General features: G+C 45.2%; 1 protein-coding gene, 1 long non-coding RNA gene and 1 other non-coding gene across 4 annotated transcripts; 2 read left to right on the top strand and 1 right to left on the bottom strand.

Annotated features, from left to right (window-relative positions):
- Positions 1-5098: 5098 nt before the first annotated feature.
- Positions 5099-6398, top strand: LOC121453684. Its single transcript, XR_005975040.1, has 3 exons — positions 5099-5385; positions 5667-5729; positions 6276-6398. It is a non-coding gene; the product is annotated as an uncharacterized LOC121453684 (long non-coding RNA).
- LOC121453744 lies at positions 5449-5581 on the top strand. The gene has a single exon (XR_005975062.1). It is a non-coding gene; the product is annotated as a small nucleolar RNA SNORA13 (small nucleolar RNA).
- A 525-nt stretch (positions 6399-6923) lies between the features above and the next one.
- On the bottom strand, positions 6924-204966 carry LOC121453403 (band 4.1-like protein 4A). 2 transcript variants are annotated; one of them, XM_041660152.1, is made up of 24 exons: positions 204317-204966; positions 203516-203950; positions 115504-115608; positions 98473-98524; positions 92933-93011; positions 87399-87496; positions 86510-86630; positions 84382-84469; positions 81770-81858; positions 81204-81267; positions 70281-70372; positions 68328-68405; positions 63209-63330; positions 44154-44244; positions 40368-40451; positions 39749-39862; positions 36933-36980; positions 36094-36171; positions 21748-21867; positions 12808-12855; positions 11955-12023; positions 9512-9622; positions 9317-9398; positions 6924-7725 (listed from the first exon to the last, which is right to left on the bottom strand). In XM_041660152.1, the coding sequence occupies exons 2-24, from the start codon at positions 203612-203614 to the stop codon at positions 7597-7599; spliced, it is 2061 nt and encodes a 686-aa protein (XP_041516086.1). In that variant the 5' UTR covers positions 203615-203950; positions 204317-204966; the 3' UTR covers positions 6924-7596. The 2 variants fall into 2 exon arrangements, with proteins under 2 accessions (XP_041516086.1, XP_041516087.1); XM_041660153.1 differs by lacking the exons at positions 9317-9398; positions 9512-9622 and having other exon boundaries at positions 7568-7725.
- Positions 204967-244336: the final 39370 nt, after the last annotated feature.

The raw sequence follows: 244336 nt of genomic DNA, 5'->3' as shown, positions 1-244336 counted from the left end.
CCGCGTGTAATAGTTTCTTGGTACTCATTGTTATCAGCTTCTTGTCAAATTCCAAAAAAGTCAGTCCTTGCTGCTCTTTGAATATGAAATGTGCCCACAGACTCCTGTGCTAACTGCTCAGTGTGTCCTGTCCCGTTGCCATGGTGCCCCATGTCCGCCCCACATTCATGTGGTGTTCATTCACACACACACACACACACACACACATACACACACACACACACACACACACACGTCAGTGGTGTTTTTTTTTGGAGAGGTGGTGGGAACTAAAAGAGAGGGCTTAGCAGGAGGAAGTAAATAGCTGAGGACGAGGATTTGAAGGTCAAACCTGGTCTCCAACCCACTTCCTTTCTCCCTGCTACCTGTCAGGTCCACCCTGGAAAAACCTCTTCCTCCGGCACTCACTAGGGCCCCGTGATGCTCTGTCCATACAGAGCCCTCTGAAATGGTGAGCCAAAATGGGGTGGGGTGAATGTGGGGAGAGAAGGGAGGAGGGGAGGGAGAGGGAACTAGGATTGGTATGAAGCTAGGAGAGCAGTATTTTAAATTTTGCGCCAGAATTTTTACTGAAAATATAAAGGGTGTCCATATAAATTAACTAAAATTTTCATAGTTCCACCTTCCAGCTGTTTTGGTGAGCATTCTGTCACAAAAATAGGAAAATAACACAGCGGTTGGTTTTTAAGTTTCCTGTAACCTCTCTGCTACCCAACAAATGTTTTACTTGGCCTTTCTACCATTTCATATTTCTTCTCATTTTTGTTAACGAAATTAATGTTAACCAAATAACCAAGTTGATGCAGCTAATTTGTTTTCTTCAAATAAAAAAAAAAAACGAGTAACTCGTGTAATGGCAAAATACTGAAGATAAACCCTCCCAATGAAACAGAACCCCAGACCTTAGTAGGCCCCCAAACTAACTGTCTCCGTGATGGAAGTAAGGACCATTCAGGGCATAAAACTCAGCACATAGACAGCACCACCTGCCAAAATAAAGACAAAGACCTCATCCATCAAAGCCCTTAGCTCTGGGGAAATCTCTAAATATTCTAACCTTGTTTTTAGGCTTCTGTAGTTCCGCTTCTGTCTGACTGTCTTTGCTAACTGAATATGTCAACCCAGGACACGGCTTTTGTACTTATAAATCACCCTAAGCAAGGCTCGGGGCTATACTGGGATCCCCAGCACCCAATGTAGTCTCCGACCTTCTGTTAATTAAACCCAAGTACGAGCAGTCTTCTCTGGTGGACACCCACAACACTGCCTCTGCTGACTTGAAACACTTGCATTAAGACATTCTAAGATCCCAATTGGTAGGAGGTAGGTGCTAAGAAGGAGGCGTTGGAAAATAGGGGACCTTAGCTGAGGAGCCGGAGGAAGTACAGTGGGGGTGGGGTAAATAGCACTGAGGTATTTGAAAGAAGACATTAGGATGCATTGCTTTATAAGCTTACGTTCAAATGCATATATGTGTGCACACATGCATACTGGGATGTATATGTTACACCACATGGAGCGACGGTGCTCACCCCAAGAGTGAGGCACCTCTAGCAAATCCCAGTACCTGGCAGGCAGAACCTCCCCTCTGTCGGTCAGAGGGACAGGTGGGACTCCCAAGCCCTTGGTACCTCCCAGAGGTCGACAGTGAGTCCCTATTGCTGAAGACGCCACAGGCTTTGGACACAGGACACAGGAGGTGAGCTGGGACTGACCTGGAAGCCCCTTCCTGAGGACCCAGTTCTCACAGCTTCAGAAGGGAGAGCAGCTGGTAGCCCCGCCCCCGCCCCAGCTGTAAGGCCTATGAACAGGAGTGCAGACATCTTGGAGGACTGTCCTGCCTACCACACAGGGAAACTGGAGTTGTTCTGCTGTAATTAATGCTGCATGTGGCTGTGTCCTTACATGGTGCCCCAGCTCCAGGGGTCGAGGTGATTACAAACGCTCCTATCTCCTTGCGGTGTCCTTTTTTTTTTCTTTTCTTTTTTTTCGTGTGTATGTGTGTGGTTTTTCGAGACAGGGTTTCTCTACAGCTTTGGAGCCTGTCCTGGAACTCCCTCCGTAGTCCAGGCTGGCCTTGAACTCACAGAGATCCACCTGTCTCTACCTCCCCAGTTTCTTCTTGCCTGGACTTAATCCCTGGGCTTGCCCTACCAGGCTGTGTGTGCAGTTGAAGTCGTCAGAAAGATGAAGAATTTGGAAATGGCATCTGGACACCTACCGACAACCTAGTGTGGATGCTTGTGCTCTTCCTCCACCTCTCCTGGTACTCTCCAGAGTTTAGGGGGAGGAAGCGGGAAAATGTGAAGCCATGGGAAGAAAACTGGCAGCCGTCCCCCCTTCTGAGATCTTAATCCAGGAAGCTCCAATAGTCGCTCGGGGTAGAGAGGGAAATCTGAGTTCACTGGAGTCCTTTATTAGACATATTATACACCACATACAGCACGTGCACTCCACAGCCCTCTTTAACTCACGCTCATGTGTGTACATTCATAGCTGGAATAGGTACCATATATACATATAGAGTATACATCTATAAATGGCTGGTACCTGTAAATGAGGAAATTCGGGCTCTGAATGGTGGCCAATTGCCGCGCACAGCGCCCCCGTGTCTGCGCTCTGTGCGCTGGCACCCAGTTCGTGAGCTTCGGGCAAGGGGGCTGGAGGTTAAAATACACAGATGCACACAGACAGACAGCGACACGGGTCATCCTTGAATGCCCCTTTATTGTGTTCAGGGGCCGCTTAGATAGAGATAGCCACGCCCCAGCCAAACCCACCAGAAACCACTCTCCTGCCATCAGGAACTCCTGAAGGTCTCGTGCTCAGAGCAGCTGCAGGCACTCAGATAAGGGAATTACAAGAAATTCAGGATCTGGGGTCTCACTGCTCCCAACAGCCAATAACCCAGGGGAACAAGTGTCAGAGCTAGATGGAATTGGCCCAACACCAGGAAATGTCCTCACTCTCCTTCTGCCTAGCAACAAAGCAAGACTAAAATCTGTCACGATTCCCATATTGTACCATCAGTGTCTTTTTTTGGAGGGGGGGGGTCTTTTTTCCTTTTTTTTCATTTTTTTTTCAAAACAGGATTTCTCTATAGCCTTGGAGCCTGTCCTGGAACTAGCTCTTGTAGACAAGGCTGGCCTCAAACTCAGAGTTCTGCCTCTGCCTCCCTAGTGCTGGAATAAAAGGCCTGTGCCACCACCGCCCAGCTTACAGTCAGTGTCTAAATGACAATTGTGATGGTACTGGTCTCCCTGATCCGACCTTTCTGTGTCACAGTGGCTTCTCAGAGTGGGTCAGGAGTTCACATTTCATGTCTGTGGTCTTGCCCCAGACACATTGGTTCTTAGAGAAGTTCTAGAGTGAAGATAACTGATCTAGGGCCTTCTCTTCTTCTCTTCCTTTTCAAACTACTTAGGAAAAGTAGCTCGGATGCTCCAAGTTTTAATGCATGCATTAAATGAATTGACATTCATTCATTTGAAAAGCCAGGCATGGTGGTGAAGGCTGTAATCACGGTACTCCAGGAAACTGAAGCAGGGTATCCCTGTGAGTTCAAAGCCAGCCTGGGCTACATAGCAAGACCCTGTTGCAAGGTGTGAAGACAGAGTGGAAAGAAGGAGTGGAGGAAGAAGGGAGGGGGAGGAGAGGGAGGGAGGATAGGAGACACAGAACTTACTTAAAGAGAATCTTCATTGCACCATGCAGCTCGTCTCAACGCCCAACCTCTCTCTGCAAGGAGTAACGGTTTGGGTGCGAGGTGGCCAGTTCAGAACCTCTGCTTTATTTCCGAGGAGAAAATACTCTAAAATTTCATCGTGAAGTCCAGGGCCTTACCTCAGGAACCAGCCCTATAGGACTTGTTTTTGCCTGCATCTCCCCAGCGCACCCCTCCATCCGTTCCAGTCACGCAGACCACATTCTGGTACCCCCAGATCTTACAATATTCACCTGCAGCCTCCCTAGAACTACCACCATCTGCCTACCAGGCACATACAATGACCCTTTTCTGAACTGAAATTTGCTGATTTTTTTGACATTTTATGTGATTTTTAAGCATTTGAAGGAATTTTAAAAGATCAAAGCACTTTATTAAAATTTTCTCTGGATTATATTTTATGAATATTGGGTTATTATTTGAAATGTTTTATGTTTTGAAACATTGTGATTTGGTAATATGAGAATTTAAATTTACTATTGTTATCCTCACTGTGTTTCTATTGAACAATGCTTGTTTTGTTGTTTCGTTATCCCCAGCCAAGGTCTCACTTATAAAGCCCTGGCTGACCTGGAATTAAGTGAGTATAAACCAGGTTAACCTCGAACTCACAGCGATCTTCCTGCTTCTACCTGCAACTGCTGAGATTAAAGGCGTGCACCACAACCCGGCTTTCTTGACTTGGTGTGGATTGGTCTTTTGTTTTGAGACTGGGCTTATGTAGCCCAGGTTGGCCTGGACGTCACTAAATAGCACAGGCTGACCTTGAACTCCTGACCCTCCTCCCTCAACTGCCTGGTAGTACAGGCGCCGGGCGTCACCCCCTCGCTTCCTGGCTCTCAATGCTGTTTGTTTGTCGATCATCCAACACTAGACTGCAAGACAGGGCATTCACATCACGATTCCCAGACATTCCAGAACCTGGAGCACGTATGGAATTGCTACTGGTTTTGGTTTAGCTTTTTATGTTTTCGACCTTACTGTTCCTTATCTGGAGGAGGAACAACGTCCGGCGTCCCCCAGCTCTAGGTTCCTCCAGCACTACGCCCGCTGCTCCTCACTGACCAAATGCCCTGGGCCCTGGAAAGAAAGGCAGCTGGAGACACAAGTAACAAAATCTCCTTATTATTCTACTTGCGGGGTGGGGTGCGAGACAGAACCGGTCCCATAGGAACAAAGCGACCGGGTGAGCGCCGGGCTCCTGCGCCCGCTTTCTAGGAAACCCGCGCCGCAGCCTCCCGCGGTGCACTTCACCCTCCGGCCACACGGTGGCAGGCGAGCGCGCAGTAGCCATGGTACAGTCCACCCTCCCCCCCTTCCGGGGACAGTGGGCTCTTCCGGCCGTAGAAAAGCATTGTGGGATCGCTGCGCGCCCTTTCTCCGCTCTCACGTGGCGCGCAGCACGGCGGTGCTGGTGGCTTTGGCCTGGCGGGTGGTTATGGCGTGGGAATCCGAAGTGTCCGCGGCGGCTTTGCGCCGCTGCGATCCCTTCCCGGCAAGTGGGAAGACGGCGCGGAGACGGTGGCGGTGTGAGGAGCACGGCCCGCCGGACCCCATGGGAAATGGGTCGGTGTGAGCCGAGCGCCGTCTGTGATGTGGATCTTCGCCGTCCGCCCAGCCGCACCCCTGGGCGAGAGTGGAGTGGCGATCGGAGTCGAGAGGTGAGATCGAGTACCGCTTTCCAGGCTTGCAGTCGGGGTAGAGCCGGCCTGAGGCTCTGATGTAGCCTTTGTGTTGCCCGTTCACCTTTGATCACTAGTGAATGTGGTGTCAAAAAAGGCATAAATTAATGCTTGGCAAGCTTTTCTTACCCCGGAGTTTGGTATCTTGGGTAAAGGAACTGCTTAAGTAACAAAATCTACCCTAACTTGTGTGGGGGCGGGGTGAATGGGCCGCCCAAGGCCGGCAGTGTGGTTTAACTGGTTCTTTACCCATTTGGCAGGTAGGTGTTTGAAGCTGACCGACACTTGCGGAACGACACACGGGAGCGCCAAGGTGGCTCAAGGTAGGAAGGCACAAGGGTGGGGGTTTCTGAGCTGGGGTGCCGTCCGACTCAGTAGTCTTAATTGGTTCATTTGCATTGCTACTGCTTACCTGAGGATAGGCCAGAAGGCAGCTGCAGAGAAGATAGCCTCTGCATTGGCTCACTTTTCTGGGCGTTGAGCTGTATTTTCTGAATACGTAGTATTGAACAGAAGTGAATGCACGTTGCGATGGCTTTGTGAATCTCTTCTCATCTGTGCATCAGCTAGAAAAGTTTGTGTGTCACAGCTTGGGGGAGTTTTACTAATGCTAAAGATTGGTGGGGATTGGGCTGGAGAGATGGCTCAGCGGTTAAGAGCATTACCTGCTCTTCCAAAGGTCCTGAGTTCAATTCCCAGCAACCACATGGTGGCTCACAACCCTCTGTAATGAGGTCTGGTGCCTTCAGGCATACATGCAGGCAGAACTTTGTATACGTAATGAATATTTTAAAAAGAGATTGATGGGGATTTATATGACAAAATACTTAGGACAAATGAGTAAAGTGGTCTTGTTTTTTTTCCTTTAGGGTGTCCTTGATCGTTTGGAAATGTGATCTTCAGAAACATGGATGACTTGAATTTTCTAAGAGCTGTGTAAGGGCACATTTTTGTAACAAAGCTATGAATAAATATTTAATATGCTGCTCTGAGACTTGTGTGCTAAATGCCTGGCTTTCTATGTAACAGCTAAACTGGTAGTTAGATTTATGCTTGGGTTGACATTTAACTTCCCTTGGCTTAACAAGTAAGTACAGATTGGTCATCCTATTGAGCACTTAAAACACTCCCCCCCCCCCCCCCTTGGAGCTGGACTGGAAGGTCATGGGTGGAAAGCTCGCTTTGTGAGATGAATCCACGGTTTGACAGAGTGGGAAACCTGAGGAAGCAGTTGGTGGGGGTGGGTGCCACTGCAAAGCAGAGTTGGGAGAACAGCATGTGTTGTTGGCTGTTCTTCCTCTGTTCTGGTTTTAGAGCTGGGAGTGTCAGCAAGAAAGAAAGCAAGAGGGTGGTTCCAGGGAGATGGGCTGCAAAGGATGTCCTGTAGACACAGAATTACAGCAGAGAAAAGAGCGTTGAGACATCAGATATTAATTGGAAAGGAATTCTTAGATTTATTTTTTTGTGGAAATAAAGGCCTCAGTTGAGATTCCAGTGTTGGGGACAATTTGGCAAGCACTGTATCGCTGAGCTGTCTGCCTCAAGGGGTTGTGATGGACATAAGGATGCTGAATATAGTCCTCAAGGGGACAGCTTGGCAGAGTTGAGTGAACTACTGGGCTGTGGTGACTGAATGGCTACAAGAGGCAGATGAGACCCTGCATTAATGTGAAGAGGCTTAAGTCAAGGGAACAGGATTGCAAGGAGCCTTGAAATGTTCTGCAAGGGAAAAGCTGTGTTGGGGAAGGAAGGTCCAAACAGGCTTTTTTCCCCCTCAGAAAACACAAGACAAAGACACTTAAATTCAAATCAACACTTAACAGTTTTTACAATATTTGTAAATAACCATTGGGACTTAATGCCACAAAATACAATAATACAAACAGCTTTATGGGAATAAAAGTCAACAGTCTGCAGACCAGGATTCCAAAGGCTTCATGAGAAGTGTAGGTTCTGGCTGGGGTGAAGAGAAGAGTTGGATGGGTTCCAGGGAAGACTGGCATCCAGTGAGTCCATAGGATCCTTCCAGTGAAAAGGCTCCACAGCACAAGAAGGTTGTGCATGAACCGTTAAATGCTCATTTTCTTTCGCTAAAGACATGCCCACGATTGTGGATAGTTCTCTAGTTCACAGTTTCAGAAGTGCCACTGGCACAGGGATTTCCATCCCACCCTTTGTCCCTTAACTAGGTCAAGTCTCTGTCTTGAGGCGGGCAGCCTGGACAGTTTTTATTGTTTTTGCTGTATGCTTTCCAGCCAGGTTGATTGTAGACAGCTGAGATTTTTCTTCAATCAGGCTGTCTTTAGAGCCATTTCTTCTCTAGAAAAACAATTGATGGCAGAAGAAAATAATCAGGTTAAGTACTATTAGAAATACACCAGGAGCTGGGCATAGAGGTCACATTTGGATAATCCCAGGAAGAGAGCAAGGGCTACATAGTGTGGCCACCTTAAAGTTATTCATTTATGGCATTGCAAGGAAAAGTCTATTATACTGTTTTTAAAGTTTCCACTAGTTAACTACAAAATCAAGTGTGTTTACTCTCGGTCTGACAAGATTCAGTACACATTGGTTATATTCATTATTTAAAGACTTCCTTAAGGAGGCTTGCTTTTCTGAGCAAGGCCAGAGACAGCTAAAAGGCCTCTCACACTATGAGACAGTTACTGTACAGTGTAACTGTAGCTTAGAGTTCCCTGTCTTCTGGAACTCAGTGTCACTGTCAACTAGAGTGAGGAGCCTTGGAGATAAATCTGTATTATCAAGAGAGGCTAACTGCCTACCTGAGCCTGGACATCATACCAGCTCTTCCTGTGTCGGGACTTGTATACAACCCGCTAATTAGGTCAGATGGAAACCCAAGATGCCACCAACAGTGCTTCCACAGCTCTGCCCCTGCCTCAGGGATGACTGAATGGCTGTGGCTTCTCTTTCAATCCTAGGTCCAAACACCTCCCGGATGGTATTCCCTTTGCTGTGGAGGTCAGCTACAACAGGACCTAGTTCTGTCTGGCATCCATTAACAGAGCATCTGTGCCCATCACTATTTCTCCAGCTTGGAAAAATACCTTAAAGCCCCCGCCCCTCCCCACTATTTAAATCGGTGAAGCAGTTATTGTCCTCCTAGCTCCGTCTGATCACGATCTTACCCTCCCCGTGCCCAGCTGTTCGGGATCTTCCTGCACTACCTCTTCTCATTCCTAGCAGCTCTTTCGGGGCTGTGCCCATCCATGGTTTTTGGACACATCTGTCTGCTTTAGGATTTTGCATGTGGTTTTTTTGGTAAGCAAAAAATGAGAATGGAGTTAAAGACTCACTGCTAATATATCCAAAGGAATTCTGAAAGCACAGGTTTTTTCTCAAAATTCTCAGTTGCTTCCCCTGCCTGTGCACACTTCTGACCCCAGCACTCGGGAGGCAGAGGCAGGCAGATGCTGGGATTTGAGGCCAGTCTGGTCTACAGAGTTCCAGGCCAGAGAGGGCTACACTGTGAGACCCCGCCTCACAAATAAATAAACAGACAAGCAAATAAAAGTTAAAGAATGTTAAAGTGCCGGGCGGTGGTGGCGCATGCCTTTAATCCCAGCACTCAGGAGGCAGAGACAGGAAGATCTCTGTGAGTTCAAGGCCAGCCTGATCTACAAGAGCTAGTTCCAGGACAGGCTCCAAAGCTACAGAGAAACCCTGTATCAAAAAACCAAAAAAAAAAAAAATGTGTTGGGCTGGCAAGATGGCTCAATGGGTAAAAGCCAGGGCAGTTCAACCCTCATAACCTGAGTTCAAACCCCATGTAAAACATCCTCAAAGAAATTCTCTGACCACACACAGACCATGCCCACATACATCATGCACACTAAATAAAATGCCTATTTTTACAGTCATCAGTGGGACACCTTAAAACCTCACTAACCTGATGCACGGTAGAGCCACCAGACCCCTGAGCGTCTGAGGACCGGGTCACTGGAAGTGGTGGCACAAGGTCTGTTTTTGAGCTGCCAAAAAGAAAGCGTCAGAACTGGTGAACAGGACAGACCTCGGATGCTGAGCTCTGCCATGCGGAGAGCTCTGCGGGCTGCTGTGTGGAGCCTTGAGACTGGCCACTTACTTCACTTCCGAGAGAACCGACCGCTCTCCGTCTGAACACTGGGACCTGCGGTACTGCCGGTAGCTCCGGGGAGAATGTGAGTGCCTGATGCGGACTGGGTCTCCCTGAGTCCTGAGAGGACAGCAACGAAGCAAGGAAACACTCAACAGTCAGAACAGGATAATGGGCAGCTTTTCCTGAATACTGAACTATAAAAGCAACCTTCAAACTGCCTGTGGTCGCTCTTGTTTTTATTTTGCAGGTGAGTTTGTTCGATACAGGGTCTTATTAAGTGCAGGCTGGCCTCGGAATAGAACCCACTGCATAGCCGAAGATGATTTAAACTCCCATCCTCCCAGCTCCACACCCCAACTGCTGGGTTATAAGCATGTACCTCCACACCTAGCTCAGACTGTTTTTTTTTTTAAGAGAACTTGACTTTTATAGGGTGTGAAAGCCGTAGTGATTTAAATTTAACAGTATTTTATAAAAAAAAAATGTCCTACTGCTTAACCTCCATTTTCAGGGTGTGTGTGTGTGAGAGAGAGAGAGAGAGACAGAGACAGAGACAGAGAGAGAAAATTTAACCACATTTTGTTGCTGGTGTTTTAGAGACAGGGTCTCATGATGCAGTCCCGGCCTGAACTATAGACGGAAGTGGCCTAGAACTTGAACGCCCTCCTGCCTCTGCTTCAGACTCTGAGATTACAAGTGTGCTCTACTTAGCCCTGCTTAACCACTAAAACTGAAACACTTCTGGGAATTCACTTGAATTCTCTCCAGAATGTGGAAGGATAAATCTGCAGTGAAAACAGGAGAGCTTCAACTTCCCGTAAGGAAAGGTCAGTTCTAGCTGGGTCAGTCTTCACTGGGGACGTGCTGAGCTCTTCAGTGTTCTCAGCACACACAAAAATGAGATGGTAGACCTACGCCCTCCTGACGTCACAATTAACAGTGTAAGCACATACTAGACTATCACATATACCAGAAGTCTCTCAATCTGTGCATTTATTAAAAAAGAAAAAAAAAGTGGGGAAAAAAAAGCCTCAATTCTTGACCTAGAAATGATAGCAAGAGGACTGGCAAACTTGCCACCGAGCCTGACCTAAGTTAGAGTCCCAGAGAGAGCAGCGTGATGGGGGGAAAGGGCTGACTCCCACAAGATGTTGGCCTATACACATGAGTGGCACACACATAAATAAACGGTAAAAGAATATATAAAAGAGCGTGGGAAGAGGTGGGCAGTGGGAAGAGGCTGAGGAGTTTTTCTGGGTGGGAGAAACTGGGTTGTGGAGGGAAATAAAGCCGTCAAGTGTTCTCCTTCCATATTCCTAAGGAGAAGCCAAGTGAGCTCTTGGAGATGTTGAAGCTTCAGTGGTCCAGCCAGGCAAATCCCACCCGTAATCTCAGTGTCTGGGAGGCAGAGACAGGAGGGGTACCCAAGTTCTAGGCTGCTTCCGTCTAACCCAGTCCAGGCTGGACCCAGTCCAGGCCGGTTTTCTCTTGACAAGGCAGAAACAGCCAATATGTGCTCAGCAGTCTGGGCTGCAGCTGGAGATTCCCACTAAATGTCACAAAGCGTGCTCAGTTCAGTGTGGTTCTATAATGGGAACTGACTTGGGCTCATATGGCCAGGTTCTATAGTAAATATAATTCTCCTATGTTAAAATGATAGAAAAACTGACTTTGTTATCAATGAGTATCTCAGCAAAAAACTTACTTAAAATGGACATTATTCATCGTTCATTCTACCTTCTCACCCACAAACAAGCAGAGGAGAGTCATGGAATACAGAACAGGAGCAGTTTTATGGGGTGTCGTCATGGGATACAGAACAAGAGCAGTTTTATGGGGTGTCGCTTGTTTGAGACAGGGTCTCTCGCTCCAGCCCAGGCTGGCCTGAAACTCTCTAGAGACCAAGCTGACACTGAACTTGTGTCAGTCCTCCTGCCTCTGCCTCCCAAGTTCAAGGACTGGAAACCTGAGCCACCACACAGAGAGAATAGCTCTATATACCTTTTCTACCTTTTCCCTACATTAATCTTTGGTTAATGTACAAACTGAGACACTGCATGGAACATAAAGAAAGAATGAAGTATTCCCTTCTGTGGTGGTCTGAAAGGGAATGGCCCCATGGGCTCATGCTTGACTCCTCAGTACCCAGTTGGAACTGCTGGGAAGGACTAGGAGGTGTGGCCTTACTGGAGGTGTGTCACCAGGGTGGGCCATTCCCAGTGTGTCCTCTCTGCTTCCTACTGTGGATCAGGATGAGCTGTCGGCTGGTTCCTCCACCTATGATCCGCTGTCCCAGATCTAAGCTGGACCCCAAGCCTCTGAAACTGTAAGCCAAACTAAACGCTTTCTTTCTGCAAGCTTCCTTGGCCATGGTGCTTTGTCAAGGCAATGGAGATGAAGTATCCATCCACCTTCCCACTGATAAAACTGCAAAGACGGTCACACTTACTCTACTTTAGTGTATGGGATCTCCTTCAGCTGCTCTTCCGACAGTCCAGACGGGTCCACAAGTTCCTTCCTAGGAGAGAATACACAATGAGGTGAAAGCTGTCGGGCCTGCATACATGCTAATACCACTTGCTCCAATTGACAAGCTTCCCTTTCTGCCCTTGTGGGACTCATGTATGATGTGCACGAAGCTGGGAGCTAGAACACGTGCAAGGAAAACTGGGAGAACCCCACCCCTTTCCTGTAGCTCTTTCCCTCCTTTCTGTACCCCCACCTTCAGGGCCCCATCTCCCCAGTGATAAGTTTCTCTCCTGCATGGTTTTCCTTCTACATGGTTTTGCTTCTCTTTGTATTCCCTTGTAATCGACTGGCCCAGCCAAGGTACACTGACAGACAAGCTAAGTGATCCTGGAGAGGAGGAACTGATGCAGCCCGCGGGCAGCTGCTCGTGTGTGGCACTGGACACCATTGTTGGCAGCAAACAACACCAAATGAGCACAGGGACCTGCTGAGCTGCCAGACCCAGGCTCCCTGCAGTGGCACTGGTTTTCCTTACAGCCAATTCAAACCTGCAAGTATCACCCTGGACATAAGGCTCAGCAAGTAGGAGCACAGGCTGCTCTTGCAGAAGACCCAAATGTGGCACCCAGCACCTACATGGCAGCTCACAACCATCCATATTCCAGATCCAGGGAATCCGAAGCCACTAGGCATGCACACAGTGCATATCCATACATGCAAGCAAAACAGTCATGTGTGAGTGTGTGTGTGTGTGTGAGTGTGTGTCTGAGTGTGTCTGAGTGTGTGTGTGAACTATATACACACTGTACACACGGGGGAGACCCAGTACTCACTGGATGTGCTTCCACAGCTCTTCTTTTGCTTGGATATCAGGACTTCTTCTGCAAATAAACGAAACAGCATTCACCTCTGCAACATGTGTCCTTCGCAAACCTTAAGAGTTACCGGTAATAGTTCTGCGAGGCCTTACTTGCCATTTGGCTGTTGACAGGACACATGAGCAGCCAGAGCTACGACAATGACCAGTGAAAAGACAGTGGGTAATTTATTGACCAGTGCCACTCAAAAGCTCACATCTGTGTACATAAAGAAAAATGAGACATCACCAAAGTTTCATTTACGAAAGAGCCTAGAAGCCAGGATGGGTGGATAGACCTGAAATCTCACTCAGCACTGCAGAGGCAGGAGTCTCACCGCAGGTTTGACGCCAGCCTGGCCGGCCAGTGCTCCACAACGAGACCCTACACATCACAAGCAAAAAATGCACAGGAAGAAAGGAAAGAGCTTAGAACTTTTGGGGACATGTATACAGACCCTTTCTGGTTAGAGCTGGACAATGGACTGTGACCCAGGGGCTCTGGTTTCTGACCTTACTGTCTACTTTATTACATTTGTTTATGTGTGCACATGTGTGTGTCATGGTACGCTCAGGACAGTCTGCAGGAGCTGGCTCTCTGCTCTGACCAATCTGGTCCCAAGGATCTAACTCAATTCCTCGGACTAGGCAGCAGGCACCCCTAGCCTGCTTAGCCATTTCACCAGGCACCCACTTTTAAGCAGAAAGGAACTTACTTCTGTCACCCATTGTTAAGGCTCTCAGCATAGTCTGTGATGACCTAGCACAAGCAACAGCCATGGGGGGAAGACAAGCAGCCCAATAACGTCTCCCCTTTTCTATGACGTCTCAAGCTGCATTTCCGCACGGAAACTTAGGCCACAAGGGACAGGGCCATTTGTGGCTCCACTCGAGCCACCGCCTTTCCCTGAAGACCTTCTTGATAGAAATTATACCATCATGTGTAAAGTCCTAGAAGAGGAAACCTGAAGGCACCACCCGTGTTCAAACTCTCCATTGAGTCAACCGTTAATCTCCATTATAGCAAGAAAAAGTAAAATGATTTCAGCCGTTGTCACAGAATGGGACGCTTCAGTGCCCTCAGGAGAAAACAAGATCCAATAAGAGGCCCAAAGAAAGGTGCTAAGCCCTAACAAAGAGGCCAAGAGTTTAAACCACTGATAAACCCTGCCCTGTGGAATTTTACACTGAGGTTCAGTGTTGCTTCCAGCATACAATATCAATGCTTTCATTTTTCTCTCATGTGTTCCGGCAGGGTCTGCTGAATTCACAGACTACAATAAGCTATTTACTTAGCCATAGAATTTATTAAACGGTTTCTCCTTTGTGTGTGTGGACTGGGTGGGGGAAGAACAAAAACCTGCTCTTTCGGTCAAATCAAAAGGAGTGAAATGTGTTAAGGGTTGGGTTCAAAGCCTGGGTGTGTGACCACGAATGGTGCTGATTTTGTTATATAAAACTGTATGCTTTAAAAAAAAATCATTCAAATGCTTCTGGAAGGTCTCTTGAACAAAACCTGCCTTTTCTACACTTTGCCCATCTGATCCCCTGGGCAGTCTATCAGCCCTTTAAATGACACTGAGAAGGGGCAAACATTTCAGAGAACTACGCTATGCTCCCACTTCAACATGCTGCATCAGCATGCAGTTCTCACCGGAGGCCGCTCGATAGGCTAGCATAAGATACATGGACGAAGGCGCACTTCTGCTGGTAAGCTGTTCTTTCAGGAAGCTGCTGGAGAACTGGTTAGTTGTCCCCATGGTATAGTGAGGTGCTGGAGGACTAGTCAGCTGCCTTTGTTTTATAGAGAGGTGCTGGAGGACTGGTTAGTTGCCCCCATGGTATAGTGAGGTGCTGGAGGACTAGTCAGCTGCCTTTGTTTTATAGAGAGGTGCTGGAGGACTGGTTAGCTGTCTTCATGCTACCGGGAGGTGTTGGAGGACTGGTTAGCTGTCCCCATGGTATAGTGAGGTGCTGGAGGACTAGTCAGTTGTCTTCATGTTACAGGGAGGTGTTGGAGGACTGGTTAGCTGTCCCCATGGTATAGTGAGGTGCTGGAGGACTCGTTAGCTGTCTTCATGTTACAGGGAGGTGCTGGAGGACTGGTTAGCTGTCCCCATGGTATAGTGAGGTGCTGGAGAACTCGTTAGCTGTCTTCATGTTACAGGGAGGTGCTGGAGGACTGGTTAGCTGTCCCCATGGTATAGTGAGGTGCTGGAGGACTAGTCAGTTGTCTTCATGTTACAGGGAGGTGTTGGAGGACTGGTTAGCTGTCCCCATGGTATAGTGAGGTGCTGGAGGACTAGTCAGTTGTCTTCATGTTACAGGGAGGTGTTGGAGGACTGGTTAGCTGTCCCCATGGTATAGTGAGGTGCTGGAGGACTCGTTAGCTGTCTTCATGTTACAGGGAGGTGCTGGAGGACTGGTTAGCTGTCCCCATGGTATAGTGAGGTGCTGGAGGACTAGTCATTTGTCTTCATGTTACAGGGAGGTGCTGGAGGACTCGTTAGCTGTCTTCATGTTACAGGGAGGTGCTGGAGGACTGGTTAGCTGTCTTCATGCTACCGGGAGGTGTTGGAGGACTGGTTAGCTGTCCCCATGGTATAGTGAGGTGCTGGAGGACTAGTCATTTGTCTTCATGTTACAGGGAGGTGCTGGAGGACTCGTTAGCTGTCTTCATGTTACAGGGAGGTGCTGGAGGACTGGTTAGCTGTCTTCATGTTACAGGGAGGTGCTGGAGGACTCGTTAGCTGTCTTTATGGTATAGACAGGTGCTGGAGGACTGGTTAGCTGTCTTCATGCTACCGGGAGGTGTTGGAGGACTGGTTAGCTGTCCCCATGGTATAGTGAGGTGCTGGAGGACTAGTCATTTGTCTTCATGTTACAGGGAGGTGCTGGAGGACTCGTTAGCTGTCTTCATGTTACAGGGAGGTGCTGGAGGACTGGTTAGCTGTCTTCATGTTACAGGGAGGTGCTGGAGGACTAGTTAGCTGTCTTTATGGTATAGACAGGTGCTGGAGGACTGGTTAGCTGTCTTCATGTCACCATAATTTTTCACACCCTCAGCACTGCTGACATTTGAGCAATAACTCTTTGGAAGCTTCCCCGTGGTTTGTAAGATTATGTAAGTGACACCCACAGCATTTATATTAAAGAAAAAATGACTCTGGGGAGCCCAGGAGATGGCTCAGCAGGTAAAGAGCTTGCCACCTGGTGACCTGAGTTCGATCCCTTATGTGGGACTTACGTGGTGGAGACACCCAAAAAGCTGTTCTCTGGCCTCCACACACGGTAGGGCATAATTCCCACCCTGCCCCCAACACACACAAATAAATAAATAAATGTAATTAAAACTGTTACATGACTATTGACATTGCCAAGTGTCCCAGGAAGGAGGACAATATTGCCCCCACCTGAAAACTACAAATCTGAAAATAGCTAAAATTAAGTGGTAGAAGTACTTGGCCACATTATTGTAAAGATCCAGTATGTGACTGTGGAAACAATACCGACAGGAGGCAGGGGTTGGATATTTAAAACAAAAAGCAAAAAAGTGAGTGAGACCCACATCACAGTTGGCGACAGTGACGAGAGGGAGCACAAAGTGATGTCGTCTGAAAGCGTGAGCTCAAAGTTAGCGCCATTACAAAGGTTGAGGAGAAAGCAAAACCACGTGCAAAGAATACATAACCCATGGCCACCCTGCCAAAGCTAGTGGTGAGAGATGACGAGGAGGAAGATGACAGGGCGTTGCTGGAGGACTATAGCTGTCTTCATGTTACAATCTATTTTTGAAAATGAGGTGTGTGTGTACGTGCACGCGCAGGCATGTGTGTGTGCATGTGTGCAATGACTGAGCAGGTAAAAGCACTTGCTGGCAAGCTGAGTGCCGTGAGTTCCATCCCCAGGACCCAATATAGAAGGGAAGAACCAACTCTCATAGGTCATCCCCTGACTTCCACATGTTCACCACGGCATGCACATTCCAATACATGTAAATACACACACATGCACTCCAAGGAAATGCAACGCAATTTAAACACACACATCCATGCAGCTAACAACCTGTTAAAGGGGGGAATATAGCTCAATGATAAAGCCAGAGCCAAACACATGCAACAGCCTGCATTAGATCCCCAGTGCCGCATGCCCAGACACACCAAGAAACAACAAAAGCCTGACCGCAGCGAGCATTTTTACTGACTGTCGGAGCTTCGAGAAACTCTAGTTTCTTATTTATGCCTTTCTGCTTGTACTTTTTAGCCAGAAGATTTCCTTAGCTTATGATGGGGGGAAGGGGCTAAGAACTTTTTCATGTGTAAATAAGGCTTGTGATTCCATTCATGATGCCAATCATTCTGTTTCTGAAAACTCAGCAGGAAAGCTGCCTCCGCCTGGACAAGATCACCAGTCCCTCTAAGCCATAAAGTCTGGACCTAAGAAGTTCAGGCATTTAGTCTGTGTCTTTATGTCCTGAGACCCTGAAATGGCAGTATTCTGAGGAAACCGAGTTCTAATATGTCCCCTAACTTCAAAGAGCTCAGGCAGGGGTAAATTCTAAAGCTGGGGGGAAAAATTGCCAGTTTCCTGTGACTGCCAGACCACCTGAGATCTACAAACAGAAGCCACCTTAATGTTGAATATGCTGATTTATGATTATATCTGCACATATAAGGTTTACATTGCCTACAGTTCAATACAGATTTGTGGGTTTAGAAAACCATGAAATTTCAATAGCCATTCATCTGTAGCTCAATTGGGAGAGCTTCCTTAGCGTGCACAAAGCCTTGGGTTCTACACCAGCACACGTAAGACAAGGTATGGCTCCACATGCCTGTAATCTGAGCACTCAGAAGACGGCTCAGGAGAGCAAGTCCATCCTCAGCTATATGCTGAGTTCTAGGCCAGCCTGGGCTACATAAGAACCTGTCTTAAAAGAAAACTTACATAGACACTGTGTTTAAACTCTTCACTCTGATTCAAAGAAGCCCCCTGATTGTCCACTGATATAAAACACACCAATATAAACACACTCCCAGCATTGGTCCAGTATTTTTCAAAAGCATCTCTATCTATACTTATGCAATGATTCAACTTTAAATCAATTGGAGAAAATAGTTTGGACAGATTATTTTGTAATCCAAGCACTTGTGCAGCTGGGGGGGGGGGGAAGAAATGAAAGCTCCAGGCTAGTCTGGGCTACACAGTCTCAAAATAGCTATGCAATAATATATAATATACAATATTTACTTCAAATAACCAACAAGGTAGTGTCCAGCTCGATTGTTTTGTCATCTTTAAGCTAGCTGAATCTCTAAAAGACAAGTTGGAAAACTTGTACATGTAAAAATTATACTTAACTTAGAAACCTCAATCAAACACACATTTAACAAACCCTTAGTACTTCTTCTGATACTCCTTAATGGTCAGAAAAGTGGAATTAGGAAGCATCTTCTCCCCCTTCCTCCCTTCCTGTCTTGATTAGGAACATGATGTTCAGTAGCCCAGCTGTCGACGTCTGAGCAGGGGCAGCCAGAAATATCACTGAACATCCACCTAAACTGGATTTGTGTTTTTCTGGACCAATCACTTACACAGCCTCACTAATCCCATTATCAATCGTTTTCAGTCAGTAAAAATAGTACCACATGGTGGCCACCAGGGGGCGGTCAAGTCCACTAGCACACAGACTATTGTTTGAGGGCCCAGGGCATGGCCTCTTCTGCACAACCCAAGGAGTGGAGGTTTCCTCCTGTGAAGCAGTTTCAACGAGACCGAAGCTGACCCTGTTTTATGCAGATTTCACAGCAGCACACACGAATGCCATAGGAATGGAACTGAAACATATCCTAGATAACACTGAGCTTCCTAACGTTTAACAGGTAAGAGCCGGTCACGTTCATGTTTGTTTGGGGGTGGAGGGCACAAACTAATAATAATTAGTAAATAAAAAATTGTAAAAGAGAAATGGAGTTCACAATACAAAACTTCCCACAAAGAAAGATCTTGGCGAACACTCTTGAGGCAGGCAAGCAGCAGGGATAGTTTAGCCACCCAGGACTCCACTGTTTGGGCCGTGCTGTGTATATCCTCCTCCTAACTTCATGATCCTGGTTAGGACAGGAAGGGGGGAAGGACGAGTAAGATGCTCCCTGGGCAGCCTGACACCCAGAACTACATGTACTATGTGCAGACGCATGTGCGCGCACACACACATACACACACACACCTCTGAACAATGCACCCCACAAGCTGTTGGTAGCCTAGGACTCCTACCTGCATCAAGCCGCATGCACACCGGGCTCTGAACAATGGAATACCTTTCTCCTCCCTTTACCCCTCAGCAGCCCCTAAGCTGAGACAGATTCTGCTCAGTCACACTAGAGTTAGAGCTGAGTCTGTGAGCACATGGCCAGTTCAACTTGAACTAGTTAGGGATGAACGTGCCACAAAGGCCCGCGCAGCCCTCTACGTGAATTTGTAGGGGAAACCCTCGATTTTCCATCATGTGCCTATGTGTTATTTAGATGCATACATGATCCCATGCATTGTGGGAAAGAGCAAGTGCAAATCTTCCAGTCACAATAGAGAATATGTAAACACACCCCTAGCAACCAAACTCCTCCTTCCTTTAGGCAGCTTAGAGAGAGGCCCCAGGCCCTTGATCCTGGGGCCCTTGGGCACCCTCACCTGTGTGGCCCCACTGTCACTCTTGACAGTGTATCTGGCCTGCCCTATCACTCTGCTTAGAATAAAGTTACCATGCTTCTTTGCAAATCTGTGTGGGTCTTTATTGCAGTCCTCAAATATGAAGGTCAAGAATGCGTAAATACTCAGCCTGGGACCCACCAGGGGAACAATCTCAGTGAAGTATTATACAAGATATTTAAAGAAGAAATAATGCTGATTTTATATGAACTCTGAAAACAAAGAGGAACTCTTCCCAAATTATAAGTTTGTTATTAAAAAAAAAAACCTGATGGCTCACACCTTTAATCCCAGCATTTGGGAGGCTGAGGCAGGTGGATCTCAGTAAGCTCGAGGTCAGCCTGGTCTACAGAGCAAAAACTTGAAAACCACTGTGCCACATTAAAAAAAAGAAGAAGAAAAAAAAAACGGACATGATAGTATCTGCCTGTAATCCTTACTTTGGGGAGGTATTGAGGCAGAAAGATCAAAAATTCAAGTTCCTAGGCAGGATGTAAAGGTATATACATTTAATCCCAGATTTTTTTTTTGGTGGTTTTTTTTTTAAATATTTATTTATTATGTATACAATATTCTGTCTGTGTGTATGCCTGCTGGCCAGAAGAGGGCACCAGACCTTATTACAGATGGTTGTGAGCCACCATGTGGTTGCTGGGAATTGAACTCAGGACCTTTGGAAGAGCAGGCAATGCTCTTAACCTCTGAGCCATTTCTCCATCCCTTAATCCCAGAATTAAGGAGGTAGAAACAGGTGGATCTTTGTGAGTTCCAGACCAGTCTGGTTTCTATAGCAAACCCCAGGCCAGGTCTCCTAGGGCTACATAGTGAAATCCTGTCTCAAAAGAAAAGAAAAAGAAAGAAAGAAGGCAGGAGTAAGTTTAAGGCCAAAGGCTAGCAGGTGCTTGAAAGCCTTTCTCAACAACAACAAAAAGTTCTCTATCAAGTATAATGACATATGCCTTTAATCCCAACACTTGGAGTCAAAGGCAGGCAGAGTTCTAAGAGCTGAAGGCCAGCTAAGCCTATACAGCAGGTTACAGGCCAGTCAGGGCTACGTAGTGAGGCTCTGTTTTCCACTATGTGTTTTAGATGTATTTATTTTAGTGTATATGTTTTGCCAGCGTATATGTCTGTGCACCACATGTGTGGCTGATGTCAAAAGCGGTCAGAAGATGGTGCTGAGTCCCTGGAACTAGAGTTATAGATGATTGTGAACTACCTACCATGTAGGTGTCTGGAAAGAATCTAATTCCTTTGCAAGAGCAGCAAGTGCTTTTAACCACGGAGCCATCGCTCCAGCCCCATGAGACCCCAGCTAAGTATCTGTAACTGAGGAGCATCCCTTCAAATACACGGCACACGATCGATGCTGTAGCCTCCCGTGTCTCTCCTGGCCCATAAATCTAACAATGCATTCTCAGCTTTCTTCTGGCACCCTCAGAGATACCCAGCTTGTTGTTCCACCAACTTTCCACGCCCATTCCTGTTCAGACACTCCTCTCTCCTCCCAGGAGTAAGGACCCCAGCCCATTGCAGCTGGTCACCCAGGACCACGACAGGTTTTGCCGTCAGTCCCAGCTCACTTGGAACAGGCGTGTGTGGCAAGTGGAGCAGGCAGGGTGGCCTAACTCTTGATGTGCACGCTAATGAACATGCACACACACACAAGCATGTAGGCACACCACTTTATCAGCTCACAGATGATTGATCTGGGGGACAGGCAATCTCGCCATTTCGGGGTAATGTTGCTCACACATGTCATTGCCTAGCAACAGGAGGGGCAGGCAAATCTCAACATTGGGGTGTAATGAATCATTCAGTGACTACTGCTCACAAGTGGTTATTTGACAGGAAGACAGTCACATCGGGTTTGATTTCGAAGAAGACTTCGGAGAATCCTGTAGACTCAGATTGGGCGAAGCGGAGGTGTTTCACCAGCAGCCAGGCTTCTGAACAAAGGCGGCTCTGGTTATATGGTTGGATGTATCCATTTGTTGAAAAACAACATGAAACTAAAAATATGGGTTTTGATGGCCTTGTTCTGCCTGAGCTCCAACTTCTGAGCCTTCAGAAACGGTTAATGAATGGTGAGCATGTAAGAGGTTAGACGATAAACTGGCTGGTCCCCGTGAGTGGGCAGCCTGAGCATCCAACACCTGCCCCACCCAGCTCCCGGATTTGGAACGAAATTGGAACAAGAACCACATACGAGCGAGATCTGTGTCTGGATCGCCTGTTGTTAGGATCCACTTGGGTTTTTTCCTTCTGTCGCCTTAATACGGCTTCCCACTGAGGCGCTGAGTCAACCATGTCGTTCTCCTGCCGTATTCTGAAAAGACAAAGCAGGCATCTGGAGTTCACATCTATGCCAGGCATGGCGAAACTCACCTGGGGTCTCAGCACTCAGCAGGCTGAGGTGGGAAAACGAGGGGTCTGAGCCACCCTGGGCAGCAGAAAGAGACCCTGTCTCGGGGCCAATGAAGAAATGTGAAGTTAACATCCACCCATGAATGAGAAGGGAAACACAATATACCAAAATCTACGGGACACAACGAAGGCAGTCCTAGCTTCTCAGCCACTTGAACCTCGCTTCTCAGGCAAGAGAATGGCAATTCAATTACATTATAAAAGCTGGGGATCAAAACCTGGATTAATATATCCTTAAGTAGGCATATGTACCTGTAAGTATATACACATAAGTATACAGTGTTCATAGTAAGTCTATAAAACAAAGTAACTTATTTTAAAGTATAGCCTTATGGTTTTCCGTATATCCTTTGATGGTTGTAATGTCTCTTTTCATCTCTAACTGTATTGATCTGAGTCTTCTTTCTATATCTTACGGTTAATTTGGCTGAAAACTTGGCAATCTTGTTAATATTTTCACAGAACCAACTCTTCATTTCACTGATCCCTTCTACTGTCTTTATCACTTCTATCTCGTTCACCTCAGCCCCGACTTTGATTATCTCTTCCTGTTTACTATTTACGGGCGTTGTCTGTTACTGTTTTTCAAAGCTTTCCAGGGTACGATTAAGCTATTAAATCGCGCTCTCTCTGGTTTTGTTGTGTAGGTAGGTACCCATCAGCTGTCCTCTGGGGATGGCCTTCACTGTCCCACAGATGTGGGTATGTTGTGTTTCCATTTTCATCCAATTCTAGGAATTTTTCATTTCCATCCTGATTTCTTCCTTAACTCGTGTATCACCTAGATGTGTTTTACGTAGTCTCCATGAGTTAGTGTATTTTTCACAGTTTCCTGCAGAGATAATATTCAGCGTTCCTCCACGGTGGTCAGAGAGAATGAAGGACATTAGTTCACTTTCCTATGTTTGTTAAAACTTTCTCTGTCCCCTCTATGTGGCTGGTTTTGGAGGAAGTTCCATGAGTGCCGAGAAGACTGTGTATTCTTTAGTTTGGGTGAAATGCTCTGTAGATCTTGGGACCATCTGATTTCTGATGTCATTTAACTCCACTCTTCCTCTGTTTAACTTCTGTCCAGGTGACCTGTGTATTGCTGAGAATGGGGTGCTGAGGCCACCTGCCACTAACTGTTGGGCTTAATCTATAATTTTAGATCTCGTTTTACAAAGTTGGGTATGCCCACGGTTTGGTGTGTATATGTTTATGTTGTAATGTCCTTATGATGGATTGTTCTGTTGGTGAATATGAGGTGACCTTCCTTATTTCTTCTAATTTGTTTCGGGTTGAAGTCTACTTGGTCAGACATTAGGCTAACTATACCTGCTTGTTTCTTGTTCTGTTTGCTTGGAATACCTTTTCCCACCCTTTCACCCCAACGTATCTACCATTAACAGTGAAACATTTTTCTTCGAGGCACAAAAAGATGGATCCTATTCTCTAATCCTAATTGCTAGTCTGTGCCTCTTTATTGGGGAATTGCGATCATTCGTATAAAGAGCTATTATTGAAAGACGTGTATCAATTCCTGTCATTTTGTTGATTTTGCGGTATTCTGATAGGCCTCTTTTGATTTTGTGCATTGGTACTGTTTGTTTATTTCCCACGAACTCAGGTTGCTGAATCAATCGCTGTGCAGACCTTTGAGATGGGAAGGAGTGGACCTAGCTGGGGTTATAACTGAAGGAAGTCACGGGGGAGCCGCACAGGACTATGGGATGGGAAGGAGCCTAGTCATGGGAGTTTGCGCAGCTGGAAGGACCCTGTTCCATCTTCTCATTGTAGAATAAATTAGAAGTGAACATACATGCTATGGGCATTAACATTAGAAATATAACAAAGTCTATGACCTGAGGCCATCAGCCATCCTTTGAACCTAGCACTTCCATTTAACAACATCACACGGGAACATATGCTCATTTATGGTCACGTGGGCACATGTGTGTGCTCACACATTTTCATGGCCATGCCCACAGACACCCACGAGGCTTGCTGGGAGACCTGACACACTCTCAGGGCTGAGGGATCAGGGCTCAGTAGATGCTGCTGTCCAAGGGAAAGAATCAGGTCAGTAGCAGATCTGTTCTTGCCCACAGGAACTCATGCCTTGATTTCTGGGTTTAGGGTTAGACATAAAATTCTGGATGACATCACTGTACAATTCATGGGTAGGCTTAAATATCACTACATATTTCGATATGTTTATCAGGAAGTCAGGAGCTTCCGTTATCTCAAGCTCAATTCTCCTAGCAAGACTGATGTGGCTTAGTTCAGCAATACTTTCCTCTAAGAACAGACATTTACAAGGAAGACAAGTGTGTTAGGAATAATCTTAAGACGAGCCTCTCCGCTAACGCAAATAATTCCGATCAAATCAAATTAAATAAAATAAAAGATGCCCATGTTTAATAAATGCAGCCCTCCTGGGTGGCCGGGAGCATGGCGAGGAAAGTGGGGGGAACCACGCAAAACCTGAGACCACGTGTTCCTTTCCTGGGCTGCAGCCTAAATAGCCCATGGCAGTGGTCCTGACCATCCCTGGGGAGGGGTCAGAGCTTGGCGGGCTTTTCCGGAGGTGGAGTCCAGACCAAGACAACTCCCAGGAGGAGGGGGCTTCCAAAGATGGATGCCGGGTATTACAAAGTGCTGTTTGTATATTCTCATCCATTGTAGAATTCAGAAGGTTGCTGGGTGGTGGTGGTGCACGCCTTTAATCCCAGCACTCGGGAGGCAGAGGCAGGCGAATCTCTGTGAATTCGAGGCCAGCCTGGTCTACAAGAGCTAGTTCCTGGACAGGCTCCAAAGCTACAGAGAAACCCTGTCTCGAAAAAACAAAACAAAACGAAAAAAACCTAGCCAGGCATGATGGCGCTCACCTTTAATGCCAGAACTCAGAGGGCAAAAGCAGAGGCAAGTGAAGGATTGGTGGAGGATTTCTGTGAATGTGAGGCCAGCCTGGTCTACAGAGCAAATTCTAGGCCAGTCACCTACACAGTAAGAAAAACAACTTCCTAGACACACACGTGTGGATTTCCTCTACCTTGCCAGGAGAAAGGACTAAATCAAAATGAATTTCAGATTATATCACATACTTTTATTTCTCAAACTGAAAATCTCACGGAAGGCCAGTGAAGGTCTACCAGTTCCTAGCCTCATGACCCAGGCACCGTGAAAACGAATGCCCTCTACCGGTGATGCTGCTTCATAAATATTCTAACAGAGGCATTAAAAATGCAAGGCTCCGTGCAGTCCCAGGAGAAGCGGTCTTCCTGAGTGATGCTGGTGTGGACGCCCAAGTCCAGCTTGTAATGAAGTCTGAAATTACACGCTTACAAAAAGCCTCGGTTAATGATGCCTCATTACAAGAATAAAAGTGTCATTTCTTCTGCGACTGAACTGTTCCAGAAGACACAGGTGCACTCTGGGAATAAAAAAATCCTAGCACTTATAATCAAGGATATTTTATCACTCAGTCCTTAAAGGAGGGAGTTATCTAATCCCTTTTTTAAAAAAAAATCATTAGCAAATAAAGGAAATATGTATGTAAAAAAAACCTGTATCTCCTATAATGCTTTTTTTTCTTTTCTTGAGATGGTTTCATCATGCTGCCTGCACTCCTGATCCTCCTGCCTTGATCTCCCAAACGCTGAGACTATAGTAGACCTGCACCACCTCCGGGTGCGATTCTTAAGTTGTGTTTATGCACAGGTGTGGAATATGCATGTGCTTTTTGCTGCCTTCCAGCTACGCTTTAATTATGATATAAGGATTTACATCATGAGGAAGAGAAAATATTAAAAGCCCTGAACTGGCACATGGCCTTTAAAAGCAGCACAGTCAGGGAATTATCAAAGGGGGAGGGGTCCATCATCATTTACAGTACAGATCTAGTAGTTTCAAGTGCTACAAAAGATGAACCTCAAAACCCAGCACACTTCCTGCCTGTGTCTCAGTCTCTTCCCAAGCCTGTACTTGACACACGTTGTCTGTGTCCCCACCTGAAAGGAGAGTCACAAGATAGTGTGGGAAATACATCAAGGAAATGTAACAAGGCTTTTGTTTTTAAATTAATGTATGGGAGAGAAGGAGAAGGGGGAAAGAGGAGAGGGGAAGAGAGGGCAGTGGTGGCACACTCCTTCAATCCCAGCACATGGGAGGCAGAGGCAAGTGGATCTCTGGGTTCGAAGCCAGTCTTTGTCTACAGAGTGAGTGCCAGGACAGCCAAGGACTTCACAGAGAAACCCTGTCTCAAAAATGGTGGGGAGATGTGAAAGGTGGATGGGGGGAATGGGGGAGATGGGGAATTGGGGAGATGGGGGGATGGGAAGATGGGGAGATGGTGAATTGGGGAGATGGGGAATTGGGGAGATGGAGGAGATGGGGGGAATGGGGGAGATGGGAAGATGGGGAGAAAGGGAGAATGCTTTTAAACAGTCATCTTGACAGTACCACAGGGCAGAGGAAATCTAATACATTTTCTCCACTTCCCAGCAGGCCTTCCCAGTCCACCTTTCCCTAGGTTACACGCAATTTAGATTCTGACCGTGTTTGACACTTAATTAAAGCTCGCTAAGGTCGTGAAGATGAAATGCTACATCATCGCCTGATAACAAAGTGAAGATAACAGCAATTCTTATTCTTTTCTTTCTCCTCAATTAGAGCCCTGCCTCTTCCGCACAAATCTTCACATTACCGAACGAATTCTTACACAGATCTCCTGGGACCATCCTCTGTCATCTCCCTTGATCAGCTTTGGTCTTAAGGAGACCTTCTTCCTTTACACCAGCTCTTAACTCACTTCTAATTCACCAAGATTAATGCTGAACCTCAAGCCTTTCCGAGCAAATGCATAAGCCCCGCCCTCAAGTTCTGTCTCCAACCTGCTCAGGCCACAATCTGACTCAGCGGAGACTTTAGGCAAACCGGAGACTTTAGGCAAACCGTTTATCTCCTTTGGTCAGGTCTCGGTTTGCTCATGTGAAAAATTATTACAAAGATCCTTTCTATCCTTAAAACTCAATGTTCCTCTATTTGTGTTTTCTCCAAGCCAATAAGACTCTGAGGCAAAGCTCCTCTCTCTGACTGAGACGTAACACCGGAGACAATAGCTTTGTGTGGCCACTCCACTGCTAAGATTAAATCACCAACAGACTGGGGACTTGTGTTCTCATCAACTGCACTCATTTCTACCTCACCTGATGTAAAGCAATCTTCTTTTTTTATTTTGTCAGTAGCTTTTCTTCCCTAGGGAAATTTATTGGTTCCAGGCATCTGTTGCTGCATTCTCTTAAGGCCAGGAAACAGAAACTGCGTTCGCTTTCCCAGCGTTGCTCTGCCAGCAATAAATTCCTCTTGTTTGCTTCTAGAGTTGTTTTCCTTCTTCTACGTATTCCTTCTGCCCCTGCTACCACAATGGATGACCTTTGACAAGGGCAACTTTACCCCAAAACTCTCCTGCCTTCATGATCTTACACTGTTTCACCCTCAATCATGTGGCAGCTCGTCTCCAGCAAGGAAGCTTTGTTATTTCCACAGACTCTCTGGCAACTCAGATTACGCTCTGGAGCCCCGTGTCACCCATATCACAGGTCTACATCTTGGTACATCCTGGTAAAATAGAAATCAGAAGCCCTTGTGCCTGTGGCCTGGTGACCACAGTCTGTCTGCACCAAGCTGACTGTGACCCTTCATAACCACCATTTGCATCTTGTTGATGCCTTTAAATCAATAGTAGCATTAAACCAAACAAACAAAAAAAAAATCAACAGTAGCACAACAGGGGATTTGGCAAGGGAAATTACTATTTTAAGGTTTAGGGAAGGAAGCCCCAAATGGTTTTAAATATACTAACATTCTGCATGCATTTTTTCCTAGGCTTAGTGAAACAGCAGCCGTGTGTGTGTGTGTGTGTGTGTGTGTGTGTGTGTGTGTGTGTGGTGTTTGTACACATACCTGTGGAGGGTAAAAAGAACATCCAGCATTGTCTTGCTCTGGCACAGGGTCCCTCACTGAACCTGGTGGCTACCAAGCCCCTGGCTGCACCTCCCCCACCCACAGTATTAGCTGTAAGCACCCGCAGCCATGCTTGGATTTTTCCCCAGGTGCTGGGATCTGAACTCAGGCCCTCGTGTTTATGCAGCGATCTCTCTTTTTAACTGTCTGTGAGTTTGTTTCTGAGACTATTTGTTTCTTTCTATTATATAGCTCCGGCTGTCCTGAACTCACAATGGAGAGCAGGCTGGCCTCTTCTAACTCCTAAAGATCTGCCTGCTCTACCTCTACTGGGACTAAAGGCATGCCTGCACCACCACACACAGCTACAGCAAGCATTCTTACTCACTGGACAATCTCCCCAGCCATGCCTTTTAAAAAACAAACAAAAACACTCTCAAGACAAAATCTTCCCCAAGTCGTGATCTTCTGCGTTCACCCTACTTAGCAAGTCTTGTCTCTATTAGTCTCAGTACTGAATTTCTGCCACAGAAACATGCTTCTTCCTTAATTAGAAAATAATATAAAAGCTCTTATTGGATATATATAAGACTATCTTAAGCTATTCTTCAGGTCTTAATAGATATCCAGCAGAACAACAACTAGATATTAAAAGGCAAGAACCGACTCTGATAGATTCATGCCAGAATAAACTTATGTTTCAAATGCTGACTTCAGTTTTATTCGAGGGAGCCAACTCCACTTTCCATTCCCTCTGGGGCCTCGGGAGACCACGGGGGAGCTGAATATTCTCATTAGTTTAACAAACCTGCCTGTGCAGGATGCTGTCTATAGTCCCAGGTTTTCCCTGGCCTGAGTAACTCCATACTGTGTGACACGGGGTGTTTTCGGGCTGTCCTGATCTGCATGCAAATGCAGAATGGGGATGAGTCTGCACCTTAGGGACACTCAACCTCACACACAAAGCACAAATTGATGACTTCATCTTAACAACAAAGTATGCCACTCTGTGAACTATGAAGTGTATCAGGACTGTAGGAACACATCATACCAATCGTATCAAGAAAACCAGGCCCAAGAACTTACTGGAAGCATCAAATTGAGGGATAGGTTCCTAGAAATTGCTCTAGAAATGGCTACAAAGGGTGAAAAAGCTGCAGCAGAGGTCAAGGAATTTCAAGGAAGCCTGAGAAGCAGAAGCTGACAGGAAAGAAAAAACAAACAAACAAAAGCCCACTTGATTTTTGAGTGTCTACCGGCTTTACCTAGCCATTCCGCAGCGCACACGTAAGGCGGGTAGACAGCAATCGATGTTCTTGTCGTGATGTGCAATGTGTGATCTGGGAGCTAATATTAGCAATTAAGACCAGAACGAAAGAACCCGTGTCTCGACAGGCTATGGAGGAAATCAGTACTACCTAGCAAACTGCTGCCAGCGAAATCCACACAGCCTATTCACTAGGTAATAAACTCTGCCATCGAGGAAGGACACAAACGTGTTAGTCGGTTTCTGACACAATGTCCTCTTGACAATGCACCCGGAGAGCCCTGCACTACCAACGAGATCCTGTTTCCAAAAACAAAACAAAAGAATGAACTAAATATGTAAAGTTAGGACAGGTGGGAGAAGGGAAGAGGGGAGGAAATGACAAGTAGAAGAGAAGGGAAGGGAAGGAGAAAGGAGACGAGAGGGGAGGGGTGAAGGCAGCTGAAGAAACAGGGATTTCAGGCTGGGACTGGACTGGGACCTTGTACCCCAAAACACTCTCACCTCAAAGATTCCATTTGATCCGACAACAAAACACATTGTTGGGACTAATTGAGTCCTAGCCTTTAGCTGCTCTTCCCTTTCTAGAGCCTTCTAATTGAAGTTACTAGAAGCTGTGCCTTACCTAGAGGATCAGAGGATGGGATTTTCACCTGTTGGCCATTGACTGCAGGGTATTTAAGCCTCCATGGTGCTATTAAAGAAGGGCTTTTTGGTACCAGTGTTGGAAGGTCTGTGTGTCGGTCTTTCTCTGTGTGTGTATTCTCAACCTCCAGCCCCTTGCCCGAAGCTCGCGAACTGGGTTCTAGCGCTTAGAGCGCAGACGGGGCCCCGCGGTGAGCGGCAACACATATCATACATATTGCATGCCCCACGCTAAAGACCTAAGAATTGAATTGGTAAATGAGATGCCCAAATATCACCACAGCAGAGCTGACCCAAACCGTGGGTTGTCCCATCACACACCAGTGGCTTTTGTGCAAAGAAAAAATTCAGGGAAGACAGAGGAGAGGAAGGACGAATGGGGAGGAAGCTTAGAGAAGCCAAGGAAAAAAAATCATAAAACATAGAGTGAAACCAGCAGCAAGAAAATGAAGAGGAGATGATGTAACTAGAGAGACTAAGGGGAAGGATCTCATTGGCTCAGACCTGGAGCAAGAAAATTTGCCAGGGGCGGAGCCACACCTTCAATCCTTTCAATACTAGCATTTAGGAGGAAGGGGGGGGGGCTCTGAGTCTCTGAGTTCAAGGCCAGGGCCACACTGTGAGACCTTGTGGAAAGACAAACTTTTAGAACAACTTCCAGCTGGCTATAAAATGGGTGTGAAAATTTACCCTCTCAGCCTTGAGGACGGTAGGGACACTCACTGCAGCCTGAAGAATAACTGAAGTGAAGAGAAACGGGGACAGCATAAATGATGCCAGCAGGAGGGAGGGTGGGCCTTTCTGCTGTGAAGGAACCGCAGAGAAACACATCTGTAGGAAGACTGCCTACATCCCCACCTGTTCTGAACCCAAAGGGGTGCGTGTACGGATTCTAGCTCTGTGCTCTTTAATTGTAAGAAAACAACAATCCTTGCATCTAGTATTCCACTGCTGGTACTAAAAGCTTCTTCTGGATGAACTCTATTGTAAACATTATTTCTCATCACACATAAACAGGGATGTTAAAATGTTACCTACAAAACAATACAGTAGAAGTAAGCCCAGTGGGTCAAGTTTATAGAAAACCAAAAGAGCAACAACAAAAATCCCAGCATTAAGCTGGGCAGTGGTGGTGCTCGCCTTTAATCCCAGAACTCTGGAGGCAGAGGCAGGTAGATCTCTGTGAGTTCAAGGCCAGCTTGGTCTACAAGAGCTAGTTCCAGGACAGGCACCAAAAGCTACAGAGAAACCCAGTCTGGAGAAAAAAACAAAACAAAACAACAAAAACAAAAAAAACCTCCCAGCATTCCTGGAATGGCCTCGGGCCCAATAAAGACTTCCTGGCCTGGGGGTGTTGACAGAGTGCTTGCCCGGGGAATGAGGCTCTGATCTCCAGAAGGCACAGAAAGTAGCAGAATGGCGGTGCACACCTTCAATCCCAGCTGTTGAAAGGTGGGATTGAAGGTCAGCCTGTGCTACACTGCAAGCCTGAGGTCAATGGAGCTTCATGAGAGACCCCTTCTCAAATAAATAGTTGTAAAATCCAGAAAGAAGGTTTAGGAAAGTAACCAACATCTGAAGACCACACAGAATCTCCAGAAGTAAAACTGACTCTGAAGATCGACAGCCCACAGAAATTTGCACAGTGGTGTCTTGTCTCCCCAAGGCGACAACCTCCCAGCGTAAGAAGGGAGAGTGCAAAGTGTCGGGGAAAAGGAGCTGGTTTCAAAGATCAGAAAACACTTGGGAGACCCGGGGAGTGCAACAAAAACTAGCACTGTGTGAAAAAGACATAAGGAACTCTGACCTTGACAAGCTAATCAAAACATCAAACAATAATAATTTGAATGGAGGTACCTTGGGGGTTGAGGAAAGATGCTCTCGGAAGCCACAGGTCATTTATTGAACAATCCCAGAGCCAGAAGTGGGCCCATCTCCCTACAAGCTGTTAGTCAGGGAGGACCCTGAGACAACACCCCCTTACCCCCAATACTGGTAAATTGCCATTGGCTGCTCATCAGAACTGGATAGCCAGACTCTATTGCTGAAGATGCCACACACTGTGGTTGTAGGACATAGGAAATGAAAAATCAAGCTGCAGCTGGGCTGGAAGCTTCCTCCCTGCTGGCTAGCCCTCGTGGTACAGGAAGGTGCTATGCAGGTTGCCGGGGGAAAAACTGTCAGCAACCGGTGATATTCAGTTGTGGGCCCCGTGTGCAATAACACTGACATGCCAGGCAAGATGGTCCCAAGGGTGCAGTAAGGTAAGACTGACTGGAGGGTAATCAATATTGGAGGCCTTCTCTATAGGAGAGAACTCACATCTGGCACCATAACCCTGGTCAAAAGCCTGTGGTTGGGAGGGTTGTAGGCCCTGGTGGGGAGTTACGGCTGCTGTCTTGTTAGGCACGACGTGCCTTTCAAACTGCCTTCCAGACAGCCAGGTAGATGTGCACAGCGCAGTGCTAAAGTCAGCACTGCTCATGGAAGTTTCTTATCTGCAGTGGCCAGTGGTAACTCCAGAGATAAATACTAAGATAGATACTAAGGATAAATGATTACTGAAAGCTCGGCCATAAATAAAACACTCCCCGAAGGCTTCGCGACCACTGACGATCAAGAGGCAGAGTAAACAGGGGAGACATCACCGGCTTCTAGGCAGGACATGGCTGCTGTACTCTAGGCCTCACAGCCTATGCGATGACCTGCACAAGACTAGGCCTATCAATAGCTCCTCACAGAAGGGGGAGGGGCTCACGGCACCCCGGCGCTCCCCAAGGATTTAGATGCAGTTAGCATTGATTAGAGAAGGGAGCGACATTTTCTTTATTGGTCTAGAAATCAGTAAAGGGCATGTGTGCCTGAAACAACCTTAATGAAATTCATTGATCGGGTCATCATCATCATTGAAGAAAAAAAAAATCAAGATAGCAGAAGGGAGGCTACCCGAGAAGAGGAAGCAGATCAGTGAGGTTGGGGAAAGGAACAGAGAAGCAATGGGAGTGGCTATGATTGACATAGATCACACACATGAATGAAAACAGCATCATCAGACTGATCATTACATAAATGCTAATGAAAATTTAAAAATCAGTTTACCCAAAAGTTGCCCCAAAGTTAAAATTTCCCCAAGCAAGACAAAAAAGTGGGGGTGTGTCAGGGTATAGGCCCTTGCAGCAAAGACAAGGAAAGATCCAGTCCTAAGAAACAGAACATCGGCCGGCGGTGGTGGCGCACGCCTTTAATCCCAGCACTCGGGAGGCAGAGGCAGGCAAATCTCTGTGAGTTCGAGGCCAGCCTGGTCTACAGGAACCAGGACAGGAACCAAAAAGTTACGGAGAAACCCTGTCTCGAAAAATAAAAAAAAGAAAGAAAGAAAGAAAGAAAGAGAAAAAAGAAACAGAACATTGAGCTGGGCGGCCATGGTGCAGTCCCAGCACTTGGGAGGCAAAGTCAGGTGGATCTCTGTGAGTTCAAGGCCAGCTAGGTCTACAAAGTGAGTTCCAGGGCAGCCAGGGCTGTTACACAGAGAAACCCTGCCTCAAAAAACAAACAAACAAAAAGAAACAAAGAAAGAAATGGAACACCAACCAACATGTACAAGTTCTGTTTGGCTAACGGTCACCCCAAACCTTTCGTAAAAGCAAGAAGGATGTTGCTGAGCTCTTGGTAGCCCCCACAGGCAGCCAAGCCCAGGGAAGCTGCATGAGGTCAAAGGTTCAGCATCTCACCAAGGAGTCTCCTGAGCAAGCACAAAGTCAGATATGGAGAGACAGCACTCGGAAGACTTCCTGCACAGGTGCAGAGCAGCAGCTTAAATGTTCAAAGCTGATCCAAAAGCGAGGCATTCTGGTAAAAAGGTCAAAGGCTAATGCTGGGGGGGGGGGGGGGGGATTAGCCCAATACAGTGGACAGGTGGCTCCCGGAAGAAGCAACCTGTCTTTGTGCCCGCCTTCCTCGCCCACCTTTGCCTGCTGAGGCAGAACCTGCATGGATGGAGATCAGAGCTAGGGTTCCTTGGCCCGTTTCCTGCTACGCCTCATCTACTTAGGACACAGGAACTTGTGGGATCCTAGGGCAATATTACCAGAAGTGAAAATCAATTGCAAAAGCCTTTCGGATCCTTCCTGTAAAACGTGAGTGAGCACGTGCTCGGAAAGCCATTTCTCCTCACTATCCTTACAAAGCACGGTAGCACCTGAACACTCAGACGCTCAGAACTACTGCCGTGCTAACACCAAGGAAGCCAAATTAAAAAACAAACAAACAAAAAATTCTGTCCCCGTGACAGGGATATAAGCCAGCACACAACAAAACCAGCAATGGGCAATTCAAAGACCTGGTGGCAACCTTTTGATTCTCTTTCATTTTTAATAGCAAATGTCACCCCCTTAGCCCATTTAGCACCCCCCAAAGACACTGTTTTTTGTTTTGTGTTTTAAACAGATTTCTTCCATGCAGTTGAGAACAGGTCATTTAGGAGCACAGTTTGGAAGATACTAAGTAAAACAAATAGATTCTGCCTTGATGAAGAAGCACAGGCCGTTAAACAGAAAAGCCACAGCCATTTGATTCGTTTTGTACAAAACTGCTTGATTGTACCGCAGGAGGAACCTACCTAAGGGAGAGCCACCTGTCATAATTGGATTTTCACAGATAAAGAAACTGAAATTGTTTCTTCGAGGAGTGTTATAACACACGGAGCTCTTGCAGCTCTCTGGTGTAATACCAGCCTTGGAGAGGGCAGGAGGCAGAAAGACTTCCTGGGCGAGCAGCCCACGCTCACAGTGCCGACGAGGCTATCATTCTACAGGCTTTGCAGTCAGAGAGAAGAGCATCCGGTCTGTGCGGAACAAGGATCCCAAGCACTAAAGAATGACCTTGGATGCTGGTCCAACTTCTTTAATGCACAGAAGAGAAAAAGATGGCTTAGAAAGAAATGCAAGGAGGCCTGAGCTCCCAGGAGGTGAAACGGGTCTCTCTCCCTCAGCATCACGGATGTTTTGGTGCTAGATGTATCTGTGCAGCGGTGTTTGCCTTGCATGTTGGAGAATGCTTAGCATCAACTCTGGTCAGTAGCAATCTCTCCCACCCAAATGTGACAAAAATGAATGTCTGCAAACACAGCCAAACATCCTCTGAAAGGGCAGAGCCTGCCCAGTTAAGAACCACTGGCTTTAAAACTTGTGTGACCGACAATCAGACCCCTCTGAGGCCTGCCCTGATGGCGTTTCCATACCTCCTGAATGACCTTTTGTTTTTAAATAGATGGTTTGGGACTAGGGAGACATGATTAATGCAAGAAGCAAACACTAAAGCTGATTACATGTCAACTGATTAGCAAGCTCTTAAAAACAGACTCCGCAAAGGTGGCCCAAACACACCGGCCTGCTGTACCTCATGTGACCGGAAACACAGAGAAGCTAAGATTAACAGACGCTCTAAGATGATGAGTCTCATTTCAGGGCTAAATAAAATATAGAAATATAACCAGGAGGTACTTCAAGGAGAAATCGCCACACAACCAGCAAGCTCTTCCCCATCTTAGATAAATTCAACATACATTATACCCTAAATATAGAATTATCTTTAAACAAACAAGAATGTATTTAACTACCGGGTTATTTAATGACTGTACCCTAGAGATAAGAAACCAAAGAGCAGGCTTTCCTATAGTGGTTATTATTTGTGTTTAAATAAATAAAGCTTGGGGATCAGAGGGTAAAGCCACACTAGTCAGCTATACAAACCAGGGTGTGGTGCACACACCTTTAATCTCAGGACTAGGGAGACAGACAGGCAAAAGCATCTTTGGGAGTTTAAGGCCACCCTGGGCTACACAAGACTGAATCTGTCTAAAAGAGAAACAGAGCTCACATAAAGGTGATCCCAGCACTTGGGATCCCATCCCTTTAATCCCAGCAGGTGGAGGTGGAGACAGGAGAGATATGGCTGGGCGGAGAGAGGGATGGATATAAAGGGAAAGAGACAGGAACTTGGTGTGGTATGGAATTTGAGGATTCATGGAAAAAGGATCTCGTCCCATTTTGGTCTGAGGCAGAGGTAAGAGCGAGTGGCCAGCTGCTTTGCTTTTCTGATCTTCAGGTTGAACCCCAGTATCTGTCTCTGGGTTTTTATTATTTGTGATACAGTTTCCCAAACGAGCGATTCAAAGCAGTGGCCCTTGGACCATCAAGGAAGAAGGCAGGCTCATATCCTGAGGACCACCGATGATGGCGGGGCTCTAGGCACTGCAGTGTGAAGGATTACCTGTTTCTCTTCTTCCGGTGCTCTCGGTTAGAATTTTCTGACTCACTACCACTGCTTGTGTTACAACGTGAGCGGGACCTGAAGACGAAAGCAAACGGGAGACATTTTTATGACAAATTATAGAAAGGCTCATCGGGTACGCTAGAGGTGATTGTGGAGAAAAATCACTAGTCCAAACACAAAGAACCACATTATCTCTCTCCCACTAAGTGTTTCTGGACACAGTCAAACGTCTGAGTTAAACTTACAGTCCAAAGAGCGAGGCAGGAGGAAGAGGAGAACACATAAAGAGAAACATTGTATTCCCAGAAAGGACTCCTAAGACCCAGCATGCCTAACAAAACTCAACGCGGCAAAGCTAAACTCCACAGTGTGGACAAAATAGGGATGCCATCTCATCGTCTCCAACCCCTTACGGGACAGGTGGAGTTTATTCGCACTGCTTTGAATTTGTACTGATCATGTGACAGGTTTCACCAACAGAATGAGGTGTGGAGAGAGCCTGCCATTGGCTCCAAACAGGGCCATTGGCTTCTGCTTCCTTCTAGTTACCCTACAGAACACACACATGCACAATGTTGCTGCTTTAAGCCAAGTGTGGAGTGGTTTACAATATGGCAGGGCATTGCTTGAGACAGTTCCTCAGAGGCTCAAAAGGAGCAGGAAAGAATAGAGAAATGTCAGGGGTCAGGACAGAATGGAAGACTGAGATCCAGCTAAAACCCACCAACTGGTGATACAGTCATAGCAGCCGCAGAAGAGGGACAAACTCCACTCCCGCCCTGACGATGAACACCCCCATCCTTTCTCCTCCCGGACCCCTCCCGTTGCTGTCTTACCTCCTCCTCTGCTTCAGATCTGAGTCTTCGCCACTGTTATGAGCTTTCCTGAGGAAAACAAAAGAGAGCAGTCTGGTCAGCCGCTAAGAAGGCACAGATTTCACATCGGTGACTCCAGATGCCTTTGGTATTGGCTCACTTGCCACACATTTATGTCATGTGTATAATTCAGCCCTGTGACAGGTCCCAGAAACGCAGCACACCACCAGCTGGCCTCAGGAACCCAGTCATCTAGAGCAAGGCTGTGGTGTATGTGTAATGCCCGGGTTGGATAAGCTCCGCTCACCCAGCAATAGGGATGGCTGTGGTGTCTAGGAATGTAATCCGCTAGGTCAACTCTCAGCTGATTCCAGCTCTCACTGGGGCTCACTCTCTGCGTCCTGGCCGTGAATTCCTCATTTCTTCTATAATAACCTCATCTGCAACAATTTGCCAGCCTACGTCTTCCTTAGACTTTGGCTTTTATTATCACTGACCATCTCCAGACACGGTGCTCTCTCGCCACACCGCCCCCTACTTCCTGTTTACCTTTAAGCACTTCTAGTAGGGCATCTTGTTAAAATATGCAGGCACTGAAGCCAGACCGTGTGAACAGGAATCCCACCTCCAGCACTGAAGCCAGATTGCATGAGCAGGAATCCCACCTCCCTCACTGAAGCCAGACCGCGTGAACAGGAATCCTACCTCCCACACGGAAGCCAGATCATGTGAACAAGGAATTCCACTTCCAGCACTGAAGCCAGACCTCGTGAACAGGAATCCCACCTCCCTCACTGAAGAGCTTTGTGACTCAAGCTATTCCTCCGAGTGGCTTGGTGTTTCATGTTTTAATTTTTATTTTAGATGTAAGGATGTTTGGCCTGCATGTACGTCTGCATACTATGTATGTGCCTGGTGCCCTCAAAAGTCAGAGACACTGTCAAATCCTCTAGAGCTGGAGGTACAGATGACTATGAGCTGCTATTTGGGTGCTAGGAATCCAAGCGGGGTCCTGGAAGAAGAACCAGTGCTCTTAATCACTGAGCCATCTCTCCAGCCTGAGGTGCCTCAGTTTTAATAGAACCCCCAATAAACAGCTGTGAAGAGTAAAAAACCGGGACTGGAGAGATGCTGCAGCAGGTATACAAGAGCATGTATTGCTCTTGCAGAGGACCTGGGTTCAGTTTATAGGGCAGCTCACAATGATCCTGTAACTCCAGCTTCTGGGGACTGAGCACTGCAGGCACCTGCACTCATGTGCACTGCCCTCATACACACACAAACACACATGCACATATACACAATTTAAAAATAAGAAAAATAAATCCTCAAAGTAATACATTCCAAGTGACTAGGACATGAGTCAGTGTAAGCTGTCACTATTACTGTTTACTCCCCTAACGTCATCCTACCCTTTATCTGACCCATGAGCTCTGCTTATTGTGTCCTTACTCAACTTAGGGTTCACTCGGTAACCTCCATGCCAGTTCTCGGTCCTATCCCTAACTCGGCTTTTTAGCTCATCATCTTGGCATCCGGGACTGAACCAGAGTAGGCTTGGTACAGCGTCAATCTGCTTTCTAACCGTGTTTCAGTTATTCAACAGTTGGACACCTGTCTCTGACCTAAGTACTGTCCCTGCAGAGTTCTGCCAACATCTCCTTTGGTGGCCTTCGGCTAAGGGGCTTCTGCATTAGCTTGTCTCTTTTCTCCTCCCAAAGGGAAAGGTGGCATCAAATGGAGCTCCTCCATCTTCCCTCCACCTGAAATAAACACTTACCATCTCCCCATTACTTACACAACTGTCTTGACAACAAAGGTTAGCCCCTCCCCCTGCTACCTCTATATGCAACACGAGTCCTGAACACTTCTCTAAATCATCTTGGTGCACTCCCTGCTGACCTCACATATATGCAACTTTCCCTGTCAAAAGCCTTTTGTAGATTTTAATATTATCAACTTTTTCTTTACACTATTCATTTATTTATCTATTTATTTGTGTTTGCGAGCAGTCAGAGGACAGCTTGAAGGAGCTGGTTCTTTCCTTCCACCATATGGCTCCCAGGATTGAACTCAGGTCACCAGATTTGGCAGCAAGCACCTTTGCTTCCTGAGCCATACATCGGCCCTTAACATTGACTCTGACTCTAGACGGCTCCTCTTCTCCCACCTGTCCCTCCTCTTGTTCAAAGCCAAACTTCCTCAGACATGTCTAAAGATTCTGCTCCATCTCCTTCCCATATGTCATCCAACCCTCAAAAGAGTAGACACATCTCTTCAACACCACCCCCAGGCCTTCTGTCTTCCCTCTGCCTCTAACTACTTAAACCATATAAGACACACCGATACACAACCCCTGCCCTTAGGCTAATTTGGGGGCAATTAGGCATCCACACAAGCCAAGTCACATGTGCGGTTCCACCCATAAAAGACTGCAGGTTCACACTCTGCTTTTGCCGATGCTTACACAGCAATATCACTTTGGAGGACAGAGTCCCCTGGCTGTAAGCGTCATTCTAGTTCCCAATGTAGTAACATTTAATATGTATTACTGATACCCTGCAAGGCACATTATATAGCTAGCATATCATCCATGTTTTTAAATTAGTCATTTTAATACAGAAAGCATGTGACTATCACTATTTATAAAAATGTTCTCTAACACTATTTCACATAAAGACTTCAGCACCCCTGCTTGCTTTATTTTGAAAAGAACAGGCTTCTCCCATTATCCTGAGGAGACACACAGCAGTGGCTTTCTGAGCATCATGGTATCGCAGCATGCCCGGGACCCGAAGCTTCTGGTCCCACTGGCATGAGAACCCTGTTCCGCTCACCTTCTCCGCATGGGCTGCGCAGACTCGTTGTCACTGCCGCAGGACAGGTTACGCTGGCGGGTACAGGGGAACTTTGGTGACTTGGTGCGATCACTGGGTGAGTTGTAGAGCCCACTGGAGTGGAAGAGAAAGCTCAGGGTCGGACTCAGGAGTTTTCACAGGACCGAGTGTGGAGTACAAGCATTAACGTCATTCGGACTTTTTTTCAGAACTGTACCCTGACTATAGATCAATGGTTCTCAGCCTTCCTAATACTCCAACCTTTTAATACCGTTCCTTATGTTGCAGTGACCCCAATCATAAAATTGTATGATTCATAACTTCATAACTGTTATGAATCATAATGTTAATGTCTGCTATGAGAACCTCAAGGGGGTTGCAACCCACAGGTTGAGAGCCACTGCTCTGACCCATCATGAGGGCCTTGTGGGTGACTTCTTTATACACACTGGCTTTCCTTCTTGTCCTTCTCAAAGGTTTCACAGTAGGAAACACGCTACTGACACCCACGTCAGCACTTCCTGAAGCCACAGGGCAGTTAGTGTCCTCAACTGGGTAGGCCGGGACAGATGTGCCACCCTCTGCTGCCCTTCTCTCCAGGGACAGTGGGCGTGCTTACCTCTGGGGTCCATTTTCTTCCCACGGCGCATGAGATTTGCTTCTTTGGATATCAGGGCTGTTTTCATTCTTTGCTTTCTTAAAACTTGAATAATAAAGAATGGAAAATAAGTTGAGCAAAAACAAATGATGTTAGTCCACACTGATTTACTCAGAAGACTTATTTAACGGACATTAAGATGCATATGTGCACACATTTACTTGTTTATAGCTGCGACTCATTCCAAAAGGAACCTATGATGGCTGCTTAATAAGTATCTTTTTTTCCAGTAAGCATGTTTGTGCCTCCTCCCTGAGCCTAGTTGCATTGCTTTAGGTGAGGAGAAGTCCAGCCGACCAACTGTTAAAAACTCTCTAAAGAGTCCATTCTAGTGGCCAAGAGGAGATGGTGGGAACTGGATGAGCCAAAACTAAGGAGCGTGGGAAAGCCTTTGCAAAATCACTACTTAGGAAGTTAATTAAAAATATATAATTTAAATTGAAATATGGTGGCAAATGCATTTAATCCCTGCACTTGGAGGGCAGAGTCAAATGGGCTTCTCAACCCAAGGCCAGGCTGGTGTACATAGGGTGTGCCTGTATATTATATGTTTACATAAATATATGTTATATTATATATGTGTGTGATATATATTATTTTTAAGGCGTTTATATGGAGTATTCTGCATGGATGGCAGTACTTTCCCCAGAAGCCATGGGTAATTAGATGAAAATCTCACTATCAGGCATGGTATCAGTATCATCTCAGTTTTGTCAGAGAGGCCCCAGAGGTACCCAAAATAACAGAGGCTATAACCATTGCTCTTGCTTGCCCACCATAACTAGACAATGAGACCCCATTGTTGAAGACAACAACACAAGTCAGTTGCAGGACATACATAAATCAAGCTAGAACTGATCCGGAAGCTTTCTCCCTCCTGGCCGGCTTTCATCGTGCTGAAAGCTGCTATGCAGGTCATCGGGACTTACTCAGGAGTGGTGTGTGCTCTGCGATCCTGACCTGCCACGCAGCTTATGCCACAGGCATAATAATGGAATGACTGCTAACAGGGATAGCCAACTGCTTTCTGACTGATTCTGAGGCCTGCTCCACAAGAGACAATACTTGCCTGATAAGAGGGAGGTTGGGAGAGAAAGGGAGAGAGGGAAGGAGCAGGGGAGGAAAGGACGGAGACGCCTTCCCAGGAAAAGAGGAAATAAGAACTACAAAGTAGACAAAGGCAGCAAGATGAAAAGGGAGAGATGCTGAGTGCAGCGGTTTGGATGAGAATGGCCACCACAGACACTGTGTTTGGATGCTTGGTCCCCAGCTAGAACAGTTTGGGAAGGATTAGGAGGTGTGGCCTTGTTGGAAGAAGTGTGTCACTGGTGCTATGCCCAGTTCGTTCTCTCTGCTTCCTGCTTATGGACCAGATGCAACCTCTCAGCTTCTGCTCCAGTGCCATGCCTGCCACCGTGCTTTCTGCCTCGTTGACTGCCATGAACTCTAATCCTCTGGAATCACGAGCCCCAAATGAAATACTTTCTTTGTGAGCCAAGTTACCTTGGTCATGGTGTTTTGTCATGGCAATAGAAAAGTAACTAAGATACTGGGGCATCCACTGACATGAGGCTGGCATTCTTCAGCAGAGGCCAGACGCCCTGGCTCCAGCTTGGGCTCTGAAAGCTAACTCTGGGCAGGATCAGGCTACCCTATCTGACCTCTGCCCAGCTTCCAGATATCCTGGCTCCATCCTTCCGGATCAGAATGACTTCTGAATGCCATTTCCTGACCTAGTATCGTCTTTCTGCCCTAAGAAAGTAAATATAACTGTTGTTGTTGTTACTCAAGCCCAACAAATTGTTTTAGATCACCCAGACGAACAGAGGGAGGGATCAGCAGAAGGGCATGGGGCCACAGCTCACTTCCTCTGGAGTCTTAGCTTGCCGAGAAAAAGAGACTTAGCTGCTAATCTACTTTTAATCCTGGCCTTTTGAGGGATCTGGATAGATGTTACAGAATACGGCTGTGGCGGAATTCTTAGTAATAGCAACCAAGAGGAGAAAGGGGAAAGAGACAAGGATGCTGTAAAAACAGAACAAACGAACTTCTGCCTTAGGACACTGTATTCACACAGGAATAGTGCACACCTAATAGAAGACACATCCAACAAGGTCACACACATCAAAGGTTTAGTACATAGCAGGCATGTTTTACATAGGTCCGATATATTACTTAACAATGACTTAAAACCACAGTTTCAAAGAACAAATTCCCAGAGTAAATGCTTCCCTTCTGAAATAAGAAAAAGTAAAACATACAGCAGAGATTCACTACAGTAGTACAGAGTGTGTGCTTACTAAGTCAGAGAGAAAAGGTGAAGAGAAAAGAAGGGAGGTAGGGAAGGAGAGAGATGAACAAGGAATTGCAAATGAATGAATGACAGCGAATAACGAAATCCCAGTGGCAAGGTGACTGTGCTCCTTCCCCAAGGTCCTTCTCACTCTGCAGCCTGTGGGGGAGCCTGTCACTCTTCTGTTTTCAAGACTGTGAGCAGCAATGAGTTGCAAAGCTGACTGAATGATTTCTAAGGGGCTTGGGATCTGAATATCATGGGAGATTACTGTTCTAATATTGGATCTATCACAAGCACGCCTTGTACGTGCTGACAAAGCAGCCTCTACCCAGGACTGTGAGGCCAGCTAGGGAAATGCAGTCTTCACTAAAGATAAAGATTGCATCATTCTAAAAGGTTGATCTGTAAGAAGACTGCCCCAGAACTAAAGAAAAGAAAACAGGCTGGGCAGTAGTAGTGCACGCCTTTAATCTCAGCACTCTGGGAGGCAGAGGCAGGTGGATCTCTATGAGTTCAAGGCCAGCCTGTCTACAAAGCAAGTTCCAGGACAGGTTCCAAAGCTACAGAGAAACCCTGTCTTGAAAAATCAAAAAGAAGCAAGCAAGAAAGAAAGAACCAAGAACTGTAGGGGAGACAGCACAGCTCTGGAGAACACTGTACTCCTCAAAGCCACCACAGTCCAGCTGAGTGAAGGGGCCATTATTTACTAAGAAAAGATGGAGTGGAGGATGACCTAAGGCATCTTTGCGGGTCACACATCTCTGACTTCTGGGACTTCTCCATGATGTAAGTGGTGCAGGCTCTATAGGGAAAGTGAGCTCGTGAAAGCTACTCATTGTGTGCTGATGATGATGCTCCTTGTGCATAATCAGAGACAGGAAAATGACTCCAAAAGTCCCTTAGCAGAGAACAGAGCTGACCTTTCAGGAACCAACCCATGTAGTGTACTAAGACGAGGTTTTCCCAGTGGGAACGCTGTTGGGAAAACGGATACCAAGGGCAATGACAGAGCTTTGTACGTATGCAACCTCTGAATTCTGAGGCTCTGAGCTCTCTAAAGTTATAAACCTCTTCCCGGGGCCACAGCGCAGTGCACCAATGTAAGGAATACAGTACATTAAACAAAAACATCACCCCCTTTACTTCCCCACTTCCTTTGAGTTAGTCCATTGTATCGTGCCTTTAAAAACCACATGGGATTCTTAGCATGCTGCGGAGGGTTGCAGACCATGCACAGTCTGTGACTTCACAATGCTGTGACAGCAAGGGCACATCAATGAGGGGCAGGTTCCAGTGTCTGGATTTTGCTGGCATAGTAACGCATCCTTTGGGTACTACCCACTGAAGCCCCCAGGTTAAAAGTACTACTCAGTTACCAAAGCAAGAAGATCCGCGACCTTGCCGTCAAGGGGAAGAACTAGTATAGTGCACATAACTGCACACACACTGACCTTTTCACTGGTGAAGGTGCGATTATTTTAGTTGTTCCTTCATTCTCCCCATTTTCCATGCTTGCGATTACCCGATTTATGTTGTTTGATCCTAGTAATGAAACAAAAGCAAAGATGGAAGACAGAAGGAGAGCATGAGGAGGGAAACACAAAGACACAGGAGAATGATTTGTAAGTGCAATTTTAGGGGGCTGGGGCAATGGCTCTGTCAGTAGAACTGGTACCGTGCAAGCATGGAGACCAGGGTTGGGTTCCCAGAACCCATGCCAAAAAGCCAAGCATAATGGCGGGTACTGGGGAGGTAGAGACTGACAGGTCCTGTCCTAGAGGCTCAGCAGCCACCCAGCCTCAACTAGGTCTAGTCCCAAGTCCCCGTGAGAGACTATGTCCCCCAAAACAGGTGCACCGCTCTCAAGGAACAACACTCAAGGTTGTCCTCCAGCCTCCACAAACACGCCCACACTCTCACACAAAATTCAGTAAGTAAAATATAATTTGGGGTAATTTGTGACACATTTTATTGATAGATTATGACTCCAAATAAATGATCAGCCACTCAATAAACCTGAAATAGCCGGGCGGTGGTGGCGCACGCCTGTAATCCCAGCACTCGGGAGGCAGAGGCAGGCGGATCTCTGTGAGTTCGAGACCAGCCTGGTCTACAGAGCTAGTTCCAGGACAGGCTCCAAAACCACAGAGAAACCTTGTCTCAAAAAAACCAAATAAATAAATAAATAAATAAATAAACCTGAAATATACTTGCTGACACATCAAACCCTCAGCACAGTACTGCCCCAGGGGTCTAAGCTTTGACTTTTGAAAAATAGTAGTGAGTCCCATACAATGGATCTAAAAATAAAAATAAAAACAAAAACTCAGACTCTGAAAATAAGATTCTCGGATACTTGTTACCATCTTGGAATATGAACCCTTATCAGTTCTTAAGAACAAAGCAGTGAAGTTTTCCAACATGTCCTAACTGCTCCCATCTGAAATCCCATGAACTCCCCAAGACTGAAATCCGTGAGAACATCCCAACTCAAAATGCAAATCGCAAAAAGAATAATATACATATATACATGTGATATGTACATTCTCTCTCTCTCTCTCTCTCTCTCTCTCTCTCTCTCTCACACACACACACACACACACACACACACACACAGACTCCCAAATGCACCTTTTACAAAACATGCCTCAAAACCTACAGCTGAATGTTTTGAGTTTATTCCACTGCAGAGTTGCACACAGGCACGGCGGGCCAGCAGAGGGCACCCCCAGCAGACACTTCTCAGGGTTCCCTGGTGAAGAATCTGGGTCCTGATCTCAGGACAGAGACCGGCAGACAGGAATGACATCAGTGGCTCCAGTGGTGACTCTTCTCACTCAGAGGAGGCTGTCTGGACGGGAGGGGCAACCAGCCAACGCATGCAGCAGGCAGAAGTGTCTTCTGCAGGGCTGTTTCTAGAGGGTATCTCCTCCACAGGCAGAGACCCACATCCACTCACTGCATGCTAAGTATTGGAGTCACGGGGATCACTGGGAGACTAGCGAACACCAATATTTACTGAGGGCTCACTGTGTGTCAGGCACTGTTCTACGTGGTCTGTATGTATTTACTCATGTGATCCCCAAAATACCCTTGTGAAGTAGACACTGACATCACTTCATTGTAAAGATACAAATACAAGTCTTTGGGCCTGGAGAGAGGGCTCAGTGGTGAAGTACACTCACTGCTCTTGCAGGACTTAGGTTTGGTTCCCAGCACCCCACATAGTGGCTCACTGACCATCTCTAACTCCAGTTCCAGGGAACCTAACACCCTCTTATGACCTCCATGGGCACATGGAACACATATATACAGGCAGGCAAAATACTCGCACATGTAAAATAAATGTCTAACAAAACTGAGTCTTTCACCCTCTAGCTCCCCAGTCAACCAGCTTTGAGATGTGTCAGCTCAGTCACAAAGATTTAATTTGCCCCCACAAAGCACCCTTGTTTTCTCTCTGCATCTAAATGTTGCCACCTACAAACAGTGTGAGTCCATCGAAATTAAAGGTCAACTGGGGGAGAGGGAAGAGGTCTACCTGGTTATTAAATCTGAGGCGAAATGATTAGAAGGAACTAGATGAAAAAGATTAAGTAAACTGACTTTCCCCCAAACAACTGGCTTTCAGACGAAGAAAAGATTTGGTGAGCCTGAGAGATGAGAACTGGAGCAAGCCTGGGCTAAGCTGGGAACACAGCTTTGTTCAGCAGACTCAGCTGGTCCTACTGGCAATAGGTGCTTGGTACGTGACCCTCTCCTTCAGTTCAGAAGGAGCAGCTGCCAGAAGCGGGGACAGACAGTTCTTTAGTCATCTTGATGATAAGCACACATGCATTTTAAATGACAAAAACACATTTATTTTACTACTAAAGAACTGTACACAATTCACAACTTTGACATAGGAAGTCCTTCTGTATATGTGTTGCTTTTATTAGTTAATAAATAAAGAAGCTGTTTTGGTCAGTGGCTTAGCAGAATAGAGCCGGAAGTGGAAGAGGGGAGCGGGATGGACTAAACTGAATGCTGGGAGAAAGAAGGCAGAGTCAGTGAGAAGCCATGTAGCCCTGCTGGAGACAGACGCCAAAGACAGAACTTTACCCGGTAAGCCACAGCCACATGGTGATACACAGATTAATGGAGATGGGTTAGTTTAGAATATAAGAGCCAGAAATACACTTGAGCTATTGGCCAAACAGTATTGCAAATAATACAGTTTCTGTGTGATCGTTTCAGGGCTGAGTAGCCAGGAATGAACAAGCTGGCTCCTACAACATAACTTGACACTTGTCATGTTACACAAACAGCCCCACTACTATTCACTTACAGCTGGACTGGGTGAGCACATGACATTAAAATGAAAAAACAAAAGTCACGCTTGGCAATTGAGAAAAACTAATAGGGAAAGTAAAAGGAAAGAGTGGATCTGAGTAAAGGATATTTTTCCATATTAATAATTTCTTTTAAATACCTTCAATTATCAATTTATAAACTTAAATATATTTATCTTATATTCTATGTCTGACTATTTTGCCTGAATCCATATATGTGCACTGTGTACATGACTGCTACCTGCAGAAGCAGAAAAAGAGAATCATATCCCCTGAACTTGGAGTTCTGGATAATTGTGAGTTACCGCATGAGTGCGCAAAACTAACCCTGTGTCCTCTGCAGAGCTCTTTAATTGCTGAGACATCTCTCCGGCACACACGCACGCGCGCACACATACACATACACACACACACACACACACACACACACACAAATTTATAAATCTTTATGTTCAATTTTATTTTTCTTAATCATATTTTATCTTTTCCCTAAACTTTAATTTAAAACAAACAAACAAAAACAACTACATCTAATACTTAAGACAAAAAGTCAGGAAACATTATGGCCATCCCCAAAACAAGAAATCTGAGAGCTTTAGTAAATCAGCTATCCCAACACAATTTATCAGAAGAAACATTGTATTCAGGAAGAGAACCTAGCTTGTGTTGGAACAGTTTCCATTTTCTTTCCATACTGGCAGTACATACTCAGCTTGCCTTAGCTGCACCAGCTTTTCACTATGTATCATGGATAAAATAGATAATGATAATAATAGATAATAATAAAATATCAAAGGAGAATAAACCAGTAAAAGATGCCTTTTCTACTTCCACTGATTACGGTCAAACACACAAATGCTCAAAAAGAAAATTCTCTTCTATCACCAAGAAGATATTCATTTGCCAGAACATAGACTTACTAAACTATAAAACAAAAGCAAGTTTTCAAACACGTGCTCTGGAAACTAGAAATGTTCCTGCATCTGATGGCCAATTACTTAAAGTTCAAATTCCTGATGTCAGCTCATCCAGACAAAGGGGTCCCTACCGTTCTGAAGAGTTTCTGGCTTCAGAGTCCCAAGACAGCAAAGTAAGTGAATACACCTCCTCCCTGTAGACACACAGACTTCCCAGCATCGATTTGCTACATGTCAACTGCAAGATCAAACAAGGCCTCTACTAACACGCTAGAGGGTAGATTAAAAGGACGGGAGCTAGAGGGTAGATTAAAAGGACGGGAGCGGCGCGGAAAGCTACGGGAAGCTACGTCAATGCACAAAGGAATCTTCCGCAGTTCATCTGCTTGCAGTTTCCTGTCCCTAGCACAGCGCTGCCCAACACTCCCATCTTCACCGGTACAATCAACTTGGAGATGTGAGGTAGATGGGCCCAAAGGTACCTCTCTCCCAGTCCTTCACCACAGCTACAGATGCACACATACTGGGAGACAGGCAGCCAGAGACATCCTTCTTCTCTACAGCTCAGAATGCCCGGTTCATAAACAAAAGAGACAGTAGGGAGCCTCGCTGACTCGGGAGGCTTGAAAGTTTGACTATCTGAAGACGGGGAAAGCACACCACCATTGGAGAGCCTGCTAGCAAGGGTGGAGCACCCTTCCCTCAACCTTCGGGGGCCAATGACAGCCCTCATCTCTGAATGGCTGGATGGAATCAGGAAGTATAGGAAGTATCTCAAGTTCCCGGATACCAATTATTCTTTCCCATGGTTTGAGGACAGATTGCGCCACAGGAAGCTGGTAGCTGAGTTTCTCAAGGCACTGGCTATTCCCCCAAAGACCAAGGGGACCCTACACCTTGGAGGAACAGAGAGCAAGCCTTCCCTCTCTCAAACCCACAACTAATGTTCTCCTGGTCTAGGGTGGAGGGGTCATTGCCCCTGCTTCAGTGAAGGATACTTGGCTACTCACTGATTTATAGTACACAACGCACATATATGAGGATTACTTTTAAAAATTATCCTATGTATGACTATTTGGCCTGCACGGATATACATATACCACGTGTGTTCAGTGCCCACATAGGCCAAAAGATGGTGTCAGAGACCCTGTAAGTAGAGTTAGAGACAATTGTGAGCTTGCCATGTGGGAGCTGGGAATTGAACCCAGGTCCTGAGGAAGAGCAGCCAGTGTTACTAACCACTGAGCCATCTCTCCAGCCCCAAAGGTTACTTTTAAAAGGCTTAGTTGAAAGGAAGTTGGAAATTGTCTTTTACAATATATATTTCCATGTCTGAGCTCCTTTTTGTGAGGCTGTAACCCAGCAGTATTTAATTTTTTCACGCAAAGAATTTTTTGGCCGGGCGGTGGTGGCGCATGCCTTTAATCCCAGCACTCGGGAGGCAGAGGCAGGTGGATCTCTGTGAGTTCGAGGATAGCCTGGTCTACAAGAGCTAGTTCCAGGACAGGCTCCAAAGCCACAGAGAAAGACTGTCTCTGGGAGAAAAAAAGAATTAAAAGCTACGCATCTCAATGCGTGCATACAAGATAGAAAGTTGCACTTTTTCCTGGAAAGTTTTCTGGTTTGGTTATTAGGACAGTGCTAGCCTCCTCTGTGTGTGGATGAGTTCCTTCATCTCCTATTACTGAACACCAAAGAGAACTGATGTTTGATGTTTCGTAGTACAGGGCAACGAAACCAGCTGGTATTGGGCTGTTCTTTGACGACAGACTTTTTGTTACTGATTCATCTTTTATCAGTCTATCATTTTTATCTGTGACAAAATACAGACATGAAATAAAATTCCCTAGATGATAAAATTACCTTCTGGGGCTGGGGAGAACAGGGGCTGTGCAAACAAGAGCACCTGAGTCTGACGCCCAGCACCCATGTAAAAAGCGAGTGTGTCTGTAACTTACATGACCTGTGACCCTAGTGTGGGAGCGGGTGGGGTGGATGCAGAAACTAGATCTCTGGGGCTGCCTGGCTGCCAGTATCCTATTGCTGAAATGGTGAGCTCCAGGTTCAGAAAGAGTCCATCTTTTAGAGAAATACGGTAGAGAGGAACAAGCAGGAGACCTGACACCCTCCTCTGGCCTTCACACCCTTATGCACAGACACACACACCACATGCACATATGTACACCACATGTATATCACACACAGAGGCACACAAAAATAACTTCTGAATCTGTATTACATTTAGTAGTAATATTAACATGCTAGAGTAATGCCAATGATGACAAAATATTAAATACAGAAAGTAAATTGTACTAGAAAGTAGTTTTTTAAATGTTTATTAATTATTTGTGTATGTGTGCGCCTGCACGCGTTTATGTGCGCTACCTGTATGCAGGTATCCAGAAGGCACTGGATCCCCTGAAACAGTAGTTACGGAAGTTTGGAATCACCGGATATGGGTTCTGGGAACTGAACCTGTGTCCTCTGCAAGAGCAGTAAGCACTCTCTCAACAGCCAGGTATCTCTCTAGTTCCTAAAGTCCTGCCAGTGAGATAAACGGGTCTAGTTTCCCTAATGGTTACATGGATAGAACCAACTGGGAACTTTACTTTCGAGCCAGTGGTGGCACATCCTCCTTTAACCCCAGCATCCAAGCAGCAGGGGCAGGTAGTTCTCTTTTAGTGTGAGGATAGCCTGATCTACACAGCAAGCTCAGGCTAGCCAAGGCTCCATTGTGAGACCATCGAAACAGAACAAACAAATGGAGTAAACTGTACTTTGGGGAAACTGGACAGGTTGATCACCAGTTGGGAGCACTCGTTTCTTTTTAGGGGACTAGAGTTTGGCTCTCACCACACATCGGTGGCTCACAATTGCCTGTAACTTCAGCTCCAGAGTATCTGATGCCTTTATCTGGTTTCTACAGTCACCTTCATATGCACATCTGTGCACGTGCACACATAAACCAATAGCAAAATGTCTATTTCTTTTAAATTTTACTGTTGGCTGGATGTGGTAGCGCACACCTTTAATCCCAGTACACAGGAGAGAAACGTCAGCAGGCAGACTTCTGTGAGTGTTTAGGGACAGCCCTGATCAACAAAGCATTCCAGGACTATGAAGGCTACACAGTGTGACCTTCTCTTTAAAAAAGGAAGAAAAAAAATACAAGGCTACACAAGAAAATCTTCTCTTAAATAGCAAAGCCAAACAAAAGAAAGAATTACCTATTGCTAGACTGGAACAGTTTAACAAAAGAGACTCATTACCATTTTTATTCTTTGCGTGTGTGTGTGTGCTGAGACATTTTAGGCACAAAAACAAAAACAAGTAGAAAGAAAAAGTACTGCTAAGGGGTCACATGACACCCCAAGCTCCTCCAGGAATTCCGCACCTCCTCCGGACACAGCGTCAGCAATGATCCTGAATATCTGTCAGGTCACAGGTCCTTCCGTTTTGTAGTGAGTGAAAATGAGAAAACAGCTCAGAAAAGCGGATGCTACTTGACAATTAGAATCATTTACTTCCCAGCACCAGCCAAGGAGGTTTAAAGACACAGATACAATAGATTTCAGCTGGAGGAGAGCTCTATTTGCCTCTGTAAAATGAGGGAAGGTTCACTGCAAAAGGCACAGTGGAGAAAAAGCCAGCATGCCTACTACAGACAGATTTCTTTCAGTAAAAAAGAAAAACAACAACAACAACTAGTAATCAATCCAAACCACTGAACTATTTGTGTCCTAGAAAGCCACCATGATGTCCCACTCTTAGGAATCGGGTCACATGACCTCTTTGGAGTTGGAGAAAACAACAGAAGCAAGGTATCAACACGCTAATAGAGAGGGACTATGGGGGGGGGGGGGGCAAAGGGAGGGAAGAGAAGGAGATAGAGACAAAGACAGACAGAGAGTGGGGGTAGTAAAAAGTCTAAAAAAAAGGCCACATGCTTTGCCTTCCAAACTGCATTTTATTATATATTCCTCAGCTACAAACGTAGGGATGGATGAAAAATGCCAGCTAGACATGTCCTTCAAAAATGGCTCCCTTCACAGTATCGCCATAGGCTACCTCTAGCCACAATCAAATTACCCTCCTCACTTTCCCCAAGGGTTTTCCTTGGAGGTGTTTATTTGCTTGTTGAGAGTAGCCATAGTTGGCCTTGAACTCAAAGAGATCCACCAGCCTCTGCTGGAATCAAAGGTGTGACCATCATGCCTGGCTTTTGCCATTGTTGATAAAGACCATTTTATCTATTTTATTCTAATTTTAGTGTGTCTGAGTAGATATAGCCACTGAGGCCAGAGGCAGCTTCAGATCCCTTGTGAGCCACCTCACGCGGGTGCTAGGCTCCCAGTTCCTGCCCTCTGATAGAGCAAGGGCTCTTAGCCACTGAGGCATCTCTCCAGCCGCCTTCTGTCTTTCCTGCGGTGCCCCACAGACACAGGGCACATGCCCCCCCCCCCCCCCCCCCGCCAGAACCACATCTTTCGTATCTCTCGGTTGTACGGATTCAAACTTAAAGAACATATCTGTTCCTCATCTTTGCCAGTTTACTCACTAGCAGCTGATCTGGTGACCCTGGGTCTCTGTTCTCTCATTTGCAAAATGGGGTACCACCAACCATTTACACAGTGAATGAGAGGGTTAAATTTGACAATTTATACAGAGTCCTTGGCATAGCACTGACAAGCGTTAACTAGTTGCCTTGTGCTTGTACGTCTGAACCTGTACACACACATTAGTGACCATGCTTATTTATTTATTTTCCTTCATGTAAGAGGGTCTCATGCCACAGAGGTGATTAATAAATTCTTGCTAAATAAGAAGGAGAAGCAAAACCTTTATGGTAATTTCACCAAAGTTAAGGTTTCAATGTGAACATATATATAGTAAGTTTTTAGCTTTCCTTGCTTTTCCAATTTGAGTAGCTATGCTTGGAATGCCAAGTACTCATAGAAAGGGGCACACACTAGTTTCTTAGAATATATTCAATCAGACTGGCCGTACATTAATACACCTTTTACACAGTGCAAACAAGCATCAGCTTCAAGGTGGGACAGAAAGGGAAACAGCCTTGAACAAACCCTTGCCTCTACTCAGTGCTCACCCCCAGAACTGAGATCATTTCTTTTAGAAATGGGTCAGCAGTCCAATCACACCTCTGTAAGCCTGGCACTCTAGAATCCAGTTCAGGACCAGCCTGGACTTCTACAAATGGACTTCCAGCCGACTGACTTGCTGTTCCCTCACAAAGCAACAGCGTATCTGCTACGAGCTGGCAAGATGGCTCAGCGGGTACAAAAGCCTGCTGCCAAGTCTCCTAACCCAAGTTCAGTCCCTGGAATCCACATGGTGGAGGAAGGGGCCTGATTCCCACATTTTGTCTTCTGACCTCCACATACACACATACTACGTGCATGTGCGCGCACACACACACACACACACACACACACACACACACACAAATCTCTTCAAATCTTTGAAGCAAGTTATATCTGCTGAAGTAAGAAATCACACGACAGGAGGAAAAGCAATTGTGCATTTTCAAATAATTCTAGACATTTTACTTTTTAAAGTTTACACTGACTTTTTTTTCAGTTATGTTCCCTGGAATTCTAAAGACCTGGATTCAAATCCTCGTCTGCTGCTGGTGTTTGCTCAACCTTGAATGACTGCCTCGTGCTGCTTAACAATTGTTTTGGTTTCCTCACTAATTAAAAAGAAAAAGAAGAAAATCCTAAAAACCTATTTCCCTTAGCGTCACTAAAACTGTCCAGTGATGAAGCCGGCTCTGATTAAAGAGATCGAAGGGGACAACCTTAAAGGTCTCACAGGCTGGAATCCATTGATACAGAGTCTCCCTTACCCTCTGTGCTCAAAGCAGCGTGGTTCCTCAGTGTTTCTCACACTGAAGTCAGCTCCACTTCTGCTTCTCCGCAAACCAGTTGCCCACAGCAGTACAAGGGACAGCAATGCAGCCCCAAATGTTTGGCTGCGCCGAGCCTAGCAACCCATCTGCTGCATTCTGGGTGAGCTTCTTTGGGAGCTTGATTTGAGAGGTCCTCAGATGCCCCATCCTTACCACAGATTAGCCCACACTTGCAGAGGGCAAACTCATCTGCCCTATCTGCCCTCTCGTCAGAAACCCCATAGAGCAAAGAACTCCATATGCTAAGCAGGTCACTTCAGGCAGCAGTGAATGGAGCTCTTTCCTCTCCAGCCTCCCTCCAGGGCATATCTGCCTCTCACCCTCCCTGGTCTCCCACCCACCTGCCAGGGGACCTGCCAGGGACACACCGCCATGAATTTTTCACCCTCCCCACACCGACTATAGCTACCCTAAACTCAGAGAACCCCAACATTTTCCATATTGAAATCAATATCTAAGGCAAACAGAGCCATGCAAATCCATCCACTCCAGACTTCAGAGTCCAAAGAAAATAAGAGCCGTCTTAAATCTTAGCTGTGTAAATCTTAGGTACCGTCTGCTCCAGAATACCTATGCCCCCAACAGAATTTCAAACAGCTCAAAAATATCCTTTAACTGCTGCTTGGGGAAGAAAAATGGGGCACGCAGGGTACGTATTTAACTAACACAGCATTTTCCCAACTTTGGAATCAAGGCACCGTATTATGAACCTTGATAACAAGCAAGGGCCCAAGCAGAGTCAATCCCACCCACCACTGGCTTCCACAAGCAGGTTCACATTAGCCCACAGCTGTGTGAACACAGCTGTCAAAGTCAAACACAAACTATACAAGCCTCCCAGAAGAGATGGTCATCTCTCCCTGGTTCTCACCAGGTGAACAGTACTCATTTGTAACTAGGAGCTAACCAAAAGAGGTGAAAATGTCAGCCATCTGGTCAATTTTAACTACAAGAATAGTTTAAAAGTGGTATCAGAGCAAAGGTTGTTACAATTGATAATATTCAACTTGGCAATAAGGATTTCATTTAACCTTTGCTAAAATGTTTTTTGAAATATGAAATGTGATGTATTTCCAATAACAAAAACATATTTAAAGTATTTGAAATTATTTCATGTACATGAATGTTTGCCTGCACGAATGTGCACCACACATGTGCCCGATGAGGACAGAAGAAGGTCATCTGGTCCCTTAGACTGGAGTTATTCAGGGTTGTGAGCAACCATGTTGGGGCTGAGAACAGAACCTGGGTCCTCTGCAAGAGTAGCCAGTGCTCTTAACCACTGAGCCACCTCTCCAGTCCCACAAAGACACCATTTACAATTTGGGATGACAGTCTTCACAGATCCATGAGGCTTCTGAAGCAGCAACGATCGAGCACACAGTGGTGTTTCCCCTGAAGTCTTTTCTATCTTTTCTGTATTTGATCCTTCCAACTCTGAGCCAGGCAAGCCAGAGAACATAAGGGAACACTAGCACTTCAGGGAGAAGAAGGGTTCTAAATGTTTACACATCCCATCCCTCTGTTCTATAGCGAATGGGACCACAGCGGATGCTGTGAGGTCTTCTGCAGTCAGCGGGGATTATTTACAACCTTCGCCTCTCTCCCTGCTCCTTTTCCTTTACTTCGCCGGCCGCTGTGGGCTTTCCCAATGGAAGAGCTTGCATAACCAGGAGAGAGCAACCTAGATTCTCCTCAAGCATTCTTACAGTCCACACGAAGACAATGCCGAGACCCAGATTTGGACATTGTCTCAGTAGATTATCTAATTCTAATCTGTGGCACTGAAAAAGAAAAGCCAAATCACATTGTGTCCAAAACAAAGTTAGCACTGTGTTAATTTTTCTAGAAACTGTCTCTACATCCACCACGCAGCAGATTGTATTCAGAATGCTTTGTTCTAATGCCCTGGGAAACGAGCTAACACTAATTTCTTCCTTTTCCTGTCCTTGGCTGACTGGAGAAAATAGACACGAACGAGCATGCAATGCCCGACAGGTGTGAAGGCTATCATGTCCGCATCTCTTTCCAGTCTCCGTCTTCTCACTTTTTCCAGTCCCTTGCCCCAAGTGATCTCGATCCAGAGAGCCTCCAAGCTAAAGAAAGAACCAGTTACTCTTAGTGACCAGCTAATCACTTCACCTCCCCTGGTCTTGGTTCCTTACCTGCCATGCAAGGCACCTGCGCCACTTCCGCTCCTGCAAGGACTGTGCATGCTCAAGACCCTTCCTTCTCCAGTGTCAAGCCCGTGCTCCGTGAGGCACCATCTGGGCAAACACCCTAACGTCTCTAATGCGGCTACTGTGCACAGCACCGGAGCGCCTCACTCCAGCCTCTGAACACTCAGTTCTGCTCGTGTTGTAGAGGAACATTGTTAAGATTGTTACCTGAGGGGACTTGTGGATCCCTGAATCCAGAGTCCTGAGTCCTCCTTGCTCAATGACTGCCTCTCCTTTCTGAGCCCAAAGGGCTTTGTCCTTCTTTGTCCTCTCTCTTTCCATTGGTGTCTTGACACTGGGGACATTCCTGACACTTGAGTTTTCTAAGGTTGGTCTGGCATGTCTCGTCACTTGCTCTACGAATCACACTGTATACTTTCTAGAATACTAACATCAGAGTCCAGCTTAGAGCCATTCGAGACTATCTCTATTGGGGAAAAAAAAATGAATGTATCTTTGAAACCATTTTCCCATCATAATGCATTCCTGACAATTATCTACTAGGCTTTTTAAAATTACAACATGGGGGGGGGAAATCAAATAAAATAGATCTTCCCCCATTCTTGATTTGCTTAGAAACACTTCCCCTTTAAAGGTCGCTACCATTACTAGCGTGTAATACACCCTGCCTGCACGTGTATCTGTGCACATATACCCCACCCAGGATTTTTTCTATGTCTTTTTATACAATGGGAGCATGAGTCACTACCGGGGCCCCGGCTGCTTTCTTCCCTCCCCGTTTCTCGCTTACGCTCTAGTCTAGAGATCATTCTACACTTATTACAGCCATGTTTGCTCTGTGGCTCCCACTTTCTAACCTAAACACGCATGGTCACCACATCTTCTAAAGAACTGAGTGGGACACCATCTGGAGAGATCAAGAGTGGAACCAAGCACACAGAACGCCTAATAAACGTTACTTATTAACATTCTCTTCCCCTGATGGACCCTTGTGAGCCTGGCCTTTCATGGCAAGTATCCCAGGGCTGTGGAATCGCACAGATTTCTCTTGACAGATACATGGTACTGGTCACAGTGTCCATTCCCAGGGCACTTCCCAACTACCGGACAGATAGGTAGTTATGGTGTACCTACAACACAGCCTGCTCATATTAGACAGGTGAAGTTGGTGAGCTTACTAAGAATTCCTTGATCCAGAACCCCGGTATCCCTATGTTGTTTGTTTGTTCAACAATATCGTGGCCCCTCTCCGCAGCCTCTGTCTTCTCTTTGTTCTCTTTCTACTGTCTACTTGATGTGACATGCACCCAGTAGGCCTGGCAACTCACTTTCCACTTCAGTCACAGGAAATCCCGAGGGGAAGAGAACAATGCGCACTTGAAGGGGGGTAAAAGAGAAAGCAGAAAGGCAGTTGGCAGTAGGGAGTGTTTAATGAGAGCAAAGTTTCAGTGCTACAAGAGAAAACCATTCTAGAGAATTTCTCCAACACGGTGTTTGGTATTGCTGAACTTAGGAAGGTTATAAACTTAATAGTATGTGTTTTCTTACCATGATTCAAAGGAATCAGCTTGGACTAAAGGCTACTCTAGAAGGCAGGAAGCCAATAAGGAGGCTGAGGCCTAACCATGTTCAAGGTAGCACTCGGGAGGCCAAGGCAAGAAGATCATGAGGAAATGGCCACCCTGGAACCCTCTCACAAAACAAAGGGGAAAAGCTAAACAGAGCGTACAGAACGGCTCTCTTCCTTCATATTCTGTTAACACTGAATTTTGTTTGGTGACATGAAAGTCCCCCATTTCCTACTCTATCCCCATCCATCATACTTCAGTGGCCTCTCCTCACCCCCTCTCCACTGCCCACCATCCCATAACAGCCTTATTACCCTTTGTATGACAGCATCATATGCAAAATTCATACACTGATGGGTGGATTTCAGAAAAAAACTAAAGTGTACCAAGCCCCCACTAAAGCACAGTAAGATGTTCAACTTGATTGAAACACCATCTCCAGGGCAGTAACCCAGGAGGCAGAGTTAATATCCGCACCTGCCAGATGAAGAAACTGAGGCTCAAGGTGGTTCTGTGCTTTTAAAACACTACACATTTAATAATATGGACTTCTAAAGCCAAACTCAGATTTCCTGGGTCCGGCTTCCTATATTTCACTAGATCCACAATGCGTTGGGCTGATGATACACCTTGGATTGATGAATACCCTACTCACAGCTTCCTTTTTTCTCCGTCTCACCATAAAAGACCTGATGAACGTTCGTTATGCTGGGCTTCTGCTGATTCACATCGAACACTCTGCGCAGTTAGAGCAAGTGTCCCAATAAATGCCTCTTTCCTGACAGGCCTCTTCAGTAGCCCAGAGCAACACTGCAGTAGGTGAAACTGTTCCTCACTCCATCAATGCTTCCTGCATATCTACTGCCTTGACTGGGCCTACCTCAGGTCCAGACATGCCAATCAGCTACCCACAGGTAAATCATTTGCCGTGGTCCAGAGCTGTGGCAACATCTCTCCCTATAGTGGGTTGACCAACCTACTAAGAACAAAGTGTTCATGCCAAGGGTGATGGATGAGTGTTGGGAGGAAATGTGATTCTCCCAGGGGTCACTAAAGGAGGCCACTGGGAACCCCAAGACAGACAGGTGAAGGCATCTCGTGACCATGTAGGAAGTCAACCATCTGCCCTAACTCTTCCAACCAGGGATCCTAAGGAGGCAGTCTACAGACCAAATCTGTCGCTCAGATTTAGCACATACTTTTTCTAAATGAAATCAATTACTACTATCTTGAATTCTGAATGGCACACATAAATACCCAGGTTTTGTGCTTCCTACAATACTAGAAGAATCAGGACTAAATCATGAGTCTATTCTGCAGCCATGGCCGAGGTCTGCCCGCACACTCAGCCCAGCGATCCTCCCTCAAAAGTCTTTCTCTCATCCTTCTGGTCACGGTGTCCACGGCTCCTCCCACAGAGCCTGAAGACTAATGACATTGTCTTGCTTTAATGAATATTTGCCTACATGTATGTGTGTGTACCATGAGCATGCAGGTGGCCACAGAGACCGGAAGAGGGCATTGGGTCCCCTGCAAGTGGAATTATAGGTAGGTTATAAATTTCAGAGCGGGCACAGGAAACCAAAGCCCACTCCCTGGAAGAGCAGCAAGTACTCCTAACCGCCACCTTGCTTTTCTGTGATCCAGATGATACTGCACCTCCTGTGTCTCTCAGTGGCATGTTCCTAAGGAATCAAATGCCTCCCTGGGGAATCACAGCACTGCTGGCGGTGTTACTATTTCCTTTACAGCTAATTCTGGGCTGTACTTAAATATTCTGTCTTTACTGCCTACCTACAGCAGACGCTTCTCACAAGAACCCACCTTCCCGAGTTGCCAAGACCTTATCAGAGAAAGGGCTGTACAAATATGCATGTTTCCTGCCCGCCACCTCCCTTCCTCTTCACACACTGGGGCTCTAGCCGCAGAGGCAGCTCTGGTTTTTGGAATGCGCTGGCCGCCTGCCCTGGCACTGGGCTCACCTGGGTGGGGCAGCCGGCTGCGGGGTGTAGAATCTTGACTCTGGAATGCACTTCCTCACAGAGGTGCCAAGGCCTTTGCTTGGCAGATTCAAAACACAATGACCTTTAAGCTACCAGACGTTTGTTATTCCTGACTCGTGAGAGCTGGGGTGCAGGTTAATCGGAGCAAGCCATCTACTGAGATCAGACTGTTTTCTCTTCCAACGGAATAAAGGAGTGTCTTCTAAAGTAAAAAGTGCTGCATGTAACCTAGAGACACAAACTAGCAACAACCAGCTCCAGTCAATTACAAAAACATAGGAAACGAGAGGTGAGAATATATAGTTCCAAAAACTGTAGTGCTAACACTTTATTTGGTGATCTTATTAAAAGGATTCAGTCTATAAAAATAATAGTTGGCCTTATTAGAATAAAAAAATAACCTACTTCTTCTTTAAACTATAACTCCACTTCTGCCAAATACAGGGCAAATGCTAAGAACAAAAAACAAACAACAACAACAACAAAAATCCCATAGTCTCTATTTTAAAAATTTATCAAGCTTGTACTCAAGGTTACCACTGACAATTTATCAAGACCCTGTCCCAAAACAAAAACACAATTTTATTTTTATTGTTCTGTGTTTTAATTCTATGTAGATATTTGCATGTGGCCCTGGAGCTGGAGTTACAAGTGATCACGAGCCACCTGACATGGGTGCTGGAAACCACATTCGGGTCCTCTGGAAGAGCAGCAAGTTACTCTTACCTGCTAAGCCATCTCTCCAGTCTCCCAAAATAAAAACTGAAAACAAACAAACCTGGAGATATAGTTCAGTGGTAATGCATGTGGTGCTAGCTTCAATACTGCAAAAATAATCAGCCTCTGCCATTTTTATGATCAAAATTTTCAAATACTTTAAATAACTATAGCAAGGTTATTCATTAAGGTAATAATTTGTTTCTTTTAGCCAGTAAAATTTGGGCTTTTTTTCCCCCTTCTTCCAGTTCTAGGGATAAAATCCAGGGCCTGATATACTTTAAACTGCACTACATCCCCAGCCTAGTTTAAAAAGCAAGCCTTAATGAATGGGAACTGCTGCTTCTTCCTTGGGCTGTTAGCAATGACTGTGTCCTAGCAACAGAGACTTGAGTGAAGGACCCTGCTGGAGAAACCAGCATGGGAGGAGAGCACGGGCTGGGAGGTGGACTCTCTGGGCAGCCGGGACCTAGGAGCCCTTATTGTAGACCCCACAGTCTTGGTCTCTCTCAGTGCAGCTTTGCAAGGATGCCCCTCCTCCACAGGGCAGGAGGTGTGCAGAGGAAAGCTCACAGCGATCAAGGAGGGAGGACTAGAGGGCTCTCTTCACTTCAACTTAGGACCCCCCACCACCACTCCCCTTTCACAGGAGTGCGGCCACTGGAAAGCTACCCCTGCTGGGGGTGGGGGTGAACCCACATCTCCCTGCGTACGAGCAGCATTAATTAGACTCTGTGAGTTAAAAAAAAAAAAAAAAAAAAAAAAAAAAAAACACGAAAGGAGGACATGATGCTGTGTGATATTTTGATTGTATTCTGACAAAGCTCGCTTGGGAGTCAGAGGGCGGAGCTAGCCACTAGTTGACCACAGAGGTTTGGAGGACTGTAAGCAGAGAGGAGACAGGAAGTGTTAAGGTGGGGTAGAGAGAGGATCTCTCAGCCCTGATGGGCTGAGGAATGAGAGAGGTCGGAGGCTACTGATGGCTGCTCCCTGTTCTCTGATCTTTCAGGTTCTTACCCCAATATTAGACTCCTGATTTTTTTGTTGATAAAATTAATTAGTTTAACGCTTCAACATGATGATGGGAAGGAGGTAGTGTTTATTATTTTTCAGAAGTACAATAGAGTGGGAAGTTTGCTTATTAATCTTTAGCATGGGATGGTAGCCCAATGGGATTTCATATTGCTCACATAAAAAGATAGTACAGTATGCTGAAGTAAAACTTAAGACCAGCCGTTAGAAGACTAGAAGCGTATGCCTAAGACTCTGACTTAACTTAGTTACTATGTGATTGCAGAAGCACTCGGGGTGACCTTAGACTTACCTAAGTCTCCCTGGCTGCACTTTTTCAAACTAATTGTGAAGTGTGTGGGAAATGTCATGTACTAAGTTAGGAAGTGTCCGACACACCCAGCCCTTATTCTTGTGCCTCCCAAGGAAGGTGACATCCTGAGTTAGAAAGGTCCTTCTCAGGACACCCTGGGCCTTCCTCCTCTTCCTTGCATGTTGGATGCTTGTCAAAGCTTTAGCCCAGCGCCTCATATGACCATCTGAGTACAGAATACAGAGCTGGATTGCCTTTGCAGTCCCTCAGGTATGGCAGAAATAAGACAAACTCAGCTAAGATTCTACCTGCCTTACGAAGCATTGCTAAGCCCCAAGAGACCAGCTCACAGGGGATTCTAGGCTTCTGATTATTTGAAACTTTCCAGAGTCAAACTAAAAATTCTAGCATTAAAAACAAGGAGCCAGGGGGATGCCCAGAACACCAAAGCATCTATGTACAAGTATGAGGATCTGCGTTCAAAACCCCTGGTCCCAAGTAAACACAGCTGGGTGTGAGCATGTACCTGCAATCACAGTGTTCCTACAGTAACATGGGAGGCAGAGTCAGGATAGTCCCCATAAGTTCACAGATCTGCTCTCCTGGTATACACAGCCATGAAAAACCAAAAAGAGACCCTGTCTCAAACAAGATAGAAAGTGACACCCAACACCCAAGGTTAACCCAACCTCCACGTGTGCAGCGGCCTGTGTGCAAGCATGTTCACATACACAAATGTTAGCATGTACACACACATGTTCACATACACAGATGTTAGCGTGTACACACACATGTTCACATACACAGATGTTAGCATGTACACACACATGTTCACATATACAAATGTTAGCATGTACACACATATTCACATACACAGATGTTCACATACGCAAATGTTAGCATGTACACACACATGTTCACATACACAGATGTTAGCGCGTGCACACACATGTTCACATACACAAATGTTAGCATGTACACACATGTTCACATACACAGATGTTAGCATGTACACACATGTTCACATACACAGATGTTAGCATGTACACACACATCTTCACATACACAGATGTTAGCATGTACACAGATGTTAGCATGTACACACACATGTTCACATACACAGATGTTAGCATGTACACACACATCTTCACATACACAGATGTTAGCATGTACACAGATGTTAGCATGTACACACACATGTTCACATACACAGATGTTAGCATGTACACACACATGTTCACATACACAGATGTTAGCATGTACACACATGTTCACATACACAAATGTTAGCATGTACACACATGTTCACACACAGATGTTAGCATGTACACACATGTTTACATACACAGATGTTAGCATGTACACACATGTTCACATACACAGATGTTAGCATATACACACACATGTTCACTTGCACATCATGCACTCAAGATAAAATAAAAAGTTTACATTACTGTAGTCGCCACCTCGCATGTCTTATACACCAGCCTAAAAGAAACTGCTAGATCATTTGAACGCACTGGGGTTGACTACTTACCAGCTGGCTGTGTTTGCGCTACCCTCTTGGGGTAAGTCTTGCTTCGACTTCTCGCCACAGTCTGATTGGGCCGGGGAAGTTGGATAGAAAGATCTCGGCTCATTTGCAGAGCTGTCCTGCCACTGGAAAACGTGACACTTGGATTAGCAGGAGTAAAACCATATGGCCAGAGTTAAATGACAATCCGATCAGAGTACCTTGTAAACAAGACAGGGAAGAAAAGCACAGACACAGTGGAACATAGGTGTGCCGAGGTTCTTAACTGATGCCCGTGATCCTACTGACCAAGAAAGGAGCATTAACCTCAGGGAGGGGCTTATGTCAGATAAAAAGAAGAGCTTGCTGAGGGACCAGCAGGAAGGGAAGATTTATCAAAGGTTAGGTTTATGTTCAAGGCAGGACAGGCTAGAAATCAAGGTTGCTGATGGCCTTGAGGCACACAGCTAAACACTGGAAAAGTCATGGTGGGTTAGCTATGCAACGGTAGTAATTCTGCTAGCCTGTCCTGGGCTGTGCTCACTCAGCAAGCCGTAAGGCACCCCTGCAACAGAGCAGTGTGATTTTGTTTCTGAGCCCTGGCACAATCGGTCATTTATTATATCCCCTCACTTAACAAACCATGTGTCTGGAAAGAGAGAAAACAGACCTAGAAGCCTACACACGGGGCTTCCTTCCCTAGAGATCATGGGAGGAGGATGTGGAGTCTCAGCTTCCTTCCCTAGGCTGGCATACTGGTTTAAATCTCCCTCCCTCCCTCCCTCCCTCCCTCCCTCTCTCTCTCTCTCTCTCACACACACACACACACACACACACACACACACACACATTTTATATATTGAAGGTTTGGCTCCTGTCAGTAGCCAAAATGAGAGGTGACTAGGTTGTGAAGTTAATAATTTCAGCAATGGGTTAAGCCATTGGTCAGTTTATAGCCCAATAGACTGCTAGAAGGCGGGGCCTATTTGGAGGAAGTAGGTCATTGAGGTGTGCCTTCCAAGTGAATATGTACAACATATGTGGACTGAGACCTGTCTGTCTCCTCTCTCCCTTCTTCCTGACCCTCACCCTCTTTAGCAAGCATGAGATCATCAGTCTCTCCTACCACACACTTCCACTGCCATGAGGTTCTGCCTCACCAGGGACCCAATACAATAGACCCAGCTAACCTTCAGCTGAAGTCTCTGAAACTGTAAACCAAAATACACCTGTCCTCTAGCTTAGAGGCCTCTATGAGCAGAGGCTCTTTTTCTGAAAAGCTTCAAAAAATCCCATGAACAGACAAGATTCCATTATTATATATGGTTCAGAGCATGAAGATCAGGTCTACCTTCTCCAGACTTTCTCCAACATCAAAAAGGCTTGGATAGTGTGTACCTCACTTCACAGAGGATGAAACATTCGTCATAAAAACATAACTAAATGTGCAGACCTCTGGGACATTTTATAATGAAATTTTACTTTATTATTCAATTTTTCTTCATGATTCCTCTCTCAGGAACCAAGTAATAAGAAAATAATTTTGCAAGATTAATAAGACTAAGGTCTAGAAATATCAACTAATCTACTACAGGCTACACAAGATCCAGGCCTAGAACGGTTCAGACTCTCCACCTGGTCAGTACAGAGCAGACTGTAGACAAGCAGGAACATAACACTTCATTGTTTAATTTGAAATTCCAAGCCTTGAGGAAAACTCAGATCTGCCTTTTCCTAGCCATGTGGTCTCTGAGGCTTTTTTGTTTGTTTCTTTTTAGAGATCTCTGCAGCCCCCATTCATCCTTGCTATTACAGTGCACCCCTTCTTACAATATGCTTTTTCTCTCTGGTGTCAAATAATGGGCATTAAGTACAAGAGTCCCCACTTCCATGCCCGTTCACACCCTGGCACGAGCAGCGTCTCTACTCTGGTTGGCAAAGCCACCGTACTTGAGCATCACAGTGAAGGAGAGGGAAATAACAGGGAAAGTTGCTTGGCTTCAGTTAGAAGATTTGCTGCTTACGGGTCCTTAGCTTAATGACTTCCCCAGGGGAGGGCTCCGGTTTCTCTCCTATAATTGAGGACATGATACCTCTTTGGTGGGCCGCTGTGCAGATCAAATCAGCAGTGCTTGGGAAAGCACCTGACACCAAGGAGGAGACCCTGAGAACTGGGTCTCCTCCATGCTTCATGAAATTCGAGCGCTCCTATGGTTCAATCCTACAGAGAGGATGCCTGTGTCTCAGTACTCCTACAAAGTTCGAGCAACTCATTCTTTCAAGGAGCTTAACAACAGTTAAGAGGGAAGGCTAATTTTCAAGGGACTCTAATAAGGAAATATCAATATGTAACAAAATACTTAATCAAAGATTTAATCAGTCTCCATTTCAGATCTCGGGTCTCTCAAAATAAAAACAAGAGAATCAAAACTTCAGACTTCAGTTCAGCCTTCTTCCCAATTTAATTTTGAAATATGATTATCACACATCATTTAAAATCTTTGATTTTTCTCCCCTTCTTAAACCATAACTAGTTTCCCTAAAAGATGCAAGAATCACCCTGGCATTCTGCGAGCCTTAAGACAGAAAAGAGAAAGACTAGAAAGCTGTATTCCTCTCCTTACACACACAGCACAAGAGTCCCTGCAAACCACACACACCCATGCACGCACTCATGCATGCATGCACACATATACAGGCATAAACACACAATCACACAATGCACAAATACACAATTGTGTACACATGCACACACACGCGCGCACACACACACAAGCACACACACTCATATATACATACACACATAAACACACAATCATACATGTACAAATACACAATCGTGCATGTGCGTGCGCGCCCACACATACGCATGCACACATACATGCACACACACACATACACATGCACACGCACACACACACATATCCACATCCACACACTGCAGCCTGGGACACAGCTCCTTTGCCGCCTTATCTCACATCCTGCAGGAGGTGATGATTACTGTGCGCCAGAACTATTTCATTTTGGGGTATCTCTAGATTACTTTAACAAAGAGACAAGCATGTGATCCTGGTTAAAAGAATGTTAGCTTACCAACTCTTATCACCAAACAGTCTACATTAGTGACCATGCAGCAATCAGAGACCTGTCCTGCCTGACCTCTGACCAGACAGATGAAATACCTCTCTCCCACTAGTGGCATGAAGTTAGTGCTCCTTACACACAAACAGAAATAGATTTGTGTTTCATTAAGATTTGCCAGGCAGTTAACATTAGTCATGAAATCAGGGCAGATTTAGCAGAACGTCCAATTCTGCAAAGGTTACCTTTAATTGCTTTCTTGGAAAAAAAAGTATTTAATATGCAAAATCCAGTAAGAATAATTTCTAATAATAATTCCCAGTAGCCACAGTATTTGCATTTCAATAAACTTGAGAAATCAGGTATGGTTATATTTGCAGAAGCCAACTAATTCCAGCATATGTTAAACAGCATGATTATAATTTTAATCATCTAAACACTAAGAAAACAGATGTCTTCCCATTAGCTGCAGACCGTTGACAAGGAGACAGATTCAAGCATTTTCTCTCTAGCCTTGGCAATACCATGATTAGGAAACAGCACAAACACTGGTGCTGCCTGTTCTTCTCAGTGTAAAAGTTATACTATCTTCTTAAATATTTCATAATTCTATTCTCGTCTAAGGAAGAACTCTGAAAACCTGAAGGCTAAATATTTACACACTGAAAGAAAACCTTCACACAAAATCAAAAGCACCTAGAATAAATAACACTTTTCTTCTTGTCATCAAATGAGCAAACGCTCTGCTAGATACCTATTCACTGGAAACACTGGGTATCTGCTGTTGGTCACCCTTAATGATTGACTCTTGTCTTAGATTTAAGACTTCCAAGTGGGTCACTAAAAGAGAGGAATTAAAACCTGGCTGCAGGCATGACTTTTTCAATCTCTTATGCAAGCGGTTCATCCAGTGATGTCCCTAGTCAGCTGACGGAGTAGTCTCCCATCTCCTCGGCAGCATTTCTGCACCCTGCTTGGCTTCACTAAGCCTGGAAACCTGCTTCTCTGCCTAAGAAATACTGCATCTCTTGGACAGCAGAGTGGTTTGGGCTGTGGCCCTAACAGCATTCCTGAAACATCACAGCTCTCCACTGAACAGAAGGAACTGAAACAAGACAAATGTTTCTTCAGAATGCAGCACTCACTCCCACTTTTAAAGCAAGTGTTAAAGAAAGAGTTAGGCACCTGGCTGCACGACTGTCAAGTTTTCTCTCCACAGGCTGAGTCTGTCTCATAGTCAAGAGCACAGGCCATGGAGTCATGGGTCCCACGGCACTGCTTCCTAGCTAGGCTATGTGCAAAGTCCCTTGGCATCCCTAAGCCTCAGTTTCTTCAACGTTGATAACATTACAGATGACTGTGGTGGTTAACTGAAGTAATAGAGAGATGGCTCAGAGGTTAAGAGCACTGGCTGTTCTTCCAGAGGTCCTGAGTTCAATTCCCAGCAACCACATGGTGACTCACAACCATCTATAATAAAATCTGGTACCCCTTCATTTGTAATAAAATCTGGTACCCTCTTCTGGTGTGCCAGCAGAACACTGTATACATAGTAAATAAATAAATCTTAAAAAAAAAGAAAGTATTAAAACAATAAAGACCAAATGCTCAACAAATTGATACAGAGTAAGCATTACTATAAGCAGGTTTATGCATATGTAAATTATATATGTAGAAGCATGTTTGATGTAGAATATTAATTGTTCAATATGGGATCAACCGAATATTCTAACATCACAACCAGTCAGTTATATTCCAGAATATCTGCTTTGTTCCATAATCACAGAACATAATTGGAAATAACTGATAATTACAGCAAAATGAAATCCTGAATATAACAAATTCTACTGTGCTCTAAAAGCCCATAACTTTACATAGCTAATGGAGAGGCTAGATGCATTTACAACTGGAAAGCCATTTCTGTCAAAAAAGATTTATTTACAGTAAACTGGCATGGCTGGCAGCGGCGGGTGGGGGGACCCACATATGTGTAGGTAACTGAATTAATACCTTATCAACACGCTCAAGTCCCAAGATGTGGGGGAGGGGAGACGCCACTTACCTGGGCCGATGCTTAGAACTTAGGGACCCAAATTTGCTGAGTTTTCTTGACAGTGAATTCGACTCTGTTTCTGGCATTCTAAGTTAATTTTGAAAAGAAAACCAAAGACTTTTAAATACAAATATTTATATAACATTTGAGCACAGAGCTATACAAAAAACTATTTAGTAGAGATAGCTAAAATATTTTACTTATTCTGCATACTAGGAGGAAATAACAGTCAGCTATTATTTTAAAGATGTATTTTTACGTGAGTGCAGGTGCTCATGGAGGCCAGAAGAGGGTGTCACATACCCTGGATATGGAGTTAAAGATGGTTGTGAGCTGCCTGACATGAGTTCTGGGAACTGAACTTGGGCTCTCTGCTAGGACAGCAGACTCACTGAACAACTGAACCATCTGTCCAGCCCAATCACCATACCCAGTTACTTTAAGTTAAGCCTGAACTCCGACTTCCTCATATTTCTGAAATTCTCTAGGAAACGGTAATGGTGGCTCACATATTCATCCTTATGTCATGTCATCCTGGGAATTTGTCACCATTCTGATTTATTCGTATGAAGGTTGAATGGCAGCCAATCACATCACACGTAGTGCTGGTTCACTCTTTATATACAATATGTTCCAGCATTTCCCATTTCAGGGTACTTCCAACAGACAACACCATGAAGAGATCATGGGCCCAGTGTCACTGGCTGTGGGGAAAGTTTTGGCCGTCTGGGTCACCTCTTTCCCCTAATAGACCAGCAAAAACTGTACTAAGGGTTCTTCTTTTCTTTTGAGACTAGGCTTCACTATGTAGCCCTGGCTGGCCTGGAACTTGCTACATAGATCAGATTGGCCTGTAACTCATGGAGATCTGCTTGCCTCTGCCTCCCATTCTGGGATTAAAGGCAGCGTGTACCTGACAGGATTAACAGTCATTTTGTAATACCCAATATAAACAGTATGGGAATAAAGGGAAGAATTCAATCTCGAGTCAATAAACAATGTATAAACAGTTTTGTTGTTTTGTTTTGATCTTTACAACAAAAAGACATGAAACAATAAAGTGTACCTACAGAGCTGAGTGCAATAGCACATGCCTGTCCCAGCACATGGGAGGCGGAGGCAGGAGGATTACTCAGCTCCACTGAGATACCTTACAGGCACTTTAACTGCTGTTATGTTCACAGAGAAACACCAAATTTCCACCCCATCACATAGCTGCTAGGTAATTCTGAGCTTTTTCCACAAAGCTTTTAACAGTTATCCCTGAATTGTTCTTACAGCGTGAGCAAAGAATATCAGTCTGAACATAAGTACATATGTAGATTACCACACGTGTGTGTATATATATATGTGCATATCAATCTGAACATAAGTACATATGCAGATGTACCACACATGTGTGTATATATGTGCATACCAATCTGAACATAAGTACATATGTAGATGTACCACACATGTGTGTATATATGTGCATACCAATCTGAACATAAGTACATATGTAGATGTACCACACATGTGTGTATATATGTGCATATCAATCTGAACATAAGTACATATGTAGATGTACCACACATGTGTGTATATATGTGCATATCTATCTGAACATAAGTACATATGTAGATATACCACACATGTGTATATATGTGCATATCAATCTGAACATAAGTACATATGTAGATGTACCACACATGTGTGTATATATGTGCATATCAATCTGAACATAAGTACATATGTAGATATACCACACATGTGTATATATGTGCATATCAATCTGAACATAAGTACATATGTAGATATACCACACATATGTGTATATATATGCATATCAATCTGAACATAAGTACATATGTAGATATACCACACATATGTGTATATATATATGCATACCAATACTTGTCATGAACATGGAAGGGCACCTTCATTTACTGTACCGGGGACAAAGCACTCACTCTACTGACATACCTAAAAAATGTATGATGCTCCACACTGCACTTCCAGAGGTGTTTGCAGGCAGTTTTGCTTCGAGCTTCGAAGAAGAACGAGGTTTCGTTACACTGCGAGAGACGGGGAGAGAACACCGGTTACTGGCTGTGACGTTCTCCGGAGGGCAGCCCTCCTCAAGGGAGCAGAAATCCGGAAGAGCAGAGGCTAACACCTAAAGAAAAGCTATTTTTGGAAGGTTGCAGTAAAAATTACTTTCCACTGTCTACAATTATGAAACATAACTTCCATTTAAATCTCAGTGCAGTCACCTTTATTAACTCCTTCTATGCCGTCTCATGACTATGGATCATCCAGGCAATGGAACGGGAATCCTGCAAGTCTGTTCATTGTAAGTGAACACTGTATACAGCAAACTCTGATTGCGGAATTCACTCCTAACAAAGACAGGGATGCCCATACGTACAGTCCTTAACCCTACTGCTTTCAGAGACGGAGAAATCATACTTAGATCCTGTCTGGAGCATCTCAGGAGAAGCAGTGAGGGGGCTGCCTCCACTACACTGAACTATTAGGTGCATAAAATTAAGTTCTATGGTAGATGCAGTATGCATGCAATAGGCAAACGAAAATCTGATGGCCATTTTAACCTAGTGGTTATCTGATATATAAGAAACTAAGAACCCATTAAGGTAACTCTGTTGTATGTGTGTGAAATATTATTTTCAATGACCAAATAGAAAGCAAAACAGAATAAGCATGAGAAGCTCTATGAAGTTATACATTGATAATTTAGCTTCAAATTTCAAAATCAAATACTAGCCTTAAACGCAGCAATTATTGTGGAATGAGTTTCCTGTGAACTCATAAACACAATGTTGGCAGTGCGCAGGAGTAACTGGGATATCTGTCCACCATTTAACACGAACACATGAAGTTCCTCCCAAGCCCAACCAGAATAACACTGCCTAACTTAGGAATGTGTTTGTAAAATGTGGGATAGAGCAGAAGAATGGCCACACGTTCACGCTGCAGCAAAACCAGCCCACTACCAAGATCTTACAAGGTAAAGGAGGAAACGTAGGGAGATTCTCAGGGATTCAGTCTAGGTGTTACTGTGAGTAGACAGCAAGCGGGAAGAACTGGAGATAATGACAGTAAGGCCCAGTCAACTTATTAAAATGAAACGTCCACAGAATGCCAAACGGGCCAGTAAGCACAGAGGAGCCCCAAGCGAAAGAGAGGGCACATCTCCTGGAGCAGTACTGTCTCCTGAGAATGCCTAAGATGGTCAGAAGAGAGGGCAGGGGTTAAAGGGGAATCACAGGACAACGCTCGCTCGTGAGGTGGGTCAAAGTGAGCAGGAGACAAGGGTGTCAGCCAGGCTGGGGAGAGAGAGCACATGTCTCAAAGGCCACAGAAAGGCCAGGGGGCTCCAAGGGCAGTTTCTGTTTTCCGTAGTGAGACTATCTGGGGACCTTTGTGTGAGACGTAGGACTCTAACAAGAGACGAGGGAGAAGTTCCGTGACTTCAGAACCCCTTTTTCCTGATAGCGAAAGAAACTGAGGCTGGAGAGGAGCGGAGACAGGCAGGGTAAGAAAGCTCAGGCTCCCGCGAGGACACAGGAGTGCCAAGAGGGCAAGCTCTCTCCTTCCAGGTTTCTTCTCAAAAGCACAGGCACCCAAGATGGATTCGCAGTAACAATTTGATCCTCCCTCACTACCACTGTCCTGACTTCCCCTCTCCAGACCTGGCCACCATTGGATTATCCTCACTACAATGCCCAGGTCACATTTCAAAGTTTGCCTGTGAGTGTGTCCTGCAGGGGTAAGTCACTAAGGAACCGCGAATGCCGGGGCAGGCGGCCTCTCCCTACGCCACACGGGGACAAGGCCATCTCCTGTGCTTCTCAACAAGGGGAGCCCAGATGTGACAATGCGCACTGGGCCTCGTCATGGATGCCAAACAGGAGCTGAAGCCGGTCTCTAGCACACTCACATCTTAGCAGAAACATCCGTCAAGAAGATATATAAGTACCTGAGTCAAATTCTCAAAAATGTTGATTACATAGAACCTGTATTTCCATAAGCACAGAGGAAATTTAAAATTATCCAGTCTTTAAACTCCATTTCCTCCTCATTTCAAAATTTCCTCAGATTGTTTTCCACTTCATCCTCCACATGTCTGTATTATTTTGCTTTTCTTATTGAAAGCCAGTTAAGAAGTATCTAATTTTTTTCCCAGTTCTCACTCCCTCCCCTCCTCCCACTCCCCCCAACTACCCCAGAGTATCTAGTTCTTAATATGTATTTTAATCTATCATCACTTAATGAAAGATAAAAGTTACTTCAAATCCACCTGGAACTTGGGTTTTCTCGAGTTTTCTTGGGCACAGACAGAGGGGCAGGGGAGTCTCCCACAGGCCTCCTAATTACCCCTGCCATGAACGAACGCAAGTATGAACTCATTCCCCGTGTGCAGAAGGCTTCAGAGAAGCTGCCTGTTTTCTGTGGCGTTACTGACAGCGTGAGTCAAATAGCAAAGGAAGATTAATGCTAAGCCGGGAGCCAGGTACTCTTGAGGAAACTCTGTGGACTTCTGTCATGTGCTGCTGGCACCAAGGAGCTGACAGAGCACTTGGGGACCATTTGGAAACAGACGTGGCCACGCACACATTTCCATTCAGCCCACGGGGCAGCTTATCTGAAGACTGAGAGCTATCCTGACTAAGAGCTAAAATCCCCTGCCCAGCATCCAAAGTGTGCTGCGTTACTCAGACACCTTCAGAGCTTCGGTCATTCACGTGGCAAGCCATGCTACTGTCTGGATCCGTCCTTTTTGGCTGATGAGTTAACTAAGCTTATGTCGTTTGTATCTAAGACAGAATGTGGACAACACTGTCCCTTGGGTCTCTAAGGAGACTCAATGGAGCAAACCCTTGATTGCATTATTGGAACCCAGAAGCTGTATTATTATCCGCAAATGCCCAGCTGGGCACCTTTCCTCTTCTTGGTCTCTCTGCTCATCTTTGCTGCTGTCTCTCTTTGAGAGCCTAAAGTGGGGGAGGGAGGGGAATATTTGCTTCTGTTCCTTGCTATCACTCTTGACTGGATCATGGCCGTGGTTTACAATGCCAAGGCACGGCTGGGCTGCTTAAGGCATCTTGGGCCACTCCATTTCCCGGGTCTCTCAAGTCTGTGCTCTTGACACAAGAGCCTGTGTTACAGAGTCCTGTGTTCAACCAGCTTCTCCTTGTTTCTATGGAGACAGTCACAGGTGGGGATCCCGCCTTTCCTCAGTCCCCTGGAATTATAGGAATGAGCACATTCACAATTCTACAAAGACTTCCAACATCCAAGGTCACCAGATGTAACTCAAGATGTATGGGGGAGGGGGGACAATGAGATCGTGGGGAAAGGCAGAGGACCTGACATCAATCCCTGGGACCCACATGATGGAAGGAGAGAACAGACCCCCACAAGCTGTCCTCTGACCTCCACATGTGTCCCCCTAGTACATACACAAACACTCACAGATAGATACACTGCACGGGCCACTGGCAAGCAAAAGAGATTCTAAAGATGGTAAGATAAAGCCATTCTGCAAATACGGAGGCCTGTGGCAGAGGCACTTCCTACCCAGGCCTCGCTGGAGAACCAGGAGAGGCTCGAGAGAAATGTAACATTTGAAATCTATAGGTATTTTTGCATTCAATCTAAACAGGAGTTTGCACTCTTAAACTTACTTTAGCATGAAGAGAGAAACGAAAAGAAGAAGAACCATGACAACAATCTACTGAAATAACTTCCTTCTCAGCTGCTCAGAAAGCAAAGGCAAGCAGTGAAATTAGAAAACAGACCTGCTCTTCAGACGGAAACTCACACTAGAGACACAGAATGTTAAGTAGATGCGGGAATTCATCTTTCCAATGGCGAGACTGGCTGGGTGCTGTTTGAAGCGCTGAATTATGCTGGCGTACCCGAGACGCTGGGTCTCTCTCAACGGCTTTATCATCTTTCATTACTCTTTCCTCAAGTTCAAACCTGATTTTTTAAAATGCCGCTTTTGTTATTACTTGAAAAGGGGAGTTGGAAAGAAATGTTAAAACCCTGAGTAGACCTCAGCTTGTTCTCCCAAGATAAGCTTCCATAACAACCCCCCTAAAAGGGCAATTCTCACAATGCTAGTGCCTTAAGGTATTTACATACAGAAGTCTATGGGATGCCAAGTAAGTGTGGGGCATGCTGGGTAATCACACAGTTTAATGTGGTTATGTGCACTGTCAATGTCCACTAGGCAAGGTACTGGGGTGTTTACCTAGTTAATTTAGACAAAGAACTGTCTGTGTCTTAAGAAAATATATTTTACGTACCCCAGTATCAAAAAATACAAATACAAATGCTCCTCTATACACATGCAGCATGTATCGTATGCGCGTAAGCTCACGTCAGCTCAAACACTTTTGAGATGTACAGCATAGCTTTGTTTGGTTTGGGTGTTTGTTGTTATTTGGTTTTTGGACTCACTATGTCACCCTGGTTGACATTTCTGCACAAAGAACTAAACCAAGGGCTGGGGAGGCAGCTGGGTGGGCAACATGCTTGCCACACAGGACGAGGGCCTGGGAACTGTTACTAGGAAACAGCTTAACAGCACGGCTGTGTTGTTGGCATGAAGGTACAGGAATCTGGGAAAATGTTCTGAGCTTCTAAAGGATCAATTCCTTTATTACATTTAATGGTAATTGACAGTCTTCACTCTAAAATTTTCAACCCTTTTGAAAAAAATGGCTTAATCTATTTTAATCATGAAGAACGTTGGTAAACGAATTAAAAGATGAGGCAGAGGCAGAACCGTTGTCTTACAGATGTAGCCTTCCCTGCAGCCTGGCCCAGGCTACCCAAAGGCAAGAGTGGCTGGTACAAGGTGATCTCATAGGGGTTACAGCAGGGGCCCAATTGAGAAGCACAGACCGGGTGCTCATCTGCGAGCAATGGGCTAGGCACTTTCAGTCTCCCAAGGCTTCTACAGGTAGATATTCTCTATCCCCCTCCCATCTGTCCCCACCTCCATTCCCCGCTGGTGAGGAACACAAGTGAGACAATAACAGCGAACTCTGCAAAGTTAGCTGTGCGTGGGAGCCTTGAGCTTACATGTTACCCAGCAGTTCATTCTGAGGTCAGAAAACTCAAAACAAAAACGCTACATGGCATCAGGGTCCAAATATTACTGAGGGCCACACTTCATAATCTATATTTCAGGTACTTTCATACCGTGGATAGAAATGCAGAATTGTCTACCTCTCAGCTGGGGGGAACATACGGAAATGTCAAACAAAAACCCACATACGCGCTTACCCTTCGGCTGAGCAAGCCTACTCCAAAGAACAGATGACACACATCCAAACCCCAAACACACAGATGGACAGTTACGGAGGGAAGGAACACAGAGTATTTCAAAGCTACCTAAACATTGGGCACAAACAGTGGGCTGTACACACTGTGGGACTCGCACCCACCGGAATCTGTAAGAATGAGGGGAAAAGTGAAGCTCAGTACAGGAGAGCCCATGAAGCACACACAAGGCCCTGGACTCCACCCCAGCACCACAAAAGAAAAACAAAAGAAAAGAACTAGAAAGTTCCTGATGAACTGATACAGAGTTATTCCTGGATGAAAAATAAGGAGAAACATACAAATACTTTTGTACCATGCTACCTTCTAGTTAAGAAAGAATAATCCAAGGGCATCTGTGCACACACTCTATCACACACATGCTTTTCTTTAAACAAACAAACAAACCAACCATGGGAAAAAGGACCTAGAAAGCAGTGAAATTCAATAGCTTCAAGGAAGGTAAGAAACAACTTAAAAGAGTTCGGGAATTTGTGATGTGCCTCCGTGGGTATCTTTCTGTAGTTTCAACCTTTAGAAGAATGTTAGTTTTCTGCATATTTAAAACATAGACTTAAACAAGCAGGAATGTAAGGCAGAGGGAACCATAACTGGAAATAAATAAACCTAATTAGATTTTGAGGGTATATACAACCACAGCAGTGAAGAAGGAAGAAAGGAATGAAGGGGGAGGGGAGGAGCCAAGTAAACTGTGAACAGAAGACAGTATAGGTCCTTGGTCCACACTTGTTGGTAAAGAACTGTAACTTCAGTGTTTTGAACAAAGCAACTCTGAAACTATTTGATATGTACTTTAGGATTAAGCAAATGACTAAATGTGTAGCTACTGGAAACAAAGGTTCTCGTGGCCAAAGAAAGGACATAAAACATGGAATGAGAAAGGCAAGAGAGAGAGGCCTGGATGAAGCAAACTCATAATCTCTACACTATATATGAACGTGCACACACTTAAATGCACGTGTACAATTGTAACTTTGCACTTCATATAGGTGTGTTTTGGGCAGTGTTTGTGTATCTACATGCAAAGATTCTCTACTTCTGTCCACTGAAAGGCTTGGAAAAGTCACTGAGGAGTAATAATCACCTTCTAGCCAAGAACTGGACCATCGCCCACTGCTAGGAACCAGCGACCTTTAGAGATGTGGCAGATACTGAGCTAGGGACAAAACAAACACAAGATGGATCTAAACATCAGAGTACACTAAAGGAAAACAGTACCACAATGACGATGGGACAAGGATGATGGAAACAGGTCCGAAAAGCACGGAGGTCAGGCTGGGGGACAAGGATGATAGGAACAGATCCGAGGAGCAGGGAAGTCGGGCTGGGGTACTTCTTCTATTCAGAGCTAGGAATTCTTAACCATCAAAATCTCTAGGTACTGGACTATATCAAAAATCATTGAGGGGGAAAAGGTTAATAAGTCTATGTAAAAAACAGATGAATAAATGAAAGGGAGAGAGGGCAGGGCTCCTGCCTACAGTGGAATACAGGGGTCTGAAGATAAATGTGAAGGGGAATGGGAGAACTAAAGAACCAACATTTCCCATTATCGTAAAAGCCTAGATTGGGTAAAAGTGCCGAGTGAATGCTACATACACAGGAAAATCCCGACAAGGAAAGAAGTGCTTGTGCTGGTTTACTGTGTCTACCTGTAGGCTACTTACTGTCTAGCTTGGGGGATGGGTACCCACAATAGGAATTAGACAATGAAGAAATTAGGAGATATCACAGCCAGCAGCTCAGACTTCAGAGACAAAGGTCACCATGTTCCTCCAGCGGTGACACCACGAGACAGACACCACCTCACCACTGTGACTACAGAGCCGGGAATGCATGATACACTCTAACCACAACCCACCAGAAAAGCATGAAAGGAAGACTCAACTACAGTAGGGTACGGTTGTGTTTTAAACATCCGGGTCATAAAAGACAAAGGAATGCTAGAAAAATACTCCAGACTGAAGGGCGCTAGCTGCTTTGACTTGGCGGAGACATAGAGCATGGGGGATATTATCAGGTCATGCAACAAGATAAGAGGATTTACAGCAATTTGGCAGCAGTGATGTTTCATGTGCAAGGACCCCCATATTATGTAAACCAACCTGCTGGGTTGACCAACAGTGACCAACCACTCCTGGCCACCATCACTTCCTGTGGACACTCCCAAAGCTCTCCCAGGTTCTGCCAGTAGGTCTAATTATTCCCAGCTGCGTTGCCAGGAACCTTTCGGCCTCGCATCCTGTGACACTAAGCTTAGCTGAGTTTAGTATCATGATGCATCGTACACGCAAGTACTCCCGATATCGTTTACAAATATGCTTCCTACAGGCCAGGACCCAGGCTTGGTGTTGGGGCTTGCACCCTCCCACTGGGGAAAGCTAGAGATGGTTTAGCATTGCTTTGAGTTCAGCTCTCAGCGGCCATGTTGGACGGCTCACACCTTCTGTAAGTCCAGCTCCATGGAGATCCAGTGCCCTCTTCTGCATCTCACCAACAGCTGCACTCAAGTGTGCACATACACACATACAACCATACACAAACACAGGCATTCAAAATAAAACACACAGAAAGAAAGCATACCAGTGGGAGCTGGCACACTCCTTTAATCCCAGCACTCAGGAGGCAAATGCAGGTCAATCTCTGAGAGTTTGAGACCAGCTTGGCCTACAAAGTGAGTTCCAGGACAGGCTGGTACAAAGAGAAACCTTGCCTTGAAAAAGCGTACATTTGCAACGCAATAATAAGAAACAGTAAAACACATGAAAATAGAACTTACAAAACTCGAAGCAGGCACCTACATACAAATATAACAAGAAGGCAAATCTTCATGATATAATATTAAGTACAAAGGCACACACATGCTGAGCATGGTGTCTTGTCTGTCATTCCCGCACTTCAGAAGTAGAGGCAAGAAGACTCATGATCCCAAGACCAAATGGCCGACAGAGTAAGACTCTATCTCAAAATCAACTAAAAATAAAAAGATGTACACAACCTTACAGAGATAATATCTCTATGTATGCACATATAAACACATAATACATTTACACTAATGAGGCCAAAAAATCAATACACAGTCATACCAAACTGTTAATAATAATTATCTCTAAACTCTAAGGTAATGGGAAATGCTGATTTTCTTCCTTGCATTCTACTTTCCATACCGTCTACCATTTGTTATGTGAAACCTTTATTCAGAGTTTATATTTCCTGTGAGGTGCAATTTAAGCCACAGTGCACTTTGAAGCGTACACCATGCATGAAAGTATCTCTGAACTTGGCCTCAAAGCACCCAGCACACACGCGGAGTTAAGTCTCTTTAACCAGACCAGTCGACCAGAAAATCAGCAGACTAAGCATTTCAGCCATTTCTCAAGCTGAATGAGATTACTGTTCCAGGTGATGGGTTTTAAGGGGCATTTTAATTCAATCTGTGATTACAGTTAGGCCTCTGTAATAATCAACTTAATTCTACCATTATGCAAATCACCGCTTCACAGAGAGGAACCCTGATGGAGAAAGGGGGGGGGGGCACCTGCAAGCAAGAACACTCAGGAAATAGAATGTTTTGGTTAAATTAATGTACCTATTTAATAACAAATTTAGGACGAGGCGTGGTGTTGAACACCTGAGATCCCATCAATTGGAAAGAAGAGGTGGACAATCAGGACTTCCAGGTTATAGCCAGCCTAGGCTATAAAAAGGAAAGGATCTGCAGTCACTGACCAGCTTCGGCACCTAATTTAAAGGTCACTTATAACTGCAGGCGGTCAGGACCCAGGACAGTGGGAATGGGACACTCAGGCTCCTCCCAACATCCACTCTATCTCAGAGCTGGGAAGAGTCCCGGGCTGAGCAGAATGCCTAGGAACCAGCTGCTATCTGGAGATGGTGCCACAGAGACTGCCACTGGGGAGTGATGCAATGTCGTCAACAGTGCTGCCCTTAGCTGAAAGTTCAGGGTACTGGCGACCTTGCCATTTCCTCTCCTGAGACAAGAGAAGAAACAGTAAAGCTCTGTGGTGATAACACAGGCAGAGCTGGAGAGAGAGAAGAAAGGGAACTCACAGAAGGAATCTAGGCCTAGGGGAAGGGTGTCCTAAACAACAGGGACACTTCCATGGGGTCCTAGCACCGTGCCAGCCCCCCTGCCAAGCGTCATTTTTAACGCATTTAGTAGATGGGATTCTTTGCATTAAATCACGTGAACCCGGTGGCAAGACAGGTAGAAAATTGCAAAATCTGACTAGCTAGCTTTTCTACTTCTCAAATCTACTCATACCTTAGTGCATGTTTTAAGACTGACATATCTAATTAGGAATTAAAAAACAAAATTAATTTCCATCCCCCGCCAAAAAAAAATAACTATACAATTAAGAGCTTCCATGTGCTTTGGGAGCACCACTGTCTGAGAAGTTGAGACTCTCTCATTCTCACAAGTTCAAATTCACCTCGAAACCCGATTTCAATTTTATTAATAATAACAGCACTTTTTTTTCTTCCTAGAGGAAGAACAGACAGCATCAGAGTTTGTGTCTTTGAACATCTCAAAAATCAGTTCATTAGCCACTTCACAGATGTCACAGAGGACTCTCTAAACAGGAGACCCTCTGCTAAAAACCATGTTCCCAACCTGTGGGGATGCTACGCTGTGCCGACATCTCCTCAAGTGGCCACAGAAGCACTGGTTTGTACCTAAAATCTTTCTAGCACCAAAAGAAAAAAAAAATGGTCAACTCAAAACTTGCTGTGGTAGCACACTCCTGTAACCCCAGCACTTGGGAGGCTGAGGCAGGAGGACTGTGGTGAGTTCAAGTCTATGCTGGGATACACAGCAAGTAAGAGGCCAAATAAGAAAACATACCAAGATCCTGTCTTAAAAAGACTTATGAAGAGTCAAAGAAGCCAGTTCACTTCCACACTGGGCTTCACTGTGTGTGAAGAGAACAGGAGACAGAGGAATGGGTTCCTCCTATAGCTCTATCCTGCACGGGCTGCACTAGCAGCACAAAAGGCAGCCTGACCTTCACAGGCAGATCAAAAGGGATCCTTCTCACCCTTGCCATCTTTGACCAGCTTCTCAAAGCTGCCTGTGAAGGCATGAAAGCTCAGCCAGGCACAGACACACTGCCAGGATGCCTCGCCCTCGACTCCCCATCTCCCTTGAAAGCAGAATTCCCACACCCAGTTAGTGTGTCGTCCTCAGCAGGTTAAGAACAGATGTGTGGTACTCAGCGGGTTGTTTTGTTTACTCTGGAGCAAAACAAAGATGCACTTCTGCAGTTCCACACAGTCCACACCTCTGAGATTAAATGAGTCCCACCTTCGCAGGCAGGACGGAAACGACATTTTCCCCATCCCCATTTCCCTTTCTCGTCCGCGAGAAATTTGTGTGTGACATGGTTAGCCTGGTTCCACATGGCCGCAGCTAAGGAAAGGGTGGTAACTTCACGATGCCTTTTAAGTTACGAATGAGCAGGCGAGACCTGCTCTTCACAGGAGAGCCACGTGCCCACGAAAACTTACATCTTTCCCCAAGACTCTGAGTTCAAACTGGGTCTCCTTGAAGTGCACCTTTGTAATCCGGGGCCTGAAAAACAAAGCAGACAGCACTGGGGTTGTTGTTTTCAGAACTCTTTCAGAATTCAGAAGGGTATCCAGCAGGAAAAGATTGAGTAATGCAGGCTCTTTTATGTACTGTTGAGGACACTGCAGAACATCCCTGCATGTCCTCTGCTCTGGACATCATCCCTATGCTTCTCCAAAAGTACACAACCAAGCTTGGAATCCCCATTCACTGAGGGTACCAGTTCCCCAATCCCTCCATTCCTTCCCCAGTTAGAGCTAAAACTCCAATAAGTTCTGGATCCATGGGCCACCAGCACACATGAGGATGGCTGGGAAATCCTACTATAGAGCTTCCATGGACAAGAGAGTCCAGAACAACCACAAATGAAACTACCTTGAAGATACATACATTCACAACCACTTCCATCCAGTTACCTGCTCACTACTGAGACCCATTGGCACACAAGTTCCCAAACCTGATGTATACAGTACACAACTTTAACTCACCCCCAAGCTATACTTACCAGAAATACTTCCCCACTTGCTTTTTATTCTTATAGACAACAACACCCACTGGAGTTAATCCTAAAAAATACTCAGACTTGTTTTCTCCCTGGGGGGGAAAAAAGAAGCAAACACATATATGCTGTGGGATAATGCTTTTGTACACTGTAAAGACCTGTCATTTGTAATCGATTAATAAAATGCTGACTGGTCAGTAGCCAGGCAGGAAGTACAGGCGGAGCAACCAGAGTAGGAGAATTCTGGGAAGAGGAAAGGCAGGGACGCAGTCACCAGCCAGATGCAGAGGAAACAAGATGAGAATGCCTCACTGAGAAAAGGCACCAAGTCACGTGGCTAAACATAGACAAGAATTATGGGTTAATTTAAGTTGTAAGAGCTAGTTAATAATAAGCCTAAGCTAGGAGGCCAAAAAGTTTATAATTAACATAAGCCTCTGCGTGTTTCTTTGGGACTGAACAGATGCAGGACAGGGCAGGACAGAAACTTCCATCTACACATATATTCCCAGGACCATGACTTATTCATAAAGAAGATCCTAGTAAAACTATAATTGGCCATACAAACACATTTGTTATAATGGTTATATAATTATCAATTTATATAACTAAGATATAATTAAAATTGGATTCAAGTTTTGAAAGACATCAAGCAAAAAAACCTAGCTAAACTGTAATAGCAACTAATTTGATGCTCTGCCCCACCCCCAATCTTAGCATCAATCTATGCTTCTGACTTCAGTTCATCAAAGAAGCACAGAATGACAACCAGTTCAAGGCTGCATATGCAATGGTGCTTATGCCCAGGTGGAATCACCATGCAGCTTAAAATACTGATGAGGACAAGCCACCAAATCAGTTACTCCACAATCTCCAGTGACGGAGGCCGAGTGTGAGAACACATGGGGTTTCGAATAATTCCATAGCCACAGCCTGAGACCCACTGACTTCTACTAGTGGTGCTTTCAAGTGACTTGTCTTGGTTTTTCTCTCTACTGTGGATAGAGCTGGGCCCAGTTTACCAGTACCAGTACCACGAGTCTCATGAGTAATTTTAGGCAGCTGCCTGCAGAGAGAGAGACTTCGATTTCCTGAGGTCTACCATGGTCCTTCCCACCTCCACTTGTAACTTTAAAAACTGAGAAGTGCAATCCCTTCTCATAAATCCTGGAGAACATTCACTTTCCAGGCTGTGACAAACCTCAAAAAACAGGGCCCTGTGACAGAGCCACAGGCCGGGTGGGTACCAGGAACATGCACAGAGCTGTCTGCTGAACGGCCTGCAAGCAGAAGACAACCAAGACAACGGCTCTGGAAAAACCCCGTCGTTGCCAACCTCCACCTTTAGAGGGATGGAGGACATACCAGATCTGGGCCATTACCCATAGATCCTTACCAGTACCTTCCAAAGCCAGAAGACCTGATTAGGAACTAAGATAGGCATTATAGAATCAAAGCATTTTGCAGAAGCCTCTATACATTTCCAAGGGGGCTGTATTTTTTAAACACCCCCAAACCTACCAAGAGGCCAACAGAGGAGAAGACAACGACTTCATGGAGTTTTAAAGATACCTTCCTTCCTTCTCTCCTTCCTTCTTTCATTTCTTACTACATGGTCCAGGCTGGTCTCAAGCGTGAGACTGTCTGGCCTCCACCTGAGATTACAGGACCGTGCTACCCAGATCTTAGAGGCAGCATTCCATCCTCTAACGAGACCAGCATCTATTATCAGGGAACTTTTAGATCCTCCGAGTCTGTAACTTCCATTATCACAATGAATGCGTACTCACGGGTGCTGCTCACTGTAAAAGTAATATGAACCAGGAACAATAAATAGCAGATGCACAGAATCCCAGCACTCCTCAGGTAAAGACAAGAAGAATTCAAACCAGTCTGGGCTACACAGCAAGACCCTGCCTGACTGAATGAATGAGTAAGAAGTTTGGTTTCTTGTCTCAGACAACACCAGTGAGCTAAAGACAGGCTACAAAATGAATGCAGGAGTGGAAATATGGAAGAGATAGTCAAAGGGAAAGGTCTGAGAGGGTGGGGCCTGGCTCTAGACCGCTCATGCAGATCTGATGCATGCTCGCTGACAACAGCTGGCAGTTTCCATAGCTACTGAAGGAAACTGGCAGACGTATCTATCCATGCAATACTCTCCTGTTGACAGGACACTGTCCACTTAGCCTGGATCCACCAGCCACTGCACCAGGACAGTTCCCCAACACCTACTTCACCTGGCAAAGAGCTTTATGTTTTTCTGCCACAAAAATCTATTTTTAGAAAATCCTCCCGTTTTCTGTCTTGCATCAATTATAGACCGATTTTAAACTGCTTTGGCATTTAGCTAAGCCCTTTGGAACTCTTATCCAGATTGTGTTTGCAAGCCCAGTTAATTGTTTTCTACACGTGGAAATACAATCACAGACTTTTATGCAAAACTCATTAGGGTTTAATCCAGGTAAGAGCGGCTTTGAGTTCTAGGACCACAGGAGGAAGTATCATCTACTTGCTAAACAAGAGGCCGGTGGCTTCCCTCAGGGAGTTCCTCTGACTTTTCAACAAAAATGTCATCAGCTTAAAATATTTTGTGTTAATTAAATGTTACTCACATAGACAGGATGGAGGTCAACGCCATACATCTCCAGGGATTTGGCAGTCCTCAAGTAATTCAGCTCCGCTTCAGAAGGAGCCTGACCCCTGCACCCAGAATAAAACAAAGACATTTTAACTCATAGCTACCCCACTTAGAGAGAGAAGGACACTTCACTGTGCTTATTAGCAAAACAAGGAAGATTCTGCACTAATGCAAAAACTTTAAAAAGGCTTAAAAAGCTTTTAAGCTTTTAAGAAAGAATGAAGAAGAAGAGGAGGAGGAGAAGGAGGAGGAAGAGGAAGAAGAGGAAGGAAGGAAGGAAGGAAGGAAGGAAGGAAGGAAAGGAAGGAAGGAAGGAAGGAAGGAAGGAAACAAGCTAGGCTTTATCCTCAAAGAAGAACTTGGCCTTCTGGGTGACAAGAAGTTAATATTTATATTAAGTTAATTTCATTTACCAAACCGATTTCTGCTCATTATGGTCTATTCCCAAATTCTCACTATGTATTAAAAACCCTCAGTTTCAAAAGCTCCCAAGGAGATTATTGAGAATATAAGCATTCAAATTAAAAAGCAGCCACTTCCCGAGGAGCAAATTGTTGCCACGCACCAGCACCAGCAGCTGTGCGTCGGAAGCAACAGGAGCTGGCACCACACCAGGCAAGGAGCGGAAGGCCCCGCTAGCCAGCGGGGGTCGTGCCAACAGCTCCTGAGCACAGGTGTGGTGAGGAAGCACATTTGCAACACGCAGGAGCCCTGCAGTGCTTGTCATTTCATCACTGGGTGCAGAAATCTTCCTAAGGCCTTCAGTGGTGGCAGTATCCAGTGACCACCATTTGCTCTTAATGAGGGTGAGCATCTGCCAGAAATCTCCATGGATGAATGGGGGTGGGGTAGTGTGTGGGGGCTGATGGCTCACAAATGATAAAAGCTGCTAAGAATATCTAAAACTTGATATTCTCACGCTCTCCATCACTTCAGCCACCACACGCTCAGATGAAAGCCTGGATGAGTGTTCTTCATAAACTGGTCAGAAGAAAACTACCAAGTTTTGATCATGCTTTATTCCTAGAAAAAGATAACTGGCTGCACTATCACATAAAACATGAACGAGGGCCTTTATCCAAAGCCCTATCATTTCAAAATATAGCTGTTCTTTGAAACTCCTAATAGAATTAGCATTCGCAGACCGCACCAATCACGCCGCCCTTTATAATGTGTAACAAGCTCGCTCTTGTTAGCATCCACTTCAGCCAAGCCTTAAAACGAAGGATTCTATTTTCAGGCCACAGAGCATCCTGGGTGCATGCTAATCCAAGATGGAGAGCTGGCCCCCTCTGACTCCTGTTCAGCAATCGACTTCTGCCTCTACCCACTGAGGCAGAGCCATTCCGCGAACACTTCGGTTGAGCAAATTAATTCTATATTTTCTTTCTTAACTATAATAGATCTGAAACCAAGTATATTCAAAGGGGACTGTTATATAAGAAGCCAAAAAGGCAAAGTTAATCAGTATAGAGGATTTAACCAAAATAAGTATAATTAAATTATAACTTCAGTGCTCTGGGCTATTAACTACGAATCTTCCCAGAGGCGCATGGGAACTCTCGGGGTGCATCATGGCTGGCACAATGACTGGGGAAGCTCCACGCCACTGTCCTCATGAGCATGGACTCGTTGCTATGGCCTAGACAGGATGTTTTTGCTTCTAATTCTAAAGATTTACCTACTTACCACGGGGCAAATCTCAAATGCACAAAGGGATGTTTAGCTATTTTCCTATAGTTAAAAGTAATATTTATACATTATAGGATTGCACATGATAGTAGGAATGGGGGAAAAAGTACCAAACCCAGCTCTTATGAAATGACTCTGCTTATGTAAAACCACAATACAAAAATCTAAACAAAACCAATTTTCAGAGAGGAGAAGTCAGAGGTCATCAACCAAAACTGTGGTATCTTTAGGTACTGGGTTTACCGCGGCCTTTATATTATTTAGATAGAGGAATTTTCGATGAGCATTTATTGTTATAAAAGAAGCAATGGAAATGAGCATTGGGGCACAGGCGAACTTGTCGCTGGAAGCACTTATGACTGTCCCAGCTGACTGATGCTGACGGCTGACAACATGAAGCATGATCCTACATTAGAGTCTTGTGAATCCGTTCGATGGCTTCTTCCAGCTCCTCCTTCTGGTCAGGAACAAAGCGGTACTCTGACACATACCCTGCAGTGTGCTTATAGGGGTCGTGGTCTCCAAGTTCAGCTGGAACACAAGTGGAATTTTATTCATATATAGTTTTTCTCCTAACTATCACAGGTAAGGGTATTTTAGGAAAATGCTTCTAAAAATAAAGGAATGGAATTTTCCTATCACACTCAAACATTTTTTTCATCAAATGCCTTATCAATTTATTGATGTAGCTAACTACTAAATAACTCTGCTAAAACATTACTAAAAAAAAACTTCACCAAAGACGTGTGTGTGGTACAAACAAATCAGGATTTAGAAAATAAAAGTCTACATTTTTTGCTTTCCCACAGAGCCTATCATCATTTTATTTCAATTATTTTTATCAGTACATATGAAATCCAATGAATATGCACATTTTGAATAACATAGCTACTAGAGATTAGGGCATGCATTCTAGGAACATTGGAGATGATCCCAATACATCCTCTCAGATGATAAACCAAGAGCAAGCATGACATTCCAAACAACCGCGCTGCAGGTGATGCTGGAGGAAACGTACCAGGAGTACCGGGTCCATCCTTCACCATTGGCACCCGGAGTAGAGCCAAACCAGGAAGTTCTGGTCAGCTTCTTCTTCCTGTAATAATCTCACTTCCCAGGCCAACCCAGTTCATCCAGCTGACATTCTGTCTGGGATATTTATTCTCTCTAATGTCTAGTCTACTAGTGTCTCAAGAACGAAGACCAGACTATCTCATTTCTCCCACACCAAATTTGAAATATGCCCAAATATCTTCTCCCCAAGCGTTTCGGAAGCAAACATACTTAAGTGGAACGTACCCTGGATGGCGTATGCTCCAAGTTGAGCAGCAATGTTGACAGGGCAGGGCAGCCGGCCCTGAAGGGCATCTTGCTTCACCTGTAAGAAAAACTGATATCTAAAAGAGAAATGGAAAAAAGGAGATTAACAATCTCTGATGCTGCTCAGACTTGAAGCTCCAGGCCCTGACCAGCAAGGGAAAACCCAATCATCCTTAGTTTTTTTTTTTTTGTTTGTTTGTTTGTTTTTTAAAAAAGCAAGCCACTCCCACGGCTCTGTGAGGTGTCTCCTGAACAAGCAGGGATGAGGCCAGCCGGAAGTACTGGCGGCCTCACTAGGTTGCTGAACTCTCAGGGCAGACTGCAGGGCTTGCACAGCGGCTCTGCTGCTCACTGCATCTGTAGCCTTTTGATGTTACTCAGTTTCCCTAAGGGCCAGTTGCCTCTCGGGAATGGGAAAGGACAGTATCAATTCATGGTGTCAAGGAGAAGATGAAATGTAATGTCCACCATCACCGGCTGCCGCCGTCAGTACTTCAACAAACGCAGTTCCCAAGAAGGAGACATTACAAGGGCCCCACCTCTATGACATGCGTCATCTACAAGGCTCAAAATCATGTGCACTAGACAAGACTAACACTGCAGTGTGTTTCCCTGCCTCTTCCCACCTGCTTATGGTTTCAACTTTGCTTATTCTGGGATACCTTTAAAAATCATAGCACCAAGAAGTGGTCTCAAAACTGTAAAAAATGTGACGCTATCTAAGAAGTTTACATACAATAAGCTAGAAAAATGAGGCCAGCACTGTTATCTTCTTTCTGTAGATGAGGAAACTGCCCAAGATCTCACGGCTAGTTAGTCTGCAGAAACAGAACTACAGCCTGAGCAATTGGATCCTAGAACCTTCACAATCAAGAGACTCTACATGAGCTGGGGGATGGCTCTGTTGGTAACATGCTCACTGTACAAGCAGAAGAACCAGAGTTTGATCCCAAGAAAGCTATATTTAAAAAAACAAAAACAAAAACAGACACAGTGGTATGCTTCTAACCCCAGCTTTCAGGAGACAGAGACAAGCAAATTCCTGGAGTTCCCCAGCAATTAGCTTAGCCTAATTGATGAATTCCAGGCTAGTGAGAGAGCCTGTCTCTAGATTAAAGGTGGACAGTGCCTGAGGAGTGATAACCAGGGCTAATCTCTGGTCTACACGTGTGCACACACATATACACACAAACACATATACACACAAACACGTACACACATGCATATACCGACACACACAAACATGCACACGCATACCCACACGCATACACACATGTGCACACACACATCCATACATGCAGACACACAAACAAGCACACGAGGGGTTCTGCGACTCTGATTCGACCATCTAGGCTTCCTTCCCCTGGGATGAGAAAAGGCAGTGGTTTAGGAGGCAGCATCACACACCAGCACACTATCCACATCCAGCTGCCATCACTAACACGCCCCACATACCCACATCCTTCAGGATGCCCTGGAAACCCCTTCCTTTGTAAGGTGACGCTTACACAGGGAGAGACAAAGACAAGAAAATTAAATGGATGCTGAAAATCATCTCTGATAAATCTCTTCTCCAGCTGCTTGCAGCTACAGCCCTATGAGAAACCCCAAATGTTAGAGGTCGCACTGGTAATCCCCAGAAGACTGCTATCAAACTGGAGAGCAGCTGCAGGCTTGGGGCTAGACCTCCTCACCTGGCTGCTTCAGGGCTGGCACACTAGTCACAGGTGCACACGTGAGTGAAACCCAGGAGCGCTGGTTTCTCCCTGACATCCCTGAATCCACAATCAATCACAAACATGTGGGAGTGTGACAGTAACACACCCTCTACACCCCTAACCTACGACCTCGCACGCTTAAACCTGGTCTGCCACCACCCACATTTCCCCTCCTCCTTCCAGGCTGCTTGAGGGAAGGAGTGCGTTCCAGAGGCAAAGAGGATGGTCCCCCTTCCTTAAAGCTCAAAGAAAAATCACTACATAGTTAGAAGTATAAAAATGTTCTTTTCAAACCTAGACAACAATGAGGACCCTAAGAGAGATCTAATCTACATGGGAAGTAGGAAAAGACAAGATCTCCTGAGTAAACTGGGAGCATGGGGACCATGGGAGAGGGTTGAAGGGGAGGGAAGAGGCAGGGAGGGGAGCAGAGAAAAATGTAGAGCTCAATAAAATTAATAAAAATATAAAAAATGTTCTCTCCAAGTGATGGAAACCAGACCTTTCCTTGATCACACGGTCACATGGAGCAGGACGTTCCATGCAGCTCCTGAATGAAGAATGAGCCAGTGACATATCCAGTCTTCATATACAGATTCCACAAATGCCGGCTACAGAGCTATGGTGGGTGACTCAGAGCTAAATAAACACATATGCCCGGAAAGTTCTGATTAATAGCTTGATAAAGCCTTGATAAGCCATCTCAGGGCTCCACACTGGTCTTTAGCCATCATTTGGCCCCACTTCAGCTGCCCTAACCAATCTACTGAGCAGTTCCGCTGTTTGTGCAGGAGTCAGCCGCCTGCATGCATTAACTCACGACATTCTTCCAGCCATCTCCCTGCAGAAATGCTGAGACATTTTTACCAGAAGCGAACTGGCTAAACGGTAAGAGAGGTTCAAGCAAGATATATGAAATAGTATAATTTTTTAAAAAATCTACTTACATGCAAAACCTGTAATTCTGTATGTAGACAGAAAACTGAGGTTAGATGGAAGATTATACACATAAAAGTTTATCTTACATTTCATATAAAATTAAGGAAAACTTAAAAACCAACACAGAGTAAATTGGAACAATGTTCCAAAGAACAGAATCAAGATAATCAATCACTCTATTTGGGACTTCTGCTTGTTTGCTTTCTGGCCCTTAACTCATGGCAATCCTCCTGCCTCAGCTTCCCAGGTGCTAGAATTACAAGCACGAGACACAAAGCCCAGCTGAACTTAAAGTTGAAAACACTGAAATTTAGCTTGTAAATACAGGCCACAGAAAAGTTTTCCTTTAATGGCATATGAGGGAATTTCACTCTTGGGGTTCAGTTTTACCTCTCAGCCAGGGAAATGGCTCAGCGTGTAAATGTGCTTGCTGAGCAAAACCCTGGTGACTTGAGTTTCATCCCTAGAACCCACATAAGCGACTAATGTGGTACCATGTATTTATAACCCCAGAATTACTACTGTAAAATGGGAGTCAGATACAGAGAAATATGCTAGGAGTTCGTGGGCCAGTCTAGTCCGGAGTGTGCCGCACAGTAGCCCAAGCAAGAGATATGCTGGCTCAGAAAGAGAAAGAAGAATGACTCCTGAAGAGATGCCCCGACCTCCACACACATGCCATGACACATGCTCCGCACTCAGACTCTCTTCCACATACACACATGCATGCACACACATGTGCACACACACACACATGCAAGCATGCACACACGTACACACACATTATACACATTTACAATCATACATAAACAATCAAACTCACACATGCATCACTCACATTTACAATCGCACATAGACAACAAAAGTTATTTTATGTAATTGGTCCACTTTTTCATGTCTGCTGTATTACAAACCTGTCTTTGGAGCAATGTATTCATGTGAGCCAATGGCGTCATCCTCAGTGTATCCCATACCGGTCACATATTAAATGTGCATTTAGTTTACCCACATTTTACTATGATTTAGACCAAGCAGAAAAGAAGTCATGATCACCGCCTATAAGCCAATTACACCATCTGGTTCTTTCCAACCTGGTGAGATACCTGAGGGGAAATGGCTACCCTGAGAAGCTCTGAGGCACAAGCATCAGTGGATTCTGAAGAAAAATTTCTGTTTCCTATTAATCCAAGTTAAACATGGGTAAAGAAATGTACTGTAAACCTTTGGTCTTAGCACAACATTTTCTGAAGCTAACTCTACGTCAGTGTAACTGCACTACACTGTCATGGCAAACACAGGGCGGGCTACTAAGAATCCACATGATCAAGCACATACCACTCAAGCCCATGTACCATGCTACCCAACACTTACAAAGTCCTCCGAGACACACACTGAGGCAGAGCCCATGGAAATGATGGACTTGCACCATTTTTAAACAAAATGTCCCTTTGCCCTTCTCTAATGCGTTGTAGATAGAACATTTTTACACCTGTTAGACTTGGTCCTCACCCCTCCCCGTGAAAATCTCATATACACACCTCTCCTCTCAGAACAACTCCCTTCCTTCAGAAAGGTGTGTACTAGGAAGATGTGTGCACTGGCTCTTCAGAGTGCTCAGAAGCAAACCGAGGTGGGTGATGTGGAGGCAGACGTCACATGGTTCTAGAGATGAGGCCTACAAGTGGCAGGTCAGAGTGGGATGGGAAACCCCAAAGAGTCCAAAATAAAGAGGAAAGAAAGTCTGGGCTGACAGACAGAAGAAGGCAACGGGGGCTAGGGAAGTGGCTAGCCCACCGCGGTGCCTGCAGAGCAAGCATGAAGGCACCGTCACAGGCGAGGTACAGGGGTGCGTTCCTATAACCCCACCCTGGGCCACAGAGGCAGACACTGCCCTGGGACTTACTAGCCAGCCAGTCTAGCCAATGAATGAGCTTCATGTTCAGTAAGAGTCCTCGTCACAAAGATGAAGGGGGGTGATGGAGGAAGACACCTGACCTCTGGCCTCCACACATGCATCCCCACACACATGCTCATGCGTACACAAAAGGATGGAACAGGAAGGAAAAAAAAAGCCAGGTCGCCTTTGTTGCTATGGTGTCCAGGATTTCACATAAATGTATAAAGTTTTCCTTTAGTCTATAATAAAAGTTCACTGGAAAACTAACTGTCTGAGTTATGACAAGTGCTTTTTGCTTTCCAGTCAGTTCACTGGCAAAGTAAAGTCCAGCAGGACGTTGCTGTCCCCCTCTCTTTAGAAGGCATTTTCAAATGCTGGTAAGGACTATTTTGGCAATCTGTCTACTCAATACCCATGAGCAAATCTGTCTTTACTAAAATATAGTTTTTGGAGATAAAGGTGAAGAAATACATTATAATACTGATACTTTCTCTCCCTTTTTAATACAGAAAATAGTAATCTTTTCATTTCCTGCAAAGATAAATGAAATATCTAAACAGTTGATATTTCAACTACAACTAATTAAAGGAAAATAACTGGCCTTCCAAACAGATATTCATATGCATAAACCCAGCACATCAAAACGCCCTCCCTTGGCAGATCAAATGACTGCTCTTACACAGATACAAAGGCCAAAGGCACTGAACAATGACAGAGAATATCCTGCCCCAGCAGATGCAAATCTGTCATCATGTCACCCAGGCTCCTGTCGCTTCCCACACACATCTATCATCGGACACTGATCTGCCTCGCGCAAGGCGAAAATTTAATCCTCATAGCAGGTGCGCCATGAGCCACAGCTCGACACGCATTCAGGTGTGTAAACCCCACTTTTAATCCACGTTCAATACAGCCTTTCATGTATAGCACATTATCCAAAGATAAAGTTAATACTGTACCTGGTTATTTCTTCTTTTAGCTTACATGGATCTTCAGCATAGAATTTAATACCAAAGTACAAAGTATATGGAGGTCCAGCTTTAAGAAAAAGCAAAAACTAATTACATTTCACATTATAATCAAAGTTGCATTGTACTATGTAACAATTAGGAATTATATTCACATATGGAGAATATATTAAATATGAAAAACATCTATTTCAAGCAATTGACAGTTCATTTACATACAAATTCTATTATAAGATTTACCCTCTCACATCAATAATAATAGTAGTTCAAGAGGATCTGAGTTCAAATCCCAATTTCAGTGTAAAAATCTAGGTGTGGCGGCGCACACTCCTGTAGCCTCAGTACTGTGCAGGGCTGACAGAGGTGTTTCTGGAGCTTTCTGAACACCAGTCTAGCTCCTGGTTCCATGCAGGGTCCTGTCTCAAGGGAATAAGGCAGGGATGACAGAGTAGGACGCCTGACATCTTCTAGTCTCTGCATATAGGTGTATGTACCATGTGTACACACACACACACACACACACACACACACGCTAGTGCACACATACAAGCACGTGCACACACCCTTGTGTACACATACATGCATATGCACAAACAAAATTACCTTTATAAAATATTTCTAAAGACACAAGAACACAAAATGGAAAAGGCATGGTTCAAGACTAGTGAAGGCAGGACATTAATGCTAAGTGCATGTTTGTTCACACATAAACACAGAAAACACTTAAGGCCCAAAATACCACAAGGCTACTGGTTCTTGTATCTGGTTGGACTGCCTATGCACAATTTTTATTAATTTCTATTTTCCTGCTATTCATTACTGAAGGAAGGAGGTAAACAGGAGAGGGTCTTCTCATCATCGAGAATTCATTGACAAATGATTTTTTAAAGTCATCCTCTTATCACATCAACTATCAAGAAAAAGTTTTTCTAAACTTCTCTGCAAAAGGCTGCAAACAATGTTGTCATTGAGTCACAGGGACCCCATTAGTGTGCCAAAGTCACAGGTACCCCGCCAGTGAGCCACGGCTACAGGGACGGGAGCCACAGCCATGGTGACCCTGTCAGTGAGCCACAGCCACGGGGACCCCGTCACTGACCCACAGCCACGGGGACCCCGACAGTGAGCCGCAGCCACAGGGACCCCGTCACTGACCCACAGCCACGGGGACCCCATCAGTGAGCCACAGCCACAGGACAGTGGCCCAGCCCTAGCAGAAGCAAACAGGTGGAGATCATATGTGCTGGTGTAGAGAGGGTTGACAGTCTACAGTCCCAACACCTCATACGGGAAAAAAGTTAATATGTGAAGTTTGTCCCAGGAAAAAATACAAGTGGAAGTATAAGCTGTGTCAAATGCTGGGAAGAGGAAGTAGCAGTGCGCTGCAAATTAACTACCTAATATTTTCATAATCACATATATTTCTTAAAAATAATAATCAGAGTAGCCATGTAATAGCACAATATCTGCTACATTCTTAAACAATTCTAATTTTTTAATTTATTTATTTTATGTGTGTGAGTATTTGCCTGAATATACATAGGCACACCATAGGCATGTCTGTCACTCTCAGAGGTCAGAAGAAGGTCAGATCCCTGGAACTGGAAGTACAGATTGTTGTGATCTGCCAGACAGGTGCAGGGAATTAAACCAGAGTCCTCTGTAAGAACAGCCACTGCTCTTAACCACTGAGACATCTCTCCAGCCCTGTTAACTATTCTAAATAGAAAAATATATCCTCACATTGGTAAAAAAGATACTTCTTAATCATTTACCACACACAGAAGAACTAAAACTGTAGACAACTAAAACAAAATTTAAAAATTCAGAAACAAAGCCTGGAATTGCACATGCGTGGGTAAATATAAAAGTCAACACACTGTGCAGTGTGCAGTTCCCTTGGGTACCGCTATATTGTAGTTTGCCATTTCTAGAAATAGTTACTTCCGGGTGGATGGGTGTAATCTGCACTGTTTCCAAAAATGCTGAACTTCCAGGCTCGCAGTAATTATTAATGTCTAATATACTTTTTAAAAATCTTTATCTATTTATTTATTATTTATTTTGAGGCAGGATCTCACGCTGCTCGCACTGGCCTCCACCTCTACACAGCTGAGGCTGATCTGGAGTTCTGGTCCTCGGGTCCCCACCTCCCAACCGCCACGTCCTTTGTTTTAGAAAGGGCTCCAAGCAACTGTCAGTGCTGCAATCGATTTCACCGAAGGCTCTCTGCCCCACAAACGCGGACCTGGTGGAAACAGCTGACACCATGTAATCGATACAAAGAAACCCTAATCTACTTTCAGTTTTAGTTAAATTAATGAAGTCATAACTTAAGCGCCAGGTGAAAGAAACAAATTAGATCAAGTAATAAAAATAAAGTCAATTTATACTATTCGAACCATGTTATTGCTTTTATCCCATGCTCACACATGTTTTTGTCCTCTCCCAAAGCCCTGTTAACTGCATATACAGGACAGCAGGAGCAGGCCCATGCCTCTCCCTTCATCTCTGCCTTCCTTCATGAGTTACTTCCTACACTTAGGGATTTTTCTTAAATCTACATTTTAAAGCCTTTATCTAATTTCCTAACTAATCCATATATTGAGTTTTTTATGTATATTCAATCACTTTATTTATGACAAACACTCCCCTCAACACAGACACTAGGGAGGCAAGATTATTAAATATTTAGAAGAGGCAGGAAGTCCACTGACAGCTGATGATCTGTGTCAATCAAGCCCTGCTCCTGAGCAGATGGGTCCGCCTGTGCCCGCAGGCAGCTGGGCTTTCACCTAGGGTGGGCAGGGAGGCGTGCAGGCCGCTAAGAAGCGCACAAAGGGAAGAGGCATTCTATAGACTCCAGAGCGACTTTCATTCTGTGAACGTGACAGATGACCCTATTCACCCATCACAGGCATTTCATCTGTGTCCAGTCATGGGCAGCTAAGCAGAAACTTGAAAAATGCACAATGAATAACACTCAACTTGAGTTCATTTTCTTTAAAGGTTTTGGCCTTTTCCACTGGCACACAGAGGGGGTTTGTGTCACTTCGTATTGCCCAGTGTGTGGCGCACGCAGTTAATCCCAGCACTCAGGAGGCAGAGACAGGCGCATCTCTGTGAGTTCAAGACCAGTCTGCTACACAGTAAGTCCCACGTCAGCTAGGGATACATAGTGAGACATTGTCTCAAACAACAACAACAAATTTCATGAGTATTTCTTGGCCACAGCCTGGAAATCACCAGAAAGCAGGTGAAGCTCTGAAGAGTTGAGCAACTTTCCTGAAACCACAGGATGAGAATAAAGCTCATGCACACCTAGTATGTGGTGCTGTGTGGGCACTGCCTTCTACAGACTGGGAAAGCAGGCCTTGGCTCAAACTCTTGTGGGAGCACCTGGTAGAGAATCTATGGCCCCAGAAATGGTCATTTATATGCAAGAATATTCCTAGCCAGATATTTTCTAATTAACTACAAAAATGAGATGCTGATGAGGCAAGTCACTAACTTAGCAGTATCTGAAATCCGTCTAGTCTATGGCATCAACGTTAAGAAACCCTTAAAGTGAAGCTAAGATCATTTTGTTTTACCCAAAAACCATGGAGGAGGCAGACACTGGGAAGTCTCCAAACTACATTTTATAGTGCCTTAATGATAATAGGAATTTCCACTTAGTTTAGGGCAAGCAAATCCAGATTTACCTATGAGAATCTTGACTACTAGCAGTGGCCTACCATTTGGATGGCTGTTCATACTCACTGTGCTATTTGCCTTCACTATCAAAACACTTGATGAAATAAAAAGTCTTCTATGACCTGTTTCTTCAGGTGAGATTCTGTTTTATACATATGATATATCAAATATTTAACATTACTGAATATGAAAAAATATTGCTTCTTACAATGATGTTTAAGTAGAATACCTTAATAAATTGAGGAAAACTTTGGCATGCTTTAAAACCCATCTTAAAATTTTGAAAGACTTACGTCTTTTTATGTGCCTGGGTGTTTTGTTTGCATGTGTATTTGTACACCACAGGTATGTCTGCTCTCCAGGAAAGCCAGAAGATATTATTAAATCCCCTGGAACCAGGGTTACATAGGCTATGAGCTATCGTGCAGCTGGGAATCAAACCTGGGTCCTCTGGAAGAGCAGACTGTGTATTTGCTTGTTTTTGAAACAAGAACTTACTAATTAGTCCGGTTAGCCTGGAACCACTATACAGCCCAAGCTGCCCTCCACTTGTGGCAATTCCCCTGCCCCAGCCTCTAGGATTACAGGCACGAACATCTGTGGGCCACTAAAATGTTGACCATTTATTTATTTATTTATTTATTTATTTTGGTTTTTCGAGACAGGGTTTCTCTGTGGTTTTGGAGCCTGTCCTGGAACTAGTTCTTGCAGACCAGGCTGGTCTCGAACTCACAGAGATCCGCCTGCCTCTGCCTCCCGAGTGCTGGAATTAAAGGCGTGCGCCACCACCGCCCGGCTATTTTATGTTTTTTTTTTATTTTAAAATAGTTATTCTTGAAATTTTTCTGAGTTTCTGATAGTTGTTTCTTTAATGAGTCAAGTGGGCCCAAGCTGTAATTTATAAACTTTGGTGGTCTCTACAGAGGTAGAAAGCTGGAGACAATGATGCCGATGTTGAGGGAATTTACACTTGTTCCTGGGGGCCCTGCATTTCCAGGTTTCCAGTTCCTTGCTGTGGCTGCATTCCTGTGCTGAGATCCATCAACGCTCATCAAGCCAATGTGACCACAGAGAAAGGGCAGGCAGTCATGGGAGCAATGGGACCCAGAGGCAGAAGGGCCCACTAGGTTCTGATTGGCAGTCAGTGACAATTTGAACAAAAAGATTCATTGGTGATAGAGGTCAGTCCAGGATAATGAAAAATTATGCAGACGGTGATAGTTACAGCAACATGAATTATTTCATGTCAGTGAATTACACACACAATGTTTCAAATTTTTAACTTATGTAATTTTAACACAAAATTTGTAATTGATTATTCTTTTGCATACTTAAGTTTAGACATGTGTTTATAAATAAAACCTTGGGTATGGATACTGAGATTAAAGAATATATATTCAATTACACCAACTCCCCTAATAATTTATTTTTATCATTCTAAAAACCAGCCCCTGACAAGGAATGACCTCTCCCCAAAGTCACAGAAACTCTTCATGTCACAGGCCCTGTGGCATGATAACAAAACACTCCATAGCCCAAGAACAAACACTTTCCTCTCTCTTCCTTTTTGCTTTTTAAGGTCGAGTTTTAAAGACAAACACATAGAAAAGTCAGAGATAAAAATCATGAAAGGGTGTATCCCTAGGACACATTCGCTACAGTCACAGGCTCCGCTGAGTAGCTGATGAGATTAACTGCCCCAGTCTGGAGAATCTCACAGTGCACAGCCCCATCACGACTCCCGGTCCTACTGTTCCCTCACCAGCACTAAACGAATCACAGACATTTTACCAAGCCCAAGCCACCCGCTCACAAAATGAAAATGAAATACCTACTGTTGATTAGCTCCTTGTGTTCTGCAAGAGTTTTTGCTGGGTCCAGCCAATACTGTGAAACAGAAAGAGGCAAGGATAAAGTTAGATGCTTCCGTCCACCTTCGCATCCAGAGCATTTCTGAAGTATTACTCAAAAGCCATTTAAATATCAGACAGGCAAGCAACTGTGCATCATATCACATCCACAAACACACCATGGAGCGTTCTGTGGCTAGAATATTACAGAGAGGGAAAGGTGCTCGCAGCTGGCATCCAGAGAGGCAGGGCAGCAATGAGCCTCAGCTGGGCTGTACTCACTGAAGGGTGGGTGGCAGTTAGACATTTACAAATGAGTTGTATTACTCGGAAATCCGTGGCCACGAAGAATACCCTCTAAGTGTCTTTCCAAAGTCCTCCTTCATAGCCCCCTGAGTCGTGCCTCTCCATAAAATGTCCCCAACCTCCTCACTAGCTGTCCCATGCCCTGTAACAACTGTTCCTCGGTACTAGGAAGAAAACAATTACATTAGCTCACACAGTCATTCAGGATCCAAGAGGGGAGGTCAGCTCAGCTGAGGACCTGAATCCTGGAGCACAGCCGTGGGGGTTTCTAGCTGGATCTCCCTGCCATCACCATGCAACACGGGCAAAGGACTGAAAAACTCTGCATGTCCCCACAGGGTCTCCATGCAGCTCACACACAGGACCTCCCACAAAGTCTTCAGCACTGGCTCACCCCAAGCTAGGCAACACACAGTCATCACTAAGGGGGGACGCTCACTCTTGGTAACTGGCTTTAGACCATGTAAGGTATTTGCTCATTAATGCAGATTAACCTTTAACAAACAGAATTGCAGGCAGGGATAGGGAGGGAATTCTTGGCCCTACAGATGGGCTTTCCTTTTCTTCCTGAGAAACAAAAATCACTGAAAGGAGCAAGTCTCCAGCCTCGGCTCTCCATCTGCAAGAGGAGCAGGGAGAAGCCGCAGCTGCACAGGGGAGGCTCGGGGTCTCACGGGAGGCACTGAAGGGTCGGTGGGGACAAACAAATGGAGCCTGTCCATCATTTACCCTAGACAAATACAGAGGACCCCCACACACCCAGGAGCCATCTACATTTGCCTAAATGTCCTTCCTCATTAACCCTAATGAGATCACACTTCCCCCACCCCCAACACTCAGGACAGAATCAGGGGCTACAGACAAAGGCCAGGAGAACCTACCTACCAGTGTTCTCTTTCCTTCCCTTGGGTGAACCGTTATTATAAACAGTGGTACTAATATGTTATGCGATCCCCTTACCTTCTATTTCAAATGCTATATGCCAGGCGTTCATACTAAGTGCCCCATTAAGACATACTACTGAAGCACTAGCCTCAATTCATCTGCACCCAATGGCCACTGTCTCTCAAGGCAGGTCTACTTCCGCAAGAAGTTTACAAAGCAGCTAACAAACACAAGTTCACCAACTTAAAACAGAAGAGTTATCTGAAGCAGAGGCCGTAACAAGGGAAGTACTGTGGTGTCCACAATGACCAAAGATGCTGCTTTGGCGCCAAAACCCTGGTTCCGAGGGAGATGCTGGCACACCGTGGAGAGCAACATCAAGCCACTTGTTGCTCTGTGCTTTGGACTCATTCTTCTACAAAACTAAGGATTCTTCCCATGAGATGGAAACATAATGTACGGACTATTCCTGTCCTTTGGTGTGAGGTAAGAAAGTTCGAAGCCGAGGAGATGGCACAAAGGAGAACTTGGCGCTGTTTGTGCAACTGCTGTGCCGGCCCGGCAGCCTGAGTGTGACCCGTGCAACAGGGCACACGACCATACTCACATACACATACCATACTCATGCTTGCAAGTGCATACACATGGGGGTACATAAGACTTAGTTCTTAAAAGATTTAAATATGCCTACGTATTTCAGAAGGAAACCCAAAGAAACACAAACACCCACTTAACAGCTGATTCGGTCTCTACTGCTACATAACAAATTGCCACCAAAAAAAGTGAGGCTTAAAACAACCCCCATTTATTATCTCAGTTCTGCAGGTCAGTGGCTCTCTTCTCTCTGGGTATCTGGGTTCAAGACTCATCAATGCTGGTACCATCCACAGAGCCCGTAGAGTCCTGGAGGCAGATGCGCCCTAGAGGCTCTTGCCATGTTCCCCAGAGGTCAAAGCTGGTCCAAACACTGGGTTTTAATTTTAGGACTTACATCACACACAAGAGGATTCAAAGTGTGCCAAAAGAGGAATGGGTGGGATGGGAAGGAAGACTGAAACCATAAGGAGCCAATGAGAGCAAAGCTTCTAAATGTTCTCTTCTAAAATGATTACAAAGTGTCAAATTTTATAGACTCTTCAGTTCAAGGCATTTTGGGTAGTAAACTGCCTTCTAGTGTTTATTTTTGGCTGGCACAGAAGAAGATAAAAGTGGTCTATGTTAATGGTGTGCCATGGAGCTCAGCCTGTGTATACACTGCATCATTTTCCATTTTTCTGTCTCCAATGTTTTTTCAAACACTGAAAAGGCCATGAAAAGAAAACAGGGAGGAAGCTTTTATCTCAAAGGGATAGGAAAGATGCTTGGTGCATCAGATAAAGCATATTAATGACAATCTTTCCATGAGAATGATTAAATTTTTATGTAAAAAAGCACGATAAAGTAGGATCCTTCCAAAGCTACAGAGAAACCCTGTCTCAAAAAACCAAAAAAAAAAAAAAAGTAGGATCCTAAGATGAGACAGAAATTGCAATTTTCACAAAGCAAAACAAGATCCATCAGAGGTCATTCCATCAACTCCCCGCACATAAGATATGCTAACTACACATCCATCCAGCTTGCCAGGCACAAATCTCATTTTATCAAAATGGAAGGCTGAGGTGATGGAGGTCAGACAATGATAAATGCTCCTAACGTAAATAATAAACATAATCAACCAGGTTCCACAGGCCAGGATCCTGAAATGCAAAATCCACTTATGTTCAACCAAGGGAAAGATATGACCTTGGAAACAAAGCAGCCACAGTATAACCCCACTGCCACTGCTCGCCATCAGCAAGCAATCAAACACAGCACATGCCTGTTCACACCGAACACACCAGGCTGCTGCTCACACTCAAGAGGAAAAGGATGCATAACTTTGCTACTGAGTGCAATACCCCAATCTGAGGTTCTGAAGGTGGGCTTTACACCATTTAGCACGCACAGAACACCCTCTGTTGATACCTTTCTATGTCACCAGGCACTGACCTGGGAAGTAAGATGGGCCTCTAGCCTCAAGGAACTTAAAGCACAGCTAGGTACGTACCTAGAATTATAATGCAGACCATAAAAAAGTGCACAAAATGAGTGCATACGTGACAAACTTACACACAAGGAACACTGCAAGGGAAATGCAAATGACTATACTAAGAAAAAAAAACAGTGAACAAACGTTCATGATAAAAATCCTCAAGATTTATGTATGGAGGGGCAAAGAACCTTATACTGTTATAAAATACATGTCAATTGTCTCAATGTCTCTGTGTGTGTGTATGTGGTGCACGTGTTTATGTGGATGCGTGTGGAGTACGAAGTTCCGTATCTGATGTCTTTCTCAATTGTTTCTCCTGGTTTTCATATATTTGGTATATAATATTTTCATTGAGAATTTCACACATGAATACTATGTATTTTGTTCATATTCCTTCCCAACTCCTTCCCCTCCTCCCAATTTTGTGTTCCACCTTGTGTTTTGAGACAGGGTCTCTCACTGGACCTGAAAGTCCTTAACTTGGCTTGGCTAGCTGACCAATGAACTCCAGAGATGCGCTTATCTCCGCCCCACAGCCTGGAGTCACAGGCAAGCCTCACCTGCCCAGCATGTACATAAATGCTGGGATCCCAACTCGGGTCCTCCTGCTTACACGTCAGGGCCCTCTACCCACGGAACTATCTCCCCAGCCCTCCTCCACGGATGAGCACATCAGCGACGACGCAGCCTTCGCAAGGGAGCACTGTATTGAAACTGGGGCTGCCCAATGGCTAAGACATCCACATTCACGGAGCATGCTGTGGCTTGGATGCCATTTGTCCTTTCCCAACACTCATGATGAAATTCAGTCCCCAGTGAAGCGGTGCCGAGAGAGTGACCTTTAAGAATTTATATGCACTTCATATACTTCATACAAAATCCTTGACAGTATAAACAGTGGCTTGTAGTGGTATACTGAAAAGCAATGTGTTTATGTGTTTACTGTACGTAGGAGTAAAGAGCAGCCGAGAATGCTGCAGACACATATTGTGTCCCCATGTACTCAAAACATTCACTTTCTACCTCTCAAATAGTCCCCTCTCTGGTTCTCCTCTTTCTTCACTGACCACATAATCCCTCTGCTGGTTGCTTCTTAGGTTCCCAGCCAAGAAACACCAAAATGCCTGAGGCTAACACTTCCTGACTAGAATCCCTCTTCATGTTTCTGCCAATATTACATCTCCACTTGGATGCTCATTAGAGTCTGAGTATCAAAAAAAAGAAAGTTTCTACTTGAGCAAACACACACACACACACACACACACACACGCATACATGCACATATGTGCACATAAAGATGAACGCCATCTTCCAAGCTCCATAAATGGTTCAAGACTTTGTGACACTCTGTTCATTCTTTATCTTCTACACATCTGCAAATCCTTTTGGCTTCTATATTCTAAACAGAAACAAATATGAAGGTTCATCCACATTCTCAGGTCTAAGTGGCATCACGCTTACCTGGATTCCTTAAAGAGCTGCTTTTATGACACCCTGCTCCCTGTGCCCCATTAATCCCCACCTTGGGAGTTAGGAAGAGAAACTTACTGGAAGCATAGGTCAGAGAAGTTCAGTCTTCTGGAGGGAGAGCACTCTCCCTCCAGCAGTTTCCCTTTGGATGGCCACTCAAGCCAAAGTCCTTATGGAAACAGAATGGCCTCTCCAATCCCAGTCCTGCTGCCTCCACCTCCCCCTTGACTTTGCAGGTAGAGCAGCAAGAAGCACCTTACATAAGAGTGTGGTGGGAGTCAGAAGACTTGAAGGCTGTTCCCAGAGCATGGAGGAGAAAGCAAAGAGGAAGCCCTTGGACGCAGAAGAGAGGAACCTAATTATACAGGGTCAGGGGCTTAGCAATGCTGTTGCCTGTGGAAACACAAAAAATTTTAATAAGGTGCCTAATGAACTGTATGATCCAGAGAGGGAGATTTCCAGGCAGACTGGAGAAAGCGCCAATGGCTTCACTTTGCTGCCTACAATGAAATTCAAGGAGAGGGAGAGAGATAAGGGGGAAAAAAAGTTGAAGGATAAAGGAGAGCCAGGACTTAGAGTTCAGAAATAAAACTTTCTCATTCCCTGTCTTATCAGAAGGCAGCCAGTGCTACAACTAAGAAACGGCTTCCAGGCAAAGACTGAATCCAGAAGCTGTCAGGAAAACAAGATGTAATTGTAAAATCCTTATTAAGTCCTCAAAAAGACTTCATATGAGGCTTCATGGACCCTTTCCAAATGACAGAAGTTTCCTGAGGAATCCTGAGGGTGTTCTTCAACAGCCTTGCAAGGATGGAAAGAATGGACTTACGTGTGGATACCAGAACAGCAGGTTAGTGAGGCCTTTGTCTGAGAAAGCTGATTAAAAATGAACTTGAAGCAAATCTGCAAAGACAGTTTTCTGTTTGTTTTATAATTATGCCAAATGAACGTGGTAGCACAGCCTGTAATTCCAGCCAGTACTGGGGAGACAGAGGAAGGAGGAAACCAAGTTTAAGGCCCGCCTAGACCTCACAGGGATACCTGTCTGTCTCCAGCATGAGTGGAGTAGCAAGGGGAAAAATATGTCTGTATTTTCAGGCTTCATCAGGCAGACTGAAATGCCGCTCAGCTGCAAACATGTATTACTTATCTATGGAGCAGAAAGAAAATCCAGAGAACAGACCACACAGCCAATCCAGCGCGGCCACCAACACCATGGACAACTCCCAGGGACTTAAGACCAAGAAAGAGCTACATGCGCCAGGCCAGGCTGGATTTCAATATGTCGTACTGAGTCCTGTAAGTGTATACAAATATTGTCTCTGAATTTTAAAAACAAAATGTAAAGACTAGAAACTAAAAACTGTATGGGTTAGTAATTGCCTCCTGTTTCTCTCTTTTCTACATTTTTGTGGTTTTCTTTACTGCCGCCCTGCTTCTAAATGGACATGTTCAGGCCCTGCTTGGTGGCTCACATCTGTAATCCCAGGACTTGAGAGGCTGACAGGCAGGACTGTCATGAGTTTGAAGCCAGCCCAGGCTACAGAGTAAGACTTGGTCTCTATTAATAAAAAGTATTTATTATTATTATTATTTTAAATAAAATAAATAAATGGAAATTGTGAAAATCTGAGTAATAAATGTTCCTTGTATCTTGGACACCTGAATACTTGGTCCTCAGTTGGCAGTACGATTTGGGTAGGTTTGGGAAGTGTGGCCTGAATGGAGGAAGTATGTTGCTAGGAGCGGGCTTTGGGAATTTAAAGCCATTCTAGTTTGTTCTCTTGTCCTTCTGGACCCATGAGCCAGATAAACCCTTCTTTCTATGAGCTGACCACTCTGCTCTATCCCAGCAGTGGAAGAGGAGCTAATACGGAAGTTGGTGCCACTGACAACACACACCGTTACACAACTGAACGATGGCAGGGATTCACCTCCTTGCTTATCACCTAGATTCAGATGGAGGCCCTGAACTGCGGTGGGGCATGATGCTCAATGCTGTTGTATTTCTTCACATACTCAAGGAGGAAAATCTGAAGAAAACTGCCCAGAATCGAATCTCATGAGACTCTGAACTTGAAGCCTGAATCTTCTATCATAGTAAATGAGAATCTAGAGAAGCCAGGCAGAATACATATATCTTTATTTAGGGGAAAAAAATACAATTTTTGAATAAAGAATAAAATCTAATGTTTAAAAACGTGTCTTTAAAAGCTGGAGAGATGGCTCAGAAGTTAAGACACGTACTGGTTTTGAAGAGGACTGGGGTCAGTTCCTGGCACCCACATGGAGGCTCACAACCACCTATGACTTCTGCTTCAAGGGATCCAATGGTCTCATCTGGTCTCCAGGGACACCAGGCACATGATGCAGATACATGCATACACACAAATCTCTACAAAACTGTCCGTAAAATTCACCAACACTATCATCAAGGGCTGTCTGGTTTCTTCTCGTAAAAACACTGGTCGGCCTCTTCAAATGAATAGACTATGGCAGAAGTCATCCCTCTGTGGTCGCATCCAGTCCTCGTTCCCTCTGTTCTTTTGGAGTCTGGGCCCTGGATGCTATGATATGAGGAAGCCAAGTAACACTGGGGGAAACCAACCAGCTTTCAAACTGCAGGAATTTAGCAAGCACAGGTCTTTAAGGCGGGGTTTGTCCCAACTCTGTCCTAGCACCTGAAAGCTGATGCAGTTCAGTTGGCCGAGTAACTGACCACAGAGGAACCAGATCCAGCCTGGGGTGGGCTGAGAAGTCACCCTGGCCTTGGGGCCCCTGCTTAGAACTACACTGCCCAGTTGTGTCAAATGAGAGCGCCGAGCTGCACAGTTATCCCAGCGGCGCACGGCAGCCGCGCTTCCGCTCTTTCGCATTTACTCTCTCTCTGTGATTCCAGCCCATGCCCTAGCGTGACTGGACTTGGAAGTCAAGACATTTGAAATCTGTATACCCCAAATGAAACTACTAACTCCCTCCTCCTCAACCAACCTGTCCACCAGATCGTATCCTTTTCTCCCTCATTTTGCACTCCCACCGCCTGCCCAACATCCAGCCTGCACAGGCTGTAGGGTATACGCACACATATGATGAGCCGGCTTTGGCATTACCCCCTCTTAGCTTCAGCAGCCCTTCAGTGGCCCTTTCTAGGGCCAATGTTCCGCTCTCTCCGTCCACCACAGCTCTCCCACTCTTATCACCCCAAAGACGACTCTTCGGCGTGGCCAGCAGCAGATTCCCAGCCACTGTGAGGTGCCAACCCGAAAGTTCTCAGCACCGCCTGCTTGAACATCGACTAGCTCTTCTGGAAATAAACTCCTTGGAACCAGGGGCCTTGTCCCTTGCTCCCTACCATCATACACAGTAGAGACACAGTAGCTGCCAAGGAAATATTTGCTGCTTTATTGAACAGAGGTGAGAAATAGCAAGTATAGTACCAGGCCACACATATGGTCAGAGTAAGCCTATAGCACGTCAGAATTTTAAGAAAGAAGTTTCCTAAGTAAATATCCACTAGAGAGCATCCTGACCCCCAAAAGAAACCTGAGTGTCTCTTACAAGGAAAAACAAACAAACAAAAAACTAAACGTAAATCATCATCTTTAGTTCACGCAGCAATGCCAAGCTTTACAGTTCCTAAAGGCAGGCAGGCATTAGCTACTCTCGGCCATCTGTGCAATAATATGCCCAACCTTAAACGGTTCCTTCAGAGCTTAGGACTGGGATAGATTCTACAGATGGGTCAGCATTTAGTGCCTGTAAATTAAAGACAAAATAACATTGGAAATATTGCAGAAAGCATACAATAGAAGGCTTGATTGTCATACCTCAATCTACCCATTTATTATGTTCATGAAGGACATAACATTCATGGAGGTCATGGAGTATACAATCCTCTTATGATTCAGAACAAAGGTAAATCAAGGCTAATTTGTCAGATTTATGTCATGATTCTATGCATTAAAAGAAGTCTCCCATGATAATCAAATGTGTAGGCCAAGTGTGGTGGTGTGTATACTTAGGCAGGCTTATCAAGTTAGAGGTCAGCCAAGGCTACACAGAGAGACCACATATAGTTAAAAGAGGAAAAGAGGGAGGGAGGGAGGGAGGGAAGGAGGGGGGAGGGAAGGAAGGAGGGGAGAGGGAGGGAGGAAGGGAGGGAGGGGGGAGGGAGGGGGAAGGAAGGGAGGGAGGGGGGAGGGAGGGCGGAGGGAGGGAAGGAGGGGGGAAGGAGGGAGGGAGGGAGGGACTAGAATGATTAACTCTTAAAGCACTGCTTCCACATATACCACCATCAAACACCTGAAATTCTATCTTTATAACTCACACTGATTTAACTAGGAAGGAATGAGTCTAACTTAATAAAAATGCTCACTAAAAAAAAAAACTGGCAATGTCCCTTTTATGTAATTAATAAAGTATAAATTAAAGAAATTTCTCAAATGTCTGTTTCATTGGTAGAAGAATGTTTATCACACTTCCATACCTTGCTTTTTATCTACATTCTCTCTCTCTCTCTCTCTCTCTCTCTCTCTCTCTCTCACACACACACACACACACACACACACACACACAGTTGAATATTTCTGTATATACTGATGTTTCAATTAGTTCTGATAGCTCTTCTTTGATCTTGTATCACTTTGACTGTTTCTTTTATTCTAGTTTGAGTTTATAAAAAAATGAGAGCATTGCATGTCATTAATAAAGAAATTTCAGGAATTCAGTCCCTCCTTTTCCCTAAACCTGGAAAGCAACACCGGATAGGCACAGGATGATCCTGCATGCCCCGCAGAAGACACACTGGCGCCCACTGTGATCAGCCATCTGAGAATTGACAGCAAATACAATAAACCAAGAACCAGGAAATGGATGCAAGCTATGCCACAGACCAAGCAATGTATCACTTTAGACCAAGCTATGTCACAGAAGAGATTCCAGACCTAGTATGTCATAGAACACACTCTAGACCAAGTTAGGTCACAGAACAGACTCTAGACCAAGCAATGTCACAGAACAGTCTCTAGGCCAAGCAATGTCACAGAACAGTCTCTAGGCCAAGTGAACTATGTCACAGAAGAGACTCTAGACCAGCGAAACCTCTCCCACACATTTAGAAAGTTCCGTCAACACCAACACATGAAGAAACTCAGGATCAATCAAACCACCTCTGCTGTCCCGGGAGCTACAGGGAGGAACGCATGACGCCCACCAGGTAGCTCCGCCACAGCATCTCCCAGGGATCTTCCACACACGTTAGCTCCCAAACTCCTACTGTAAGACTGCTCAGGGGAGATAAGACCCTCTCCAAGCAGGAAGCACTCCAGAAAAATACCACCTGTTCCTGTTTTATTAAACACTGTTTAGGGACTTACAGAGGAATAGAAATTTTATTATAAGCAATATTATAAGCATTTTCTAAGAAAATCAAGGTCCAAAGTCATTACGGCTACAGATGGCCCTGACCCACACAAGTCCTCATATGCCACGCCTTCTTCTATTACACATTACACAATCGTGTACTTGTCGCTAGACAAGAACTGCTGAGCAGCGCCCAGTAGCTACCAGAACATAGTAAGCATCACGCATATGGCACGCCTTGTAATTCCATAAATTTCTAAGCTAACTGTCCAATCTCTCGGTGAAGCCATTTCTTTCTTAAGGTGAAACATGTTTTAACTGAGAATATGTTTTAAGTGAAAGAAGCAAGGTGAAGAACACAAAGAATTACGGGCAGCATGAAGACACAGAAGGAAGAGTGGGCCTTCCCTCCACCAGGCCTGCACTCGGTATCTGGTGGGAGGGGAGGAGCCTCCATTCTAAAGGAGCTTAGAAGGCTTACCCTGCAGCAACAGCTGGTGATAACCAACCTCAGGATGTTTGCAAACAAGACACTGTTAATACCTGAGATAAAAAGACTTAAGGCATTCCTGGACAGTGGAGGAAAGTTTCAAGAAAAAAAGTCAGAGACTTGGGTGGTAAGAGAAAAGGGCTTAACTGGGTGAAAACAGAGAAGAGCGCATAGGTGGTCAGGCAGGGAGGCAGCGCATTAGCCTGAGGCATGCTGGGACAGGTAAGGGGCTGCAGAGGAGCAACAGGCTCGTGCACCTGGAACTAGGGCCTGGATGGCGCACTACAGGCTCACACTGTGAGCCAGGGGGCTCAAGAGTAACTCAGGGCTGTGCCTCTTGGAGGACCTTGTGGACCATGGTTTAAGAGTAGAGACCTTCTCTTAGGGATTCCAGTGAAGAATTAGAAGCCACAGTGAGACACCATGGAAGTTCCTTTCCTGAAAGAAAACTGCAACCAAGAGTGGGAAAATGTAAAGACTGAAGACAAGAAGTCCACTCAAAATTTGCACAGGAGTCCAGACTAATCTACTAGTACCTAAAGTTTTGTATTGTGTGTGCGTGTGTGTGTGTGTGTGTGTGTGATCTGTGTGAGGACGCACCAGCCATGGAGCCCATGTAGTGGTAGGAACACGGCTGTGCAGAGTTGATTATTCACCTTTATGTGGGTTCCAGAGATTGAGGGTTCGTGCAGCAGGCGCCTTGCCAGCATTCTGATGGCGCGTGAGACAGAGGTGAAAAATAGCACTAGAGAGCCTAACGGACCACAGGTCCTGCTATTTCAGTTATCCCGGGTTAGTTATTAACGGCAGTCCCTTTTACTCTCAGGAGCACCCGAGTTTGCAGGGTGGTATTAAGATAGAGAACTGTCCAGGTGAGCTGGCCCTGAGGGTGTTGAGAGTGGGAAAGCTGGCCCCACCCTCCTCGTCTGCCCACGTGGTGGTGAGGGTGAGACGTCCTTCCCCTCCCCTGGCCCCACCTGTGGCAGGAGAGAGAGCTAACTTACCAGCGGCAGCGCACAGGAAAGAGGGCCCTACACCTCGCCTGGGCAACACTGTCGAGCTGAACCTGGTAGTGTGGATGTGGGTGAGCTGGACCTGAGGGTGTGAAAGCAGAGCCTGCTCTACCCCTGCCTACTGCTGCATAGGGTGAGCTAGCCAGGGTAATGCTGGAGCGCTCACCTTGGTGGGGAGTTGGGGGAGAGCTGGCAGGCTGACCAACCTAGCAACACCCAGGCCCAAAACCAGGGCTGTGAGTTGGCCCATCCCAACATCCACCCCATCTACGATCTGCCAGAGCATGTGAAGGGGCTGGTCCTGCAGATCCAAAGCTGCAGGATCTCCACAACACAGGGCAGCAACAGGATATCCAAGAGGAGTCCCAGTGAGGCTTTAGTATTGATATGATAGTGTAGCAGAAGCCAGAGGCCTTGAACCAGACCAGCGACTCTTTGACACCTGCAAGTAAAGATGTAGGAGCTAAAAAAATCTGGCTTATAATAAATGTTTTTATATTCTTCTTAAAGAGAGAAGAAAAAGTACAATGCAATTGTACTTTTAATTAAATATAAATTCACTGATTTCATTAAGAGCGATTTGACAGACTTTACAATGTCAGTATTTATGGCAAACCAAGATTTGCAACTGCACAGGTAAGATTTTTTTTTTAAGTAGTTGAAAAAACTCACTGCCTTCAGAATCACGAAAGAACAAAGACCTCAGGGAGAGGACGAGGCGTGTCTAGTTTGAAGGCACACTGGGTGCCTGAAGGCCATCCAGGCGATGAATAAGAAGGGCTAACAATTTAACCACCAGCCTCGGCACTCATAGAGATGCCCTCAGTGATCACTGCCACCCTGGGGAGCCAGTACTATCAGCTCACCACTATACAAATGGAGAAAAGAAGCAGAAGTGAGGGAGTGTCGCCAACGCCACACAGCTCTCTGGGGAGCAGAGTGCAGTTTAAAGCCAGACAGCCCCGACCTTCAACAGTCTTTGCACATGATGATATCTCTGGGGATACCTGAGCTCGAGACACTAATTAGGGGAAGGGATCACCTGTCTTTAGACAATAATGTGTCTCAGGAACAGACGCACTACCCAGGAAGAACACCTATTTACCCTTGGGGAAATGAGCACTCCACAGCCCTATGAGGATGTTCCTCTCCTTCCCTTAAAGGGAAACGTAGTCTTCCACGGCTTCTTTCCCAGGCACCCTTTATCCGCTGACATCACTCTCCCCAGGCCACTACACGGCTTACATGCTGCTCCTCACAAAGTCAGAGGGATCCCTGAACAGACTTTCCTACTTCATCCTTGTCCTCTGTTCCCCTATCAGGTTCCAAAAGATGCCCCCGAACAGGAAAGTCCATGTGTAGCAAGTGTGACAATCTTCTTTCCTTCCCAATATTATCAGTCCTTATAGGGATTTCCCAAAATATACAGCAGGGGAAAGCTCACATACACTGTAAAATACATAATCTGGATGCAACACAGAGCATAGTGTCATTACTCAGGGCAGAGTGCACTCGGTGGACAAGATCACATTCAACATGAGAACGTCTGGAGGTAGCATTGCATGCAGGAGCCTCTGCAGCATTCAGACATGGGGAATCGAGGATAAAATCTTGATGAATGACAACATTTGGGGCTGAGGCAGAGTAGAGTACTTGCCTATTACATATAAGGCCCACATATAAAACAAGTACCCCCCCCAAAAAAAAAACAAACAAGAAAGACAAACTCAATGCTTCATGGAACAGAAAAAGGAAGAGAGGCCATAAGAATCATCAAAAGAAAGTCTGAAAAGAGAAAAACAAGGAATCTGTGCTCTCATTACAACAAAATATTTCAAGAAAGAATAAGTCACTGTGGCCAATGAAGCAGAAAGGCGTGGTTCTTTGTAAGGCTAAGAATGCCTCTGGCAGCTCCACAGCAAAGATGTAACAAAAAATAACTATGTTAAGTTAACTAAGAGAAGTTAAGGAACACGTGAGATCTCAGAAGTGGCTTCTACATTAGAGATGTTTGGGCATAACCCAACATTGCCAGGAAATGGAGAGGAAGAGCAGAAAAGGGAGCAAGAGCTATCACAGAAGAAGGGAGAGGCCAGAAGATTGAGCACAGGGGCATTGACACTCTTCCCTGTGACGGGAGGGGAAAAGACAGTGTTTGGGAACGGAAAGACTCAGAAAGTTATTTCCGATTGTCTATTGTTTTGGTGACGCCAGGGAACAGCTCACTGAAGGAAGACACCCATGTGCCACTGTTACCTTTGTGTCTGACCTTTCCCTTTCTAGAGGTCAGAGGACAGCAGGTCTAGAGGCATGATTCTCAGAGCCAGCTCCAATTCTATGAGAAAAGTTCTGAGCACCTATGACTTCTGCCTCTGAGACAGTAATTAGGCAAGGGGCCTCAATGTCTCACTGAGAGACAGCACAGTTCAAAGCACTGCTGTACTAGCCAGGAGTGGCACTGGGCATCACAGTTATCCTTACGATGGTTTCAATGTCATCATACACACCTCTACATTTTCCCAGGGATAGTTAAGAATCTAGACCTTGTTTGTTCTCTCCTTCCCTACAGACGGTGTTCTTCTTCCTACGCTACGAAAGAGAATGAGCGCTGCTTCCTCTCACCCTAGTTTCCAGAGAAAAGGCCAACTGTATGCTCAATGCCTTCTAACCTATAGAGATCTTCCATGGAAATCTGCCTTGGCCCCATGACACTGTAGAGGGTTGAGGGCAAGGGCATTTAATTTTCAGCACAGAGCAGGCTCCTGCTATGGTTTGGACAGAATTAACTACCACCCAAGCGCACGTGTGGAAAGCTTGTGGCTTGGTGTGGCAGTGTTTGGAGGTGACACAGAACCTTTAATGGTGGTGAATACGTAGACTGCTGAAGGAGTTACCCCCACAGGGAAGCGCTGTAGTTCCCCTGAGACTTTGGTTAGCTCTTTAGAGAAAGCTGTCATACACGAGAAAGGCATGGCTTCTCCTTGTCTCTCTCACTTCTCCTGCCATGGGGTCTCTCCCATATAGATACAGCCCTGCTACTTTATGCCATCTTCCATGAGGTCCTCACCAGATGAACAAACGCCGGCATCATGCCTTTGAACCCAAACTGTAGGCTAAATATAACTCTTTTCTTTATTCATTACTCAGGTTCGGGTGTCTCATGACAGTAAAATGAAACAGAAAGTACAGATATTAAGAGTTAAATGAGCAGGGCGTGGTGGTGCACACCTTAATCCCAGCACTTAGGGAGGCAGAGGCAGGCGGATCTCTGAGAGAGTTAATTGAACTAAGAAACTTGACCACCTATCAGGAAGAGACACGGGACTGAAAGGTATCTGTGAGCCTGACGGCTGTCCATTTCACCACATCACGCTCCACTTGCAGGAGTCTCTGAACCCCTAAAAACTGGCCTGGTTCCTTTCAACCTCTGGTTATTTTCAAATTCTTAATGCTTAAAGTGAAGAAGACCATGCTACAACTCTAACACTGTGCCTGTGGCCAACAGATCTCGCCATCCCTCCCCACAGCAAGGAACCCAAGTGCTGCTGAAGCAGCAACATTGCTCACACGCACCAGGGACACTCGTGCAGCCAGAGTCACAAAGGGGCCCTGCTCATCTGCCAGAGATCTCACTACACAGGAGCTTAGCAGTGCTGTGCAGGCTTCTGCCTAATGTGAAAAATCTACACTACAGTCTTACACTTCTCCTGAGCAAGCAAGATGGAAACTCTCCTCCATATATCCACGAGACTTGCTTTCTGCTGCTGTAACAAACCGCTATAGTCTTGATGGCTTAAAACAACAGAAATGTATTCCCTTATCACTCTGGAGGCTGTAAGTCCAAAATGAATTTTACTAGGATAAAATAAAAATGCATGCAGGCTGAACTCCTCCTGGAGGCTCTCTCGGGGGGCAGACACTTCCTTGCCTCCTCCCCAGCTTTTGGAAGCCACCCGCGTTCCCTAGCTCAAGGACCTCTTCTAGTAATGCACCACTCCAACCTCTGTTTCCATCGTAACATCTTCTCCTTGCTCTCCAGCCTTCCTCTCTCACATATGAGGGCACTTGTCATTGAATCACCTTCAGAGAAGATAAGGTCTGTGTAATTTCAGCAAGGCAGCCAGTCTTTCCAGGCAAGGTCTGGCATCCATCAGAAAACTGCGTTTGTCTCTGTTAGAACAATGTATTGCTAATAAAATATGAATGCAATCTGGGGAACCCGCCAAAGCCTCAGTTTACCATTCTGCACAGGTTTCCACTTCCACTACAGCGACCTGTGGCCTATACGGGACAGAGGCCAGTGAATCTCTGACTATGCCTGTAATATAACACGCAGTAATGCCCACTTGCCTAGCAGAATGCAGTGCAGTTCTTTCTATGATGATCTACCTGACACCCCAATGTTTACCTCGATTCTATGTTTCTCCTGAGAAACAGAACAGACTGTGAAACCAGCCACAAACACACCAAACGCTCAGCATCCTTCACCCTCAGCAGCACCTCGTTCCCTGCTTCTTCTCACCCTAAGGGATCTCGAGGACCATGCTCTGTACTGACTTCACTCCCCAAATACCGGAGAGCCAGCAGACCTGAAAGGGGAGGAAAAGCTCTTCATTTCAACACGGCTGCGCAGGACAGGAAATAAACAGCCAGTCGGGGCATTTCTAAGATAAGCCTCCAAGCATTCTGCGTAAGGTTCTTATCTATAGGAAGTTAAAATCTTTCTTAGACTAAATCAACAAATATCCTTTCATCCTTCAAAGTCTATCACCTCCAAAGTCTTCCCAGTGTGGCAAACAGCACAGCGACTCTACCCTCTGAGCAGACAGGATGGTAACCCGGGCTAACCTGTGACAGCAGACATCAGAAGGAAAAGGCAGACTGTCTCTACTGTGCTCCCTCCCCCAGGCTGAAGAACAGAAACCTCCTGACTTTCCTTCATTACAACCACAGCCACTCTCAAAACTTCACCAGGAGGTGGGAGACACACATGTTCTTTCTTTGCGTTTCCACTCTTATAAGGCAGTAATGTCCCTTCCAGAGATTCTCCTCCCAACACTGTGAGACAGGGAACAGTAGGACACGGAAAGCCCGCCTACAAGACGGTGGCAAAAATGGAAGCCATATAAGCCACCAGTAAAATGCAAAACTGCTTTCATGAAAAGAAGTGGTGAAACCAGCAACTTTATAGGCTTTGTGAGAAGAAAAATTACAGAGAAATTATCATGAGAAAACGAGAATGAAATTTCCAAAGTCATTTTCAGTTCCAAAGAAGCTAACTGCCTAAAATCACACCCAGAAAGGTGTGTGTGAGAGAGAGAGAAGGGGGAGAGAGGGACAGTGGGAGAGACAGAGAGAGAGAGAGAGAGAGAGAGAGAGAGCGCGCACAGACAATTGTAACATGAAGTGATTGTACTCACTGTCTGATGGCTTCTGTCACAGTATCGCAGCCCAAAATAATCTATCTCCACGAGATTTATGTGCCGGAAAACATGGTCAAGGACAACGGAACCTTTTGTAGACTTCTGCAAAACAAGCCACAGATTGCTTTTTAACAAGGTGTCGTGTCTTCCTCCATGGGACAAAATCAAATTCTCATCTTTTAGGAGCAGCCCTCACAGGAGCTTAGCACGAGACCACACTATTCTCTCCAGGTTTTGCCTCAGCTACAGAGATAGCTGAGCTATAAATTACAGCATATTAAAGAAATAGTCTTAGAAAAATCACCTTAAACTTTAGGAGTATCAAGTTAATATAAGCCCCTTCCCTTGTGGGATTACAAATTCTCTCCAGGATAAAATGTTTCTTTGTTTTTCAATTTTCTGTGTATAGTGGTTTTTCTGCATGCTTGCCGGTGCTTCCTGTATGTGCCCATTGCCCACAGAGGTAAAGAGGGGGCATCAGATCTCCTCTAATTGGAACTATAGAGAGCTGTAAGCCACTCCCTGAGTTCCGGGAATTGAATCTGTGTCCTCTGGAGGACCCAGTTCACCTGCTCTCCAGTTCCAAAATGCTTCCTTAAATAAAGATAACTCTCTATGTAAATAACATTTAATAAATTCGTTAAGCATCATGATGGCTACAATTCCCATAATTCTTTCATTTAAAAAATGATTTCCATAAGCACCAGTACATAAGCTTACAGGTATATAGAACAGAAAATCTATAAAATTAAAACAATAGCCCAAGATTTTATTTTTTTAAGCCTAAATCCATAGATTAAAGCTGCTAAATATGTGTTGCAAAGCCTTGTGAGGATACTTTACTTGGTCTCTTACACATGAATATAGATAAAAAGAAAACATTTATTGGGGTTGCATTTTAAGTGCGCACACACGCACACACACACATGCGCTACTCTGTCTTCTCCCCCCAAAAAAAACTCATGCATAGTATAAATAAGGCCCTGGGTTCAGGCTTCTTAATATCTTAGACATAATTATTTGCAAATACAAGAAACATGTAGGTAGCAAGCAGCATGCCACACTGGTCTTGACACTGATCTATCAGAACAGCCGTGTGCACCATCAGTCTGACCTTCCTCTTCTCTGGCCTCATCATGAGCACTGAACGAAACCCCCATTGCAGTCATTCTTTCCTAGGCTTCTGTTCAATTGCAGCTTCTCTTAGACAATTGCCACGAGCTGCGTAATTGTATCAGGTAATCCTTGTATACCACAGGGCTTTTAGAAAATAGATGACGATATGAAGTAATAAAATTACACACTTGGAAAAGATAGTCCTTCTTACAAACCCCCAAATCTCTAAATTACACTAAATTGCCCCCTGCATGCTCAAGGTCCACTAACCTGTTTTCTCAAAGCCAAAAGCCCTTCTATGGTGGACTCACACACTGCTGAGAAGCTTCTGACAGAATAACAATGGCACTTCCAGTAAATGCCTCTTGGTGCTCGTGTCCCTATGTATTTCTCTGCGATATACATCTGGAAATGCAATCACTCAATGGAAGAATATCATACTTAAAACTATAATTCACTCGGTGAAAATGCATGTGCCCGCATCCTTGCCAAAACTTGCGTTGAGATGGGAGGTATGTGGCAAAGGGGAACTGTTTTATTTATATTTCCTTGACTCTACTAAAAACAAGTTGTCCTTGCTCATGGGCTTACCAGTCCACTGCATTCCCTAGCACAGGGGCTGGGGAGTCCATAACTCGGTTTACGAGCTGACCCTCTGATACCGTAATACATGTACAATTTTATCTAGTGTATTAACTCTTCACTCCATCTGGAAATTATTCTTTGTGCTTGGAACAAGGCCTAACTTTGCTTCCAAATGGGAAAAAAAACCTGTGCCATTGTTTACTCAAAATGCACGATTTCTTTTAGAAAATGCCTCCATTAGAACAGACTGTAGGCAAGCCTATAACACGGTTTCTAAAATAGTGACTTATGGGGGAGGGCCCATTTCTCATAGTCCTGAGTTCTATTTAAGGGCGGGGGGGGGGGAAGGCATATCAATCCACACATTTTCGAACACCTGATTTTTGACAAAGAAGCAAAAAATATCAAATGGAAAAAAAATAAGAAAAAAAAAAAGGCTGCACCAGTAAGCAACACCCTTTTTGCTTCTAGGTTCCTGCCCTGTTTGAGCACCTGTCCTGACTTCCTTCAGGGATGGACTACATATGATGGAAGCAGAAGACAAATAAACCCATCCTTCCCAACTCGTTTTTGGTCATGGTGTTCATCATAACAATAGTAACACGAACTAAGACATGTTTATACATATAATCTTAAAAAACTTTACCTATGTTTTGTGGCAAAATTATAGAATTCTCTTCCCAAGAAAAGATATCTCGTCATCCCCTCCAGAACCTCTCAACATAATGTCACAACCCTGTCACTGTGTGTGAGATGGAACAGGGACCATGAGACAAAGAAATCACCACTGGTGAGTTGGTGTACAACACACAAAGCAGTTACTCTAGCAGAAGAGAAAGACACGTGCTTAAGGACTCCAAGTGTCCTTGTCACTTGTGTCGGGTAAAAAGTCCAAGCTCACTTCCAAGTTTCGAACACCCACCAATTCTTTTTTTTTCTTTTTTTTAATTTATTTATTTATTAAAGATTTCTGCCTCTTCCCCGCCACCACCTTCCATTTCCCTCCCCCTCCCCCGATCAAGTCCCCCTCCCTCATCAGCTCAAAAAGCAATCAGGGTTCCCTGACCTGTGGGAAGTTCAAGGACCACCCACCTCCATCCAGGTCTAGTAAGGTGAGCATCAAAAAAAAAACACCAATCCCTGAGCTCAAAATGCCACCAATGCCTGAGCTTGTCCCAAGCAGAAGACTTGAAATCCCACCGAATCCCAATCCTGGACATCTTCACCCTGGAAAACTCTGCCTCCAGGAAACCCTGCATAAGCCTGTCCTCTGCTCAGTTCCCTGCTGCTTCTCACCCAAGCAGAGGCAGTCACCCACTCGTGTCTTTCCCAATGAATCTCTTGTGTGAGGTTTGTTGTACGGTGTGACTTTGTGGTATCCTAGACCTCTCCCCTCAGAGCTGTAGCGGCTGCACTGGGGAAACCTTTCCTGTCGGCGCTGTAGCACAACTTGAAAGACAGAGAGGATGGTCTAAGAAGCTGTGTGTGGCTGGATTTAAAATGACCATAGGAAACGTGGGCGTGTCTGTGAGTGTGAAGTCAGGAAGGTTAAACTGAAGAGCAAAGCCTTATACGTTCAGGACTTGGGTCTTTCACTGAGTGAAGGAGAGAAAGCTGTGCACCAGCAGCCTCCTCCCCACCCCACCCCATTTCCTGACTGTCTTCATTTGTCTTCTATTTCTGTAATTAAACACTGACCACAAGCAACTTGGAGAGGAGAGGCTCTAGCAGGCTTGCACATTCTCATCACACTCCATCACTGAGGGAAGCCAAGGCAGGAACTAAAACCGAGACGACAGAGAAATGCTGCTTACTGACTTGCTCACGGCCTGCTGAGTGATTTCTTATACACCCCATGGCCTCCTGCCCAGGGTCAGCACCACCACAGTTGGCTGGGCCTTCCGCATCAACCATCAACCAAGAAAGTGTCCCCAAAAACTTGTACACAGGCCAAACTGATGGGTTCCCTCTTCCCGAGGACAAAACTAGACCAGCGCACTGACTAAGGAAGTGATGTGGCCAGCCATCCCATGCATGCCTTTCCTGATGAGACAGACCACGTCTCTTCTGAAGCACGGCCTTCCCATTTTAAGTTGCCTTTTCTGGCTTTTTTACCCTGATAACTAGAAAAGTAATACACTCCGTAAGCGCCCCAGGAGCTGAAGCAGCCTCTAGCTGACAGCCAATAAGGAAAGAACTACCCCATAGTCGCAAAACTGAGCTTCTGCCAGTAGCCAGAATCAAAAGAGCGGACTCTTGTGCAGAGTTCACAGCTAAGAGGCCAGCAGACAGATACTGTGTTTGGTGATCCTGGACTCTGAGGACGGCACCGGGAGGCAGTCAAGGGTTCACACTCAAGCCACCATACCTGTAGCAATCTGTTGTGCTGAAACAGAAAGCTCGCAAGGCTTATTCTTGGGTCGTTACAATGATATGGCTGTTATCATTCTGATTGGCTACAGCTTGGTTAATGTCCTAAGGAACAGCTCATATGATGACATTAGTTTTACCCACAGCCATCCTGTTCAACTCTTATTAAACAAATGTGGCAGTCTTGTCTTTTGAGATCACCATATTTTCTACTAATAAATGCTAAGAATTCTGTTCTTGGACAGGAGTGGTGATGCACACCCTACGCAGAGACAGGCTACTCTCTGGATTCAAGAGCAGTCTGCTCTACATGGAGAGTTTCAGGCCAGCCATGAATTCACAGTGAAACCCTGTTCCAAATTTAAAATAAAAGAATTCTTGTTCTTCCTTCATAAAACACCTCTGATTAATTACCTCTCTTTTCTTATTGCATTGACAAGGACCTCAGTTACTGGCTTCTGTGAGAACACGGCATGCTCTACGTCCTTCTCTTTCTGGTACATTGGAACTGCTTCTAAAATCTCACTACTAAACATGATGGATGTCACACAGCCTTGAAAGGTACCCTCTTTCAAGGAGAAGGTCTCTTTGTCTGCTTTCTCTGCCTTTTTGTTTTGAGTTTTCATTTCTAATCAAGAAGTGCTTACTCATCAAGTTCTCCTTAGAAAGCAGAGACGGCTGTATGACTCTTGGTCTTCCATCTGACTTACATGTTCTTAATGAAGACGTTTTCATTTTAGTTTTCTGTCCTGGGTATATAATATGCACACCTTCCCTACCTGGAGAGAAGTTCCCACTGTGTGTTGGTGGGGGTTGGAACCAGAACCCCCCCCCCCCCAGTAACTGAAGCCGGGCCATAGACACATGGCCTAGTTTTCACTCAAGGACTCTGACCTCAAAACAAGAGATGCAAACAGAGCGAGGACCTAGAATGATTTGGTCAGACGTGTCCAATAGTGGAGGCATCTAGTCGTGGACCCAGCTGCAACAAGACAGAATGATTATTGACTCCTAAGGCAGGTTTTCCATTATTCCATCCCAGTCAGGGATGGCCAAACAGTGCAGCACCTGCCTTCCCTTGCCCTATGGAAGCAGGGATGCTTGGCCTAACAGCCAAGATAGTGTTCTAAATAAAATCCAAGTGAGAGTATAAAAAAATGTCATCACAAACACGACTTATTCTAGCAATCTTAAGCATACCCATGGGATTTTTAAAGCTAATTCTGGTCTATGTCACTATGAAAAAAATTGAAAAGTTACCAAGTATGTCATAGGCTCCACAGACATCAACCTGATGGGAACCCAGGCTTTACCTGGCCTCATACATCCATGGCAACGAAGCCTGAACTACTACTTGATCCATCACTGCCTCAGCCCATGACTCGGGCAATAATTCTTACCTTCTATTGCTTCCTGGTGTTTTTCAGGAAATACAAAGAAATAAACTCTGGCCAAGTGAAAAATCGTATTCTCTTACCACCCCAAGAGCTATGGAATATGTCTAAACAGCTTTCCTGTTACTTCAAAACGCTTACAGCAAGCTAGAGTGTGAGGCTAATCTCCCATCCGTATCTCTCCTTTGGGTCTTTTCTTCTGTACAGACATAGAGAACAGGATGCATAAATGGAGCTCCTGACATCCTATCCCCAAACAAGCCAACAAGAAGCAATTCATGAACAAAAATGGAAAGAATTATGCAGGAAATACTGGAGACTTTTTAAAAAATATATAAGTCAAGCTTTCTCTATGAACACTACTTTAATATTCCCACATCCACTAGGAATGCTAGGCACTCTTTCATATGCATAATCTACTTATAGGGCATGAAACGGCCTAACGTGCTTAGTCATGAAGAGCATACGCAAAAGCAAACTTAGACAACCGCCTCGAAGCTTGATGTAGTGGCTCGAGCCTGCAGTCATAGCCCTTGGGAGGCTTACAGAGGTAGATTGCCATGAGTCTGAGGGCAGCCTAGGACACAAAAGGAGACCCTGCCCCCCAAAAAAGGAAGAGATCCAGGGAGCCACCTCAATGCGGAAGTTATGAGACTTTCTTACATATGAGGAAGTCATTCGTCTTTAAAAACCATCATTCCCGAAGAGCCAGAACACAGTCCGCCAAGCCTTCTGACAGCTTTGTGTTCCCACAGAACCTGCTTCTGAAGATATGCAGGATTATTTTTCTTCCTTCAGAGACGGAAAACCCTCCACAGAGAAGCCACAAGGAGAGCATCCCGTGTTAGGCAATGAATGTAGTCCTGACCTAAGCAGGAATAGGACCACTCCCAATTCCCTCTGTAGCAGCAGGGGTGTGTCTACACATGCCCCGAGCCCTGAGTGCAAAGCCCAGTCAGCGCCAGAATCTGGGGTTCCATTCTCCTTTCTTGTGTGTCCTAAGAAACCATCCTCCAGTAAGGATTCTGGGGTACAGCTCCGTGACAGCAAGCCTGCCTAGGATTCTCCACCTGCCTGCTCCCCCATGTCTGGCTCCCTCAGTCTTGCATAGCCCAGGCTACCCTTTAACTTGATATGTTAGCTGAAAATGACTCTAAATTCTGGTCCCCCACAAAAGCCCCCCATCCCATGCACTGCTAGGATTATAGGCCTGTGCTACCACACCCTGGATGCTTCGTGTGGTACTGTGGCTCAAACCTAAAAAACAAGCACCCTACCAACTGAGCTTACACCCTGTCCCAAATTATCACTCCCTGGGAGATGGGGAAAAGGAAACTAGTAGTAGGGACCAGAAGAGAGGCAGATGTGGGGTACAAAGAGCTGTAGTAAGGGATGTCCGTGTCTGTTATCAAGACATTAAAGATAAGGGGTGACAAAAAAAATCTTAACGAAACCTCTGAAGGAAGACAAGGAGAGACCCGGTTCTCATGTATTACACGTGTAAAATATTTTTAAAATCCACAGGTCCAGCAGTAGAGGTGAGGCATCACCTTGTCTGTCCAGTGAGGCTACACTGTTGTGCATTTGGCATCTGCTGCAGAGGATGCGAAGAAACCGTGCAGGGAGCTGGGCAGTGGTGGTGCACACCTTTAATCCCAGCGATCGGGAGGCAGAGGCAGGTGGATCTCTGTGAGTTCAAAGCCAGCCTGGTCTACAGAGCAAGGGCCAGGACTGGCTGCAAAGCTACAGAGAAACAAAAGCAAACAACAAACTAAACAAAAGAAAGAAAGAAAGACGCGGCAGTAAATGGGGACAGGACAGGAACACGGCAGTAAGCTGTGAACTGGCACTTCATTCGCATTTAAAGTTTCTTCAGGATGTCTTAATCTGATTTCCTCTTTAGCCCTTCCTTGCAGCAGTCAGACATATCACAGGCCAGGAGACTCCACTGCAGAGGCCCAGTTCCTCCAGCCCTCAAGACAAGCCCTTCGGCCCTAAACCAGACGGCTACCTTCATTTGAAACTGAAGAAAAGCTTGATTCTTTTCTTCTTTTTAGCAAAGGAAAAGGCCTGGGTGTGACTGCAGTTAGCATCGCTGCAGTTTTCCTGTCTATTTCTAAGAGAGATCCAGAAGCCACTGAAGATGTAATTATAACCTCGGCACTTAGCAACATGCCTAAGGAGTTTCTAAATAGATAAACAAAATTCTGCCTCTAATAATTGGCCCCCACCAGCAAGACTCTCACAGCAGTGCTGAGTAAGAACTCCACTGTCAGAAAAGGTGTTCTTCACACCTTGGGGGGCCCTTGTGTTCTGGATGATGGCCATGTTCCCCTCCTTCTCTGGAGGATGCGTCTGTCATTTGTCTTTGGAGGTCTCAGCTTTGATGACTCTCTATCCATAGGACTTACAAAGTTTCTTGATTTTGCCTGTCTCTAAATTTACTTGATCTTTATTAAGTTCTCTTAACTTAATACTTAAAGTAATAACTTTATTACTTCTCTTTCCTATTAAAGTGGAGATGTTCTACACCTGACCTTTATCCAAAAAGCTGAGAAGCATTAAAGTTTAGATGGTTTGGAAGCAGGTAGTGCTGGCTACTATATTCCACTTCCTTTGTGAATAATCTTATAATCCCGAAATGCCTTAAAAGTTCACTGAATGAATACTAAGAGCCGATGCACAATTGCAAAACAGAACTATAATAAAAACATCAGACTTTTCCTCTCATATCCTATGAGGCTTCCATTTTCCCTGGCCAGTCAGACTTAGGCAATAAAGAGGAAATGTGTGGATTTACCTGCCACCCTACTACCTCAGAGAAGCAAAATCGATTCACTTCACTTTTATTAAAAATTTCCCTTTGTTTCAGTGATATATAATTCTAAGAGACTTGATCTATTCTAAAGGTACAATAAGAAATCGGTATCTTATGCTTGAAATTCCTAAGATTCTAAGAAACACAGTCCTGAAATTAAGTTATATATAATACATAGAGATGTATAATGTTTTCCATGCAATAAAACACCTCTGACAAGAATCCCATCATTTTAAAAAACAAAGAAGACTAGTCCTAAGACAGTTAAGCAAACAGGGAAAAGCCGTAAGTGTTACAGGACACTCGTCTGCTTTTAGCAAAGAAACTCCCAGTGGCAGTGCTGGACTGTGAACTGTGTCTTCTAACTCGGCCAACAGACACAGGTCGTTCCCATACCAGCAACTTTGCAGAAACGACAGTTTCTAGTAGAGACTTGGATATTATCTTAGAGAACAGCTCCCAAGGAGGACAAGCGGTTTGGAAATACCACCAATGGGCCTTTGAACCAGAACAAAGGATCCTTCAAATGAGTAATAACACCTTCGCAGATTAATGTGACATTACAAACCAGAAAGGCAGGTTTGGGCCAGCCACACAGAATGATATCTGCACTCAGGACAGCCTGCTCCTGCGCCAAGGGAAAATGAGCCTTGCAAAGGTCCCCACCGCTGGGCCTGTGAGAACCTACTCTGTCTTATTTACTATTTTGAACGGAAGGATTTCCATGGAAAACACAAATCATATTAAATATTTTAGCACAGGTCCAGTAGAGTACAGTAAGTAGGGACCTGGAGGGACCACTTCTCAGGAATCTCTTGTCAGGCAAGCAAGCAAGGCAAAGCAGCCCTGGATGGCTTTTAACTTTCATTTACTAGGAAAACCCTTTATTGTGGGGATAATGATTTGTTTTTCAAGTTGCTGTATTTTCCATATACAATTTATGTATCCTGATAAACTTGGAATGAACTTTTCTCAACCTTTAAGGCTCCAACTACTTACTGGTCTGCACCAATCTCCACACTTAGCAGCATCCAACAGCAACCACTTGCTCATGCCTTAAATTTGGCCAGGGCTCAGGACAGCTGGTGTTTGTTCATCTGTGTTGAAGCCTCCAGGGTGACCTCACTCACGTGTTGACAAGTCACCTGGAGTGGGTGGGGCTGGCTCATCCCCTCCCCCACCTTGTAAGTCTACAGCAAGAGACTTCATTCTAAGGTAAGTCGGGGCTCAGAGCACATAGACCAAAGCTGGACAGTACCAGGCTTGCTGCGCGCTGTTGATTAAAACAAACCAGAAGGTCAGGCCAGAGGGAAAAGAGCAAACATAGATTCCTTCCCTCTACAGGAGGCGTGGCGTGGACCTATACTGCGTGCAGGGAGGAAGCAGCGGTTGGCATTTTTGTAGACAGCAGACTTGTTTGCCTCCCAGCCAGGTTCTGTTCTTTACAATGTTTTCCCCACCTAGCTCATTCTTTCTCTCATATTTCAAATTACAATAAAACAAAAAAGAGTAAATTATTCTAGCCGTCTAGTTTTAAGAAAGTATGTTAAAATGCTTTCAGATACCTTCAGCTTCACGAGAGCTCTGTGAAGCGGGCATTTTATTTCTATTTTACAGGCAGCATACTTAGTGCCACATAGAAAGGCGTGGGACGGGATTTCTACCTAAACGTATTTGGCTTAAAGCCACAACTCATTCCATGACAGCAGTTATTCTCAAGGCGTGGGGGACATTAGGAACCTTCTGTGGGCCCTGAAATCAACAGCACTCCTGTGTGGGTCACACCTGTAACCCAGCACTCGGGAGGCAGAGGCCAAGTGTTGCAAGTTCAGGACCAACTGAGCTCCAGAGTGAGATCTTATCTCAGACAAACAGCAGAACGGCCCTTATGATATCATTAGTTTGATAGTTATCACTTCACACTCCTTTTAGAAGCACTGATATGGTTCCTGACGGCACCACAGAGAACATCAGACAGTAAGAGACTCCAGGTATCTGCTATTAAGTCACATGGTAAAAAAATCTGTAAAAGTACAAAGTGAACATTTTACTTCACTGTGCAAAAAGAACTATGAAATTGTTTGTGAAAATAATGTTGTTAATATGAAAGTTTTATAATCATATTTATAATTGTATTGTTGTTTTGAAACAGAGTCTCATGCAGCATAGGCTAGCCATGACCTTGCTAAACAGTAGAGGATGACCCTGAACTCCTGAGTCTTCTGCCTCTGTTTCCAAATGCCGGAATGAAAGGCGTACATCAACATGACCTGTTTACTTTCAAGTGCTGGGATGACAGGCATATGCCAACATGTCCTGTTGCCTTATGACTTAAGGAGTTGTGTTTTTTTACTATTAAGTTTGTGGCTATTATATGTGAAATTTTTTTTTGAGACAGGGTTTCTCTGTAGCTTTGGAGTCTGTCCTGGAACTAGCTCTTGTAGACCAGGCTGGCCTAGAACTCACAGAGATTCGCCTACCTCTGCCTCCCGAGTATTGGGATTAAAGGCATGTGCCACCACTGCCCGGCTGTGAAATGGTTTTTATTGTGACATTTTCATACATAAAACCATTGTGTTTTGTCTGTACACACTCCCCCCAATGCCCTCCCGCAACCTCTCCCCCTCTAGTCCTCCTCTTCTTCCTCAAAATGGCCCTCCAATCTTCCCAATCACACACACACACACAATACACATACATACACATGTATGTCCCATTGCTCCCTCTTGAACTAGTCTAATTTCTCAGTTTTAATTTACAACAATAGTATATGTACATGGTGATAATCTATATAAGCAAAATTTCTCAGTCATTTTAAATAGCGTAAAAACTCCAAACTAAGCAGCTTGGGAATCTCCCCTGTTATTCTAAAGACAAAATTATATTCTTGGTGATATGTCTATATATAAATAAAACATATATATATATGTATTTTTAATAGGAAATGCTCTTTATTGTTTTATTTCTGTGGACCAGCCCTTCTTTGTTTTACACATGAGGAAACTGGACCCAAGGGTGAGCTGCCCACAGGCCACATACAGGACAACTAGCTACCAGTCTAAGAACAGTGTCAATGCAGCGTGACAGTCACTAAAGCGAGTGTTGTCCTCCCCCAACGTCTGAATGATTGTGTCACCACAGGAGCCTGTACAACGCACGTCACTAGTGAGGTGAAGCCCAGAGAAACAGAGAGGAGCCATGCACGAGGCTGCTTAGGGACTCGCTGACAGGCGGCACCACGCTCCAACACTAGAAATCCTAACTTCACAAGGAGGCCATTTCCAAGACCAATTTAAGAAGTACACACTCCAGTTTCATGGGTTTTGCGTTAAATAATTATCAGTGTCTGAAACCCAAGGTGAACTTCCATTCACAAGGGCCATCCTCAAAAATGTGTCAAGTTCATGAAGTCCAGGATCTTTCTAAATTTGTTATAGTGTCCTAGATTGGGTTTCAGAATGAGAAAGGCTATTAGAAGGAGGTGCTGCTGGAATCCGTAAGTAGTCGTAGTTTAACTACTAAAATTGCATCTGTTAATGTCCTTATTATGACAATACAGTTGAACTCCATAAGAGCAACATGAAGGGAGGGTGACATGGTATTCAGTGCTTTAATTCTCATAACTCTACTACAAACCTAATTTTATGGTATCCCAAAGAGGATTTAGAAATTGGCCTTTAGCTTTTGGCGCGTGGCATCGCCCAGCGCAGCCTATCTGGGCACTGGGTCCGAGTACCCGGGGCTCCCGGGCGGGCAGCAGTTCCTTTGTTTCTGTGGCCTGCCTGCACCAAGCGGGGTAGGCGCTTTGTCTGCGAGCTGCCCAACCAGCACGGAGGCCTGATCTTTCGGCGCCAGGAGACCCAGCATTGGGGTGAGTTTCTGGCCCACGGCGCCAGCCTGGGACGGGGAGCTCGGGGGTTTCTTGGCCCCCTGTCCTGCTTGGGCTCTCTGCTGCCTCTTTCTTCCTGGCCCGCCCAGCTTCCGTCCAGAGCCCTCCCCACTTCGCCCCCACTGCCCTCTTTTGGCGCGTGGCATCGCCCAGCGCAGCCTATCTGGGCGCTGGGTCCGAGTACCCGGGGCTCCCGGGCGGGCAGCAGTTCCTTTGTTTCTGTGGCCTGCCTGCACCAAGCGGGGTAGGCGCTTTGTCTGCGAGCTGCCCAACCAGCACGGAGGCCTGATCTTTCGGCGCCAGGAGACCCAGCATTGGGGTGAGTTTCTGGCCCACGGCACCAGCCTGGGACGGGGAGCTCGGGGGTTTCTTGGCCCCCTGTCCTGCTTGGGCTCTCTGCAGGGCCTCTACTCCCCGGGTGCTGCCTCTTTCTTCCTGGCCCACCCAGCTTCCGTCCAGAGCCCTCCCCACTTCGCCCCCACTGCCCTCTTTTGGCGCGTGGCATCGCCCAGCCCAGCCTATCTGGGCGCTGGGTCCGAGTACTCGGGGCTCCCGGGGGGGGGCAGCAGTTCCTTTGTTTCTGTGGCCTGCCTGCACCAAGCGGGGTAGGCGCTTTGTCTGCGAGCTGCCCAACCAGCACGGAGGCCTGATCTTTCGGCGCCAGGAGACCCAGCATTGGGAGAGCCAACATTGGGGAGAGACAGCGTTTGGTAGGCAAGGAGACCTAATCCGGTAAAAGAAGATCCATAGGGAGCATTTGGAAGAAGAGATGGGCCGACGTCAAGGCAAGAATTCGCCCAACAAGCTGAAAAGCAACATGAAGCTACCAGAAACAAGCGACCTCACAACGGGAGGACAAGAACCCCTTAATCAAGAGGAAGGAGAAAAGATTGACTTCATGAAAGTGATTGACAACCTTAAACAGCATGTAAAAAACGCCCTTATAGAAATGGATGAGAAATATAACAGAAAGTTTGAAGAATTGAATAAATCAGTGAATGATACCCTAGAAAACCAAGGAAAAACAATCAAACAGATAATGGAAACAGTTCAAGACCTGAAAACTGAAATGGAGGCAAAGAAGAAAACACAAACAGAGGGCCGTCTGGACATGGAAAATCTAGGTAAACGAATAGAGACTACAGAAACAAGCATAACCAGCAGAATACAAGAGATAGAAGAAAGACTCTCGGATTCTGAAGATACCATAGAGAAAATAAACACACTGATCAAAGAAAACAGCAAGTCCAACAAACTCTCATCACAAAACATTCAGGAAATATGGGACACAATAAAAAGACCAAACCTAAGAATAATAGGAGTTGAAGAAGGAGAAGAAGGGCAGCTCAATGGTCCAGAAAATCTATTTAATAAAATTATAGAAGAAAACTTTCCCAACCTAAGGAAAGATTTTCCTATGAAGGTGCAAGAAGCATACAGAACACCGAATAGGCTGGATCAAAAAAAAACATCCCCTCGCCATATAATTATCAAAACACAAAGCATACAGAATAAGGAAAGAATATTAAGAGCTGCAAAGGAAAAAGGCCAAATTACTTATAAAGGTAAACCTATCAGACTTACACCTGACTTCTCCATGGAAACCATGAAAGCCAGAAGGTCCTGGATAGATGTACTGCAGAAACTGAGAGACCATGGGTGCAAGCCCAGATTACTATACCCAGCCAAGCTTTCATTCACTATAAATGGAGAAAATAAAATTTTCCAGGATAAAAACAAATTTAAACAATACGCAGCCACAAATCCAGCCTTACAGAAAGTAATTGAAGGAAAATCACTAACCAAGGAGTCCAACAATGACCACAATAACTCAGACATCTAGAGACCCTTCACCAACACAAAACAAAGAAGGAAAACACACAAACTCTACGACTAAAAAAAAAATGACCGGAGTTAACAACCACTGGTCATTAATATCACTTAATGTCAATGGACTCAACTCACCTATAAAAAGGCACAGGCTAAGAGATTGGATAAGAAAACAGGATCCAACATTCTGCTGTTTACAAGAAACACACTTCAACCACAAAGACAGGCACCTACTCAGAGTAAAGGGCTGGGAAAAGGCCTATCAAGCAAATGGACCTAAGAAACAGGCAGGTGTGGCCATACTAATCTCTAACAAAGTTGACTTTAAACTTAAATCAATCAGAAGAGATGGAGAGGGGCATTTTATACTCATAACAGGAACGGTTCATCAGGATGAAGTCTCAATCCTGAACATCTATGCCCCTAATATAAAAGCACCCACGTACATAAAAGAAACATTGCTAAAATTCAAGGCAGCCATCAAACCGCACACACTAATAGTAGGAGACTTCAACACTCCTCTCTCACCAATGGACAGGTCAATCAGACAGGAACCTAACAGAGAAATAAGAGAATTAGTGGAGGTAATGAATCAAATGGACTTAACAGACATCTATAGAACATTCCATCCAAATAGGAAAGAATATACCTTCTTCTCTGCAGCTCATGGAACCTTCTCGAAAATCGACCACATAGTCGGTAACAAAGCAAACATCCACAGTTACAAAAAAATATTAGTAACCACCTGTGTCTTATCAGATCACCATGGATTAAAGTTAGAATTCAACAATAATGCTACCCCCAGAAAGCATACAAAGTCATGGAAACTGAACAGTCAACTATTGAACCATAGCTGGATTAAGGAAGAAATAAAGAAAGAAATTAAAGTCTTCCTGGAATTCAATGAAAATAAAGAAACAACATACTCAAACTTATGGGACACTATGAAAGCAGTCCTAAGAGGAAAGTTCATAGCACTAAGTGCCCACTTAAAGAAAACAGAGAAAGCTCACATTGGAGACTTAACAGCCCACCTGAAAGCTCTAGAAAAAAAAGAAGCAGACTCACCTAGGAGGAGTAGAAGACTGGAAATAATCAAAATGAGGGCTGAAATCAACAAAATAGAAACACAGAAAACAATACAAAAAATCAATGAAACAAAAAGCTGGTTCCTGGAGAAAATCAACAAGATTGACAAACCACTATCCAAGCTAATCAAACGGCAGAGAGAGAATTTGCAAATTAATAAGATCAGAAATGAAAAGGGGGACATAACCACAGACACAGAGGAAATTCAGAGAATCATTAGATCTTACTACAAAAGCCTGTATGCCACAAAATTGGAAAATGTAAAGGAAATGGATACTTTTTTAGATAAATATCATATACCAAAGTTAAATCAGGACCTGGTGAACAATCTAAATAGACCTGTTAGTCGCGAAGAATTAGAAGAGGTTATCAAAAACCTCCCTACCAAAAAAAGCCCAGGACCAGATGGTTTCAATGCGGAATTCTACCAGATCTTCCAAGAAGATCTAATACCTATACTCCTTAATGTATTCCACAAGATAGAAACAGAAGGGTCATTACCAAACTCCTTTTATGAAGCCACAATTACTCTGATACCAAAACCACTCAAAGACTCAACCAGGAAAGAGAACTACAGGCCAATCTCACTCATGAATATCGACGCAAAAATCCTCAACAAAATACTGGCAAATCGAATCCAAGAACACAACCGAAAAATTATCCATTATGATCAAGTAGGCTTCATTCCTGAGATGCAGGGCTGGTTCAACATACGAAAATCTATCAATGTAATCCAGCATATAAATAAACTGAAAGAAAAAAACCATATGATCATTTCATTAGATGCTGAAAAAGCATTTGACAAAATTCAACATCCATTTATGTTAAAAGTCTTGGAGAGATTAGGGATACAAGGGTCATACCTAAATATAATAAAAGCTATATACAGCAAGCCAACAGCTAACATCAAATTAAACGGAGAGAAACTCAAAGCCATCCCACTTAACTCAGGAACACGACAAGGCTGTCCACTCTCCCCATATCTCTTCAATATAGTGCTTGAAGTTCTAGCAATAGCAATAAGACAACATAATGGAATCAAGGGGATTCGAATTGGAAAGGAAGAAGTTAAACTTTCGTTATTTGCAGATGATATGATAGTGTACATAAGCGACCCCAAAAACTCCACCAAAGAACTCCTACAGCTGATAAACAGCTTTAGTAATGTGGCAGGATACAAGATCAACTCCAAAAAATCAGTCGCCCTCATATATACAAAGGATATGGAAGCAGAGAGGGAAATCAGAGAAGCTTCACCATTCACAATAGCCAAAAACAGCATAAAATATCTTGGGGTACATCTAACCAAGGAAGTGAAAGATCTATTTGACAAGAACTTTAAGGCATTGAAGAAAGAAATTGAAGAGGATACCAAAAAATGGATGGACCTCCCTTGCTCTTGGATTGGGAGGATCAACATAGTAAAAATGGCAATTCTACCAAAGGCTATTTATAGATTCAATGCAATCCCCATCAAGATCCCATCAAAATTCTTCACAGATCTTGAGAGGACAATAATCAACTTTATATGGAAAAACAAAAAACCCAGGATAGCCAAAACAATCCTATACAATAAAGGATCTTCTGGAGGCATTACCATCCCTGACTTCAAACTCTATTACAGAGCTACAGTAATGAAAACAGTGTGGTACTGGCATAAAAACAGAGAAGTCGACCAATGGAATCGTATAGAAGACCCGGATTTTATCCCACAAACCTATGAACACCTGATTTTCGATAAAGGAGCTAAAAGTATAAAATGGAAGAAAGAAAGCATCTTCAACAAATGGTGCTGGCACAACTGGATGTCATCTTGTAGAAGAATGAAAATAGACCCTTATCTATCACCGTGCACAAAACTCAAGTCCAAATGGATTAAAGACCTCAATATCAGCCCGAACACACTGAACCTGATAGAAGAGAAAGTGGGAAGTACCCTACAGGAGCTGGGCACAGGAGATCGCTTCCTATGTATAACCCCAGAAGCACAGACATTAAGGGCAACATTGAATAAATGGGACCTACTTAAACTGAGAAGCTTCTGTAAAGCAAAGGACATAGTCAATAAGACACAAAGGCAACCTACTGATTGGGAGAAGATCTTCACCAACCCCACAACAGACAAAGGTCTGATCTCCAAAATATATAAAGAACTCAAGAAACTAGACTTTAAAATGCTAATTAACCCAATTAAAAAATGGGGCACTGAACTGAACAGAGAATTCTCAGCAGAGGAAGTTCAAATGGCCAAAAGACACTTAAGGTTGTGCTCAACTTCCTTAGCAATCAGGGAAATGCAAATCAAAACAACTTTGAGATATCATCTTACACCTGTCAGAATGGCTAAAGTCAAAAACACCAAGGATAACCTTTGCTGGAGAGGCTGTGGAGGAACGGGTACCCTCATCCATTGCTGGTGGGAATGCCATCTTGTGCAACCACTGTGGAAGTCAGTGTTTCGGTTTCTCAGGAAATTCGGGATCAACTTACCCCTGGACCCAGCAATACCACTCCTGGGAATATACCCAAGAGATGCTCTATCATATGACAAAAGCATTTGTTCAACTATGTTCATAGCAGTATTATTTGTAATAGCCAGAACCTGGAAACAACCTAGATGCCCTTCAATGGAAGAATGGATGAAGAAAGTATGGAATATATACACGCTAGAGTACTACGCTGCGGTAAAAAACAATGACTTCTCGAATTTTGCAGGCAAATGGATGGAAATAGAAAACACTATCCTGAGTGAGGTGTCCCAGACCCAAAAAGATGAACATGGGATGTACTCGCTCATAATTGGTTTCTAGCCATAAATTAGGGCCACGGAGTCTACAATAGGTGAACCTAAAGAAGCTAAGTAAGAAGGTGAACCCAAGGAAAAACATATAGTTATCCTCTTGGCTAAGGGAAGTAGACCCAATTGCCGGGGAGAAAATTAGGATCTTGGGGGTGGGGTGGGATGGGGGTAAGGGGAGATGGGGAGAGAAAAGGTAGAAGGGAAGGAGGGGGGACTTGGGGAATCAGGAGAATTGGGATAAAGGAAAGGTGGATAGGGGAGCACGGAACCACAATTCTTAGTTAAGGGAACCACTTTAGGGTGAGCAAGAGATTTGACCCTAGAGGGGCTCCCAAGTGCCCAACATGAGGTTCCCAGTTAGTTCCTTGGGTAGCTGAGGATTGGGAACCTGAAATGACCCTATCCGAGAGCAATACTGACGAATATCTTGCATATCATCATAGAACCTTCATCTGGTGATGGATGGAGACAGAGACAGAGCCCCACACTGGAGCACTGGACTGAGCTCCCAAGGTCCCAATGAGGAGCAGAAGGAGGGAGAACATGAGCAAAGAAGTCGGGACCACGAGGCGTGCACCCACCCACTGAGACAGTGGAGCTGATCTACTGGGAGCTCACCAAGGCCAGCTGGACTGTGACCGAAAAAGCATGGGATAAAACCGGACTCTCTGAACATGGCGAACAATGAGGGCTGATGAGACGCCAAGGACAATGGCACGGGGTTTTGATCCTACTTAATGTGCTGGCTTTGTGGAAGCCTAGCCAGTTTGGATGTTCACCTTCCTAGATATGGACGGAGGGGGGAGGACCTAGGACTTACCACAGGGCAGGGAACCTGGACTGCTCTGTGGACTGGAGAGGGAGGGGGAGAGGAGTGGGGGGAGGGGTAGAAGGGTGGGAGGAGGGGGAGGGAAATGGGAGGCTGGGAGGAGGTGGAAACTTGTTTTTTGTTTATGTTTTTTTTCTTCTTTTCTTAATAAAAAAAATTATTAAAAAAAAAAAGAAGAAATTGGCCTTTAAATTAAAAAGCTTTTGAACACTAAAAGGTACAGAATGTTTCCAAGACTTTATGTGCCCACTGCACTCTTTACAGGCTGGAAACAGCGACAACAAAGACAGTGTCATAACATGGCCTTTTAAGCTGGTCTTTGTTTATTCGAGACAGGGTCTCTCTGTGACATGGGATCCTTCTGCCTCCCTGAGTGTTGAGATCACAGGTATGGGCTATAACACGCTCAGTCTTTACTTATGTATTTTTTTTAAATGGTTCCTATTTACAATGAAATGTTTGGAAATGCATTGATAACCTTGCTTTAACTGTCTAAAGCATCAAAATGATTATTTCCCACAAGGCTTACAAAGCAGGAAAACATGCAATAAGCCAACGGTCTATATTTTATAAATACACTCTCTTAAAATGGATAGTTGAAGCCAGGTGGTGGTGGCACACGCCTTTAATCCCAGCACTGGGGGACAGAGGTAGGTGGATCTCTGTGAGTTCAAGGCCAACCTGGTCTACAAGAGCTAGTTCCAGGTCGTTAAGGACTGTTACACAGAGAAACTCTGTTTTGAAAAACCAAAAAAAAAAAAAAAAAAAAAAAAGGAAAGGAAAGGAAAAGAATAGAAATGAAAAAATAGATATTTGAGGTCAGGCAGGGTGGCTCACTCTTGTAATCCCAGCACCTAGAAGCCTGATGCCAGTGGACTACCATGAGTTTGAGGCTACGTTGGGTTACACAATAAATTCTAGACTAGCCTATAGCATGAGATTTACAAAAAGTAAAACAGCAAATTATATAAGGTTATGTGAATGAACTCTAGTTTGAATTTTAAAGACATTTTATAATCTTTCGATGCACTAACAAAATATTCTATTGTCTTTATCTTTTTCCTTTTATTTAAAATAGATTATCTTCTCACATAATATACCCTTATTATTGTGTACCCTCCGTACTCTGCTCCTTCTAGTTCCTCCCCACCTCCCCTCATCAGGATCTATTCCCTTTCTGTCTCTCATTAGAAAAGAACATATTTCTAAAAAATAATAAAATAAAATATAATAAAACCCAAACTATCACATCTAAGTTGGACAGAACAAACCAACAGAAGTCAAAGAGCCCAAGAGAAGGCACAAGAATCATATTCTATTTTTATATAGAAGGTTTAAGAAAACAATTTTAAAATCCATTCATCTTCTATTCATAATTCTTTCAAGCTATAGTTTACTGCAATAAACTTTTTTTTTCTTTTCTTTTTTTTAAATATTTATTTATTATGTATACAATATTCTGTCTGTGTGTGTGCCCGCAGGCCAGAAGAGGGCACCAAACCTCATTACAGATGGTTGTGAGCCACCATGTGGTTGCTGGGAATTGAACTCAGAACCTCTGGAAGAGCAGGCAATGCCCTTAACCTCTGAGCCATCTCTCCAGCCCTGCAATAAACTTTTTTAATTCTTGCTATCATGAGTTGGACTCTTACCATCTTCCCCTTTCCCTGGGCTAGCCTGTGACTATCCCTACCCATGATTCCTCTGCAAATGATGCGGCAGCTGTTGCAGCTGGCTGCTGCTCACTGCTGCTGCAGAGCCCTAAGCCTCCACAGAAATCCTACCTTGCTATTAGGTTAGGAAAACACAAAAGTGGGGCTCTTTCACAGGCACTGGAAATATGGGTGAAGACATCTGAGGCTCCCAAACAGAAGAGCCCCATCAAGGATGGTGGTCAGTGGTAGGCCTTGCTGAGTGTCCCGACTTCCCAACCATGAGAAGGGATAGGATGTCGATGGTCACCCACATGTTTGGAGGTTTGTTCTACAACTAAACAACCATAGCTCACTGGGCTCCTGCACAGCCCTAGCATTCTCTGCCTAACGGATATCTCACGAAGGGCAGCCAGCCCTCGCACAAAACACCAGCAACTCTTTGACCTCCCCTTAATGCACTACAAGTAAAAACCACATTAGGTAGAGAAGAAACCATTAAAAAAAAAAAGAATGTAACAAGCACCAGTTTCACCCAAACCCAAGTACAGTACAATGTGCCACACCTAGAAGCTCTAAGGAGTACAGCTAGGAAGGGACCAAGTCCTGGAACTGAAGAGGCCTGGGACAGACAACGCTGGACTGTTCTATTCTGGTCCAAAGGACAAGGCAAGCACAATTGAGGTCTGTGGACTGGGTACTGTTGTATATAGTTTCTCGACCAATAGTTGTGCCATAACCGTGCGTTAGGGGCCCTTGTTTGTGGATAGCACACCATAAAACATGCAGAGCTGATGTTTTCATGTTTTCAACCCATTGATGTTTTAGCGAGAATCATGGTAACACTTACGTAGTGACATGGTAACCATCACACCCATTGTGAAGGCGTACGGCGTGCTTTGCATATTCCTCAGCTCGTCTGCAGGACTGGGGTTATTTCAGGATGAAGTTAAATAGCATCTTTCATTATTTCTTAATTGGCTCCCCAAAAGTCCCAGGCTTCCCTCACTCTGGCCAGCCTGCAACTTGCTCTCAGAAGGGCCTTCCTTCTTCCAGTCTCTGTCTGGCCCCTAGTCCTTCTGTCCTTTCTTAAGGGCTCAGTGAGGAGAAAGGTTGAATGGGAAAAGAAGAAAGCTGTGAACCCCAACACAGGTCCTGTGTATTTTACCCCACAGCATGAGACACACTTCTACTGAAACTCCAGATATATGGCACACAGTAACCTCCCTGTTAACATTTATCTCCCCAGAGTGATGGGAGAAACCATTTCACTAAAGCCATTTCAGTAACTGTCTTTTCTACCAAAGGTCAACGCTCTAACACTGCAGCAGTAGGGAACAAGGGACCAGTGTGCTTTCTTAGCGTCTGCTTCCCTCCTGGAGCATCTCCTTACTCAACCTAGGTGGCGGAGGTGAACTTACAGAGAAGGAAGGACCCCAGAGGTGGTGAGGTTGGAAGAGAGGTTGTGCCCAGAGTCGCTGTGCATAGGCAATGCATGTCGCTTTTCTCAATCTTTATTTTCACTAATGTTTTAAGACAGGCCATCTATCCATGTACAAGATGCTGACTTCCATCTACATAATATCCCTCAACACCACACATCCCCCATAAGCAGAAGAACCGCTTCATTCAGCAGTGAGGAAATTGGGGAGTACCCCACTCTGCCTCTTTCAGTGATCTGAGACACCTCGACACTCCATTCACTCATCAGTGAAGACACCTGAGGTGGCACCCACAGTGACACTGCCTGAGAAGCTAAGGGAAACGGCTCTCAAGAACCTCAGGTACTAGAACCTCCGGGGTCTTTGCAGTATTGCTTAGAAGCAAGATAGTTACAAAAAGTAACTAATACACCAGGCTTGTGCAGAAAGTGCCTTCACCTGACACATGCCATCTTGCTGGCCCTGCAGCTATTTAAACCTCTAACCCCTGTCAAGTTACTCATCTGGAGACCTTTCCACCCTGGCTCTACTACACCACAATCAAAGGAAGACTTAACAGTGTATTTTCACCCAGGAAAAAAGGCTTTGAAAACACAATAGGAGAAAATCAGTGATAGAGTGTTCAAGCATGCTCAAGGCCCTGGGTTTGATCTTCAGATTCATAAGAAAACAGAAACACAAAAGAAAAGGGTTAAAACAACACCACAGAAGACCCTGAACTGCTGCAGAGGCTCCAGCCCACATGTCAGATGGGATGACTGGCCTACACATCAAGGGTCTCCTCTGCTGTGGCCTGAAGAACACAGCAGATTGAAGAGTTTCAAAATCAGTTCATCTCTCTGCCAACACTGTCACCTCCTGGCTGTTTGCTCAGTCTCTACTCCACAAGCCAAATGAAGGTATATCCAACCCTATACCCCAAAAATGTCATCACAGGAAGGTATACCCAACCGTATACCCCAAAAATGTCATCACAGGAAGGTATACCCAACCGTACACCCCAAAAATGTCATCACAGGAAGGTATACCCAACCGTATACCCCAAAAATCTCATCACAGGAAGGTATACCTAACCCTATACCCCAAAAATGTTATCACAGGATTATCAGAGGACTTCACATGCAATCCCAACCCACAATTGCTTACTGAAGCCCCTTCAAACAGAGCCTCCCAGCCTCATGGAAAAGTAATAAACCCTGCAGAGGACTGTGGGCCAGAGCACTTGTTTTCATCTCAAATTCCTGAAAAGGCATAAAAGGGAAGACGGCTATTAGAACAACAGTTTAAAATCCACAACTTTCTCACTCTGTCACCCTCTGCAGACAGGCTCTTGGTCCAGCATGACCCTCATTTACTGCCTCTTACTTCAGAACTTCTAGAAGGGCTGCAATGTGTGACAACTCATGGTTCCAACGACCACTTGCTGTCCTGAACTCCCCAGTCTCCTCTGCTTCCATTCCCGCTTCCTTTACTCCGGTGCTTCCAAATCTACGCCACGGAAGTTCCACATTCCACCAAACCTCTGCAGAGACAGAGCCCTGACTGCACCACAGACCAGTGCTCGCGCCATGACCCAGCTTGAGTGGCTCCTGCACACCTCACCGCTTCCCCAGCCTGAGTGGCTCCCGCACACTACACCACTTTCCCAGCAGTTACGTCTCCGAATGGCTAAGACAAGGCAGAAGCAGCCTGTTCCAAACAAGGAAACTATGGCTGAAGAAAGCGAGGTGACGTGGAATACCATGGAGCCAGAAGTGGTTCTGCGGAGAAACAAGCCTTCCTCTCCTAACTTCACTCCTCCCCAGATATGTCAAGACTCCGAAGATCCACGTTTTTCACCGGAATAATTACAGAAGGTGTTGTTAAAGAAAACAAACTGAAAATGCTGCAGTCAAAGCTTATAAAAGCAAGACATGCCTCATATTTAAATCCATTAATTCTATGAACTATCTTTTAGGCCTACTTCTAACAATAAAACAATCTCAAACTTATCAACACTTACACAGCAAGACATTTGTTTCTCTTGGGATAAAAGCTGCAAACCACAAATTTTAGCTATAAATACAAATACCTGGTATATAGTAAACCATCAGCAAATTACCCTGAATAATGAAGAGGAGGGGAAAAAAAGGCAGGAAGGCTAAGCAGGACCCCAGCCTGCAAGGGGGTTACCCAGGCAACCTAAAACGCTTGCGTCACATGATGTCTCCACTGGGAATTTACTCTGCCTTTGGTTCATCCCTTGGTTGGTTTATAAAATTCAGACAAGTTGCAGTCCTTTTAAAAGCGGCTATGAAGTATGGGAGAAGATGAAGATCAAAAGATCTTGGCAGACTGACATTTTCAGAAACACAATATTATGAATAAAGGCTTGCATTTCTGGAAAAATAAAAAGTTGGATACCCTGTAACTGTTTTCCATTGGTTGTATCATAAACCACTTCTCAGCAAATAAAGCAACGTAATTGTGGACACTGTCATACAATGAAATAACTCTAACTTAAATATACCCTAGAGTCCATTAATAACCAGAGTGCAGACCAAAAGCCATGTCTCCCCACTGATCCGCGGCAGAGCCACTTGGTTAAAACGCTATCCAGGACCCGCTGAACGAGAGAGGAACCACGCCTGCCTGGGACTGGAGACTTAGCCAAGTACCCAGAGCTAGTGTAGTCATGGGTCGTGGAGGAGAACCCACAACTGCTACTTTACAAAAGAACCCCTAACTACTTCTAATTATTTGTCCTTATGGCCACAGATAAGTGTAGTCTTTACCCCTCATCTAGGAAACTTCTCTTTGTAACAGACAGAGGCCATTACAGAAACCACAACAGACCAAAACGCAGAGCTGTGATCCCAACGGATACATGCCCACCAACTACTGCACACTAGGCTCAGGGTATTGACCAAGAGGGGCAGAAAGATTTCTCAGAGTCAGAGGAACAGGGAGTTTGCTGTGAGACTGTGTCTCTTAATAATGTAAGAAGCTACATCCATGAAATCTCACTAACATGGCTGCCTAAACATGACCCGAAGAAGGACAGCAACAGACATGCTAACATGGATGGGAAAAAGCCCAGGAGGCCTCAACCTTACACAAGGAATGGCAGGCAACTAAAGAACTCAGAGCGGGGGGAAAATAGTCTTCAGGGAGCACACTGAATGGTGAGCCCTGAAAACATACAATGAGTAACAACACACATGTATGTATTTAGGAACATACATGTATATGCATACATAACAACAACTAATGAAAAGAGAGGCCATGAATTTGAGAATGAGCAAGGAGGGATATACGGGATAGGTTTAGAGGAAGGAGTGAGAAATGATATCATTATATCATAATCTCAAAAATAAAAGAAATAATTCTTTAAGAAGAAAATGTTCAATTAGAAAAGAAAGGACCAGGGGAATGGAATGGCAGGTGGGGTTAACAGAGGACAATGGGTGCTTGAATATGATCAAAGTGTATCTGATGTATGTCTGTGTATGTCTGAGTGAAATGCATCATTTTGAATGATTAACGTAGGGTAATAAAATGATTGACATCCAAAAACAATGCCACTCAGCCTAAACCTGTAAGCGCCCAACTGAGAGGCCGTGAGCAAAGAAAACTTGTAAGACTGAGATCTTATAATCCGCTTACTTCTTTACGTCTGAGAATTTTGAAGCTACTCATTACTCTTCAAACAGCCAAATACCTAATAAAACAGGCCAGTTCCTTACAGTTTTCGAGGGGATATTAATATGTTGGGAGAGAGTGCAAAGGCACCTAAAGATTTTAAAACAGACATAATGAATCATTCTATAACGTGAATCACCAGCTCCTAAATCACAGGTTTTGGAAACTCAGATTTTCCTGAGTTAGAAACAGAGGATGGTGCCAGTTCTGATTACTAATGGCATTATTACAGGCCTTGCATACTCATCCTGGCTCAGCAGCTCACTCACTGGGGGAACTGGAAATGCCACTATTTTCTCTAGCTCTACATCCTCATCTTTCATGCCAGACAGCACCCAAGACCCAGTCACCATTCTGAACAATGCAGATGCTGAGATCCGCGGTTCCCACGTCCGGATCACTGCCCCTCTTCCCTTACAAATGCAACATCCTCGCTCTTCCTGATTTTGTCTGTTCAGTGGCCCAGAACACAATTCTCATGCCAGGAACTGTCCTGAAAATGAAATCTATGTCACTCTCAACAGGAAAAGGAGTGTGGACAGTTGTGAGCAAACCCATCCCTCCGTGAGGGAAACACACTTGTGGAACTCTCATTCCCTGCACCCCCACCCCCACCCCGCCACCTCGCCGAACAGAAAAGGTGGCCATGGGGTTGCCTGCCTTACTGAATGAGAAGCAGGGTACCTGCCACCCTCACAGGTCTGTGCAAGGCGATGTGACCTTCAGCAAGTCGGCTGAATCCCTTTCAAATTCTGTCCTTGTTCACAAAAGGAACAAATAAGCCCTGCCCAACCCACATCACAGGCAGGCTGTCTCGGAAGATCAAATAAAGCATACCTGGAAGCTCTCTTTAAAAGCGTAAAGCACCACATAGATGGCTCTGGCCTCTCCCCACCACGAAGTGCCGGAGGCACACCATCGCACTTCTATTTCATGTTAAACAGACTCTGCAGAACTGGGAGGCGGCAGTGAAAGCACATTCCATTAATTTGCTAAAGTCATTTTTAAGGGAATAAAGGGGTTGATAAAGGCTCTACATGTTAAAAGTTGGGGGCAGGGAGCACAGCAATGTGCCCGGTGTTCTGGAGCTCGTGTCCAGCAGCAGGCACTGGGCAAGCTCTTCACATTACCAGACTCCAATAGAACACGAAGTGCTCCAATAGGAATACTCTCTAGTCTATAAACATCTATATTATTTTGATCCCCTGATCTTGTGGTCTTGTTTAAGTCAGTGGCCATCTTCAGGGAAGGAAGTTGCCTTCTCAAGACACTAAGGGACTAGTCTCACAAATCCTTAAACCAGCACAGTGGCAACAATGGCTGTGTCGATCGAGCTCCAATTCCCATTAGACATTAAGGGAACCGGAAATGGTCCTTAACCCTCTGTGTCTACCTTTCTTATACGATTTAAAATGGCTATAGGTCAAGAACCCAGTATCAAATAGGTGTCCTACCATCACTAAAACACTGAAATGTCCACCCAAGCCAGTGAAGACCTCTGTGGGCACCAGATCAGTGGTCCTTATCACAGCCACAGAGAGCAGACTAGAGCCTTTATTCCACTGCTTCTCCTCCTTTAGGCCATTCTTGCTACGATGAAGCCTTGGGTATCCGCCTCGCCTAGAGCACAACAGTGAATCTCTAGGATGCTCAAGCCACTTCCATTATTGAACTAATTGCCTAGCCTGGGGACCACTCAGAACTCTGACTTCTCCTTGTGTCTGCTACTATTAGCACTACTTCAGAGTGCAAAAATATCTACCATGCAGTAATAACCTGTCAGTTTTGATTTTTACAAGACCATACTAAGACTCTGGGTCTTGTTTGATAAAACCCTGGACGTATTTGACACGAATTCTCCCGTATTACTCACAGTCTCCCCAGAAAGAAGTCTTTCTTCCACTCCCTCACCAGAACACAACTTTCTTTGCCACCCCACTTCCCTCTTTTCCCTTGCACTCTGTAAGTCTTTCTTTTGTAGGCTTCACATTTACTGCTATTAAGTTATATTTCTGCCCCACTGGTAGTGTTGAGTAACAGAAGCTATGTTATAAAAACTAGTTAGAATTTGCAAGTAGAAACAGACAAGTGATGGAGCGATGTTTTGTTTTGTTTTGTTTTCTAAATCTATCACCTCGTTTTCTGAGAAGCAAGTTCTTGCTTTTGTAATTCTGTACTTTATGGCTACTTGTAAATGGCAGAAGGCTTTCTTCCTCTCCTACCTTGAAGGCATCACAACCTACCATGAAGGGATCGGTGTCAAGACAGCCAGTGTCAAGACAGAAGTGCTGGGCTGTCCCTACAATCCCAGCACTTGGGATACTGAGACAGGAGGATTGCAGGTTCCAGACTACCTAGACAGCAGAGTCAGAGACTCAGATCAGAACATGCTGTAGAGGGAGCAGACAGACCCTATGGTATCCATCTGTAAGCAAACCTCGTGGTTTCCAAGGTTCCATTGAATTCTCAGTGCCTACAGAGCAATAAACCCAGGAGTCATTAGGGAACCAATAGCTCCCTACCTACAGGGTATTCGTGTCCTCTGTGAGTTAAATGGAAACCCTCTCAAATGGCTAAGAGTGCATCACACCCTGGGAAGGAGCCATCAGCCAAAAAGAAGCTGCACCCTGAGCAGGAGAGGAATGTCAAGAAGAAGGATGTGGGGGTAGCACAAACATGCATGTCAATGAGCAGTGACCCTACCAGCCAATTAAGGAGGCACACCACTGGTCTTCCTAGGACACTGAAGGCAGCTCACAATGGACAGATAATGGTTGTGACACCAAGCCCCAGGAGAGAGGGTACAGATGAATATGAAACAAATACACACACTGACAGACAAGTAGAACAACAGGATGCCGTGCCTGCAGCCCCTTGGTGCAGAAAGGCTCTGCTGGGAGGGGAGGGGCAGCGTGCTTTCTGAAACTGCCTGTCCTCCAGTCTCCCGCCAGATTCTCTTCCACATACACAGAGGGCCCCCCCCCACCTCTCTCTCACACACACATTGACAGCAAATCATTTCCCACTTTTCCAATACAGAGGTCACCAGTTCTTTCTGTAGTAAGTGCCTCCCCGACAATCCAGACATCTGTAAGGCTTCTGATTTGCCAGCAGGGACAACATGCGGAATCACTCGGTGTTACCTTCGATTTTCCTTGTGGAGGAACTAAAACTGCCAGCTCAGCACCCACTGCAGGTCAGCTACCGGCCTACAATACATCCCCAGGCGCGAGTTTAAAAGACTAAGACGTCGGGTCTGGGTGCTTCACAGATGTCCTACTGGGCAAAGCCAATGGTTAAACCTCGGGAGAGAAAACAGCTTTGGGAAACGTTTCGCCAAACACTGGTCTAGACTAGTGTAAAATCTCACCTCCAAACCATTTTCATTCCCACAATGTTACTGTACCCTTAAGAAAAAGGGGGGAGGGACAGAGGGATGGAGGAGGGGAGGGACGGAGGGAGGGAGAGAGGGAGGAAGGGAGGGAAGGACGGACGGACAGACATGGACGGACGGACTTGAGAGGGAGGGACTGAGGGTGAAACCCACCATGGTAGCTGAAGGAGACAGGAGCCTGCACAAGGACTGGACCCTCAGGAGAACCTGGCCACAGAACAGCTCCTTAGCCACTAAACATGGCAGACAAATGCAGCACAAATAATAAAAATCCATACAGGTATTGGGGTTCAACCTGAAGATCAGAAAAGCAAAGCAGTCAGCCACTGGCTCTTACCTCTACCTCAGACCAAAATGGCAATCCTGCTTCCACAGATCCTCAGAATGAGACTGAGCTGAGACCTGTCCCCTCCTGTCTTATAGTCCTCTCTATATTCTAATCATGCTGGGATTAAAGGCGTGCACCACTACCGCCCAGCCTCTATGGCCAACTAGTGTGGCTCTGGGATTAAAGGTGTGTGTCACCACTGCCTGGTCTGCATGGCTGACCAGTGTGGCTGTTTTCCTCTCTGATCTTCAAGCAAGCTTTATTTATTAAATACAAATGAAATATCACTACAGACAACACAGGAGAACAAGGGGAGAGCCACACAAGAGGCATCCACCTTCTCCAAAGCCGCTGAGAGATCAGTGCTCAGGGGCCTCCTTAAACATCTCAGAAGAATTCTTCCACTACATTTTAACAAGAGAGGTAAAGCCAGTAGAGACCTGTATGCAGAAAATATCACTCACCACTTCCAAAAAAAGAAAAAGAAAAAAAAAAGAATAAGAAAAGAAAAGAAACCTCTCGCTGAGTCTAGACAGTCAATGAAGGGGGACATGAGAACGAGAAAGGGCCCCTAGTGCAGGGCTTCTAGACTTTCACCCCATTAATCCAAGCTGGCAAATACATTCTTCACTCACATCATCTGATCCAGTTATGCCAGCCAGCCAGTTCGATCATTCTGACAAAATTCCAGACATAAATCTGCCTATGACTCTCCGTCCCCACTACCATCGCCCTGTTTCCCCTGTGACAACTGACTCTTGCTGTCTCCGGTTTCCTGTTCAGTTAGTATACGAGGAGTGGGTTCTATCAGAGCATTTACTGTTTCCTGTTCAGTTAGTGTATGAGGAGTGGGTTCTATCAGAGCATTTTCATACTTAATGCCATTTCACTTTGTTTTGATCCATCTCCCTCCTCACCAACAGGTCCCACCCCCTGCCTCCTCTTGCTGATCCCCAACTCCTCCCGAAAGTCCCTTCTGCTTTCATGTCACATGGAATCTATTACTCTCTCTCTTTTTTCCGCCCTCCCTCTTCCCTGAATATCTCGTCTTCCTTTCTGTTTCCACCAAGAACACACATGTGCACATACACAAATACACACACATGCATGCACACACACACAAAAACACACACATGAATACATACGCAAATGTACACACAACATTCTAGAGTCTGCATTTGAGGAAAAGCATACTGTGCTCATCTCTCCAAGTCTGGCTTTCCACTTTAACATACTGATCTTTGGTGCAACTGCCTCTTAATTTTGTCCTGTCTGTTTTGGCTCCTCCCTCCATATGGCAGCCAGAGTATTTTGCAAGCAAGTTTGACGATAACATTGTCTCATTTAAAATTTTCTAGTAGAATTTCAATATAATAAGGATAAAATCCAAATCCCTACACCTTGCTGTCCAAGCTCCCTTTGCCACCTAGTCCTGACCCATCACCACTTGTGCATCTCTTCCCACACCCAGAGCCCAGCAGTTGGGCATCTAGACACGCCATCCAGCCTGGGTACAGCACTGCCCCTCCATCAAGGTGTGTTTTGTGATTGCCTGTGCTTCAGAAAAGCTTCCTAGAGAAAAGAGCCTTTGCAAACGAGGCAGGCTTGGATAAGTGAAGAAAAGTGAAGACCCTCCAAGTCTGAGGAAGAGATGAGCAAGAAGAGACAAGGGGGCTCAGAACACAGTGAACAGCCATAGTTTAACGGTGGCAGAATTAACAAACTAACCACGCAGTCAAAACTGCATGAATGTTTGGTAGCAGGACTTCCACAACAGCCCAGTAAAGGAGAGTTCCAGCTAGGCTTCCCTCAACGATAGCTCTGTACCAAGAAGTTAAGTCACAAACAGAGGGGCATGACTGTCTGTTACCCAGAGAACAGGGAGTACACGGGCTTAGACATTGCACACCAAAGGCTTTCGAGGTGGGCTCTCTGGGTCAAGAGGAGAGCCGTCCCCAGTTTCCCTGTAGGCTGCTTGACAGGCCTGGCAGCAATCGCCTTCACAACTTTCCAAGACTCAAGGCTGATTTCTCCATCCTTCCTGCTTCTGCTACCCCTCACAAAGCTCCACGTGGTGGGATGCTCTTTACACCCACCCTTAGCCCTGCAGGGGCCATCAGACTGTCCCCAGGACATTCCCAGGGAAGAACAGCACTTCTGGAACCTGGAGCTAAATGGGGGCCTGTGACCTGGCTTGCCACTGCGTTGATCCGAGGCATGATTAGAAAGCTAATCAGGGTGAGAGACTGAGGCAGATGATGACAATGTCCTGAGGCCTGGTGCCTGGGCCACTGAGGAGCCAGGACAGCATTTCCCATGAGTAACGGTCAGGTTTTTTTTTTTTTTTTTTTTTTGAGGTGTAGGAATGGGAAGCAGACAGCATTCTAGAAGTACATGAAATCAAGTTTGTATCTTTCCAATTTTTAAAAATCTTATCTAAAATCAGCTTGTGACTTCTCTAGGGCAAAAGAATCTTTCATTAGCACTTTCTCTTTTGTGGTCTGTTCACAAATCTTGCTTGTAAAACAATAATAACTCTGTGTGTGTGTGTGTGTGTGTGTGTCTCTGTGTGTGTGTGTGTGTGTCTGTGTGTGTGTAGCAAAGAGTACCGAGAACTCAAGCACCGTAGCTAGCTCTCCATCTGGAAGCAAGGTGCATCACTGACATTAATTATCTCCCTTCAGTGTTTGTCTGTTGAGCCCATCAGACACATATCCTGGAAGATGCAAAAGCGCATCTGATCATTAATACTGCAGATGCACAGATATGGACATTTCTGGCTGTGTAAATGACACTGTATCATCTTTTCTCCTGGAATTTTACGGCTTCCTAGGATCAGAGAGAGAGCGAGAGAGAGAGAGAGAGAGAGAGAGAGAGAGAGAGAGAGAGAGAGAGCTCACAATTTCATCCTCGCAAAGTTCAAAGCCACTGATTCCAGTCAGCTCTAGCACAATCTGGCCCGGATGCATCCATCCATCCGCCACAAACCTCTATCTGCACCTCATTCCCGTCAGCCAGTGTTTGTTGAGCAGCTATTATTTACCAGGTGTTAAGCCTCTTGCAACTAAAACATGGAGTGAGCACTAAAAACTTGCAGGCCATTATCTGCATTGCTTCCTGAACAGAGCAGGCTGCGACTAGAGACCCCAGGAGACTGGTGACAGCCACCTCCTTCTACAGATAAGGAAAAGCAGGCTTGGAGAAACAGTCAGGGACCTAAGATCACAAAGCCAACTCTCGAGTGACTGTTTCCTGTCACACTAAAGACTGTGATACCAGTATCAGTAAAGAATCCCTTGACCTCAAGGGTTAGATTATCTAAGATGTAAAGAGGGCCCAACTGCCCCATGTTGGAGGAGAAACGCCAGGAAGCAGCAGCTATGCAAATTAGAAGAGAGTGGACTCTTCTAACTGGGGTGACCAGGGCAGGTCCCTCCCAGGAGGAAAGCAGAAGGGCTTCCCCGAGAGAAGATGGAGAACTCACTGGCACAGACACGTGGAGAGATGAAGGAGAATTCAGGTAGCTCAATGGAACCTCAGGCTCTCTCCAAAATACACAAACCTATCATCTGTCTCCGTCAACCAGCCCCAGGGCAAGCTCTCAGCCCTCCTCGTGCCCATCTCTGTCCTCCATTTGCCGTATGTCACCCTTTCCAAAGCACAGGCAGACTGTGTTCCTCTGCCTACAAGTCCGCCCATGGCGGGATGTTCAAAGCAAACTCTGCTGACCTCAGCTCCTCACAGGCCTCAAGAGCCCTTCTCATCCCTTCCTCTGCCAACCAAACCACAGGCAGGCCCTCCCTTCCAGCTTCCCCCAGGCAGCTCCTTCTCTACAAAGTTCTACTCCTGCCCGCCAGTGAAGGCTTATCTCTCCACCGCCTGCTGCCACTGCTATCTCTGTCCTGGCTCTCTGGCTATGCCTGAACAAGCCCAAGGCAGTCCTGCTGGCCACAGCACCTGTGTTCCCACACTGGGAGAGCGCTTCTGGTTTCCTCCTCCTTCTTCAGATCAGAGAGCCTGTCTTCTATCAGCAGTGAACAAATGAGAACGCCCTCCCCCACCTCCAGTTCCCCAACCCCAGCCTTACTCATCCCCTCTCTCTGCCTTATTTCACCCTTGCATTCACAGGGATTTCACACACACACACACACACACACACACACACACACACACACAATGACTGATTGCTTGTGTGTGGCCTGGGAAAGAAAGCACAATGCATTGGCCACAGTTGGCTTCCGGCCTAAGCTCCTATGGCAGGTGTCCTCTGTTGTTTCCTGTGTTGTCAGAAGCAGAGTGACGTGGTTACAACCAGACCTGACAGCCCGCAGAGCCTAAAATACTCACTGCCTAACTCAGTCAACTTTGCCAATCTGCCAGAGTGCCACTGCCCACCCACTGTACACTTCCTGCTGTGTGCCTGTCACCCTTCTGACCATCTCAGCGCACCTCCAACCCCACCCTGTAGACAGTTCCCACAAATACCCTTTTCAAATCAAAGAAAGCAAATGGGGGTGGGAGTGGGGTGATGGGGCAGGGGCAACACGGAAGATGGATGCAAGAGATACAGAGGGCCGGAGCAACAGGCCTGGTGACCGAGTTTAGGAACCAGCGAAGAGAGGAAGACTCACTGAACAGCAGCAATTCTGGCTGTGTTCCTTGGTCAAAGGCTGAGGCTCCACTCAGCACACTATAAACACAAGTTCCATCGGGGCTGACCACCACACCACCGGGGGTCTAAACCAGGCTTCTAAAACTGGCTCCTTGACAAGGCCAGTCAGCACGCCCCTGCCCAGAAATAAGTGGCCTCTATTTTTTTTTTCTTTCTTTTTTTTTTGTTTTTTTTTTTTGTTTTTGTTTTTTTTCGAGACAGGGTTTCTCTGTGGCTTTGGAGCCTGTTCTGGAACTACCTCTTGTAGACCAGGCTGGTCTCGAACTCACAGAGATCCGCCTGCCTCTGCCTCCCGAGTGCTGGGATTAAAGGCATGCGCCACCATCGCCCGGCACGGCCTCTATTATTAGGGGACAAAGTTTGCACTAGAAATTCAAAGTTTTGGTAACTATGGCTAACATGAACAATCTGATGACTAACTAGAGTAATAATCAGTTCAGTTGAGCAAATTTGTCAATTTCAATTTCAATTTGTAAATTCTAAAGCAAACAGAATCATGTCGGACCTAGTAAAAGAAACCCTTTATGACTAGGCAAGACTCATTCCCTGCACTTCTATTTGAGAAAACTAAGGCCTAGTCTAGTTAAGCCACGGTGCTACCTCACAGCAGGCTAAATGAGGAAAGTGGGCTAGATTCCAGAACTCCCAATGCTCCCCTATGCTCCCCACAGATCCAGTCCTCACAGCAGGAGGGAAGCCAGGAGAAAGGAGCAAGACTAGAAAATCAGGGCACGGTCTGGGACTTCGACACAATAAGGTCGGTGCCTCCTACATGCTGAGTTCCATTCCCCAGACCACATGAGAAGCAGGATGTAATGGTGAGGGCTTGTGACCCAGCAGGGGTAAGGAAAAGACAGCGGGTCCCTAGGATTTACAGCCTGTCAGCCTTGCCTACTTAGAGAGCTTCAGGACCAGTGAGAGACTCAGCCACAAAACAAAAACAAATAAACAACAAAAAAAATGGACCCAAGAGACAATACTCAAGATTGTCCCCTGGCCTCCACATGGTGTGCACACAGGTGTGCACCCACAGAAACCCACGCACATGAAGGATGAGGGAGTAGTGAAGGAAGATTTGCCCAGCGAGGAACCCCTGTGGGCATTTCTGACTTTCATCTAAGATAACCCCTCTGATGGCCTTGTTAAAGTAGAGCTGTGGCAGTCACCTCCAGTTTCTGAAACAGGTGGTCTGGGATGGGGTGATGGCAAGCATGTTTGGCAGGCTCCCTGGTGACGTGGGCATGGCAGGTATAAAGACCAGACATTTCCCGTGGTCTATAGACTCACACTGACCACTAGTTTGAGACAGGTGAGAGGAAGACATACACACCCTTCACATTCATAATTAACTTAATGAATTAATCTCTATCAAATCCCCATATCCTACCTGTAATTCACTGTATTTAGTTATAATATATTGATCTTATTTGAAATTGACACATATGTAGCTTATCTATCTCCTTACTAATTCCCCAGGCAATAAATGTCAAATCCCATTGTGTACGGGTGTCTGAGCACACACACGTTCCCATGTGTGTGTCTGGCACTGTCTAAAATTCTGTATTACTAACAGAGGCTATCAAGTGGACTTCCTAAATTATTTGATACTTTTATTAACTGAAAAAAAAATAATAGGACCTCCCTAATACTGACTCAACCTCACAAATGAGCAACGCATTAACAGCATTTTGTTTATGGGTGACATCCAATAATCCCGAAAGAAAATAATTTTACACTTTACCTTTAATTATATGCTCTGAAAACTTAGACATTCGATATAGAGCCCTATATCAAAAAAAACTTGAGAAATTTTTACATGCTAATCCAAATTTGTTCCAATATCTATATGTAAAACTACTTCATTTTACAGAACAGATAAAGACAATTCACAAAATGGATGGCAATTAGAAACGAAATACTGGTCAGGCAGTGGTTACCCTCACCTTTAATCCCAGCACTCAGGAGGCAGAGGCAAGAAAATTTCTGTGAGTGTCAAGGTCAGCCTGGTCCGTGGAGCAAGTTCCAGGATGGCAAGGGGTGGAGGGGAGGGAAAGGGGAGGGAGAGGGGAGGGGAGGGGAGAGAGGAGGGAAGGGTAGGAGGAAATTAAATTCTGCAATAGAAGTAGATTGTTAGGAAATATCTACCTAAAGACTATTTTAAAATTCCCCTTAAAAAGAAGTTAATCAGTTACTGTCTTCATGGAAGATAAGATACTGAGTCACAAGGAGATGATCAGGATGTGGAGCAGGTACCCAACCCCGCGAGCCCCTCCCCCTTCTCCCTGCAGGCTCTCCAGCCTCCTCTTCTCTGGTCTCCCACTGAGCAGTGGACACAGAAAATGTACCTCCCCTTCCATCATATCTACAGCATCTGCTGCTAGGTGTTCGTACAGCTGTGCTCAGCCTAGTCCTCTGGAGGTCTGAGTGACAGGCAGTCCTGAGGAGTGACAGGCTGGGCCTGTGGGGCCTTAACTCCCACAGTGCCAGGCACACTTTCCAGGCCCCTTTTCTCAGTCACACTGAAGTTTCCTGTGCTTTGGGTAACAGTTTAACCCAATACAGGTGAACACGCCACAGATGGAGATGTCTACCCTTCCTGTGAGAGGAAGTGACTGAGGAAACATGGAGGTAGGACTGGAAGAGATGTATGGGAGAGGCCGGCAGCCACCACGACCTAGCCAGAGAGCTTCTGTGCTCCCACTCAGCCGATGAGCACACACTGCAGGGCAAGCCCAAGGCAAGACACCTGGGTTCTGCAACATGGCCGCTCTCCTGGGATGTGTGCCTGGAGTCCATCCAGGCAGCACAAACAAAGCTCTCACAACCCATCTAGAAAGACAAGACACTGGCTGCTCTAAGTAGGCTTTGAGAAGATGTCTATGGTGCATACGTGACTTTAAATAAAAAGCATGGTCCTCAGAGCATGGCTGCAGGAACGCATTCTACTCGAAAGCCACTGTCCTCTAAACAAAGCACGGCTAGGGAGCCAGGAATAGTAGCTGACTGCAGGCAAGTGCACTTTCCGCCACAGCTTTTACATTAAGGGTTCTCAGAGGCTTTGAAGAATTAATTGATTCTGTTCCCCCAGCGGCCCTGGAAAAACACTTGTTCAAATTCGGCTACATCATTTCAAGCATGTCCAGGTTCCTAGGTATCAGCCAAACATGAACTTCTCATTCAATGTGGTGAGAGGAAACTGTGGAGACAAGGCACGGTGGGTAAGAACTCAGACTGAGCGACAGTACCCACCACGGAGATCAGCTCCTAGAACCAAGTCATCTGGTTGGTGCTGATGTAGCCTGTAATTATGGGGATGCAGTCTGTATTTGTGTCACTAAAAAACAAGAAAGCGATTTGTCTCGGTTTGGATTACTACTGCCATGATGAAACACCATGACCAAAAGCAAGTTGTGGAAGGGTCTATTCGGCTCACACTCCCATGTCATAGTGCATCACTGAAAGAAGTCAGGTCAGGAACTCCAACAGGGTAGAGCCTAGAGGCAGGGCTTGATGCAGAGGCCATGGGGGGTGGGGTGTGTGTGTGTGTGTGTGTGTGTGTGTGTGTGTGTGTTCGACCTGCTTTCTTTCTTTGTTTGTTTGTTTGTTTTTGGCTTTTTTGGTTTTTGGAGTCAGGATTTTTCAGTGTAACTTTGGAACCTGTCCTGGAACTAGCTCTTAAGGAACAGGCTGACCTCGACTCATTGACCTCCACCTACCTCTGCCTTCCAAGTGCTGGGATTAAAGGCCTGTTCCACCACCGCTGGGCTCAACCAGCTTTCTTATAGAACCCAAGAGCAACAGCCCAGGGATGGCACCACCCACAATGGGCTGGACCCTCCCTATCAATTGTTAATCAAGAAAATGCCTTATGGGCTTGCCTACAGCTAGATGTATGGAAGCTTTTTGTTTGTTTGGTTGGTTGATTGGTTTTTGGTTTTTTTTCCCAATTGTGGTTCCCTCCTCTCAGACTTTAGCTTGTGTCAAATTAACATAAAACTGGAAACAAGAAGCAACACACTCTGAGTCTGGACTGTCATGTTTGAATTGATTCTGACACCAGCTGTGGTGGTTTGAATGAGAATGTCCGACAGACTCCTGTGTTTGAAGGCTTGCCCCTCCTCCCCCTTGGTGGACTGATTTTGGGAAGGATTAGGAGGCGTGGCCTTGCTGGAGTGGGTAAGTCGCAGGGTGTTGGGCTTTGAGACTTCATATCAAGTCTCTTCTCTCCTATTCCCCTTCTCTTCCTCTCTATCTATCTCCGAGTCTCTGTCTCCTCCCCGCACCTGCTTCTGGGGATCAGATGTGAATTCTTAGCTACTTCTGCAGTGCCATGCCTGCCTGCTGCCATGCCTCCTGCCATAATGGTCATGGACTGGCCCTCTGAAACGGTAAGCCCCAAATTAAATGAGTTTCCTTGGCCATGGTGTCTCTTCACAGCTCAGAACGGTAACTAAGACACCAGCTATGTGATATTTAAGAAGTTACCTGAAAACTCTAGAAGGCGGGAATAACCTCATTTTGTGAGAAAGAAATGGTTGATGCACGGAACATGCTTTAAAAAAAGCTCCTGGCACACAGCAAATACTCAGAGTTAGCTGAGTCACTGTCACTGACATGCCTCACCCTCACACCCTCACACCCTCACAGCCTCACACCCTCACACCTCACACCCTCACCCTCACACCCTCACCATCACACCCTCACCCTCACACCCTCACACCCTCACACCCTCACCCTCACACCCTCACCCTCACACCCTCACAGCCTCACACCCTCACCCTCACACCCTCACACCCTCACACCCTCACCCTCACACCCTCACCCTCACACCCTCACACCCTCACACCCTCACCCTCACACCCTCACACCCTCACAGCCTCACCCTCACACCCTCACCCTCACACCCTCACAGCCTCACACCCTCACACCCTCACAGCCTCACACCCTCACACCCTCACAGCCTCACAGCCTCACACCCTCACAGCCTCACACCCTCACACCCTCACAGCCTCACAGCCTCACACCCTCACACCCTCACACCCTCACCCTCACACCCTCACACCCTCACAGCCTCACACCCTCACAGCCTCACAGCCTCACACCCTCACACCCTCACACCCTCACCCTCACACCCTCACACCCTCACCCTCACACCCTCACCCTCACACCCTCACACCCTCACACCCTCACCCTCACACCCTCACCCTCACACCCTCACCCTCACACCCTCACAGCCTCACACCCTCACCCTCACACCCTCACCCTCACACCCTCACCCTCACACCCTCACACCCTCACACCCTCACCCTCACACCCTCACCCTCACAGCCTCACCCTCACACCCTCACCCTCACACCCTCACAGCCTCACACCCTCACACCCTCACAGCCTCACAGCCTCACACCCTCACACCCTCACACCCTCACAGCCTCACAGCCTCACACCCTCACAGCCTCACACCCTCACACCCTCACACCCTCACAGCCTCACACCCTCACACCCTCACACCCTCACCCTCACACCCTCACCCTCACAGCCTCACACCCTCACAGCCTCACACCCTCACACCCTCACACCCTCACACCCTCACCCTCACACCCTCACACCCTCACCCTCACACCCTCACACCCTCACCCTCACACCCTCACACCCTCACAGCCTCACACCCTCACACCCTCACACCCTCACACCCTCACAGCCTCACACCCTCACAGCCTCACACCCTCACACCCTCACAGCCTCACACCCTCACACCCTCACCCTCACACCCTCACCCTCACACCCTCACAGCCTCACACCCTCACCCTCACACCCTCACAGCCTCACACCCTCACCCTCACACCCTCACCCTCACACCCTCACCCTCACACCCTCACCCTCACACCCTCACACCCTCACCCTCACACCCTCACCCTCACACCCTCACACCCTCACAGCCTCACACCCTCACACCCTCACCCTCACCCTCACACCCTCACCCTCACACCCTCACACCCTCACACCCTCACACCCTCACAGCCTCACACCCTCACAGCCTCACACCCTCACAGCCTCACACCCTCACACTCTCACACCCTCACCCTCACACCCTCACACCCTCACACCCTCACCCTCACACCCTCACACCCTCACCCTCACACCCTCACACCCTCACAGCCTCACCCTCACAGCCTCACAGCCTCACACCCTCACAGCCTCACAGCCTCACACCCTCACAGCCTCACACCCTCACCCTCACACCCTCACAGCCTCACACCCTCACAGCCTCACACCCTCACACCCTCACACCCTCACACCCTCACCCTCACACCCTCACCCTCACACCCTCACAGCCTCACACCCTCACCCTCACACCCTCACAGCCTCACACCCTCACCCTCACACCCTCACAGCCTCACACCCTCACAGCCTCACACCCTCACAGCCTCACACCCTCACCCTCACACCCTCACCCTCACACCCTCACAGCCTCACACCCTCACAGCCTCACAGCCTCCCTCATAAATGCTATCACCACCACCTTACACACACACACAGACACACACACACAGACACACACACACAGAGAGACAGAGACAGAGACAGAGACAGAGAGACAGAGAAAATGCAGCCCCAGGCCAGGGTGTGGCCCAGATGGTAGGGCATGTGTGTGCCTAGAATGCACAAGGTCCTAGGTTCAATCATCAGCACAACATATTTGGGCATGGTGGTGCACAGCCGTAATCTTAGTGCTTGGGACTTAGAAACAGAAGGATTGGAAGTTCAAGGTCGTCCTCGGTTAGTTTGAGGTGGGAGAGAGAAGGCTAAATGAAATCATATCTTTAACAAATAAAGTGAGCTCCTCAGTCTCACTCACTAGCCACATTCTCTGCATGTCATAGGTACGTGCACCAAATACAGATACTCCTGCCATCACAGAAAATTCCAGATTGTGCTTAAATGCTTATAGATGAAAAGATAGTGGCCAGGTCTGATTCAAAATGAAACAGGAAGGGTAGGAGGATAATGTTGTGGAATATTATTTTAACTAGGCAAGGATGTGTTCCATCTATTCATGCTGTGAAATATTACTTTAACTATGCAAAGGTGTGTCATGTTCCTGCTGCCTTTGTTGATGATGCACAGGTGTGTTACATATGTTTGTGCTGCATTTGTTTGATTATATAAAGATGTGTTGCTGTTTCACCCTACCTGCCTAAAACACCTGATTGGTCTAATAAAAAGCTGAACGGCCAATAGCTAGGCAGGAGAGGGATAAGTGGGGCTAATGGGCAGAGAGAATAAATAGGAGGAATCTAGAGAGAGAGAAGGAGGAGAAGAGAAGGATGGAGAAGGAGAGGGACACACCCAGGGCCAGAAGCCAAGCACTCACCAGCCAGCCAGCCATGGAGACAGCAGGAGAGTTAAGATTAAAGAAAAGAAGACAAGACAAAAGAAAAGGTAAAAGACCCTGAGGCAAAACACAGATAAAGAGAAACAGATTAAAATAAGAGCTAAGATAAGGCTGAGTATTGATAGCAAATTATAAGTCTCCACGTCATGATCTGGGAGCTGGTTGGTGACCTAAAAGAAAGCCTGCTACAGGATGGAAGCATGGTTTGCAGGGACTCATGGTCTGCCTGAGAATACTCTGTCCAAAAGTCAGTTTTGAATCAACCTTGCTAGGGTATATCCCCAGTTACCTAAGAGCCAACCTGTCTGTGTCTAAAAGGCATTTTACAGATGTGGTTTAAGTCTACGAGCAGTTTACTACAGGGAATTATTTTAGACATCATGTACTGCCATACCTAGCTTTCCATCACATACATGGTAACAGGCATGTACTAACATACCTAGCTTTCTATAACATACATGGTAACAGGCATGTACTGCCATACCTAGCTTTAGCCTACAATATTCCACATAAACAAGACTTCAAATTTTAAGATGTATTCAATTATAAGGAATGTCACCCATGTTTGTCCCTGAGTACTGAATTTGTAGGGAGATTTTTTTCTTATTACTGCTATTGATGGAAGCACAATTTTCAGAGAGAAATATACCAATTTTAGGAACCGTTTGGTAAGTTTTGAAAATATTCATCTGAGAATCCATCAGAAAAAAAACATTCTCATTATCACAGGCCATTGCTTAACAGTACACCCGTGAATACACAGGGACACACACTCACAGGGACATGGACACACGCACACACACAAGAGAAAGAAACAGAGACAGAAACAGAGAGACAGAAAGTCCCCTCTGCATATATGAATTTGTTTTTTCATGGATTCAGCCAATTGAAGATTTAAAAAAAACTCAAAAAAATTTTACTAAATATATGCATTTTTTTATCATTAGTTCCTAAACAATAGAGTTGTCTACACAGTTCTTACTATGCAATATATTTAATACGTTACATCATTCTATCTAAGGAACTGGAGTCCCCAGATTTTTATATCTGCTGGGAAGGAAGGGGCTGGAACAAATACTCAGGGACCACTGAAGGCCAACTGTACACATGAAGATTCCCAGATGTGCTATTAGCACGGACAGACACAAGGACTGGCATGCACGAGCGAGCAAAAACATACACACACACTCACACGCACAACTTTTTATCCTTATCCTCCTATCCTCATGTGTATGTGTGTTCTTTAGTACCACATTCTACAGCAGTTAGCAGAGGCCAAAGAGGGCACAGGATTCCCCTGAAACTGGAATCACTGGGAATGGAACTCTGGTCTGCTACAAGAGCAGTGAGTGCTCTTCAACGTTGAGGCATCTCTCCAGCCACATAGTGTGGGTGAGTTTTCTCCTTGCTTGCTTGCTTTTTGAGACAGGGTCTCCCTGCACAATCAGACTATCCTGAAACTCACTATGTAGACCGGAAATCCACCTGCCTCTGTCTCCCTAAATGCTAAAATTAAAGGCTATGCCACACCACCACAGGTTCCTGGTTTTATTTTTCTGATACAAAGTTTCACTGTGTTGCCCTGAAGCTCACTCTGTAGCCCAGATAGACTTGCACTTGCCACCAGCTTCTGGCTCCTAGGATTTTAGGTTGCAGGTGCGACCCACATCCAGGTTTTTAATACTCTCCTGCATTTGCCAAATGTCCAGCATAGCTGATAATTTAAGCACTTCTGACTTTAAAAAAATTTACGTTAAGTCAAAATTCTAGAGTTCATTAATTAATATCATTAACGATGAAAGATTAATATATTTGTCTAAGAATCTTAGATTACTAAATAATACCATGAAGTCTGTTGTGGCGTAACTGTGCCTGCTTCTCTCAAAGGTCGCCAGTGTTTGGTAATTTCACCTCATCTATTCAACGGATGCAACCATTGGCCATTTGTTCAATGACTAATCCTTTAAAGTTACGTAAATTATTTACTTTTAACCTACCAAAGGGGCCCAAATGAGAAAAACTTTATAAATGCCTAGAGATTAATAACTAGAAAACCACAAGAACCTTCAAGTATAGATAATTCGTTCATAAACAGAAATGTGGTGGTCATATCTCACACTGCAAAACTGTCCAAGACAGCCAATAAATAACATAAAACAACATTTTAGAAAAATAAAAATTCCAAGTCAACATTTCCCTGTTTAGTAAAAAAAAAAAAAAAAAAAAAAAAAAAAAAAAAAAAAAAAAAACCTTTCCCAAAACCACTATGTCTCAGGCTTCTCCAATGATGGGCTGAAAGGAGATGCATATGGCCACGTTACTTCACTGCCTACCACACTCCACACTTTCTGAACATCAAACAGGAGGGTGCGTGGGTGGGGTGCCCCATATTTGTTATTTTGATAGCTACATCCAAATAGCCACACTGCTTCTAATGCAACCACAGTTGGGCATAAGCCAATAAACCAGCTGCACCCCAATCTACACGATGACGACAGATATTGCTGTGTTCAATGCACACATAAGCCGGTAAAGAAATGCTAACAAAAAAGCACCAGAGTCTATAAGCAGTTCATCTCAGCCTCCAAAATGATCTGGAAAAATCAACAGGTAGACATGCACACGAGTACTCACACGCGCATGTGCACACACATACAAACACACACACGCACACACACCAGTATTTTCAAAGGTGAACCTTGAAGAGGATCAAAACCGGGCTTGTAATCGTATTACAATGTTGTCTGCCTGTTTCGCTTGCTGGCATTTGTACTAAAGATGGAAGGGCACCTTTGCTCTGTAGTAGCACAGGATAAGGGATGCACTGACAATACGCTGGGTTTTAAAGTACCGAGGAACAAGCTTGGCGGTGGTGGCAGAGGCAGGCGGATCTCTGTGAGTTCGAGGCTAGCCTGGTCTACAGCGTAAGTTCCAGGACACATGGGGCTATTACACAGAGAAATAAATAAAAACATCTCATCCTAACACAGGGTTCCCCCTTTTACCTTTATGAACTGCCACATCTATCTCCCCTCTATCCAGAAGCAGCCCCCCCACACACAAATACCCTTTCCCCTGTCCCTTGTCCCTTTCTCCTTCTCCCTTGGTCCCTTCCCCTTCTCCCTTATTATGCTCTGCCTCGGTCTTTGCCCTTTATCCCTGCCCTCTGTCCCTCTGGGGCAAATAAATCTCCTTTGTGCAGAGAACTGGTCTCGGGGGTCCTGACCCGACACTGTTCCCTTCCAATGATACTTACAGAAACAAGCCATAAGGGGATGACTGAACCAACAGCAATGTAAACAAAAGCTTAAGTCTGAGAGGTTCCATGGCCAAAGGCCCCAGGTCCGAATGGAACACAGAGAGAGCACCCAGGTTCTCTGAGGAGAACCCTATGTCACTATCACCTTGCCATGCTAGCCGCCAGTCACAGGTTCCAGGTTTCCGTCTCCCACCCTCCAACACCTTCCACTTCCCATTTGCTGCTCAGTGTGTCTTTCTAGTTACTGATCCCTGGACCTCCTCCAACAAGAACTCCCAAAGACTCCCTTCTGCCTACACCTTCTGCGCCACCAAGATTAGCATTTGATGTTCTCTGCTGGGTGTGAGCTCACCTTTCCCTCTGTCTCACAATGTGCCCTTACACCAATCAACCGGCTAAAGCCAGTATATATGTCATCCTTTTTACTTCCTTTACCCATGTTCCTGCATTCACCTAATCCGCCCATCCCCACTGTTGGCTCCACCAAGTGAAGTCACTACACATTCCTCAAGCTCCCCCGAGCTCGCCGTCCAAGCAGCTTCTTCACAAAACCTTCCATGAACCCTCCCTCCACGGGCAGTTATCACTTGGGGCTGGTACTAGAATTAAAACAAAGCACAGGAGAATGCTTTCCTAGCATCTTGCAAACTCGAGGGCTATGGCCTTCATGTTCTTACTCTCTTTGCACCTCCAAGAACACTGTCCTCATAAATTTTAAAGTCAAGTAATCATTTTCAGAATTGATAAATAAAAATATAACCTGCTCTCTTGGAAAATAAGTATCTGTAGATATGGTCCTGGATGTTTCTCAATTGTCCACAACACCAGAGTCACAGAGAGGTCCTAAGTGTTACTCAGCAAGAGAGGCAGGGTCCCAGCAGGAGACAAAGCTGTGGGGGTGCAGCTCAGAGCAAATCTACAAAGATACTGTGATGGAGCCACGATACTGAGGAAGCGTCTCAAAGTTTTGTGGAGAGAGAAAAAAGGAAAAAATTCAAAGACTCCCATTTGGGAGTCCAGGATCCCATCTATCTGCTCAGAACAACGGATGGGCAAATCGGAGTTGTGTTTTAGGATGTTTCCCAACAAGCCATTGTCCCTACACAGAACCTCGAGAGCCTCGTCCCACACAGCACTGTTCACAACACAGCTAGGCATGATGCTGAGATGTCAAAGAAGACATGACCAAGACGGCACCAAGTACTCACAAATGAACACAGTGCAGGTGACTGCCACACGAGACAGTGTGCAGGGTTATGGGAAATAGCTGGAGAACAAAACAAAGAGCAAGCACAGTGGGGAGAGCCATGACAACCGCTTTGTCACCACAGAGCACATGTAGCGTGAGGTTGTTGACGTCACAGTAGGTAGACCACAGACAGAAGAGAACCGGAAACTGAAGCTTACCAAAGGAGCTGTGCCTAGTGGGGTAAAGCCTGTAGTCCCAGTTACTGACAAGGCTGGGGCAGGGGGATCACAAATTCAGGGGCAATCTGGCTGCAGAGTGAGTTCAAATACAACCTGAGCAACTGAGTGAGCTGTCATCTCAAACCAAGTGAGAGAGTGCTGGAGACACAGCTGGGTGTGCTTGTCCCTCGGAGAGGTGATGCTCTTGAGTTCGAATCCAGCAGCCTCTCTCTCTCTCTCTCTCTCTCTCTCTCTCTCTCATGCTCTTGAGCTCGAATCCAGCAGCCTCTCTCTTTCTCTCTCTCTCTCTCTCTCTCTCTCTCTCTCTCACACACACACACACACACACACACACACACACACACACACCAAGAGAGAAGAATGAAGTAAGAACACCATTTTAGGGAGTGCAGAGTCGAGACAACACATCTACATAGCTTTAGGATAGGAGAGACTTGAGCTGAGTCCCAGTGCAGGACAAGGTTCTGATATCCAGCAGGAGAAGCGACTGTGGAAAGGAGAGATGGGCTACAGCTGTAGGGGACAGAGGAGTGAATATGCCATTTCTTCTAGGTCATTCCATGAGGTTGGGCAAGGTTGACCAATCAGGAGACCAGGAAGTAAAAGGTCTGTAACAGTTGCTTGGACGACGGAGGAGGGCAGGGGGTGTAGAGAGCGCTGCGTAAGAAGTAATAGAACGGCTGCTATGTGGACTTGAGAAGCTCTGCAGATGTTCCTGAGAAGACAAAACGGGCAAGCAGCAGGGGATATGGCTGGCTCCATACACAGCATGAAGAACGCCCACTGTGACTATCACCTGGAAGAGAGGCAAGTGGAAAGCCCTGGAGATGTCCAGAACGCAACGGTGCTTGTGTCCCATTAACTACAAAGGAGAAAGCTAGCCTGGAAGAAGCAGATGGTGGGGAAATGGGCAGGGGATGAAGACAGGATGGCACATTCTAATGAAAGATTCTAAGTAAAGATCTTTCTAGGATTGACAGGATCCAGAGGATGAAGAGGATGAAGTATAACCATGTCTGCGGGTGATGCCATCCCTGGGCTGGTGGCCTGGGTTTTATAAGAAAGCAAGCTGAGCAAGCCACGGGGAGCAAGCCAGTGGCACCTCTCCATGGCCTCTGCATCAGCTCCTGTGGTTCCTGACATGTTTGAGTTTTTGCCCTGACTTCCTTCAGTGCTGAACAGAAGTTTAAGTCAAATAAACCCTTCCTCCCCTCCCCAACTTGCTTTTGGTCATGGTGTTCCATGGCAGCAACAGTAACCATAATGAAACCGTGACCCAAGCTGAACTTGAATTTACTAGTCTGGCCTCAAACTTATGCAATCCCCCAGCCTCAGACTATCAGATTCTGGGGTTACAGGGATCCACTCTAATGTCTGACTAATATAAACTTTATGACTGTGATGTTCATACTGACTTAGGTAATATTGGGTTCTTTGCAAACCATATGCAAGACACTATTAGCAAACTTCGTTTCTATCTGTAACTACTTTTTTTGAGTCTCAAAAACATTAATGCATTACCAACAGAAAATTAGCTTCAAGTACGAAAAAACATTGTTAGCTATAGACCTGGAAACTACTTTTTAAATTTTTATTCAAGAATAGCTACATTCTTAAAAAACAGGAGCATTCTCAAAAAGTGGAAGAATTGGAGACTGAGCCACCAGGGAATGCTTGACATCACAATCTTGTTTTGTTTTTCCAGAAATTTCACATAAACACACAAATCTCTGTAAAATCTCATTTGCCACGGACAGAAAAGCTATTTCACTAACTTACAAGTAAATATAGATAATAAAGTAATTTCACTTATTCATTCATAATTAGTAAGATACTAGGAGCTGAAAATTATTTCAAAGGTAGTTCCTACACAACCAAGATGCTGAGACCAAGAGAATGTACATAGATCAAGTGCTTAAGACGATTTCATTATGTTCAAATCTCTACCTAAATAAGGAGTCTGAAATTTCTCTTAGCATACACAGAGGAGGCATTGTCTTTGTTTTTATACATTAACCATAATTTGCCTTCATCCCCCCCCCCCCTCCACTGCCTTCTCTTCATCCTCCCCAGTTCTCCCCTCTGCTTTCATGGTGTGTGTATTCCATCACCCTCTCTCCCACGTGAAATGTCTTTTTCCCTCTCATTGACCCCTTTTTACTTCCATGACTCACGCACACACATGCGCGCGCACGCGCGCACACACACACACACACACACACACACACACCGTTAACTTCTGCCAACAACAGAAAATACATAGCATGTGACTTTCTGAGTCTGTGTGGGAATTTAAAAAAAATTGCCCCCCAAAGGAATTAGGAGATGTGGCTTTTGGGAGTAGGTGTGGCCTTGTAGGAGGAAGACTGTCACTATGGGGGTGGTCTTTGAGGGCGCCTTTGCTCAAGCTACACCCAGTGAGGTGGACCACTTCCTGTGGCCTGCAGGATCAAGATGTAGCTCCTTCTCCAGCCTCAGCTCCTTTCCCAGCACCATGTCTGACTGCACACTCTGCGTGCTGCCAGTCAGAACCTCGCCAGCAGGCCACAACCTCATGGCAATACACAGATTAACAGAAATGGGTTAATTTAAGATATAAGAGCTAGCTAGTAACAGTGCTGTGATTAATATAGTTTCTGTGAGTTTATTTTGGGTCTGAGCAGCTGGGAAACAAACAAGCAGCCTCCACCTACATTTCTGTCTACAGCCTGGCTCTGAAATAGCCAGGACTTCTTTTAGACTTCTGAACAAATCGCTAATTGCCAATTAATTGAACTCCCCAAACACAGTGTCAGCCTCTGTTTAAGGTCAAGGATAACCCTACATCTAGGGTTACCTCTTGGAAATAAATAATAAAATAAATGTACTTAGACCTAAGTATAATTAACTGCACATATCTTTATATTCATAGACATTTTAGAATTTAATGTCAATTACTGTACTATACAATGTACTGGATAAAATAAATACAAAAATAATTAAACTTAATATTCAGAAAAATAACAAAAAATATGTATTTCGTAGCTGCAACAAGATTTATTTTATCTTATTTTATTTTTCATTTCCTAAGTGTACTTTAATTCCTAGCAACAACCAAGTATGAAATAAATGTTTGTTGAATTATAAATGAAAATTTAAGAGCAAAAATTAGGAGAAACTGGGAATTTCAGTAGAGCTGAACTTAAATAAAATATCACGTATTTTATTTTACTTTGAGTCAAAATATTACCATCTTCCTTACATGTTGGGCTATGGAAAAAACTGTACATGAATGTTTAGCAGCACAAGTATTGCAGATACCATAATTCACTTGTTTTGACAGAATCTCAATACATAGCCCTGGCTGTCTCAAACTAAAGGTTGCTCTGCTTCAGTTAGCAAGTGATGGATTACACGTGTGTACCACCTTGTCCAGCTGCTGTCTGCTTCTTAATATGCATGATGCTGGCCGTGCTACAAATATTATATACTCCTCTAGAGTAAGGATAAAGGTTTTATTAAAAACTTCCTTCAGGACACACATGGTAAATCAGAGGTTCCCCTGAGGGGCAACAGCAGCACACTTCTGACCCTTACTCTGACTGAGCACCCAGCGGTGGGAGAAGTCAGGCTGGCTAGAGAAAGGGTCAGCCAATGACCGCTCCAGAACTAGAAAGAGCCTTCAAGAGCTCTTTCCATAGTGAGACCAACCACTCAGTTGTGCCAGCACTCCCAGGCCAATGCACGACAGAATGTGTACATTGTCGTAGGCAGGAGCTATTGAGGGATATTTGTACACTGTGTGAAGATGTATTGTTGTGACTTATGTAATAAATGTTGAATGGACAATAGCTAGGCAGGAGGTATAGGCAGGACTTCCAGGAAAAAAGAGAAAGAAGAGGATGAACCTAGGCACACAGGGACACCAGCCGGACGTCAGACATGCAGAATTAAGGAGAGGTACAAAACCACATAACAGAACACAGATTAATGGAGACAGGTGAAGTTTTAAGAGCTACTGAGACAAGTTTAAGCTAAAGGCCAAGCTTTCATAATTAATAAGAGGTCTCTGTGTCATTGCTTGGGGGATGGTGATTCAAAGATAGTCCCACAGAAAAGACTCATTACATACAGTGTCCAACATGGGAGTGCATATTTCCACACAGGACCTAAAAAAGCTTTTTTTAAAAGTTCCAAACATGCAAACTCGGAGCCAGACATGGCTTCCTAGTCCTGCAGTCTCTCAGGCAGGCCTCAGCATACAAAGATATAGCTCCCAGTCTCTGCCTACATGCTTGAGCCAGTCAGTGCCATGTGCAGAGCCATGCAGCATGTTTAAAGCGTGGGTCATGCAGTCAGAGAAGGCTACAGGTATACTTTCAAGGTCAAACAGAGATATACTTTAGATAGGCAGATGATCTTCCAATACTTTAGAGAACTACAGAATATGACATTTTGGATGTTTCAATAAGCTAAGTCTTTTCATGACAATAAGACATGTCTGCTCCTGGCAGAACCAGTTTACTTCAAAAAAGGATAATGGGCATCGAAGAACCTCCACATGGAGTTTTCTTTTATTGTGGCAAAGTTAGCCACAGGGCAAAAAACTGCCCTTGCCTTGACTGCTGGCAGCATGCTATCCAAACTGGACAAGTGGGACACTAAAAGAAGGTAGTACAGTCCTTCGAAATTCCTGCTTCACAGAAAAGCTGAGGAACATAAAATCTTAAGTCATTTGAGAAGATGTTTTTACATCTAAAAAGATATTTTAGGATGGTAGTACAAATTATGATGGAATATGGTTTAGGTATAAAACTTTGTAGTCTGTAGTGGGAGCTGCGGGTTGCTTTTTGTCCCGCCCGGCTCCCGCACGGCTAGCTTTACACCAGAAATAACAACACACAAATTGTATTCTTTTAAACACTGCTTGGCCCATTAACTCTAGCTCTTACAGGCTAATTCTCATATTCCGATCAACCCATCTCTAATAATCTATGTAGCATCGGTCTTACTGGGAAAGATTCTAGCCTACGTCCATCCTGGGTCTGAGCTTCATGCGTCTGCCTCAGAGAGCAGAGCTATCACGTCTGAGCTCACTTCCTCTTCCTCCCAGCATTCTGTTGTGTTTACTCCACCCACCTATGTTCTAACCAATAAAATGGGCCAAGGCAGTTTCTTTATTAGCCAATGACCTTCCTCCATCAGTACTCTTCTCCAAATCTGCCAAATACAAATGGAATAGGCACTGTAAATGCAATCCTCACTTAATAATTGTTCTTTTTGTATACAGTTTTACTGTATTAGAGCTAAAACCTTTCCTTTTCATTTAGACAAAAAATGGGAAATGTTGGGAGATATTTGTACACTGTGTGAAGATCTATTTGCTGTGGTTGGTGTAATTAAAAAGCCGAATGGCCAGTAGCTAGGCAGGAGGTACAGACAGGCAGGACTTCTGGGCAGAGGGAGAACTCTGGAAAGAAGAAAGGCAGAGTCACCAGGCAGATGCAGAGGAAGCAGGACTTGCAGGAGAAGAGTTAACAGCCTCAAGCCTTAGAGTAGGATATAGATAAATAGAAATGAGTTTGTTTAAATTGTGAAAACTAGTTAGGAACAAGCCTAAGCTAAGACCAAGCTTTCATAACACAATAAGAAGTCTCCATGTGGTTATTTGGGAGCTAGCTGGAGGGACAGAGAAAGACTTGTTACAAGGAGACCATGTTGAACAAGCATGAACCACTGAATTACCCCATCCAACACTTAATAACTTTCCCTGGTTCCCCATAACCTCCTTGGAAAAAACCCTCAGTATCCCTCTTCAGGCTTCTCTCTCTCTCTCTCTCTCCCTCCCCCCCCCACCACCACTCATTCCTCCTCGGCAACTCCCTACCCCACTTCTGTCGGCAATCTGGCCATCTTTCTCTACTGAGCCTTGCCTGCCAGGGTTCTGTGACCAGGGGCTGCCAGGACAGGGCAGGGCCTCTAGAGACCGCACCACCCCGCGCACAGCAAATGCTGCAACAGATTTGCAGACTCAATGTGCTATGTGCAGATGCCTTTGCAGTTAATTAAAAGCTTCCACTTCTCTTTGCAGAAATACAATGAAAATAGGAAAGGTTGAAAGGTCACAGGAATGACATTTAAATTCCATTCTGTCTGTGCTGTCGGAAATGTCCCAAGCACATAGCTCAGCAATTGGTGAACTGACTGCTGAGACAAAGAACCTAAAACCAAATCTGCCCAGAAGACTGGCAGTGAGCTAATGCTGACCAGTGACACCAGCAGATGATGTTAACACTGTTATTTAGAAAAGTTATTTTCAACAATTATAATTCATTGGTTTGAGGAGAAAAAAATCATTATAAAGCTTATGGTACAGAAAGCATTTGAAAATACCAAAAGAATGAGTTTTTCATACATTCTAAATTTTCCATTAATCCTATTTCTCAATTTAACATTATCTTTCAGGAAAAAAACCTGTGTGTATATGCATACATGAGTTATGTGTGTGAAAGAGAGAGAGAGAAACAGACAGACAGACAGACAGACAGACAGAGAGATGAAGAGAGAGGCTAGAGAGAGCAACTATTTGTGTGGAAGTGAGAGGACGGCTTTCAGAAACTGTTCTCTCTTTCCACCATGGGTTCACGAATGCACTCAAGTCATGAGGGTTTTTGCAGTAAGCACCTTTACCCACTCAGTCCTCTGGGCTCAGCCCTCTTGTGAGGCCTCTAACATTATTTTTAATATATTTTATTTACTTTTATTCCCTGCACATTCATGTTTTGCCTGCATGCCTGTCTGCATAAAAGTGTCAGATCCCCTGAAAGTGGAGTTACAGGCAGATGTGAGCTGTCATGTGGGAGGTGGGATTTGAACCCCAGTCCTCTGGAAAAGCAGTCAGTACTCTTAACTGCTGAGCCATCTCTCCAAGCCGTGGGGGGGGGGGCACAGAACTGTGCCCACCTCTGCAGCACCCCTACATCTCTGGGCTGACTTACTTCCACTGCACAACAGAAAGAGCACTTTTCCATCTTCTGGGACTTGAACGCTGTAACTTATCAAAAGCTTTCAATCACTTTCCTGGATCTTAAAAGAAATATCCTTTGGAAACATTTCCAAATACCTGCGCAGCAGCAAGGCGCTCAGCCTGCCATTTCATAAACTGTCCTCCTTAGCAAACAGACTCTGACTATAAGAATCCACTCACCAATTTCAACTATCTCGGATTAAAATATTTACACAGTTTAATATTTTTCATCTATTTATTTATTTTGTGTGTGCACTATGAGTGCGAGGGGGCATACCTGACAGGGCACATGTGAAAGTTGGAGGACGACCTTCAGGGGCCAGTTCTCTTCTACCGCGGGTCCAGGCCATGGCTCCTGGCAGGAAGCCCCTTTATCTGATGAATCCTCTCACTGCTTTAACAGATTCTTTATGAAAGCTTTGTGTCACAGCTCTAAATGGGATGTTTCCATCAAATCCCTCCCCTCAAAGCTCAGGGAACCCCACGAAGAGGCGGCAGAAGGAGTGTAAGAGCCAGAGGAGATGGAGGACACCAAGGAAACAGGCTCTTGTAAACTCACAGAGACTGAAGCAGCAACCACAAGGCCAGCAAGGGTCTGCACATCCTCTGCATATACACTATAGCCTTCTGTTTAATGCTTTTATGGGACTCCTCAAAGTGTCAACAAGGGGGTCTCTGATTCTTGTGCCTTTTCTTGAGACTCTTTTCCTTCTGTTGGTTTGCCTTGTCCGACTTTGATGGGGTGGGTTTTGTTTTATTGTATTCATTTTGTTACATTTTGTTGTTGTCTCTTAGTAGCCTGTTCTTTTCCAATGAGAGACAGAAAGGGAGTGGATCTGGAGGGGAGGGGAGATGGAGAAGAACTTGGAGGAGTAGAGGGAGGAGAAACTGCAATCGGGATATACTGTATGAGGAAAAATCTATTTCTAATGAAATAGGGGGAAAAGTCTGGTGTGATGATTAATCTTAACTGCCAATCTGACTAGATTTAGACTCACCCAGAAGATGGTGGCGTGCACTATCTTGGATCAGTTTCAAAGAGGACCGACATGTGGGACAAGAATCAAGGGAAATGCTAGCTCTGACGGTGGGCAGCACCATCCAGTGCACCAGAGGCCCAGATAGGGAAAGGTGCAAGTTCGTTCTCCGTGAGCGGCTGTATCAGTCTCCCTCCCTCCGTCTGCCCACATCAGGCTCCCGTTTCTTCCATCTTTCAACGTGAACTCAACGTTAGCAGTTTTCCAGGAGCTTCCAGGTGCTCAGCGTGGGAATGGTACTGCCAAGGCTTTGTACTCCTTGGATTGGAGAGCTACTGGTTTCTCTGCATCTTCGTGTACATAGATTCTCCATGTATACAGATACCAATGGACTAAACCAGCCCACAGATACTTTATTATGTATATATAAAAATTAAATATTTTCTACTCCTTTTGTTCCTCTAGAGAGCCTTGATAAATGCAGTTGGCTTTCAAGTTAAAATTCCAAACTTAAAAAATAAAATTTCCCCCAAAAGTTTGTAAGCTGGGAGTTTAGAGCATGAAAATGATTTGTTCCTGCTGCTGCTGCTGGTGGTGGTGGTGGTGGTTGGTACAAAACATCTATTAGGTAATAAGCGCCGTTTTAAATGGCAGAGATACACGGTAACCTGTAAAGACGACCACCCAGTATAATCTCGGAAATTTAATATGAGGAAACCTTGGCATAAATGTGCATAATACACGTGTATTCTCACAACCGTGTACATTATCAGGTCCCTAGCAGCTGTTAACTGGCGTTTGTCAAGTACTGTCCTCGGGATTTACCATGCTGCTTGGCACTTTAAATAACACTTGAAACTTCAGTGGAAGGTCTGCTAATTAACCAAGCCTCTGTTATACTTAATTGTGTTTGTGAAATGAGTAGTTTCCAGTACACACGGTTATTTAAAAGATTCCTGAAACCAAACACCCTGCAATTCAGCAAAGTCAAAATCCTAACACCTGAAGCATATTAGGTCCCTGGAGCCCTGGGACACTGCAACACTCAGAGGCTTCGGTTGCTGACCCAAGCCACGGCCAGCTGACCCCACTGCCAGGACACTGTCCTGGAGTCCATGCTGGGGAAAGCCAATCACAAGGTGCTAGCCAAAGTACTGAGGACTGTGTTCTAACCATCCAGGCTCTTTATTCATCACGCTGACCACCTACAAACAAGTAACTGTGAACTCAATCAGGATGGAGACTAGGAATTGCTTTCATCATAATATACCAGCCAAGAGCAGCAAACTGTAGAGGGGAGGAACAGACAACACCTTCCTCATTCTAGAGCTTGACAGCTACCGGCAGCAAAGAGAACTCAACAGTGCTGGATACAATCGTCCTGCCACGCTGCCCACAGATGCAACTAGACAGTGAACAATCCACGTGATTGATGATGCTGGGCACAAGCAGAGTGAGAAGAACAAGGTAAGAATGAAGGAACAGGTGGAGTCCGGCACCTTAGAGACTTGACAGGCCTTAGTAGGTCAGGGGTCTGATAACTTACAGACCTGATAGGCCTTAGTAGGTCACGAGTCTGACACCTTACAGACCACAAAGGTCTTAGTAGGTCACGAGTCTGACACCTTACAGACCTCATAGGTCTTAGCAGGTTACAAGCCCAACACCTGACACCTTACATAGCCGAAAGGCCTTAGTAGATCACAAGTCCAACAACTTATAGATCCAAGGTCATAGTAGGTGATGAGTCCGACATTTAACAGACCTGTAGGTCTTAGTAGATCACATTAAGGAGCTTAGCCTTTGTTCAAAGTACAATGAAAACCACCCATGAGTTTTAAAAAGCAGACTCACTATGGTTACTATGTAGAGAAATAAACTCTAATGGGAAAACAGAGAATGTCACAGCAACTGAACAGAGAGACGCTGACATCTGACTATACACTAAAAACAAAGGCAAGAATGTGGACAGGCATTCCCTAAATACCCGACGTATAAACACAAACATTTTTACACTATTTTTAAAACTTTTAACCATTTATATATTGGGGGTGGGGTGCCAAAATGTGACATGAGGGTCAGAGGACAACCTGCGGGAGTGGGTGCTCACTTTCGATCAGGTAGGTTCTGGCTATCGAACTAGGTCACCAGGCTTGGCAGCAAGCACCTTTACCCACTGGGCCATCTTGCCAGCCCTCCCTACTACTATTTGTGGAACAATCATTAAGTAATCTAATAACCAGGAATGGAACCATCTATCCTGGAGAATGTACTCGGACACAGCCACAAGGCTGGGGAATCCAGACTGAGGCGGCACTGCTGACCCACGCAGCCTCTCCACCAGAGAGAGGGAGCAGAGCCACCACTACTTCCAGCCCCCTAGCTGAGGGCCCTCGGCCTGTGGCAAACATCATGCAGGCCGCAAACACTGGGGAGCGGAACACTACAGAAGATGGTGTGCGGCAGGACCAGGGGTTCAGGCGATGGCATCCTCAGGGTCGCCTTAGGTCAGCTCCTTAGGTCAGCTCCGGACACACTTCTTTCCTCCTCACTTCCCGTGTCACCATCAGCCTCTCTGCTGAGACCTCCTCTTCCTCACTAGCCTTCCCTGGAGTTTCCACAGATGTCAAGTGTGCAGCCGCCTATATTTTCTTGCCATTAGAACACTAACTACTTCACTGGGCATTCGTCACAGGCTATGCATTACGTTAGAGTTCTCAACATATTAATTTATTCTATCTTAATCAAAATCTTATTCCTGCTTTAATTAAGGGGAAACTAGGGCAGAAATAAACTGCCCCATTCGCGTGTGCCACGGGCAGGATTAGAACTCAGGTTCTAATCCTCTCCTTCACGTGAGCCACACCACTATAAACTCTGGCTTCACAGTCAAGCTCTTCAGAAACAGAATCAAACAACTGTAGTCACCCTCTGGAAGGCCCGACTTACACACAGCACCAACGTGTATTCTGGCGGGGGACACCCAAGCGAATGTTCACACGGCTTCTAGTCTGCTGAAATTACATGTGTGTTTCATCAGCTCGTTTATCCCTTCCAGAGAATCAGACTAGTATGTGAAGGAAAGGGAAATGCTAAGTTTTTCCCTAAACGAGTGTCAAGAGCTCATGTGCACACTGGTTAGTTCTGAGAGAGCGCAAGCCTGTCGGGTAAGAAATACCCGTCTCTGGGAGAGCTTCTCGTCAGGAGAATTATTCGTGTAGAATGAGCAGTCAATTCAGAATCACACGCATTCTTCAAACGTCAGAAGCAGCCCCACAGAATAGCCCGGGTCCCTAACTGGACCATCAAGTTGACATCACCAAGTGGAGAGCGGAAGGCAGCAGCTCCTCCATGCAGACGACACAGCTGAGGACAGACTCGTTACCTAGCAGTTTAACCTTCCAGAAGGAACCGACCGCTTCCTAGGTTCAGAATTGAGAGCCATGGGACTCTTGTCACCCTGAGCTAAAGATAGAAGAAAGAAAGGAAGTAGAAGGGGGAGAAAAAGCAAGAAGCACTGAGAAAAAAAGAAAAAAATCTTGATTCACAAGAAACGCTTTGATGGTGCTTCAGATGATGAAATGATGAAAAGGCAAAGTCTTCTAAATAAAAATGATTCATACCACAAAACATACGTTAGTCCAGTCACCTAGGTTACACAACAATAGTGAAAAACACTGCTCAATAGTGTTTTTGCTCCCCATGTCTTCAGGCCTCTCCAACAGCTCCAGCGGCAGAGTCCTGAAAAGACGCCATGTCGGTACAGGAGTCACCACGACTCACTTCCTCAGGAGCCCTTACCAAGCTTTTGCTTCTTTAAGTGTCTATGCGCTTAGCACTGGGGGGGGGGGGGGGGGGTTCAAGAGGGCCGTGAGTTCAGGGCCAGACAGAGCACACAGTGTCTCTCTCTCTCTCTCTCTCTCTCTCTCTCTCTCACACACACACACACACACACACACACACACACACACACACACACAAGAAAGGCAGGTGACAAGTGTAATCCCAGCACTGACAGGCAAAGGTAGGAGATCAAGACTAGCCTGAGCTACATAACAAGTCGGGTTGGGGAATGGCCTGTGAGGAAAGGTAGGGGAAGGAGGAGGAAAAGGAGGAGGGGGAGGAAAAAGGAAGAGAGGAGAGAGGTGGGAAGGGGAGAGAGAGATGCAGATTTTATGCTTTACTGTATGAAATGGGGGGTTGGCTTTTGCCTCACGTTGAAGGTTAATTGAAAGTATTTTTTTTCTATGATGGAAAAACTGCTTCTCCAGGTAAATGAACCAAATTTATCTTGTGGCCTTTCACCCCTCCCCAGTCCCACTAAGAATGGTTTATAGATGCTTGAGTGGAGGAAACCGCAGTAGGAGGTCGCATTTCCAAGCTGTCTGCCTGCAGAGCCGGGCTCCAGCTCTCAGGGTAGGTTACAATCACCTGGAAAATGGCGGCAGCACCAGTGCCTAACCTCCACTGACCAAACGAATTCAGACTGCGCTGGCAAGGAAGAGGTCACTGTGTTCTGCTGTTGCTTTTAGCTCCACTGGGTGACTTAAAGGGCAAAGGACTGAGAACCTGGCAAGCCCACAAAGCCCCTGAGTATATGGGAAGGGCCAAGTCAACCCCTGAAAGCACTCGAATCTCCCCTTCGCCCTAAACCCACGTCCCTTACAGATACAGACAGTAACCGACTACACAGGCTGCACATGGTGACACGTGACTGTAATCCCAGCACTCGGGAGGCAACGGCAGGGGAGTAAGTTCGAAGGCAGCCTGGGCTACATTAGGAGACTCTGTCAGACACTTGCAATCCCCTTCTCCACACAGCAGTATATTTTTTTAAGTCATCTAAAACAAAAGATCAAAATGAGGTCCCGCATCTCAAGCATAGCATAAAAAAGGGCATGCTTCAGTGAGAACTCAAACTGAATGAGAAATCACCACTGAGCCGCCATCCCAACAGCCAAGTGACAATACAGCAACAGTAAAATTAATAAATTTTTTTCAGTGAACAATTTGTGAGCATGCTAAATGAGGAGATGCCACCGTGTTCCTTGGTCACTTGATGTAGGTTCACTGCTGGCCCAAGGAGAGGCTGGGTCACTCAGACACAGCTTGTATGACTGTACAAGCGCACAGCCACTTTGGAAGGGAGACTGGCAGCAGAGAGTTACTGTGCATATTAAACACACAACTGTCAGATTGCAGCGACTGTATTCTTAGGCCTAACCAGAAAACAAAATTTGACATTTGCATAGAAGATCCGCAGGGCCAGGTATGGTGACACATGCCTGCAAAATTCAGCACTTATCAAGAGTTCTAAGCCACCCTCAGCTTCATGGAGTGCTTGCGTCCAGCCTGGACTACACGAAGCTCAGAAAAAGGAAAAAGTAACAAAAACCTGCACATGAACATTCACAAGAGGTGAACTTTTTAAAGGTTATTACCCACCGAGAATTGCTCGCCACAACAACAGGCTCCTAACAGTGACCTTTACACATGCGCCAGATTTAATCTAATGGTCATCATCTCATCCTGACCCAAGAATCCCAGCCGTCCAATTTTATTCAATAAGGAAGGGCTGCCCTGTGGCCTTGCCACAACCAATTACGTCCACAATGATGCTCGACATTTTCTAAGCTCTCCAGCCTACGGTCCCCCAGAGCCTACACTTGTTCCTCAGCTGCAGCTTCGGGGAACGACGCTAACACGCTCCCAGGCCCCTCTGCTGGGCAGCACTGCCTTCCCACAGGCTCTCAGAAGACACCCATTACCACAGTAAGTGCTGCAAGCCTCTCCAACTACAGCAAACCTAATTGCTTCTCAGGGGAGCTCACGCTGCGGCATGTTTCCAGGCGGACGGGGAGAGTCTAGCAATTCAGTCTACAGATCCAGAATCTGTAATCAGGGCGAAAAACAGGCAGACAGACAAACAAAAATCTTGCCTCCTTCAGTTTGTACCTCGTCCTTAAAACCTCTCAGTTTACTAGCCCGTGTGCAGGACGACACTATTTCTACACAGGCCATTGGAACTGCTCTGAACCAAAAGGCCCTGTGGGGAGAAAAACCAGCCAGTGCCATTTTCACTCGGGCAAAGCTGGGGGCCATTTCACAGTGATGTGTTTGCTCCTCTTCACCTTTTCACCATAAAGTCTCCGGTCTAGCCTATGGTACTTCTGGTATTCCACACCCTTGGGGCCATGCTGGCTTCTGCATCCTGCCTTGGTAAAATCATGTCCTCTGCCTCCGTGATAATACAGATTGGTTTGTTCAACTCACTAGGTTCTAGTCACTCCTAAGCTGGGCACATTACGTGGGTCAGAAAGCAGTTCCTTCAAGACTGTGATCTACTCTTTTATCACTGATATAAACAACAAAAGGGGAAAATCCAAGGCTGACAAGATATGAATGACAAACAGACAATGCAAATTAACAGGTACAAGAAAACTACGTGGGGTTTCTCCAAGATGGTTTCCTGGATGGGCACATGAAAATATGGTACTGCAGGGAGCCACAGAGGAGGGTTAGCCCAGGCACCCTGAGCCACTGGAGGCAGGGCGGGCAGAGATGGCAAGGAGCCTCTTCAGCTCCTGGTCAGCTTCCGGCATGCCTCTCTGGTACTGAGATCGTCTGCTCACAGAGCCTGCTCCTAGCGACCCAAGCACATTCTCAAACAGTACATACTCTAAATACATTCTCTCTTCTCCATAAGCAGCTCAGCTGGACAGAGTTATTCTACAGCAATGGTCTAAACAGAGGGCAGAGCAGCGTCTCTGGTGAAACCTAGCTAAACAGTTAATTCTGATTTTACACAGCCAGGGCTATTGTCCCTTCGGGCACAGTTGGGGGTCTTTTCACACTACTGTGTTCTTCATTCATTTTTACCTTTTCTTCCACAAACCAGAAACTTGTGGACGTGTGAAGGAAGGAAGGGGCACACAGATATGCAGGTACCTGGTGGTGTGAACACACGCAAACACCTTCACAAAGGTGACAGAGCCCAGTAAGGCGACACCACGTCAGTGTCACAGTAACTGAGTGACAGGCCACCTGGGGAAGTCAGGCCAACCTCCAGTTTCCAGAGCGCATCAGTGGACACAGAAAGAGCTTATACATCCACCCTCGAACATCTAAGCCATTGTCCTAAAATTAACAATCAAATTTTGATAAGTGTTTCCATTTATGTAATTAACTTCTTTTAGGCGTTGATGTGTGAAACAGTTATCCTTCCCCCAAATTTGCCCTTATGTGCCATGCATTTAAATTTTCTGTATTATATTTAGATTGTATCCTACAAATAAAGCTAGAATCTAACATCAAAATACTTTCGGAGCCCAGTGGTAGTGGTGCATGCCTTTAATCCCAGCACTTGGGAGGTAGAGGTAGGTGGCCCTGTTAGTTTGAGGCCAACTTGGTCTATATAGTGAGTTCCAGGACAGCCAGAGCAACAAACATAGAGAAGCCCTCTCTCTCTCTCTCTCTCTCTCTCACACACACACACACACACACACACAGGCAACTGCAGCTGCTTTCTGCTCAGAGTACTGATCTACTTAAACTTAGTCCGGCGTGTCTGACTCTCCAGTGCTAGGGTTGCAGTCGTGAGCCACCACATCCCATCCACGCATTACTGAGCCAGAACCCACGGCCTCACGCATGCTAAGCAAGCACTCTACCAACTGAGCCACGCCCTCAGCCCAAAGAGACTATTTCAACGAAAAGAAGGCCATGCGGTTCCTCTATTCATGATCTTAGTAAGAGCACAACTTTTTAAAGTCAAAATTGAGTCCGCTGTTCAAGAAGAGTCACCATGGTTACCTGAAGGGGCACTCTGTAAGAGACAATCCCCTGCTTCGCAGATTGCTCAGCCCCGGTCCTAGGGAACAGCTGCATGACAGACAGAGCTGGCTATGAGAACACCAGATCAGGAATCACAAGTCCTACAAATCGGCTACGTGATGACCACAAACAACAAAACCCACGAGAAAGGCATCTCCATATCTACGTTAAATGCTGAGCTTCCTCCCTCCCTTCTTGTCCAGAAAAAAAAAAAAAACTATTAATTTTACCACACTGCCTTCATCAAAACATAATATAACTTCCTGGTTTTGATTTTCTGTAAAATCATGTACTTAACTACCAAGACAGACAAGAACTGGCTCCAGACACTTGGTCTAGTTCATAATGACACCACTTGAAAATCCTTGGACAACTGTCAGATTTCTATAAAAACACTTGACTACACCAGTGACCACGGTAAGACATAAAACTCAAAAGGAGGAGACAGAGATCAACCACATCCAACATCAAGCATGTATTTTTCCAGCACACATTTTGCTTTTCTCGAATCTTCAACTAGAGATCGTACAGAGACTGAGTTTCGGTCTCAACTCCTAATGTTCAAAGTGGGAGAAGTTTCTGGAAATAATGACATCGATGTGTACTTAGATCTTTCAAGCCACAGCATCGATCTTTCCTCCTCCAGCTTCCCAGTTTCAGAAGCAAAGCTGTGCACTCACTTCTAGCCAAATAATTAGCTTTTTATACGGCTTAATTAGTGCTTCCAATCACTCTCGTTTCTAGCTTCTTTAATAAAGGACTCAAGCCCGGTGTTTTATATTTTTAAGAGGCATGAGGAAACGATGCAAGGCCTCCTTCAGTCTGTTAGTCACTGCATTAATAATCACAGCTGCTACACTAGGGCCCTGAGAAGGCCCCATCACCATGGAGGGCCATCTCACGGTAAGCCCTGGAAATGTAGTAAAGGATCAGCCACCAACACATTTGTCTCATAAACCAGGCCCATAAAATTACTCAAACCTGACATAAAATATCCTTACAGCAAATTACTTCTGTCTGATCCTAAATTATTTCCAGAGGGACATCAAACCTTCAGCAATAAATTTTATTAGCATAAAATTAACAATGTTAAGTACTGATAGATTTGAAAAAGCTTGCGCATTACAGTCATTTAGGGCAGACAGGAATTTCTAATTTCATCTGTATGGCCCAGTACTGATTTAAAGGGATGCTGTGCTTATTTTAATCTAATATGAGGAATGATGGGCTTCAACTGGCAGACGCTGGTCTTTCAGAGATGTTAGACTGGGCTGAGCATTAGCTGCAGAACAGACTGTAGGAAGTTTGCAAATGAAGCCTTGATTCCGCCAGTCTTCGTTAGGGCTCCATTGCTGCAGGAAATAAAAAAACACCATGACCAAAAGCGACTTGAAGAAAAAAAAGGGGTTATTTCAGCTTAAAATTCTTCAGTCACACTCCATCACTGAGGCAACGCAGGGCAAGAACTCAAGGTAGGAACCTGGAAGGAGGAACGGAAGCAAAGCATTGCATGGAGGATCACTGCTGACGGGCTGGCTCGGTTCTTCCTACACACCCCAGAGCCACGGACACAGGGCGACACTATCCACAATGTGCGGAGCTCTCCCACGTCAGCCACCAACAAAGAAGAGGCACCACGGGCTTGTCCACAGGCCAGTCTGATGGAGGCATTTCCTCAGCTGGGGTTCCCTCCTATCAGATGACTCTAGCTTGTGTTGAGCTGACACAGAACCTACGAGAATACCACCTTTCCTTCCATGTCCACAATTCAGATGACAAACAAGGGGCACATCTCAAAACTCAGGCTACTGGCTAAGCCACTCTGACTGGACGGTGGAGTCTAGGGAGACACTGCAAACAGCCTTGATTCGCCACAAAGAAGGAAAGGCAACCAGAGGAGAGAAAGAGGCCAGAGGATGCATTCACTCGCCTTTCTTCTCTTACTTCACATTAACCCACCATAGCGTGGCTCCTAGATGTGTCCCTAGCGTTAGCTAAAAAGACAACAAAGTCACCCCATGCCTTGAGTGTGTAGAGGCATGGGGAGAGCCCCACTCTGCCCAAGGGAAAGAAATAGACTCACAGCCAATCAGAAGAGCAAGCCCAAAGCAGAGGGTGAGCCTTCTCACTGGGGACTGATCTGAGCAAGCCGTGCCAGCACCAGGAGACTGGGCTTTGTTAGGAAGCAGGTCCACCACTCGAGACAAAACTCCTGGAGGAGTAAGGGAGCCTACACCCTTCCCTGGCTCACCCATGGGCATTGTGCCCAGCAACTGTGCCAAAAAAAATGTCCTTAACTGATAGATGCTGGTGCCAAGATCAGCCTCAACTTGGTCAGATCTGACTTCATGCGAAAAGCAAAGCAAGTGTTGAACTCACATCAGACCACGCATTCTTCCTGAGCACGGTCAAGCCGCCCATAACAACAGCCTACTTCCTTCTGGGCCCTAGGGTCTTCCACTTCATATACATCTCAAGTGTAAAATCTTAATTACACCTTATTAAAGATTATCTGAGCTGGGCATGATGGGGCACATCAGTAACCCCAATACTCAAGAGGGCTAATGATGATGACCCTGAGTTTGAGTCTAGCCTGGGTTAAATGTTTAGATCCAAGCCAACCTGGGACATTTACAAGAAACAAGATCATCTTAAGAGAATTTCTGAGAATGTAAAACCAAAATGGAGAAACTCCTGTACTTTAAACATAAACTACCACCATCAGCATCTATCATTAACTGCCCATGAATCCTTGGGGAAGGGTGAAACCTCCTGGTCCCTTTCCCTCTCCATGATGGAAAGTTAATAGCCTCGTTCTTGTGTAAGGACTCCTGAGGGCAATCACAGATGCTGACAGCTGCAGATGGCAGTAGCCACGGCATGCCCAGAGGAAAGCCCTCTGCAGTGGGAATGGTATTGCAAAATAACTGGGTGAGGTAACCTACAAATTTTTCTTTTAGTTCCAAAATAATATTTATTCTATATCATGCGCTCTCCAAAGAAATGACTGAATTTCCAGGTTTTCAAATAGACATCATCTATAAATGTGGCTCTATATAAAACAGCTTAGTAGATTGTACATTTTATTAATATGCTGAGGCACTACACAATTAAAGAGAATAAAAGAGATCTGTCCTAGAAGATTTAATCCGAACATGGTGAAGCCACGTACTGAGACCAGAGTTTGTGCCCAGCTCCCTCCTTTAACCTTGAGTGACCTTGCCCTGTGTTTCTCTGGGGAGGGTTGTTTTGTTGTACCCAAGAGGGAAAGCCTTGAGAACCTGCCTCTCCAGCTCGGCCACTGTGCTCATGGGCTGAATGACAAGAGCAGCTCAGAGAAATAAGGGCCTCTGCGCTTGAGATTTGTCAAACTGGAAAGCATTTAGAGACGACATAATCAAGATGAGATATACGTCACCTGGTCACAAAGTTCTGCCTGTGAGAAGGTGGCCACAGTCCAGGCCAGTCATCTCCTACACAAATCACTTAAAATCAATTTTCAGCAGGCTGGGCCATCTTCCAATCAGCTGACGGGCAGGCAAAGAGAGACTTTGGCCCGATGATGACAGCATCCATTCTTGGTCTCCACCTTCCTGTGCTTCTAAAGAGTGGAACAGTTCTCACTTGGATCTTAACAGCAAGAGAGAGAAGCACAGCAGGCCTACACAGTGTGGGGGCTGGGCGAAGAAATAACTGGACACCAACACACGAACCATCCAGGGAAGACCTGAAAATTGGCATGCCTCAGAAATCCAGAGGTTACTAAATTAATCCCAAACTCGAAAGGCAGCTAACAATTCACCCTCACAAAAGCTGGCCCCAGCCTGTGATTTCTAACAAAGATAAAGGTTCCTTCCCACCGTTTAAAAAGGCAAGCAGTTTAAGGTCACAGTTTAAATGAACAACGCATGACCAATGCCAACCACTCAGCCTTAAGTAACAGACTCAAGGAAAGGGGCGGGCAGAGGGGATGTCTAGAAACATCTGTCAGCAGACCCGGCTGCTTCACCCAGTTCCTTGGCTCTCACGCCTCTCTGGGCTTCTGTGTCACCTGGGGGAGAGTTTCATTTTAACCAAACACCACCCAGACAAGTTGATTTGGAATCGCTACACAGTTGCTAGGCTACCCTGGAAGCTCCTTGGGAGACCACAGTGTGCAGTCGAGGATCAGCAGCTCGCACAGTGGGGCTGAGAAGGGGAAGGGAGAAGAATGGAGAAGTTGGGGCTCGGGACAGGCAGACTGCCCTGACACAAACAGAGCAGTGCGTATCACCTGACCAGCTCCCAGCTGCCCCAAAGATCCAACCAAGCCTGACCCTGCTCCCAGTGCCCCATCCTCGCAATACTGAGTGCAGGGCGCTGGAGACCTTTGCTCTCCCCTCAGTGTCAGTACAGGATGAACAACAGCCAACTTTAATTTTAAAATGGCAGCTTGGTTAGGCAACTGGTCTTGTGAGGCAGCCGAGCAGGGGACAGGCTCAGCACTGACTCGGAAGTTTGCAGGCCCATTGCTTCCCCCATGGCCTCCTGTTACGAGTTCCCAGATGTAAATACACATTTAAGAGTAAATTATTAGTCTGTGGGCTTCTGAACCAGTTGGGTCTTAATTTAATGAGCTGTAAACTCCTGCTAAAGTAATTTCTTATCCCAGGAGACGGACTGATGTACACCCCCACGGATGCGCATGCACACACACACACACACACACACATCTCAGTAGGCACGACAGTTTTCAGCCAACAATGAAGAGGCTGAGGCAAAATTATTTTTCAACATTTTGGATTAGCCTGAGCTATATAGTGAGTTTTTGAGCTACAATACAAACATAAGACCCTATATCAAAAATAATAATAATAATTCAAAAGCAAATTTCTGACATTTTCAAATATGAGAGAATTGTGTAGTTTAAAATGCGTTATTTCCCTATGTTAGGAAAGTTTTGTAAAGACATTTTAATACATTAAAGTATTCCAGTATGACGGTTTGTATCTCTTTCTTTGTACTAACAAGCATTTATTGTAGCACTGAGTCCCACAGCTACGCTGGAATAAACAGATCTCGTTATAAAGGCAGAGCCTGCAAGCAGATCACAGCTGAGCAACCAGTCTGTCATCACACAGAAAGAAAGGACACCATAGCCAAAAGTGACACGGAGGCAGAGAGGGTGTGTTTCAGTTTACAGCTCTCAGGTCACACTGCATCACTGAGGAAAGTCAGGGCAAGAACTCAAGGCAGGAACCTGGAAGCGGAAACGGAAGCAGAGGCCACAGAGGAACACTGCGTATAGGCTTACAGGCTGGACGTTTGAGATACAAACTTCATTCCTGGCAGCTCTGTGACTGGAGCTTTTGGAAAACCAGGGTACCTACAAGAAAAATGTTACTGTCTCTAACAAACAGTCATTACAAACAGCAGAAGTGGCTGGGCACTGTGGCACACGCTACACTTGTAGCAATCCAGAGGCAGGCAGGAAGAAGCCCAGAGCCAGCCTAGCACACACCAGTTCCAGGCCAGCCTGAGCTACACTGCAGGACACTGTCTCAACAAAGGAACAGCACAGGGCTGGCAAGTGATGGCTCAGCAAACAAAGGCATCAAGCCTGATGAACTGAGCTCCAGTCCTGGGGCTTACACGGTGGAAGGGCAGGAAAGAACCAACTCCCATAAAACGCTGACCTCCACACATGCGCTGTGACACACTTACACTTGTGAGTGGACGTGCCAGTGCGCACACACATACACATATATAAATAAATGTGATGGTTTTAAACAAAATAAAGCCCATAACCCCAAAGCTTTGAATGAATAAGATTCTGTTTTAAAGGTCTATTCCTCTGAAAATGTGCACTCCTAAATCCAACTGCTGTGACCTTGTCTTGGGTGGCTTGTACCAAACAGTTGCCAGCTGCAGGTAGTTATAATTGGACAAATTAGCTATCCTTAGGAACAAGCCCGAGTGTGCAGGTGGACTCTAGCGGCAAACAGGTACAGCGGTGTGGGGAGAGAAATAACTGAAGCCTGATCTATTGCCCTCATCTACGCCATATGCCAAGTTTCCTTCAATCTCCTGCTATCACCCTGACATGTCACCATGCTCATGCACACACTGTGACCCTACACCAACATGTCACCATGCTCCTGCACACACTGTGACCCTACACCCTGACATGTCACCGTGCTCATGCACACACTGTGACCCTACACCAACATGTCACCATGCTCCTGCACACACTGTGACCCTACACCCTGACATGTCACTGTGCTCCTGCACATACTGTGACCCTACACCCTGACATGTCACCATGCTCCTGCACACACTGTGACCCTACACCAACATGTCACCGTGCTCCTGCACATACCGTGACCCTACACCCTGACATGTCACCGTGCTCCTGCACACACCGTGACCCCACACCCTGAAATGTCACCGTGCTCCTGCACACACCGTGACCCCACACCCTGACATGTCACCGTGCTCCTGCACACACTGTGACCCTACACCCTGACATGTCACCATGCTCATGCACACACTGTGACCCTACACCAACATGTCACCGTGCTCCTGCACACACCATGACCCTACACCCTGACATGTCACCATGCTCATGCACACACTGTGACCCTACACTCTGACATGTCACCGTGCTCCTGCACATACTGTGACCCTACACCCTGACATGTCACCGTGCTCCTGCACACACCGTGACCCCACACCCTGACATGTCACCGTGCTCATGCACACACCGTGACCCTACACCCTGACATGTCACCGTGCTCATGCACACACTGTGACCCTACACCCTGACATGTCACCATGCTCATGCACACACTGTGACCCTACATCTGACATGTCACCATGCTCCTGCACACACCATGACCCTACACCCTGACATGTCACCATGCTCATGCACACACTGTGACCCTACACCTGACATGTCACCGTGCTCCTGCACACACCATGACCCTACACCCTGACATGTCACCGTGCTCATGCACACACTGTGACCCCACACCAACATGTCACCATGCTCCTGCACACACTGTGACCCTACACCCTGACATGTCACCATGCTCATGCACACACTGTGACCCTACACCTGACATGTCACCGTGCTCCTGCACACACCATGACCCTACACCCTGACATGTCACCATGCTCATGCACACACCGTGACCCCACACCCTGACATGTCACCGTGCTCATGCACACACTGTGACCCCACACCAACATGTCACCATGCTCCTGCACACACTGTGACCCTACACCCTGACATGTCACCATGCTCATGCACACACTGTGACCCTACACCTGACATGTCACCGTGCTCCTGCACACACCATGACCCTACACCCTGACATGTCACCATGCTCATGCACACACCGTGACCCCACACCCTGACATGTCACCGTGCTCATGCACACACTGTGACCCCACACCAACATGTCACCATGCTCATGCACACACTGTGACCCTACACCCTGACATGTCACCATGCTCATGCACACACTGTGACCCTACACCTGACATGTCACCGTGCTCCTGCACACACCATGACCCTACACCCTGACATGTCACCATGCTCATGCACACACCGTGACCCCACACCCTGACATGTCACCGTGCTCATGCACACACTGTGACCCTACATCTGACATGTCACCGTGCTCCTGCACACACCGTGACTCTACACCTGACATGTCACTGTGCTCCTGCACACACCGTGACCCTACACCCTGACATGTCACCGTGCTCATGCACACACCGTGACCCTACACCTGACATGTCACTGTGCTCCTGCACACACCGTGACCCTACACCCTGACATGTCACCGTGCTCCTGCATACACCGTGACCCTACACCCTGACATGTCACCGTGCTCCTGCATACACCGTGACCCTACACCCTGACATGTCACCGTGCTCCTGCACACACTGTGACCCTACACCCTGTTAGGCCACCATACATCTCACACTAACGTTTGCCCCACCTTCAGGCCTGTCCGCACATCAGCTGCCCAATTAACTCCTAAAATACCACCAAGGATTTCCTCTGCACCCAAGATATTACACCCCACTTCTGGATTGTAAAACCTTCCCTCCCCTAGCCCTACCTAAAAGGAAGGAAGCTAATTTTCTCCTTTATCTGCGGATACCTGTAGATTGAGTAGGCACTCCTCTCCCACCCATCCCTTCCCAGGAGTCCTCTGGGGTGACCTCTCACCTTTTAGATACCTCAGGCCCCAGATCCTTAGCAGTCAAGTCTCTTGGGTCTCTTCCCCTTTTAGGAGTGTACTGCTCAGTTCTATGCTTAGCTGCTTGCCTATGATTCCATGCATGCTCATCTTGCACGCCACAAGAGCCTGCCGAGTGTCAAGAAGAGAAAAGTGCCAGCACTTACAGGGCACCGCTGGGTGCCAGGCACTGAAGGAGGCCCAAACTGGCTAAGTGTCTAGTAAGTGCTGTTAAAACTTCCACTGAACTAACAGCCTCACTCTTCCTTGACGGCAACTTCCGACTGCATATGATCTTGTTCTATAAAGTGGTCCTGACGAGGAAAATAATTTCTGAAAAGAGTCCTTTAAAATCAAATCTCAGCTCCACGCTCCTTCCCTTTGCCAATCGCTCAGCCCAGTTGTTGGAAACGGGAAGCCTGGTTGGTTTTTTCCCGGATCCTCTGTCTGGGCTACAGAGGGAATTGGAGCTATAGTTGTCTGTGGAACCTGAGTCGTGAAGCAATATTGTGGCTCCAAACACTGCAGATCTCTCAGCTCAGAAGTAGGCTCTGTGTCTGCCATTCACCGGCCTCCACACCTTGGCAGCTAGAAGAAAGCTGACTACTGCTCCCAGTGTTTAAGACTTGAACAGAACATGCATGTAGCAACATCACTACCCAGACTTTAAAAACTCTTCATTCCATAACTGAAACTTCCTAACTAAGCTACTTTTGGATTTTTAGGAAAATTTTAAAGATTTATCATTTTTTATTTTATGTATATGAGTGTTTTGCCTACATGTATGTATGTGCACCATGGTGTGCAGTGCCAGGAGCAGGCACTGGATCTTCTGGAACAGGAGTTACATTTGGGTCACATGAGTTCTGAAAACCCAACCTAGGTCTTCTGCAGAAACAGCCTCCTCTTACCCCCTGAGCCATCGTTCCAGCCCCAGGATGAGTAAGAATTTTTAAACATCATCCCTGCATGTACTGACACGACCATAAAAACCAGAACCATGTGGTAGCAACTACACATGCGTGCCAATCCTGTGGGCCCTACTCTTGCCCAAAGGCTTTAACTGGGAGAGAAGTGTAACATCTAACATTATAAAAACAACCACATAAACAATTGTGCACTTATTCCTTTTTCTGCCTACAAAAGTAATCTAAAGCCAGGCATGGGGATGCAAGCCTGAAATCCCAGCATCTGGAGAGGGAGGCAGGAGGATTGGGAGCTCACAGCAATCCTCAGCTATACAGGGAGTTCAAGGTCACCATTTTTTTTAAATTTCAGGCCTGATCCACTTGGTGTAGGTCATACCTGACACTGTCACCTGATGTGGGATTCCCCTCTGTATGCTGTGATTACTACTAATGAATAAAAACCTACTTTGGAGCTATAGCAGGGCAAAACTTAGTTAGGTGGGGGAAACTAAACTGAATGCTGGGAGAAAGAAGGGCGGAGTCAGGGAGAAGCCATGGAGCTGTGCCAGAGACAGACGTGCTGAAACTTTGCTGGTAGGCCACGACGTCATGGTGATGCACAGATTAATGGAGATGGGTTAAATTAATATGTAAAAGCTAGCCAATAAGAAGCTAGCGTTAATAGGCCAAGCAGTGATTTAATCAATACAGTTTCTGTGTGATGATTTCGGGGGGCTGAGCAGCTGGGAACCAACAAGCGGCCTCCTGGTAACAGTCACCAAGGCCAGGAACTTGTGGCTAGTCAGGTCATGAGGTGTACTAGCCTGCTACCCACTACTAATACTCTGCTGAACAGGCAGAAAATGAATCCTAATGACTCAGCGCTACAGAGCATCGCTCAACCCTCATCCCTGAAGCTCCTTCTTACACACAGTAGCTGACAACACAGAGACCCACAACTGTGCAACGTGCAGAGGATAAGCGACTTCAGCATGCTTGGCCCTGAACAGTATGTCTATTTCACAAGGCACCGCCTCAGGAGAGGAGGCAAGAGTCAGGGGTGGAAGATGACTCCAAGGAAACAGTGTTTTCTGGACACAAGGCAGAGGCACTATGGACTCGCAGTGATAGGGACAGCATGCACAGACCTGTGCACTCATAAGTCCAAGGTCAGAGGAGAGGAAGTAAACAGGAAGTCCCGCCTCTACCTGAGGCCCTATTGGCATGGATTGCTGCCAGGAGAAGTAAAGTCAGTCTTCTTTAGGTGTGATACCTGATATATCAACCACACTCCCAGAGCAATCCCTATGCCTAGGAGTAGTTGACCAATATGAACTAGACAGGAGGAGAGGGCAGGGAGGGAGGATCTGAGCTAGGGTTGAGGGAGAGGGACAAATATGATCAAAATAAATTATATTAAATTCTCAAATGAGTACACTATTTTAAAGAATTTAAATTTTCTTAGAGAAAATGTGTTGTCTGGGATTCTGTCCTGCCTGATTTCTGTCCTCCCACCAGGTCCCACAGCCATTTAGCCCCAAAGAAATCACACAGAGGTCTATATTAATGATAAACTGATTGGCCCATTAGCTCAGGCTTCTTATTAACAATTATAACTTATATTAACTCATTATTCTTATCTATGTTAGCCACATGGCTCGGTACCTTTTTCAGCAACGCAATCACACCTTCCTTCTTCTGTGGTTGGGACAGGACTGGGGAGGAATGGGCATCCTCCTTCCCAGAATTCTCCTGTTCTTATTGACCCACGTCTACTTCCTGCCTGGTTGTCCCGCCTATATTTCCTGCCTGCCTACTGACCAATCAGCATTTATTTAAAATATAATTGACAGAATACAATTATCCCACACCAAAAATGGACTTTAAGTGGGAAAGGTTTAAGATGCCCTGATCTAAAGCGGCAGTGTGTTGCATGTGTCGGGTGTGTTGTGTGTGTTGAGTGTGTTGTTAGGGTGTCACTCAAGGCCTGAGCTCTAGGCAAGCACTCGAACACTGAGCTAAGCTCCTAAGCCCCCTAATTTTGAACATTTTTAGTTGTGCACATTTAGAAAACTTGGCAACTGAGAGTGTCTAATAGGCTATGAATTCTATCCAGGGCAGGAGAATTTAATAAATTCAGAGGGCTAGATACATTCTGTTCATTACTTTGCTATCCAATCTCTGGCACAAGGCCAAAGTTACCTAACTACTTGAAGGTAGAAAGTCTACTGTGTGTCAAAGAGAGGCATGCCTACCTCTGCTGTGTGGCAAGACACCCAGAACCTTTGTCAGGATCACAGCTTTGACTCATTCAGCAGTCACCCGTGGAAAGCCCCACACAGAGACTGGCAAACTGTGAGTCCTTTACCACACAAAATCACCCACATGGCAGCTCACAACCATCTGCAACTCCAGTTCTAGGGGATGCCTTCTGACCACCACAGGTTCCTGTGTGCCTTGGTGTGTATCCATACACATCCACATAAAATGAAAAGAGAAATGTCTCTGAGTTTCTGTTAAAATAGTGCATTTTGTTCACGTACATGCACACTGGCGCATACACGTTCACAGCACAGACACATAACACATGCACATACACACCCACCTACCCACACATACAACAGAAAAGGAGGGACTTGTTACTTTCAAAGTAAGCTGCCTCCAACTCAGCAAACAGCTTACTAACCAGCAAATGCAAAGAACACGAAAGTCTTTTGCAAAGCCTTTAGTTTAAGGTATCACAAATCGCGATTTCTTACTTTTAAGACAGCACTACGTGGCTCTATAACAATGGCCCCTAACTTTCATCTGGTATGTGTTGTGTGCATGTGCTGGTAACTAAACTCTCACAGTGTGTTACTGCATTCAGCCTGCACGGGAATAAGAAGCAGGTATGTTACCAATTTCACCCCACTGACAATAAATCTCAGGCACAGAGTTAAACGGCTTGCCAGGGGTCACCAGGGAAGAAACGATGGGCTGCAAACGAGCCATTAACACTCTCCAGCACTTGAGAACTGTCCACGTTTGCCAGGCATTTCTGTCTTTGAGCCCCTGGATCCACGTGACACTAGTGGGATGACCTCAGCAGCCACTTTGTTTTGTAAATGGAGAAAGTGTGACGCCATCACTGTGAATGACCTTCCCAAAATGCAAACAGAAGGTAGAGAAAGAGAAACCCAGATTTTCCCTCTCCATCTCCCAAGGAAGCTGCCCCTCCCAGTCAATAAAAGTAGCATCATGCATTGCTGAAATTTTCGTTGTTTAATAAATAATTCTAGGTTTAAGATCCAGGTTGCTAAAAAGTTACCCAGCCCAGGCAGCTAGTCTGATAAACCCCAGACTTCCTGTCTTCCTCAACCAATTCATTTCTCTGTTTATGTCCATGCTGCTCCAACCCAGGCATTCTTCAGGGACAGACATCAAAATTAACAGCTCCTCCCTAATATGTAGTCCAAAACTGTATGAAAGCTGAAGGTTTTCCTTTAACGCCGAGACACATTTGAAGACTGGCCACCTAGAAGCCCATCTGTTAGACGGGACCAACTGAGTCCTGCCTTCTGCTCTTCTAAATCCTCTCACTTCAAGGGGGGCTAGTGTCTCTGTGGCGGTCTGAATGAAAATGGCTCCCATAGGCTCGTATGTTTGAATACCTTGGCCTTAGCAGGTATAACTGGGAAGGATTAGGAGGTGTGACCTTGTTGGGAAGATATATCACTGGGGGAGGGTTTTCAGGTTTCAAACGACTCGTGTCATTTCCAATGTTGCTTCCTGTTTGTGTCTTATCTGTTTGCTTCAACGCCATGCCTACCTATTACCATGTCCCACCATGACAATAACAGACTCCTATCTCTCTGAAACTGTAATCACAATTAAACACTTTCATGACCACAGATGCAAAACTTCTTAACAATAATACTTGCAAACCAAACTCAGTAACACATTAGGAAGATCATATACATTATGACCAAGTAAGCTTCATCCCAAATCAATATATATAATACATTAATAACACCATATAGACAAATTCAAGGACTGAAACCACACTTAATTGTTCAATAGAATGCTGAAAAGGCATTTGACAAAGTTCAACACACCTTCATGATAGAAGTTCTGGGGAGTTTATGAATAGATGGAACATATATCAAAAGAATAAAGGCTATATCTAACAAACCACAGCCAACATTATATTAAATGGAGACAACCTGAGAGCATTTCCTCTAAAATAAGGAGCAACACAAGACTGTTCACTCTCTCATTCAGTGTAGAGCTAGAAGTCTTAGCTTTAACAATTAGATAAGAGAAAGACATAGAAGTGACAGGAAAGAAAAAAATCAGACTATCCCTATTTGCAGATGATATGATAATTAAAACACCTTATTATAAAACTCTCGGGCCAATAAACACTTCCTTCTAAAGCTCCATTCTCGATTAACCTCACTCTGACATGCAAGAAGCAATTTCCTGTAATAACGTCTGTGCACACTGGAATCTCCCACGTAAGCTGTCCTGTGGTGTGTCCACTGCTGTTTCACCTGGTGCTTCCACATCTGCACAGAAGTGTACCCTTTACTTCATTATCACCAACAGGAATGCTGATGCTACTGAACAAACAGTAAGCTCTGAATAAATTCTTACATGGTTGTGCACACAAAGTTGTGCATACAATTACAGACATACGGCATTGTTCCAGACCCCAAAATACCCTTACATTCTATCTTAGTTAGGGTTTCTATTGCTGTGAAGAGACACCATGGCCATGGCAAGTCTTACAAAGGAAAACATTTAATTGGGGCTGGCTTACAGTTCAGAGGTTTAGGCCATTATCATCATGGTGGGACATGAAAGGGTGCAGGCAGACATGGTGCTGGAGAAGGGGCTGAGAGTTCATCTTGATCTAGCAACAGGAAGTGAACTGTCACACTGGGCATGGCTTGAGCATATATGAGACCTCAAAGCCCACCTCCACAGTAGCACATATCCTCCAACAGGGTCACACCTGCTCCAACAAGGCCATACCTTCTCGTGGTGCAACTCCCTACAGGCCAAGCAGTCAAACACACGAGGCTTTGGAGGCCACACTTATTCAAACTACCACACACTCAGAACCTATTTGTTTGCAAATAACTGTTCCAGGGCATAGTTTTAAAGTATCTTTAAAAAAAGGGATGACTTTCTGGGAAATTCAGGAAAATATTCTTATCTTCCTGATAAACAGCAGCTAAGTAGGAAATAATGTAGAGTCGTGATAGTGACGGTGAAGTACCGGTTACTCAATTACTGGAAACACCCATCGGCTGTTCTGACAGGACAATCTCACCTTGCGCTTGCGCGCTCTCTCTCTCTCCTCTGCACCTCACCCCAAGCAGTAAGAAGGATCACTAACCAGTTTTTACTTTTCCCTCCTAAAAAGAGTCAGCATGTAACTATAGGGATTCAGGGCAAAGCACAAAGATTTTATTAAAATGAAAAAGTCCATGTAACACGCACTCTAAAACTATGCCATTAAAAATTATTCCTGACTTCTCAAATAAGCACTTTCAAAATACACCTCCGCGCCCCCCCCCCGCAAAAAAGGAAATGCATGGCAGTGACTATCACTCTGAAAAGACGTCCCACACAGTCATTTCTCATACAAATTTTAAAAAATAGACCCGGCCTGGAGAGGCTGCCAAGTCCAAGCAGGAGCCATACACAGGTGCTCAGGACAGCCACAGAGCTGAGAAGACCTAACTTGAGGGAAGGGGCTAGGAGTATACGAGATAGGCAGGGCAGCCAACCTAAATGGCTTCAACAAACCCTGGCCTCTCCTTCCATGATCAGCTCTCATTCTTTCCTTCCTCCCAGGGTGAAAGCCAGAAGGGTGGGAGAGCAGCAAGGCAGGAATGAGGAGGGAAGAGCAGACACAAAGGTCCACCATCTGGGACCTGGGAGACCAGTCCAGTTCTGAGTCCTGCGTCCTCACTGCGGACCACGGCCTCACGCTCTAAGGGAAAGCCAGTCCGTGAGAGCTTATGCCACCTTCACCGCTCTCTGCTGCCCTTTCAAGAAGGCTTTCCAGGGGCAAACTGAGCGGGGGGTAAATGAGTGTGTGCAGAGGGTCAACTAGCTGAAGCGCTGCTCAACAGACCGAACGCCTGGCGGGAAAGAGCAAATGACACGCAGAGTGAGCTCGCGTGAAGGATGCTGTAGCGTCGAGGCACTAACCTGATCCTGGACTCTCGACACTGTACACGGGAAGGCGCTGTAGTCTACACTGGGAGTTTCCAAATGTCTGAATAACTGTGGACAAGTCCACAGAGCTCAAACCATGCCAGTTTCAGAACCATGAGGATTTGCTCTGACTCCCTCAGTCATGGGAATCTTAGTCCAATGCAACAAAGCCAGGACGGCTCCCTGGCTTTTAACCTGCAGCCCTGGGGAAATCTCTAAAGTTCGGGGTTGAAAGTGATGCTGGAAAGTATGTGTTCACAGAAAGTCTTCTAGCGACCTATCACTTGTGTATGTCAGGGGGAAGAGCACACCTTACCTTGCTCAGAACAGATCACTACCAAGTTCTCAATGTTTCAACAGATGGACATATATATATATGATAATTTTTCTAACATACCTGAAAACCAGGCATATTACCTAAGCCCAGAAAAACCTAAAAGAGCAAATCAGCATATGTCCAAAAAGAGAAACATTTTCCTGCTGAGGTTAATTCACACAATCAACACTAACCCACCAATGCCTATCATTCCACAATGGCTTGACTGGGAATCCCATTAAAAAGGCCTAGTGTCCTCCCTCAGGGTTTCCCAGCCAGTAGCTACCACCCACGAGGTCTGGTGTGAACAGTAGTTTGGACCTATGAGATCTGGTGTGAACAGTAGTTAAAGCCCATGAGGCCTGCTGTGAACAGTAGTTACAGCCATGCATGAGGACTAGTGTGAACAGTAGTTACCACCCATGAGGCCTGGTGTGAACAGTAGTTACTGCCCATGAGGTATGTTGTAAACAGTTTCATCTGCAACATCTCAAGACAAGGAGGAGAGTTTGGCCCTAATTTACAAACAAGGATGTGTAATTATTCAGCCACAAATAAGGCTGCACTTCGGAGTTCTAAAGCCATGCACGTACATACAAGCCCTCAGGCAATTGCCTGAATGTTAAAGGGCCCCCACATGACCCACGTGTGCGCATGCGTGGTTCCATTCACATATGACATAGCTAAACCCTTGTGAGCATGTGTGAGCCCATCATCTGCGTATGACGTAGTCACGCCAACCCCCTGTGCACATGCGCTAGGCAGCTTTTAAAAAGCTGGCCGCACCATCTTTCTCTGTACACCATTCCCCAGGCCTGTACACAGCCCCTCTAATAAACTCCTAAGCGGGTTTGTTGTATGTTCTGTGTTTCCTTCTTGCTCGCACCAGGTAATTTCAGGATGCACACTCAGAGGGTGGCTCGTCTGCACTGACAGTGATGGCAGATGGGAAGGAAGGGCTCTCCACTGAGGAGTCCGTCAGCAGGGTTACCCCTGAGCAGAACTCTGGAGCTCCTCTAGCAGGCTAGATGGGCTGGAGCTTTCCAGACAGAGACATGAATAGCAGGCATGTGGGGTATTCAAAAACTTGGACGCAGTCTGGCTTAACTGGACAGTAAGATCAGGATGAGGAAGTAGCAGCGTAAAGAACAGAAAGAATGGGAGAGGAGGGGAGGGGTAATGAGGAGAGCCGTGGAGACCGGACAGTCACAGACATTGACGGTTTGTCAGACCCATGTACCTGAGAAGAAAGAGTTTCTTGTAGAGCATTCCCTGGGATGCTCAAATAGCACGTCTTTACCTTCCGATGTGCACCGCGTACCACCACACCTCACCCCAACTTCCTTATCACCTGCCCTAACTGCATTTCCCACTCCCTACTGCACTAAACTGTGAGTGCATGTTTATGCCTCTCCTCCTGTGCCCCAGACTGGTGAACAAATCCATGCTCCACTCTCCCAAGATATACTGGTCCCCGGTAACAGACTCCTGCTACAAGCTGTTTCAGTGAAGAAGTGTATTAGCTCAGCCATGAGGGAATCCAGGGGTAGGGAGAGAAGACTCAGGGCAGTTCAGAGACACCGCTGTAACTTCTTCTATCTCTTCCGTCTTAGGAGTCGCTGTAGTGGTCTACACGCTGTAATCAGTAGCCAATGGCTCTGGTGATAAGGAGGGGAAGTGTGTATATGATAATGTGCTAGACAGGAACTTTCCCAGAAGCACTTTCACCAGCAAGCTTGCCTGTGCCTGTTATCCAGCAGGAGTCCTTCATCTCCAACGGCAACAGGCACACCTTCAGAGCAATTATCCTCCCTGGACTGGGGTAGGGCTGGGACCAACTTCCTCCTGGGCTGCTGGCTGCACCAAAGAGCAGCTGGGTGAGGAATGACAGAGGTGACTCCTGCGTGCTGAAGGCCACCAACCAAGTGCTCTACATCTTGGGCCACGACCCTTACATTTCCACATTCTCCCAGATCTTAGAGAATCCCACCTCCTAAATGTCTTTCGGATTTTATTTCCTCTCCCCTTCTCCATTACTGTTGCCTTAAGTTGTGCCCTTCTCAGTCCTTGACTGCTCCAAGACACACCTCTGAGAGACACCTAAAGACTTACTAGGGGTAACGGTGGGGAGAATTAGCATTTCCAAATTGTAAATGAGAAGCAAATATATTTTTAAATTATTATTATATAATTATTATATATTATATATTATTATATAAAATATTATATATATCACTTATTGAGTATATTTGCTCTTACATGCCTAAAATCCTTTTCCAGATTTCACCATCATCCTATGAGGCAGTTATCGCGTTCCTCTACATACAGATGAAACCGTGGCTGCCTCAAGAACAGCTGTCCCCATGGAGAAAACAGGACATGAACACGGGGAGCGCAAGAACAGCTGTCCCCATGGAGAGACAGGACATGAACACGGGGAGCACAACAAAGGACTAGAGACACCCACACAGCCCCAGAGAGGAGGCTAGCCTGGGCACCGAGTGTGAGCCCACGCTAAGCTGGAAGCAGTGGGATGGGGAGAAAAGGCAGTTTGAGAAGCAATATCTGATGTAGCCAAAGGCCAAGACTGTTTCTCAAACTTGCTTCTGAAGAAGGGCAAAGTAGGGAGAGAATCGTGCTACACAAACAGTCTATGGTTAGCTCAAGAGCCTGGCCTTCAGGCAGGTCACAGTCTGTGCGGAAATGTGGACTACTTTTGGTTTGTGACACAATCTCATTGTGTGGCTCCTTGCTGTCCTGGAACTCACTTAGGCAGATTAGGCTGCCTTCTAACCTGCAGCAATGTTCCTGCCCTCTGTCTCCTGGCTGCTGGGATTACAGGCATGCGCTCAGGACTCTAAACAAGCCAGTCCATGAGAATCTTGGAACTCAGTGTGCTGACCGCTCTATGTGGGGCTCAGAATGCGTCCTTTCTAAATCCGCTGCAGAATTCAGTTTCACTCCCTCTCCAGTCTCGGATGGCTGACCCCTCCCTTGCCATCTGACCTCTCTGCTATGGTTCTATTGTCCCAGTGTGCTAGGATGGGCGAGCAAAGACACTACCACCCAGCACTCCTTCAAACCCTGCCTTCTCCACCTTCCTTGTTCTGACTCCGTCTAGGAATGTCAGTCTCCTCTGCTAGGAAACAGACTTCTCACGCTTTGGAAAAGCAGCTAGCCCTTTCCAGCCTGCAGCCTCTGGAGGAGCCATTCTGCCCTGGGGGATCTCTTCGGAGTGTTCAGTCACGGAGAAAAGTATTAACAATGGATGGCATTAAGTAAGAATGGCTGTTTCACTTAGAAAAGAAAACAAACAGGAAGTGCACACACAGCTCAGGGGACGTAGGAATGCAAATCGTTCTTTTCTGTTTTCCTTTAGAGACTGGTACAGACTCTCCAAATTGTAAGTACAAGCTTCCTGAGTCACAAAGTAAACTGACTGGTTCCTGAACTTAACACACCTTGTCTTTGCCTAGGACATGTGATAACAGGTGTCTCTTTAGCCTTAATATGTGAGACTTACAAACAAAACGCACAGAGTAGAGGAGAAGAGCAGTTGTTCATCCCAGCCCAGAATGACCAGGAGCAACAGATACCAGCTTTACAGGGGTCGACATGTCAGAGCTAACGTTCCACCAAGCAGCCTCAGAGAGACAGGAACACAGCCAGAACTCAGACTTGTCACATCTATACTGGCCTGCAGACAAATGCCCTCCAATCAGACAGGGAAAAAAAGATTTTTTTTTTCATAAAACCCCAATGCTTATTAAGGCTGAGAACAGTACCAAATCAGATTTACACAGCTTCAAGAGTAAAATGAGCAGAGGGCAATCTTTAAAAAATCAAGGCAGACAGAACTCCCTAATTATGCGGACACACACCGTGGTACTAACCAACAGCGTCCTCAATTGAGACAACGCAGGAGAGCGAGATTCTCTAGCCATTCCTGAAATCCGCACTTCTCCTAATAAGACTCAAACTGGAAGGAGAACGCGCTATTTAAAAGAGAAATAAAAGACCTAAGATCTGAGAAGTAGAGGCAGGAGGATCAGAAATTTGAGGAAATCCTCAGGTACAGCCACTTTGAGGCCAGCCAGGACTACAGGAGACCCTGTCTCTAACCACCCCACCCCCCACTTCTACAAGAAAAGAGAAAATGGCGTGACTCATGTTTTCTGCAACAGCTGCCAATCAGCTCTTCAGTGTGCCACCCGCACTGAACCTTCTCATTCTCTGCCCATTATCAATATGAAAACTAGAGTATCTTGGCAACAGATTTTTCACAGTGAAACTCTTTATTCTGCAGTCTTTTCTAGTAAAAATCAAATGGCAAAGGAATGTCATTATCTATAGTAAAGATTTTCAATATAGCCCGACCAACTGCAGCATTCCATTCTTCCCTCCTATTCAAATTACAGTTAATAAGCATCTATTACACGAAGCGTACAGCCCGAGCTCCCGGAATCACAGGCATGGGCTCGCAAGCTACAGGAAGAGACAGAGAGTCCAGAAACACTTGGAGTGTGCTGGGGTGCCGAGACAGAGATATGTGAAGACACAGATGGGCACCCTGCCTAGTCAGGCTCAGCTGAGACACTTGATTCAAGTTTTGAAGCCTGGTTCAGATGAGGGGGGAAGGCAAAAGGGTACTTATATAGCAACCAGCAGGAGTCCCGTGCACAGTGCCCCGGGAGGGTCTGGAATGTCTGGGAAGCTGAGAGCAGTTCTGCCTGGCACAAGCAAGCCACTGGTCAGGCTGGAGGCTAGAAAAGAGGCGAGAGCGAGGCCAGCAGTCTCTGCTGCTCAGCACATTCACAAGGAATGTGTAAGGTGGCTATTTTATACAGGGTAGAACTGGGGCTTTGAAGTGACAAGTATCTTTCTAAAGCTCCACAGTCTGCTTACACTAACACAAACGTCACTTCAGAATCATTCCTTCAACCTATGTTTGCTTAAAAGGTCCCTGGTTTTGTAAGTTAGACGGCAGATATCAAAATATATCAGTACTCACATATATGCTTAGCAGAATTTATGAAAACATTTCTTTTCACTCCCTGCCCCTGCCCCAGCCTTCTCAGACATTTCCCTTCCCAGTCCAAGTAAAAGGAAACTTAGACATCTTCTTGAGATGCATATACTTTAAATCTCACTTACGACTACTTTCTTCTGGTTCCCTAGGAAGTTTCTGATTGAGGATGACGGGACTCGTAAGGATCTCACGATGGGCAGGACGTAACAGCACTTAACAGCGAAAAGATCGGCTGTACATTGTAACTGGATAGCGGGTATGGCACAGCTCCACGTTTAAAAGTTACGAGGGGCTGGAGAGAGGGCCCAGGGTTAAGAGCACTGGCCGCTCTTCTAAAGGACCAGATTCAGTTCCCAGTGTCCACGAGGCAGTTCACAGTCATCTGTAACTACAGTTCCAGGGAATCCAACACCCTCTCTGGCCTCTGTGGGTACCAGGAGGCATCCACATGGTACACCCACACACACACACACACATATGCAGGCAAAATACTTAGGCATATAAAACAAATAAATCTTGTTTTAGGTTAATGGAATTCCTAGCTCACTGCCAAGTCAGTTTCATTAATTTAGTCATCACCTCTATGAAAATCAAGTACCTCACTATTCAGAGTACCAAACCCTGCCAAGATGAAATGCTAATCTTTTTCATATTTGCATAGCAATTCTAAGGGCACAATTTACAATCAAACCTTATGACTTTTTTCAAATCTTTTGCTCTTCAAATCCAGAAAAAATAGTTTGAACCCCATTCAAGTTTTGCTTTGGAAAAGAACAAAAGGAAAGTACAGCACCTCTCCCTGCACAGAGAGCCACAAAGGGCCTCAGGAAAGCTTCCCAGAACAAACACTACAAAAACTGAGGTCAACCACAGGAGAAAGTCTTCCTTGAAGAAGCTGAAGAGACGGCAGCAGAGAGCAAACAGGCAAACGCTATTGTTCTGGCGGGACCCACAATCGATAGCGCGTAGCTTATATAAATCTCAGATCAGACTCAAGCAAGAGACTGAATGAAAAGAACTTCCTGCCTGTCAAGCGAGGTTACGTCTAAAGGAAGAATGCGAATGTCTAAGTAACACTAGAATGGATACAAGAAAAATAGTCTTTTATTGTTCTAATTACTTTTTAAACAGAAAATCATTTTCCAGTCAGGTGATAATTGTGAACACATGCAGCTATCACCCTTGCACTGAAGTGCTCTCTACCAGAACACAATCTTCCCGCTGAAAAGCCTTTATCTGCATTATGAAAAATGACTTTATAACTAACTTTTCAACTCATAATCTGGTACTTTATTTAAATAAACTGAAGGAGTACTTTCCAATTGGTGCACACGATAACGTCTTATCAGCCTTCTCTCACGTGTGTACATGTGATAGCTACAGTTAGTCTTCCAACCAAATGCCCTATTTTAACAGAAATTCAAAGGCATTCCTCTTTCCTCTTTATTTTATGTGGATATATGAATGCACACCAAGGCACACGGGTGCCTGTGGAGGTCGGAAGACGTCCCTACAACTGGAGTTGCAGATGGTTGTGAGCTGCTTGTGGGTTCTGGGAACCAAACTCTGGTCCTCCTCAAGGGCAGTTAAGAGCTCTTAACCACTGAGCCATCTCTCCAGTCCCAGCTCTTGCTTACTTTTCAGATTTTTACAAGGGAAGTCTTAAGTAAACCACATAAGGATCAGTAAAATCACTTCCATTTAAATAAAAGAGAGCCTAGAGTGGTGGCTTCTGCCTGTTCTGGAATCTCCCTGCCTAGGAGACTGAGACAGGAAGACGGTCACAAGCTCAGGGCCGGTTTGGGCTATAGTGTGAGAGACCCTGTCCAAAAAACCACAAAATATGTGAATAAGTTTAATGCAAAGCCAGTGGTTCTTATTTGATTTTTAATAGCTGTTCTATGTTATGTGTGTGTTTGCCTGCATGCATGCATGTGTAGCATGTGCATGCCTGGTGCTCTCAGCAGTCACAAGAAGACATCAGATCCCATTGTGGTTCCCATTTCACTTGAGAATAAAAAAAAATGGGCAACTCAAAATCTCAAAAAGCACTTTTTGAAAGATTTTTGTTTATTATTGCTGTATGAGTGTTTATCTGTGCACTGTGGGGTGATGAGTGTGTGGCAGCACCCAAGTAGAGGACAGAGGACAACTCTGTAGAGTTTCTCTCCTTCAAACTTTGTAAGAATTCCAGGGATCAAACTCAGATACCCAGGGATGCCGAACAGACATCTTAACACCGAGTCAACGCATCAGCTCTTGAAATGTATTTTAAAGCCAGGTGGTGGTGGCGCACACCTTTAATCCCAGCAGTGCTGGGAGGCAGAAGCAGGTGGATCTCTATGAGTTCCAGGCCAGCCCAGTCTACAGAGTGAGCTCCAGGACAGCTTGGGCCACATAGAGAAACCCTGTCTCAAAAAAACAACAAAAGTTCTTTTAAAAATTAATCGATAATTTTTGTTTTAATTTCAGAGGAAAATAAGTTAACTTATGTTGCTTAACATTGTGTTTATTTTCATTTAATTTCTGAGAATAATTTTGCTAGTATAAAAATACAAAAGGAACAATAATTACATCAAGTACATAAAGTTAAAACTCTGACTTTTCAAACATATGACCCTAAAGTCCTGGAAGTACTGAGTATGTGCTCAAAGCATTTGGAAAAATGCTTCAGTGACAGAAGAGGGACAAAATAAAGTCAGGGATCAGGTTTTATGCACCATCAGCGGCCACATTTATGGTCTCTCTCCCATTTCTCACCCGTTTTCTTATTTTCCTTCCAATACTTAGAAGAGAAGCATTTCCTGCTATAATGGCTTCAACTAAACTTTTGTCAATTTTCCAAGCTCTAAATCTCAGCCACGCTGCTGGAAGAACTCTAGGCTAAGCTTTTTCTCTTCCTGGCTACCATAAAACCCTTGAGTCTTTTTCATCTGATCTCTGTGTTTCTAAGATCTGAAGATTGGGCATTTTGTCTCCACTTTCTAAGAGCGGTGGACAGGCCTCGGTCCCTCAGGAACACTTGGACCTTATGGAAACTTTGGTTTTAATTGGTGATAGCCAAAGTCACCAAGCAAACTACCCCAGAGAGAACACTGTAACAGAGGCTGTTGGTTACTGGCTGTGAAGTTAACTTGTGATCTAAACAGGAGCTAATTTTATCAAATTAATATACAGTAGCTGGGACCGGAGAGGTGGCTCAGAAGTTGAGAGCACTGGCTGCCCTTCCAGAGGACCAAGGTTAGATTCCCAGCACCCACATGGCTTACAACATCTGTAATATCAATTCCAGAGGATCCGTCAGTCAGTCTCTTACACATGCATGCAGGCAAAATACCAACACACATAAAATAAGCAAAATTCAAATATGCATATAGAGTAACTGACACCTGTATGCCATAACATGGGAAGGGGAAGAGGAAGGTTAAAAAGCCAGTTCTCTATAGCATAGCCCACATACTCAAACAATGTCTGAGGATCACTTACACAGGGTGCAAGCCTCGCACCATTGGTAAACATACAAATGCTTAATTTAGTGTATACTACAGGTAGCTAGTTCCTAACACACTCATTTTTAAAGAGGGATAGTAGCCGCAGACAATGTGGTTAGCTCTAGCAGACATCTGTGTTGCACACACAGACATCAAAATCAGCACGGCATGCTTTTGTGACACCAAAAGAGGTGTGTGGCAAAAAGTGATTACTTCCAACGAAAGCCTGCTTTAAATAGTGTTTAGTTACATGGCGCTCAGCCAAAAGAACACTATTTTGAAGCTGTTGTTGCCTTTGAATCACTCACCAACCTTCAACCCATTTGTAAAACAAGGTAAATACTATGGATTTACTAAAAGTAAGTATGGATCAGGAGTTGGGACTCACGTTTCTTTAACAAACTTACTCTATTTGATCTGGAGTCTTGGCTGCTCTCCTGACAGAATAATCTACACAAGCCACAGCTGACAGGGGCATGGCTTTCATGATTAAGTGGGGAGCTCTTGCTGCAGACAACTCGAGAGTCCAAATGCACTTATTCTTTGCGCTTCAGAAGGTCTCTTTGCCGGACTGGTATCAGGTCCTAACATATCCTTCTGACTGTTCCCACTCCTACACCAGGCAATCCGTCTGTATCGCCAAGAACTGTTTTTGTTTTTATTTTGGCCTATTTTGTTCACAACAAAATCTTCTATCGTACTGTGCAGTAAAGTTTTATTTCCCCCTGTTTTCCTACTGTGTGTGGATGTGTGACATAAAGAAAAGTTAAAAATATAAAGCAAGCATTGTCCCTCCAAATACTATTTTATTGCTCTTGGGGAAAACTGAAAGATGGAAATTTGATTGAATTTGCTTGTTATAATTGCTGGGGAACACTGTTCAAAACGATTTCCCAAAGGAAGGGGTTAAGTGTTTTAGCTTTAATTGGTCACTTTGGCCTTTCTTCTGAAAGAGGATTACACCATGAAATTCTAATTCTGTATGCCCAAACTGGCAACATCCACGAACAGGCTTCTAGCCAGGAAGTTTTTCTGGTGGGCGTAAAGGTAATCAAAATAGACTGCCCCAAGGGAATGCCCAGAACCTACCTCACGCGGACAACTTCTGAAATGACAAGACTAGGAGAGGCTATGGGGCATCATGGTAAACTCGATCCCCCAGACTCACAGGTTCCGGACGCGCGGGGGTGTGGAGGAGGGCACGATATGCAGACTCCACAGCTGCCTTAACTAAAATGCCTCGGTGGTTTAATACTGAAGGAAAAAGGCAAACAAAACACACACACTGGATTCCTATCTGCTCAGAACTGTTGGAAAAGCGAAACAAACGCGCAGGCGCATCCTCAGGTTGTCAGGTATTTTTTAAAAAATGTACTCATTAAAATTAAGGAAGTGAGTCGGGTGCAAGCTCGTAGGCTTTCTGTGGGTTTTCTAGTTTAGAAGCAGCAATACATTTTTGATGACTACAAACAGGGGCAAACCGATCACAGATTTGCTTTGTGAGATGTTTACTTCAATGTGGAGATAAACCAGCTCGCTAGCGGAAAGAAAATTGGGCAAACGTAGCATTCTCCAGCTACAAATCCGGGGAACACAATCACAACAACCAGATTCATGTTTCAGGGAGAGAGTGCGTTAGTTTACTTCCCCAAGAATACTATCAGGGAAAATGGGGGTGGATGGGGGAGGAAGGCTTCCACAAAGCCGAGAAGCACGCCTCCAGCACCCGGTTGGGGAGCAGCCTGCCCATTCAATTCTGCGAGGGGCCTAAGAGCTGCTGGGGGAGCCCGGGAGTGGGCAGAGTCACCGGGGCTCTAATTGCTGCTGGAAGTTGGGGCGTCGAGGACCCTTCAAGACAGCAGTTACTTTTCTAAAGCATCTCCAAGTTAGCACAGCCCCACAGACCCCTCCTCTGTCTGAGGCCGGGACTGCTGCTCTGCTGTTGCACGGTGGCCGGGCTGGACCGGTGACAGTCTTGAGACAAAGCCGCGGACCCCCACGTCGCGGACCTCGTACCGCGCCCCGGCTGCACCTACCTTGATGCCCTGCTGCTGGGTGGTAAGGGTGAGCTTGGACTCGTCCAGGAGCAAAACTTCGCAATAAAATTCTTCCGGAACGGCGCAGAAACAGCCCATGTCGGCTGAAAACCGTCTCCAGTCAGGCGAGAGCAGCGACCGAGGTGCCCGCCGCCTCCTCCCCTCAAGCGCGAAGCATTAATTTATTGTACGCGCCGCGGAGAGGGCGAGAGGCGCGGGTCTGGGTGGGGCCCTGGGGAGCGAGGTCTGGGGTCCTGCAGTCGAGCCGAGGGCGCCCCGAGAAGCTCGGAGAGCGGAGGCGGGAGGGTGAGCGCGCCCCAGAGCGTCAGGGACCCAGAGCCGCCCGGGAAGCGCCCGCCGAACTGGGCGCCGGGAGCGGCGTGTCCCCGCGCATCCTGCGGCTGAGGCTCCTCTTCTAAAAACTGGGGCGGCGACCTGGGAACGACAAGAGTCGCCTGGTTAGGGACGGGCAGCCAGGGACACGAAAAGGGAGGACCGGGCGCTCCAGACCCTCCCTGGGCTCGGACGCCCTTCGGTACTCGGCAGCGCCAGCCCCATACAAGCACCGGAGCGATTCCCCTGCCGCAGCGCCCAAGTCCCCACCGGGAGCGCACCGGGCCCCGCCCCACACCCCCGTGGCAAGGTAGGCAGAGAGGAGAGCACTCAGCTTCTCTTTTGTGTCGGGGGGTGGCCAAGCCCCCCCAGCCTGGGACGCGTGGCCAGCGGCGAAGGTCGCCACTCCCTCTGCGGCTCTCACAGCCAGCCCGGGGGCGCGGGGGGCAGGGGGGCAGGGCTCCTCACCGAAACCAGCCGGGGGGGGGGGGGGCGGAGATCAGCTTGTTGCGGGCTGCGGCTTCCGTCTGAGGGTCCCCGAACTCATCCCGCCGAGATGGCCAAGTTCAAGCGCTCCTCTCCCGAACGCCCTGCTACGGGGACGGAACGCCGAACGTCTTGAAGAGACGAACGCCGGAGAACCTGCGGGCGGACGCGGCAGTACCCGGGCACCGAGGCCGCCGAGGCTCCAGGGAAAGTTCTTGGCCGCGCGGGGCGGAGCCCTGGGCAGGAGCGACCCAGGTGCAGAGAGCCCCCGGGCGTCCGCAAAAAGCCGCCCAGCTGAAGCAGGATCCCCGGAACTACGACCCGGGCGCCCCTTCTGGGCGGGGTCTCCGCTGGGGGCGGAGGGCGGGGCAGAGGTGGTCAGTCTGGCCCGGTGCCGGCAGGTCCCAGCCAGAACGCGTGCGCTGCGCGAGAGCCGCGCGGCCGTCTCCAGGTCACTGCGTTCGTTTCCCTGGGAGACCTGGAGGGTGGCTTCGGGCGGCCAGGGCGCAGTTGTGTTCCGACCCCTGCGTGCTGCGATCCCAGTCCCACGCCCTCCGCGCGGCGGGCCGGGGCCAGGCACTGGTGGGCACAATAGCTCTGAGGCTGCAGTGACCCCTGGTGGGTTCCGGTGTCCGTGCACAGGCAACACCGGCTGAGTGTGGAAGACACAGGACCCCCGCTGGCCCTGGGAGCAGGTGCAATCTGAGCTCTCTAGCTGGGAAGCTGCAGCGAATTAATGCAAAAGCAGTCGGTGGAGGCTGGGGCTGAGGTGGGGGGCGCACCGCGGGAGGTGACTCGCTGAACTCTGTTCTGTATTGACTACTAGAAAGAGAAAGAACTTGGCATGGGGTAGAAATTCCCTCTTCTACCACTTGTTAGCTTGGATAGTAAAAATAAAAAAAAAATTAAAAAAAAACTATTTTAGTAAAAAACTTTGTGTCCGCAGCAACATAGTAAAAATAGTTTTGCACCAGTTGGACACAGTTGTCAACACAGTGATTTCCCACGAAAGACTAATATAAGAAATCTCACTTTTCCCTGCCCAACTTCCAGATAAACGAGATAAAAACCCTCGTTAATCTTTCAACGTTTCTGGAAATTGAAGCAGGTTTTGGGATTCTGTCAAATTCTGTATGCAACTTTAGGTTCTACTTTAGAAGTTTTATTCAACTTAAACTTGTGGATTTTAGCATCTCACGATGGAGGCTTTTCTGCAATCGAGCTTTCCTGTCATTTATGGCCAAATGTGGCTGGAAGATATCTTAATGGTTTTCTTTCTGTACCACAATATGCAGCAGAACTATATAAGCCTACAAAGAGTTTGAAGCCACCTACCGGTTCATGGGACTTTGGTTTAGGATTTTTGTCTGTTGCCACTGTCGGAAAGGCTGGGTTGGGGGTGGAGCAGTAATTCTGTTGCAAAGCCTTGACATTCCATACATACAACAGCCTATACTAAGTGAGACATTTTCTTTTCCATCTCTTCATCGCAGATTAGAGATAAGAAAATTAAAAACCGGGGGCTGGAGAGATGGCTCAGAGGTTAAGAGCGTTGCCTGCTCTTCCAAAGGTCCTGAGTTCAATTCCCAGCAACCACATGGTGGCTCACACCCATCTGTAAATGATGGAGGAAGGTCATTGGCTAATAAAGGAACTGCCTTGGCAAAAAAAAAAGAAAAAAGAAAAAAAAAGAAAATTAAAAACCTGCTTTTAATACAAAACTGAAGCTTCCTAGAGATAAGAAAATTCCACACATTTTTAGCAGCATTACCGAGTATAACTGACACACCACGGGTACATATATTAAAACTTTACAGCTTATATTTGACATATACACCTATACAACCATCACCGTAATCAGGCTGATAAATCCATCCATCCATCATCTCTAGTTTACTGCAGCATGCTTGCATTCCCTCCCTCAAATACCTCGCCACACCTCCCCTCCCAGGTACCCACAGATCTGCTTTCTGTCACTAGAGATTATCTACACTTTCTCAGGTTTACATCATGGATTCACACGATGTCAAATCTTTGCGGGGGGGGGGGTCTAGTTTGCTTCACTAAGTACACGTATTCTGAGATTTATCCATGTTGCATAAATAGTTCATTCAAGTTTATTGCTCAGTTGCATAAAATTAGACACACACACACAGTCTGCATGTCTATGTATCTTCTTTTATTTTCATTTATTTGGGTATTTCAGATTTTGAGCATTACTGATAAAATAACTAAGCTGATCATCTTTGTCTTGTCAACTCTGACAGCCTTAACAGAGCATCATAGATTAAGTCACTTACACATTAGACATTGTCCCTGGAAGTCCAAGTTCATTGTGCCAGCAATGTCCACTTCTAATAAGGCCCCCTCTTGACTCTAGGTGGCCTCCCATCTTGCAGTGCGCTCTCTTTGTGTGTACACACATGTACATATACATGTGTTCATGGAAGCAAGCACTTTGGGATTTACTCTAAGGACACAAATCCTTGAGTGTTTTACAATCTCATTTAACCTTAATTGTTTTCTGGTAGACCCAATCTCTAAATACAGTCATTGGGTCAATACGGTCAGTACTTCACACAAAAAGGTTAAGAAACACAATTTAGCCCAGGGTAAGAATACATATCTTTATGTGGGCCAGTGCTATATAGAATGATGAATAAGGAGATAGACAAGTGGCAGATAAGCCCACAGAAAGAAGTTCCAGTCCATTGTCATTGGCGACAGCAACTCAAGGATGCCACCCACACCTAGGGGAAGTTCCCATACAGAGCTGCCTCTCAGAATTGTAGTGAAGGTGTGGGGTGTTTTGTAGTCTCACTACTGTTGTGCACAAGAGAAGACACAAATCACATTGGGTAACAGTTTGACAGGTCCTTAAAACTTGAAAAAAATTAACAAGGTACAATGTAAGCTTTTTATCAGGAAAAAAATAGTTTTTCAGTGTGTGCACAGTCTAGTGATCCTATTTAAAGCTTCCTAACCAAATCTTTGAGGATTCTTCTCAGAAAAATTTTAAGTAAAATATTGTCTTTTGTTCAGATCCTATTTTGTCACAATTAACCTGATACAGATAGGTCAAATGGCGCACAAATTCAGAGTAAATCCAGTTCTGCAAGAATACCTAAGAATCCTCATCCTGAAAGAAGATATTTCACACTACAAAGACATCCTCCATCCTGGCTGAAAATGTGCACTTCAAAATGCCAGGCGCAGAGTTACTTATTAGGTGGTGGTGGTGGTGGTGGTGGTGGTGTGTGTGTGTGTATGTGTGTGTGTGTGTGTGTGTGTGAGAGAGAGAGAGAGAGAGAGAGAGAGAGAGAGAGAGAGAGAGCAGAAGAGAGTGTTGAATCCCCTGGAGCTAGAGAGTTACCATCAGCTGAGAGCAGCCCAGTGTGGGTGCTGAGAGCTAACTCTGGTCCTCTATCAAAGCAGAAAGGGCTCTTAATAGCTGAGCCATCTCTCCAGCCCCCAGAATTCTTTTTAAAGCATTATATTCTCAGTAGAGAGATGTGTTTAAGTGACCAAAATCATTTTATGTTTTCCAAACTTCTGAAACTTGCTAATTTAAAAAAGGGGAAAAAAACTTTTGAAAGCACTGATGATAAACACATAAATTTCATTACTTAAACGCGAGTGGGTAATATGGCAGAATCACCATGAAGATAGGTAGCCCACAGATTCCTAACCTGAACCCCAGAGTTCTTAAGTAGGTCTGGAGCCCACGTTGAGAATTTCCATTTCCAGCAAAGCCTAGCAGTGAAACAAGGACATTTTGCAAACCGCTAGAGGTTATCGTTCCCCCCAAACAGTAGAAGTTGTTGCTAATTACCTACAAGTGATTGGGAGGGTGATTCATCCTTCACTGGTAGCCTCTCTGTTAATCGACCTCATGCATCAAGTCAGTGCCTGTCAAGGAAGATTACTGAAGACCCTGTCAAGTTGGTCCCAGCAGAAGGAATGGCTTTTAAGGAAAGGAAGTATCCTTGCTTGGGTTTTGTAATGTTGTTGCCTAGGCTGCTTGGATAACATACTCATTTTTCTTTGTAATATAGAAAGTGCCCGGGTACATTCGCTCTTCAAGGCTATCCTGCCTCTGACTCAGTCATGGCTGTGTCGCTAAACAGTTGTCCTCCCTCCCAAGGACTGAAGTACAGGATGGCACTTACTGAAAACGCCTCCAGGCTGTGACCCATGCTGCAAGAAAACTCACTCCCCAAGTCTGCCCTACCGTGAAAGCTGTTTCTTCCTCCGTATGCTCTCCAAATAGAGACTCTCTGATATTACTGAGAGTTCTTAGGCAATTTTAAAGCCAAGTCTATGTTGTTGAATGCACCAAGATGGCGTCTACTTAGTATAAATGGTTAAGGAGCTTGACTCTGAAATACCCTAACCTTTTAGGATCTTGGGAATTTTGGTTGTTATTTGTTTGTTTTCAGTTTTCTAAACAGCAAATTCCTTTTTTTTTTAATTTTATTGATTTTTATTGAGCTCTACATTTTTCTCTGCTCCCCTCTCTGTCTTTCCCCTTCCGTTCAACCCTCTCCCAAGGTCCCTATGCTCCCAATTTACTCAGGAGATCTTGTCTTTTTCTACTTCCCATGTAGATTAGATCTATGTAAGTCTCTCTTAGTGTCCCCATTGTTGTCTATGTTCTCTGGGATTGTGATTTGTGGGCTGGTTTTCTTTGCTTTATGCCTAAAAGCCACTTATGAGTGAGTACATGTGATAATTGTCTTTCTGGGCCTGGGTTACATCACTCAAAATGATTTTTTCTAGCTCCATCCATTTCCTGCAAAATTAAAGATGCCATTTTTTTCTGCTGTGTAGTACTCCATTGTGTAAATTACCACATTTTCCTTATCCATTCTTTGGTCAAGGGGCATTTAGGTTGTTTCCAGGTTCTGGCTATGACAAACAAAGATGCTATGAACATAGTTGAGCACATGTCCTTGTGGCACGATTGAGTATCCTTTAGATATATACCCAAAAGTGGTATTATTGGGTCTTGAGGAAGGTTGTTTCCTAATTTTCTGAGAAATCACCACACTGACATCCAAAGGGGCTGTACCAGCTTTCACTCCCACCAGCAATGCAGAAGTGTTCCCTTTTCCCCACAACCTCTCCAGAATAAGTTGTCATCAGTGTTTTTGATCTTGGCCATTCTTACAGGTGTAAGATAGAATCTCAGAGTTGTTTTGATTTGCATTTCTCTGATGACTAAGGATGTTGAACATTTCCTTAAGTGTCTTTCAGCCATTTTAGATTTCCCTATTGAGAGTTCTCTGTTTAGTCTGTACTCCATTTTTTATTGGATTATTTGTTCTTTTGATGACCCATTTCTTGAGTTCTTTGTATATTTTTGAGATCAGACCTCTGTCTGATGTGGGTTAGTGAAGATCTTTTCCTATTCTGTAGGCTGTCATTTTGTCTTGTTGACCATGTCCTTTGCTTTACAGAAACTTTTCAGTTTCAGGGGGTCCCATTACAATTTATTAATTGTTTCTCTCAGTGTCTGTGCTACTAGGGTTATATTTAGGAAGTGGTTCCCTGTGCCAATGTGTTCAAGGGTACTTCCAACTTTCTCTTCTATGAGGTTTAGTGTGGCTGGCTTTATGTTGAGGTCATTGATCCATTTGGACTTGAGTTTTGTGCATGGGGATAGATATGCGTCTCTTCATTCTTCTACATGTTGATATCCAGTTATGTCAGTACTATTTGTTAAATGTGCTTTCTTTTTTCCAGTTGATATTTTTTGATTGTCAAAATCAGGTATTCAAAGGTGTGTGGATTAATATCCATGTCTTCTATTCGGTTCCACTGGTCCTCCTGTCTGTTCTTGTGCCAATACCAGGCTGTTTTCAATACTGTAGCTCTGTAATAGAGTTTGAAGTCAGGGATTGTGGTGCCTGCAGAAGTTCTTTTATTGTACGGGATTGTTTTGGCTATCCTGGGTTTTTTGCTTTTCCATATGAAGTTGAGTACCGTTCTTTCAAGGTCTGAGAAAAATTTTGCTGGGATTTTGATGGGCATTGTGTTGAATCTGTAGATGCTCTTGGTAAGATTGCCATTTTTACTATGTTAATTCTGCCTACTCAAGAGCATGAGAGATCTTTCCACTTTCTGATGTCTTCTTCAATTTCTTTCTTCAAAGATTTAAAGTTCTTGTCATACAAGTCTTCCACGTGTTTGGTTAGAGTTACTCCAAGATATTTTAAGCTATTTGTGGCTATTGTGAAGAGTGATGTTTCTCTGATTTCTTTTTCAGCCCATTTATCATCTTAAACAGCAGGTCCTTATCTTTTGCCTGTTTGAGAGAGATTCCAAAGATTGGCCAAGTGGGAGAAAAGGGAGAAAAGGGGTGAGGCAATAGCTCAGTCAGCAAAGTGCCTGCAGCTCAAGCATCTTACCCGAGGCTGATCAGATCCATAGAGCCCACATAAAAAAAGACCCATTAATCACAATCACGTGCCTGGAACCTATCACAAAGGGAGAAGAAATCAGGAGATCCCTGGAGCTCACTGGCCAGCCAGTCTAGCCTGAGTGCCAGGTTCAGTGAGAAACTATCTCAAAAGACAAGGTGGGAAGCAATTGAAGACGTGCCCCACATCAACCTCTGACCTCCACCCGCATGCACACATCCTGCACACACACACACACGCACACACACACACACACGCACACACACGACAAAATGGTATTTGGGTACATTGTTGGAAGAACTAGAAAGCGACTTAAGGATTTTGGAATGCAACCTATCATAATATAATATTTTAAATATGCATACACTTTGATCCAGACATTTAGCAACTAGGAATTTAAATCAAAGCATAATGATGGATATATGTGAAAAGATATTTACTATATCATTGATAATATTAAAATTTTTTGAACAATCTAGATGTTCAATAATAGGAAAATATTAAGTTGATCATGGTGTATACATATAATAGTGTACAAAAAGATTAAATAGTTGTATAATATACTGACATGGAAAATTATCAAAGTTTTTGAAAAAGAGAACCTCATATAACTATGCAAAATTGAAAGGGTCTGTTTTGTGGTTTGGGTTTCCTTTCTTTACATTTTAAACTTTTTATCTTTTGTATTGTGTGAATAGGGCACATGTGGAGGTCAGCGGACAATTTTGGGAGTTGGTTCTCTCCTCCCACGATGTGGATCCTAACAACCAAACTCAGTCCCTCAGGCCTAACTGCAAGTACCCCTGGGTCGTCTGGCTGGACCCATTGTTGTCTGATTTTATGATACAAACACGCTGTATTGGTTGCAATGGTAGATAAAGAAAAAAAATTTTCAGATCTTGATCGTGGAATCTGCAGGCCCAGGCACTACTCTCTCTTGTTTTTAAAATAAAATTTAAAGTTTTCTCAATGCCCATCAAAAATTTTAAACAACAACAAAAAAAAAGACAGAAAAAAACGGATTCTTATACTAAAACATGATCTCTGTCAAATTATTCCTTAGTGAAGCTGGACTTCAGTTAGAATTTTCTAAGTCTTAACCTAGGTCTTAATGTATTGACTGTTATTGACTGTTGTACCTAGTTAATATGCTCTGGTTTTGTCCTGAATAAAGTATATCAATGTAATGACAGCTTAGTCGATTAAGTGTTTGTCCCTACATGAAAACAGTAGAGAAATTAACCTACTTGGTTATCTCATCACCCTCTTTGTTTTGAGTGAGGTTATACCACTTTGAAGATGTTCCATCATCTCTGGGCGCCTCAGCCTGGTATCCATCAGATGAGGATCTTGGGATAAATGTTCCGGTTACTGCAGATGCAGAGTATGTTCAACAGGCTGAATTCCATGTTTTTCTACATTACTATTCGTTAAAGGCAACGATCCCAGGAAGGAACAGCCCAGCATATCAGACAGCAAAGAAACATCTGGAGTAAATGACCTCTGAACTCACATCTATCCTTCTGATTAAGACAAGGCCAAGAAAAACTGAAACCCTCCCTTTCCTCTGTGGAGAGGTGTGTGTGACTGGTGGACTGGCCAGTAGAGACAACTTGTTACAGTTTTGTATCCTGTTATTCCCTACACGTGTTGCCTCCTTACTGCCTGCATGTATGTTTTTAAATCGTTTAGAAAAAGGCAAAGGGAAGACTATGGTATCTCCTATTTTTTTAAATTTAATTTTATATATAAGGGTGTTTTGCCCATGTCTGTGCACCATTCAAAGCCTGGTGCACTCAAAGGCCAAAAGGATGTGTCAGATCCCCTGGGACTGGAGTTACAGAAGGTTTGAGCCTCCATGCGGCTACTGGGAATCAAAATGGGTCCTCTGGAAGAGCAACCAGAGCTCTTAAACCCTGGCATCTCATTCCTGATATTCTCTCTTAAATGAGTGTGTGTACAGCAAGGATTGGATCTACAAAAGAGAAACACCAGCAGTGAATTAGCTCTTTGCGGCAAAACCATGAATTCTGTTTCCTGTTGTTTTATTTTTATCCATTTTATTTCTTGAATATCATTCCTGTGGCCATGTAACTATAAGATTATTAATCTTATAAAATAAAGAATATAAGGAGGCCAAGCTCAGGGGTGTGTGAAGTGGGCAGGCTCCTTTAGAAACCATGCTTCCTGGCTCTCGCTAGCCAGCCTGTGAGTCACTGGCTTTAGCCCCAGATCATTAGGCCTTCTCTCACTCTGTGGGCTGTTTTCTCAGCTTAAAAATCGTCTTGATACCTTTTCTTTGCCAAACCTGCATTTGTTAGCCCATTTTCATCTTGCTTGGTTCCACTTGCTGTTCAGAAATCAACCTATCTTGTTCTCCCTCCTCCACGAAGCTCTCCTGACTCTGAGATCAGGACTGGGTACCATGTATATTACCACCCTCTTACCAGACTGTAGTTCCGTATTACCAGGGCAGTGCTATGAATAAGAGCTACCTCTTGCTGTATTCCAAGCTCTTGACGCTTGCTCAATGGATAGCAGACTCAATAAACACACACTGAATGGCTGAGGGTCTGTACAAACCTCATCGCTCGTATGGTACCTGCAATTTTCAATGAACGCTAAGTCAGCTCCTTTCTCTTACGTTGCCAGGGTTAATGCACCTGTGATCTCAGCATACAGGAGGCTAAAAGAGAAGAATTGGGTTTGAAGCTAACTGGAGCTGCATAGCAAGATCCTATCTCAGTCTGGGCATGGTGGCTCACAATGTATTTTCACCTCAAAAGGTGAGGCAAGAGGAGCCCTACAAGTTAAAGACAAGCCAGGGCTCACTCCGTAGCAAGTTCTAAGTCAGGCTGAGCTACAGAGTTAGGCCCTTTCTGAAAACAACAATTTTTAAAAAAATCAGATGTGAGAATGTAGTTCAGTAGTATGCTTGCTTAGCAAGTATGAGGACCTGGGCTCAGACCCTAGTACCAATTAGTTGATTAATTAATTACAATCCATTAAGATAAGCAAGAATAAAAAAGAATTGGCAGTCGCAGCATCCCAAGTGAGTGCTGACTGAGAGAGAGCACCAGCTGCTGTCCAAAACAGCATCACCAGAGTGGTATCCTCATGTCCTCCAGAACCTGAGCTAACTCGCTCAAAACAAGAAGCCAGCTTTAATAACTTACTCATTCTATCTTATAGTATACCTTATCAATACCCTGATTACAGTCGGGGCCGGTGATATCAATGCAACAGCTGTAACTAATACAATCTCAGTAGAGCCGTAGCAGGGGAACTATAGGGGGAACTCAACAACCCGATCCCGCCTCTTAATTATACCTCAGGCAAGGTTGCTGAGACATAAGGACATTTCTCATTTATAATTTACTGCTTACAATCTAATCCTCACCAAAACTCTGGGAATGTGCCAAGTTTCTTTGTTGTATATATGTGTATTTATTATAATATGTCTGGATATTTCTTGCCCGGGTTGTAGACAGAGTGACAAGGACGTAAGAGGGGAAATATCCACCTGTTGTCATATCGAACTGAAGGTGCTAGCAATTGTCTACTTGCTCTTCTTTTATTTACTACTAAGAGAAAAACAATTTCAGTTGATTAAAGACATCATCAATTATGGATGTGCCCTGAGTTCAAAAATGTTAAGATGTTAGGAAAATGTGTTAACTGGACAATGAAGAAACATGGCATGTAGGTCATGTTTACACTCTTCATCTTTCCTTAATTAGGTAACTTAGTTAATGTATGTTAATATCCAATATTCATGCAATGAAAATAAGCAAAGGATACTAAAATAAAGTTTTTCACATAGCAGATATATAAGAAAAGTACTTATCTATAATTTTTAAAAATAAGTCATGTGGCATCAAGATGTTTTTCCATGGTTTGAAATAGAATCTATTGCCTCCCTGACTGTAATCACAGTGTCATCAAGACACTGAGTTCAGGTCTTCATGTCCTTTTACCTCTGCCACCTCCACATAATGGCCTTGAATTCAGCTAGTCTCCCTGGAGCAATTCCAGGGCTCACATCTGCTCACCACACCACACATGTTGAAGAAAGACATCCGTCCTCTTGGACTCAATGTCCCAAGGTTTATTCTTATTGACATGCTTTAGTCACAAGCAACTCAGTGATGCCATCAGGAGCATAGATTCCAGAGCTCACTGCCTGAGTTCAGAGACCAGGCCAGCTCACACACAGTGACCCGGAAGGGACCATGATAGTATCTACCTCATGGTATTATCACCTGACTAGAAGGGCTCATGTGATGTTTAGAACCTAATAAATTAGTAAATGCTGTGAAAATACTGATGAAAATGATGGAGATGACAACAATGATGATGATGATGCCAATGACAACGTCAATGATGATGATGACAACGATGATGATGACGATGACAATGATGACGACAATGACAATGATGATGACAATGATGATGCTGGCGACAATGATGCTGATGACAATGATGCTGATGACAACGATGATGATGACAACGATGATGACGATGATGATGATGACAACGATGACAATGATGATGACGATGATGACGATGATGATGATGACGATGATGACAATGATGATGCTGGCGACAATGGTGACGATGACAATGACGATGATGATGATGACAATGATGATGATGACGATGACAACGATGATGATGACAATGATGACGATGATGATAGCATTGCCTAACACCGAAGTTATCCCTGAGGCAGATTTTGCTGACCAGCTTACCCTACGTTAAACCATGCCTCCTGAGCAATAGGAAAATTAGCATGTCTGGGTCCACACAGGCCCTCAAAAATGAATCAGAAGGAATAACTACGGAGTTAAAGCATGAAAAGCGGGTACAGCCAACCAACAAATGTCAAGTATACAAATCGTGGTTTAAATACACAAGGTCATTTGATAAATCATAGTCCAAAATAAATACCACATGTTCGTGGAAAATAACCACTCTACACCTTATATCTTTCTCAAATATGTACATCTGTATGTCAAGGCTCTACATTATATGAATTATACATCTTCTAATTGCTACTTAGACTTTCCTTTTGCTCACACTCCCTTTTATCTAACTACTCAGCCAGTACTCATTGGCCATTCTGCGTGTACAAGGCCTAGCAATGATAGACAGTTTTCCACCCTTGTAACAAGTGTTAATCGTACTTTAGCTAAAACGCTGTCTCAAAGTGTGACCAGGGCCCTAGAAAAACACCAGTGACATTTTTAAAAAATAGACTGTTTCCTAACGGTAGGATTGTGAGTTACTGAGTTTATTCTATGTGTCTTCTTCCTTCCTGTGAGGTTCCTGAGGGACAGAGGCAGCCCCTACTTAGCTTGTCTGTAGTTCCTAAGATAGTATGTGTCATATAATACATACCCACAACTTAAAAAATATTTTTATTAATTCTTTGAGAATTTTCATCCCCTGTCTCCTTCCAGATCCATCACCCTCATTCTATATGCAACCAACTTTGTCTTTTTAAAAGGAAAACCTTCTCCTTGGGCAGCTGAGGATAGGGAACCTGAAATGACCCTATCCTATAGCAATACTGACGAATATCTTGCATATCACCATAGAACCTTCATCTGGTGATGGATGGAGATAGAGACAGAGACCCACACTGGAGCACCAGACTGAGCTCCCAAGGTCCCAATGAGGAGCAGAAGGAGGGAGAACATGAGCAAAGAAGTCGGGACCACGAGGGGTGCACCCACCCACTGAGACAGTGGGGCTGATCTATTGGGAGCTCACCAAGGCCAGCTGGACTGTGACTGAAAAAGCATGGGATAAAACCGGACTCTCTGAACATGGCGAACAATGAGGGCTGATGAGAAGCCAAGGACAGTGGCACAGGGTTTTGATCCTACTTCATGTGCTGGCTTTGTGGGAGCCTAGCCAGTTTGGATGTTCACCTTCCTAGATATGGACAGAGGGGGGAGGACCTTGGAATTTCCACAGGGCAGGGAACCCTGACTGCTCTTTGGACTGGAGAGGGAGGGGGAGAGGAGTAGGGGGAGGGGGAGAGGAGTAGGGGGAGGGGGAGAAGGGTGAAAGGAGGGGGAGGGAAATGGGAGGCTGGGAGGAGGCGGAAACTTGTTTTTTCCTTTTCTCAACAAAAAAAAAAATTTTAAGCCATTTTTTAAAAAAATCCATTGAGTCCCATTAGTGCTGCGTATACACTCCTAGGCACATAGCCATCCACTGGAGCGCATTAGACCTACCAGGGACCAGACGCTGGACCAACTCTCCCTCTCCCAGCGGCTATCAATTATCAATAGGCCCTCAGATATACGAGGATCTTCATGCCTCCTCCCAACTCGACACTGGGATTCCTCTTGGCTTGAGTCTTGAACTTGAGTCTTGTGCATGCTATCGTAACCGCTGTGAGTTCACATACGCAGCTGCCCTACTGTCCACAATAAACGGTCCCCTGTATCCACCCACCGCTGCTGGCTCTTACATTCTCCCCAGCCCCTCTTCTACCAGGAAGGCAAGGAGAGTGATGCAATGTCCCGGTTAGGGAAGAATGCTCTGTAGTCACTTCTTCTCTTCACTGTGACCAGATGTGTGTCTCTGTCAATCATCTACCACAGAGCGACCCCTCTCTGATGGTCTGAGAGATGCACTGATTGATGGCTACAAGGAGACATCATTAGGACTCGGTTTGATAAAGTGTCTCATCAGAAGAGCTACAGCAGTAGGGTCTCTCCTAGAGCCTAGGATTTGTCTAGCTCCGTTTCTTCGTCCCAGGAACTCTGCTGGGTATGGGTTCCCATGTGTAGAGCAGTCTTTAAAGACTGCTAAAAAGTGGCGTTTGCACCACTACCATAACAGTGGACATATCCTGCCGGGCCATTTGCTATTATAGCCCACAAGGTTCCCAGCTGAATAAGATTAGTGGTTACTTTTCTTTCTTTCTTTGTTTTTCTTTCTTTCTTTTTTGTTTTTCTTTTTTTGGTTTGTTTTTGTTTTTTGAGACAGGGTTTCTCTGTAGCTTTGGAGCATGTCCTGAAACTAGCTCTGTAGACCAGGCTGGTCTCAAACTCACAGAGATCTGCCTGTCTCTGCCTCCTGATTAATTAATTAATTAGTCTCTGCTGAGATTAAAGGCATGCGCCACCACTGCCCGGCTGGTTACTTTTCTGAGATTAGGCTCAGCACCGTCCAGTACCATGGAAGCTAGTCGGTATGGTTGAAGCTTCCAGGTCAGCACCAGCTTGAGTTCTCCACATTCTATGACTCAAGCACATGACATCTTCAGCAAGAAGGTCCTCCCATCAACTTTTAAAGGGTCACCAAGGACAATGACAATAACCTGTAATATTTGGAGGGCAGGGAGGTAACCCAGTCCTAACATTAGACTTTTTGTTGATATCCGCACCTTTTAACTGGGTAATTTAGTCCAACCTCCAAAAAATAGTGTTCATGGCTCGAGCTAGTAGAGGCAAGGCAGGAAGAGACACTTGCTGTGTTTACCTGAAGAGGCCTCTGGGTCTGCAGTTTGCCTTCTTGTTCTCCATAGACACAAGTAAATAACGTTTTTTTTTTTTAAGCTAAAGTTCCCCCCTCCCCTTTAGCTGGGCACAGTTCTTAGGTTCCCTTGAAGGTAAATATGACCATATGATTATACCAATGAGGCCTAAAAGCTAAATGGTAAATGGTACCTTTTTTTTTTTATTTATTAAGGATTTCTGCCTCCTCCCCGCAACCGCTTCCCATTTCCCTCCCCCTTCCCCGATCAAGTCCCCCTCCCTCATCTGCTCGAAGAGCAATCAGGGTTCCCTGACCTGTGGGAAGCCCAAGGACCGCCCACCTCTATCCAGGTCTCGTAAGGTGAGCATCCAAACTGCCTAGGCACGGTCTTTCAAAAGAAAACAACCCACATCTCTGTCCTCCCTTCTGGTGGTTCCAGTTTGATATGGAGGCCCTAGTGCAAACACCCTTCAGACAATGAAGAGAAAGAGCCGGAAGGTTGGACCCCTGTGAGTGTAGGGTGCCACACCCAGCTTCACAGCCTCTCTTGAACTTCCTCATACAAGAGGAAGAATGAAAGTCCCACCTTTGTGTAACCCCTATTATTTGTTTGGGGTTTAGTAAAATTGTTTTGTTTTATTATACACAGCTAAACACAATCCTGATTGACACACCATGTGACTAGTAATGTAAAAGATCGAGACACCAAATTAACAAACTTAGTCTTGGTTGTGTGCAACTATATGCTTCTCTTTGGAAACAAGTTTTGCCTACTCAATGAAAACAGTCAACTTCCTTTCCCCTTCCCCAGGGCCCTCAGGTTCTAATCATCTGGAGTACGTTCACAATGTGTTTTACCAAACAAAGTCTTCCATAGACCTTAGCTTAACACCTTTCAGTCTCAGACCAAGCAACCCGTACTCTCCTTGGCAACCCCTGGAACTGATTCAGGAGACAAGCCACTGCAAAGGTACCCTGGGGAGACTTCTCGTAAGCATGGCCTTTTGTCTCCCTGGAAATCCACTGCTGCGAGAAATGTACCTAGAAAGACACACACACCAACCTTCTGTGGGCCACTCTCTTCCATCTTTGACCACGGGGCACCCAGAGAAAAGTGTATATCGGGGCCAACCTTGACACATCTGCCCAACCTATTTGATCAAAGTCAGGACATCTCCAGTAAACCCAGCTCTCCAGCCTAACCTGAAACTGAGCTGTCCTGGGACTTAAACAATGAGCTCAACACTTCCAATAAAAACATGGTGACAGCAAGCCATCGAAAGTTTGGGGGCATGTGTCCTATGTGAAGCAACCCTTGCCACCTCGGGAGAGTCCAGAGACATTCCTTCCCATGAATGCATGCCTACACTTGCCATGAGCAAGAAACCAACGTTAGCTGTTGAAGGAGACCTCCACATGATAACTTTTGCTCGTGTGTGTGTGTGTGTTTGTGTATGTGTGTAACATGATCATGTATGGAGCACATGTGGGTGCGTGTAAAGGGTACAGAGGTCAGAGTTCAACCTCGGGTTCATTCCTCAGGAGCCATCCACCTAATCTATTTGTTTATTTATTTATTTATTTTTGAGACAGAGTCTCTCACAGGAGTGTGGAGGTTCGCTAATTAGACAAGGCTGGCCGACCAGAAAGTCCCATGGATCTTCCCGTCATCCCCGACCCGGCATCAATTACAAGCCCATGCCCCACTTTGGCTTTTTATGTGGGTTCTGGGGATTTAACTCAGGTCCTCACGCTTGCACAATGTTTAACCAGCTGAGCCACCTCCCGCTTTGCTTTTACTTCTCCAAATTTCTGTATTGCCTTCTCAAATCAATTATATTGGTCTTATTCTAAGATAAATTGACTCCAGATGTCGGGCTGTAAATTGACCATGATTCTCAGTTTCCTATGCATAAGAAGTTTTGGTTGTGTAACCAGACAAATGGGGGTTTGGGCAAGTACTCTAGGGTAATGCTGTTCTTCAGTGCAGAGCAAGACGGTCTACAGAGATGAACAAAGCCTATGGGCAAAGGGATAGCCATGCCCCACCGTGCATGCGTCCTAGGTTCAGCCACTAAGCAGCAGCATGGAAATGCACCATTTCCCAAGCCTCTCCACTACGTTTCTTCACTACGGTGCGGTTGGCAGTGGCTACAGTGCGGGCATCCATGATGTAGCTGATGGTGCATCCGGGAAGATCTGATCCTCGACTGGATGCAGAGGGAGGGGCAGGCAGAAGGAAGAATGGTGCTCATCCACGTTTACCTGACACTGGAGTGCAGTGCAGTGGATTGATGTTTTTATTACACTGCCTCTCTGGCCTCCACAAACTAGGGCACCACCAGATAGAAACCGTGGCACATTTTTATCCGAAATGGGGTCTTCAAAATGGGGTCTTTCAGCTAAATAAAAGACTAGGAAGCAACTGAAAGAAAACAGCTTTGTCAGTATAACAGCCTGACATTTCTGCTGCTTTAATTAAAGCAGTAATTCCCACCTCTATCACAGCCTCAGCACATGTCTGAAGGGAATTTGAATAGTCACAGCTAGAGACATGCCACTTCTCTCAAATTGTTAGAGAAAAGGAATTCTGCTAAACATTCCACAGCACTTAAGACAGGTCCAAAACTATATCTGTGTTACTGCCTTTAAAAAAGAAATGAAAGAACTGGACATGGTGGTACACTCTTATAGTCCAGCTACTAGGGAAACTGAGTCATGAGTTCAAGGCCAATGTAGACAGCATAGTAAACTGTACTAAAAACAGACTTAAAGTTAAAGCAAGATTTCCTATGTTGTTTAATGTTTAATATACTAATACCTTCCAATCTCAAATCACATGAAGTTTAATAGTGCAATTCTATCCAATTAAATTTACCATTAATTTTATTTTTTGAAATTATTGCTTGTTGCTAAGTATATATATACATTAATTTTAATATACCTTACAATCACTCATTTCAGAGGGTTGATTTGGTTTTGACTTCACATACTGTATGATCCCATTTGTATGAAATATCCCAAGTAGATCAATCCAAGGAGATAAAACACATATGAACGGCTGGCAGAAGTTGGGTGAGACAGGAACAAAAAAAATGCTTTAGTACTGGAGTATTGAACTATTTAGATGCTAGATAGGAGGGGTGACAGCAAGATAGTGAACTACACAGCATTCGGTCATTCCATATACGATGGTTAACCTTATGTTACATGAGTTACACATCAATGCAGCAATTCATATGCAGATACCACAGTGTGGTGGTTTGAATAAAGATGGTCCCCATAGCTTCATAATAGAATGGTTGGTCTCCAGTTGGTGGAACTGTTTGGCAAGAGTTAGGAGGTGTGGCCTAACTGGAGAAGGTGTGTCACTGGGGATGATGGCCTTGGAGATTTCAAAAGCCCACACCATTCCTGTTGTCTCTCTGACTCATGGTTATTGTCTCAACATGTAGGCTCCCAGCTACTGCTCTGGGGCCATACCTGCCTGCATGCTGCCAAGCTCCCTGCCATCTGGTCATGGACTCTAATTCTTTAAAACTGTAAGCAAGTCCCTAATAAACTCCTTATTTTGTAAGTTGTCTTGGTCATGGTCTCTTTACACAATAGAAAAGTGACTAAGACAATAAGCAATGTCTTTTCAATCTTGTACCTATTTTTTTAACTTCTCATGATATTTTATGCATATGAATTTAGAATTACTAACAAAAACTTGTTTTTAAATATGTTCATTAGTTTTAGGGATGTTCATAAAAATGAATGCAGAAATGAATGATTATTAAGGAGTCTTAAATGACTCCAAGTATCAAATAAAACAATGTGTTTAATCCCAGCACTCGGAAGGCAGAGGCAGAGGCAGGCGGATCTCTGTGAGTTCGAGGCCAGCCTGGTCTACAAGAGCTAGTTCCAGGACAGGAACCAAAAGCTACAGAGAAACCCTGTCTCGAAAATAAATAAATAAATAAATAAATAAATAAAACAATGTGAAAGTAAAAATAATGCAACACTAATAATACAATGAAATCAATCTTCGGTATCATGAACTGCTACAGGGATTGCACAGGTCTTCTGGTCTTCCTTAGATTTGTGTGGTGTTTGAATGAGAAATGTCCTCTGTAGCATGAGTTGTAATTCATCTTAATAATACAAATTCAGAGTCAGATATAGGTGTTAATGCTGAAAGTTCAGAGAATCAGAGAAGTCAGCCACTAGTTCTTACCTCTACCGAAATCTCAGACGGAAAGGGTGATCCTGTCTCTACAAATCTTCAGATTGAATGCGCTGAGCTCCTCTCTCCTCCTGCCTTGTATTCCTCTCTCTGCCCAGTGTTATCCCTTCCTGACTCCACCTTCCTACTGCAGGGATTAAAAGCATGTGACTCCCAAGTACTGGGGTTAAAGGTGTGAGCTACCACCACCTGGTTCTGTTTATCTTTTAGACTGGATCAATCTCTTGCAGGGTGGCCTTGAACTCACAGATATCCATCTGCTTTTGTCTCCCAAGTGCTGGGATTAAAGGTGTGTGGCACCACTGCCTGGCCTCTATGGCTAACTAGTGGTTTAGCTCCATGCTGTGATCTTCAGGCAAGCTTTATTTGTTAGATCACAAACAAAATGTCACCACAGTCCTCCATAGACTGGGGCATTTGAACACTTATTTCCCAGTTGATGCCACTGTTTATGAAAGTTTAGAAGGTGTGGCTTTGCTAAAAGCCCACTGGGGGTGGGCTTCGAGAGTTCATAGTCTCACCCTAATTCCGCTTACTCTTTCTGCTTTGTTCTTGCATTGAGGACCTGATCTCTCAGCATCCTGCTCCTGCCACCGTGCCTGCCCCACACCACCTTACCTCCTTGCCATGGTAGCTCTTATCCCTCTGCAACCATGAGCCACAATAAATTCTTCTTTCTGTAAGTTGCCTGGGTCAAGGGGTTTAATCACAGCAGCAGAAAGTGACTAATACAGTTCATCTTTTAAAAGACAAGTGTCCGGATACTGCACTAGGCTCCTGAACTAGGAGATGGAAGGATGAATCCCCCACTGATTTCACATGTGGCCAGCTCTCCTGTCTATTCCTTCTTTGATTACTACGATGGCCTTGAAAAACAAGAGTGGGGATGATAAGAAAAGACTGACTCGGTGGTACCCAGAAGCCATTGTGGTTATCCTTGCTTGTGTTGACAGAGGTTTCTGTCCAGCCAGGTCCTTCAGCCATTCAGCCCCAAAGAAACACACAGAGGCCTACATTAACTATCAACTGGTTGGCTTATGAGCCCAGACTTCTTAGTAATTAACTCTTACATCTTACATTAACCTAAAATTCTTGTCTGTGTTAACCACATGGCTTGGTGCCTTTTATTAGTGAGGCATTCTTATCTTACATCCTCTGTGTCTGAGTGATGACTTGCTGACTGAATTGTCCTATTCTGGTCACCCTGCCTATACTTCCTGCCTAGATACTGGCCAATCAGTGTCTTATTAAACCAATACAAATGACAAATCTTTACAGGGTACAAGACCATTGTCCCACAGGACTTCCCCTTTAATACCAACATTCAGTTTAGTTTTCCCCACCTAGCTCTATTCTGTCCTATCACAGGCCAAAGCAGCATCTTTATTTGTTAACCAATAAGAGCAACACATATACAGAAGGACTTCCCACATCATCTCCCCTTTTCTGTTTAAATAAAAAGGAAGACTTTAACTAGAACATAGTAAAATTACATATAACAAAACAGGTATCAAGTAAGAGTTACAGTTATAATATTTATATCTACTTCCTATCTATTCTTCAACTTTATCAATGACCCCAGATGGATATAGTATTTCCTAAGTAAACAGGAAGTACATTGTAAGCAACTTTCAAAACTCTGGAATTGACAGAGATATCTCACTGCCTGAACAGTCACCCAAAAGTTCTTCTCTACGATTGGGACACCCATCTTCAGCCTACAGGCCCATAGTATCCAGCAGATTTTTCCATGAAGCAGTAAATTTCAAAGACAGTTCCACCTATATTGGCAGTTTGTCAGTCACTTTCTTCTCTGTCCTGCAGAATGTCTGGCAGACTCTTTTTGTTCTTTCATAAATCAGGAACCTTGAAGGACCTTCTCACTTTTATTCAAGTTCAGCAGACATTTTTCTGTGGGTCCTGCATGTCCAGTTCATATAGCATAACATCAAGATGTCAGACAAGAGCAATTTCTTGCCCACTTGGCTAGCAGACTCCATAAGGAACCTCTTCAATGCCCATCATCCTCTTAAAGTAGATTGGTGCTGCTAGAAGCATATGTGTCTCATTGTCATGAAAAGTCTTAAGTTTTTTAAACATTTTAAATGCCATATTCTGTAGGTTTTTGAAAGGTTTGAAGATTATCTAACTGAAATATATCTCTATATATCTAAAAAAGCTAACTAACATGACTACAAACTTGAATATTATAGATGACTATCTATTAACTTGTATTTCTTAATTATACATTACATTTTAAATATACATTGCACAAACACAATACCTTAATCAAGAGCAGAAATACACATATAAGAAAATTGACCTTAAATTTGTACCAATAAGCCAAGATCCATACCAATGCAAAATATTCATATCTACAGCAAGCCTGTAAAATCTGTGACGAAGGCCAGTCCAGTACCAGCATCATGATGCCAATCCTGACCCTATAGTGAGGACTGCTGAACTGAAGCTCACAGAGGTGACAGGACTTCCCCGTAGAGGGGCAGGTAGATTGGTAGTGGGCTCTTCCACCAGCACGTGCCAAAGTTAACTCCATACTCAACAGAGCCATTTCTTTTTCCTCGGTAACAGTGAGATCCAAAGTGAAGGTGTGCTTACTGTCAGCAGTTTGACTTTGTAAAGGTTCCTATGAGACAGTTGCTATACAATCAGTATGCACCCTACCCCTTCTTTCCCCGGACTTGGCTTTTATGGGCTGCCTTTGATGGGAGACTTCAGGGGTCTGGGAAGATTAAGGCACAAACAGAGACCTTACCACCGTTTCTTCCCAGACTGTCTTGTGTGATGGAAGCCGTGCTGGCTGGGCCAATGGCTCCTGGCTGATGAAACCAGCCAGCTCACTTCCCCTGGCACCCAGAGAGCATATGGTGTCAGGGTCAATATTTACCTTCACTTAATGCATACAGTGCTTCGTCTGTTTGTTTATTTATTCAGCAGGCAATTAGGCTTCACAGAGCAAAATCCCTTTGTTCTCTGCTTGGGTTACTGAGCATCTGAACTATGGAAAACAGTTTTCAGACAAGCCTGCCCAAGCCTCAGTGTGTGGGGCTTGCCTGCAGCTGCTGCTCTGATGCAAGGAAAAAGGAATACACCCACATAAGTAGACACGATACATAAACACGACACATAAATGCTGAGACTGGACTGCTAGTATTACATATAGCATGTATATTTGAGTATACCTTATTAAAAATATAGCACAGGCATTATTTTGGAACTATAGAATCATAGTCTCATTTAATTTTGGCATACGTCCAATCAATGTGTTTTTTTTTAAACATCTTTGGATGGTTTCTGTGAACAGAAATTTTTTAAAGTAAGTGATGTATCAAAGTTAAAATAAAAAACTTGCCGGGCGGTGGTGACGCACGCCTTTAATCCCAGCACTTGGGAGGCAGAGACAGGCAGATCTCTGTGAGTTCAATGCCAGCCTGGTCTACAGAGGTAGTTCTTGGACAGGCTCCAAAGCAACACAGAGAAATTTACAAGTCTTATCCTATTCTCAAAATGAACAAATTTTAACATCATTTTAAAGGAAGTTTTGATCAAATTAGTATACAACCTTACATTTTGAACTGTGTCTATATGCTTTATTTCCTTGAGTGTTCAACTTATCTAAAAAGTACTTAAAAACATTATTATCACATAATTAAATATATGCAAATTTTACCCAGCATTCAGGAGACTGAAGCAGGAAAATAATGAAGTTGAGGCCAGCCTGGTCTACATATAAGATTATCCCAGAAAAGGGAAGAGAGGACTACAGCTCAATGTTATACAACACTTGCCTAGCATGGGTAGAGCCTTTGGTTTAACTACTGATTGAAGAAGAAGAAGAAAGAAGGAGGAGGAATGAGAGCAAGAGGAAGAAGAGAAAAAGGAGAAGAGGGTGGAGGAGGAAGAAGGAGAAGAGGAAGAAGAAGAAACTCCTAAAAAAATCAGTTATTTTTGTATATAGATATTAAGCAGGGTTGGAGGGATGGCTCCGCAGTTAAGAGCACTGGCTGCTCTTCCGGAGAACCTGGGTCCAATTCCCAGCACCCACATGGAAGAATAATTCTCTGTAACTCTAGTTCCAGGAGATCGGATGTTCACTTCTGAGGCATGCAGGTGTTACACAAACAGATATCCAGCAAAACATGCATACACATAAAAATACTTTTTAATCTTAAGATATTAAGTATATAAGCATATTATTTATTCTTTTTAAACTGCTAATCCTATTTTTAAGTCATCAATGTATTTTACATGTAGACTTATAGTCACAAGCTTAAATTAGTATTTAATTATCAATATATCTTGGGAACAGCCTGCTTGTCTATTCTACTAGGCTCAATTGTCTTAAATATCACAAATACTTAAAAGTACCAAATACGCACAAACAAAAACACTATTATTTCCCTGGATTTGCTTCAAAGTCTTCCAGAGATTACACGAATGTTTAAAAACTAAGGAGTGGGGTTAGAGGGATGGTTCAGCAGTTCAGAGTGCTTGCCACCCTTGCAGACAACTTGAGTTGGATTCCTAGCCCCTGTGTTGGGTAGCTCACAACTGATGGTGGCTCCATCTCCAGGAGATCTGACGCCCTCTTCTGGCCTCCCCATGCCCATACAGACACATACATCATACACACATGCATACGCATAAATGATAAAATAAATCATAAAAACTAAAGAAAACATTACATCTCAAACATTTTGGGGTCTGCTTTCTCAGGAAGCTAACCATTCATTAAGATCACAAAAGCTAACAGGGACTTGAGGTTTGGAGTTAGAGATAGAAAGTATAATTTACTCCCTTACCTGTATGGTCATCTTAGCACCTTTCTTACGGTTACTATGGCAACTTTGAGGGACCAGAATTCAGTCTCCTGAGTCCACAGGAGCCTAAGCCAATTTGCAGACCTTTTGCAAGGAATGTGCAGGCCTGGACTTCATCCTTCCCTCTCCTTCCACAATAGCACACAAGCCAGACACCTGGGGAAGGCTGTTCTCTCCTCCAGTTCATGAACTATCTAAGCTCCCCCAGACTATACTCCATCTATTTCTCTCTCTCCGAGCTGCCCCTTCACTCTTTCCCCACAGCTGCTGCCAGACCTTTCTTCCTTAAGGTTATCCAATAATTCCCTTCCGAGTCTCACCTGTTTTGGGGGCTCTACCCTAGCCACACCTTCAATTGTGATATCCCACTTCTATCATTGTCATAAGAGCCACCTGTCCTTCCAGCCTTCAATCACGATAATGATCACTATGGTGGTTTGAATGAAAACGGTCCCCATAGGCTCACAGGGAGTGGCACTATTCAGAGGTGTGACCTTGAAAGAGTAGGTGTGACCTTGTTGAAGGAAATACGTCCCTGGAGATAGGCTCTGAGGTTTCAAACACTCAAGCCAGACCCAGTGTCTCTGTCTCGTCCTGCTGCGTGCCAATCCGGATGAAGAACTCTCTAGTACCTCTCCAGCACCAAATCTGTTTGTGTGCCGCCAAGCTTCCTGCCATGAGGATATGAATAAAACCTCTGAACTGTAGCGAGCCCCAACTAAATGTTTTCCTTAATAAGAGTTACTGCGGTCATGGTGTCTCTTCATAACAACAACAAAAACCTGTAATTAATACAATCACATTGTCACAATCATGGTTGTAACAATGGCCTCACCTTCAGCAAGGACAGAACAGCCATGCCCCTTCAAGATGAGAAAAACCAACCCCTTCTGTTATAGTGAGATCAACCACAACCCCCTTCCATAATGCTGAGAGCAACCACTGACTTCAATCAGGGTGACGTGCGCCTCCCTTTGGACACAGTCGCCTGTTTGTTGGTCACTGTAAACAACTACTACCATATACAGATACAAATGCACGCCCCTCAAGAAGCTGGAGCCTTTGCTCCTATAGCTGTGCCCTTCAAATCCCTGAATAATATAAATGATTGTTCATTTTAAGATCAGTAAACTGAAACTCAAAGAGGTTAAGTGATCTTTCCATGACCTCTGTGTCAATTTAAAAGGGGGGGGGTGTTAAATACAACTGCTGAATAGGTCAGTGTCCCAGCCAAGAGTCCTCTCCCTTCTCCACCTATGGCAGCCCTGCCACTTCTAAAACTATATTCCGGATGCCTTCCTCAGGGAAGACTGCCCCACCTGGCCCTTGGTCTGAGCTAGGTGTCCCTCTCTTGGTTTTCCATAGCACGTTCTACATCCTTTCATGGGATGCTCGGCACACTACTATAAAGTGTTCTCTTGGCCTTCCTTAGCCTCTACAGCAGAAAGAGTGAGAGAGTGTCCGCCAGGATGGGTCATGATAAATGGGGCAAGGTGGTAGAAGAAAGCAGGTAGCACTTCCTGTGACTGAAGAAAGCTCCCAGGTTAGAGATCAAAATATTCCACCCACCCATAGGGCTGGAGAGATGGTTCAGTGGTTAAAAACATTGCCTGCTCTTCCAAAGGTTCTGAGTTCAATTCCCAGCACCATGGTGGCTCACAACCATCTGTAATGAGGTCTGGTGCCCTCTTCTGGCCTGCAGACATACAGACAGAATATTGTATACAAAATAAATAAATATTTTTTAAAAATATTCCACCACCCGACCTGGCTGGCGATCTTGGACAGTTAATCTTTCTGATTCCATCCCAATGGCTATGAAAGAATAATAATGCCCCTTTCTAGGTTGTGATGAGAATGAGAATTCAAACACAATTTTGTGTTGTTTATTTGTCAAGCCATACAGCGCAGGCCATTGCCATTCTGCCGTTGTTGTAGTGATTGACCAACAAAGACTCTTGCTTCTAAGTATGTCTGCAAATGAATTCTGTAAGCATACAGTACCCTGAGGGCAAGAACCTAGCATCTCTGGAGGCCAGGAATAAACCTGTGATATTCAGAATCTGCCTCCCACTTCTATATCAGATACAGCTTCCTTTCAGCACAGTCAGGGGACCCCAAAAGTCTTCCCCATCCCAGTTGAAATCAACATCCACTGAGCTCTCATTTTTCCACAGCTACAGAGCTTGTGAAGAACACAGTAATAAGCACTGGTCTTCACTCTTCCAGGAACACAATTCCAGTTCCCAAAGGGGAAGCACGAATCTCTTGTGACAGCAGCACATATGCAAAGGAGGCCGTGGCTGGTTCCCACAGGGCTTAAACCAGGTGGAAGGGAAAGAGAAAGAGGCAACCAGTGAGATCAGGTGGGAAATCCATCTTGCCAGGCAAGTTTGCTTGTGGAAAACCTACTATGAGTGCTGAGATTGGAGAGTATGCTGAAGAGCTTCAAGTATGAACTTTATGAGCTGGAGTTCTGGGGATAATACAGTGGAACCAAACAGTTCAAGTGCACCGTAGTTCTGCTGAACCGCACAGTACTTAACGCGTGGCCCGAACCACACAATACTTAACGCATGGCAAGAGAGGGATTGCTGCAAAATGTGACTCCCTGTTCAGGCTAGTGTGTGGGAAGATTCTTCAGCTGCCATGCAGAGAGGGAAGTGGGAAGTTGCAGGGCTGGAGACAGGACGCCCACTGCCTGTGAAGAGTAGAGAGAAATGCAGGCGCAAGGAGAAGAGCCTGCACTGGGGACATGAGGCCTGAGAATGAGGATTCTGGGTTAGGCTTGATATGCTTCTGAACATTTTTAAGTAGGTTACATCATTTGATTCTCATATCCACACATGGTGTCCGGGACTCTTTTGACTTCTGTTTATGTAGATGACCATGTGTGTTACAGATCAGACAGGACTGGAAGATGGCTTCCTAAGAACTTGTCATCTGCCAGAAGTCTCACACTCCTTTGCTTAACATTTGACTCTAGGAAAGGTGCATGGTTTGAATTGGAGTAGGATCGCATAAATTATCATCTTGGTGGCCAGATAAAAGGGCAGAATAAGCAAATCCTCACTTAGTCCTTACTCTATGTCAGACTCGAGGCTAGAGGCTGGGCCATAAACAGCAAGAAGCAGGACAGTCCTTGTCTTGCGGCGGCTCCCAACCTCCTGGGAAAGGAGACTAGTTTCTGAGCCTACCACCCTGCAGGGAGGAGAGAGTTCAGCAGGCCCTGTGGGTCAGAGTTCTGGGAAATAACAGAAGGCATGAGGATCCTGAGAACAAACAGTCAAAATGGTAAAGGAAGGGTTTTCCCCGATATTAGCTATTTCATAATTTGATCTCTGGTAGCCTCGTTTCCTGGGCTTCTCAACCCGTTCTAAGGAATCTGGGTTCATAACTCTGCTTCCAAAGATGCTGATATTACAGCATTCCCGTCGCAGGCATTCCCTTAGGAATCCTGTGGCTCTTCCCCATATTTCCACGGAATCTCCTCTTCATGACTTGCTTTTGGGGAGCAATATTAATTACCTATGAATAATATGTACAGCATCCAGGACGTAAAAGACAGGGAGATGCGACAACTAAAATCGTAGTGCTGCCGTTTGAACTGTACTGAGGCCTTCTGGGAGGCCATCTAAGGCCTTTCTAGTTTATATATAAGGCACCAACCAGCCTGCAAACATGGGGGAGTTCCTCTCTGCTCCAGCTTCTACACAAAGCAGCAGAATCATATTTGAACCAAAAAAAAAAAATGGCAGAAAAAAAAAATAATTCAGCCAGAATCAAGGCAGTTTCCCCTCCAAAGCCTGGATTAGACAGTGTTCTTCGGATTTTGGGAGATTTTGCATCTGAATTTGTACTCCTCCATGCCAGCATAGCTCAAGATTGCATTAGTCCCTCAAGATCCCCATCTTCTTCCCTCTGCTGAAGCTGCAAAACCCTTGAGCTGCTCTTTACTTTGCAGCCTTTCCCTCAAGTCTCCCTTTAAGGCTCCTTTGTCTTCCAAGACACCTAAGACAGGGCTTTAGGACACTTAGTGTGTGGCTTGCTGATAAAACACTTAAGTGTTTCATTTAGAATCAAACACAGCTCCTGAGGAAATGGCAAAGTTGTTGAAAAAAGCTGAGAAGCGAAAACCAGGTCACCAAGAAAAATTGTCTTTTCCATCACAAGCATTGAAGACGGTTGTGCAAGCACACAGCAGTGAGTGCTGGCTGCTGAAACCTCTGTGATGAGCCCCTCAATACTGGGCTGGAGGCCATGAGAAAGCCAAGTTTTTAACAAAATAGAGAACATGGCTAGGCTCAGTAAACTCAACAGAATTACTAAAAAGCCATTTTTGGAGGGCAGGGGGAATGGAGTCATGAGATGTCACTTAAAAATTTATCTGCCCCTTGGCAGGAGACAGAGATCCAGACAAAAAGATCAAAATTCATGATTTGAACCAAGATGATCACTGACACCAGCCTTCGATGATCCTTAGGCAAGACTGGTTCATTTATTCAGTCGTGTGTGTTTGTGTGTGTGTGTGTGTGCGCGCGCGCGCATGTGTGTCTGTGTGTCTGTGTGTACCTGTATGGCTGTGTCTGTGTATATGTGTGTCTATGTGTGTGTCTGTGTGTATATGTGTGTCTGTGTGTATGTATCTGTGTGTCTGTGTGTGTGTATCTGTGTGTCTGTGTGTATCTGTGTGTCTGTGTGTGTGTATCTGTGTGTCTGTGTGTATCTGTGTGTCTGTGTGTGTGTATCTGTGTGTCTGTGTGTATGTATCTGTGTGTCTGTCTCTGTGTATCTATGTGTCTGTGTGTATTTATGTGTCTGTATGTATCTGTGTATCTGTGTGTCTGTGTGTGTATGTATCTGTGTGTCTGTCTGTATGTGTGTATCTATGTTTCTATGTGTACTTATGTGTCTGTATGTATCTTAATATCTGTGTGTCTGTGTGTGTATGTATCTGTGTGTCTGTGTGTTTGTGTGTATCTATGTGTCTTTGTGTGTGTTCTTTTCCTCATACAACTCTGAAGTTGCTTGTGTTAAAGCAGCTGTGTGTATGTTCCAAGGTAAAGCAGGTTTGCTAAAAACACAGTGAAAATAATAGTACTTTTGCAAGACCAAGAACTTTGTTTTTACAAGAAAACAAGGAGCATGAGTTTATTATTGAAGCAAGGTACAAAGACATTGGGGTTAGGGCTGGGTTTAGGGTGAGGTTAAGAAGAATATGAAAGGAACAGGAGCTCTGAGCATAAGAAATTGGGCAGAGTGTCATCTTGAGGAAGAGCACGAGTATTTGCAAAGACCACTGTAATCCTCCTGCAGAGAATCCTAGCTCCCCTTCATGGGGAAGTGAGCTGCTTTCCCTTTCCAGCTCTGAAGTCGCTTGGACAGAACAGCTCTACGGATGTTCCCAGGTAAAACACGTTGTTCGCAACACAGTGAGAGCAGCAGGACTTGTGGGAAAGCAAGGATGCGTGTGGAAGTTAGAAGGCTGGAGTTAGAGGCATTTTCTGGGACTCCCAGTTGTTCCATAGGAGCTAGGATCTGAACTCCTGTCTTCATGATGACCTAGCAAGCACTTGTAGCTGCTGAGGCAGCTCTCTAGTCCTTCACTTGTTCATTCTTCAATGAATATTTATGACACAGAGAAAAACAGTCCCTGCTCCAAATCTAGCTAGGGTAGCAACATCACATTCCTACAGAAGTCAGAAAAGCACTGTTAATGAGGTAAGCCACTGGAGGCTGTGGTAGTCTAAATGAATAACTAGGTGCCAATTAGGAGGCTGATAGCCTCCATTCAGACCCACTGACGACAGTAGTCCCGTCTTACCCAAGGAGGAGGGGTGTTCTAAGACCCTCAGTGGATGCCTGAAACTAGGGGTATTATCGGACATGCATTCATAAGCATATTCTCATAATTTTCGTAAGTATCAGTAATAAAGTTTATTAATTAGGTACTATAAGGTTCACAGTAACTAATAATAGAATATTTATAACTGTTGTAATAGGAGCAGCGGGGCTGCGCCCCCAGCACCCCGGCCGCCTGCTAGCTTGTGCCTTGAAATAATTACACAGACACTGTATTCTTTTAAACACTGCTTGGCCCATTAACTCTAGCCCTTACAAGCTAATTCTCATATCCCGATCAACCCATCTCTAATAATCTGTGTAGCATCAGTCTTACCGGGAAAGATTCTAGCCTACGTCCATCCTGGGTCTGAGCTTCATGCGTCTGCCTCAGAAAGCAGAGCTATCCCGTCTGCCCGGGAGACGGGAGCATGGCGTCTCTGAGCTCACTTCCTCTTCCTCCCAGCATTCTGTTCTGTTTATTCCACCCACCTATGTTCTAACCTATCAGGGCAAGCAGTTTCTTTATTTAATTAACCAATGACCTTCCCCCATCATATAACAAAGTATCATAATAAAAGTTACATAAAAGTTTTCTTTCAGTCACGCACTGGTAGCACAGGACTTTGATCCTAGCACTTGGGAGGCAGAGGCAGGTGGATCTTTATAAATTCAAGATCAGCCACAGCTACACAGAGAAACCTTGTCTCAAAAATAAATAAATAAAACAAAACAGAAAAGGTTTCTTTTTCTCTGGTTTTTATTATGCTTTCTCCATTTTGCTTAAAGGAAGCACTTTGTGACTTCTCTTTAACAATCAAAGTTGCAACATCAGAAGTATCATTACTTTTGCATTTTAAGACTGAGGTAGTTTAAATGTAACTGGCCCTGTTGGCTCATAGAGAATGACACTACTAGGAGATATGACCTTGTTGAAGTAGGTGTGGCATTGCTGGAGGAAGTGTGTCACTGTGGAGGCGGGCTTTGAGGTTTCCTATGCTCAGGACAACCCCAGCATCTTAGTCAACTTCCTGTTGTCTGCAAGATATAAGATTCATGGTATCTGCCTGCACATTGCCATGTTCCCCGCCATGATGATAGTGGACTGAACCTCTAAAACTGTAAGCCACCCTAATCAAATATTTTCATTTATAAGAGTTGTCTTGGTCACGGCATCATCTCATAGCAATAGAAACCCTAAGACAGCCACTTTTCCTTTTGCTTTAACAAAATGCCCAACAGAAGCAATGGAAGGAGGGGAGGACGTCTTTGGACTCACGGTTTGAGAGTACAGTCCATCGTGGTGAGGATGGCATGGTGGTGGTAACTTGGCGGCAACTGTTGGCACTGTGTCCACAGTGAGGAAGCAAAGAGATGAACGCTGGTGCTCCACTTGAGATTTTTTCTTTTTAGTCTAGGGCCCCAGTCAATGGTGCTACCTGTGTTTAAAATAGGTCTTCCCTTTTCAAATGAGTCTCCTTGGAAATGTTCTCACAGACACAACCCAGGGTGTGTCTCCTAGGTGGCTCTAAGTCTAGTCATGTTGACGATAAAGATTAACCATTGCATCCCTGTAGTCCTCCCACAAGGGAATTTGAGTCCTGTGTTGTTGTAGTTTCCAGTTTTCAAAACTAAAGCATCAGATGCTAATTTCACTGACTGACTGGAGGATGGATGGATGGATGGACGGACAAATGGATGGATGCATGCTGGGGATCACCAAGCTACATGCTCTGTCCTTCAAAGTCTTCTTTTGTGTGTAGGTGGGAAAGGCACTGGAATTGAACCCAGGACTTCACATATGGTAGGTAAACGCTTTGCCACTGAGACGTCCCCTCCTCCAAGTTACACTTTTCTTGAACACTGACAACTAATGTCAATTTCAAAATTAGTGCTTCACCAGCAAACCAAAGCCTAGCTGTAAGCAAACTTGACCTGAGCAGCTACAGACTGTCACACAGTGTGTGCAAACATCATGTCAGAGGTGAATGTAGTGAAATCTTACCATTTCTCTCTCCTCTCAATTTCTGGAAATATATAAAATAGAGGAGAGTTTCTCTGCTTCTCTTAAAACTGTTTGGCATAACATAACACTTTTTTTTAATGATCTGAATAGGATAGTAGGAGTCCCAACTTGGTGTGTAGAATTTTCTGCACCATAACTGAGATCGCGGAAACTTTCTAACCACGTACCCATAACACTTGTCTGTTGTCTTTCCTTTGTTGTTTTCACAAAGGCTGTAAGATAGCTAGGTACACTGCCCTCTATCTCATGTGAGACCTTAGGGGCTGGAGAGATGGCTCAGCCAGTGTCAGCCTGATGATCTGGATTTGGATCCCCAAAACCCACATAAAATCTAGAAGAAATCATGCAAGCATCTGAGATCACAGTGCGCCACTGCTGGGAGATGAGGGGCAGAAGCAGAACTGCAGGAAGCTCACAGGCCAGCCAGCCCACCACATGCAGCAGTGAACAAGAGAGCCCTCCCCCCAAACAAAGAGGAAGGTAGGACCTACATACAGATGTCCTCTGACTTCTGAATGCATGCTATGGCATGCACACACACACACACACATATCATACATACACACACACACACACACAAATATAAGTAAAATTTAAAATTAAAAGTAAATTCATAAAACTCTGGTTCTCCTGGTACTCCAGACTCTCACGAAATTTACCAGTGGGAAGGTAACCTTTTGCTTTTCGCAAGGAAAGCACTCTCTCTGTGTCCTAAGATGTCCCCCCACCCCCAGCATGAGTGTTACAATCACCTAACACTACTGCTATCAAACAGTGCACAAATTAGGAAAAGAGACCCTTCGCTCTCCACAACACTTGCTGGGAGGGTCTCAGAATCAATAAATCTCCACTTTCTTCAAGACTGTGTACAGCATACAACCCACACAATCATGATTGGTCCTGGACCCGCCCTCCTCAGAGGCACTTTCTCTTCACCCTACCTCCGATGCCCTTTTCTTCTGGCACCTCACAAACTGGCTTCCTATCTTCACAATTAGGCAGCCATTCAATAATGTAAAAGCTAAGCCGTGCATTCATGTGCCACCCCCGGGTTAGACTCTGCAAAAGTCTGGCAGGCAGGGTAATCTCTATGGAGTATGTGTTGCGGGACAAAACTTTTTTGGGGGGAGATGTTTTGGGGAATACACATGTCTATTCACCTCCGATAGGGAGCCCACAACCGACAGAAGTATAGATACCACCAAAGTACAACTTGATGAACCAATGACGTTTCCTGGAGTTACAGGAATATGGGTGAGGGGTTACTCACAAGAGCAGAAATGACTCAAAGACAGCTACATCACCAATGGCCACCCCAGCATGGGTAACGACTCATAAGATTTGGGAAACCTAGAGCATCCTGCACAGCCTGCAAGCAACTCAGGGAATGTCTTTTCCAAGTAACTCTGGTCTAAACCTCTTCCAGGCAGCTTGTTTCTTCCAGGCAGCTGTTCTGGTCTCAAAGAGTCTTTGTCACTTGGCTTTCCTGGGTGTGTTTTTGTAGCTTAGCTTGTCTGAAATTCTCCTTTGTCACTTTGTTTGCCAGAATCATTTTTGTAGCCTTACTCTGCTTCTCTAAGGGGGGACTTTCTGCTTTCACTGTTTACTCTAACAAGGAGAGCCCTAGGGGATCTAGTTAGTTTTAGGGACTTCCTTAAGCTCTTTAGAGTTTGCTTACTTTTCTGTTTAAAGAACTTCCCGTGTGGTGGAATGTTGCAATTTTGGAGGAAACTGTTAGACAACACTCCATCTCTTTCTCTGGCTCTTATACACCACCACCACCCATTTAGCCACGATCGCTGAGCCTTGGAAGGGGTGACTACAGATGTTTCCCTACAGCTAAGAATTAGGCCTCTTTGTCGCAGCAATGGTTATTCTCAAGAGCACCACCAATGTTTATGAGCTGATGCTGGCAATGGTGGTGATCTATGGGTACAAGTAGACATTCAGAAGGCAGATTGACAGGCACATCGTATCCATCTAGTAAAACCATGGAAATTCTTTCCCCGTTGGGACCTACGACCTCCCCAAGTCATAAGATGCTATTTTGGCTTACAGTACCAAATGTGAACTCCTCCCTCTTATGGAGGGACTATAAATTCAATTGAAAGGCTGTTGGTCTTACCCATCCTAGCCAAGCCAGCATTGCATATAGTAGTACATCTGCCTGGTATGTTGGTGTTTGCACATACAGGGTCCATAGTAGAGCGGGAATGTTGGTGACAGTCCCCTGCAGGCAGCCTACGTGCCCCCTCTGGCACTATAAAAGCCAGCCAACAGACTGAGAGTTTCCAGTCCAGTCCCAACCTAATTTTTCCATGGCCTACAGTCAAAGCATGCACATGCGGAATCTTCAGCAATCGGATCTTTCTATCTAGTTTGGGCATACAGCCAATAGCCGTAGCAATAGCTTTTATGGTTTGTGAGGCCTAAGGGCCTTCCCTGCCAACAACTTACAGGCAGGAGGCCCACCCCTGGCACTGGAATTCTCATTTAATCACCTTATGGCCTCTGGGAGTATCTTTTTCCACCCATGTAGTATCCGTACTTTGGCTTGACATGTCCCCCCAGGAAAGGGTTTGTCACACAAAATAATGGTGCCCAAACGGGGACACAACAGAGCCCAGAGATGAGCTAGGGAGACGTGAATGAATGATTCTAGCTGTGGGTGGCAAGGCATGTAACTGAGGCTGAGCAGCCCACGGGGGAGCATCACAGAAGGAATTCCAATACAGTGGTCCTTCTATGTTCCTCTGTGCTAGGATACCGGTTGTACCATTCTTGCTACAGGCAGTGAGATGCACCACTAAAGCTGAACCATCAGGATTAGGCGTGTCTGTGAGAAGAATCCCAGGATGGCAGTCTTTGACTATGTGGTACGGGGTGGCACACCTGCTTGATGAGTAGAGTAGGGTCTACCACGTAGACATTGGAGAGCCATCAGAGAGACATACAGGTGCATCTAAAGGAACAGGGATGGGTTTCAGTCTACCCGGTATAAAAGGGCCAGGCACAGCTGTCAAATTCTTGTGGTATTCTGGTCTGGTAAGATGTCTATGACACCTGACAATGTTACAGACAAAACCCTACAACAGTCTGTTGCTTTTGTCATAGCGACCAGTTACAGCCTTTCAACATCTGGTGACTTCTAACGAAAAGGGACAGTTGGGTAGTAGGGTACACGCTGTTAAAAAAAAACTCCTCTTGAGCCTTTCTGTCTCCATTCCAGAGAACACTCAAGTTACACAGAGGACGAACAGCTTAAGCAAGGTGGGGTATGAAAATCTGCCAGTGTCCCAAGAGACCCCAAGAGGCCTGTAGCGTCATTACAGTTACAAGTGCGGGCCATTATAGGATCTCATCCTCCTGAAGCTGTTTTGAGTTGCTTACTGTGTAAAGATCTTCCCTAAAGGGGGGAATGTTTCAGTTTCTGGGGAGGAAACCATGTGCACAGCACCCTCTGAGGGATGCTCCAAGCACCTGGAATAAGGAGGAAGAAGTGTGTCTTGTGTGGCAGGGTTACAGGGCTGCTGGGGTCCAGGCTTTAGAAACAAGACTGGAAACTGGAGGCCGCAGTTGCAAATGAGTTCAATCTACCCTAAGATGTGACTTTGGTGTTTGCCCACCATAATATCTAAAGTTTATGTCTGGATTTATTTAAGGCTCACAGTGTCCCTTACAACTATCACTATATTGCGATTTTAACTGAGAAGTCGATTCTGCTATTATTCAAAGAGCCAAAGTAACTATGCCTTAAGTAAAATAAGAGCTTGTTCCTCACCTCAGAGTAGGACCACAACCATGGTGGGAAGGATTCATCCTCATCTGAGCGGACCGAGATAGCTCCTATTCACCAAGTCTAGATTGTAATTGATGGCGGTGGTGGTGGGAAGAGGCGGGTTCCATTCTCTGCACTGATCCGACAATGGGCCAACACAGAAATAACATACATCCCTTCTCTGGGCACCACACTGCCATTACACTGCCTTGCCCAGTTGCAATCGTGTCCAGCAAGTGCAGTGAGTTCTTAGGAATGTGTGAAGCCCATTAAGTCCTGTTTGCCAGTGTCCCGGTGCCTCCTCTGGCAAGACTGCTCCGGTGGCTTTGTTCTTTCCCTTTGTGGTTTTCTGAATCCTAGGACTCCAGAAACATCCATATTCAGAAGTAATCATAACGCAAAGGTTAGCATAGATGCTTCTTTTAGTTACCCACCACGGGTCTTCGGTGTTCCTAGGAGAACCCTGATTTAACACTCCGGAGAGCAAAGGTGATTACTGAACGAATGCTAATTGTAGAAAGTGGTTTTAATTTTATAAAAATGGTTTGCGTTGCTTTTTAAGGAGAGGAAAGTAGTCCAGCTTTTGTTTTTGTGCCAGTGGCTAACTAAACCACCCGCTTCATTGAGGCGTAGCCTAACAGAACTGTCTGGTGCGCAGGCTTCGGGCTCAGACTTCGAAATTGACTCTATTGTGAAACTCTGTCTTTTACAATACGTTAACTAAGGTCAAACCGCCCCATATCGAGGATTTAATGGCTAATCTGTTCAGACAGCTGCCTCTTAGCCTTTAAATGACGAGGTGACTGGGTTCATTAAGATTTTCACACACAGCTAGCTCCTCAAATGGTACCCCATGCTTCCATAAGAGCTTCACGGGCAAGGCTTGTCATCTGGGCCATGGGTTATAGCAGAAAGAGCTGATCTGTCGCCATTTGTTTTCCAGCAGACAAAGAGGCACTATTTTCAGGTTGATTAAAGCTGGTCATTCGAGCCAAATTCCTGGGTGAGGTCACGAAGATCAGTCACTGTGAGGTTTATTGCCGACGGCAAGGGAGAGGAGTCCAGCTTTCTCTCCTGAAAGACATATTACCAGAACTTCTAGTTGAACTTGAAAAGTCTGGTACCTTTTTCCAAGTTGTCCTGTACGGATTAAAAATAATGGAGCTTTAGCGGGTCCTTAGACACCAGCTTTCTGCTCGTTTCACCGTGCAGAGTTGAGTTAGAACATCATTCTTTGTTCTCACCATCTGCTTTCCTCCTCTGAATCCATAGTTACTCTAGAGAGCTACATTTTATGAGCAAAAATATTTTAATAAATGCTTCATTCTGCTCACAACTTTTTTAAAATTTCATGACTAATTATTAGAAAAACTTCTGTGGTGACTTCAACCCTTCGTTTTCTCATATGTTATATGATTGACTCCATTTATATAAACCATCTAACTTCTATAATAAAATAACCATGAATTCTCAAGACAACAGGAAGTCTGATAATATAAGTGTACTACAATAAAATCTCCCATACTCAAAACAAATGAGTACTTTATAGAAGAATTCTGAAAGGAAATAGCATTAAATGAAATGGCCTGTTAATATGATGTATGGTGGAGAAATAAAGAGTGGAATGAGCTAACAACGGGAGCAATTAACACGACTCCTTTAACAACAACAGAAACATCATTGCTGCCAACAGAAACCGCTCCTCCTGGGATGGATTTCCTGATCCATGAGCTCTCGATCCTAAAGCCAAGCTCTGTGCTACCAGCTCTTCTAGCCAACAAGGCCCTGGAATCAGCAGTGCAAAAAAGTATTTTAGTTTTAATTAATAAACTTTTAGTTAGACATCTTGAATTCAAAATGAAATAATTATGACTGAGAAGAAATGAAATCTTTCTATAAGGTGTAATTATAAAACAAAAAATTCACACAGAAGAATATGAAGATAGTTATAGCAGCATGTTAAACATAAAAAATAAGCCATGGAACTGAGGCATGGCTCAGTGGTTAGAGCATTTGATGCTCAAGAATAAGGATCTGAGTTCAAATTCGCGGCACTTCCACTAAACAATCCAGGTTTGGCCATCTGCACCCTTGTAACCATGGAGCTGGCTTCCAGCCCAGCCCCAGGTTCAGTAAGAGGCCCTGTCTCAAGGGAATATGCCAGAGTCATAGAGCAGGACAACAGCTATCCTCCCCTGACCTCCATGTGTGCACAAGTATGTGCACCTGCACATACAAGTGCACATAGACCATATACACACGAACACACACATGCATGCACACACATGCACACGCACATGCTCACAAGCAGTTTTTTGCTTAGAAGCTTACTAAGGTGTAAAAATGACTCCACTGTCAGGGATGGGATGGTGTGGGAAATCCTTCTGTATATGTGTTGCTTTTATTGGTTAATAAAGAAGCTGCTTTCAGCCAATCGGTTAACAGAATATAGCCAGGCTGGGAGACATATATAGAGAGAGAGTAGGCGGAGTCAGTGAGAAGCCATGTAGCCCCACCAGAGACAGACGCCAGATGGACCTTTTCCTGGTAAGCCACAGCTGCGTGGCGATACACAGATTAATAGAAATGAGTTAATTTAAGATGTAAGGGTTAGCCAGACATACACTTAAGCTATTGGCCAAACAGTGCTTCAATTAATACAGTTTCTGTGTGATTATTTTGAGTCCGAGCGGCCGGGAACTAAAGAGCGGGATTTCCCAACAATGGAGAAAGCTAGTGTCAGACTCACATGTGATGCTTCCTGGAGCAATGCTGGAAGTTTAACAGTCAAGGACATAGAGCATGGGAGACCGATTCAAATTTTCTTCAGTGCAGCATTTACTTGAAATCTCTATGTATTAACTGCTTCTCCTTGCGGCTTCTCTGCAGGATGCTGGAGATAACAGCCTTTTGAATGAGCCAGCTCAGTGGGGTGTGGGCAGGAAGCACCTTCATTTCTCTCATCCTTTGGTCTTTGGATATCCTCTGTCAGATCTTCCTTCTACACCCCAGGAAGAGGGCTTAAGCATATCCCACAGATTTCCAATCCCTTTCAGATTTTAAAAGGCTTTTCTTTGTGGGTGCAGTGTTAATGAGCACCGTGTGATAAAAATGAAGACTTCAATCTCTCCACTTCTGTCCATCACTGTCTACAGCCTGCAGTGGGGAAGGAGGAGGAGTTGGCTCTACCCATTGTGTCTTAACAAATCCCAACCCATAACCTGCATTTTCCCCTCCCACAAACTATGCACCCTTTGTTCCTCGGGTCGGATGAGGTAGCGGAGACAGGCCATGGATGTGTCAGTCAGCAATCCAAATCGCTGCAACAAAATACACAGTTGCAAAATACAATTGCTGCAAATCCTAAGCGATGGTCTAGCATCTCTCTTTACAATTGAGGGGTTCTTTACATCCATTTCTCAACCTTAGGGCCTCAATTGAGATAAAAAAAAATCTTGTTCCCATGTGTGATATTATACCCTCCCACTTATTAATAAATATGCTTTATTTATTGCTTCTACCGCATCCCAGTGCATAGTCCTGGAAAAATGAAACGGCAAACCCATTTTTAGTACTTCTGACTTTCCACTCAAACATGTCAAGATCATAGAGGCTTTTAAAGTCAACTAGAGGAATGTCCACACCGATCTGCTCCCCGCAGCAACTCACACACAGGATTGATAGCACCAGAAGGGTATGCTCTGTTCTGGGGCTTAACAAAAAGGGCAGCAGACACTCACATATTGGTGGGAAGGAGTTGTGAGGGAGCATGGTAGAGTCTGGGTAGGGCTCTCTTGAACAGCTACAGACTTGAGTTTGAGTCCTGTGGGAAAAGTAGCGGCAGTAGAAACCTATGGATCTGGTTTCATAGGACACAAGATCATGAGACATAAGGATGCCATCAGTGTGGCTTCTGTACCATGGTAGGGAGGAGAGTACATCATCCCAGGTAAGCACAGAACTCAGAAAAGACATGTGTAACTTGGGATTAAAATTTGAGGGTGTAGAAGGCAGCACTGTGAGATCAGCCAATCTCAGTGGCCCTCCGTGACCTCAGTCAGTGGATATCAGTAAGGCAGCTCCAGGCATAGTTCCTGGGAGGCGGAAGTGATCCAGGTATCATCTATGCCCTTCAGTGGCCTCTGAGTTGCCTTGATAGCACTCAGTTTTTCTTCACATGTAATCTTTAGGTTCAACCAAGCTAAACAGCTCCATATAAAATAGGAAAGAGAGAGAGAATAGCGAGAATAGTAATTCTATTTGGAAAGAAATATGCTCGCCGCTAGACCATTGTATACATTCTCTCCTACTGGGTAGTAATATCTAGGACTTTGATTTAGTAGTTCTTGATCTACCTGTTAGCTGCCTCCGCTTCTGCCCTTGAATGACAGGAGGAACCTGCATTACTCACTGACTTCTATGTTTGCTCATCTGCTTCTGGAGATCTCGTGAAAATTCTCAGACCCACAGTAAAGCTGGGTGCTGTTTTGGTGGTCATGGGGCCACTTTCACCTTCTATTGGTGTGAGTTCTAGGGCTTTGGTGAAGGTGAGTGTTGGTTGCTATTTTCTTCATTACTCTTTTGGCTCTTTTAGGGGGCCTGACATCCAGCTCCCAAATAAATACACATGGAGAGACTTATTACTTATGAATGCCCAGCCTTACCTTGGCTTGTTTCTAGTCAGCTTTTCTTAACTAATTTTCCCATCCATCTTTTGCCTCTGGGCATTTACTTGTTCTATTTTGGTATATCTTTTCTTTTCTTCTTATTCCATGTCTAAATGTTTGGCTTGGTGTCTACCTCCTTCTTTTCTCTCTCCTTGATCTTCTTTCTCTCTTTTTATCCTTCTATTTAATCTCTTTGCATGCCAGCTCTGCTTATCCTTTTTCCTGCCTTGCTATTGCCATTCAGTTTTTTATTAGACCAATCAGGTGTTTTAGGCAGGCAAAGTAACACAGCTTCACAGAGTTAAACAAATGCAACATAAAATAATGCAACACATTTTTGCATCATTAAACAAATGTTCCACAGCATAAACAAAGTCAACACATCTTAAAATAATATTATATAGCAGTGAGCAATCAAGACTGTTGAAACCCATGTTTAGGAGCACTGTGTTGGTGTAAGTCCTTAATGACTTAGCAGGCTTCACTTCCTGCAGTGGTGGATTGATGTCTTAAATTCATTGGCATCATCAATTTCATGAAGAGAATATGTTCTATGCAATTCTTATTCTGTTACAGACCTGGTACCTGACACACCCTTAGTTTCTATTTTAAGGGAATTTAAAACAGCAGACTGAGGCAGGACGATTCTGAAGAATGTTGTTTCCCTAGTTTCTACAGAACCTGACTCTATATGCTTTGAGG

This window comes from Microtus oregoni, unplaced genomic scaffold, assembly GCF_018167655.1.
Source record: "Microtus oregoni isolate MIOR12 unplaced genomic scaffold, Mior012 000011F_ref0000422, whole genome shotgun sequence".
Lineage (NCBI taxonomy): Eukaryota > Metazoa > Chordata > Mammalia > Rodentia > Cricetidae > Microtus > Microtus oregoni.
This window is presented reverse-complemented; position numbering and strand designations above follow the sequence as displayed.

Bases quoted from the DNA above. Each gene is read 5' to 3' on its own strand.
- LOC121453403 (XM_041660152.1), bottom strand. From the start codon at position 203,614: ATGGGCTGTTTCTGCGCCGTTCCGGAAGAATTTTATTGCGAAGTTTTG. The intron at 63,331-68,327 runs GTAAGTGGCGTC...CACGTTTTCCAG, and splicing joins AGTTCTAAGCATCGGCCCAG to TGGCAGGACAGCTCTGCAAA. The intron at 12,024-12,807 runs GTGAGTACTGGG...ATTCTCTCCTAG, and splicing joins GAGCTGTGGAAGCACATCCA to GAAGGAACTTGTGGACCCGT.